Source organism: Cricetulus griseus, chromosome 7 (assembly GCF_003668045.3).
Source record: "Cricetulus griseus strain 17A/GY chromosome 7, alternate assembly CriGri-PICRH-1.0, whole genome shotgun sequence".
Lineage (NCBI taxonomy): Eukaryota > Metazoa > Chordata > Mammalia > Rodentia > Cricetidae > Cricetulus > Cricetulus griseus.
Window position 1 is genome coordinate 111,451,252 of NC_048600.1, and position 280,840 is coordinate 111,732,091.

The 280,840-nt window shown below is 48.3% G+C and overlaps 11 protein-coding genes, 1 long non-coding RNA gene and 2 other non-coding genes across 28 annotated transcripts; 7 read left to right on the forward strand and 7 right to left on the reverse strand.

Moving 5' to 3' along the window:
* The first annotated feature begins 19,332 nt into the window (after positions 1-19,332).
* On the forward strand, positions 19,333-27,954 carry Ppp1r1b (protein phosphatase 1 regulatory inhibitor subunit 1B). The gene is made up of 7 exons (XM_027424155.2): positions 19,333-19,413; positions 20,746-20,806; positions 21,058-21,080; positions 21,407-21,482; positions 25,595-25,798; positions 27,703-27,825; positions 27,905-27,954. The coding sequence occupies exons 1-7, from the start codon at positions 19,333-19,335 to the stop codon at positions 27,952-27,954; spliced, it is 618 nt and encodes a 205-aa protein (XP_027279956.1).
* Positions 27,955-29,197: 1,243 nt separating this feature from the next.
* Stard3 (StAR related lipid transfer domain containing 3) lies at positions 29,198-53,658 on the forward strand. 4 transcript variants are annotated; one of them, XM_027424153.2, is made up of 16 exons: positions 29,225-29,335; positions 42,933-43,299; positions 44,215-44,475; positions 47,015-47,092; positions 47,444-47,521; positions 47,643-47,696; positions 48,826-48,943; positions 49,124-49,222; positions 49,457-49,512; positions 49,852-49,944; positions 50,587-50,649; positions 50,774-50,869; positions 51,173-51,252; positions 51,346-51,450; positions 52,484-52,577; positions 52,981-53,658. In XM_027424153.2, exons 3-16 carry the CDS (start codon positions 44,266-44,268, stop codon positions 53,083-53,085), a joined length of 1,329 nt encoding a protein of 442 aa, XP_027279954.1. In that variant the 5' UTR covers positions 29,225-29,335; positions 42,933-43,299; positions 44,215-44,265; the 3' UTR covers positions 53,086-53,658. The 4 variants fall into 4 exon arrangements, with proteins under 4 accessions (XP_027279952.1, XP_027279954.1, XP_027279953.1 ...); XM_027424151.2 differs by lacking the exon at positions 42,933-43,299 and having other exon boundaries at positions 29,198-29,335; XM_027424152.2 differs by lacking the exon at positions 42,933-43,299 and having other exon boundaries at positions 29,264-29,414.
* Positions 53,659-53,793: 135 nt separating this feature from the next.
* Positions 53,794-56,518, forward strand: Tcap (titin-cap). Its single transcript, XM_027424150.2, has 2 exons — positions 53,794-55,562; positions 55,740-56,518. Exons 1-2 carry the CDS (start codon positions 55,453-55,455, stop codon positions 56,131-56,133), a joined length of 504 nt encoding a protein of 167 aa, XP_027279951.1. The 5' UTR covers positions 53,794-55,452; the 3' UTR covers positions 56,134-56,518.
* A 1,719-nt stretch (positions 56,519-58,237) lies between these two features.
* On the forward strand, positions 58,238-59,781 carry Pnmt (phenylethanolamine N-methyltransferase). Its single transcript, XM_027424149.2, has 3 exons — positions 58,238-58,442; positions 59,032-59,239; positions 59,337-59,781. The coding sequence occupies exons 1-3, from the start codon at positions 58,238-58,240 to the stop codon at positions 59,779-59,781; spliced, it is 858 nt and encodes a 285-aa protein (XP_027279950.1).
* Positions 59,782-61,624: 1,843 nt separating this feature from the next.
* Pgap3 (post-GPI attachment to proteins phospholipase 3) lies at positions 61,625-72,147 on the reverse strand. Its single transcript, NM_001246713.1, is given in 8 exon segments — positions 61,625-61,900; positions 62,079-62,283; positions 62,434-62,570; positions 62,814-62,875; positions 63,379-63,441; positions 69,629-69,781; positions 70,617-70,714; positions 71,879-72,147. Coding segments are annotated over 8 exon segments (963 nt in total). The 5' UTR covers positions 72,060-72,147; the 3' UTR covers positions 61,625-61,836.
* A 13,648-nt stretch (positions 72,148-85,795) lies between these two features.
* Erbb2 (erb-b2 receptor tyrosine kinase 2) lies at positions 85,796-110,559 on the forward strand. 3 transcript variants are annotated; one of them, XM_027424145.2, is made up of 27 exons: positions 85,796-86,080; positions 92,444-92,595; positions 93,324-93,540; positions 94,521-94,655; positions 94,903-94,971; positions 95,142-95,257; positions 95,398-95,539; positions 97,353-97,472; positions 97,704-97,830; positions 99,355-99,428; positions 99,515-99,605; positions 99,759-99,958; positions 100,416-100,548; positions 100,635-100,725; positions 101,422-101,582; positions 104,937-104,984; positions 106,338-106,476; positions 106,560-106,682; positions 106,864-106,962; positions 107,188-107,373; positions 107,510-107,665; positions 107,785-107,860; positions 108,090-108,236; positions 108,620-108,717; positions 108,912-109,100; positions 109,330-109,582; positions 109,713-110,559. In XM_027424145.2, the coding sequence occupies exons 1-27, from the start codon at positions 86,008-86,010 to the stop codon at positions 110,066-110,068; spliced, it is 3,771 nt and encodes a 1,256-aa protein (XP_027279946.1). In that variant the 5' UTR covers positions 85,796-86,007; the 3' UTR covers positions 110,069-110,559. The 3 variants fall into 3 exon arrangements, with proteins under 3 accessions (XP_027279946.1, XP_027279947.1, XP_027279948.1); XM_027424146.2 differs by having other exon boundaries at positions 99,533-99,605; positions 109,713-110,068; XM_027424147.2 differs by lacking the exon at positions 92,444-92,595 and having other exon boundaries at positions 109,713-110,068.
* Positions 110,560-111,031: 472 nt separating this feature from the next.
* Positions 111,032-112,271, reverse strand: Mien1. The gene is made up of 4 exons (XR_003486885.2): positions 112,137-112,271; positions 111,928-112,025; positions 111,544-111,620; positions 111,032-111,457 (listed from the first exon to the last, which is right to left on the reverse strand). It is a non-coding gene; the product is annotated as a migration and invasion enhancer 1 (long non-coding RNA).
* A 3,991-nt stretch (positions 112,272-116,262) lies between these two features.
* On the reverse strand, positions 116,263-116,369 carry LOC113836576. Its single transcript, XR_003486921.1, has one exon. It is a non-coding gene; the product is annotated as a U6 spliceosomal RNA (small nuclear RNA).
* Positions 116,370-122,458: 6,089 nt separating this feature from the next.
* Grb7 (growth factor receptor bound protein 7) lies at positions 122,459-126,678 on the forward strand. Its single transcript, XM_035448076.1, has 14 exons — positions 122,459-122,610; positions 122,716-122,866; positions 123,025-123,181; positions 123,292-123,413; positions 123,536-123,613; positions 123,843-123,992; positions 124,670-124,780; positions 124,991-125,089; positions 125,317-125,397; positions 125,489-125,605; positions 125,736-125,796; positions 125,911-125,998; positions 126,101-126,194; positions 126,369-126,678. Exons 1-14 carry the CDS (start codon positions 122,459-122,461, stop codon positions 126,513-126,515), a joined length of 1,608 nt encoding a protein of 535 aa, XP_035303967.1. The 3' UTR covers positions 126,516-126,678.
* An 11,896-nt stretch (positions 126,679-138,574) lies between these two features.
* Positions 138,575-232,431, reverse strand: Ikzf3 (IKAROS family zinc finger 3). 3 transcript variants are annotated; one of them, XM_027424133.2, is made up of 9 exons: positions 230,560-232,431; positions 227,768-228,199; positions 198,456-198,509; positions 196,147-196,248; positions 166,636-166,893; positions 165,225-165,392; positions 161,872-161,988; positions 152,686-152,802; positions 138,575-141,365 (listed from the first exon to the last, which is right to left on the reverse strand). In XM_027424133.2, exons 2-9 carry the CDS (start codon positions 227,772-227,774, stop codon positions 140,662-140,664), a joined length of 1,527 nt encoding a protein of 508 aa, XP_027279934.1. In that variant the 5' UTR covers positions 227,775-228,199; positions 230,560-232,431; the 3' UTR covers positions 138,575-140,661. The 3 variants fall into 3 exon arrangements, with proteins under 3 accessions (XP_027279934.1, XP_027279933.1, XP_035303557.1); XM_027424132.2 differs by having other exon boundaries at positions 227,768-232,431; XM_035447666.1 differs by lacking the exons at positions 227,768-228,199; positions 230,560-232,431 and adding an exon at positions 216,199-216,778.
* On the reverse strand, positions 149,371-149,559 carry LOC113836574. Its single transcript, XR_003486919.1, has one exon. It is a non-coding gene; the product is annotated as a U2 spliceosomal RNA (small nuclear RNA).
* On the forward strand, positions 232,421-240,526 carry Zpbp2 (zona pellucida binding protein 2). Of its 7 annotated transcripts, none has more exons than XM_027424141.2 (8): positions 232,421-232,499; positions 232,794-232,859; positions 233,818-233,943; positions 235,279-235,440; positions 236,487-236,705; positions 237,223-237,305; positions 238,963-239,143; positions 240,075-240,526. In XM_027424141.2, the coding sequence occupies exons 3-8, from the start codon at positions 233,865-233,867 to the stop codon at positions 240,167-240,169; spliced, it is 819 nt and encodes a 272-aa protein (XP_027279942.1). In that variant the 5' UTR covers positions 232,421-232,499; positions 232,794-232,859; positions 233,818-233,864; the 3' UTR covers positions 240,170-240,526. The 7 variants fall into 7 exon arrangements, with proteins under 7 accessions (XP_027279942.1, XP_027279941.1, XP_027279939.1 ...); XM_027424140.2 differs by having other exon boundaries at positions 232,434-232,572; positions 240,075-240,522; XM_027424136.2 differs by having other exon boundaries at positions 232,466-232,663; positions 238,963-239,070; positions 240,075-240,522.
* A 12,359-nt stretch (positions 240,527-252,885) lies between these two features.
* Positions 252,886-263,539, reverse strand: LOC113832051 (gasdermin-B). The gene is made up of 9 exons (XM_035448151.1): positions 263,213-263,539; positions 259,336-259,622; positions 257,426-257,591; positions 256,668-256,749; positions 256,236-256,277; positions 254,275-254,438; positions 254,025-254,163; positions 253,594-253,664; positions 252,886-253,097 (listed from the first exon to the last, which is right to left on the reverse strand). Exons 1-9 carry the CDS (start codon positions 263,450-263,452, stop codon positions 252,945-252,947), a joined length of 1,344 nt encoding a protein of 447 aa, XP_035304042.1. The 5' UTR covers positions 263,453-263,539; the 3' UTR covers positions 252,886-252,944.
* Positions 263,540-266,674: 3,135 nt separating this feature from the next.
* Positions 266,675-272,531, reverse strand: Ormdl3 (ORMDL sphingolipid biosynthesis regulator 3). Of its 2 annotated transcripts, none has more exons than XM_027424129.2 (4): positions 272,276-272,531; positions 269,313-269,506; positions 268,527-268,678; positions 266,675-268,228 (listed from the first exon to the last, which is right to left on the reverse strand). In XM_027424129.2, exons 2-4 carry the CDS (start codon positions 269,484-269,486, stop codon positions 268,093-268,095), a joined length of 462 nt encoding a protein of 153 aa, XP_027279930.1. In that variant the 5' UTR covers positions 269,487-269,506; positions 272,276-272,531; the 3' UTR covers positions 266,675-268,092. The 2 variants fall into 2 exon arrangements, with proteins under 2 accessions (XP_027279930.1, XP_027279928.1); XM_027424127.2 differs by having other exon boundaries at positions 269,313-269,511; positions 272,276-272,530.
* Between the last annotated feature and the right edge of the window lie 8,309 nt (positions 272,532-280,840).

Here is a 280,840-nt window from a genome sequence, read left to right on the forward strand (position 1 = left end):
ACCCCCGCAGCCCCAATTCCAGACGCCCCGAGCACCGTCTCCTCTAGCTGCTACGTCCGGGTCTCCCAGAGCCGGCTCCGGGTGGCGAGGACTGAAGAAGCCGGGCATGGGGAGGAGACCCAGAAGTGAACCCAGTCCGTCTTCCCAGCGGTCAGGGACCCCCTTCCCCCCTTCAAACTGCCTCCCTCCCACACGTCTCTTCAGATCTCGTTGTATTTTGGGATCCATGGGGAAAAATCCAAATTTGTTTGTTTGCTTGTCTTTTTTTTGGTGGCGAAGAAAGGTCGCAGGTTCCTTCGGGACAGTCATGGGGGGCCCCCATCTTCACCCCTTCTCGCGCCTCATGACCCTGTCCCCCCAGCCCATCCTAGGCATAAGGTCTCCCTCCGCAGCCCCTTGAGCTGAGGCCCCAATGGGAGCGAGAACCCGGGGCGCCCCCATGTCCACCCAGTGAGGGGATAGAGTCCCAAGAATGGGGGTTCTGGGGGACTTTCATGTCCGAAGCAGCGCCCCCCCTCCCAATCGGCAGGTCAGATCTAGCTCCCTCTCGGACAACTTACCTCAGAGAGGAGTCAAGGGGAGAGGGGAGGGGAGGGGGAGGGGCAAGAGAGAGAGGGGGGGGAGAAGAGGAATCTTCTCGCTTATTTCATTGTTCCCCCATCTTCAGGGAGCGGGGGCAGCGGTTCCTCAAGGCGGCGGGCGCCGGCGTCTTCAGAGCGCCATGCGAGCCGCGGAGCGAGTGTGGCATCTCTACCAGGCGGGGTACCAGCCTCTATGCCAGGCCATATGGGCTTGGCACGTCACGGGCAGCAGCTATCACATGAGAGACGGTGATTGGCATGCGTCTGCATTGGGGGAGAGCCGGCTCCCCCGGGACCCGCCGCCATCTGTCACTCTCTACTCCAAAAAAAAAAAAAATTAAATAAATAAAGGAAATAAATAAATATCTCTGCCGCCCTCCCCTCCCCGCCCAACGCAGGGAAAGCAGGGATTGAGAGGGAGGTGGGAGGATTTGCCCCCCTCAAATATCGAGCCCCCCATATGGGAACAATGGGGTGGCAAGTCTGGGAATTGGAGGTTTGTGGTGGCGACCAATTCCAGACTCTCTCCAGGGTCTTGATCTGTCCATTTCCCTGTCTCCTGGTCCCTAAGGGGGGTCAGAACCAGACCCTGGGGTAGGGTGAAGGGAACTCAGTGCTTACTCCCACTCCCCAAGAGGGTCCCCTCCATCACAAAGGGACAGCTGAGGCCTCCTTCCAGGGTGGGTGTGGGGGGCATCCCTGACCCAAGCCCCATAGGTAGATGCTGGCATCATGCCATTCCTCATCCCTGTCTGCCCCTCCCCCACCCACCCTCATGCACACACAACATATGTGGCTGAACGAAATTCAAACCAAGGGAAAGACAGAGAAAGGGAAAGATTTGCCTGCCTGGGTGTCTGTGTCTCTGCATGGGTGTGTGTGTCTGTGGGGACACATGTGTCTATCTGTGGAGTCATCACACAGGAGATGTTTCCTTTCGTGTCAAGGGCATATATACCTTGGGGTCAGGGGGGGAGGAACTTGGAGATGAGCTATGTGTCCCATCTGGGGTTAGCGTGGGCACAGATCTGGATTCCTAACCCGCAAACCTTCCTCTTCCTCTTCTTCTTGTCCTTACAGTCCCTAATCCTTGCCAGGTGGTGGCTTTCTCTTGGCCTTCTGATTTGGTTAGTTGAAGAGAGGATACGGCTGGTTGGGGACAGTCTAGAGATCTTAGATGGGACCCAAACATTCTCCCCCTGCAGAAAATACAAAAACAGAGGCTAACCCAAGCAGTCCCAGGAGAGGACATGGGTGAGCCAGGCAGGTGTCTTGCTAATGCAGATAGGAAATGGGTGCTTTATTTTACTTTACAGTTACCTCTCATCATGTCAGACACAGATGTTAGTGGTGCAGGTTGAAGGTAGGGACTTTGGACACACGTACCCATCCCTGCTCTTCACTCTGTGGTACAGAAAATGGAAACACCCCTATTCAGAGAGACAACCCACCCTTGCTCACTGTAGATTCAAGCAGGTGCTGCTTTCCGGCCCAAATTCCCTGCCTGTCCCATGGTCTGCTTGTGCACACCCAACTTTGGCTCCACTTCCTGGCATACAATGAATGGCACACAGCAAAGAGAGAGGAAGACTCCCCCTCCAAACCCTCCATCCAGGGGGATGACCTCTGGTCTCCTCCAGATTAGCTTTCTCAGGGGGACCTTGGGCTGGTAAGACATGGATCTGATTGAGAAAGGGGATATGATGCTGCCCAGGGTGTTTGGAGACCAGGAACTGAAAGGTCGGAGGCAATGTGCTTGCTCTTCCTTCCACAGAGGCCTGATCGGGGTGGGGAGTGGGGGGTGTATGTAGCTAGGAACACAACAGGAAGAGCAAACTGAGTCTAGAACCCAGGGCTCCTCCACCAAACCCACAATTGACTGGGTGAACTCCAAGGACAAGAAGCTATGCAATTAGGAAGTTGAAACTCACTTAAGTCAGACAGCCTGGCAAAGTGGGATTGTGGCAGAAGTGAAATGGGTCATCCCAGAGGCTTGGCAAAGGACCTCTCCAGTTTGGGGTTACATTCACGATGGGAGCTTCTGATTTTTGGTCAAATCTGCTCATCAACTTTTCATTTTGTTTTGTCTGGAGATGGGGTCTCACTATGTACTCTTGGCTATCCTGGAATTCGCTATGTAGACCAAGCTGGTCCTGAACTCACCTCCACCTCCAGAGTGTTGGGATTAAAGACATGTACCACCACTTTGTAAAAGAAAATGCTGAATTCTAGACTGGGGATTTAGCTCTAGGGTAGAGCACTTGCCTGGAGAACCCAAGGCCCTGGGTTTGAATCCCAGAACAACCAAACTCTTTTCAGATGTCCTTCTCAGTCTTGATTTCCCTATCTATGAAATGGAGGTTGTCATTCTGCCACCTCTGTAGGGCTGTTGCTAACACTAAGTAGGTGATAGGTTAATGAGCCAACATAGGGCCAGTAATAAAACAATCTTCCAATAAATGCCAGCCTTTTTTATTAAGACACTTTGCAAACTATAAATTGCTTTACAATATTAATTTCTTACATATAACCCATCCCCAATTAGAATGCTTTGTCTACAAAGAGTCCCAAGTTTTGTTAAATTAATGGGAGAATGTATGGATGAATGCTTCCTTGGCAGAGAAGCACCAAGAACTGGGTTAGGCCCACTGGGGTCTGATAGGGCCCTCGAGGTGAGGGGCAGACCTTGTTCAAGATAGGGGATACTCTGTAGGTCAGCCTGTCCCTCTCTCCCTCCATCCTCCACCTCTGTTTCCTAGATCTGAAAGGACTCCTCAAGGGGCTCCTAGAGGGAATGGCCTGGGGTAGGGGGTGAGGTGGTCAGGCCTGGGGTACAGAAAACCTCACCCCTCTGGGCCTGTCTCCTGACCCCTCTTTCCTTCTTCAGAAAAAAAAAAAATGGAACAAGTTTTTCTCACTCGACACATTTCAACTTTAGTTTTTTTAGAAGATGCAATAAAAACCAGGGGAAACTGGAACAGAGGGAGGTGTAGGATGGGCCTGCCTCAGACATGAGCTCCAAAGAGGTACAACACGTGTGTCCACATACACACAAGCAGGCATTAACACGCTGGGACATGCACGCTCCTCTCTGTACTCAGAGATGCAGTGAGGGAAAGACAGAAAGAGCCAGAAATGGAAGGAAGGAGACGAAAGGAGAAGGACACCCAGAGATGCCATCTGTTCCTCCCCGTGGCATTGGGGGAAGGGAGTTGGTGAGGGGCCTGGTCCCCTCCAGGTCTCTGAGAGGAAAAGGAGAATGGCGGGCGCTTCAGCCAGGCCTGGAAGACTTCCATTTCTGCTACCCACACCTCAGGGTGGGAGCAGGGAGCTGGGGGGCCTGAGGTTCCCATGGAGACATCGCCCCATCCCAGGGGAGTCCACAGCCTGGGCACCTAAAATGGCTGCCTCAGAGGGGCAGCGGCCATTTTGTTCTGGCTGGGGCCTGAGGGGCAGGGGGTGAGGGTGCTGAGGTAAGCACGGAGGAGGAGAGAGGGCAGAGGGCGGCAGGGAGGAGACAGGTCATTCCTGAGCAGACTAGGGGAATCCTGCTCAGGGGGCAGGAAGAATCTACTAGAAAACTGCTCTTCCCTACACCCCTTGCTGTCCCCAGATAAATCATTCATAGTGAATCTGGAAATGTCCCCCTCTGTTCTGACCCTCCGAAGGAAGGACAGCTGGCCAGCCGCCCCGCGCCCCCAGTAAGACTGGTAGGTAGGTGGCCCGTGTGAGGAAGGCTTGCTGTGCCACCATGGCGGGCCTAGGGAGCAGGTGGGTCAGGCCCACAGGCCCAGAAGTCCACGCCCCGGCTGCAGCCAGACGTGGGTCTCCCGGGGCCTCCCTGGCCGGGTGGACAGGTGAGGAGAGGCTGGTCTCCGGAGGTGTGGGAGGGTGTGGGGGGCAGAGCGGAGACCCTGCGAGTCCTGAGCTCCTGGCAGGCGCTGTGCTGGGGGAGGAGGCAGGAGGCACTGCCCAGGGGCCGCCTACTCCAGCAGTTGGGATGCTCGCACGCTCGCACGCTCGAGCTCCACCCCGAGCCCGAGAGCACCTGCTACCCCCCTTTCCCCAGCCCCTGCCCCACCTCAAGCGCAAAGGACGCTGGGGGAGGGGGACCTGCCGCTTCCTCCTGGCTCCAGGGTGGGCACCTGCCCCGCTGCCCCCTCCCCCGCCCGCCGCAGTGTGCCGGGGAGCGACGGGCACGCCAGATGGCGTGGCTGAGAATGCGGCGACGTTGCCGGGAGGTGAGGGCTGGCACGGGTGATATGCGGCTGCGTGCCTCGTGGTGCCACTGGGGAGGGGGAGGGGAGGCTGGTGAGGTGCAGCCCCCTCCGCCGGTGGACCTCCTGTCCTGACCCCGGCTCGGCTCACCACCGGGCTTCTCCTGCACTTCCCAGGCCGCGCCCGACGCTGGGCCTCAGTCCCACCCAGAACCGGGAGGGCCTCGCAGGAGCTCAGAGTTCTCCGACCACTGCCGCCATCCCCTCCTCACGACCCCAGACAAATGACAGGTGGTGGAAGAGGGGCTAAGCCTTCCAGCCCAGCCAGTCGCCTCAGGCTGTACCCTTGCTCCAAAAGTGTGGTGGCCTTTGCCCCTATGACCTTTGACCTCTGTGCCCAGGTGTAGTGAGAAGAGCTCTTTCCCACTATGAAAATTCATCTTCCTCACCAAGAAGTTTCCCAGGCACCTCCTGGGAGCCCTCCCTGGCCCCCCTCAGGGCTGCACCCCTGTTGGAAGGTTCCCCTCTCCCAGCGGTCTCCTGTTTTGTCTCAGCAGCTACTTGTGACGTTTTTTTTAGTCTAGGGTTCTCATGTCACCCCTACTGCTTGACAGTAGAGAGACGGGGTGGGGGTGGGGCACCATGGGTCTCAGACGTGCCCAGCGGTCTCCTTGCACCCAGGAGGTGTAGCTTGTCAAGTTCGTAGGTCTGCTCCGCAGCACGAATATATGGGGTGGGGCATTCCTGGGATCCCAGCATCCTGCAGGTGGAAGATCAGAAGTTCAAGGTCACTCTCCGCTAAATAGAGCTGCCGGCCCTGAGAATCCGTCTTCAAAACAAAGCAAAATAAGAAACCCCACACACAGCACAGGTCGTCCTGGTAGAAAGGCTTGGAGGAGGGGGCGTGGCCCTCTGCTTGGTGCCCTTGGATGTTCTGTGACTGCTGTTTTACTGTCTCCCCGTGGTACACGGTCTCTCAAGAATGGTTCCTGTCCCTGTTTGGTCTCCAAGTCTTTTAGTTCAGTAGCTCCCCTGCCCCGGGCTCCCACCCCCCGCCTGGATGTATGAATGTCACCTTCTATCTTACAGGGCCTGGACCCCTCTCCTTTGTCTGCCTCCCTTGAAGGGCCCAGGCTGCCCACACTGCTCATCTTGCCTGAAACTGCCCGAAATGCAAAGCTGGTTGTGGTATTCACCCACTCCACCAGCGTGAGTGTCTCTACCTCCACCCCACAGCAGGTCTGTCCAACTGCCTCTTCATTGCCTTGTTCTCAGCCCCAGAACTTAGGAGCACACCTCTACTCCTTTCTGCCTAAAAGTCACCACCACCAGAAAGTCCACCCAGGAGGCTGGGTAATGGGCAGGAATACAGAATAGCCTCACAGTGCAGGTGGGGTACCAAAGAACTGTTCCCCTACTGTTGGAGGAGGAGCAGCCAGAGCAAGACACCTACCTACCCAACCACAGACCCACCTCTGTATACATCTTTCTCTTTGCCCTGCCTTGCACTAAGCCCAGTGTGGCCTATCTTCAGCCTTCCCCTCTGTAAAATGGGCGTGATGATTACTGAGGCCTGCCTTTGGAGGCAGCAGTGAGCCGTATCTGAGGTAACAGGTGTGAGTGCTTCCAGCCATCCCTGATGTGGCCGATTTTGCCTCCAGCCCTGGATCAGCTTTAGTGTTCAAACGTTTTTGTTCGGGGCTCTCTTCACCATCAGGATTTGTTGTGCTTCACTGTCAGGTTTCTGTATAGGTGGTTGGTGGTCTTGTCCCTGGTCCTCTCCCAACCCCCACCCTCACAGGAAGGCCAGATTGAGAAGGGCACAATGTGGCTGCAGACCCTTGGCCTTGGTGTCATCTTCACCTCGGTCAAATCATAGGACCTTCTTTTTCCTTGGCTGTAAAATGGGAGTAGTGCCACCTGCCCACGGGACTTCAGAGCTGTCAGGGTGACCAGGAGGACAGTAGGACAGTGGGGTACAGAGTGCACGCTGAGGAGGCCTGAGCCTGGTGGGTGGGGCATGGCCCAGGCTGGGGCATGACAATAGGGGCTCTGCCTTCAAAGAAATCAGGGCCCTAAGTCTGGCTTGGGGAATTCTGGGACTGACACTACTCTAGCTGGCATGTCCCTTGAGTCTGGCACCAGTCCTGGGGACACTGGAGGCTGACAGCAAACAGAACCAGTGCTGGTTCTTATAGGGACAGTTTCAAAGGTGGGAAGCCATCCTTTTTTTGTTTTTGTTTTCAAGAAAGAGTTTCTCTGTGTAACCCTGGCTGTTCTGGAACTCACTCTGTAGACCAGGCTGGCCTTAAATTTATAGAGATCCACCTGCCTCTGCTTCCTAAGGGCTGGGATTAAAGACCTGCCCCACCTGGTGGGAAGCCATCCTTTAACCAGAGACATCTTGACTCAGCCTAGGGACACTGGTGCTCCAGCAGCCAGCCAGTAGGTGACAGACTCAGCCATTGCTACTTCTGAGAGGCAGGATAGGGCAGGGAAGGACGGCCTGATCTCAAAGGCAGAGATAGATTTGGCTTCCCTTCCCTGCCTTCTTCATCCCCTCCTTCTCTCCCCATCCTCTCATTCCATCTTCCTCCTCCTGCACTCCTTCCAGAGTCTCCTCCTTCCGACTCTGATGCTGAAGATGGAATCCAGGACCTCTCCTAAGCCAGGCAAGTGTTCCACCATTGAGCTGCACTTCCCAGCCCTGCAAGCCTCCTCACCGTGTTCCACTGGGAAGAAGGAACCACAGCACAGGTGGGGTACAGCTTGTCTGATGTCCCATTATAAGTGAGTGGCAGAGCTGGAACTAGATACCAGGGACCTACCTGAATGTGCTAACACACACCCTGTATTCCCAGTCTTTGGTAGACTAAGGCAGGAGATCACCAGTTGAAAGCCAGCTTGGACTATGGAGTGATACTCCAGAACACTTGGGGGTGCCCCTGTCCTGAAACATCAAAGCATTCAATAGCAATTTAACAACAGAGGGCATTTTTAGTGTAAGTGTGTGTGTGTGTGTGTGTGTGTGTGTGTAGCACAGGCCATAGCACACCTGTGGAAGAAGTCAGAACACAGCTTGGGGGAGTCAGTTCTCTTCCTCTATCATGTGGGTTTTGGGTATCAAACTCAGATCTTCAGGCTTGGCAGTAAGCACCTTTACCAGCTGAGCCATCTCTCTGGCCCGCCCGGCGGGCACAGAGCCTGCATTTGAATCGAGTTGTGTGAGGTGCAGTCTTGCGCTTATTCAAATACAATTATAAACTGTCTCTCTCTGAAGTCTGGGTGTTCGCGCTGTTAGGGACAGGGGGCCTTGACATGAAGAAAAGGAGCCCTTGGTTGGCAAAGTCTGTACCCAGGGTTGGCCCTCAGTCCTGACCCAGATCACAGTGAGTGGTTCCAACTTCCAGGTCCTAAGAAGGTCTCCTCATAGCCAGGTGGGCTTCCTCTTTGTATAGAGAGAGGCAGTCTCCTTAGACCTCATCTCTGAGAGGGCGGCCTGCTTGCACCTGAAGGCCAAGGGCGGAGCTTCCTCCGCCAGGAAGCCCTCCTTTACTCCCAAGGAAACATTGCTTCTTCTAGCCCTACTTTGCCCCATCTTTCCTTCTTGTTCCACTGTAAACCAGGAGAGAGGAGCCAGGCCTCGCAGAATCCTCCAAGGAAGTCCTTGGCACCTAGCAGGCCCCCTGTCACTCGCTGCTTCTTTCTCCTCCTCGTCCTTCGTCTGCCTAGCTCCGGGTTCTCGCCTCACCACCCCCGTCCGCGCCTGGCACTGCGCCCGGTGCGCCCCAGCCGCCGGATCGCGCTCGCAGTCCTGACTTCGTGCCTGCCGGGCTCCGTGGCACGTGCCCCACGCGCCCCTGCCCCGTGCCGCACCCCTCCGGGCGGCCTCCGCGCCCGCCCTGACCTCCGGAGGTCGCCTGGGGACGTCGGTGGTCCGGGCTCTGAGGTGGGGGCTGCGGCGGCGGCAAGGAGAGGACGCGGCGCCTTTAAGGTGCCACCGCCGCGTGGCAGGGAGACAGCTTGTGCCAGCCCCATTCCGCCCGGCTCCGCTCGCGACGAGAAACACAATGCATAACAATCAGGCGCGCGCTTGGAGCTGTGCCACGCGGCGGGCGGGCGGGGCGGGCGCGTCCGGGCGGGCGGGGTGCCGGGGTCGCGACCCGCCCCGAGTCGGAGGCCGCGGGGGCCCCGCGCTCCCCACGCCCGAGCTCCGCACCCCGCAGCCCGCGCAGCGCCCCGCCCCGGCCGCGCTCCCGCCCCGCGCTCCCTGCAAAGTTCATTCCCACTAACTCTTTTCCAGGCCACTTCCCCCTCACATCTGACAATCCGGGGCCCTCATTCTCCCAGTAATCACTCCACTGCACTAATTGCACATGCAAATATGCAAATGCGTATTAATTAATTACTATACTAATTAGTTCTGTGGTATTTGCGAGTAATAAATCATTGGATGGGAGCGAGGAAGCTGGAGACCTGGCCCATTTTCATTCTGCATAAAATTTTAATGGTCTCTCTGGCTGATCCGGGACGGCAGCGCGCGGAGAGGCTCTTAAAGGGCCAGAGGAGGCGGGAAGGGGCAGGGGCGGGGAGCTCCGGGTCATCCCTGCGGGGACTGGCACCCAGGGCAGGCTTAAGAAACATCCCCATTCCCTGCGGGGGCTGTCTTGAGCTTTCTGCTACCAGTCTCCACCCCGGCCATGGGTCCCCAGGGTAGCATCTAAGGAGAAAAATCTGGGCGGGTTGCTGAGCCTCGTTTCTTTAAGAAAGGAAAGAGGGCACGGAGCTGTGAGAGGCCAATGCCAGGCTTCTGGAGCCCCAGAGAAGAGACTCCGTTCTTGGATGGCTGGGTAAACTGAGGCACAGGACAAAGCAGTTTTTAAATCTCACCTCCTGTTCCTAGAAGATGTCCTCGGTACCACCCCCCCCAATCTTTTCTTGTGCCTATCAAGGTTAGGGGTACTTGCAGCTTTCCCTTTCCACACGATCAGACCTCAGCCCCGCCCCCATGGGCACCAGCTGGCACCCTGGCAGAGCAGTCTTCGGCTTGAGTGGGCCCCAGGGACCCTGCTTTATTTCCAGGACATAGTCTGGACCCCAGGCACAGGGAGGGGGGTGGCTGCTTCATTGACTAGGGGAAGCTAGAAGATCAGAGTGGTCCGAAGCCAAGGTCTAGGGGGATGTCAAAGGTGAGCAAAACAGGCAGGAGGGGACCAGGTTCTTGTCCTGAGCCACAACCCGCCTCTACCGTGCCAGGGCCTCCTGTCCACTTGTAATCACTCTCTAAGTTCCTGCCTCCGTATGCCCCACAGTTGTATGGGAGCAACGTCTCGTGGGGCCACTGGTTACACCTCAGTAAACATTCGTGCAGTTGGGGAACTGTCCCAAGAGCCCTAGATGCCTCTGTTACCTTCCCCATTTTATGGATGGAGAATAAGGGCATAGGAAGGTTAAGTGGCTGGCCCAAGGTGGCCCACCTGAAATTAGTACCATGGGGTTTTGGCATCTGTATTCCTTCCACCACCCATGCTCTGCCCTTTCTTCCACTACACCCACAGCTCCTGCTCCGGGTCCTGTGGAGGGCTTCATGGGTAGCATCCCATTCTATCAGCATCACCCAGCTGATAGGTCTTGGGAACACCCCAGTTTAGGCATGTGGAACCCAAAGGTCAAGGCAGATGACTATGCTGCTCTAAAGCACACAGCAAGTCCAAGCTCCCACAAAGTCTTCTGGGGAAAGGGACAGAACGGGGCAGGCCATACCAACCCCTGATTATCAGAGAGCAGAAGAGAAAACGGAAAGGCTTTAGGCTAGACTGTGGGGGGAACTTTCTTGCTAAACAGAGCTCTCACCCAGAGGGGCCTTTTTAATCCCTTTTCTAACTGCGGGCTGGGAAGCGACCCTGGCTGCTGGAGGAGGGGGCTGGGAAGAACCAAAGACCAGAAGGAGAAAGCTCATGGAAGACACTATAGCCCAGGGCCCTGCCTGGGTCCATACCCCCACCCCAATTTGTTGGGAGCATTTCCACATGATCTTCATTTTCACCACAAGTCTAGGAACTTTTTGGGTTGGTATTTGTTTGTTTTGTTTGAGACAGGGTTTCTCTGTGTAGCCCTGGTTGTCCTGGAACTCACTCAGTAGATCAGGTAGGTTGGCCTTGAACTCAGAGATCCGCCTACCTCTGAGTCCAGAGTGCTGGGATTAAAGACAAAGTTTGCTACCACCACTGGGCTGTATTTTTTTTTTTTTTTGAGACAAAGTTTTACTCTGTAGCCCTGGCTGGCCTCAAATTCTCATACTTGCTTGCCTCTACCTCCTAGGTGCTGGAATTAAAGTGTGGTTCAGTGCACCTGACCATACCCTAGGAACTTTCACACTCAAGGATTGATTGCTACTTAGGGGGCCACAGGTGCCCCAAGCTGTGTGTGCAGCGCGCTGGGGGGGGGGGTGCTTCCAAATCCCTAATAAACCACATATATCTGTTTCTTTACTTTTCACAACAATATTATTTTCCCCATTTTTATAAATGGAGGCAGAGAGGAAAGAAAGAGGTGTGGGGTTGCCTTAGTTCACAGCTAGTAAGTGGTAGAGCAGGATTTGAATTCTTGGCTGATGTGCTTTGCCTTAGGCTCCATGTTACAAGGTTTGTGATATGGCCAGATTGCTACTGTCCCTGTCTTGGATCCCAGCAACAGCAACCTTCCACCCTGGGAGCCTAGGGACTTAGAGACACAAGGAGAAAGACCCTGTCTCTTCCATGCTCCTCCTCTGTAGAGGATGCTGGCTACTTTCTCCACTCGAGAAAAGGCTGGGCAGAGAGCCTTTCTGGAGACCCAGGTCTTACCCCTGCTCCTGAGAAGGGGTGTCTTTCTGGAGGGGTGCTATCCCAGCACCCCTTGCTTCTTCTCAGCCCATCCTTGAAAGAGAAATTTCAGTTAGCATCTGTCAGGGGACCACCCTGGCAGGGAAACTGAGATTCCAGCACTCTCAAGCATGAGCCCTGGGCCAGACCAGGGTCCCCTGGCCTCCCAGTGGCCCAAGGGGACATCAGCAGGGAAGCTATGCATCTTCCTTCCCCAGAGCCAGGGAAACCTGACTGCCACCTCCTGGGCCTGGGAGCTTAGGGTGGGGTGTTGGGAGGAAAGAAAACCCATTCTCATTTTAGCCCTCTGCTCAAGACCAGGGAAGCTAGGCTCACCCGGATTTCCCCCTTTTTTTTTTGGGGGGGGGTCTGAGGGCTAGCTGGGAACTGGTGGGCAAAGGAGGCAAGAGAGGTAGGCTGGCAGCCCTGAGCTTCTCCATGCAGCCCCCGGGGCCGGGTGCCTGGGCAGGAGGAGGGGGCAGAGCAGCTGCTGGCGATTTATTAAGCAGTCACGGAAAAATTGGTTTATAAATTAACAGCTGTTTTAACTTTAGGGCCTCTTCTTCAGGGAATGGAAGCAGCCGACTGGACCGGGATTGGAGTGTGTGTGAAGCTGGTGGAGGGTGTGGGAGGCGGCGAGCTCCGGCAGCTGGCATTCTTCGGGGGCAGCCTCAGCTGGCACCTCGGGGGGCACCAGGCAGTGGCCAGAGCAGGGGGTCTCCAGGTGCCGGCGGCTGAGGCTGCCCCCCTATCTCCCCCCCCCTGCAGCTTGCTTTCTTTTCGCCGACATCTCTGCTTCCACTTGGCGGCGCCAGAGGGCAAGATACTACTTACTTGTTTCTGCCACCAGAGGGCAGCCTCGGCACACCGATTTCTGCTTCTCCAGCGAAGACACCGAGCTGGGCAGAAAAGGAACCAAGTCCAAAAGGGAACTAGAAGGAAGTCCTCTCCAGTGAGTGCATGCTGGATATCTTCCACTCGTTGAGTCTGAACGTGTTAAGGACAGAGGCAAAACCGGACACCTTTAATCTCAACACCGTGAGTTCGAAGTCAGCCTGGTCTACACAGGGCATATTATGAAACCCTCTGCCCAAAAGAAAAATGAGGACTCCAGAGCTGGGGATTTAGGTCAGTGCTGATCTATCACGGATAAGGCCCTGGATCGAGCTCTCTAACACCTCACCCATGGCAAAAGCAGGGGCTCTGGAAGTCAAGGCTGTCTGTGGGTGGTTTTGTTTGTTTGTTTGTTTAAAACCCAGGTTTGTCTGCAACTTGTAATCTTCCTGATTCAACCTCCTGAATGCTGAGATTTCAAGTAAGAATCATCTTGATGGCTAAGACCATCTATTTGACCATCAATTTAAACTTTTATTGAACTCTAGGCAAAAACTGTTGAAACCCTCTCAGCCTCAGTTGTCCCGTCAATAAAATGGGACTATCCCAGAGGATTAAATGAGATATACAGGGCCTAGCTCAGTGTCCAGGACAGTAAAAACTCCAAGTAGGAGCAAAACACACAAGCACATACAAAAACACAAAAAATCTTGTTAGTGTCTACAATTCATGTTTTATTCATTTATTCCTCAATCTGTCTTCCCTATGCTACCTTAGAGTCCAGTGTAAAGATACATGGTGGAGAGGACACATCTTAAAATCGTGTGCTAGAACATGGGCTCAGGGATTAAGAGCACTGGCTGCTCCTTCAACGGACCAAGGTTCAATTCCCAGCACCCACCCACATGGTGGCTCAAACTGTGTTACTAGGTTCCAGGGGATTCATCGCCCTCTTCTGGCCTCTGCTGGTACTGCATGCACATGATGCGTGGACATACACAGTTAAACACCTGCTATTGCAAAGGACCACAGGGTTTGCTTCCCATATTTCAGCTAACAACTGTCTGTAGCTCTGAGCATTCTGTTGCCCTCTTCTGGGACTGCACAGGTAGTGTAGAAGCAGGCGAAACACCCACACATATAAAATAAAAGTAAAAAAAGAGGGGCTGGAGAGGTGGCTCCACAGTTAAGAGCACTGGCTGCTCTTCCAGAGGACCCAGGTTCAATTCCCAGCAACCACATGACAGCTCACTACTGTCTGTAACTCCAGTGCCAGGGGACCTGACACCCTCACATGAGACATACATGCAGGCAAATCACTAATGCACAGCCAGGAGGTGGACACCATTAATCCCAGCACTTGGGAGGCAGAGGCAGGAGGATCTCTGGGAGTTTGAGGCCAGCCTGGTCTCTAGAGCTAATTGGGCTACACAGAGAAATCCTGTCTCAGAAAACCAAAGAGCAAGCAAGCAAACAAAAAATCCCACCAATGCATATAAAAATAAAATTATATATATAAATATAGTTTTGATTCGATTCACACAGAACCATTTCATGAGGCAATTGAGCCAGGCAGGGCAAGAGAACTTTTTTTTTGGGGGGGTGGAATGTATATTTGTGTTATGATGATAGTCACATGCAATATAGAATTTTCAGCTGGCCTTGGTGGCTCTTGACAAAACCCAGAACTCTGGAGGCAGAGGGCAAGAGTATCTCCGTGAGTTCAAGGCTAGCCTGGTCTACATAATAAATTCTAGGCCAACCAGGGTTATACAGTGAGACCTTGTCTCAAAATAATAATAAGAGCAAAGAGATGGCTCAGAAGTAAAAAAACAATACAACAACAACAACAAAAAAAAAACTGTTGCAGTTCATGGGCCAGACATGGTGGTTCACACCTTTAATCCCAGCACTCCAGAGGGCAAAGGCAGGTGGAGCCAACCTGGCCTACAGAGTGAGTTCCAGGACATCCAAGGCTACACAGAGAAATCCTGTCTTGAAAAAACAAACAAAACAACAACAAAAACCCACTTGCTGTTCTTGCAGAGGACCAGGGTTTGGTTCCCAGCACTCTGATGCAGGCTTACAACTGTAACTCCAGGGGTCCAGTCTCCCTCTGTGACTTTGCACTTAGAAGGTGAACAAACAACGAAAACAATCACACACATAAATAAAAACAATCTTTAAATATAATTCAAAACTCCATTGAAATGAAGGCCCACAACTGTTATATCTGTTGTTTGTAAAGTTTTTTAGTTTTGCTTTGTGTAGCTTTTTTGTTCGGTTTTTTAATTTATTTTTATTTTATGCACATTGGTGTTTTGCCATGGATGTCTGATCTCCTGGAACTGGAATTATAAATACTTGTGAGCTGCCATGTGGGTGCTGGGGATTGAACCCGGGTACGTCTAGAAGAGAAGTCAGTACTCTTAACCACTGAGCCATCTCTCCAGGCCTGTTTGTTGGGATTTTTTTTTTTTTTTTGAGATGGGTTTTCCACTGTGTAGCCCTGGCTGTCCTGGAACTCAATCACAGAGATCCACCTGCTTTTGCCTTCCAAGTGCTGGAATTAAAGGTGTGCAACGCCACCCCAGCTTTGTGTGTTTTTTTGAGAAAGGGTTTCTCTGTGTAACAGTCCTTGCTATCCTGGAAGTCACTCTGTAGAGCGGGCTGGCCTCAAACTCACAGAGATCCGCCTGCCTCTGCCTCGCAAGTGAGTGGGTGCTGAAATTAAAGGCCTGTGCCACCACTGCCGGGCCTGTAAAGTTTGTTGTCGTTTTTGTTTTAAACACACAGCACAGACAGGAATATACTGAACGGTGAAAAGATAGATGCTGGATAAATGGTGAGTGAAGGTGTAGTTAGACGTCTCAGGTGACTGTCCTCCACCAGCCTGGCTAAGAATACCCTTGTCCTCCTTTTGGCTCTGAACTGTTCTCTCACTTCCCCAATCTGCAGGGAAAGATGGCCTTGTGCACGCAGCTAGCCTTCCCCAGCTCCTCTAAAGCTGCTTCCCAGGACTTCCTGGGGCCTAGTCTTTTTCAGCTGCCACATGCCACTCTTTCCAGTTCCAGCTCTGCACAGTGGTGCCAAGGTCACCTGTGCAATGCTCAACTACAAACCCACATTGCCAGTGGTGCAGCAGCCCGAACCCTGGCCGATCCCGCCACCTGCTGGCCATGGACAGAACTTCCTCTTTTTTTTTGTTTTTTCGAGACAGGGTTTCTCTGTGTAGCTTTGGAGCCTATCCTGGCACTTGCTCTGAACACCAGGCTGGCCTCGAACTCACAGAGATCCGCCTGCCTCTGCCTCCCGAGTGCTGGGATTAAAGGCGTGCACCACCAACGCCCAGCAAATAGTGGGGAAGACCAAACCATGGAAGACGGCGCTGGGGCTTAAATTTTTATCCTTTTGAATCATCACAGCCACTGTGCGAGGTGGGCTTTGAAACTTCCAAAAGCGAGGAGACGCAAAGAAACTTGTTGTTCATACAATAAACTTCCGACCTGAGATTCCTATTCAGGGCTGGTTCCTGCCGCCGCCCCCCCAACATGTGAATTTATGTGCTTGTGATTGGGTAAGGGAAAAGGGGGAGGGGGTGATTGTCCTTTTTCACCCCCTGGAAGGAGGGCAAAGGCCTCACAGCACCTTCCCAAAGTCGTCTTTTAGAGAAGGAGGGTGTGATGGCCCTTGCAAGGCAGGGACTGGTCAAGAACAGAAAGTAAATATCAGAAAGAACATTGCCTCCAAACAGTGTGCTCAGACCAGAGAAGGGGTAACAGACACAACACTAAACAACCTTGTCAGTCCAAGCGGGCAGGAATTAAGTCAAATGAGGACTTGAAATTGTTCTTTGGACCTAACCGCCTGTGCTTCCAACTCAAGAATAATAACCCAGGAGTGACATATTATTTTTACATCTCATTTGCATATGATTAATTCCAAGCCGGAGTGAAGGGAAGTCACGCTGGCTTCTCATCCCTCCTACCTGTTTGTCCAGTCCCCCCTCCTCTAATTCTTGCTGGGCTCTGCCACCCCCACCATCCTTTTACCACTCCTTGCCCTGTGCCTCCCTCCCCCGCTCACTGTTCCCTTCCTCTCTGTCACCCACGCAGCAGCCTCCGCAGCCTCCGCCACCTGGCCGCCCACCGGAAAAACTTTTCCCCAAGTTCCTGAGAAGCCGCGTAGGATCCAGGAGAGAAAAATCAAAGTAATAAAACCTCATTTAATTCCTAACGGAGGGCAGAGCTGTGAGCTGCAATTATCTTAATGCGGAGCTATTTTTACTCTCTCTCCATCTCTGTCTCCTGCCTTTCTGTCGTGAGGCTTTCTCCTCTCCACTTCCCTTTGTCTCTTCATCTCTCACATGGGTCCCCTCTTCTTTTCACTCTCTCCACGGACCCCGGCAGCCTCCTAGCTATGTGTTCCTCCCCTGTACATATATCTCCCTACGATTTCATGGCTCCAGGGTTGAGGTGCCAGAGGCATCACACCCAGACAAAGCTGGACAAAGGGGTGAAGACCACCCTCTGTCCCCAAGGGGACATCTTCTGGGATTAAATTGTGCTCTTGTCTCCCTACCTAGGCACCATGGCAGCAGTGGGGTGGGAATCCTTCATAACTGTTTAGGTCAAACCAGTGTTTCCAGAAATTTCCAACGGGCACTGAGGTATACTGTGTGTGTGGGTGGGGCACAACCTCATCCCTGCCTTTGGTCCCCTTTATCCACCATATACCCTTCCTCAAATACCCAGCTGGGTACACTCCAACTTTGGAGCCTAAGGGCTGCTCAGGTTGCTGCTGCCTGGCCATGTACCCCTTTATCCTCCCAAAACACCGACAACTGGCTTTGTCATTCCCTACCACGTCCCATCTGGAAGAGGGGTCCTGGGCCAAGCTAGGGACTGGAAGAGATGGCCATGTCCCTGGCCAGCAACCTAACATGGGCTGTTTCCCAGAAAATATATGTCAACAAGCTGTAGCCAGGCTTGGGCTAAAGGATGTGGGGCCTGGCCACCAGGACATCCTATTCCCAAGAGCAGAGTTTGGCCCCTGGCACCCTCTCTCTTTCTCATCCCCCAGAGGGCACTGAGTCTGGGGCAGACAGCATGCCCCTGACCTCATTTCCCCAAGACTCCACTGGCCTCTCATTCCACCTGGAGCCACAGTGCTGGGGCTGGGAGTGGAAAAGTTGCTGGTGGAGTTAGGGGTGTGGTGAGGAGGGCCCCTGCTGTTCCTGGCCTGAGAGTGACCAGGAGAGAGGACAGCCAACACAAACAGAACCCCAGGAGGGCACACACAGGCACAGGTCCACACACGCCCCTTCTGGGCGCTACAGAGAGGCATTCAGTCCTTCTTGCCAGTCCCGCAGAGGGTAGTGCCAGCTCCTGCAGAGACTCAAGGGCTTGGGCAGATAAACAAGGGCACTTAACCCACAAAGCCGCCCCTCTCCTCCAACACACACACACACACACACACACACACACACACACACACACCTGTAGAAAAGGCTGACACCTCAGGATGATCACACACACACCTCTCTCCCCCAGCTCTGTTCCCCAACGCACCAAGCCCACACACTTGATGGCACGTGTACTGCTAAGGCAGCCCCCCAACCCTGCCCCCTGGTTGGTTCTGTCCCCTCCCCCAGAAGATGGAGAGAAAAGGCAGGAGACACGTGAATGCTGGGTAAGTTGCGGCAGGGACGCATCCCCCTCTCCCCTGGGGAATTAGCTCTCACACTCTCAGCCTCAAGGCCCTCTCCTGCACAGGCCCCCCACAAGCTGGCACCCGCCTGCCCATCACCTTGACAGCCTCTGACATCCTCCTCCACACCCACACCCTCCCCCGTACGCACGCAGTCCTCCCACACGCTGCCACTCACACCCGCATCTTTGACACTCTGACACACTTACATAGACTCACACACTCACACCACACCGACCCCCACCCTCCCCAGCTATAGCACTCCAGGCCGCTGGCGCTCACTTGCACATACTCCCTACCACGATGACTGACAGGTGTCCTCCCCCGCACACCTCTCTCACACTCGCTTTCTAGGACACCCCCATTCACAGCGTGACATGCTGGCACTCTCTTCTCGACCTCACAGGCCTCCCTTGAAACTCCACGTCCCGGGCCCCCCTCCCCCGCCCCCGAAGTGGTTAAGGCCAGAGTCACGGCTCCAGCTGCTCCTGCCCCTCCCCTTAGCCTCGCGACTGGACTCCATCAATAATGCAACGCCGAGTTCTGGGGAGACGGCAGGGGGGCCCCAGGCCGCTCCCCGGCCCTGGCTCGCACTCCGCACCCTCCTCCCATCCCCGGGAGAACACGCTTCTCGATGCTCATTGGCCGCGTTCCCCTAAGCCCTCCCTCCTAGCGCCTGGGCGCCAGTCCCTGGCGGAGGGGACGGGCTGGGACCCCAGGGTTGGGACCTGTAGGGTGCAGCCAGCAGAGGCGGAGGCGCGGAAAGGAAGAGAGGCAGAGGAAGGGTAGACAGAAGCTGGTGGAGCGAGGCCGAGGGCAGCCCACCGAGACCCGCAGAGAGCGCAGGCCGGGAACCGGAGCCCCGCGCCCCAGCCAGGTAGCGCGCAGCCGAGGCGAGGGGACCGCGAGCCCGGGGCAGGGGACGTCGAGCCGGGCGCTTCAGGCGAGCCCCGCGGTGCAGCCCTCCCGGCCCTAGAGCACTCCCCTCGCGGGTCGCGGGATTTTCCTAGGTGCGGGGACAGCGCTCCTCCTCCTCCTCCTCCTCCTCCTCCGCGCAGCACGCGCCACCCATAGCTCCGGACAGCGGAGCAGATATCAGCCCAACACCCCAGGCGCGCGCACCCCGCCATGGACCCCAAGGACCGCAAGAAGATCCAATTCTCTGTGCCCGCGCCCCCCAGTCAGCTCGACCCCCGCCAGGTGGAGATGGTAAGGGGGCTGCGCCCCGTCCGCGTAGCGCCCTCAGCACGCTTCTCTCCGCTCCCCGCCCCCCGCGCAGCCCAGCTGTTCTGCTGGACCCTGCCTGGGTTGCAGTCGGGCGCCCCGCAGGGCGGGAAGTTCGCAGGCGACTCCTAGCAACTTTTCCCCCCTGACCGCTGAGCCGATCTTGGGAGGGAGAATTCCGGCAGTGGGCGTCCGGAGACAGTGCGCTCTTGGGACTGCCCTTTTGGCCCTTACATAGCCCCTCTAGGCTAGTCTTTTTTTTTTTCCCACGAGGACAAAGTCACTGTGGTAGCACCCCAGGGCTGCACACAGCTCAGGCGTCTGAGGCTGTCATTTCAACTTCATGGTCTAGATGACCACAGTTTCACCCTATAGGCCTGGTCTGGGATCCCCAGAACCTTGTTCTGATTACTTTCTGCTATCAGGATCTATAGCCACAACCCCAGGGATTTGAACGATCATGGCTTCCTTGGAGGTTGGGAGCCCTACAAAGACTCCAGGGGGAGGTGGTGGAGACAGAGGTCTATACTCCATGACCTAGCAAGGACACTTGTTGCTGAGATGCCACTGGCTCTGAAGATAGCACTGAGAACTAGGCAAAACCCTTCTTGGGGTATTTGGTCGGGGTGGGCTGAAGCCTGGGCCTGAGTAGCTTTTGGCAGCAAAAACTGCTTCAACTTCAATTACCTAGTCCTCTCTACATGTCCCTGGAGCTCAAAGGGGACCTAATTAACTGACAGTTGGTCTGATTGCCAAGCTAGGGTGGGCAAGGAGAACAATTTTACATTTTTTTTTTTCATGAGAACTGGGTGAAGAATCCCACAGCTTGAGAAAGACTTGTGCCAGGGGCCCAGACTCCAACCTCTAGAGACCCCAGCAGACCACTGGGTGTCTGGGGCTCGGGTAAGGATGGAGGCGCCTGCACTACTGGGCTCAAACTCCTACAGCTGCTTTGGAGCCCTTAAACTGACCTTTGGTGGGTAAAGCCATAGGTACCTCCTTTAGGGTGTTCAAGGTGGAGTCTTCTAGAGAAGGTTCTGTGGTGGCTGTGCTGTGGGACTATCTGGACTTGGAGTCAGTGGATGATTTTTCCAGTCCCCAGCGTGCTGTGTGACCTTGAACAAGCTGCTAAACCTCTCCATGCCTGGTAGTTTTCATCCCTGTAAAATACAGGGATTGTGTGAGTTGAGTGGGCTCTAGCTACCTTTGATTCACAGGCTCCCCGAGGACTCCAAAGCCTTGCTTCCAGCTGGCTCAGGGTGATGGTAAGGGGCCCTCTACAGTGTTTCTCCTGCCCCCCTCCCTCCATCTCCCTAGATCCGGCGCCGGAGACCAACCCCTGCCATGCTGTTCCGGCTCTCAGAGCATTCTTCTCCAGGTAGGGCCCATTCCCTGCTCTCTACCTCAAGTCTGGTGCCTTTCTGGGGGCCCCCATGAGAGGGGGACAGGCTGGAGACTAGAGATCTGGAAGGCTAACTCTGCTGGGTTGGTTGGTTTACTGGCACCTGTTGGCACCAGGAGGGAAGGGCACACTTCTGCTGTCCCAAAGACTGAGGCTTTGGGGAAAGTAACCTGATTCTTTTTCTCTTCCTCTGTCGTGTTTGGTGTATGCCTGGTGACCTCTCTCAGAGGAGGAGGCCTCCCCGCACCAGGTGAGTTTTCTGAGGCAGGTGGAAGGGCACTTAGCTGGGCCCTCTGGGGTAGGGTGAAGTCTGCAGAGTCAACCCAACACCCGGGCCACCACAGGACACGTTAGCATATCAATGGCATTTCCCTGGGAAGATTCTGTTCTGAGTGTCACCCTTTCTCTGAGTGGCGCTGGGTGGGGTGTCCATGACAGAGGGGTCCCTCTGCTAATGGGGACAGGACTTGGCCTAGGTGTCCCATGCTCAGTCAGCTGTCAGAGTTGTGCCACTGGAGGGAGGCGAAAGGGAAGGGGATCTCTGGAGAACCTATTTCAGCTGCCTCTTCCCTGTAGAGAACCTCTGGAGAGGGGCACCACCCGAAGTCGAAGAGACCCAACCCCTGTGCCTACACTCCCCCATCACTGAAAGGTACTAACCCCACCCCTCCATCTGTCTTGTGGTCTCCTGGAGCCCTGCAGCTGAGCTGATGTAGGGGAGGAAGAGGAAATGTAAGCTGGTGTCACTGTCACTGTCACTGGCAAGGACTGCCACCAAATCACTGCCTGACCTGGGAGACTGGTTTTTTCTTAGGCTCCCAGAGGCAGGGAAAGGGCAGCATTTGTCTTAACAGTAGGTTGAGGGGGGCAAAGGGGAGAGCTGGCTAGCCCCACAGGATGACAAGCATTGGAGTGAAAGATTCTGGAGGTGTATCTACTGGGCCATGCTCACCTCTTGCTCTCCCCTCCAGACCCACTCCTATGTGCAGGTCTGTCTGCATCCTCAGTTAAAGGGTATCACCCCTGTCAGGTATGCCAGGTCTCATTGGTGGGTACTGGGAAAAATAAGATGAGGAAGATTTGGAGGCCCACGGTATAGCTCAGTGGTACAGCACTTAATTGACATGCATAGGGCCCTGGGTAACAGCCCTAATACTGATTTAAAAACCAAAAAATGACAGTATGGTGCCACAGAGGTCTGTAACCTTAGCATTTTTGAGACAGAGAGACAGGCAGATTTCTGTGAGTTCAAGACAAACCTGGTTTATATAGACAGTCCCAGGCCAGCTAGAGTGGCACAGTAAGACTCTGTCTCAGAAAATTAAAATAACTGGCGTGGTGGCACATACCTTTAATCCCAGCACTTGGGAGGCAGATGCAGGAGGATCTCTGTGAGTTCAAGGCCAGCCTGGTCTGCGGAGTGAGTTCTACAACAGCCAAGGATACACAGAGAAACCTTGTCTGGAAAAACCAAAAATTAAAAAAAGCACTCAAACACACACACACACACACACACACACACACACACACACACACACACCATGCTTGGTTGCTCATACCTGTCATCCTTGCACTTAGGAGGCAGAGGCAGGAAAATTGCTATAGACATGAGGTCACCCTGGGCCATACAGTGAATGCCAGGCCAGCTAGGACAACACAGCAAGACCGTGTCTCATAAAGAAATGAAAAATGAGCCATCTGTTCCCTGGCCCCTAGACCCTTGCCTCTAAGGAAGGGCCAGGGAGAGTTTGCTAAAGGGACAAGGCTAAGGCTCATGGGATCAACAGACCAGAAAAGACAGGCAAAGGAAGGAGGTGTGAATCGGGATTTTTGGGACAGTTGGAGACTTGGTTTCTGGCCAGGGAACTGTGGGAGACTCACCTGAAGGAGGAGCAGGTACCCAATGGCCATGCCAAGGGTCTCTTCCTAACTAGGTGCCAGTTGCCTATCACCCCCCCCCCCCACACAGGAAGCTTTCCTGCCTGGTCTGTCCCTTCTCTCTCCTCTGAGGCAGTAGATGAGTTTATTATGGTTTCCCAGACCCAGCCAAGGTCAACAGGTGCATCTGGCAGCCCCACCTGCTGACTGGGGACAGAGTAGCAAAGCTGGGAGGTCAGGCATGTTGCTTCTCCTGGAACAGGAAAGTGGAGGGAGGAAGCTGCAGCCAGTGGCAGTATGAACAGACTTCCTGTAGGGACTTGTAGAAGGACTTAAAGCAGGCGTGGAGACAAGTGGCACATTTCCAAGACAGAGTACAAGAACTTGGCCTCGAGACTGGGGAGGAGAGAGCTTGGGCAGCACAACCAAAGCCCTGGGTTCCATCACCAACTTACACACCTGTAAGCCTGATACTCAGGAGGTAGAGGTTCGAGGATCACAGGTTCAAGACCATACTCAGTGAGTTTGAGACTAACTAGGGATATATCAACAAACTCTGTCTCCACTCTAGGCTGGGCGGATGTGAGGGGGGAGCAGTCCCCGCCCCTGTGGCTTTTGGGGAGGTGCTGGGGTTGGAAGCCAGGGTCTTACACACTAAACACACAGTGTAATGCTGAGCTCCAGCCCCCAGTTCAGTCCTCCCTGGCTTTAGTTACGTACTTTGGGAGTGTGCTGAGGTAAGAGTTTAGGAGCCATGAAATTTCTTTCTTTTTCTCTTTTTCTCTTTGGTTTTTCAAGACAGTATTTCTTTGTGTAACAGCCCTGGCTGTCCTGGAACTCACTTTGTAGACCAGGCTGGCCTTGAACTCACAGAGATCCACCTGCCTTTACCTCCTGAGTGCTGGAATTAAAGGTGTGCCCCATCACTGACCAGTGGCCAGGAAATTTCTTGCGTACCAAAAGATGACCTAAGACTTACCTGCCCCTGCTTCTGGGGACTAAGTCTGGGTAGAGAGAGACAGGGTTGTATAGAGGAATCAGGAGAGGGCTGTACTGGGATTCTTCAGTCTTGCAAAGGAAGACCTGGGTTGGCATGGGGTTAGGCTTCCAGACATGGAGAGGTAAGAGGAGAGGGTGTGGTAAGGAAAGCATAGATTCAAGAAGGCCCAGCGAGGCATGAGAGACTGAGTAAGGCAAACGGGAGCTCATGGGGCACCTGCACGGGTGGGCGCTGCACACACCTATCATCACAGCTTCGGATGGATCACGAACCAGAACCAGCTCTCCTCCCCCGACTGCCTGCCTGCCACCTCCTCTCCCCCAGCCCAGAGGCACCAAGATGATTCTGTTTGGCAAGCTTAGCCCTTTCTGGGCAAGGGCAAGTGTCTGGCAGGGTTTGGGTTTTGTAGGACAGGACTCAAGAGTCCTCCATGAAGGGTGAACAGCACTAAGCCTCGGGGGAGCAGGGGGTGGGGGTTTAAAGGGTGCTCCTAGGTCAGGGCTCTCTCAGTTGGATCAAGGTGAAACTTTGCCGGTTTCCCAAGGCCAGGCAGGGCAATTTATTGCGATTTTATTGCCTGAGTAGCTTGCCCACAGCCAGCGGGAAGAGGTAGATTTGGAGCTGGGGGCAGGGCGGGGCATTGGACACACACAATGAGCCCTCTGTGCCTGTCCCTGAGTTGGCAGGAGTTCTGGGCCCTGCTCCTGCACCGGAGGTTTCCAGCCTACCCCCTGGGCTGCTAAGGGGAGGGGCCACTGTTGGATTAAGAAGCCAAGGAGCACTGACCACTCCAAAGAGTCTAAGCAGGGGCCTGTGAACTTAGTGTCCCAACTACTCTAAAACCTTGAATGCCCCTGGTCCCTTGCTGACCCTACTCTAGTCTTTTGTTTTGTTTGAGGGGGGGGTGTTTATGTAGCTCAGGCTAGATTAGACCTCACTATGTAGCTGAGGATACATTTGAACTCCTGATCCTCCTGCCTCTACCTTATGGATGCTGGGATTACAGGCCTCTGCTAGGGACTCTGTATGCCAGGCAATCAGTCTACCAACTGAGCTACACCCCCAGTCCCTTCATCCCGGTCTTAACCCAACAATGTTCCTTCAAACCTTGCCATTCCCCAGAACCCCCAGCCCATCCCTTTCTCCCCCCCACCCCGCCCTGTTTCCATCTTTGGGAAGCCGCCCACACTGTTCCTTTCCTAGGTTGCATCTGAGCAGGTCTTCGTGGTGGTGGTGGTGGGGTGTTGCTGCTTTCTGGGTCACCGCAGAGGGAGCCGGGAGATTTAGGGATATGGGTCAAGATGGTGAGGGCTGAATGGTCCATTTGCCCAGCAAGGACTTCACTGGCTGCAGAGTGCTGTGACCTCAGGCTTGGGTTTGTTCGTGCTTTGGGAGCCTGGGAGAGAGGTGCAGTTTGGTATCTAACTCTGGGCAGCAAAGCACAGCAAAATGTATCTTCCAGTGTCAGGAAAAAATGGCTCTGGCCCATAGGCCTTCCACCTTCTGCCTGGGGTTAGCACTGGTAGATTCTCCAGTCCTGGCCACCTGGCTGTATAAGCTCCTTGGCCAGAGAATGTTAAGCTGTCACTGTGCCGGCCTGGTCTTGCCCAGCCAGGTGCCCCGTGGTGCAGGGGAATTTTCTGGTGCCAATTTCTGGGGGTGGGGTGAGGAGCAGCATCTTGGAACAGCTTAAGAGCCAATAAGATCACATGTACCCCCTGGTGCTCCCACCTTGTTTGGACAACCTTCCCCCTCCCCAGTGGAGTGAACTGGGGCCCTTTACCCTTAACCGGGGGCCCCTTGGAGCATCGCCTCTAGCTCAGCTGTGTGCACAGGCTGCTTCCGCAGCTTGGCTGACCCTGGCCTCCCTGTGTCCTCTCTGCCAGCTGTGCAACGCATTGCGGAGTCACACCTGCAGACCATCAGCAACCTGGGCGAGAACCAGGCCTCGGAGGAGGAGGATGAGTTAGGGGAGCTTCGGGAGCTGGGGTACCCAAGAGAGGATGATGAAGAAGAGGAGGATGAGGATGAAGAGGAGGATGAAGAGGAAGACAGCCAGGCAGAAGTCCTGAAAGGCAGCAGGGGAACTGGTAAGCTGAAGGGGCTGCCGTCGGTCTGTGGTTTCTGTTACTGTGGGTCAGGCATGGCTCGTCCAGAAGTATCCAGTGATGTCCTTCTAAGGCCACCTTTGGAGACCTGGCATCACCTAGCCTTGGTTAATCCTTCACCTGATTAGGTTTTCCCCACTGTTCATCTCTTTCTAAAAATTAAGCCTAGGTATAGGACATTTGAAGCGAGACCCCAAAAAAGAACTTCCTATCCATGGAAGCGAATTGTAAGAAGGTTCAGGGATAAAGAGAGCCCAGCATTCCCTTTTCTGCACTTCTGAATCCCATGTTGTGTTTCGGAGGCTAGCTGATTTGCCCCCTCCAGGACCCTGGAGACTGTCTTTTTCCTTCCTAGGATGGGGTGGGAGAGTGCCCTCTAGTGTCCAGATGTTGAATCAAGTATTTAAGAACCAATCTGGTCCATACCCTACTCTAACTTAGAGATAAGGCCCCTAATCCCTACAAAGAAGGCCTCAGAACCAGAAAACCCACAGACACGCAGATAAATTGGGCAGAACCTCATCCCCTCCTATGGTTGTAGCTTCCACGCCTGGCCACAGAGGCTATGCTCATCTAACCTGGTGCAAACATTAAACTTTTAGACTCCTCCCTTTTATGTTTGTTTATTTATTTATTTATTTATGTTCTATGTGCATTGGTGTTTTGTCATGGGTGTTGGGTCCCCTGAACTGAAATTACAGACAGTTATGACCTGCCATGTGGGTGCTGGGAATTGAACCAGGGTCCTTTGGAAGAACCGTCAGTGCTCTTAACCATTTCTCCAGCCTGTTTTTTTTTTTATTTTTTTTAAGATTTATTTATTTATTATGTATATAGTGTTCTGCCTGCATGTCAGAAGAGGGCACCGAATCTCATTATAGATGGTTGTGAGCCACCATGTGCCATGTGGTTGCTGGGAATTGAACTCAGAACCTCTGGAAGATCAGTCAGTGCTCTTAACCTCTGAGCCATGTCTCCAGCTCTCCCCTCCCCCTTTTTCCTGTTTTTTTCCAGAGAGGGTTTCTCTGTGTAGCTCTGACTGTCCTAGAACTCATTCTAAAGACCAAGCTGGCCTCGAACTCACAGAGATCCGTCTGCCTTTGCCTCCCAAGTGCTGGGATTAAAGGGGTGCACCACTGCCGCCACCTGACTTGGACCCATTTTTTTTTTTTTTATGGGAATGACAAGCAGTCTCCCACTTAAAGTGTTCAGCCTTTGGGCCCAGACAGGATGACTTGAGTCTCCTCTCTGCATCTCTGGCTGTGAGGGTGTGAATGGGCTGCAAGGGCTGAGTGAGCCTCCCTATGAGCATCCCCTCCCAGAACAGGAGGAAAATGGATAAGAGATGCTCCCTCAGGAAGGGGAAGAAGTCCCTGAGTCACATGACTGGATCACCAAGTAGCAACATTAACTCCCACAACTCCTGAGTGACTCCAGGGTACCAGATCTGGTTGCTTTTTCTGGTTTGTTTGTTTTGATTTGGTTTGTTTGTTTTGATTTGGTTTGTTTGTTTTAGGTAGGGTTTCACTCTGAAATCCAGGTTGGCCTGAATCTTACTTATGTATCTCAGCCTGATCTTGAACTCAACGTAATCCTCCTGCCTCAGCCTCCTGATTTGGGTCATTACTGGCATAAGCCTCCACACCCAGCTTCCCAGTAGGTATAATCTTATCTAAGGTTATACCTATCTTTTTACATAATATTTCCTTCAGAAAAGTGCCCATGAGCTAAGTCATGTGGCCAGTCATAGGGAGAGTTGTCCAGTCCAGTGTTCCACCCATTGTGTGATGATGCTTTGGAAGCTTGGCCTCAAGCCACCAAACATCACTCATGCTGCAGGGCACCAGATGGACACTCAGGCTGTGTTTGTATGCCCTCTTTTCCAGTGGGGCAGAAGCTAACTTATGGCCAGGGTCTGGAGGGGCCCTGGGAGCGCCCGCCTCCTCTGGATGAGCCCCAGAGAGATGGAAACTCTGAGGACCAAGTGGAAGACAGAGCAGTGCTAAGTGGTGAGCTTTGCAGAGTGGGGTGGGGAGGTGGACCTCGTTGACTAAGCCAAGCCTTGAGCCTTCTCTACTTGTCTTTCAGAGCCCGGGGAGGAGCCTCAGCGCCCTACCCCTCCTGAGCCTGGCACATAAGCTCAGAGTCCTGCATCTCCAGGAGGAAGTGCTCCCCAGAAACCCACTCTGTCCCCACCCTACTTTGTACCCTTTCTTTCACCTGCTAGGGCTGTGGCTTCTGACTTCTTGAAGACTAAGGCTGATCTATGTTTGCTTTGGCTGAAGCCCAGAGTCCTGATGCCTCTCCCTGCCAGTCATTCTACTATTTACCCGGTGGGAGGGGGGAGGTGAGTGGGAACCCACACTGGAAAACTCAGAAGGCCAGAGACAAATATTCACGATTCACAATTCTCCTCTCCAGATTCACTCCCCTGGGAGCAGGAGACCCATGGGGCAGGACCCTAAGATTTGGAGAAAGGAGGTACTGAAAACCTGCAAGTGCCCTGAAATCTCCTCCATCCCTTCTTCCCACCCCTCTCAGACTTCTACAGGGTCCAGGTCTCAAGCATTCTTTTCCACAGCGTCAACATTTTGGATGTCGCCCCCTATTGTCCTATTTCTGCTGGGTGCCTGCAAGTCGGACTGGCACATGCTGCTTGTTGCGTTCATTTATGCTTTGGTCCCAGGAATGCCACTTAGTATATGTCCTTAGAGGTGCCATACAGTGGGGGGAGCTTGGTTCTTCTTGTCTTCCAGCTGCTTGCCTCTTTTCCTTTTTCCCTGACTCCAGGCCTGAACTCCTCCTGTGCTGTAATAAATCTTTGTAAATAATTGTCCTGAGACTCCTCTTTCAGGGGAGGGAGGAGAGACCGGAAAGTAATGACATGTCCTGACAGGGAAAATGGTGGTTATCCAAGGGTCAGGATGTTGACCCTGGTGTCCAGTCCTCCCCAGGAGCTTTTCCTGCGTATAACAGGCATTAAGCATGAGAGACATACTAGCTCCTGAGGGAGATGGCTAAAAGAGGAAGAACAAAAGTCCTTTAAAAGTGTGTGATGGATGAGGGATTACAGGTGCACGTCTGTAATCCCAGCACTTGGAAGGTTGAGAGAAACAGGATTCTGAGTTCGAGGCCAACCTGAGACTCTGTCTCAAAACCAAAAAATGTTTTTCACCAAGGGATCTGTACCTACAGATCGCCCCTCCTGCCGTTCCTTTTTACTCCAGGCCTGTGGTCCAAAAACGATGACACCCTGGAGTTCTTTGGCGTTCCTGAATGCTCTTTCAGCCAAACTGGCACCCGACTTCCGCCTCTTGTCTCCGAGGCTCTGGGTAGAGAGGGGCGGGACTGGGGCGGAGCTGCAGGTGCACACCATTCCCGGGTTGCTTTTGGGGGGCGGGCTCAGCGGCGGAAGTTGCGCCGCTGGGAGGTCTCCTTCCGCTCTGAGGAGTTGCCTGGGCCGTGGAGCGGGACTGCAGCTGAGGCAGGAAGAGTGGGGGCCGTGGTGACATGAAGCAGGTGGGTCCTGCAGCGGTCGCCGGGGCCGGGTGATGGAATGAGAGCTGTCTCAAGCCAACGGAACTCACTTCCCTGCCAGGTGTCCGTCTTTGGTTCGGTCCGACCCTTCCCACACCCCTCGCGCTCCGGGTTCCGCCCCCTTCCTCTCTGCGGGCTGCTGCTGCGCGCGCGGGGTTGGGGAGGGGGTGTTTCGTCCTTACCCACCCTCGGGGGCCAGGGAGGCATCCGTGGTCGCTTTCCTAAGCATTCCTCTTTATAGCGAGGGGAGAGGCGAGGGGCTGGTATCTGAGTCTTATGGGGCAACGGTTGGGTGTTGGAAGAGGTCAGAATCAGAAGGAGAAAAACACTTCACGACAGTCTCTGCCACCCGCTGTTTTCTCCAACTTCAGTTGGACACATCCACGAATAACTTCCTAGAGATATCAGAAAGGTCCTTTAAACTTTTCTTGATTCCTCATAAGTGCCTATTACCGTTGGCTCTGGTTCCTGATATGCTCCCACTCTTTGACTCCCCTGTATTTCCTGATTTTTTTTTTTTTTTCTTCCTACCTCTCTGGTAAGAGATCAGAAGTGCCGCTTTACATTCTCTCTGGCCCAACCCTTCCTCTGCACTGATTTTGGATGCCCTCATCCACTGTAGTAGCTTCAGGTCCTTGTTCACTGATTATCCAGATTGACAAGGCCAGCACAGCCCTTTCCAGGGTCTCCAATTGTCTGTCTGTCCAGCTGCCTGTGGATGGAGCTTGCGTCTTTTAAACCTGAGTGATTTTTACTCTGTAAATTCATTCTTCTACTATTGTCTTATCCCAAAGAAAAACTCCAGAATTGCCTTACATCCTTTACCCTCAGTTTGCCCAGAGTTGTCAGTACAGCTGACTTCCTGAGCCTTCTCTGTTACCACTGTTGTTGACAATTTCTCACCAGTCCCAGAAACTTATGGTCCTAACTGCTTGCAGCCTAGTCTCCAAACTCTAGCTCTTGCAAATTTTAAATCACAAGTCTGATTGTGTCATTTCCTTCCTTATGACCTCTTGCTTGCTTCCCATTGCCTGTGGGGAAAGGCTGAACCCCTAAAATGATTTAGGGGAGCACTCTGACCATGTTATTCACTGTAAATCTCAACAGTATGGTTCTGTAGGATGTGCCTGGTGCACAGACGGTTCTTGTCTCCATGCCTCTGTACACATTGGTACCTCTTTCCTCTCTGATCGCTGGGCTTCCTGCTCAGACAGCACCATCTCCACCCCAAAGGTTGGAGGACCCTCTTGTGTTTTCTGAACACCCTTAGCATCGTGGCTGAGGATATAGACCCCTGTACCAGACTACTTGGGTTCTGATATTGTTTTGAGGCCTTGATGAAGTCAGAACCTCACTTTTGGAAAAATGGAGAGAGTAATGTGTCTACCTTGTAGAATTGTGAGGATAAATGAAATAGTGTTAATGCATAAAACATTAACTGCCAGGCCTATGAGTGCCCAGTAAGCACACATTAATTAACATGACTTATATAGGAACACTCTAGTTCACTGGTTATGACTTTTAATTTCATAAGCTGCTTGAGAATGACTGATGGGGCTAACTTCTCATTCTGTTCCTGTGTCCTAAATGAAGTCTTGGACTGGAAAGTTCTGGGAACAGAGTCTGGATTTACTGAGTAAAGGTTTAGGGGTGAAAAGGACCCAGGCTTCTTTGATTTCCAGCACTGCAAAAAAACAAAAACCAATAAAATTTATAAAAGTTGGTGGGAGTGGTGAGTTTGGGGGGTCAGAGTTAGCTGGAGATGTGGTTCAGTAGAAGAACATTTGCCCAGTGTTCATGAGACCCTGGGCTGCAGTTCTAGCACTGAAGAAAGCAAAGCCCCAGAGCAGATGTGATTCAGTCTGCTCAGGAAAAGAGAGGATACATACTACATGACAAGCTCTCATTCTGTCCAGAGGACTATACAGAGAGCTCACATACTGCATGGTAAGCACTCATTCTGTCCAGAGGGCTATACAGAGAGCTCTGAAAGCCTGAGGGCGAGAAAGGCCAGGTGCTGCTTTTCAAATGTGATGACGAAATGAGAGGCCGAAAAGCAGAGGGTGAATTTAGTAGCATGCAGAGACCATAGGGGACTCAGAGGAGTGGTGTAGAGACCAAGTGGACTCCCAGAGAAAGGAGAGCTGGTCCTCTGGAGTGATTCCTCTCCATGACGGGCTATGAGGAAATGTCCCCTTGACTTAGGAGTGGGAAAGGATGATACCATGGGGATGTCTAAAATGTTGGTGTTTTAGGTCATTTTGAATGCATTTGGGCCAAGTCCTGCATTTGACCAATGTCTGGGCCCGTGTTGCTGTACTTTTTAAAGAATTTTTTTGGTTTGGTTTGGTTTGGTTTTTTGAAACAGGTTTCTCTGTATAGCTCTGGCTGTCCCGTGACTAGCTCTGCAGACCAGGCTGGCCTTGAATCTAGAGATCCGCCTGCCTCTGCCTTTGAAGTGCTGGGATTAAAGGGTGTGCAACCACGCCCAGCTTTTGTTTTCTTTCTTTTTTTTTAATTTTTAAAATTTTATTTTATGTGTGTGAGTGTTTTGTATGCATGTTTGTCTGTATACCGTGTGCATCACAGGCCCATGAAGGTCAGAAAGAGGGTGTTGGGTTACCTGGCAGTGGAGTTAAGGACAGTTGTGGGTGCTAAGAATCAAACCTGGGTCCCCTGCAAGAACAAGTGCTCTTGACAAGTGAACACCCCTCCACCCTCTGTTGCTCCTTTGCCCATTCTCCTTTCCCCCTCCTGAGGCGGATTCTCCTAGGTCTCAGGTAGTCCCTCTTCCCTGTGGCTTCCCTGACCTCTTACTGCAGCCCCAGGCAGATGCTTCCTTCTCTGGGAGACATGGGCCCTTGTTCATTCATTTCTGAAAATGCTCCTCACATCAGGCCAGTCTTTCTCATGATACCTGGTGACCATGATAGACTGAGCCAGTGTCTGCTGCACTGCGGCTCTCCTGTGTCTTGCCATTAACTGAGCTCTCACAGCTGGGCCCACTGGAGGATTGCTGTGTGGCTTGACGGCTCACACTATCCTACTGAATGCAGAGTGCTCGCTGCCTCCATTCTACAGATGAAGAAGCTGAGCCTTTGGGGGAGGTTGGTTCAAGGTCACTCGGTAGAGATTTAAAGACTTTTACCTTCATTTCAATGCATAGCTATGCACCAGCATCCCAGAGAGCAGCTGGCACGTCAGTGGGGCAGAGGACAATGGAGAGCCATTTTGTGAGTTCTGTGTCCCTCTCAAAGTTTTCTGGCTAGAGTGAGGCAAATGTAGGCCTTTGTCTGGGAGGAGCCTGCGCAATCAGGCCTGTTTTTGAGAGAGCTGACAGCTCTATGACAGACACTGGCCCTTTCCAGACTGACTTTGGGAACTTGACTTCTTCAGCCTCAGTTTTTACCCAGTATCACTAAAAAACGGAGTGTGACTCACCAGCCCAGGAGGGCCAGAGGTCACAGAGTCACTGAGCTAGGGGCATTCTGGCAGGGCAGGATTGGGGGAGGGGGCGGTGAGCAAACCTGACATGTGGTTGAGCTTTCCAGTTACTGTACTTCGTGGTCAGAAACCGCGTCTAGAAAGGAGTGGCTATTCCTGTGCTAGCCTGCGGCTTCTTCCTACTTACCCCAAAGGAAAGGGGAAACAAACGGAATCCTCTTTGGCTTTGCAGTCGTGTATCTCACTGCTGCTATATGCCCTGTTCCCTTAAACTTCCACTTCCCCAGGGCCAGGGAACCTCCCCAGCCCTCTGTAGGTGTGTGGTTATGGAGCAATAAGTCACTTGTTCCTAGACTGAGGGCAGGAGTCACCGAACTGGAGCACCATCCCTGCTAAGCTTCCTAAGGCAGAGTCCTCCTGTCCAGTAGCCAGGTGGACCTTTAATTTGGTCACAGTGTCCTGCTGCATATGTCTGGCCCAGGGCCTTGCATTGTGTGGTAGCAAATGGTAGGGGGAGCTGTCATTTATTTATTTATTTATTTATTTATTTATTTATTTATTTATTTATTTATTTTTAAGACAGGCTGCTCTGTGAAACAGCTCTGGCTGTCCTGGTACTCTCTTTGTAGATTAGGCTGGCTTCAAACCCACAGAGATCCGCCTGCTTCTGCCTCTGGAGTGCTGGGATTAAAGGCGTGTCCCGCCACCACCCAGCCTTGCGGGGCTGTCATTAATTGAGCACAGGCACCATGCAGGTGGAATTTCTCATTCCTTTAAGCCCTGTTAAATATATACTCTCTGAGCAGAGCAATAGTGGCACACATCTTTAGTCCCAGCAGTCAGGAGGCAGAGACAGGCAGAACTCTGTGAGTTAGAGGCCAGCCTGGTCTACAGAGAGAGTTCCATTTTACAGAGAAAGAAACAGGATGAGACTCAGTGCCTTGGTCAATGACACACAGCCTAAAGGAGTAACCTTGGGCTTTTGATTTCAGGTCCAATGCTGACCCCAGACTTGGTCCCTCTGCAGTGTCAGGCAGACCTCACACATCCATAGAGCAGCTTACTTAATAGATAGTCTGTGGCTTGCCACTGTGAGCTGGGCAGCCAAAGCTTGGGTCTGCTACAAGATACGGGTAGTGCTGACCTGGAGTCCTGAGGTCAGAGGAGCCTAGATGGAGATCTTTGCCTAGGAGGTAACATTTGAACTTGTCTCTGAAGGGGAGGAGCTCTCTGCCAGGCAGTGGAGGAGGCTGTTCTGGAACGAGGAAGTAGGAGTCTGCTGTGCTGTGTTTGGGAGCAGCCCACAGTCATGTGGGGTCAGTTATTAAGCCCCATGTCTAGAGAAAACTGTGAGGGTCTTTCCTCCCTCTTAATATTCCTTATCCAAGGGATTTAACTCACCCAGGGCCTTTTCCTTCCATTGTCATAGGGCATGGCTGGGAAATGAGTTCCCTTGTTAGTTGTGGAGGAGTTGCCTGGGCTCTGAGCAGGGCAGAATGCCAGATGGCAAGATCCAGTTTCAGGAAGGTTGCTTTGAGGGCTGGGCATGCACAGTGATCTGTGCATCCCCACACGTGTTGGGGAAGGAACCCACACATTTCCTGGTGTGCTTCTCTGGGCATGCAGCAGTGGGCAAAGCGAGGGACTCCCCAGTGTTCTCATGGAAAAGATGGCAGGAAACAGAAAACAACCTTTAGGGCAACAAGTGCTGTGGCCAAGAAGAAAGAAAAGGAAAGAGGATGGAACTTAAATAGGGGCTTAAGAAAGGTCTCTCTCCAGGCATGTTTCCATAGAAACCAGAATGGAGTAGGGGACAGCTGTGCAAGAGTCGTGGAGTTGGAGCCGGGTGGTGGTGGTGCATGCCTTTAGTCCCAGCACTCAGGAGGTAGAGGCAGGCGGATCTCTGTGAGTTTGAGACCAGCCTGGTCTACAGGAGCGAGTTCCAGGACAGCCTCCAAAGCTACACAGAGAAACCCTGCCTCACCCCCCCCCCCAAAAAAAAAAAAGGAGTAAAGAGTCCTGGAGTTAGAACAAGGTTGTTGTGTTCGGGGACAGCGGGGGACCAATATGGCTGATGTGGAGAGTTCAGAGGGGAAGAGACAAAGGGTGTGTGTGCTATGAGCCATAGTGGGGACTTTGTTCTGCTTGAGCTGGAAGCCACCAAGGAGTGGGCACTTGGGAAATGTTGTCTGGCCTAATAGGGTTCCCGAGGTTGCTGGGTTAACGGTAGGCTTTGGTCAAGTACAAGGAGGAAGGATGGTGATAGATTTTCGAGAGATGCCTCAGGCAGGGTGACATGGAAGTACCCGAAAAGACTGGAGAGACTAGCTGGATTATATTGGGTGTGGTGAGAAGGTACAGGCTCCCCAGGTGAAGGCTGAATGACTGCTGAGCTTGCTGGGGGCTAGCAAAGCCTCCCATGTGGTAGGTCTCAGCTCAGTGGAAAGACCCCTGGTGTGGGTCAGCTGTGCTCTTCTCTAAGGGAACAGTGTGCAGGTTTGGGATCTCAGGGGGTTGTCCTTTCCTTTCCTGGTAGGGTGTGTGATGAATGAAGGAGGCAGTATCTACAGGGTGGCAACAAGGGCCACTACCAGCTGGGTTTGCTAACTTACGTGCTTGCAGTAGGGCATGGGCCAGGACTGCCCTCCTTCATACCCAAAGCCTGGCTCCAGCCCAGCCGCTTACTCGCTTGTAATGTGGGCATCCTGTGGCTACCTCACGTAGACACCCAGTCCTGACCCAAAGATTCATGGATGCTTTCCCTGCAGAAGAAAGAGGCAGACACTTCAGGAATGTTTTGAGCCATCAGAGCAAATGGGTTCCTCCCTCTGTGAGCCAACTCTGCAGTGCCGTGAGGTACTGATGTTTGACCTATTCTGCAGTGCCGGGAGGTACTGATGTTTGACCTATTCTACAGGAGAGGGAGAGAAGTGTTGAGGAAGGTGAGACGTCTGTGCTCGCTGCTTCTCCCAGCTTGGAGCCTCTTTCTCGCCTGAGTCCCCCATATCAAGCCACAGGCTTGCATTTCTTTGGGAACATGGAGCTTCCTGGGGTGGTCTCCCTGCCTGTCCTCAGGAAGTATTTGGAATTCTTGCAGAATCCACTGTTCCAGGCACTTCTGTCTCCTTGTACGGCCAGATAGCCAAGGCCAAGATTGTATCCACAGTCTGCAGGTACAGCAGGTACAGTAGCCAAGGCTTTAGCCAATAAGTCACAGGAGTCATGGCACACACTTGCCTTGGGCAGGAAGTACCCACTGGGAGCAGTCCACAGGATAAGGAGCTGCAGGCAGGTGGCTGGGCCCTCTGGCCAGCCTGGGGAAGAGAGCTCTAAGAACCTTCTCTGTGCCCCTACCACCTAGAGTTTTGACAGTTGGGGTCTTCCTATCTGCTTCTCCATCTGCATGGAAGGGTGAAAGGAAGGGCCAGTGCTAAAGAGTCATCCTGGTACACTCCTTGAGGTTCTCTACAGGGAGCCAGGACAGACCTCAGCTTTTGCCCCTACTCTAGCCTGGGAATCTACCTTTGCCAGGAGTTGGAGTAACTTGACCTTCTGTACGACCAGGGAACCAGAATGAGGAGCTGGGGAGCTTGCTGGTACCGCCCAGCAGGTCGATTGTCGAGTATAACTTTGAACCCAGGCCTTTCGGGGTGGCTCTTGCTATCTGTCCCTGTAGCGTAGTCTCCACACACCACGACAAAGCTCTGTCTCCCTTTTACTGGCTACACATGCACCTCTCAGCCACTGACCAAGCCTGTCTGTCCTCCCTCCTTCCCTCCCTCCCTCCCTGTGATACTTACATAAATAGCATCCCTGTGAGGTAAGAATTTTAGTGCCTCCAGTGTTTGTAGAAGCTAGGCTGTAAAACTTGGGGGTGGGTATGGGGAGGAGCCAGTATGTGTGATAAAATATGTAACAAAGTTTGCCAGTTTAACACTTTCAAGTGTGTAGTCCAGGTGTGCTAAGTGTATTGTTGCTTTAAATATATGTGTAATTATAGCTTGTGGTCTGGAGAGAAATGGCTCAGCGGTTAAGAACACTTGCTGCTCTTTCAGAGTTCATTCAGTTCCCAGGATTAATATGCTCAAAACTGCCTGTAACTTCAGCTCTGAGGACCCAACAAAGGTACCTAATGTGAGTGTATCCATCCACAAAGACATACACATAAGTAAATAATAAAATAAATACTTTTTTAAAGACATTATTTATTTTTTACGTTCCAATCCCAGTTCCCCCTCCTGCTCCCTCCCCCTTCCCTCCCACCTCCCATCTGTTCCTCAGAGAGGGTGAGGCCTCCCCTAGAAAGTCTACTGAGTCTGTCCCATCATCTCATTGAGGCAGGGCCAAAGCACCTCTCCACCCCCCACACCCCTGTGTCTAGGCTGGGCAAGGTATCTCTCCATACAGAACTCATAGTGGGCTCCACTAAGTCAGTTTGTGCATTAGTGTTAGGTCTTGGACCCACTGCCAGTGGCCTCATATACTGCCCCAGCTGCACCATTGTCACCTATATTAGGGGAGTCTAGTTTGCTCTTATACAGGTTCCCCATTTATCAGAACAGAGTCAGTGATCTCTCACTAGCTCGGGTCAGCTGATTCTGTGGGTTTCCCCATCATGGTCTTGACTCCTTTGTTCATATTTTTGCTCCTCCCTCACTTCAATTGTACTCCAGGAGCCTGGCCCATTGGTTAATTGTGGGTTTCTGCATCTGCTTCCATCTGTTTCTGGAAGAGTATTCTAGCTTCTGTGGGGTTGTGGATTGTAGGCTGAGTATCTTCTGCTTTTATGTCTGGTATCCACTTATGAGTGAGTACATACTATATTTGTCTTTCTGGTTCTGGGTTACCTCACTTAGGATGTTTTTTTTCTAGTTCTGCCCATTTGCCTGCAAAAAAATAAATACTTAAAAAAAAATAAAACTCAGGAGGGACAAGAGAGAGTGATTAAGAGCATGGATTGTTCTTCCAGAGGTCCTGAGTTCAAGTCCCAGCTCCTGCATGGAGGATTACACCCATCTGTAACTCCAGTTCCAGAGGATCCAACATCCTCTGAGAGCACCATACACACAGTGCACAGGCACACATGCAGACAAAACACCCATACACGTAAATTAAAGGAAAAAGGATAGCTTAGGGCTCGGGATCCAGCCAGCTCAGCTGTAGTGTGTTCGCACTGCCTTCAGTCCCCAGCGCTACAGAAGCAGGGCTGTCATCCCAGCACTGGGATCAGAAGTTCATTGTCATTCTTGTCTGCACACTAACTTTGAGTCTGTGTCTGAGAAAAGAAAACAAACATGCAGCTCAGAGGCTGTAGATGTAGTTCCTCGGGGCAGCCCTTGCTCAAGATGTACGACTCCCGGTTCTGTCTCCTGTTCTGAGAAAAATGAAATTGGTGACGCCAAGGGGACTAAGTCTCAGAAAGGATCTGCTTTGCCCCATCGGTTGGTGGGGGGTGGGGGTGGGGCAAGCCAGGCTTTGAACACTATCCTCTGGCACATTCCATTCTACTTGTTAATTTTGGTTACTGGTGCTTCGTTTTTCTTTTTTTTTTGGGGGGGGGGTTCGAGACAGGGTTTCTCTGTGTAGCTTTGGAGCCTATCCTGGCACTCTCTCTGGAGACCAGGCTGGCCTCGAACTCACAGAGATCCGCCTGCCTCTGCCTCCCGAGTGCTGGGATTAAAGGCGTGGGCCACCAACTCCCGGCCTGGTGCTCGGTTTTCAGCCCAGGGTCTGTATGTACTGGGTGGTTGTGCTTTGCCCCAGGCTGCATCCTGCATCCATTGCTTGTATTTACCACCTCCAGAGTGTTGCCCAACTCAACATCCCATTCCCCATTGGCCTTCTGCCAACCCATTCCCAGTGTGTCCTGGGAGCCAGTGAGAGAAGGCATGGGCAGCAGGTGAGGTTGCAGTAACCCCCTGCCTCCTTGCCTCAGAAGCCAAAGAGCTTGATCTGCCCGGACCATACCCCACTCCCTCCTCTTCCCACCTGGGGTGGGTGGCAGAACTTCCCGGCCCCTCCCACCCTGCTCTCCGCTTCCTTTCCACTCTCCCAAGCCTTCACGGCTCAGCTCCCACAAGCACACAGCCGTCCCAGGCTGACTGCTGCTTCATGCCACATGGGCTGCTGCTCCCTTCCTGACACCTCTGAAGGTGCTTGGGAGGGGCCAGTGACAGCAGGCTGGGCTTGGGGGTGGGGTGCTGCTCTCAGGGGCTCATTTCTGTCTCCAACAGGCTGTTTGTTGTTCTGGTGGCTGCCAGCCTCTGTCCTCTGGCTAAACACGTGCTTAGGGGACTCCTAGGGGCAGGTCCAGGTCAAGGTGGCTTTTACCGTGAGCCAGCAGGTGTTCTGGCTACTGAAGGCCCTTTGAAGTCGCCTGGGTGAACTGAGCTGCATGCTGTGTTCTGGGAGGTCTCCAGGGTGATGCTGGCACTGGAGGAAAGCTCATGTGTGGGTCTCACAGCTGCTACCCACAGCAGACTGGATTTTGGTTTTGGTAGGTTGAGGATAGGATCTCATTATGCTAAGTAAGCCCCCCTCGACTGAGCTACACCTGGGTACCATAAATCTCATTTTTATCTTTTGTATATATTAAGGATTCAGATAAAGTTTAATTCATTTATTTCTTTTTTTAAGTTTCTCTTGCTTAGAACCAGAAGTTTGTGAATAGGCCTTGCCACAGTGGCTCAGAGTCAGCTGTGGTCTCCTCTGGGGACTTGGAGCTGCTTTTGTGAGGAGGGTGACTCTTGGCCAGCCTATCCTCAGCCATCCTGTGAGTGCCCATGCATGGCGCCCCCAGGCCCCTAGCATCTCTGCTCTCGGCTCTGTCTGAGTCTCTCGCCTCCACAAAGATGTCTGGGTATGAGTTTCAGGGCGGTTGCTGCTCCAAGCATGTCTCACACCCAAGCTGCTGCCACCCAAGTCCTGTGCCCAGGGAGGGCCAGGAAAGCCAGGGGAAAGACAGGAGGACCGAAAGTGGGAAAGCCACAGCACTCAGAAGTGCGATAGGCAAAAAGGGGGGGTGGAGAAATAAAAGATGGGAGAGACACAGAGATTATTGGGGGTGCAGAGAGAGGCTCCTGGATGGGAGGGGAATGGAGATGAAGGCCCAGACAGACATGGGTGACAGTATTTCCTGTGGGTTGTGGGCAAACAGGCATTCTCATACATTACGCTAGGAATGCCAACTGCCAAGGGAATTTGGCAGTGCCTAACAAAACCACACATTCAGGATGACCCAGCAATACTGCTTCTAGGGAATCTTATATGGAACAACATGAAAATGTACACATACCACCTAACTCAGTGGAACGTTTCTGCTAATTACAAATGTCAAGTGTTTGTTCCTAGGACACGGATTCAGTGAGATGCATTTCATCTGTCAACCGCAGTTACTAGGGCTGCGAATATAACTCAGCATCCCAGCGCTTGCCAGGCACGTGCACGGCCTCGCCTTGTGTTGGATCCCCAGTACAGAGTGGGAAAAGGGTATATAAATAGAGTACTAAGGCTCAAGTGGTGACTTGGCTGTTAATCTGCTGCTCTCAGAAGGCAGGAATGGATTTTGAGTTTGATGTCAGCTTGGCCTAGGTAGAGAGAGACTTAGTCTTAAAAAACAAAACAAAACAAAAAGTCTTATAAGAAAATGAAGTCTTTTATAAAACTGATATAATGGGCTGTAGCTCAACTGCTGGAGTGTCGCCTAGCCTGCATTCAGCCCCCATCACCACGTACAAGGTATGGTGGTGCACACCACTAATCTTGCAGGTGAAGGCAAGAGCATCAGAAGTTCAAAGGCCTCGCTAACTACAAACAGAGTTCAAGGCAAATGTTGGGTGCATGAACCCCATCCCAAAACAACAAAACAGGGTCCGTGAGGTGACTCGGTTGTTAAGGGGGCTTGTTGCCAAGCCTGATGATCTGAGTTCAATTCCTGGGGCCCCCATTTGGTAGAAGGAGAGAACCGACTCCTACTAGTTACCCTCTGACCTCTGCAAGCATGCTGTGACATATGTGTCCCCATCCCCATGCGAGCATGAGCATCCAGGAGCAATAACAGGGCTGGAGAGATGTGGCTCAGTCAGTGGCTAACCTGGCTTCATGCTGGGCATAATGGCACACGCCTTTAATCCTAGAACTTGAGGCAGATGCAGCAGGGTCTCTGTGAGTTCAAGGCCAGCTAGGTGTACATAGTGAATTCCAGGACAGCCAGAGCTACACAGTGAGACACTATCTCAAATAAATAAATAAATAAATAAATAAATAAATAAATAAATAAAATGAAAATAAAAAAAAGTTCCGGGGTTTGATTCCCAGAACCCATGTGGCAGCTCACAACCTCAGTGCCAGGGGCTCTCTCATCCTCTTCTGGCCTCCATGGTCACCAGACACGCATGCGATACACAGACCTACATGCAGGCAAAATACCCAAACACATTGGGTTAAAAATTTTAAAATTAGGGTACAGTTATAGATTGTGTTGTGTCCCTGAAAAGGGATGAGTTGAAGTCCTGAAGCCCCTGTACTTCATGGTGTGACCTTATCTGGAGATGGGGCCATCACAGATGAGATGTCACCCAGGAGCAAATGGGCCCATAATCCAGTATGTGGTTCTGTGTGACTGGTGTCCTTATGAATGCGACATGGGGAGAGTGCTGTGAGAGTGTGGAGCAGAGTGTGGCGTTGGAGGAGAGCTCACGCCAAGGAAGGCCAGATTGCCAGGCACCACCAGAAGCCGGGGAACTCTGCTGGCAGCTGGATTTTAGACTTTTGTACTCCGGAAGCTGGGGAGGGCGTGATATTTCTATGTTTTAAAATTTTTGTTGTTTTCTTTTTCTTTCCTTCTTCATTATGCTGGGGTTGAACTCTGGGCTTCTTGCACATGCTAGTCAGGGGTCCTATTTCTGGGCTATGTCCCCACCTCAAATTTCTATGGAGAGCTTGTTTTGGGTTTGGGTTTTTGTGCAGCAGGTGAAGGGGAGTTTGAATATTACTGTGTATCCCAGGCTGGCCTTGAATTTGTCTCTTTGTTGTTGTTGTTGTTGTTGTTGGTTTATGGCATGCATCACTTTACACGGCTCAAATTTTTCCCTTATATAGGCTGGCCTGAGGGTGCAGCTCAGCTGGCAGGTGTCTGTGCCCATCATGCACTAAGCCCTGGGTTCAGTCCCCAGCATAAGCCAGCACTCAGGAGGTGGCAGCAGGAGGTTCCGAAGCTCAAGGCTGTCCTTGGCTCGGTAGGCCTGGGCTGCATGAGATCCTGTCCTTCAAACAAACATCTGGGAGAGAGAACAAAGAGCTGGGCAGTGGTGGCGCACACCTTTAATTCCAGCACTCGGGAGGCTGAGACAGGCAGATGTCTGAGTCGTGGCCAGCCTGGTGTACAGGGCAAGTTCCAAGACAGCCAGAGCTACACAGAGAAACCCTGCCTCGAAAAATTGAAAAAGAAAAAGGAAGAAAAAACAGAGTGGATTCTGAGCCGTTCTGGACGGCAGAGTGCTCTGTCACTACAGCAGACTCACAGGTAGAAAGTTATTTTGTGAAAGAGACAGGAGGAGATGCAGCCAGAGAGGAAGGCAGACAGTCGGGGAGGACACAAGGAAATGTCACCAGCCTTGGAGCTGGGGCACATACGTCACAGTGAAGGATGTGCTGGGTCTGCAGTCTGGCATCAGGCCCATGATGGATGCTGGGGAGTCAGTCCCATTGCCCCTGGCCTGTCATATCCTCTCCACTGATGGCTTTCTTCTGGAGCTGAGCCCAGCTCCCCTCAGCACTCTCTAGGTGATCACATACAGGGGTGTCCTTGGGTCCTTCAGTGTCTTTGGGATCTCTACTGAGAACAGTCCGCCCCTGTTGGTGGGGTTTGTTCCCAGGCAGAGGGATGGATCTTTTGCTGGCCACAAACTGGGTCCCCTTTTAATTCTTGGTAGGTTCAGGTAGGAAGGTGGTAGAGAGAAAAGAGGTTTAAACGAGACAGCACCTACAGATCAGAAAAGAGGGCGCTCCATCCCACCTTTGTGAATGGGAACAAATACCCAGGACTCTCCCTCCATTAGCCTCCGGAGCTGCTGCTTTGCTTCATGTTGGAGATAGCTGCTCTGCCTCTCAACAAGCCTTCCTTTTTCTCACGCAGGTACAGGGCCTCTTGTAGCTCAGCAGATCCGTGTAGCAGGGACCCTTGGCATGGGGCCTCCATGGCACCAAAGGACTCAGACAAGTCCACTTGCCCCAGAGCCTTGACTATCTTACCCATACAGAGATCCGTCCTGTCCTGCTTGGGCACAAACGCGGCCGTGTGAACTCGGGGCCCCGTTTCCCTTTGCTGGGCATCATGGGTCTGAGGGCCAGGAGGTCTTCTGGAGTGTTCATTTATCCAGCAGTCAGTTATGAAGCACCTGCTGTCTGCCACACATAGTGTCCGGCTCATGGGAGAGAGCAGTGACCAAGTCAGCCAGAGCCCTGTGCCTGTGCTTGGACGTCACAGTCCAGCGGGAGAAAGGGTAATGCGGGAGATTTCAGGTAGCCATCAGCTCACTGAAAAAAGGAAAATGGTGGGAGGTGCCTACTGTCAGTGGGGGCTGGGAAGGGCCACTGTGGGCAGAGCATTGGGGCTGGGAACGAACATAACAAACAGGAAGGCCAGGTCCAGGGGCCAGAGATGGACGGGGCTACCACATCCGGAGGGACCGGACCGAAGGCCCAAGTGGCAGTGATAAGTCCGCGTCAGGGTGCTGCCTGGTTAGAAGAGCTGGGCACAGTGCCCCACCCTACCTCACCCTTAGTTGCGAGAGTGGTAGGTGGGGGAATGGCAGCTTTCTGCTTTGAGCACTCCCCCAGCTGCCTTGTGAAGACGAACATGGGTTGTTGAGGGTGAAGAGTTGACAGTAGTTGGGGCTGGCATGGGTGTTAGAGCTACAGAGAAGATACCAAGATGTCTGCTGTCCAGACCACTGAGATACTGCTCCAGAGTCCCTCCCAGTTGCCATGGATTAGGGGTGACGGGGCAGCCGGCTGCTGGGAGGGAATGTGGCTTTGTCCTGTGAAAACAAAGAACAGAGCCTGGGGCCCTCTGCTCCTGGGGGTGGGGGCGGGGGCAGGCCAAAGGCTGTTGACAGGACCTGAGGTTGAGAGCTCCAGTCTGTGCAGGAACAGGCTATATCCCCAAGATTCAGAGGCCAGTAAGTGCCCCCGCTGGGGGATCCCAGAACCTGTAGGCTGAGCAGGAGGAATGCACACATCTTGCCACCTTGTGGATCCTGGCTCATGGGGGGATTTGAGCAGAGCTATGGGCCTTGGTGTAGAACAGGGGAGCCCAGATATTTTGTAAAATAGAAAGGGCACCTGGGGATGGCATAGAAAGGGGTGGTATTCCTGAGACCACCAGGACCCTGACAGCCACTTATCTCTTCCTCCAGCCCTGCCGCTGAGACCCCATTGTCCCCACTTCAACGTGGGGACCCACCAGGATGAGCAAGCTGCCTAGTGAGCTGGCCTGTGACTTAGAGCGCAGTCTGCCGGCCCTGGCCTCCCTGGGCACCTCGCTGTCCCACAGCCAGAGCTTCATCCCTCCACCTCTGGAGAAACGCAGGGCCATCTCTGACGTCCGCCGTACCTTCTGTCTCTTTGTCACCTTCGACCTGCTCTTCATCTCCCTCCTCTGGATCATCGAGCTAAATGTGAGTGGGGACCATGTTGTGGGGGAGGTAGTTCCCTGGTTCCTAGTTCACCCACTTGCACCATGGGAGGGTAGCCTCATGCATGGAGGTGATTATCTGAGTTAAGTGGAGAATGGGAAATAAGAATAGCTGTAGTTATCTTCTACATAAAGAGAGAGAACAGGACAATAGGACTGGGCAGGCTGGGGTGGGGGACAAGTGGGGTTCTCGTTTGTCCTAGGCTCCCCAAGCAAGAAGGGGAACAGATCTCTAGCTCCAGAGCCATGCACTTAGCCTCTGTACCACACTGCCCCCTAGTGGGGACTCTGCAAATAGGAGAAGCATCTCTAGCAAGCTGAGGACATTTTTGCCTTCTTTCTGCCTTATTTGGATCTCTCAATCATGTTCATCCATTTATTCATCTGACATGCTTGGAGGCCCTTTGGTGTCCCAGGTGCTATGCTAAAAGCAGAGAAACAGTGGGGTGAAAACTCCCAGTTCCTGGTTAGTGGCCCTGTTTTGGGGGATGCTGCCTGGTGGCCCGGAGATGGAACTGTCTCAGAGTGCAGTGTCCACACCCCTATAATGCTTGTTCCCACCCTTGGGCCTGATCTGACTGAACCTCAGTATGCACGAAGTCAGGAACCCTGGAGCCGGGTGTCCCAGGGCCTTGTGTTAGGGTGGGCTTTCTGTCAGAGTTACAGTTGGCAAGCATCCTTTTTCCAGTCTCAAGCTCACCTTTCTTGATATAAGTGGGAAAGGGGTCATTAGTTAGCAGCAAGATGGCCAAGAAGTACTTAGCTTCTTCTGGTCATGTTGAGCTGAAGGGATAAGGCAGGGCTCTGAGGGTGGGTGACTGCCTTGTGTATCCGAGATGAACTGGTACCCTTGGGGTGATGCAAGTCTTACTGACAAAGGACTGAATTTCTGAGATCCTAGGCACCTTGAAGGTCCCAGCTGCCATCTAAGCAGCCCGACAGCTCACCCACCCCTAATTCAATACACATTTTATAACCAGAGAAGAGCTGGGAGAATGCTGATAATTTTGCTTTTGAAATTCTTCTGCTGACAGCTGTGATTGCTCAGCAGTCATGCATCCTTGAGAATTCCTGCGAAGTAGTAGCATCTAACCCACAAACTGCTTTCAGCTGTAATGAAAAGTTTCAGAATACTGGGTTTAACTCTTAATAGAGTCATTGTGACATTTCACTTGGCAGACATAGGGAGAAAAAAGTGTGTATATTTTTGAGACAGGATACGTGCATAGCCCAGGCTGGCTTTGAACTCAGAGATTCACTTGCCTCAGCCTCTTGAGCACTGATATTACAGGCGTGTGCCACTATGCCTGGCTGAAAATGTTACTGATTTCAAGTTTGTTTGTTTTTTTTTCCTTATTTTGAAGGTGGGAGGAGTAAGTTGGGGAGCACATGGCTTGTGGGGTCAGTTTTCTTCTCCCATCTTCATGTGCTTTGGGAGGGGGGGCTCAAACCTAGATAGTCAGGTCTGCATCATCAGGCAGCAAGCACCTTCGCTAACTGATCTATCTTGCTGGCCTTACTTGGGGGGATTTCTAAAGGGTTCCTAATGTTGGCTCAACCCAAGATCCAGACTCAGTGGCCTGAGCTTTTAACAAGTGCCCCCAGACTGGGCGTGACACACACCTGTAATCCTAGCATTGTCATCCTTATCTGGATATAGTATAGTGAGCTGGAAGCCAGCCTGGACCAAACTGTACCCTGTATCAAACAGACATCAACAGGAAGTCACTCCAAAGTGTAGATGACCTGCCAGGGTAGGAAGCCTCCAGTCTAGCTGACACTAAAAGTCTTTTTGGGCTCCATTACCAAAATCCTCCCTTCTCCCCGGGGGCTGGCATCTCCATCCCCTCTGAGGAGTCTGGCCCTTGGAATCTATCCAGATTTCGTCATCTCCCAGATCCCCGGACATTGGTGTCTGAGCCAAGGTGTTAAGGGTCTTGGTGAAAATCCATGGTGGGCTGGGCAGGGACGGGAGCAAGTACTGGTGCGCTGACTTTCCATGCCGGCTTCTCAAGGAGCAGCAGCAGCAGCATTGTGATGGATCTCACCCATTAAGCACAAACCTAATTGATTGATTTGCCACCTGGGGCTCTGTCTGACACCACTACCCACCCCAGCCCCCCTCATCCCACATGGATGGTGGCTGGGAAGATGGAGAACCAGAGTGCTGGGAAGGAAATGAAATTATAGAAGAGGCAGTCTCCGGGACCCAGCTACTAGCTTTTCATGGGGCTACCAGCTCCCCTGCTCTCCACAGGCCTCCAGGCCTGGACCTTCTTGGGCAGTGTACTTGAACTCGGTTGGCCTGTGTGGGCTGCCTGTGTCCTTGAGAGACCAAACTGGTGCCAGGGGTCTTGGGCTGCTGGCTCGGCTCTCTTGTTGCTTCAGGGGCCTTCTTGGGTCGTGGCTTGTCACTTCCAGCTCTCCTCAGATCCCCTTGGCTTGGGCTCCTCACCATTCTTTGAGGAGGGGCAGTCTTCCGCTCCCTTCTGCCCTCAGAGCCCTTCTCTCTTCCTCTCTAGACCAACACCGGCATCCGGAGAAACCTGGAGCAGGAGATCATCCACTACAGCTTTCAGAACTCATTCTTTGACATCTTTGTGAGTGACCTTGGGCTCCAAGACAGTGCAGTTCGGCTGGGCTCTCCTTCTACATGCCACAGCCAGCCCGGTGCGGGAGGGTCAGCTCCATCCTCTGGCAGCCCTCAGTCTTCACAAAGCTTCTAAGTGGGGCCACCTTCAGAGAGCCCAAGGTAGGGGCAGGGAGACCAGGCTTCTGAGTAGGGTGTTTACATGCAGTTTATGCCAAGGAAACACTGAGCCACTGTTCTCACTGGAGGTGAGGATGACCATGTGGGGGTCTGGAGGAGCAGGGATAGAAGGGTACCCCGCAGCAGAGCTGTGGAAGCCAGCCAGCGTCTGATGTTACGATGCCTCCCCTCTCCACACCAGATTCTGGCATTCTTTCGCTTCTCTGGGCTGCTCCTGGGCTATGCTGTGCTACGGCTCCGCCACTGGTGGGTGATTGCGGTAAGATGCCCCCTGTGGCAACTCTGAGGCCTTCCTTGGTCGGGGCTGGCATGAGGGCTGCATGGAGAGGGCTCACTCCCCAGCCTCCGCCTTCCCTCTTGCCCCACTTTTTGCCCAGCAGGTCACCACACTGGTGTCCAGTGCATTCCTCATCGTCAAGGTCATCCTCTCTGAGGTTAGTGGCTCAGGCTCTAGTGGATCTGATAGGCATCTAGCCTGAGGGTGGGCTTCTCTCCTGGATGGTTGGGATATCTGCTTCTGCTGTGTTGGAGAGAAGGGAATCTTCTTCCTCATTATTTGCAAGGAGTCATCCTTACTGGGTTCCCTAACTTATACTCCTGCCACCCACCCCAAAGCTCAATAATTCTCTCAATCTCTCTCTCTCTCTATGTATGTATGTATGTATGTATGTATGTATGTATGTATGTATGTATGTATACACACACACACACACACACACACACACACACACACACACACCTTGTTTGTTTGTTTGTTTGGTTTTTGGTTTTGGTTTTTTGGGACAGGGTTTCTCTGTATCTATAATCTATAGAGTCTGTCCTGGAATTCAATCTGTAGACCAGGCTGGCCTCGAACTCACAGAGGTCCACCTGCCTCTGCCTCCCAAGTGCTGGGATTAAAGTAGTGTGCCACCACCACCCATCTTGTTTTTGTTTTTTTGTTTTGTTTTGTTTTTTGACACCGGGACTCATTATGTATGTAGCCCTTGGCTGGCCGAGAACTCACTGTGTAGACCAGTCTGGCCACCAATTCATAGAACTCTTCCTGCCACTGCCTCCCCAATGCACCGCTACACACAGCTCTCTTTTTCATTAAAATAGGACTTCACTTTAGTTGGGGGAGTGGTGGGGAGGACGGGAGGGAGAAGGGAACTGGGATTGTCATGTAAAACAATCTTGTTTCTAATTCAAATAAAAAAAATCTGGAAAAAAAATAGGACTTCACATGGTGATAGCCATGAGCTTATCATCCTCCTGTCTTTACTGCCCCAATCAGGGATTACAAGCATGTACCACCCCGCTGATTTCTCAAGAGCTAGGGATGGAGCCCAAAGCTCTGTCCACCACCTGAGACACACACACCTTCTATCCAGAATCAGTTTTTCCTGCCACACATATAATTCATCTTAGAGACATGTGCCATAACCGGTCGGTCCCTAAATAGCTGGTACCAGACATAGGGCATATACTGGCCTGGCTAGCCCGAGCTGGTGGCCTCAGGAGGGGGCTGTAGGTTTGGGGTAACCTCCTGCCATGGAATTTAGTGTTCTATTCCTATCTCAGCTGCTCAGCAAAGGGGCATTCGGCTACCTACTTCCCATTGTCTCTTTTGTCCTGGCCTGGCTAGAGACCTGGTTCCTTGATTTCAAAGTCCTGCCCCAGGAAGCTGAAGAGGAGAGATGTGAGTGCTGGGGTTAGGGCCAGGCTGGGCTGGGTTCTGAGAAAGTCCTCTCAGCCCCGAGGGAGGGGTTGCATGCCTTAGTCATTCTGAGCCATTTGCCACTTTAGCAGCCTCTCTGAGCAAAGTTGGGGACACTTGGTCTGCATAACCGCTGCCTTCTGCTGGTGTTTCCTTCTGCAGGGTATCTTGCTGCTCAGGCTGCTGTTGCCCGGGGACCTCTGCTGTTCTCCAGTGCTTTGTCTGAGGGCCAGTTCTACTCTCCCCCAGAATCCTTTGCAGGTGAGAGCTGCTGGGTGGGGAGCTGCCTGGGGGGGTGCGGGGGGGCTGCGTGGGGAGCCAGGTAGGCTGGGTCTGTTCTTTCTGTTCCTTCTCTCAGGCTCCCTGGGGAAAGCCAGCAACCCTTTCCCACACACTTGCAGCCCCCACATCCTTGCACTCATCTCTGAACCCCACCACCTCCTACTCTCGCTCCCCCCCCTCCCCGCCATTGTCATCTGCTCTTGTTTCCCACAGGGTCTGACAATGAATCAGATGAGGAAGTCCCTGGGAAGAAAAGTTTCTCTGCCCAGGTATTTCACTGCCCACCTTCACCCCACCCTCGAAATGGGTCGGTGCTGTGCCCTGCCAGGCTGGACAGATCTCCCTGCAGAAGAAAAACCTTGGTCTAAGTGCCAGTTAGTGCCTGTCTGTTGGATTATCTGCCCCACCACTGGCTGGTCGGGCCCCTTGACCTGCCCCATGCCCTAGGACACAGGAACTCCAGCCAATCCTGCAAACCACACAAAGTGTGCAGGGTCGGGGACACCAGCCTGAACCCCACATCCCACGGGGCTGGTCTCTGGAAAGGTGTGGAGTGTGTGGAGAAAGAGGGCGTGGGCCCCTGGTGACGGTCTCTCTTCCCTGTTCAGGAGCGGGAGTACATCCGCCAGGGGAGGGAAGCCACTGCCGTGGTGGATCAGATCTTGGCCCAGGAGGAGAACTGGAAGTTCGAGAGGAGTAATGTAAGGAGCCCCTGGCCCACCCGCCCCACCCGCATGTGCTAGGAGTCTTCACCCCTTTTTCTGACCCCTTTTTCTGAGAAGTGAACCTGAGGGCTGCCCCAGGGAGGCAGTGGGACAGGGTTGGAGTTAGCCACAGCCTGAGGTCAGCCATTCAGTAGGAGGCCGAGCTGAACTGGACTCTGTCGCCGTCTTCCACAGCCCAGGCCTCATCTCCCTGATGTTTGGCTTCCTGGGATTCAGGTTTTGAGGTGAAGCCAACCTGTATCCCATGTGTGGTGTTTTGTTTCACGATCAAAAGAACATTATCTAAAAAGATTGCAGAGAGCTGGGGAAACAGGGAAAGGTGCCCCGAGTCCTAGCTGGCCAGCGCCTCTGGCAGCCCTTGGCAGCTGAGAGCTTGGAGTCCCAGCCGAGCTCCTGCCTTTCAACGTGAGCACAGAGCTGACCTCTGCACGTGGTCCTGCTCACCGGGTCTGCCACCGTGCTCTGAGGGCTGCCCAGATGTCCCCAGATTCCTGGGGCTTTCACCTTAGGCCAGGAAACCTACCTGGCCTGTCACCAGTTCCTGTGCCGCAAGTTCCCCCCCCTGTCCCCACCTGTGCCCTCCACTCTCCTCCCTGTCACTCTCTGTCCTTGCCACAGGAGTATGGGGACACTGTGTACACCATTGAGGTTCCTTTCCATGGCAAGACCTTCATCTTGAAGGTGAGTAGGGAAGGGGATCCCAGAGACACCTGCTCTGTCTGGGGTGCTGCTGCCAAATCTCCCGCTAGGGGGTCGCTTCTCTGGCACCACCCAGCCCTGACCCCCGGCCCCCCACCCCCCCCAGACCTTCCTGCCCTGTCCTGCTGAGCTGGTGTACCAGGAAGTGATCCTGCAGCCTGAGAGGATGGTGCTATGGAACAAGACAGTGACCGCCTGCCAGGTGAGCCACCCGGGCCCTGCTTGCCTCCTCTTATGACCTGGATCAGGGCACAGTCACACCTTCTTATAATCACTTTCCTCCCGGGGACCTAGCTTCTCATATAAGATGGATGCTGCTATGGTTCCTTTGGAGAAGGCCAAGAGGCAAGAAGGCTCAGTGTGCTTGCCTTATACCCAGCCCTGGGCCTGAGGTGGCTCTTAGGACTGTGTCCCTGGCAGGGAGGAGTCTGGTCTGGAGTTCCTGAGGTGCCAGGGCAATGTCCAGGCTTCCCCTGTACCTCAGCTCTCCCTGGTTGACCTTTAGATACTGCAGCGTGTAGAGGAGAGCACCCTTGTCTCCTATGATGTGTCATCAGGGGCTGCAGGTGGCGTTGTGTCCCCCAGGTGAGCACCCAGATCCTTTCCTCCTAGCCAAGCCCCCACACTTGGGACCTGTGTTCTAACCTGCCTCCACCCCCACCCCCACCCCCACCCCAGGGACTTTGTGAATGTCCGGCGCATTGAGCGGCGCAGAGACCGATACCTATCATCTGGCATTGCCACCACACACTGTGCCAAGCCCCCCACGCACAAATACGTCAGGTGAGTCTGGCCTCCCTCAAGCTGTGAACAACACAGGGTACAGTGTGTGCAGCTGGAACAACTCCCCTCTCACCCCCATGTCTGAGGCTGAAGCCTTATTCTGTTCCTTGCCTACCAGTCTTGGCCATCCCTAATCCTGCTAATCTTGCTGCCTGGAACCATGCCACCACCACCAAGGCTGGAAGGGGTGTATGTGTAGTGGGCTGGCTGAGATAGTCCCAGGAATGGGCCCAGGAGCAAGGAGCTGGGAGGTGGTGCTGGGTTTCAGCTTTCTGCCTTGGCTAAAGCCGTGCCCCCCTGCTTCCCGTCTCCTCTGTGTGGATGGAGAGGGAATGGAGTTTAGGCTTTTTTTATGCCAGAGGTGTGAGGGGTACCCTAGCATGCACGTGCGCGCACATGCGTGCACACACACATACACACTCACATACACACACACACACACACACACACACACACACACACACCATGGCTGATCCAAGAAGTGGCTCCAACAGAGCTCTCTGCTAGAACTTGAGGTTAGGATTCTGTCTCTGGACCTAGGAGCTTTACTAGGGGATGGGCAGGCTTGTGTCCTCTGTGTCACTTCTTTATCTGTGGCAGTAGCTTAAGTGTGCTCGGCAAAAAGGCCATGGGAGGTGACCAGCTGCCTCCAGCAAAGGCGCCCTCTTCTGGAGGCCATGCTACCCAGACATGGATGGGGGTGGTGAAAAGTGCCACCCCAGGCCACCATCCCACAGTTACCACGTACAGTCTGTACATAGTGGATAAGGACTGGGGAAGCGTGAGCTCCCTGTCACTGTGGGGTGAGAGAAAGCACCAGCAGGCAACGGTCAGCAGACTCGAGTGTCAGATGTGGGTGTGGGTAGAGGCCCCTGGCACCAGCTCCAAGCCATACTGAGGCAGGCAGATAGTTCCTAGATTGTCATCTGTGCCCCCTCTTCCACCACAGTTCAGCTAGGCCGAGAATAGGGTAGGGGTGGCTAGGGGACTGGCTTTGTTCAGCAGCCCTCCCCTGTGGTACTTCTTTCCTTAGGGGAGAGAATGGTCCTGGAGGCTTCATTGTACTCAAGTCAGCCAGCAACCCCCGAGTCTGCACCTTCATCTGGATTCTTAACACAGATCTCAAGGTGAGGTCATGGCAGGGAACAGCAAGGCAGGCCCTGTGGAATGGAGTCTTGGTTGCTGTGTGACCTTACTCCTCTCTGCCATACTCAGGGCCCCCCACTTTTAGTCTGCAAGGTCCAGATGGCCTTCTAGCCCTGAGTTGTGGGAGACCCGTGCCGCCCTTTCTTACTCCTGATTCCTAAGTACCCAGCAAGAATAGCTGGCTGCCAGCCCACCCCCACCTGGGTCTGTTTGTACTTAAGACCTGGCATGTTCCTCCCTCTGCTAGTAAGGGGGGGGGGGCAGGCAGATCCCAGAGCTACATTTGCCCTCTGGCCCAGGACACCCCTCCTAGTGCAGGCTGCTAATGGGGGACCCTGTTGAAGGCTAGCCGTGCGTGGTGTGACTTCTTCTTGCCTTGCCTAGGGTCGCCTGCCTCGGTACCTTATCCAACAGAGCCTCGCAGCCACCATGTTTGAATTTGCCTTTCATCTGCGGCAGCGAATTGGAGAGCTGGGGGCCCGAGCTTGAACATGCTCCCTCGCCACCCTGCTGGCCAGGGTTCTGTCTCCATAGCCTCCAGAGACTGAAAGAGGGACTATTTGGGCTGTTGATGAAGGATGATGCTGAGCAGCAGGTGGCACCTCATTCCCTGGCTGTCCCTTCCCACTGAGCCAGCCGTACTGCCGGGAACGTGACCCTGAGCAGTTGTGAGGTTGAGCACCTGGACTCTGGGGTGCCCCAGACTGGAAGAGCCAGGACTGTTCTTCCGATGTTGACACAAAGTCCCTGCCTTCTGGAAGAGGAGACCCCCCCATGCTTCCCTAGGGATCTCAGACTTGGTCACAGAGGACCTGGGCTTGCCCGTTACTGGCGTGAAGGCGAGGAAGCTCTCCACTCCAACTGCTAGGATGGTTTTGTACCCTTAGTGAAAGGGTCTGTGACCCTCTTCCATACACATTGCAGGATGTAAGAGCGGGTGGGGCAATAGGGGATGGCATTGCATTTCCGCCTCTCCATGTCCTCCCTCTCTCCCAAGGCCTCCTTGGGGACCTTTGTAATAATGTGAGCCAATTAAAACCATGAAATAAAAGATAAAAAATGCCGGTTGTGGTGGTTCATGCCTTTAATCTCAGCACCTGAGAGGCAAAGGCAGGTGGATCTATACTACACAGCAAATTCCAGGACAGCCAGGACTACATAGATAGACATTGATCCCACAAAGGTAAAGTAAATTTTAAGAAGCAAATAAACAAAAGCTTTGCCTGCTATGGGGCCTTGGCTTAAGTCTTACTGCAGAGCTGAGCCCAGAAGCTCTTGAGAGAAATACCACCCAGCCCCTCACCAGCACCAGGATGAACAGTTTCTAGGTTCCCCTTTCCTAAAAGGCTCCACTGAGCCAGTCAGGCCCAGTGCTGAAGGTTGGGGAGATGCTCACAGAGCCACAGCAGGCCTGGAGGTGGTGCCTGGCTTCAGGGTTACTGAGCTACCTGTAGCTCTATGCACCCCAGACATAGACCCTGGGTCTACAAGGCTCAGCTTGTCCCTGAGCAGGGGCAGATTGGAGCCTGGGTTCCATGCCCAGCCACTACCGTGCCCCAATGTGAGCCTCTAAAGAACTCTTAGCTTGGAGCCAAGTGGATTTTTCTTGGTCTTGGCTGGGTACAAGACCCTGGGCAAACCTTCCCTGAGCCTCCATTTCCTACTTTGTCAGACAGGAAGGACCAGGGTGCTGTAGATTTGTGAAATGACAGAGGTCTTGGCAGTCAGTAATGTGCTATTCTGCATCCATAGCACCTGGGTGCTCTCTGATGTCCCCAGGAGCCTTCAGCCTCCCTTGTTTCTTCTGGTGCCCTTTGCTCACTCCCTCAGTAATGTCCTCGTTCCTCTCCCCTGCCCCTCTTCCCTAGCCCACCTTGTTCACCAGCTTATACCATGAATTGCTCCCTGGGTGCTTGGGCGTTTTCATGACATCTGTTTACTTAGCTTCATGTGGAGAGCTAGTCCCCTTCCCGGATAAAACCAATGGAGCCGACAGGTCCCCGAGTTCTATGGCCATTCCACTGTGGCCCAAAAAACATGGAAAGTGAGACGTGCAAGGGGGCAGGGACTGTCCCCTGGTTACATAAAACAGCCAGCCTGAGGCTAGTTCTGAGTCTTCTGACTGCTCCTTAAGGGACCCCCCTGTTTCTAGCTCACCCCATTTCTCCCACGTAGCCACTGGGAATAAGTGCTGCCTCCTTCACCCTGACCCACAGCCCTTAGAAGACTGCTTCTCTAACCACGGGCCCTAGGGAGATTCGTACACAGGGGTCTCAGGTGTTGCAATAGTGTCCCCTCCTCTGGAGTGTTGCTGGTTAGGAACCAGGCTTTGTGTAGACACCTGATGACATGGTTACATGATCCTGCTGGTCAAGGGGCCTCACTAAGGTATGTGCCCTTGAACCCAGGAAAGGGAGACGGAAGCCATGGGGCAGAGTGAGGGGGGCATCAGTTCCTGTGTCTGTTCTGTTTACAGACAAGCTGCTGTCCTCCCTGGACAAGGGGGAGTAGGCAGGGCAGAGGACGGTGCCAAGGTGGCACGAGGCTGAGCATGTGCCTGGTCTGAGATGGCATTTGCAGAATGCCAGATAACTGGAGGTGCCACTCTGGGGACCCCAGGCCTCACCAGAACATTTTCCTTGCTTTAGAAGCTGACCTCTGACCTGGGCGCAGCCAGAAACTGGGTACCCCAGCCCCCGCGCTGGACTCAGAGCCCCACCACCACCAGTGAGTCTTGGCTCTGCTTATAGCATGTGACGCCAGAGGGGCTGAAAATAGTCCCTGGAGAAGGGGGAGAAGGGGCTATTTAAAGGGCTCCAAAGGAGCCAGGCATAGCAGAGGGAACAAGAAGGGATCATGGCTACTTCAGAGCTGAGCTGCCAAGTGTCTGAGGAGAACCAGGAACGCCGGGAAGCCTTCTGGGCAGAGTGGAAAGATCTGACTCTGTCCACCCGGCCAGAAGAGGGGTGAGTGTGACAGATCATCTGGGAGTCCTGCCTCTGCTTCCCCAGAGCACCCTCCCCACACCAGAGTGCAAACCCCTTAAGCTTCTGGAGGCCCTCCCCCGCCCCAGGGACCTGGCCATCCAGGGAGCCCCCACTTAGCAGCTCCCAGGAGTTCACCACCCTTCTCTCTACTTTCAGATGCTCCCTGCATGAGGAGGACACACAGAGACATGAGACCTACCACAGGCAGGGACAGTGCCAGGCAGTGGTGCAACGCTCACCCTGGCTGGTGATGCGCTTGGGTATCCTGGGCCGTGGGTTGCAGGAATACCAGCTGCCGTACCAGCGGGTGCTGCCGCTGCCCATCTTCACCCCCACCAAGGTGGGAGCTGCCAAGGAGGAGCGTGAGGAGACCCCCATCCAGCTGCGGGAGCTGCTGGCACTGGAGACAGCCCTGGGTGGCCAGTGCGTGGAGCGCCAGGACGTGGCTGAGATCACCAAGCAGCTTCCCCCCGTGGTGCCTGTCAGCAAACCCGGGACCCTGCGGCGTACCCTGTCCAGATCCATGTCTCAGGAAGCTCAGAGAGGCTGAGATGGACTGTGACTCAGGCTCCACTGTGTCTGCCTTGGGCTGGGCCCTTCCTGGCTAGGACCATGGAGGAGAGCTTCTGGCCATGGCTGCTTTGTAGTTTGCCCAGAGGTGGGGGCTATGGGAGGAGGGAGCCAGAGGCCAGGATGCCTAGGTGTCCTGAGTTCCCAAAGGGAGGGGAGCAAGGATGGTGGGCCCTAGAGGTGGAGGGCTGAACGCTCTCAGCCCCAGAAGAAGGGACAAGAGATACTGGTGAGGACAAGAACCCCGGGAAACAGTGACCTGTTCAGTTAGAGACGGAGTAGGACAAGGAAGGGATGTGGAATGCCCTGGGAAGGAAGCTTGAAGATTGCAGGGAGGGGAATGTGAAGAGGGCAGAAGCAGGGCAGGCCCCCAGCACCCTCTGTTAGCACTGCAATAAATGCTCAACCATGTTCCAGGCTTCTTTCTTTCTTTGTGGTTGGGATGAGCATTACTGTCTCCCATGCACTTCTGGGAGCAGCCATGCATTTGAGCTAAATATGGCACAGCCAGAGGGTATACTCCATGCTTAGGGGTGGGGAACGGGAAGAACTGTAAACAGGGTAACTGTCTGGTCCCCCTCCCTGTGTCACTGCCCAGTCCTGGCTTCTATGTCCAGTCCCTGGCACTAGAGAGTGCCTAGCAGGCCAGCTGGCTTCAGGGTTGTTTAAATGGTATCTGCAGAGGATATGGAATGGGCTGGCACAAGGGCTGTCCTTGGCTGTGCCTTGGGGTGTAGATGGGGTCAATGACCGAAGGCCTGTCACTTGTAGATCCAGACAGAATCAATCCTTGGCTGGCATCAGGTGCTCCACCCTGCCTGGCCTGGGTGGGAGGACAGGGTCAGGTTCCTGTCTGTGACCCCTGCAGCTGTTAGGATGATTCATGACCCAACCTGGGTGTCTGGCCTAACAAGGAGACTGTCCCCTTGGAATAAGGAAGGGGCACAAAGGAGGACTGAATCGAAAGAGGCCAGGACTATCTTAGCAGAAACCAGCATCCTGCTAATCCCAGAAGGGCACAGGGTTCATTCAGAGGGTTCTGCTTTAGGAAGACTAGAGATGCTGTTGGCAGGGTGGTTTGTCATTTCAAGCAGATGGGACCGAAGAGTAGACGCTGTGTGCCAGGTACCTGAAGCACCGAGCAAGACCTGCTGGCCCTGTAGGGGCAGGAGTGCTGACTGGGGGAGAAAAGTCAGGGCCCTGTACCCTCCGAATGCCAAAAGTGCACCATGTGCCCCTCCAGTGGCTGTGGCAGTACCCAGAATGAGCTCAGTACTCTTTGTCCTTCCCTGAGTCCACTGTCCCTGATGTGGTAGGAACATCCTGAACTGGCTGTGCTTGTTGGTCCCCAGATAAGCAACACACAGCCCCAGAGGCCACAGGGATGCCCGGATGTTCTGTTTGCTAAAAGCATTAGCTCTGCTCACCTCCCTTATCTCTGCTGCCATGGATGCTCAGGGCAGAGACCTGCTCATGGCCTCCCCGGGGCCACCAAGACAGAGGCCAGAACAGAGTGTCCCTTCTGGAGGAGGGAAGGGGCTTGGAGGATAAAGTTGGGATCCAGGCCTGGAGGAAGGGACGACATTATTAGGAAGGGGGGTGTTGTAAGGGGTGCCCCAAGAGAGGGAAGGAGGCCTGGGGGAAGGTGATGGGACTGCGAATATGGGCTGTGCAAACCTTGGGAAAGAAAGGGAATGGGACGCTGGGCAAAAGTGTCCGTGGGAGACTGGAGAGGAGCTGGGGCACCTGGCAGGGTCCCGGAACTGAGGTTGGGGGTGTAGGACCGCACGGGAAGGGGTGAGCAGGGGAAGGTATGGGTGGAGGGTGGAGGGTTGCTGAGCACAAATGCAGAGCAAGGGTGAAGCGGGAGCTATGTTCTAGAGGGTGCCCTCCACACCTCCCCAGCGAGCGTCTGTTTCTCCGGACACTAACAGAGATGGATGGGGTGACAGAGATGTAGTGGCCCCGGGCACCTCATCCCTCAGCCGCTGCCCCCGCAATGGAGGGGTCGGGGCGGGGCGGGGCAGTGGTAGATAAAGGGGTGGAGAGGCTAGTGGGGGATAGGAGGCCCCAACAGAAGAAGCATGAGCTGCGGCACTGACCCGAACCGCGCTGCAGGGATGGCCCCTGACTCGGACCCTGGCCGGGCAGCTGTCGCCTCCGCTTACCAGGGCTTCGAGCCTCGCGCCTACCTCCGCAACAACTATGCTCCTCCTCGTGGGGACCTGAGCAGCCCTGATGGCGTTGGGCCTTGGAAATTGCGCTGCATGGCACAGACCTTTGCCACAGGTGAGCACCGGAAACTGAGGCATGAGAGAACAGAAGGCGTGGGGATAAATGAAAGGGAGAGAGAAACAAGAAAGCACACTAGATGGGGACCAAGAAGCAGAACTGTAAGTGGCTAGCTTGTGTAATCAAGAGTGAGCAAGTTAGCCAGGCTCCGTGGTGGTGCGGGCCTATGGTCCCAGCTACTAGGAAAGCTTGAGCCCCTCCCTAACTTGGAGACCTGACTAGACAATTTAGATCCCTTTTCCTTTGAGGGGAGGGTATTTAGGATTGAGAGACAGGCGGGATGGGGTATAGGAAGAGACTGAAGGCTGAGGCCGAGGTTGGAGACTCCAGAGAGAAAGGGTAGGTGTCTCAGAATCTCCCCACTTGATAGTCACTAAAGCTAGTTTTTGAGTGGTGGAACCTGAGTTAGAGGAGCCCAGCTTCTCGCGAATGTAGGTAGCCCAGGATGGCCCCCAGTAGAACCTGATTTGTGTCGGTACTTGCTCCAGGCACTCACGCTACCCACGCTACCCGGAAGGGCTGGGAGAGCAAGGGAGGGCTGGCTGAGGCACGGACCACCTGGAACCCCCTTTCTCTGCTTCACCAGGTGAGGTGTCTGGACAGGTCCTCATTGACATTGGTTCAGGCCCCACCATATACCAGTTGCTCAGTGCCTGTGCCCACTTTGAGGACATCACCATGACAGATTTCTTGGAGGTCAACCGGCAGGAGCTGGGACTCTGGCTTCGAGAGGAACCAGGAGCCTTTGACTGGAGTGTGTATAGCCAGCAGGCATGCCTCATTGAGGGCAAGGGGTGAGCACAGCGTCCTGTGGAGTGGTGGGTGGTGGTGGAGGGTGGCAGAGGCCTGAGCCTGGGGTGATCCTGAGCCCTGCCTTGTGCCCCTGTACAGTGAGTCCTGGCAGGAGAAGGAACGCCAGCTACGAGCCAGGGTGAAGAGAGTCCTGCCCATAGATGTGCACCAGCCCCAGCCCCTGGGAACTTCCAGCCTGGCACCCCTGCCTGCTGATGCCTTGGTTTCTGCCTTCTGCCTGGAGGCTGTGAGCCCAGATCTCGCCAGCTTCCAGAGGGCTCTGCATCACATCACCACACTACTGAGGCCTGGGGGTCATCTCCTCCTCATCGGGGCCCTGGAGGAGTCGTGGTACCTTGCTGGGGAGGCCAGGCTGTCTGTGGTGCCAGTGTCAGAGGAGGAGGTGCGGGAGGCCCTGGTCCTTGGTGGTTATGAGGTACGAGACTTTCGTACCTATGTCATGCCTGCCCACCTCCGCACAGGTGTAGATGACGTCAAGAGCATCTTCTTTGCCTGGGCTCAGAAGATGGGGGTGCCGGTGTGAGGGCCCCATGCACCTGGTGTCCTGTACTTCCCAAGTTCCTTATTACCTGAAATGGCACCTAATAAAGAAACAGTCCCCTGCCATGTCAGTGCTGTTTGTGGTTCTCCTAGAAGTAGAGACTATGTAGAGGCCGCTGAGGTTTAGGAGGGGGCAACCATAGCTTTTCTTTTTTCCCTAGGAGCCTCCATGAAGGTTGCTTTCTGTACCACCCATTCTCCCCACCCCAGGAAGGCCAAGTTCAGGAGGGCACAAGCAGCAGCTGCTGCCTGCCGGGCACTTGTGTGGTTCTAGTGGCCAGTCATGATGCCTCAGCTCAGTAGCAGGTCCTGCCAGTTTGTCTCCAGGTGAAGTTCAGGGAGCCTGAGTAAGAAAAGTCAAAGCTGGAGAGCCAGGAGACTGAAGTGGATAGCAGGGAGGTGTTGAGGTCCAGACACAAATACAGGTTGGGAAACAAGAGCTGGTGCTAGCTCCCCACAACATCACACACACACACACACACACACACACACACACACACACACACACGGAGCTCTGCCCGTGTCCATGTCCCCCTTACTCCCATGTATCCAAGTAGAGATCTGCCACTGGCTAGCAACATCTCCTCCCCTCCAGCCTGTTTCATACGCAGAGAAGCAGAACCAGAGCGAGCGAGGTCAGGAATTGGTTTATTAAACACATCCTTTACTGTCCCCAGCCTTAAAATTATTCTTAGTATCAAAAAACAAAAATCCTAATAGGCTGCCAAAGTACCTGAGCTGGAGCCCTGGCATAGCTACCTCCCCACAAAGAGAGGACAGGGGTAGTGGCAGGGTCCAGCTGCAGACTGCCTTCCTGATGGACTGATTCAGGATTCAGGGGAGAGCAGGCTCCTCTATGGAGGGCAGTGACCACACTCAGACACAAGCTCCACACTCTCTTTCCCCTTTGCCTGACACCCCCGAAGTCCAGGCTGTGAGGAGGGGCTACAGCAGGGAACTGGAGTGGGAGGCACACCATGCCAAGGTAGAGAGGAGGCGGGAGGGGCACCTTTCCCCTTCCTCTCTCTGCCCTTCAGGGGCTAGTTCTGCAGGATGCTCTCAAGACATTCGGGGGTGGGGTGGGGGGACTGTGATTTGGAATGGAGCGCAAAAGGGCACAGGGCAGGCCTCCACATTCTCAGCACCTATCGGGTCAAATGCACATGCTGGCAGCTGGTTGGACTTGGGGTCTTAGGCAGACTTGTAGCTCAAATGACTGCTGGTGATGACTTGGTTCCCCCATTTCACCCCAGCCTCCTACCAGTGTAGCCCATGCATGCTCATCTCAGACACCCCCACTCACCTGCCTTCTGAACACACCATCTACTCTCTACACTATAAGTGAAGGCCCACAATGCCCCAGTCCTGCCAAACATAGCCCATTGGCTATCTGGTCATGTCAGCTCTTGGCTTGGTCCCTAACCCTCTATGTGTCAATGTGTCCATCCCCAACCAGAACAGCAGCCAGGGTTCTAACCCTGAGCCCCCTGGGGTCCTGGCCCTGAAGGCAAGAATGGCGGGTGCAGGAGGCAGTGTGGAAAGCCCTCCTTGGTACCAGCCCAGCAGCTCAGAGCTCAGTTCCTCAGACCACGGAGAAACTTGGGCAGCTGAAGAGCAGGCCTCCAGTGCCACCTAGTGGCTCCCTGACAAAAAGAGACCCCAAAGGGCCGTAGGTGTGGCATTTAGGGGTGAGCGGAGGTACTGGAGGTACTTGGGGTGGTACTATGGGGTGAGTGATGTGGGAAGAGGAGTAGCTGAGCAGACAGGAGCAGCACTTTTCTCCGTAGACCCCATAACCTGCTCCCAGTTCAGCCCCAGGCACAGGAGGGCTGCCTACTCACTATCCAGATGTGAGGAGGCCACCCCCAAGACAGGGGGTCTTGCCCTGTGAGAGCCAGCAAGGGGTGGGTGGCTATATGATTCCAAGCCCAAACCCGATATGTTCAAGTTCAAGAAGCTAAAAGGAAAAAGCGATCATCTCAAGGGGGAGAAAGGAGAAGCAGCAGGAACCAGGCAGAGCTACACCCTCCCAGGGTCTTTAGTCCAGCTTGAACTTGGCTTCAGACTCCTTCAGTAGGTACAGGCTGTCATCTTCCAGAAATCTGTGGGTGTAGAGATGACCCCATTGAGGCAGTCACCCAGTCCTCAGAACCTCCCAAGACAGTGGGGTGACAGCAGGCAAGCGGGAAGGCCAAGCGGGCACAGGGAGCCCCAGTCTGCTCTAGGAGCGGGTAAGGAAGGGTGCAGGAAGGAAATCCCGGGGTTGGGGGTGGCACTAACCTGAAAAAGAGGACATGGACTGGAATGGTGCTGATGTGCCAGATGGCATGGGCGTCCAGGACCCAGAAGAGGGGTGGGAAGTCGAGCAGCTCCAGCAGGGACAGCCCCTGCAGCAGCAGCACCACGGCCACACACTTGCGCGTGTGAGGCAGGCGCCGGTGGTTCCGTAGGCACCAGGCCAGCCACCAGGCCAGGTTCACCAGGCCTAGGGGCCAGAGACGGGGAGAGGGTCACTCACTGGACGTCCTCCTTGAGTCCAGCTCCCTCGTCCCAACCCCACCCACCCCAGCCTCCCGTCCCAGAATCCACCTCACGCCCACCACCCACCCGCAGCTCCGCAGCGCTGCGGCCTCACCTATAGCCACATTGGCCATCATGTTGTAGCTGTAGTCGAAGCGGACGAGGCTCAGGTAAGAGGTGTGTAGCAGCAGCATCAGCAGCAGTGTGGCTCCGAAGGCCCTGGCCACTGACGGGTGCTGCAGTCCCACGGTCCTGTCCAGCACCCACAGCAACTCCTCAGAGCTGTGGTCCTCCAACCATCTCCTCACCCAGGGGGCTGAGGGCTTGCTGAAGCCACTGTCCTCTCCCTGTCCCACCAAACCAACTGCTTCCCAGAAACCAAGGGCCACAACTCCTGGAGAAGCCCCGTCCCTCTATCCCTGGCATCCCCATGCAAGGCAGCCCTGCAGAAAGGCCTCGGCAGTCCCCGCTCGACCCACAGTCCCAAGGGCTCACCTGACACAGCACAGGTAAATAGAATGCAGGATGACAGCAGAGGCGCAGAAGTAGTCCATCTTCTGAGGGCAGGGAGAGCCCAAGAGGGCCGGGTGAGGGGAGCAGAGCATGGCACGGGTCGGGGCCCACAGAGGAGCCACAGGGATGAGGCAGGGAGGGGACAGAGTCTGGGTTTTCAGTCTGCAGGAGCCCCATCTTGCATTCCCTCTGCCTAAGGCTGTTTCCCTGCGTCCACATTATAAAATGTTTTAGAACGGCAGTGAGAAGGGCCAACCAAGGAATTCAAAATGTCATTTGGAGTGTGATAGACATGGATCACACTAGCTTGGGTGACCCCAGGAAAATGACTTCATCCTCTCCCAAGCTCAATGGCCTTATAGATCAGGAAACCAATGACAAAACTCTCCTGGCAAGACCCAGGTAAGGCTCCCTGGGCTGCCAGATTTGGGATGCCAGAAAGGGATGCAGGCTCTGCAAATGGCACTGCCTTCACTCGTGGAGCCTGCTCTGTCCTCTCCTGGGCTCCTCTGGGCCTGTCTCATGCAGGGGGCTGGGAGGCGCTCACCTCTGTGAGGTCAGTGTCCCTGGTATGGAAGACTGTGGACCAGAACCAAGCATTGAGGGACACCTGAGGAAGGAGACGTCAGTTAGCATGCAGCTCAAGGTGGAGGGGACCTGCAGGGCTCTGCTGGGGGAAAGAAAGTGTGCATCCTGTGCCCCAAGAACCGTCTGAACAAAGCCAGGCCTCACTCCTACCCAGTCAATCCCCACAGGAGGGTTTCCCACCACTCTACACTGCTACCCAAATCTCCCAGGCCGAAGAGCTGCAGCTTCCACAGGTTCTGGCCTGGCCAGGGAACCAGTCCTGGCAGAGCCAAGTTCCCAAATTACCTAATCTCTAAGACAACAGCCCCCAGGGCCCTGCCTCCTCCCCCACACTGCCAGGTGATGACAACCCCACCCCAGCCCAAGGGAGCCTGTGACCTCAGCTTCTGGGGGCGGGAATGAGGTGAGTGGGTGGGTGGGGGCTTGAGCTAGCTTGGGGTGTGTCCGGAGGATCCAGGGAGGGAGGTGAGGCAGATCCCACTGGAACCTAGCCTCTAAGGAAGACTGGCCAACTGAGCCCAGCTTCTTCCTGGCTGGACCAGCCTAACCCGCTGGGCCAGTAGCTGCTCTGGAGTCTTGGGAGGAGTAGGGACAGGGCTGAAGAAGCCCAGGGGAATGCTAGGGGCCCTCTTCCTGGAACAGCAGAGCCTGAGACTTGCAAATACACTGTCTTGTGGGAATCGGTGTTGGCATTTTCTTCAAGGCCTGTGTCCACAGCACAGGCCCAAGTTACTGAGAAAAGGGCTGGCTACTGTGGAGACAGGAACCAGAGGCTGAGAAGTCAGTCACAAAAGGTAGAGCAGTCCCTGGTCTGTGGTACTCAGAAGGTGGACAGAGATGTTTGCAGAACAGGCCTGTAGGAGCTGCTCGCTTAGGTATCACAACAAATGGCCAGGCAGGGGACACAGGTCAGGAAGTCAGTCTGTAGGGTCTCACAGCAGGAGGGCCAGACATGGCTGAGTTCCCACACATGCTAGGAGCAGAGGGTAACAGAGAGGGCAGGATGGAGGCAAGGCAGGGCTTGGAGCCAGGCAGGTTACTCTTGATGCTGGGCTGTCAGGCTGAGCCTCACTTTCTCTGCCAGACAGTCCCATACAAAGCCTTCTACTTATAGAGGGCTAACTGAAGAATGGCCTCTGCAGCCTTGACCAGGCTCTGAGGTGTGTCTCATGGTAGGTAGGCCACCTCTTCTAGCCCTTTCCTCAGAAGACTTGGGAGGCAGCTTTACTGTGGGTACCTGGCTGTGCCTCAGCCTGCTATGGAACCTGAGGAGGAGTCATAGTCTGTGTCCCAAGCCAGGTTTGGTCACTCATCCTCACCAAGCTGACTTCCCCGTGTGGCCACACTGAATAGATCACCTTTTTCTTCTTTCCACTATTCATGTGGCTTTTTTTTTTTTTTCCTGGTTTTTCAAGACAGGGTTTCTCTGTGGCTTTGGAGGCTGTCCTGGAACTAGCTCTTGTAGACCAGGCTGGTCTCGAACTCGCAGAGATCTGCCTGCCTCTGCCTCCCGAGTGCTGCGGTTAAAGGCATGTGCCACCAGTGCCCGGCCTCACGTGGCTTTTGGGATTGGCTTATTGAGGGTGAGTGGCCAAGCCTGCCTTGGGACACAGGCTGTGACCCCTAAGTTCAGAACACATTGGGCTGGAGAGAGGGCTCAGCAGTTAAGAGCACTGCCTGTTCTTCCAGAGGTCCTAAGTTCAATTCCCAGCAACCACATGGTGGCTCACAACCGCCTTGAATGAGATCTGGTGCCCTCTGCCTGCATGCAGGCAGAAGACCATATACATAATAAATAAATAAAATCTTTTTTTAAAAAAAGTTCAGAACACACCTAAGGCCTCCTCCTGAAATGGGACAGGCCTGAGTGGCCTTCATCTCCTCCCTCACAAGGCCTATGGTGAGCTGGGTCAGTGTGGGGGAGAGGGGTGACCCCGGGCTGGAGACAGGACCCAAGCAATCACAAGGACCAGGCAGGCCAGGTGCAGGGACATCTTAGGGAGGACAGTGGCCCTGGAACCAGTGTGGGAGGGAGGAGGGGAAGGCAGCAGGCACTGGCAGCCAGCCAGGCCTCCTTGTCACCCACAGCAGGAAGGGGGAGGTGACAAGAGGGTTGATCTAAGTGGCAGTTGGAACACTGGGAGCAGAGAGTGGAGGTGCACTGGGCCAGGCTGTACCCTACACACAGGTGTGGGCTGCTGCTTTTTTATTTTTTATCCGTTGCCTCCAAGGAGCCATGTACTTACTGAGTCCTGTCTGAAGCCTGGACTCTGAACCCCTGGGATGTCCCTCTCTTAAGGAGTGTCCCATGACTCAAAAAGGCACTGTCACTAAGAATGCAGGCCATGGAGCCAAACCTAGGGGCTTTAAGCTCTAGCCTTAGGCTAGAGCTGTGTGTCCTCAGGTAAGTTATTTACGCTCTGTCTCGGTTTCCAGCACTGCACATGCTTTTTACAGCTGCTGCCTGGTACACAGGTGTCCCTGGTACACAGGTGTCCCACGACCCTTGGCTTCCTTCATCACGTCCCCCAGGCTGACTCTCCACTTCCCTTCATCTGACCTCCAACTTCTCCTTCCTCAAGGTCAAACCACGGGGCTCCAGGGGCACCGGCTCCAGGGTGCAGACAGTTCAGCTATGGGAAAAGTCCCTCTTCACGCTCCCAAGCCACTGTCCCATGAGTACGGTCCACTGTCTCATCAGCATAGTCCTGCCATCCTTATGGTCCCAGCCAGTGCTGTTTCTCTTTAAGACCTTGTAGTCAGACACAAGCAGAGGACAGATGGGGGGCGGGGCGGGGGGGGGATGCACAACTGTTCCGCACTCCTTGTTTGCACTCAGTGTGGTGGGAGGGACCAGCAGGGTAGGTGAGAATTTTGTGTAAACACTTGAGAATGGGGAACTCAGGGCCAGGGTCGCAGTCCTGGCAGGGATGAAGAGACAGCAATGGAGGGAGGCAGGAGGCTGTTTCAAGTTTGCTGGCAGATACAAAAACAGACAAAAATATCAGCCATGAAACTGGTTGGATGCCAAGAGAGCCAGATCTGTCAGGAATTTGACCCCGGTGTTAAGCCCCAGTGCTCGGGGCTGTCATTGACACCATCATGGTGGGGACAAGTGGGTCTTTAAATAGCTTGGTGTCTCAGCAGTGGGGGAGGCAGAATGTTAAATATGATGTCTGCTGCCATCCTGCCCCCTCTCTGGGGCCATAGTCCAGCAGGGCAAGACTACTTCGGGTTCACTCTGAGGGGAGGCGGGGCTTCTTCCACCGCCAAAGAAGGATTCCTGAGCTGGTGAGATGGTTTGGATGAAGGCACCTGTGTAAAGCCCGATGACCAGAGTTCAAATCCCAGGACCTACACAGTAAGGGTGTATCAATTCTTCTGAGTTGCTGTATGACTCCCAGATCGAGCCACAGCATGTGCCCAGGCATACAAGTAAATAAATAAATGTTTTTAAAAGTTTTTTTTCATTTCTTATCACTGTCTGATTCACTGGCTTTTGACTGACAGTGGGGAAGTCCTTCCTGAACTCTAGCCATCACTCTGCTACAGTTTCAGCCTATCTCTTCTCTTGCCATTTCCTTTGACATCATTGGAAATGATGTTCCAATCGGTCCCTGCCATTTCATCTACACCCGAGAGTCTTCCCCTGCTAGATAAAGGTGGGGAATTGGTTTGGCCTCCTAGCTTTGGCAGAGGGTCAGGCTCCCTACTTCATGAAGTCAAAGGGCTACAGTATACAGGACTCTGGCAGGCTCCCCAGCCCTTCCTGGTACCTCCCCAGGGTCTAAATAGCAAGGCAGGGGCAGCCTTCTTGTGCTGAAGTTTCACAGGCTCCACTGAGGGACAGAGGTATCAGAGAAAAGACACCCCTGACCCTCCCATCCACACCCCAGCACAAATGAGGGCCACACTTGTTCCAGAAGACCCGGCCCAGGACAAAGTCCGCCGCCACACCCTCCAGGTAGAAACACAAGGCTCAATAGCAAGTATGAAATCCAAACTAGAAAAGTGTGCTGGTGCCTGCCTACCACAGCAACGTCAGCCATTCGAGGCAGGAAGAGTGAACACTGAAGGCCAACCTGGGCTATACAGTGAGACCCTGAGTCAGCGAAGCAAAACCTAAATTATCCAACCAGAGTGGCCCCTGTGTTCCTGGAAGACCTCATAAAGGCATAAAGGGGCCCCAAGGGCCTTGGCATCTGTTCCCTACCAGAGTACCTGTGCCCTGCTTCCAGATCTTAGGTCCCGCTGACCTTTCCCACATGCATCCAATCCTGGTTTCCAGGCTGAATGGGCTAGACACAGGCTTTGCTCTGTGGTTCTGGGCTACACAAATGCAAAACCTGGTTCTTGCTCAGCCAGTGTTTATTCCAGCAACCACTCAGACCCTGGAGCCCAGTGATGCAGTGCCAGAGGCTAGCCCTGGAGCCCAGTGGTGCAGTGCCAGAGGCTAGCCTGGTCTTCTCTACTTGCTGACTTGTTAGCTGTTAGCTGAGGCCAAAGTCCTGTGTGCCCAAGTCTTACTCAAAAAACATAGTACATGATGAGGATCCCACGAGGAAATGTTGTTGAATGCTGAGGGTAAGCCTAGTAGCACATGCAAATGGTCTCCTTCATAGCGTTTGCTGTTCTAGAGCTTACTATGTAGTTAAGGATCACCTTGGACTCATGTTGCATCCAGATATAACTACTGTTTTCAAATTTTAAAAGAAACTGCTTTGTTTTGTTTTTGTTTGAGACAGGGAGTCTCTGTGTAGCCCTGGCTGTCCTGGAACTCACTCTGTAGACCAGGCTGGCCTCAAATTCAGATCTGCCTGCCTCTGCCTCCTGAATGCTAGGACTAAAGGCCACCATGTCCTGCAAAAAAATTAATATAGGGTCTCAAATATATAGCCTATGGTGACATCAAACTTAAAGTCCTGCTTCAGCCTCCTAAGTACTAGAATTACAAGCATGGCCACTCTGCCCAACTGTCTGTCCCAAACACACAGCCTCTCTCTCTCTCTCTCTCTCTCTCTCTCTCTCTCTCTCTCTCTCTCTCTCTCTCTCTCTCTCTCTCTCCTTCCTTCCTTCCTTTCTTTTTGCAGTCATTGCTACCATTGAAGAGAGCACATACCAGGTCTACCTCCTCCTTCCATGTCCATCTCCCTCCCACAGCAGGCTCTTCCTGTACATCTCAGCACACCTGTGCTATCAGCTATGGTCAGAGTCCTCCAGCCACTAGATCCAGGAGCCACTTCTGTCTCTGTGGCAATTGGCTTTTCTGGCCTACAGATGCCCCTTACTCTTTGCCGTCTTTACACTTTCTGTTTTCTGTCTAGGAGATTGCCCTGCTCTCTTCATGCTTACTAGGCATTTCCAATCCTCATGGCTGTCTCATATCCCAGGAAGCCTTCCCTTGTTGCCCACCCTGTAGGGCCCCGCCCATCACATGCCCCACAGCTCCTCCCCTCTTCTGTGTTTCTTCGAGGCTGTACTTTGACATCCAATTGTGTGACTGTGAGACTTGTATGAGAGGGCAAAGACCTGTGTGTTTTTACGTTTGGGGGCCTCCAGCATCCAGTAAAGTGCTTGGTGTGCAGCAGGTGGCCAATGCACACAGATGGAGGTTCTTATGACAGGAAGGAGTGATGGGGATTTCCTCCTTAAGGCCTGTCAGAGAAGTCCCACCCCCAGACATCCCCCCTCACTGTCACAGTGTCCTCTCCACATTTCTCCAATGACCCCAGGTCTGGATTCTAGTTCCTCAGACCCATCAGACCGGTGAGGCTGAGATCCTTTTCCTGCTCATGTGGACTCACCTGAGTTCTCCAGGGATAGACCTGCACTAGGCTAAGCTCTAATAGGACCTCTGGGTCAGAACAAAAGACACGTCAATCCTCCAGGGAGGTCTTGAAGAGACCAGCGGTTCCAGCATGGTCCCTACAGCCCACTTCCCGTCCACGTTAGCAACCTGCCCGTTGAGTTTCTTCACTTAGTTTCGTGTCCTCACTTAGGACAAGAATGTGTATCCACCCTCCTTCCCAAGAAGACTGTCCCGGTCAGAAGGAAGGGAGGTCCAGCTCCTTCCATTTCCACTGGGCCTGACTACCATATATATTAGCCCTGGAAAAGAGAGAAGCTGGTTCCTAGAAGCCCATCACTGGGGATGGAAGAGCTCCTCTGTGCAGAGCAGGGTGCGTAGAGCATCCTGCTAGGCTACCTACCCAAGCGAAGGCCATGCAGGTATGGTACATGGGGGAGGAGGCTGGCACAGAGGCACGGTAGCGGCAGAGCATCACCAGGCTGGCCAGGCCATTGAGGAGGGAGGCCACGGCAGAAGCTGGCTCTTGGATGAACAGGAACCGGGAGAAGGGCCACTGGAAAAGGAGCACAGGGAGGAGGCCTGAGGGGAGGCAGCCCCTAACTGGCTTGGTCAACCTTTCCTTGGCCGCTGCATCAACAGGTCTCCAGGAAAGCCTTATATTCTCTCAAGTCAATGAGAGTCTCTCCGGAAGTGCCTGGCTAAGATTAGAGTCTTTCCCTGGTAGGCAGGCACTGCAATGGAAGCCTGACTCTGGGGACAGCAGACAGGCCAGGTGAAACCATACAGACCTGCCATCCAGATCCAGGTCCCATCCCTCCTCAACTACATCCCATAGTCCTCTGAGTGCCTGATTACTTTGTGCTAACAGGTCAAAATGAGATAATGTTGGGCCAAAAGGCACAAAGAAGAGGGTCAATGTGAGGGGTATTTCTGATGATCTGGACTCCCATTGGAGAAGCTACGGGAAAAACACCTTAGTAGGGGCCAGTGGATATCTCAGTCAACCCTGAGAAGCTCAGAACTACTGGGAGGGAACACAAACCTTTTTGTTTGTGTGGTTTTTTTTTCTTTTTTTTTTTTTTTGGAAAGAGGGTCTCACTTGGCTACATAGACCAGGTGGGCCTCAAATTCAAGAAATCCACCTGCCTCTGCCTCCCAAGTGCTGGTATTAAAGGTGTGAACATCACACTTGGCTTGAGATACAGGCATTATTATTCCAAATCCAGAAGCAGGGCACCCTGGCACCATTGGAAAAGCAAGAGATTCTGAGACAAGCACCTGTCCCATTATTCCCTCCCTGTGACTCCCTACCACAGGCTGCTGGACAGCATGGGCCAACTGGGGGCTGAAGGCCACCACCACATACCTTTCCTGACTTTCCAACTCACCTTGCCATGGAACTGAGGCACTCTATGACCCTCCTGAAGGTAGAGGCCCACAGTGATCCACATGCACTCATACTTGCAGTCATCCCGACAAGTCCAGCCTGAAACAGACAGACAGGACTACAGATGTCTTAGCTTAGGGAGGCATACGCAGCCTGATGAAGCCCAGGCATGAATGGAGAGAACCAGAGGCGATCCCAAAATCTGGAGAGAACCAGAGATCTCAAAATCTTACACACACACACACACACACACACACACACACACACACACACACACACACACGGGGTGGGGGGGGCAGATTTTTTAGCAGTGAGAGCAAAGTGAATAGTTTCTTCTCCCTTTACCCAAGATGGAGCTCCTGGCATCTGACAGGCCCGTCTATGGGGACCTGGGTTTATATACCTCCATTCTGAATCCAGGGTGGAGTCCTTGGCGTCTCCCAACCTCCTATGAAAATAAAGCTCAGCCCCTTCACCCCGGATCCTCAGATTCCAAGCTGCCTTTACTACCTTATTGCCACTACTTATGTTCCCTGCTCTCTGGGTAAACCAAGCTGCTACGTGTACCCAAATCCTCCCAGGGCCTCCAAGCTCTGTTCCCTCTTTCTGGAACGGAAAGGGTAGTAATGAGGATGAGCTGCGGTCAAACAGGTCAGAACTGGAAATTCTGCTCTACCACTTTTTAGACTGTGTAACCTTGGGCAAGGTACTCAATCTCTCTGAGTGTTCCCATCTGTAAAATGGATTAGGGACACTATCCCAATGGGTGGTGGTGAAAGTCAATTGAGCTGTGGTGATGCCTGTCAAGTGTGGGTCTCAGTATGTTGGTTCGCATCCATTCCCTCTTCATGGTGATCCCTGCCTCCACCCCTTGAAGCGGACTCCTTTCCTTCCTGTTCCAAATGCATGAAGTGCTTACTGTATGGGTCTGTTAGGGCTCCAACCATTCTGTCTTTGTGAAGGCTAATATTCATTCACCGGCTTGGGCACTATAAACCCAAAAGGGCTCGCTCCTGGTCGGCCTCCTGTTATTTCAGGTCTTGTACGCCGTGTTCAACAAGTAGAGGTCTGAATAAATACGATCAAGCCTCTGGAAAGCTAGGACGGGCTGTTGAGACCCCACACATACTCAAGAGGTTCCATACATTAACACTGATGAGCGAACCCATGGGGAAACTGAGGTTCCGCGACTGCAGAACAGCAGGGACAGTGGGCGGGGCTAAACCCGATGGGCGGTGCTTATCCCTGGAGGGTGGGGCTTACCAGCTAGGCTCATGTAGATTGGCTGGAGGGAGCGGAAGTGCTTCAGTGCGTCCCCCGAACAGTTCCGTTCTTCGCACCGGAGCACGCAGTCGCGGTACACTGGCTCGCGGTCGCCCTGGGAGCCCCACGCGAGCCCCACTGTCACGGTTAGCAGCAGCAGCCGCGCCGTCCGCTCGGCCATCCTGTCACTCTGTCTGGCCGCCGAGGGAGGAGCGCGAAGTCTCACTTCCGTAACAACCGGAAGTATCTGTGTTCATGTTGCACTCTCCGCTGACGCCCGCCCACTTTAAATAAAAGTTCCCGGATTTTAGTGGGCGGGGATCCCCGCCTCTAATCCGCTACACACACCTACTCTAAAACAGCATTCCATGGGTGGTGTGTATTCGGGAGCAAGTTAGTGTATTTTCTTCCTTCTGTCTCCACGGTCTCTGTTCCAAGCGGGCCCCTCATGTCATCAGCCCTCTTAGATTCCAATTCCAAATGTTCTGGGCTCTCCATTTCTATTTTTTGTGCCATCACCTTGATTAAAGACGTTGCCGTTAAGGTAGCGCAGAACTTATTAACAGGTGTCCTTGTCCCTACTTTGGTCCCCTCCAGTAGGCATTTCTGTCCTAGTTAACTTTATGACTGTGATAAAGACCAAGACAAAAAGCAACTTGGGAAGGAAAGCGTTTATTTGTTACGAAGGAGTACTGCTTTCTGGCTGCTTAGTCTCTTACAGCACCCAGTAGCACTTGCCCAGGCTTGGCACCGCCCACCGTGCCATATCAATTCTTAATCAAGCGAGTGTCCCCCACAGGCTTGTCTACAGGCCAGTCTGATGGAGGCATTTATTTTCTCAACTGAGATTCCCTTTTCCCAGATGACCCTAACTTGTGTCAAGCTGACAAAGCAAACAAAAAAAAACCTCAAAAACAAACTAATCACAACTCCATTTTCTAAAATTCCAGTTTGACCCATCACTTTCTTTCTTGTGTGACTGGGCCTGCTGGTCTCCACTGCGTGCATCACTCCAGGTCCACTCCAAAGGTCCATGTCTCTGGAGCCTCTTGCCCTTGTCTGGTTTATATCATATCATTGGTCCTTTTGCTTTTGCTTGTTTATCCGTTATCAATTAAAGGCCACCTGTTTCGGGTGATTGTTAACATGGGTAGGATAATATACAGTGGCATGTTTTTCCTTTGAGGCATGGAGACCTTACCTGTCGTATTCACCTTTGGCACTGAAGTAGAAGTTGGGCTTCATGAGAGAGCCTTTTCCCTTTTTTTAAGTGAATGTACAACATAAAACTGTTTGGATGAGCCAGCCAAGTGCCCGGCTCAGTGAGTGAAGGTATTTGATTGACAATCTTGGTAACCTGGGTTGAATCCTCAGCACTCACATAAAGGTGGGAGTTGAGAACCAACTCCATAAAGTTGTCCTCTTGACTTCCATGTGTGTGCTGTAGCACACACGCACGCGCATGTGCGCACAGACACACACACACACACACACACACACACACACACACACACACGCATGCACAACAACAATAATAAATAATTTCTCAGGGGCTGGAGGGATGGCCCAAAAGTTAAGCATGAGTACTGCTCTTGCAGAGGACAGGAGCTCAGTTCCCAGCATCCACATGTGGCAGCTCACACCACTTGCAACTCTAGCTTCAGGGAATCTGACAACCTTTTCTGGCCTCTGTAGGCACTGCGCTTACATGCACATACCCTGATACAGATACTTGGGAATTGGATGCTTGCTTTAGTGATCCCCATAACTCTGCCCCACCAACAGTGCCCAAATCTCACTGTAGTTTTGAAGTCATGTAACTAAATACTGCCCTCCATCCTTCTTTTCATTCATGGTCTTTCTTCCTTTATAGGCTGAAAAGGGAACTGGGGTTGGAGGGTAGGATTTAAAGGTGATGAAGGGGAGGTGTGGAATTCGCAAGAGGTATCATGGGGTTACCTTCATTCACCCAGCAAACTGCTCAGGGGTGCATCATTCACCCTGCATTTTCTGTGAGTGGCACTTCTTCCATTTAAGATAACATAAATAGTGTCCTTGAAGTTGACCAACCAGTTGATAGGGATGAAGAAATTATTACTTTTTGTGGAGATAACGTTTCAATGTATAGCCCAGGTGGCCTCCAAATTGGGATCTTCCTGCCTCTGACTCCTAAATGCTGGGAGCATTGGCATGTGCCTCCTCAGTTCACTCAGGCCAGGTGTGGTCACACACACCTAAGTCCCAGCACTCAAAGGGCAGAGGCAAGTGGATCGCTTTCAGTCCTAGGCCAGCCAGGGTTACTTGGGGAGACCTTTTCTCAAAACAAACAAAAACATAAAGACAAACACACACACACACACACACACACACACACACACACACACACACACACCCTCCAAAACGAACAAGAATAAACAATGACAAAGCAAGCTTTGTGATCCCTAGTAGCTGATGGAGAACACAGTCAAATCCTAATATTACTTTGGGTCTGATATCCAGACCTTTAACAATACACTTATTATTATTATTATTATTATTATTATTATTATTATTAATTATTAGTATTCTGAGGGTGTATCTTTTACAACAATCCCGATGTGAAGATGGGGCATTAGGAAGAGAGAGGATGAAATCCTGACAAGGAAAGAGAAAAGTTTCTCCAGTTGAGTAAACTAGGTGGAGACAGGACTCCTTTAAAACTTTTGGTTTCTGTCCACAGTGGTGGTGAAAGCCTGAGTTCCATGACAGCTAGGGCTACAAAGAGAAATTTTCTCTCAAAAACCAAACCAAACCTTTAGTTTCCTTTTTTTTTTTCCTTCTCTGGGGTTAGAATCTAGAGCTTGCAGCTAGGTGTGGTAGCACACACCTACAATTCCAGCACCAGGGAATGGGAAGGGGCTAGGAGGGTTAGGAGTTGGAAGCCTGCCTCAATTAATAGAGAGGTCAGGGATAGCCTGGGCTAAATGACATTTTGTAAAATAATTTTTATTTAACTTTACTTTATGTGCATTGATGTAAAGGTGTCAGATCCCCTGGAACTGGAGTTACAGACAGTTGTGAGCTGTCATGTGGGTGCTGGGAATCGAACCCCGGGTCCATCTGGAAGAGCAGTCAGTGTTCTTAACTGCTGAGCCATCTCTCCAGCCCAACCAACCTGTTTTTCTTTTATTTTTTAAATGAATTTAAAGTCTTCTAGGGCCCGGCGTTGATGGTGCACGCCTTTAATCCCAGCACTCGGGAGGCAGAGGCAGGAGGATCTCTGTGAGTTCGAGGCCAGCCTGGTTTACAGAGTGAGTGCCAGGATAGGCTCCAAAGCTACACAGAGAAACCCTGCCTCGAAAAACCAAAAAACCAAAAACCAAAAACCAAAACAAAACAAAACAAAGGCTGCTAGGCAGTCACTCTAGTACTGAACTACATTTCTTGCCTCCTCGGTTGCTATTCTGTACAAGACTTTAAAATGTGGTAAATTCCACATTAAATATAATTCATAAATAACACAGTTGAATTGCTCTTAATAATTGAAATATTGTAATATTTATATACATTCAATAAAATATTATTGCTTAGTCCATGCAATGGCACATGCCTATAATCCTAGCACTTGGGAGGTGGAGGCAGGAGGATCATGGGCTACACAAGATCCTGTCTCAAAAAACAAAGACGGAGCTGGAGAGATAGTTCAGAGGTTACAAGGACTGGCTGCTCTTCCAGAGGACACATGGTTGATTCCCAGCACCCAAAGGGAAAGTTAGAAGTGGAGATGTAAAAAGCAAAGACAGGCCGGGTGATGGTGGTGCAAGCCTTTAACCCCAGCACTTGGGAGCCAGAGGCAGGTGGAACTCTGTGAGTTTGAGGCCAGCCTGGTCTACAGAGTGAGTTCCAGGACAGGCTCCAAAGCTACACAGGGAAATCCTGCCTTGAAAGACCAAAAAATAAATAAATAAGTAAGTAAGTAAGTAAATAATAAAAACAAAGACAGGGCCAGCAAGACGGTTCAGTGGGAGGGTTCTTCCACCAAGCCTGCTGGCTTGAGTTTCATCTCTTGACTTGGTAGAAGGAAAGAATCAACTCCCACAAGTTGTCCTCTGACCTTCATATACATGCTGTGGTGTTCTGGCTCACCACACACATAATGTTGTGGAATATTAGTTTAAGATGTATTACATTTGTTTATGTTATGGAATATTTGTTTAATGATGCAAAGATGTTTTGCTTTCTTTTATGTTGCATTTGTTTAACTCTGTAAAGCTGTATTACTTTGCCTGCATAAAATACCTGATTGGTCTACTAAAGAGCTGAATGGGTCAGGCATTGGTGGCTCACACCTTTAATCCCAGTCGGATCTCTGTGAGTTTGAGACTACCTGGTCTACACAATGAGTTCCAGGACAGGCTCCAAAGCCACAGAGAAACCCTGTCTTGAAAAACAAACAAAAAAAGCAAACAAACAAAAAAGAGCTGAATGGTCAATAGCTAAGCAGGAGAAAGGATAGGCAGGACTGGCAGGCAGAAAGAATAAATAGGAGGAGAAATGCAGAGAAGAGAGGGAGGAGTGAGAAAAGGAGGAGAAGAGGACTCCAGGGGCCAGCCACACAGCCAGACACAGAGTAAGAAGGTAAAAGAAAGACATACAAAATAAAGAAAGGTAAAAAGCCCAGAGGCAAAACGTAGTTAAAGAGAAATGGGATAATTTAAGAAAAGCTGGCAAAAAAGAAAGACAGAAAGAAAGAAAGAAAAAGAAAGAAAGAAAGGAAGGAAGGAAGGAAGGAAGGAAGGAAGAAAGAAAGAAAAGGTGGCTAGAAACAAGCCAAGCCAATGCTAGGCATTCATAAGTAAGAATAAGTCTCGGTGTATTAATTTGGGAGCTGGGTGGAGGGGCCCCAAAGAGTTAAAAAAAAAACTGTAACAGAATAAATAAAGAGATGTAAAAAAATTTAAAGAGAGGAAAAAATAAAATAAATACAATTCATGTTCATATTTTGGAGCTCAGTGAACATTTGTTCAGTCCCAGCATTTTGTAGGACCCTAAACACCTATGCCTATCTGTCTGGTGGAAAAAAATAATCCCAGTGGAGACTTCTGGTCTTTATCCAGATGGAAGGCCATTGTTGGGACTGCACACCTACATGAGGCCCCGAGAAGCCAGAGCGAGGCAATGTGGAGTCAGTCACTCGTGCTAATTCTGCATAACGTCAAACTGAGTGTTTAGAGAAGCAGATAGACCCCAAAGTCAAATAGGTGCTACGAAAACAGAGGGTCCTGGTCTATTGGAGTCATCGCAGTCAAGAATTCTGTCTGCTTTGATCCTTACAAAAAAGAAGCCGAAGTGGTTGGGAGTCACAGCGGGCTTGCTTAGTGTAAAGGCCCTGGCTTCAACCCGAGGACTAGAACTAAGGAAAGTGGCTGGATGCTTGTTTTCTCCTGTTCCGTTTCCTGATGCCCACTTTACAGTCAGTGTTTTTCCTTTTGTTCTGTTTGTCTGTTTTCACTTTACAAGACCCATTGTGCTGCTACCACGAGTGGGAGTCTGTACTCTTTATGGAATGGGGCAGTCTACCTGTAAATCGTGAAGAAAAGCAAGTTAGATCTACAAGTGACTTTGTTGTTACTTTGTCTTTAATTTTTTAATATTCTTTTTATTTATGTGTGTGTGTGGGAGTGTACATGCCATGGTATGTTGAGGTCAGAGGACAGTGTGTGGGACTTCCCTCCTTCAACCACGTGGGTCCCAGGGATCAAACTTAGCTGGTCATTCTTGGCGACAGGTCCCTTTACCCACTGATCCATCTCTCTCTGGGAATTTTTGTCTGGCAGCAGGATGTTGTCCCCTGGGACATTTTCCCTGGCAACACTTACCTGGTGTCCCCTTTCTCCGGTTTCCAGCCTACAGCCCCTTTTCATATCACCTCCTATTATTCTAACTTGCTTTCAAACTCATATTTGGTTTTCTGTGTGAGCCACAGGCTGAAAATTCATGGACTCACTCTTTCTGTTCAGGCTTATTGAGTCCTACTGTGTGGCAGCCATTGCACCAGCCAGTGAAGGGAGAAAAAGATGAAGTGGTTTCTTGTGGGCATAGAGTAAGCCCCGAGTGAATGTAAGGAGCACACAACGGAGTCTGAGGGAATCTGTAGCATTGACATGGCACAACAGTGCCTCAGACCCAAGGAAACAGGCAAAGCCTTCCTCCCCACAAGGCTTGAAGAAAGGCCAAGCTTTTCTCCAATGGAAATAACTAGTGCTTGATGTGAGCAGTGCAGCATCCCTCCTAGAGATGCCTGCAACCCGAGACTACTCCCTACCGAGGCCTTCTAGTGAGACTAAATCTTCCCTCTTGTGCCTTGGGTAACAGACACACAGAGCTTCCTGTAGTTGTGTAGTTCATGCCCACCACCAAAGCAAGCACAGCCCCACCCGAGTAAGCATGTCTGAGTCTCTGTCCTTTCTTCATCCCCTCATTACCCCAGTCAGGTTTCCAGGACCAAGACACAGCCATGTAGGACACAGTGGTTCCCAGCACTCATGCAAGGTCATATGTTCAATCCCCAGCACTTCCCTTTGTCCTCAAAAAGAACTGTTCTGACTCCTGGGAGGAGGAAGACAGGCAAACTGTACAGTGTGACGAGGGCTCAAGGAAAGCTGGCTGCACGCTTACAGCAAACCTTACTGGGAAACAGTTCACAGTAAGGGTGTCTTATTTATGGTGTACAAAGCTGTGGAAACAGAATGTTGAGCAAGGCAGTCTGTTGGTGGTCAGATGAGGGAGACAAGTGAACGAGTGTCAAACAAAACCCTGAGGTAACCTGGTTGCTGCTAGGCTGATAGCATGCTATGCAACTGCTCTGTAGAATAAGTTGACTGGAATGCACACACACCATCTAACCAAGCATTTCCACTCCTACGTAACATGGAAGAAGGCTAGGCGTGGTGGCGCACACCTTTGATTCCAAGGTCTCTGGAGGGAAGCAGAGGCAGGCAGATCTCTGTAAATTCAAGACCAGCTTAGTCTATAGAGCAGGTTCCAGACCACATAGTAAGATCCTGTCTCAAAAAGGAAAAAAAAAAGGTGTGGGGGGGGGCTGAATACCTGTCAATAGAAAATTATTTTTGTCAATTTGAATGATCTTTAAAATAGAATGTGAACTAGAAATTCATAGCAATGGGCTATAGATGTTATGTACTGATATGCAAAAAAATCTATTTTCACAATGGTTTCATTAAATAAAAAATACACGCACCTATCTGTATACATTGCTCAAGTTGAAGACAAAGAAGAGTACCTATTATGTTTGTTATTTTAACAAGTGTATTTGGCCAGATGTGGGGGTTCAAGGAGGAGGGTAGAAGTATGTTCAAAGTAAACCTGGTTTACATAATGAATTCTAGGCCTACCAAAGCTACACAGTGAAACAATCTCAAAAAAACTAAATTAATTGAGCTGGGTGGTGGCACACACGTTTAATCCCAGCACTTGGGAGGCAGGGGCAGACTGATCTCTGTGAGTGCAGGGCCAGCCTGGTCTACAGAGCAAGTTCTAGGGCAGCCAGGGCTACTACACAGAGAAACCCTGTCACAAAAAACAAAAACCAAACACTTTTTAATTCCTCTCTACCCTGGCACCTTTTCTACTTCTATCATGAGCTGCTCTAAGCCCTGGTCTTTGCACCTCTGGGCCACATTGCCAGTCTCCTGCAATCCTTTTTCTTTCACACCAAAGTCAAATACTTGTCCTTAAGCAGAAATCCAATCGTGGATTTCCTCCAGGGCTCTGTGGCTTCCTATTGCCTCTGGTTGTCATTGCCTCAGTCACACTACATTTCTGTCTCCTAGGCAGCCTCATTGCTTTTCTGAGATACTAAACTTGTTCTGGCCTCGGGGCCTTTGCACTCAACCATTTCTCAGTCTAGAACCATCTGCCCCCTAGGAGTGTGCAGGGTTGCTTCTTTGTGGTCAGACAGGTTTTTACCCCACTCCCTCAAAGGTGTTCTCTACCCCATCCCAAAGTCGGCATCTCCCCCTGCCCACCTCTACCCTCCCAGCTAGATCACTGTTACATTCTCTCATTCCCAGCATTCACCCATACAGGAAATTGTGCCTTTGCATTTTTTTTTTCTCGGTTTTAACTTAAGATAGATCTTAGCTACTCTGGAACCTGTGGCAGGGGGATCACATACACAAAGCCTGCCTGGACTACAGAATGAGTTCAAGGCTATCCTAGGTAATTTTGTGAGATTCTTTCTCAAAACAAAAATAGAAAGAGAGTGGGGTTACAGCTCAATGGTAAAGCGTTTGACTACCTGTGTGAGGCCCTGGGTTGGAGAATGAATCGATGAAAAGGGCAAAGAAAGAGAAGACACAACCAGGTCAGTTCAGACAGCCATCTGTCACTAGAACACCAAAGCAGGACATCTTAGTAGTCATATGCTCTGCAAACTTCCCAGCCTTCTCTTTCCAAAGCCAGGGGCATAGTTCTCATTCACACCCCAGTGTTCTGTACTCTAGTGGCTGGGGGTGGGGGTGGGGGTGAATTTAGGACCTCAAAGGACTAAGTGGCACGGTGGAGTAGGGGACACCTGCCCCCAGCTCATGAAAAAAGGAATCCTGAGCTGAGAGAGGAATGCATAGGGCTCTCCGGAGACAAGCATGGGAGTTTAAGGGGTCACCATCTCCATGCTGCATCCTAAAATACTGACGAGAAGCCAGGCACGGCTGCAGTTGCCAACTACCTGGAGATGGCAACATGTCTTGAGTCAAGAGTTCAAGGAGTTCAAGACCAGATTGGATGACATATCAAAATCCTATCTCCACAAAGAAACAGAGAAAGATTCTGGAAGATTCTGTGCAAGTCCCTCATACTTCAGATATGAAGTAAAGCCTCATTCAAGATCACAAGCTAAATGGCGGAGGAAGGACTTTAGATGGGCTAAGGACACATGTAAAATAGCACAAGCAGCGCCCCCCACAGGTGAGACCAGTACTCACACAGCCTTGCATATGTGAGTCAGGATGACTGCTATATGTTGACCAACCTGGCTTTGAACTCAGAAACATCTCTCTGCCTCTGCCTCTGCCTCCTGAGTGCTGGGATTAAAGGTGTACACCATCATCTCCCAGCTGAAAAAGGACATCTTTAGGAAGAAATATTTGTCCTATCAGAAGCGTCTGAATTATTCTCCTGTGGACTAGGGAGGCCTTGTGCCTACCTGAAGGACTCCTTCCAAGTAACTAATCCATACCGACATTCCCTTGAAAGCTGCACCCCAGTCTCAAGGCTCCACAGTAGGGTCTAGATTGTGGCATGGACCTCGGACTGTGGACCAGACTGTCTCCTCCCTTTTTCTGTTTGTTTTCAAGGCTCTGACCTGAGGGCTGGCTGGTGAGGTAGACAGAAGGGAGGAGCATGCGCGCGCTCGCACCCCCCCCCCACACACACCACACACACTCACACACACACCACACACACACACCCCCACACACACACACCACACCCCCCCCACACACACCCACACCCCACCCACACACACACACACCCACACCCACACACACACGCACGCACACACACACAACACACAACACACGCACGCACGCGCACACACACACACACACATACACACGCACACACACACACGCACACACACGCGCACACACACAACACACACAACACACCCCACACACACACCCCCCACACGCACACACACATACACACACACACATACACACGCACACACACACACACGCACACACACGCGCACACACACACACATACACACACCCCCACACACACCCCCCCACACACACACACATACACACACACACATACACACGCGCACACACACGCACACACACACACACATACACACACACACACACACACACACCCACCACACACACACACACCACACACACACACACACACACACACACCACACACACACACACACCCACACACACACCACACACACACACACCACACACACCACACACACACACACACACACACCCACACACACACCCCCCACACACACACCCCACACACACTTTTTGTGCCCCCCAGGCTAGTCAATGATTGACTGGCACTTCACAGGCCACTGGTTTGAGACCTTGGCTTGGTGACCCTTAGAGGTCACCTCCAGCATCCAGAGTCCCTCTGTGCCCCTTCCATGTTGGTGATCCACCCACAGCCTCTTTCCTCTGCCCAGGATTTTCTCAGGTGACTCTCAGGCACCTTGCTTTTGGGTGGAAGTCCAGTCCAGGGCCCTCCGTCCTAGGGCAGTCTTTCTTCCCTGTCTCTCTTCCAAGTTCCCTTGTCTCACAAACTCTCAGCCTCCAATGCCCACCCCTTCTCCCCAGCCTCCCCCTTCAGTCTTTGTCCCCAGACATCCTCTTTCCTTGGCTTCCCTGCCAGGCCTTGCTAAATCGACAGTTGAGCAGAGAATCGAATCGGCATCGCCCACCCTGCCCCCCTTCCTCTCCACTTGTCAAACACCCAGAAGGTTTTTCCTTCCCTTCCAGGCTTTCAATGCACTCTTTCTCTTGGGGAGGCTCAGCCCTCTGGAGCCTCCTCCCCAGGGCGTGAGTTCTGACCCCAGCTCCTCCTCCTCCCTTTTCCCCCCTCCCCTTGCCTGCTAAGCACCCAGGCCCCGCCCTCCCTGCAGCCCACTAGGGCTGAGCATTGTCTACAGTGCTGGGGTCTGGGATGCCCAGAACATGGTCTTGTTTGCAGGAAGCAGGGAGAGGGGAGGAGGTATTCTTGCAGATGGAGGGACCCTGGTGGCAGATGGAGGAGCCACTTTTGCTCCCCACAGCAGTCTAGGGAGAGGGGTAGCTCATGGGCCCCTTGCTTGAAGATAATGTTGATGCCACTGCTTCTGTGGCTCAGCTCCCAGCTCAGCTGTGTGACCTTGGAAAGTTGCTTTTACCTCTTAGAATCTCAGGGTGACTCATCTGCAAAATGAAGAATAATGATACAATACCTGGGACCTCAGGGACTCCTGAGAGGAGGAATATGGCTGCAGAGTGATTCAGAGTTGTGGTCCAACAACCGAGGCAGCTCTCAACTGCACTAATCTGAGAGTCCGGGAGGGGCAGGGCTGGGGCAGAAGAGACATCTTTAGTCTGACCTTAATGGTCTTAGCATGCCAGTGTACAGTCTCCAATGACTCCCAGGTCAGTATATCATCTCCCAGAATAGGCGAGGGACACATAGATTAGGTCCTGGCTGGAGGATGGGGCCAGGGTAAGGACTTGGTTTGGCTGTGGTTCAACTATCCCTGTTGCCCTAAAATGTCCTGGACAAATTTTTTAATCTTTTTTGACCCTTGATTTTCATAATCCTCAAATACGGAAGTGTGTCTGTGTATTTCATTTTGTTATTAAATATTTTGGGCCTCAACCCCCGCGCCCCCAAACCTCCTGCCTCAGCTTCCCAAGTGTTGGGATTATAAGGATGAGTCACCCACCATGCCTTGTTGAATACGGGGATGGCTACTCTAGGGGCTGCCATGTCACAATGCATGGCAGTGTTTCTTGAACATTCCTGATGGTGATCCAGGGAGTAAATCATTTGACATCATCACCTCATTTACATAGATAAAAACTACAAGTGATGGCCACGCCTCTTTTCTCTACTCAATTCCCTTCCTCCACCATCCAGCCATGTACATCACCAGGCCACAGGTTCAGCCCTCTTGTTCTCCTCCTTTCTTTGTTCTGTTTTTGGGTTTTCTTTTCTTTTTTTTTAAGATTTCATTTATTTATTATGTATACAGCATTCTGCTTCCATGTATCCCTGCACACCAGAAGAGGGCACCAGGTCTCATAACGGATGGTTGTGAGCCACCATGTGGTTACTGGGAATTGAACTCAGGACCCTTGGAAAAGCAGTCAGTGCTCTTAACCTCTGAGCCATCTCTCCAGCCCCCTGTTTTTGGGTTTTCGAGACAGGGTTTCTCTGTGAAACTGTCCTGGAACTCTCTCTGTAGAACAGGCTGTCCTTGAACTCAAAGAGATCCACCTGCCTCTGCCTCCCAAGTGCTGGGATTAAAGGCATGTGCCACCAACGCCTGGCTTGGCTTGTTCTATTTTTTTTAAAGATTTTATTTATTTATTATGTATACAACATTCTGCTTCCATGTATATCTGCACACCAGAAGAGGGCACCAGATCTCATTACAGATGGTTGTGAGCCACCATGTGGTTGCTGGGAATTGAACTCAGGACCTCAGGAAGAGCAGTCCGTGCTCTTAACCTCTCCAGCCCCGGCTTGTTCTACTTCTTAAAGAAACAAAAAACAGTCTGGTGGTGTGTGCCTGTCATCCCAACACTCACACAGGCATGGAGTCACTCGCTTCAGGTTTGAGGCCAGCCTCCTCTATATATTGAATTTCATGCTAGTCTACAGAATGAGATCTTTCTCAGGCAAAACCAAGCCAAACCAAATCTTTGTCTCTGGCATGCTGGTCTATTTCGGTAAGGTGAATAAGTTTCAGGCTGTTTGTTTTCGTACACATGGTTTGTTTTGATCTAATAACTTTGTACTTCAAATTGATCCCCACAAACATCGCATCTGCTCCAGAATTGCTAAATCTGAGACTGTGTAGTGAGCAATTATTATGCTGAGTACTTCTATAATGTTTTCTCCTTTAGCCCTCAGCTCAGTATGCTAGATCTTACAGATTTGTAAACCAAGACACAGAGATGGTTAGTCACTAGCCCAAGGTCACACAGCCAGTATGTGACAGATTAAAGATCTGCACTCATTTCAATCTGAGAGTCCTTGTTCCCTGGTTCCTAGTGTGAGAACCAGAGGCCACTGTCTTTCATTTCTCACTTCTGGCTGATGCCTCCATTTGCCTGATTGCCTCTTGACCAGCACAGGTGTGTTCTTGACTGGACCATTCCAACTAACATCATTAGATGTTAGCAAATAAAAAGTAACTATTCGAGTTCACTTTGAATTTCAGACAAACAACGGGTAATTTGTTAGTGTAAACATGTCTCCTGCACAGTGTTCTTGGAATTTCCAACAAAAAACACGCCTTTCTTTCCCCTTCCCAACTGTCACCAGGCCTCAGAGGCGGAGTCTAGGTACTTCAGGGGTAAACTGGCTAGAGAAAAGGACAGGGACAGAGGAGACACTGAACGAACTATGTACTGGGTGAACTTACAAAGAAACGGGGATGGGGCTTGAGAGGTGGCTAGGCGGTTAAGAACTTGTGTTGCTCTCAGCAGAGGACTGGAGTTCAGTTCCCAGCACCAACGTGGGCTGCACACAACTGCCTGCAATTCCAGCTTCAGAGGATTCCCACGCCTCTTCTGACCTCTGTTGACAACTGCACTTATATGACCCCTCCCCACCCACCACCCCAAAGCGCGAACACGCATAATTTGAAATAAAAATAAGTCTTAGAAAAAAATTAAAAAGGAAACAAGGATAGCTGTTCTTCCAAGGATGAACAGAGGTCCCCCGATATGACTTGTCTCCTTCTAGTTCTGTGGGTCCCTGTAAGATCTGGCTGGAGATACCCAAAAGGATGAAACTGACATTCCAGAGCGTCCTGGAAGTCACCAATTAGACATAGCACACCCTCTTCCCAGACTGTGGATTCTACCTGAAGGATGTAGGGGTAGACCCATTTATTTGACATTAAGGGTGTGATGGAGTTAGATGCAAAGGTCCCAGGAAAGTTCAAGATAAAACCCGAGACTGCAAAGAGGGGTAAAAGGATGCTCTGCTTTTAGTAAATGGGTGAGAACTGCAGCAAGTTAGCCAAGCGTCGGGGCACAGGGCGCGACGCACCCAGGCCTGCGCCGGGAGGGAGAAAGTGAAGCTGAGAGCAGCCACTCCCAGCCTTGCTGGAATGCAGTTGGAGAGGTGGGGGGGGCGAGCCGGGAGCGCCCGGCTCCCAATCACGGGCGGCGGAGGAGGTGGAGGAGGAGGAGGGCTGCTCGAGGAAGTGCGGCGTGAAGTTGTGGAGCTGAGATTGCCCGCCGCTGGGGACCCAGAGACCAGGAGCGCCCCTTCCCCGGCGGCCCCTTCCGGCGCCGCGCCTGTGCCTGCCCTCGCCGCGCCCCGTGCTCGCAGCCTGGTCCAGCCTGAGCCATGGGGCTGGAGCCGCAGTGAACACCATGGAGCTGGCGGCCTGGTGTGGCTGGGGGCTCCTCCTCGCCCTCCTGTCCCCCGGAGCCTCGGGCACCCAAGGTGGGTCTGGCATGGGGAGGACGCGGGCCGCTGCGGCTGCGCCCACGGGCGGCCGGGACCCCGGGGCCCCGGGAGCTCTACAACCGGGCGGTCCGGGACGATGGGGGATCTCGGCTGCGGGCGCCGCGGCCCGGAGGGGATCGGAGCAGCTGGGGATGGGGCAGTCACTGGGAGGACCACACTGGAGGTCGGGACCGGCCTCCGCCGGCCACAGCGGCGCTTCCCGGGCAGAGAGGCTCCGGGAACTCCTCGGGGAAAGTTCTCTGAAAGTTTTCCTCCCGAGGGTGTGCGGAGCGCTGTGCGTGCGTGCGCGTGTTTCCCCCCCTTCCGAGCCCCCTCACGCTTTCTCAAAGCTCTTCCAGTTGGCAGCCTCCGCCTCCGGACTGGACTGGGCAGGATGCCTTCGGGGTCCCCTCTGCCCTGCCCCTCCCCCTCCCCACCCCCCTCCGGCCCTTTGGGTTTAGTAAGTTACTCCAGCTTCCTGCGGGGTCGCGGAGGAGGGGGCGGTGGGGAAAGTAACCGGTCCTGTTGAGCAGGGAGGACCGAGTGGCGGGTCCGCAGTTGAGTTGCTGCTCCACGGTGTCTGGGGTGTGGAGGGGACGGAGCGGGGTAATTATTTGTTTTGCACAAGTTTTTTTTTTTTTTTCTTTTCTTTTTCTGTGCTGGAACACCCTCTACTGCACCCCCACACCCCAGTTGGGGGCGTGCTAGGCAAGATCTCTACTACCACTTGGGCTGCTCTCTCCACAGTTCTGTTTTGAACAAATTTCTTTAGAGCCAGCCTAAGTACTGTGTGCTTTGGGACTCTGGGAAAGCTGGATCTTGAAGGGTGGTCGTGTGTTTCCCGGCTTTCATTTGGTAAAGTGGGAAGGGTTCCTGGGCATTTTAAGGGGAAGGCATGGAAAAGAAGGCCAGCTACGGGTAGACAGAGAACTGGCTTGTTCGCTTGCCTCTGTCTTCGTGTTGGGGGCTGGGAGGGTGACCCGCCCCCAGTGTGTACTAACCCATATGTCCATTTCTACCCTAAGAGTAAAAGCTGATACACACTCGGTGTGGGTCTGCTCTGCCAGGCTCCGTGGGTGGCGGTTTGCATGCATTCCTTCTTCAGTCCTGAGAACAACTCCACAGTAGAAATACTAGTTAGCCTTCTCATTGTCCCAGGGTGAAAACATGGGCTGGAGAAATGAAGTGTCATCCAAGAAGTGGTGGAGCCCAGGCAGTGTGACTCCCAGTCACATATTTGAAATCATAATACGAATCTACCTGGAACAATGGGGCACTGCTTCCTGAATCAGGGAAGACATAGAAAGCAGGTTCTTGGGAGCCATGGATGCTCTCCAGCGGCCAGGGAGCCTAGAGACTGGTGGGGTATCATCATCTGTGTGTACTCCCAGAGCCCCCCAGAGTCAGTACACTGCTGTGCTTCGGGGGGGGTACCCCTGTGTGTCTGAGGTGTTTATGATGGTTGTATGTTTATGCTGCCAAACAGCAATCTCTCTGCTGACTTGGGGACACGAGATGAACTCTGCCCTCTCCAGGAACTCCCTCAAGGTACTAGGCTATATCTGCTGTAAACAGTGGGAGATGCCCCTTGCCTGGCTGAGGATGAGGGCTCTTTTCAGTTTCTCAGGAGGGCATCGTTCACCTGAGCCTGGGAGTGGAGTTGGCCAGGAGTGGCCTTGCGCTGTGGAGCGGGAGCCTGAGGGGTCAGTTCTCCAGATGGGGTGGGGGTGGGGCTGAGTCTCATTCCTCCAGGTGCACTGCTGGGTGCAGAGGACAAGACACTGACTTGCCAGGAATGGTTTAAAAGGCAGAGCACCATCCAGCTGCCTCTAGCTCCAGATTATACCCCAGAACTGATGATGTAGGGCAGGTGTGTAGGGGAAAGGAGATCTGGGGAAGGCCCAGAGGGGCAAGATGTTACTGGGATCCTCAGGGCTCTAGGTTTTGAGAAGTGCAGGGGACCTTGCAGGGTTTGTTCCTGTTGGTTCTCTCCAAACCCTTCCCCCTTTTTGCTATAGGGGGACTCAATAGATCCCTCTTGCAGAGGACATGGGCTCCATTCCCAGCACCCACTTGGTGGCTCACAGCCTTATAGCTCCAGTTTTAGGAGATCTGATGCTTAATTTTAACCTCCATAAGTACCGGGCATGTGTATAGTGTATATACAAGGACAGGCAAAATGCTCATACACATCAAATAAAATAAACCTTAACAAGAAAAAGAAAAAAAATGCATTTCAAAGTCAAATGAAAAGGCTTTCTCCTTTTTCCTGAGCTGTAATTACTCAGAACCTGCTATATGCTTCTCTCTCACCTTCTAAAAACTTCTGTGTGCTTCCTGTATGGCAGATCCCTTTCCATAGACGGCTCTGTTCCCTCTCTGTCCTGTCCTGTAAAGTGGGTGGGCATATGGGGAAAATGAACCTCAGAGACACGAAGAGACTTATCAGGGGCATTAAGAGGTGGTCAGAGTTCTAGGCATCAACCAGGGATGAGTAAGAAGAGCCTTGGGGCAGCCAGGCAGCCAGCCACACAGGGAAGAAGTGCTAGTCTGTTACTCAGTACGGCCTTTCCAGCCCCTAACCCAGGCTGGAGAAGGTGCCCTGAGCTGGGGGCCCAAGAATCCTTCCTGGCTGCAGAGTTAGCTCCTTTCCAGCCCATGCTAGCTTTTCTCTTGGGTCCTCAGCAGTGCCAGGGATAGAGGGCAGGAAGGTGCTGAGACCACCAGGACACACGGCCATGGGAATGTAGGTAGAGTAAGTGGAAACCTGAGGAGCTAGTGGAGGCTGAGCTGGAAGGCAGAGGAGGGCCCAGGGAAGTGTGCTTGCACTTGGGTGAATGAATGGTCAGGAAGGAGAACCCCTTTCCTGTCCCCAACCGGTGGAGAGCTCTCCTGGTCTCCTGGAGTGACAGTTCTGTTATTTGCTAGGCCACTGATCACAGAAGATATGCAGGGGGACCTACATTGTCAGCAGTGGTAGTGGGTGAATCGTTAAAATCCTATGTTTGGGTTGCTGCGGATCTGTTTACAAAGCTTGCTTGTGTTTACAGACTGCTTCTCTCTTCCTCCTCGCCTTTAACTCTCAGGGCCCTCTGAAGGGAGTAAGAGTTGACCACTTGTTGAGGTCAGTAAATATTCACTGAGGGGCCAACTAAGTTCCAGTCACTATTGGCCTCAGAGATCTGAGTGCTGCTTTCCTCTGTGCTGGAGGGCTGAGCATAGTCTCCCTCCCTGTGGCCCAAGGGTAGCTGAGCTAGGGCTCTGGACAAAAGAACCTGAGCCCAGGCTCTGCTCTGACACCAGCGTCATAGAGCAGCTGTGTGTGGCAAGGGAGTCCTGGTTTCACTTGAGTGAACGCTGGCCTCTGGCCTGGTTGGGGAGCTTTGGGGATGTAGGTAGTTTCCTGGCAGTGTTTATGAAGACCGAAGGAAGTGTTGGCTTTCATGCTGTGAGCAAGATAGCAGCTGGGGGCCCAGCATGCGGGAGGTGCTGGGTTCTGTCCTCCACTCTGCACATGAAGAAAGAAGAAGGAACACAGCTGGGCTGAAGACCAGTTGGGAGTCAGGAACCCATTTGGGAAGCCCTAAGCTGGGGCTAAACCTGATTACTAGTGTTCAGCAGGAGGGACCTGAAGAACTGTGACCAGCTCTGAGCAGAGGGAGGGATACTTGTCCTGTTCAGTTTGGAGGCTCTTGACTAGATGTCATTCACACTCATTCATTCATTCATTCATTCATTCACTTGTCCCACACTCCCAGTGACCCCTGACCTTGCTCTGGGATGGTTTTGCTTCATATTGCTTTTGTCTCCAAGAGTTGGGAGCTGGGACTTCTGAAGGGCACCTGTCTTGAGGCAGAGAATATCCCTGTGTAGAATTAGAGCCCTTTGCCCCACCCTGAAATTCATAGGACAGGATGGTTATGGGGACCATGGTCAGAGCTGGTGGGGTGAGCCTGGTAAAGAGTGGGGAGTGGAAGGGGGGCAGAGACTCAGAAAGGGTCCAGATGCTTCCCTGGTGAGATGTCAGGGCAGTGTGTGTGTTTGGGGGAGGTCAGTTGGCAGCTCCCTGCTCCACCAGAGGAGGTCTCAGGGTACCAATTTTCCCACCTGTCTGCAAACACTCTAAGACTCTTACTCAAACCAACCACAAATCAGATAAACAAACTGGCTAGTGGGGTGTGGCTGCCACTCTTTCTGACCTTCTGCCCGGCCCAGCCACCCTGCCCTGCCTGAGCCTGTGTGTTTATTGGCCGCACTGGAGAATTAGTGTGTTTTTATGCTTGTAGGGGGTGTGGCATAGTTATTTGTGTGTGCACTGAGGTTTAGTGTAGGGAATGGGATCTGAGGTGGACACGGATTCAAATTCCACCTCTCTGGCTCTATTGCTGCTTGTGCTGTTGTTTTGGTTTGGTTGTTTTTCTGGTGTTGAGGTGCTGGTTTTGGGGCTCAGGGCCTTGTGCAAACTGTGCAAGTGATTTACCGCTGAACCTGTTTTATGATCTTGGATGGATCACTTTCCTTCTTTGTAAAATAGAGGCAGGAATCTCAGCCCCTGATGTATACAGCAGGTACTCAGCTCGGTTACCATGGCGAGTGCTGTTGTTGTTTTTCTTTTGCTTGCCTGCCACAGCTGGTGTCCCTTCCCCTTGGAGATGAGGCAGCCGAGGGCTGCAGGGGGTAAACTGCCACAGGGTGTGGGCCCCTACTCCAACTCTGCCATTCCGTCCTCAGCTAGGCTGGCCCTGGGATCTGGGCCTAGAGACAGCTGTGCATATTAGCAGCTGAAGCTGTGATGCTGGGGGGAGGTCCTGGCAGCAGGGCGTTATTTTGGGCCTGGCTGCCACCCCTTGCTACTGTTTCTTTTGGGAGATTTGGGGGGTGGGTGTGAGCAAGAAGAGGGAGGGTAGGCTGCAAGTGGGTGTGGTGTGGCCTGGTTGTCTCCCCTCCATTCAGGAGATGAGTTCTATTTCTGTTCTTTACCTTCCTCCCTCCTTGCTTCCTTCCCTGTCTGCCTAGAGGGGTGAGAAGAGACTTCTGTCAGTGTTACTAGAAGGCCATCAGCTTGAGGCCATTGAAGGCAGCCTGGGAGCCCAGGAACTTTCCCCCAAGCCCTCCCCGGATCCGGAGGTGGGAAGATAACTAAGATTTGGCTTTAGGCTCCATGTTGCTGGTACAGCAGGGCTCCTGAAGTCTGATCCCAAAGCTGGTCATTGTACTGTCTCTTGAATATGCATACAGTCACTGGAAGGTGGAGCGTTAACCAATAGGAATTCTCAGCAGCTCAGGTACCCGTGGGCCTGTGTATGCCAGGGTAACATCTCCACCTGCCTTCCCCCCAGCCTCCTGGGCAAGATGCGCCAGGTGATTCATCTTCTCACCCGAGCAGAAAAACAAGTTCAACTGGGCACTTTAATCTCTTTCCTGCTGGTAGGCTTGGTGCCAGTTGCTACCTGGAGCCCCCTAACTGGGGGCAGCTTCTCCTATTGGAGACTTAGTGGGAATATCTGGTCTCTAGAAAAGCAGCCTGAGGGTTAGGTAGGCAGGGGGATGGCAGTGCGTCTTGGGACCCCTTCCGCTGATAGTTGGCACTGGGCAGGTACACAGAGGTGACGTAGTGCCCTTGTGGCAGAAGTTTCGTGGCATAGCTTCTGTCGGCTGCTTCTGGAGTCTTGCCCCAGGAGGTGGTGGGGGTGAGAGAGCCAATGGAGGAACCTGCAGAGTGTGCCTCGCCCTGGCCAGGATCTGCAGCCAAGTCCCCTAGCTGGTGTTCTAGGCTTTTCTTCTCCATGTGGATGTGTTCCAGGGGGTTTTACAGTGATGACTAGCCTCTAACTCCCCTTACGTCCCAGCAAGGACACCAGTCAACCCCCCTTGCCCATGTTTTGGGTAGTGCTGTGGGGGCAGTTGATCTGAGCAGGGAAGTTGACATGTGGGTGTTGTTGGGATGGCAGGAGGAGGGTGCCCTGGGTTTGTTTGCCTGGGAGACAGATGGGGGTATCCAGAGGGGTTTGATTCATCATCGCCTCTCTTCTTCGGGGATTTTTCACCCTCAGTTCTGGGACAAAGGGAGGCTTTCTTTGCCTGCTCAAACCCTGTATGGGTGGTAAGCCCTAAAGGGCCGACACACTGGAAGCCCTCTGGATGCTCAAGGTGGCCCAGCTAGAAGGGGGCCTTTCCCCAGCTTGCTGACTTCTTCTTCTGCTCTCCACCCTGTGGATGCAGAAGCGGGGGAGGAAAGGCTGTCAGCCGTGCTTTCTCCCTGTCTGAGATGACATGACTCCACAGAGTGAGTGTGGAGGAGGTGACTAGTTTGGAGAAGGTCACGAGCCGTGTCCTGACCCACGTCCTCCCTCCCACCAGTGTGCACCGGCACAGACATGAAGTTGCGGCCCCCTGCCAGTCCTGAGACCCACCTGGACATGCTCCGCTACCTCTACCAGGGCTGCCAGGTGGTTCAGGGTAACCTGGAACTTACTTACCTGCCTGCCAATGCCAGCCTCTCATTCCTGCAGGTGAGACCTGGTCCTGCTGAGCCCCCTGATTTGAGGTGTGTGAGGAAGGGGTACCTCTGCCCTCTGTCTCCTGTCCTGTGGTCCCCCAAACAGGAATGCTTTTGATGCCTGTGTAAAACCCTGTTGACTCCCTCTGCAGCAACTGGTCCCACTGTCCCCATCATTATTCCTTTAGGTGTGTAAGTTCCAGGTCCAGCCTGTGAATGTGGTCTAGGCCTTTAACTTCTCCAGGCCCCGTTTCTCTATCTATATGTCAGACTAGCAGACATTGTGTCCACCATTGTGAAGAATGCCAGAGAAAATGTCTGAGGGAAAGTTACACATAGGAGGGAGAGGAGTCTAGCCTACTGGATTGTATCCACAAGCCCTGGAGCAGGCTGCCAGGGACAAACATGGTCTGTTGAATCACTGACGCCATCTTATACAGGCCCTACCTTTCAAAGATGAAACTGGAGATGTGCAGGGGGCGGGGCACCGGCTTGCAATGGCCTAAATGCTCCTATGCTCTTATCAGTGCTGATCAACCAGACCAGAATCTGGAGAGGCCAGGTGGGGAGTAGCCTAGGGCTCCATCATCCTAGGGCTTGAGGAGGCAAGACTACTCAGTGGCCAGGGGGTCTTGCAGGATATAGCTCCAACCCTGGATTACCCTCAGGCCTTGTGAGGTGCAGGTGCTTCTCAAGCCCAGACACGCTGCTTCTCTCTCCATCCCTTGCCCTTCCCTCCAGGATATCCAGGAAGTTCAGGGATACATGCTCATCGCTCATAACCACGTGAGGCACGTCCCACTGCAGAGGCTGCGCATTGTGAGAGGGACCCAGCTCTTTGAGGACAAGTATGCTCTGGCTGTGCTAGACAACCGAGACCCCTTGGACGATGACACCACCACCACCACAGGCAGAACCCCAGAAGGGCTGCAGGAGCTGCGGCTTCGAAGTCTCACAGGTGCCTTTGCCACCGTCAGAAGCCTCTCCTGGGTCTTGGCTGCTGACTAGAGCCATTCTGGCTGTGGAGGAGGGACTCAGTGAGGGTTATATGTGGTCCTTCAGCCGTGCCTCCCTCTCTTTGCACCCCTATGAAGACCAGAAAAAGAAGGCCGTGGGGTGGCTCAGTGGCAGAGTTGCTTGGTTAGCATGTGCAAGGCCCTAGGTTTGATCCCCTCCTCTTAAGGAAGTTGCAGCTTCCTTCAGATCCATGATTTAATTATTTGAGATCGGGCTGTTTTTTCCCCCTCCATCTTGGCCATATCAGAGTACGCAGTGAGCAACCCTTGGAACTGCATGTGGCAGCCCCTACCTGGCAGTGTCCCAATTAGGGTACCAGGTGCTTTGCATGCTGGATCCCATTTCAGTCATACGACAGTCCTGTAAGTCCTGCTGCTAATCTGTCAAGTATTTTTGGTTTTGTTGTGTTTATTTTGTTTTTCTGGTCTTGCTGTTCCGAGACATGATCTCACTACATAACCCAGGCTGACCTTGATCCTGAAGCAGTCCTCCTGCCTCAGCTCCCTAGTGCTGGGATCACAGGCATGCCACCACCAGCCTTCTTCAGTGTTATTCCCACTCTGCAGATGAGAATCCGGGGCATGCAGAGGATCAGTGACTTGTTCAAGGTTACCCAGCCAGTCGGTGGTAAAGTGGGGTTTCAGACTTTAGGGACCTTTTTTTGTTCTAGTGCATGCTGAGTGCTTGCTCTGCCACTGAGCTATACCCCTGCCTCAGAATCTCTCTGTTTACCCACACACAGTGTGCACAGGGTGAGGCAAAAGGCAATTGGGGAACTCCCATCCACTTGAACATTCCCACTCTGCCGACCCGATCCCCTCTTCCTAGTCCTGGGTTATTCCTGTGTGTGACTGCTCACTGGGGAAGGTAGGAGGCCACAGGGAGGTCTGGAGGGAACTGACTGTTTTGCCTTCCCCACAGAGATCCTGAAAGGAGGAGTTTTGATCCGAGGGAACCCTCAGCTCTGCTACCAGGACACAGTGTTGTGGAAGGATGTCTTCCGAAAGAATAACCAGCTGGCTCCTGTAGATATAGACACCAATCGCTCCCGGGCCTGTAAGCCATGCTGGTGTGACAACCACCCTGCCCAGTCCCCTTTCCTGTCCTTGTGCTATGTCTGCCTTAGGCTGGCCCTCCACCTGTTGAGGCCTCTTTCTCTGTTGGATCCCTCCCCTTACTATGCATCTGCAGTTGGGCTCTGCTGACATGGTCCTCCACCAATTTGCCTCTCACTGCCTCCTCCTCTCAGGACCTTCTCTCACTGCCTCCCCCCCTTACTATCTCCTTTTGCTTCCTTCCTTAGGCCCACCCTGTGCCCCAGCCTGTAAAGACAATCACTGCTGGGGTGAGAGCCCGGAGGACTGTCAAACCTGTGAGTCTGAGGAGACCTGGGGTCTGGAGATGGGGCTGGGGCAGGTGGATTCCTGGGAGTGGTGGGGTGACTTATTTGGGATAAGATGTCTCCCAGAGGGTAATGCTATGCTGCTGAGGGTCTGGTGTCCAGGCCCCACCCACCCACTCATCCTGCCCTCTCATCAACAGTGACGGGCACCATCTGTACCAGTGGCTGTGCCCGATGCAAGGGCCCGCTGTCCACTGACTGCTGCCACGAGCAGTGTGCTGCAGGCTGCACAGGCCCCAAGCATTCTGACTGCCTGGTATGTGCCTCTCGCTCCTGTGCCCCTTGGGCCAACCCTCCAGGATGCTAGGGGTGGGCATCTTTCCTGGCACTGCCCTGCTGCCGTTGGAACACCAGGTCACAGCATCCCAGTGACCACCCGCGGCCTATCTCTACCAGGCCTGCCTCCACTTCAACCATAGTGGCATCTGTGAGCTGCACTGCCCAGCCCTCGTCACCTACAACACAGACACCTTCGAGTCCATGCCCAACCCTGAGGGTCGTTACACCTTCGGTGCCAGCTGTGTGACCACCTGCCCCTGTGAGTACTGGGTAGAAGATGTCATTTTAATGCCTTGGCTAGGGACGGTGGTTTGTATAAATGGGAGCATGTTGTAAGTGTCGTGCGCCTGTTGGAGGACTGGTCCTGACTCTCAAGTCCAGCCACCTCATTGTTTTTCTTTAAAAAATATTTTATTTATTTTTGTTTTATGTGTGTGAGTGCTCTGCCAGCATGGGTGCCTATGCACCATATGTGTGCAGCACCCATGGAGGCCAGAAGAGGGTGTCTGATCCCCTGGACCTGGTGGTTGTCAGCCACCATGTGGGGGCTAAGAACTGAACCTGGGTTCTCTGCAGGAGCACCCAGTGCTCTTAACTGCTGAGCCATCTCTCCAGCCCTTGATTTTTCTTTTTTTGTTTTGTTCTAGACAGGGTCTATCTATGTAGTCCTGGCTATCCTGGAACTTGCCGTGTAGACCAGGCTGGCCTCAAACTCATAGGGAGCCTACTGTCTCTGCCTCCCAAGTGCTGGGTTCACAGGTGTTCGCCACCACACCTGGCCCCTACCCTTTACCCCTTTTAAAATCAGGAGTTCACATAGCTCAGGCTTGAGTTCACCATGTAGCCAAGAATGACACTGAACTTCTGATCCTCTTGCCTTGCCCCTGCCAAGTGCTGGAATTACAAGTGTGTGCCACCACTCCTGGGTTTTTGCCTCTTTCTGTTTAACAGCTACGTAGCAGTGGCAGCCAAAGAGCCCAGTCTTGGGAGTTATCCTGCAGGATTTGAAACCTGTCACCTACCATTTAATAGTCTTAATTGCTTTCCCATTGCTTCCCCTCAGTTTCCTCACCTGTATAATGGGGGCAGTAATAGTCCCATCTTAATAATGTGTAATGTCTGAATGAGTTAATATTTGTGACTCTTTTGTTTTGTTTATCAAGACAGGGTTTCTCTGTGTAGCTTTGGAGCTTGTCCTGGCACTTGCTCTATAGACCAGACTGGCTTCGAACTCACAGAGTTCCACCTGCCTCTTATTTGTGACTCTTTTAGAACAATACCCAGTCTGTACTAAATACTCTTTTTTTGGGGGGGGTTTCGAGACAGGGTTTCTCTGTGTAGTTTTGGAACCTATCCTGTCACTCGCTGTGGAGACCAGGCTGGCCTCGAACTCTCAGAGATCCTCCTGCCTCTGCCTCCCAAGTGCTGGGATTAAAGGCATGTGCCACCAATGCCCGGCCTAAATACTCTTTTAAATGTTTGTCTTGTTCTACAGTCTGCATAGAGTAGGGCTTTGTGTGACAGTAACCCTAAGCACTGATGGATTCTGGGACTGGGCTTGGGCCTGGGGGCCCCCTTTCCTTCCTCTAATGGGAGGTGGAGTGGGCTGCACTTCCCTGTGGTCAGGGTGAGAGGACAAGTTGGAGAGTCAGATTGTTGGGTTCAAGTCCTGGTTCCTAGGCAGATATGGTGACACACACCTGTCACCCTAACAGGTAGGGGTGGCAGGATCAGGAGTCCAGGTCATCCTCAGCCACATAGCGAGTTTGAGGCCAGTTTGGGCTACATGCGACCACACCTTTAAAAAAATAAAATATTCCTGGCTGTGTAACATAGTAGCAGAGTGATGGGGGTGATTTGCATAACTCCGTGCTTTGATTTTCCTTTTTGCAAAATGCGAATGACAGTGCTGTTCGAATAGGAGTGTTGCAAGGAGTGTCCTGAGTCAGACGACCCATGGAGCCCACCTTCAGGGCTTGGTTGGTAGTATTCCTCTTAGACCTGGGCACGGTGGCCTTGCTCATGGTGGGCTGGGAGGCTAGGGGACATGGATTTGCGTTCCCAATCTGCAGACAACTACCTTTCTACGGAAGTGGGATCCTGCACTCTGGTCTGTCCCCTGAATAACCAAGAGGTGACGGCTGAGGATGGAACACAACGGTGCGAGAAATGCAGCAAGTCCTGTGCCCGAGGTACCCACCCCACCCTGACTGCCATCCCAGCCTGGCCCACCCCGCTATTGCTTAACCCCCACCCCGGCTCGGGGGAGGTCCAGTTCTCCTACTGTTTCTGCCTACTCTGCCCCTCTACAAATCAGTCTCCTGAGTGTCTGCCAGCATAGGGAAGAAACATTTCAGGAGGGCATAGGTCTCTGGTATACCGTGTGGTGCTGAGATGTCCCCTTTCATCACCCTTTTCTTCAGTGTGCTATGGTCTTGGCATGGAGCACCTGCGAGGGGCAAGGGCCATCACCAGTGCCAACATCCAGGAGTTTGCTGGCTGCAAGAAGATCTTTGGGAGCCTGGCATTTTTGCCAGAGAGCTTTGATGGGTGAGGATACACAGTGGCCTGACGCAGTGTCAGGGAAGACGCAGGGTCCTGGAAACCCAGGTGTAGCATCAGCATCTCTGAGGAATCCCCAGGTGGGGGACCAGAGGAAGCTGGGGACATGGAGTGGAAGGTTACTTTTATAAATAGCTTGTTATCCATAGACATAGACATATGTGGTCATCAAACCATTCCAGATGAAGTCCAATGCTCCCATCCCAGTGGGGACATTGTTAAAGTTCTGTGTTCTGTGTGTTGATGGACACAGAGAGACAGTGTCAGCTGGGGAGGCTGGTTTATTGCCACGTACCCTTGCTTTGGGGAGTTGCTCATGACAGTTTTTGTTGAGCTGCCTCTTTTTTTTTTTTTTTTTTTTTTTTTAATTGGTGTTTTGGCTGCATGTGTGTCTGTGTGAGGATGTTAGAGCCCTGCAAATGGAGTAACAGACAGTGTGAGCTGCCATGTGGGTGCTGGGAATTGAACCTGGGTCCTCTGGAAGAGCAGTCCATGCTCTTAACCACTGAGCCATTTCCTCAGCACCCAGGCTGTCTCATTCTTATAATAGTTATAGATCAGGAGGCAGCAAAGACAAGCAACAAATATGGACTTGGGTTTGAAACCTACTTTCCACCCCCATGTGTCTATGTCTGTCTATCTGTGTGTGTCTGTATGTGTCTCTGTGTGTGTCCCTGTATGTTTGTGTCTGTGTGTGTCTGTATGTGTGTGTCTGTGGGTGTCTGTATGTGTCTGTGTGTATGTGTCTCTGTGTCTGTATATGTCTCTCTGTGTGTGTGAAGGGCAGCCTCAGGTGTGGCTCTTTAGGAACCATCTACCTTATTTTTCAAAATAGGGCCCCTCACTGACCTGGAGTTCACCAGAACAGGCTAGGTCAACTGGCCAGGGCACCCCAGGAATTGTCTTTAACTCCTCAGTGTTGGGGTTGCAGACTCACATGGGCTTTTTTATGTGAGTTTTGGGAATTGAACTCACAGATGTATGGCAGAATCTCACTGACCAGTTTCATTGCCTTCTCCTGGTTATGCCTCAGTGCCCTCATGTAAAATGCAGACCAGTAGCTCTACCCTCAAGGTGGTGCTAAAGTCTGAAAGAGTTAATATTTGGGACACTCTTAGAACAGGGCTTGACAGATACTGAGCACTCTCGGTGTTTGTATTTCAGAGCCTGCAGAGAGCAGGGTTTTACGTAGCAGCAATCTTATTCACTAATGACTACCTGGGTAATTTTCAAATTTCTCTCATACAAACAGTTCAGCTTGTTTATGCCTCTGGCAGCTGAAGCCAGTGTCTCTGCCGGCCAGACTTCTGCAAATGAGACTTCTAGATCAAAGGACACAAATGTTGCTCTGCTGGACTTGGACCCTAGGCTTTGACTCTTGGGATGGGAGCAGCCAGGCTTGATTGGGCTTTAAGTAAAGGACTTGGTGTGGATGGAGAGTGGTGTGTCAAGGCCTTCTGGGCCTCCTGCTCTCCATCTTCCTGCCCTACTCATTCCTCCTGATCCTTCTAGGAACCCTGCCTCCGGCGTTGCTCCCCTGAAGCCTGAGCAGCTCCAAGTGTTTGAAACCCTGGAGGAGATCACAGGTGGGCCCTGTCTTTCTGTGTCCTGCTCCATGGGGGCCAGGAGTTCTGGACCTTTCTGCATACCCGGCCCCCTCCTCTGCCCGCAGGTTATCTATACATTTCAGCATGGCCAGACAGCCTCCATGACCTTAGCGTCTTCCAGAACCTTCGAGTCATTCGGGGACGAATTCTCCATGAGTAAGTGTGTGGAGAGGGAGCCTAGGAGGCATGACACCACAGTAGCTTTTAACATGAGTTGACAGAGTGTTTTGAGGCAGGGGGAGGTACCTGTTGGCTGGAAATGGACCTAGAGTAGGTACCTCCTTGCAACTGGAAACTTTATTTCCATAGTGGCGCCTACTCATTGACGCTGCAAGGCCTGGGAATCCACTGGTTGGGGCTGCGTTCACTGCGGGAGCTGGGCAGCGGACTGGTACTCATTCACCGCAACACCCGTCTCTGCTTTGTACATACTGTACCTTGGGACCAGCTCTTCCGGAACCCGCACCAGGCTTTGCTCCACAGTGGGAACCAGCCAGAGGAGGAATGTGGTAAGACAGGAAGGCCAGCCCTGTGGGCCAGTACACAGAAGTGTCAATAGCCTCTGGCCTGTGCAAACCTTTTTAGCCCTGCTTTGTTGTTGTTTTGCGATAGGATCTCACTATGCAGCCCTGGCTGTCCTGGAGCTCACTCTGGATACCAGGCTGGCCTCAAACTCACAGGGCTCTGCCTGCTTCTGCCTCCCGAGTGCTGGGATTAAAGGCATGCCCACTGGAGCCATTCTTCACTTCCCAGTGATGGTTTGGCATTGTGACATGGCTTCCAGCTGTGTCCTTCCATGCTGCCCAAACATCCATCCCTTCCTTGTTGTTGAACCACAGAATTCTTCCTCACCCTGAATGTCCTGGCATCAACCCCTTTAGCCAGAGCCATGCTCATTCACAGCCTTTTTGCTTAGACCTGAGTGAGCCTCTCCTAATACCTCTCCTGCTTTTCTCCTCATTGCAGATCGCAAGGACTTGGCCTGCTACCCATTGTGTGCCCATGGGCACTGCTGGGGGCCAGGACCCACCCAGTGTGTCAACTGCAGTCACTTCCTTCGGGGCCAGGAGTGTGTGAAGGAGTGCCGAGTATCGAAGGGGTATGAGTAGCAGAGGAGTGGGGTGGCTTGAGGGGTACACACATGGGGACCTCCCAGACCCCTTACTATACCTGCCTCTCTTACAGGCTCCCTAGGGAGTATGTGGATGGCAAGCATTGTCTGCCATGCCACCCCGAGTGTCAGCCTCAAAACAACACAGAGACCTGCATTGGATCGGTGAGGTGCTGGTGGCCTCGAGGGGGGGGGAGATGGGACACGGACAGACAGACAGACAGACAGACAGACAGACACACACACACACACACACACACACACACACACACACGGGGACAGGACGACACCGGCAAGCAAAAGGGTACCGGGGGTCTGTTAAGTTGCTGCAGGGTAAAATGTTCCTAGAGAAGGCTCAGCTCAGACCTGGACAGCAGGAGGGGAGAAGGTCAGGAAGGCTGGAATGGGGGCACTGCTCTGCCCTCATTGTACTGTGGACCATGGGCTCTCCCTTCACGCTGGTGACACTGGAGCCCTTCAGACAGTCCCAAGAAGGCCTGTGTCCTTGGTTCTAGCTGTGCTAGGGACCACATCCAGGCCCTGTTTCCACCCTCAGTTTTCACTTCTATAAGGAGAATGTTGTAATAGTTCCTACCTGGTTGGGGTGTGGTGAGAATGAAATTAAATAGGATTTGGCACGGTGCCCAAGCACGGAAAAAACTTTGTACATAATAGTTGTCACTTGTCACACCTTAGAGAACGCACGTCCCTCTCTGGGTGCCTCCATTTCCTTGTAAAGAGCAGGGATGTTTACCCCAGTGACAGGGAGGCAGTGTTGCTGCAAGGTCAGGGACACAGGGCCTGGTCCTTCTGCTGTAGGGATGGTGATCCCAACCCCACAAACCCTTCCTCTCTATCCAGGAGGCTGACCAGTGTACCGCTTGCGCCCACTACAAGGACTCCTCCTCCTGTGTGGCTCGCTGCCCCAGTGGTGTGAAGCCAGACCTCTCCTACATGCCCATCTGGAAGTACCCGGATGCGGAGGGCATATGCCAGCCGTGTCCCATCAACTGCACCCACTCGTGAGTGGAAGGGTTTTTTTCTGTAGAAAGGAAGGCTTTCATGATAGTAGCCTCCCTGGAGCTCTTACTGTGAAAGGGGGATAAATCCACCTTCATTCATATTGAGATATAATTTTTTGTTTGTTTTTTTGTTTTGTTTTTCCAAGACTGGGTTTCTTTGTGTTAACAGTTCTCGCTGTCCTGGAACTTGCTTTGTAGGCCAGGCTGGCCTTGAACTCACAGAGATCTACCTGCCTCTGCCTCCTGAGTGCTGGGATTAAAGATGCATCACCACTGCTGGGCTGAGTGGTAATTTTTATATTTCTTTTCTAATTATAAAAATAACACAGGCGCTAGAGAGGTGGTTCAGTGGTTTAGAGAACTTGCTGTGCTTCCAGAGGGTTGGAACTTGGTTCCTAGCACACATATCAGGAGACTCAGGTTGCCTGTTAACTAGCGTCAGGAGATCTGGTCCTATTTTCCAGTCTCCGAGGGTACCCATTGCCCCTCTCCACCATACACACACTTCCCCACACACAAACCCACACACACACACATACCATACACACCACACAGGCTCATACATGTAAATAAAATTAAAAAATAACACATTGGGCTGGAGAGAGGCTCAATGGTTAAGAGCACTGGCTGCTCTTCCAGAGGTCCTGAGTTCAATTCCCAGCAACCACATGGTGGCTCACAACCATCCGTTATGAGATTTGGTGCCCTCTTCTGGAATATACATGGAAGCAGAATGTTGTATACGTAATAAATAAATAAATAAATAAATAAATAAATAAATAAAATCTTTTAAAAAAACACATTAGGGGCTGGAGAGGTGGTTCAGGGGTTAAGAGTGCTTGCTGCTTTTTCAGAGGACTGGAATTTGGTCCATCAGGAGACTCATGCTTTCTGTGAACTCTAGCCTCAGGAGCTCTAAGGCTTTTTTTCTGGCCTCTGCAGGTACACACATATACTCAGACACATACAGACATAAAAAATGAAAAACAACACATTAGAGGATGGCTCAGTGGGCAGAGAGGCACTTGCTCAAAAATCTGATGGTTTCAGTTAAATCACCAGGGAAAACAGTTCAAATTATCCACAGTAGAATTTCCAGCAGCGCCGGGCATTGGTGGCGCACACTTAATCCCAGCACTCAGGAGGCAGAGGCAGGAGGATCTCTGTGAGTTCGAGGCTGGCCTGGTCTACAGAGCGAGTGCCAGGATAGGCTCCAAACAATACAGAGAACCCTGTATCAAAAAAACCAAAAAAAAAAAAAAAAAAAAAAAAAAAAAAGAAAGAAAAAGAAAAAAAAAGAAAAAGAAAAGAATTGCTAGCAGCATTCTTTTATACCTCACATGGCAATTTAACATTTTAATGTGTTATTATAAAAATTATTCTAATTACATTTATTTGTGTATGTGTGTGCATGCTGAGCAGGCATGTGTGTGCATGACAGGTATTTGGAGGTCAGAGGACAACCTCCCGGAGTTGGTTCTCTCCTTTTACCATGTGGGTCCCAGGGATTGAACACAATCATCAGGGTTGATTGCAAATGCCCTTACCTGCTGAGCCATCTTGCCAAACAACATGTGAACCACCCTTCCTTCCTTCCTTCCTTCCTTCCTTCCTTCCTTCCTTCCTTCCTTCCTTCCCTCCCTCCTTCCTTCCCTCCCTCCTTCCTCCCTTCCTCCCTTCCCTCCTTCCTTCCTTCCTTCTTCTTTAAGACTTTGTTATTTTATGTGTATGGGGTATGTTTTAGTTAGGGTTTCTATTGCTGTGATAAACCCCATGATCTAAAGTAACTTAGGCAGAAAAAGGTTTATTTAACTCCCACTTCCACATCACAGTCCATCAGCCATGGAAGTCAGGGCAGGAACTCCAGACAGAAATCTGGAGGCAGGAATTGACAGAGGACATGGAGGCTTGCTCAGCCTGTCTGAACCACCAGCCCAGGAGTGGCACTGCCCACAGTGAGCTGTGCCTACCCAGATCCATCACCAGTCAAGAAAATGCACTAGGCTTGCACGTAGGCCAGTCTGGTGGCAGCATTTTCTCAGTTGAGGTTCACCTCTTCCCAAGTGACTATAGCTTATGTCAAGTTGACATAAAAGTGGCCAGTGCAGACTATGTGCACCATGTGTGTGCTGTGGACACCAGAAAAGGCAGTCAGATCCCTTGGAACTGGAGTTAACAGACTGTGAGCCATCATCTAGCTGTGAGTCAAGCCCAGGTCCTCTAGAAGAGCAGTCAGTGCTCGTAACTCCTATGGGCTCTCCTGCCCTCGTTTTTATTTGTTTGTTTACTTGTTTATTTTTGAGGTTTTGTTGTTTGTTTATTTGCTTTTTCTTGAGACTGGGTTTCTTTGTATAGCCCTGGCTATCCTGGATCTCTGTAGACCAGGCTGGCCTCAAACTCAGGGATCTGCCTGCCTCTGTCTCTCAAATGCTTTGATTAACGGTGTACGCATCACTGCCTGGCCTGCCCTCATTTTTTTTAAACTATTTTTTTGGCCATTTATTTATTTTTATTTTATATGCATTGGTTTGTGTGAGGGCATCAGATCCCCTGGAACTGGAGTTAGACAGTTGTGTTCTGCTATGTGGGTGCTGGGAATTGAACTCAGGACTTCTGGTAGAGCAGCCAGTGCTCTTGACTGCTGAGCCATCTCTCAACCCCCTACCCTCATTTCTTAATGTAATACAACTCTTCTCTACATATTTTGTGCTTTGCCTTTCACCCGGTTTCTGCATCTTTTTTTTTTTTTTTTTTTTTTTTGTAAGCACATCTTGGTCTATCCCTCTGCAGATTTCTCAATTCATGGCATGTCATTCAGCTCCAGCCCTATTTGAGGATATTGCTCTTGCTTGCCTTTTTTTTTTTTTTTCTTAATAGTTTATTGCCATTCAGTTCCACATACAAAGGAGCATCTGTGTGCATGCCTTCTTGTGACCTGGTGTTGGCATGGTAGTGCCAACTGCTGAGGCAGAACTGTTGGTATTTTATTGCTTGGTCTGTGGAGATAGATGCCAGGGCCCTGTAGACCCTCTCCCACTTAGCTGCCACCCAGTCCCATGGTGTTTAATAGGTCTTGCCAAACTCTCCTCTCGTGTGCCGTATACCCTGGGCCTCTTTCATGGAGGGAGTAGCTGATCTGCCAGCCTTCATATGCCCTCCTTCCTGCCCAGCACAGGAAGTTCCAGGAATGCAGGGAGTTAGGCTCCCAGACTAAAGAGGGAATCTTCTTGTGGGCTAGCACAGAGCAAATTGGTGACCTGGAGGCCATTGTGCTTGTCACAATGGGGATAATCCTGGCATACCTGCCCCAGGAGGCTGTTCCCAGGGTCGATGATGGCACTCTCTCTTCTACAGCTGTGTGGACCTGGATGAACGAGGCTGCCCAGCGGAGCAGAGAGCCAGGTGGGCCTGAGCCCCAGAGGTACCCCATTGCCCCTGCCTGACTCCTTCATTGGCCCCGGGTGGTCGGTGAAACAGAGAGAAATTTCCCAGCATGCCACACGTGCGTCCCTCCTTAGCCCGTTCTTCCTCTGTTGACTTGTGTTTCAACAAGTGGATGAGGACCTGCGCAGGATGCCATGGGGTAAGGGACGCTGGGAATGTGTTCCGTGTACCAAGGCCTCTAGTGATGTTTCTCTAGGGACACAGGCCAGGATCAAGTTCCCAGAACTGGAGATGAACTAAGTAAGCGGGGAGTACTGTGGCAGCATGCAGAACCTCCGAGTGTTTGAGTTTGGCAGCTGGAGGCTTCCAGAAGGGGGCGCTGTGTTTCCTTTGTACTTAGGTGGAAGATCTGGCAAGTCTAGAGTAGCTAAGAGATCTTTAGTGTGTGTGCTATGAACCATAGAGTGCAGAGGAGTGAGTGCTGAGGCAGTGAGGGCCAGATTTGAACACTGAGGCCGTAAGGGACAGATCTGAAGAGGAGAGTTCTTGACCACTGGGCCATAGATTTCCAGAAGGGAGCTTTGGAAAGGAGAAAAGCAAGCTGGGATATGCTCTAAAGAGCTGCTATTTGTCCATGAAGCAAACATTTAATTTAATATATGTCAGGCCTTGTGCAGAGCAAGGTGAGGTATAAGGAGCAAGGATGACAGTGCTGTCTGGCTGGTCCTGGTGGCACATACCTATAAGCCCAGCACTTGAAAGGTTGAGGTACATGCATGTAAGTGCAAAGCCAGCCTGGGCTATATAGTCATAGAAATAAGTAAATCAACCAGTAAATGGTATGATGAATATGAAGGGGTCCTGGGTGCCCCAAGATGACCTGAGTCATAAATAGCATGGAGAACGGGGGTGGGGGTGGGGCTCTGGTAATGGGTACCCTAGGTACAACAGCTGCAAGGCACGGGAAACCATGGCTCCTTGGAGAAAGCTCTGACTAGTACCTGAGAGTCTTGGGGTGCACATTCCTGGACCCCATTTCAAGTGTGGCAGAATCCCTGGGGTGGGCACAGTACAGATTAACGAAGTCTCTGTTGAATTTTCTCCCATGAAATTTTTTGTTTTGTTTTTCGAGATAAGGTTTCTCTGTGTAGTCTTGGCTGTCCTGGAACTCACTCTGTAGACCAGGCTGGCCTTGAACTCACAGAGATCTGCCTGCCTCTGCGTCCCAGTGCTGGGATAAAAGGCATGTGCCACCTTGCCCGACTTCCCATGATATTTTTGAGCCAAGGCACATTCCTGTCCCTTCATGGGGTCTCTTCAAATTTCCTCCCGAGACTAGTCCTAATCTCTGATTCTGGGCTCTGCTTTCAGCCCAGCGACGTCCATCATCGCAACCGTGGTGGGTATCCTGTTGTTCCTGGTCATAGGGGTGGTTGTTGGAATCCTAATCAAGAGAAGACGGCAGAAGATCCGAAAGTATACAATGCGTAGGCTGCTGCAGGAAACTGAGGTGAGGTGCCGTGAGGGCCTCCTAGCGCCGCACCCCCCATCTGTAGCTTGCTTGGCACTCACCACGCCACCCTCTCACTCCAGCTAGTGGAGCCGCTGACGCCCAGCGGAGCCATGCCCAACCAGGCTCAGATGCGGATCCTAAAAGAGACTGAGCTAAGGAAGGTGAAGGTGCTTGGGTCCGGAGCTTTCGGCACTGTCTACAAGGTCAGGAGGGACCAGGCTCTGGCATGAGTGGATCTGGAGGAGGGGCTGTGCCTGAGGAGCATGGTCAAGACAGAGGACTGGACCAGGCTGGAGGGTGGGGAAGGCTGCTCATCAGTGACTTCTTGGGGACCAGCAGGATCTGGACCACAGGCCTGATTCAAGCCCATTTCTTTCTGCTCAGGGCATCTGGATCCCAGATGGGGAGAATGTGAAAATCCCCGTGGCCATCAAGGTGTTGAGGGAAAACACATCCCCTAAAGCTAACAAAGAAATCCTAGATGTAAGCCGGTCACCTTCTCCACTGGGACTTGTGAGACGCCCCCTAGCTGTAGACCTGGGCTGCCTTCTCTTGATGAGGGTTTGGGATGGAGGTCCTAAACCTTGATTCTTACTCTTCCTGGTCTGCAGGCCCTGCAGGGATGGGGGCGGGTCTCCAGGAGGGGAGTATGGTGGGTGGGAGGGAGTAGGTGGTTTCCTGTATCCCTCAGTGTATGCTTGCCTGCAGGAAGCATATGTGATGGCTGGTGTGGGTTCTCCGTATGTGTCCCGCCTCCTGGGCATCTGCCTGACATCCACAGTGCAGCTGGTAACACAGCTCATGCCCTATGGCTGCCTTCTGGACCATGTCCGAGAACATCGAGGTCGCCTGGGCTCCCAGGACCTGCTCAACTGGTGTGTTCAGATTGCCAAGGTATGTGCTTGGGGGCTTCTGACTCTGCAGGTCCTTTGGGTGCAAGTCCCTACCCTCATTTGGGGCCAGAAAAGGATGGGGAATGCCGATAAGGTGAGATACAGACTCAGGTTCCACACTGATGCCCATTTTTCAGGGGATGAGCTACCTGGAGGATGTACGGCTCGTGCACAGGGACCTGGCTGCCCGGAATGTGCTGGTCAAGAGTCCCAACCACGTCAAGATTACAGACTTCGGGCTGGCACGGCTGCTGGACATTGATGAGACAGAGTACCATGCAGATGGGGGCAAGGTTGGAGGAGGGCGGGGTTGGGGTGAGGTGGGTGGGGTGGTATCCGCCCATTGGGAGAGCTTTGAGAAGGGTCACCTCCCTACCACACCCATTCAGGATTTTTTGCTCTGCGTTCCCAGGTGCCCATCAAATGGATGGCATTGGAATCCATTCTTCGACGGCGGTTCACCCATCAGAGTGACGTGTGGAGCTATGGTGTGTGGAGATGGTGATGGGGAGGGCTGGATAGAAGCCATGGCAGGGTGGGATATGGGTACAGAAATGAGGGTGGAGATGGGGGGTGGCTGATGTCCAGCCTGTGGGGGTCTGTGCCCACCTGGAGTATGAAGCGACCAGGCCGATGCTACCTTTTGGCACAGCCTCTCCCCTTGTATGCGCATCTAAGGATCCTGTTCCCCCAACTCCTGATGCCTGTCTGTCTTAGGTGTGACTGTGTGGGAGCTGATGACTTTTGGGGCCAAACCTTATGATGGGATCCCAGCCCGGGAGATACCTGACTTGCTGGAGAAGGGAGAACGCTTGCCTCAGCCTCCAATCTGCACTATCGATGTCTACATGATTATGGTCAAATGTGCGTGGTGGGAGGGGCCGAACCTCAGGTGTAGCGGAAGGGTGGTCTGACCTGTGTGTGGGGGGGGCGGGAGTGAGATGTGAATGGCCTCGGGTGTCCTTGAAGGAACCTCGAAAGGTGCTTCATCCCATTCACAGTAGATGTCCTAGCTGCTCGGGACAACGGCTGTCTAGAGGAGAGAGGCCAGCTTAAAGGGGAAACTAGGAAAAATGCTCCAGGGCTCTGGCTCAGGATCCAGGGTCCACTTGTGCTCCTCTGCTATGTGAGGACTTTGGGCTCAGCCAGGGTTGTCTAGGCCAGACTGAAGAGGAGCAGGAAGGGGCTGCACAGCTGGTCCTGAGCCTGGTCCTGGGACAAGGATGCTGAGCTCTCTCTCACCGTAGGTTGGATGATAGATTCTGAATGTCGCCCGAGATTCCGGGAGTTGGTGTCAGAATTCTCCCGCATGGCGAGGGACCCCCAGCGCTTTGTGGTCATCCAGGTACTGGGCCTTCTGACCTCATCCCTACCCTAACAGTGTCCTCCCTCCTGCAGACAGGAGAGGGAGGGCACACCTGGATGCCAAGTCCCCCAGCCCAGCCAGCCCCCACCTTTAGTCTAAGCTTGGTGAACCTTTCTTGGGAACTAACGCTAGGCTGGGGAAGGGCTGTCACTTTGTGTCTCCTTCCTCCCTAGAATGAGGACTTGGGCCCGTCCAGCCCCTTGGACAGTACCTTTTACCGTTCACTGCTGGAGGATGAGGACATGGGGGACCTGGTGGATGCGGAAGAGTATCTGGTCCCCCAGCAGGGGTTCTTCTGCCCAGACCCTGCCCCAGGCACCGGGAGCACAGCCCACCGGAGGCACCGCAGCTCATCCACCAGGGTCAGTGCCCATCTTAGAACACCAGGGTCCCTTCCCTTGACTGCTCCCCCACATTCACACTTCCTTAAGATCCCATTACCATTACTGCCTTCCAACCCTTGGGACTCCATTGCCTCCATAATGATTCCAAGGTGACCTGTGTTTTTCCTCCTGGGACCCTGTCATTTCCCCCCCAAGGTCCCCTCCCAGATCTTTGAGTAACTTCCATCATGACCCTCTCTTACTCCAGAGTGGAGGAGGCGAGCTGACACTGGGCCTGGAGCCCTCAGAAGAAGAGCCCCCCAGGTCTCCACTGGCTCCCTCGGAAGGGGCTGGCTCCGATGTGTTTGATGGTGAACTGGGAATGGGGGTTAGCAAAGGGCCGCAGAGCATCTCTCCACATGACCTCAGCCCTCTACAGCGGTACAGCGAGGATCCCACGTTACCCCCGCCCACCGAGACTGACGGCTACGTTGCTCCCCTGGCCTGCAGCCCCCAGCCCGGTATGGAATCCAGGCCTGAGAGACTGGGAGGAGGGGAGTTGAGACCCCTCAGGCTACACCCACTGAGAGGTAATGGTGGGGCAGGGAAATCCCGTTTCCTTTCCCTAACAGTTCTTCTTCTCTCCTGCAGAATATGTGAACCAGCCAGAGGTGCGGCCTCAGCCTCCCTTGGCCCCCGAGGGCCCTCTGCCTCCTGTGCGGCCTTCTGGTGCTACTCTAGAAAGACCCAAGACTCTCTCTCCTGGGAAGAATGGGGTTGTCAAAGACGCTTTTGCCTTTGGGGGTGCTGTGGAAAACCCCGAGTACTTAGCACCCAGAGGAGGCACTGCCTCTCAGCCCCACCCTTCTCCCGCCTTCTGCCCAGCCTTTGACAACCTCTATTACTGGGACCAGGACCCATCGGAGCGGGGGTCTCCACCAAGTACCTTTGAAGGGACCCCTACGGCAGAGAACCCTGAGTACTTGGGCTTGGATGTACCCGTGTGAGGCCACATTTGCAGAGACCCTGTTCTGCCTTCAGAGTGAGAGAGGCCTGGTCTCCACCATTGCAAAGGAGAGGTCCTCTGGCCACATTACTTCCGGGACAGCCTGCTGTGCCAGGAGCTCACCCTACGGAACCTTCCTTGCTGCTTGAATCCTGAGTGGTTGAGGGGGGCCACCTGGTTGGAAGAGGTGGCACACTGGACAGCCTCAGCGGATCACAGACCCTGCCCTGACAGGGTCCAGGGGTATCACAGTCATGGTGGCTCCTCTTCTGGCCTGGCTCTCTTGGTTCTGAGGACTGAGGGAAACAGCCTAGAAGGGAAGAGGCCCCGAGGGAATAACCCTGGTAACAGGACAAACCCACTAGGACTGAGACATGTGCCTCCCAAGAGGAAAGGGACACTGCACTAGCACCCAGACCAATCCTTGTACAGAGTGTATTTTGTTCTGTTTTTACTTTTGTTTTTTAAAAGATGAAATAAGGACACAGTGGAGAGCGGCTGTTATATGGAAGTTAGGGAGTGGTGTCCCTCTTTTCTCCATTTGCAATGAGATCTGTAGAATAGTTAGGCCCCAACCTATGTCTGGGAGAGGTTTTGGATTAGGCTTTCCTGCTTACCTGACATACAGCTCGCCCTGGAGTGAGTGGGTAAAGAGCTTCCAAAAATTTGAGGTGGTTTGCTTTTGGGTTGGGAGATTGGGGAGTTAGGATTCCTTTCTCAGGACTCTTTGGCAACGAGCTCATTCTCCATTGGACACACTCTTTCCAAGGCCACCCCCAGAATGAGGTCCTTTCCTCCTGTGGGAAAGTGGAGTGGGGGGAAGGGGCTGTCTGTGTGACTCATTTTCCTTGCCTTAGAGAGATGCATCTGTCCAGAAAAGGCCAACCCAGTAGGTGTTGACAGGGCCAGACTGTCCTCCGTGCTCCCCAAAGGCTGGACATAAACACACACCAGTTGGCACAAATATTTGTGGCGCCGATAGCTCTTTATTGCCAGTAGCTGACATTGCCCAGGAGTTGGGGAAAATAAGTTATGGCACCTGTGGCATCTGACAGGAATTGCCAAGTTGGGGAGAGGACGGAGCTGCAGAGGGAAAGGTGTGTGAGGTGGCAGTGGAAATATCCACAGAGAACGTCTTTTCTCACTCCAAGTCAAGTCCTCCTTGTGCCCAAAGGGGCAAAGTAGAGGTCAGGGTATTAGCTACATGGAGCTAAATAAGGGGCAAAAGGCAGAGGGGGTTCCTAGAGGAACCACAAGGAAACAAAGGTTTGACCCCCAGAACCAAGCTTCCAAGAACCGTGTGTTATCACAGGATGACACAGGGAGGACGGCTATTGGTGATTTTCTCTAAAGGTTCTCCATTGCTGGCTCTTCGGATGGCCTCGATGAGCTGGGGGGGTGGGGTGAGGGGGAGCAGTGTTAGGCATAGAGAGGAGGGTGTGTCTCCGCCATCCTCCCAATGCTACAAATACTCACATCTTTCTCGTAAGGAAAACCTCCATTCTCCAGCTTGGAGAACACCAGCTGTCCATTGATCTCAATCTCAAAGGCCCCTGGTATGAAATAAACGCAAGAATGAGCCAAGAACAGGCAGAAGTCCAGGGAGGTCCTTGGCACTCCAGAGACTGCAGGCAAGACCGTCCGCGGTCTCCCGGTTTTTACAACCTTAGGCCGTGCAGCCCAAGAACCTAGGGAGGACTCACCTGCGTGTCCCTCCATCACTCCAAACCCACACCAGGCATTTTCACTGTGTGCCAGACACTGCTAGGGGTTTATATTCAGCAGTCAATGTCCGCTCTAGAAGGTAGGAGAGCTGGGGCTTATGACAGACTGACTCAGCAGGTGCTCCGCGGACCTCACCTGTCCCCCCGTGTCGCGACTCAATCTCGATGCCGGGATACTCCTCCTTCACGGCGCTCGCCAGCTCCAGGTAGGTCGCCTCGAAACCACAGGGTTCACTGGGGAGAAGAGACGTGGGGTGAGCTGGGGTTCCGGGGGTGGGGCCTCCCGTGGACCCACCCCCATCTTGCCGGAGAACACAGGGCTCCTCTCCAGCCCCAGCGGCTCACCAGTACTCCACCACGATGTGAACTCCACTGCCTGCTTCCACCTCCCCGGGAGGGGGCACTACGGACACCTGTCCCGGCTCCCCACTCATTGCTGCCCGCTCCGCTGCAGGGCTGCTTCCGGGTGTGACGCCAGGCCAAGGTCACGTGAGGGGCGTGGCCACGGGCGTGGTGGACCTCTCCTTGCGTCTGGGCGCCCCCTGCAGTCACCAGCTACTGCTGCATTTGATCCTGCACTGCGGCTGCAAAGCGAGCATCCTGAACTCAGCCAGGGGAACCTACCCAAACCCTCCCTGATCTGGGTTTTGAGAGCACTACATTTTTTTTTCGGCATCCGTTACTTACTGGACGTCATGGATTTACTTAAATAAAGGGCTGCAAAGCTCTTTCCCATTTACAAAAGACGGAGAAAATGGGACAAGTAGCTGATAGTTTGTCAGTGTTGGTTTTTTCGCGCTAGCATGACGGTGACTTTTTTTTTAAGATTTTATTTATTTATTATGTATACAACATTCTGCTTCCATGTATATCTGCACACCAGATCTCATAATGGATGGTTGTGAGCCACCATGTGGTTGCTGGGAATTGAACTCAGGACCTCTGGAAGAGCAGTCAGTGCTCTTAACCTCTGAGCCATCTCTCACTTTTGAAAACACCCCCATAGTTACATGCTCAAGTTTTTTTTTTTAATCTTTTAATTCTATTTTAATTATGTGTTTGTGTGAGTCTGAATTTGTGCATGTGAGGGCATCTTTTAAAACTTTTATTACATTTATTTATTTATTTATTTATTTATTTATTTATTCGTGTATGAGTGTGTGTTGGAGGTGCGGGCTGTGCCACACAGCATACTTGTGAAGGTCAGAGCATGGCTTTCAGGAGTCAGTCTCCTTCCATCCCGTGGGTCCCAGGGATTGTCAGGCTCTGCCGAAAAACGTCTTTACAGGTTAAGGCACATATCAGTCCAACACTATCTAGTTCTTTTGACTCTAATGTGCCAATGTTTCCTAACCTTTGTGACTCTTTCCTGCACTATAGGAGAGGAAGTCCCTGTGTCCTCAGGCTATGCTTCCTCATGGGCACCCACTTTTTGCACACCTATCTCATCCTAGCCTCTTGCTAGAGGGCTAGTATCATGGTTCCCAGTTTGTAATTCTGGAAGTGGAGGCAGCCAGTCTTCCTTTCCCCTTCCTTCCCTGAAGCACCACTTCATTAACGTTAAACATTAAAGTAACATTATAAAGTCTCCCATTCTGGAGTCTCTTTAAACTGTTTATTGTTTGCTCAGCTTTTGTTTGTTGGGTTCTGTCGTCATCCCATCCAGTTACAGAACGTTTCCATTAATCTAATACGGTCCTTCCTTTTTGCTTGATGTCCATCCAGCTTCCAGCTCCAGTCCTAAGCAATCCCTGATTCGCTCTTTATCATCTTTTCTGGATATTTCACATAAATGGAATCATACAGCATGTGACTTTTGCCCTAGTTCTCTCATACTGTACCTGGAGTGTACCAGAAGTTCCTTTTTATTGGTGATTTCATTCAATTGTGTAGATAGAGCACAGTTACTATTGCTATTAATTTGGGTTTCTTTGGTTTTTGTCTGTTTTGAATAATGCTGCTATAAATGTAGATGTCATTTTGTGAATGTGTGTCACAATTGCTCTTTGGTAGATTCCTATGAGAAGAAATTATTGGGCTGCTGGGCGTTGGTGGCGCACACCTTTAATCTCAGCACTCAGGAGGCAGAGGCAGGCAGATCTCTGTGAGTTTGAGGCCAGCTTTATCTACAACATAAGTTCGTGGACATCCAGGGCTACACAGAGAAACCCTGTCTTGAAAAACAAATAAAAAATTATTGGGTTGCCTGGGAAATTTATATTTAACTCTTTATGGAGTTGTCTACCTGTTTTTGTTTTTTCCAAGCGGCTGTATCATTTTACACTACCAATAGCAATGCAGTACAGAGGTACTCTGGTTTCTTCAGAGCTGTCACACATAGTGGTTTCCCATCTATTTGATGACACCTATTCTATTGCTCTTTTTTTTTGTTTTGTTTTGTTTTGAAACAGGGTTTCCCTGTGACTTTGGAGGCTGTCCTGAAACTAGCTCTTGTAGACCTGTCTGGTCTCGAACTCAAAGAGATCTGCCTGCCTCTGCCTCCCAAGTGCTGGGATTAAAGGCGTGAGCCACCAATACCCAGCAACACCTATTCTATTGTTCTATTGCCCATCTTTTCAAGTAGTCATTAGCCATTCATACATATTACTTAAACAGAAATATCCATTCAGTTTCATTCAGTTTTCTTTTTGGTTTTTCTTTGTTCCTTCTTCTTCTTCTTCTTCTTCTTCTTCTTCTTCTTCTTCTTCTTTTTTTTTTTTTTGAGACAGGGTTTCTCTGTAGCTTTTGGATCCTATCCTGGAACTTGCTCTATAAAGCAGGCTGGCCTCGAACTCACAGAGATCTATCTGCCTCTGCCTCCTCCTGAGTGCTGGGATTAAAGGCCTGTGCCACCACTCTGGTCAGTTTTATTTTGTTTTTTGAGACAGGTCTCACTGTGTAGCTCTGACTGCCCTGGAACACACTATGTAGACCAGATTGGCCAAAAACACAAAGAGATCCGCCTGCCTCTGCCTTCTGAGCACTAGGATTAAAGGCATGAACCACCATGTTCAGCTTACAGCCCAGTTTTTTTTTGTTTTTTTTTTCTTAATTTTAATTTTATTAAATTGTTAATATTTTCACATATACTTTCCCTCTCCCTCTCCCTCCCCCCACCCCCATTCCTTCTCCCCCACCTCCAACCTACCCCCCACCCCATCCACCCGCCACTCCCCAGGCAGGGTAGGGCCCCCAACCAGGGTTCCACCAAGTCCACCAAATCTTCCTACAGCCCAGTTTTAATTGGACTACTTATTCTGTATTATTGGTACTTTATAGCTGGGGGATGTGACACAGGCCTTTATTTTCAGTACTTGAGTGGCAGAGGCAGGTAGGTCTCTTTGAGTTTGAGGCAAGCCTGGTTTACAAAATGAGTTCCAGGACAGCCAGCTCTGTTACATAGAAAAACCCTGTCTTTTTTTTTTTTTTTTTTTTTTTTTTTTTTTTGGTTTTTCAAGACAGGGTTTCTCTGTAGCTTTGGAGCTCTGTAGACCAGGATGGCTTCGAACTCACAGAGATCCACTTGCTTCTGCATCCTGAGTGCTGGAATTAAAGGCATATGCCATCATGGCTGGCTATGATTTTTTAAAAAGATTTATTTATTTATTTATTTTGTATACAGTGTTCTGCCTCGGGAGTGCTGGGATTAAAGGCATGCGCCACTAAAGCCCGGCTCTCAAGGTATTTTTTTAATTACAAAAGTATTCATTATGAGTGTGTATGTCTGTATGGGTGTGGACATACCAATACCACAGTGCCCATGTGGAGGTCAGAGGGCAACTTGTGGGATCCCTCTCCTCACCATGTGGCTCTTGAGAATTGAACTCAGGTCATCAGGCTTGCAACAAGCATCGTTACCTGCTGAGCCGTCTACCAGGCTTCTTCAAATCAAGGTATTTATGATGGAATAGGTCTAGAACCCCAACAGAGGCAGGAGGGTAGCCACAAGTTCAATGGTAACTTCAGCTAAATAGGGAGTTTGGGGCTAGCCGAGGTTACATATCTTGACGTTTCTGAAAACTGAAAATGGGCTGGAGAAATGGAGAGCACTGGCTGCTCTGGCAGAGGACCAGGGTTCAGTTCCCAGCACCCACATATGAATGCTTCACAACCATCTCTAACTCCAGTCCCAAGGGCTCTGAGGCCCTCCTGTGGCCTCCTTGGGCACCAGTCAACAATGTGGTACACTTAAAGACAAACAGACAAACACATACACACAAATAAAAAAATCTTTAAAAAACTCCAAAGCAATGCAACAACAAAAACTAGGTTTTGTCCAGAAGCAAAAGCATCATAAGCCAAGGAACAGCAGGAAATCAGTTCCTTCTTGTGTGTCTTTTTTTTTTTTTTTTTTTGGTTTCTTTCGAGACAGGGTTTCTCTGTGGCTTTGGAGGCTGTCCTGGAACTAGCCCTTGTAGACCAGGCTAGTCTCGAACTCACAGAGATCCGCCTGCCTCTGCCTCCCGAGTGCAAAAATATGGAACGCTTCACGAATTTGCGTGTCATCCTTGCGCAGGGGCCATGCTAATCTTCTCTGTATCGTTCCAATTTTAGTATATGTGCTGCCGAAGCAAGCACTCTTGTGTGTCTTTTATTTCAGTTTTGTTTAGTTGCAAATACTCAGGTTGGCTTTGAACTCTTAATCCTCCTGAGTAATGGGATTACACATTCAGTTTGTAGTGACTTTATCCTAAATGCAAATTAACATTCTGCTTCCATGTATATCTGCACACCAGAAGAGGGCACCAGATCTCATTACAGATGGTTGTGAGCCACCATGTGGTTGCTGGGAATTGAACTCAGGACCTCTGGAAGAGCAGTCAGTGCTCTTAACCTTTGAGCCATCTCTCCAGCCCAACTTATACATATTTAAAGTTCATCTTCTATGAGCAAGATGGCTCAGCAGTTCAAGGCACTTGATGACCTAAGTTTTGATCCCTGGAATCCACTTGCTGGAAGGAGAACCAATTCCTATTGACGTCTACACACACACACACACACACACACACACACACACGCACACACACACGCATGTACACATAAATAAAAACAAGTCTTTATTAAAGAAAGAAATGGAATTCTATGTCACACAGCCCTCCAAGTCTGGCTTCCCTCCAGCCCAGCCCTCAACATCTACAATGATCTTTCAAAGCACAGCCCTGCCCCACTGCTGTATGTCTCCTTGGGCCCAGATACAACCTGTAGGGTCTGGCTTCTGCCCACCACTCCTGCCAGTCTGGACAAACAGGATGGATGGCTCTCAAACCTGGTTTGCAAAACAGCCACCGGAGGGCTGGTCAATGCCACACATTCCTGGGACTCTGTCTCAGAGACGCAGACTCCAGACTCCGTGGCTGAGGAGGGGCCCAAGGACCTGTTTTCCATAGCAGCTAAGAGACTTGGAGGCTGTGTTCCCGCCTTTTAAGAACTGCGAGGCTTTTCTCCACCCCTCCCAACTTGCACAACCTGCCCAGGCTCACCTGCACGGCCGCTTTTCCTGTCCACCCCCACTCCCTTAGCTCGGCATTCTGTGCTCCCGCCTAGCAGCTCTTCCGTGTTTGTGCCTCCACCATGGATGGTTAACCCCTCTGGTTCCCATTCACCGGCGGCAGCTCCTCCTCTGCCTCCTTTTCACTTCCACAGAAAGGCCTTCCCTGCCTCCTGTGAGTCACTCACCTGGCATACTTGTCACTTCGTATTTGTGTGACTCTTAAAGGTCAGTCTCCCTGACTGAGTTGCAGCAGGCTAAGGGCGGGTCTGTTTTTGTTGCTTTGCTGTTTCCCCAAACCCGGATCTGCTAGGTGCTTCCACTGTTGGATATGAGTAAATTGTCTTTTGTGCTTTTTTTTTTTTTTTTTTTTTCAAACAGCTTCCTGGGCCAAGTCTTGCCCACCTCTTTGCTTTGTCCTTTGCTTTGTCCCATTTATACTAGTCTTTCTTTTTTCTTGTCTTTTCTTGCTTGTTATTTTTGGTTTTTGTTTGTTGTTTTTTGAGACAATGTTTCTCAGTATCGTCTTCCCTGACCTGAAACTTGCAATGTAGGGCAGGTTGGCATAGAACTCACAGTAATCCACCTGTCTCTGCCTCTGGAGTTCTGGGATTAAAGGCACCTCCACAGCAGGCTTTTCACACTAGCTCTTCAAGTGAAAAGTTGAGACCCCTTATCAACCCGTGGCTTGTTTGTTTTTAACTGTGGGCCATAGGAAGCTGGGAGGTGGCCTGTTGCTGCCTTTGATCCGGGTCTCTGAGCCCCTCTTCCAGATCCCCCATGTTTGCTGAGGGCTGAACCAGAAAGTTGAAGTTACAGCTGTAACAGGGCCAAAACGGTCGCCAGATCACCGTGGCCCCTCCCACTAGGCCACCTTGCCACTCTTAGATTTAAAACAGGGAAGGTGAGACCCTGAACTTGGCTCGGAAGGGTACCTTGGGTATCTCAGAGGGGCCAGGGCACTGGGTGGCTAGACTGTGGCTGGAGGTCAAAGGGCAGAGCATCTCTTCAGGATCCCTCTTAAGCAGAGTGCCCTTTGTCCTGGCCATGGGTGGGGGATGGGGGGTTAGCTGAAGACCGCCCCTTAGCTTGACCAATGAACTGACCACCATTGGGCAGGGACAAGTAGGAGTGGGCGGGACCATTTCTTATCTAACAAACAGCCTCCAGACTAGAGTTCTCTCTTTCCAGCGTGTTCTTTTTGACTCTTCCCTGCCTCTCCCCAGGCACCTGCTCTCTCCCTGGCACCTGCTGCCCGGTAGGAAGGGCAAGAGCAATCCCAGGCGGTGCATTGTGAGGAGTCTCCACCCCTCCTCCAGCGCTTCCTTCTCCAGGGCGCCTCTCAGGCCCCGCCCTCACCTGCCCAAGATAATTTTAGTTTCTCTCAGCCTGGACTCTGGATACACAGGGCTCTCTCCACATTCTCCCGCCTCAACATCCAAAGGCGTGATACCCTCCTACCCCCTGTAGAGCATAGAGAGTGGGCTTGAAATCAAATCCAAGTGCTTGGGATCCCTAGATAGAACCTGACTTTGGGCCCGGTGTCCCGCTCCTTCTGCTGGAGTTCCTCCAGGTAAGGCGACCGACATCTGTCTCAAGACAATCTGCTTCTCCCCCCTCCCCCCAGCTTCACCAGGGCTTCAGGTTGTGCCTGCCTCGGGCGGATGTGGCCCTCTGCCCAGGTAGATGGCCTGGAGGCTGCCAGCCTTCGCCGCCCCCCCCCCCGTACGTCCTCGCTCGCTGAGGTCAGGCCACAGGCGGCGTGGGGGGTGGGGGGGGGGGGGTGGTAGTTAAGGCCTGGAGTCTTTCTCCGTAAACCGGTGGCCTCGGGCAGCTGTGCCGTCCAAGGTCTGGGTAAGGAACGAAGCGGGAACTTCATCTTGGGGATGAGATGGATGCCTAAGGAAAGATTCATCCTCCCGATGCTCTCTGGCGTCTTCATTGCATTGTTTTGTTTGTTTGTTGCTCGGCATCTCGAATCCTTCCCCTTGCTCACCTTGCTCCCCCAGACCTCCCGTGTTTTTCATTTTGTGCCCCTCACACTCCCCCCTTCTCTCCCAGTGAATTCGTGAATGGGAGGTAGGGTCTCTCAGTCACCTCCGGAAACCTGGACTTTCCAGCTAAAATAGTTCTTTCTACTCAAGACCAGCTAGTTAGGGTGGCGGGGGTCCCGAGGTGGCTCTTCACTGCCTTGCTGAGCTCAGTTTACTACAATCCCATTGGAGGGGAGTAAAGTTCCCATCTGGAGGGGAGTAAAGTTCCACCATGGCTGGGACTCCGTATCTCCACGTCGTTCGTTGTCCCCCTCGGATGTGGAAGCCCGGCCTCCTGGATGCACCAGCAAATGGACAAAGAAAACCGGAGGTGCGGGCGCTGAGAGAAGGGTCTGCTGTGCAGGGGCAGGAAGAGAGTGCGTGGCGGCTCATGTAAGCCTGTCTTGAGGCTGAAGCTGGGGAAAGACCTAGGTCCGGGTCTGGGTCTTCATGGCAGGATGGGACAGTGTGCACCTGAGGGCCAGATGGTGATCTTTTCAGCCTTTTTTGCCCTTGCCCCCCAGGAATGCGATGCCTTCTGGGTTGTGAGTCTGTGCTAGCTTGGACTCTGCTCTCCCTCGTGTGTGTGTGTGTGTGTGTGTGTGTTGTACACCTCCCCAAAAGTAAAATAATGATTAACTCTGCAGGGAACTCTACTGGAAATTCTAGCATTCTTCCCAAATTAAACATTACAAGAATTGTCCCGCCCCCTCTATTCCATTGGGTGTTTTTTTCCTGAGCGGAGTGGGCGGAGCATCAACTTCGGGTCAACTAAGGGTTTCCTGCCTCCTCATCTGGTCCAGGCACCCCTAAAGGTTAAGCCCCCCACTTTCCTCCCCAAGTCGTGATGGGGGTTGGATTGGTGTACTAGATCAGAAGCGGACTGCCCGGGCCACTGGCTCCCCAACCCTTCCCCCTAAACCTGAGAAGAGTGGATGGTGGCCCTGTTTGCTGTTGGCCCCAAACATTTAGGCCTTGCTACTCGCCTTGGGGTTTGCTAGGTGGGGCAAGATTCAGGAAGTAAACAAGGCGGCTGGAAGGGTAGGAGAGAGGGTGGGGCGGGAGCTGCTGGGGCTGGATAGCCAGAGTTGGAGTGGCCTGGCTGAGAGGACTAGTTGGTTGGGGGCCCAGTTTCTACACGGGAAGATTTGCTTAGGCCTAGTTTGACTGTTTCAGCTCTCTTGGGCAGGGGCTGCGGGGCCCAGAGCAGGCTCCTATGCCCCACCTTATCTTTTAGGTACCGACAGCTGCTAGTCTTCTCCAGATGAAGGGTGGGGTGGAGGGCTCTGGAAGCTAACCCTAGTGCAGCCGGCACCTGGGCCTCTGACATCAGACTGTAATCTGACTTGAATCCACACCCCCCCCCATTTCAAACACCTGTCCAGCCGGGTGTTGTTTTCTCACTTTGAGGGAGGGGCACCCCGGCAGAGGAGGACCCCCATTCCTGAAATGAAAGATCAGGTGTGTGGGAGTGGGTGCCAGGTGTTGATGCCCCTTGCTTGGTGACTTGGGCATGCTAAGTGTCACGAGTGTCTTGCTTGCTCTGCTTGGCTCTCCTGGAGTTATGTTGTCAGTCTGTTTGCCTGTCCTCTTGGGTGTTTTGACTCCACTCCTGCCTGATGGTACCTCTCAGGTCAGGACATCCCAGAGTGTGTTCAGAGACCCTCTTCCACGGAGCAATACACAGGAGTCCCCAAGGCCAGATGCATCAGCATACATCCTAGGATAATTAACAGCGAAGAGAGTTGCAGGTTCCAGACCTAGGCTAGGCAGGACTGGATGCTGCCTGCACATCACCAGGAGGTCGGCTCCAATCCTGATAGGCTCCTGGATCCAGGCCGGGCATTTCCTCCTACCTCCCTGGGTTATAGGCAGGGTGATGGTTTGGGACTAAGGTGGGCAGATGATTAGTCCCACCTGGGCTGGACACTGGCCAAGGGTGGGGAGGATGATGTCAGAGGAGCCTCGGGCTGCTCCTCCCATTTTCATCTTTCCCCAGCCTGCACCCCTTGCTCCCAGGCTACCTGTAGGTTGGGGAGTCAGGGACTGAGGGCAGAGGCAGGTTGTTTGTGTTCCTCCTCAGCCAGGAAGTCCTATAGATGAGTCAAAGTTGAATGGGGAGCCTGGGGCATAGCTGTCCCGCCCCGCCCTGACTCACCTGTCCCCCAGATCCCTTCATGCCCTCACAGAAGGGTCAAGAGTTTGTCCTATCCTGGTGCCAGGAACCTTCCCAGGTGTCCTGGGCAGCCTCACAGTCCTGATGCAGGGTCTGGAGAACAGGCAGGATACTGGGATTGGCATTTTGTCTGGGTTCTGCCAGGTTCAGCACCATGGGGTCTGCTGGTTCCTGCAGAGAAAGGCTGGAACCTGCCCCACCCCCAACCCCTTGCCTGGTCTCGTCTGTCCTTACTTGTCCTAACTTCTCTGCACCCGTGGGTGCTAAGGCATAGGTGAGACTCTAATGTGTGCCAGGTGCTTTCAGACCAGAGATGGGTTAAGACAGGTGCACAGTAGTGGGGGTAGAGTTCCCAGCACCAGGCTGAGTGTGACAAGTCCAAGAGAACTTCTCATCCATAGGAGGTGGCTTTATCATTGTGGCTTTGGGTAAAAATTGGGTGGGATGAGGAGTCTGGGAAGGCCCACCGAGTTTGTGGGTGCTGGGGTAAGAGCCCCCCAGGCCTCCTGTTTCCACCACAACCTGAGCACATGGTCCTGCCCTCCTGATCCTGTCCTTCCTAATCGCCTCTCTCTATCACTCATCTCTCTGCCAGGTGTTACCACAACAGGCCTGGCAAACTGCATCTGGCAACAGGTGCTAGAACAATAAAGTGCTGGAAAAATCTGGGGCAGAGCCCAGTGGCATGAACAGCCTTTGCCCTGACCCTGTGGCTCCAGCTAGGGACATGTGGCATGGAGCCTACCTCTTCTTTCCCCTGAGCTGGTGTTGCTGCAGGGAGAGCACTGGCATTGGAGTCCCAAGCACCAGACTGAATGCCACTGGGCACATGCGTACTTCCTTCTCAGGACCCCAGTGTTCCTTTCTATGAAGTGGGCGTGCCCTGTATCCCCTCTGAGGGCTCCGAGGAAACTGCAGTTTGAAGGGATCAGCGATAGCACATGGCATCAACATTGTCTTCACAGGTACCATGGAACTGGATCTGAGCCCACCTCATCTCAGCAGCTCCCCAGAAGATGCGTGCCCAGCTCCTGGGACCCCTCCTGAGACTCCTCCACCCCCTGATAACCCTCCAGCTGGGGATGTGAAGCGGTCACAGCCTCTGCCCATTCCAAGCAGCAGGTAGGATCGGACAGTGGGGCTGCATGGGTAGGGAGGTCTGGGGACAGGGAGGCGAGCCAGCACTGACTAACACATAGTGGCTTCCATCCCTCAACTCTGACATAGGAAACTTCGAGAAGAGGAGCTTCAGGTGACCTCGCTACCCTCCATCCCCAACCCGTTCCCTGAGCTCTGCAGCCCGCCTTCACAGAAACCCATTCTTGGAGGTTCCTCCAGTGCAAGGGGGTTGCTTTCTCGAGATTCCAGTCGCCTCCATGTGAGTTGTTTTGGGAAAGGGAACAGTGGGGACAGTGCTGCCCCAGCCCCGGGCAGATGTGGTGTCGCCTCTTTGGTGCAGGTCCCTGAACATAAGTCAGAGAGTAGAGTCCCCCGCCCCTGCCTTGCCCCAAGTAACCTGCAGTTCCTGGGGTACAGGTGGTGAAGGTGTACAGTGAGGATGGGACCTGCCGGTCTGTGGAGGTGGCAGCGGGTGCCACAGCTCGACATGTGTGTGAAATGCTGGTACAGCGAGCCCATGCCCTGGGTGATGAGAGCTGGGGCCTGGTGGAATGCCATCCCTATTTAGCACTGGGTGAGTCGGGGTACAAGGAGCTGTGGGGCGATGTCTTGGGCAAGATAGGTGGCTCATCTGTGAGGCTTGGTTAATTTCTACCAACCCCTGCTTTTCACCCTTGATCTCAGAGCGGGGTGTGGAGGACCATGAGTTTGTGGTGGAAGTGCAGGAGGCCTGGCCTGTTGGTGGAGATAGTCGCTTTGTCTTCCGCAAAAACTTTGCCAAGTATGAACTGTTCAAGAGCCCCCCGGTGAGTGGGAACTGGGTGTACACACACACACACACACACACACACACACACACACACACACACTCTAGATCCCTAGCCTGGATTCTTGAGCGTTGATTCCTAACTATTTCTTTCTTCCCTAGCATACACTGTTCCCAGAAAAGATGGTCTCCAGCTGTCTGGATGCACAAACAGGCACATCTCATGAAGACCTCATCCAGGTGAGGTCTGCCTCACCATAGATCCACAATTCTCCCTACCCCCTTACCCCAAGTCATCCAGTGTTTCTACCCTCTGCTGCCATGTGTGATCTGATCTGTGTTTGTTGGTGTCTGCCGCCACCATGGTGACCTTTGCTGGTGAAATGGTGGCAGTCAGTGCTGGTGCAGCACCTCCTGCGGAGGTTTGAGAGGAGGCAAGCCCTTCACCCCTGTTCACATCTGTCCCCAGAACTTCCTGAATGCCGGCAGCTTCCCCGAGATCCAGGGCTTTCTGCAGCTTCGGGGCTCTGGCCGGGGCTCAGGCCGAAAGCTTTGGAAACGGTTCTTCTGCTTTCTGCGCCGGTCCGGCCTCTACTACTCCACCAAGGGCACGTCCAAGGTGAGGTCTTGAGGTCAGCTCTCGCCTGTCATGTACTTCTTCCTCACTAGTGCTTCTTGACCCTTCCATCTTGGGCCCGGGGATCCTCAGCTGCTCTTCCTTCCCCTTGGGCTGGCTGTCTTCAGGCCATGCCAGAATCTATCCATCCCAACCCCTGTTTGGCTCACCTACCCTAGGAATGGCAGTAGAAAACATAGGCGCCTGTGTGTGTGTGTGTGTGTGTGTGTGTGTGTGTGTGTGTGTGAGAGAGAGAGAGAGAGAGAGAGGGAGAGGGAGAGGGAGAGGGAGAGGGAGGAAGGGAGGGAGGGAGGGAGAGAGAGACATTGTTAGCCATCACCATTGGTCTCAGGTCTTCAGGACCTTGTTTTTGAAGACAGGGTCCCTACTAGGACCTAGGACTTGCAGATTAGGTCAGGCTGAGTGGCAACCCCACACGGGGATTAGAAGTGTATAGCATTACATCCAGCTCTTTAAGTGGGTGCTGGGGATTAAACTTGGGTCCTCCTGCTTGCACAGCAAGCCTTTTACCAACTGAGCCCTCTCCTCAGCCTCTATCTGCTGTGTGAACATGGGTATTTCCCTGCCTCTCCCTGGTCCTAAACTCTCTTTACCTGGTGGGGCACTAATGTGGAGATAGGACCTACCTGTACCAAGCCCTACTTTCTCACCATGCCCAGGACCCGAGGCACCTACAGTATGTGGCAGATGTGAATGAGTCTAATGCCTATGTGGTGACCCAGGGCCGCAAGCTCTATGGGGTGCCCACGGACTTCGGCTTCTGTGTCAAGGTGAGGACTCAAGCAAGGCCTGGTGTGTGTGGGGGGGCGGTGAGAGCTGTCCAAATTCTAGTGTCCTGCCTATGGCTTGTGAACCCCGTCTTGAGAAACCCAGCCAATTACCGCTATACCTGCACATCTGGGTAGTCCTTGGGCCCTTCTTTGCCCCGTGGCAACTGGGCACAGAATCAGACAGGGGACAGACCACTTCCTCTCTCCCAGCCCAACAAGCTTCGAAATGGCCACAAGGGCCTCCACATCTTCTGCAGTGAGGATGAGCAGAGCCGGACCTGCTGGCTCACTGCTTTCCGTCTCTTCAAGGTAAGACCCCTGGAACAGCAGGGGGGCTGGCCTTGCCTGAGGGAGGTGACATGGCTCTGCCTTCAGGAAGTCTTCCCAGTAAGAGGTCACCATAGCCGGGCTTCTGAGAATACCAGTCAGGAAGGGCAGGGTCAGCCCTACTCTGGAGAAGTCCTGGCCTGAGGGGTGTCACAGCCCATCTCCTAGGCTCTCTTGACCTCAAACCTCTTTTCTTCCCCTGCCTCAAGTATGGGATGCAGTTATATAAGAACTATCAGCAGACTCAGTCTCGTCACCTGCGCCTGTCCTATTTGGGGTCTTCGCCCTTGGTGAGTATACTCAGGGGTATTAGGAGAGGTGAGGATACAGGCTCAGGGCAGCTATTCTGACCCCTCCCTCCTCCTTCTGTCCTTTTTGCAGAGGAGTGTTTCAGATAATACCCTAGTGGCCATGGACTTCTCTGGCCATGCTGGGCGTGTCATAGAGAACCCCCGGGAAGCTCTGAGTGCCGCCATGGAGGAGGCCCAGGCCTGGAGGGTAAGCCCTGCGTGCATCCGTGTTTGCTGCACTGGCTCCCAGTGGGCTTTCATGGAGTGGGAGGGAGGAAGAGGGGTTGGGGAGAGGGTGAGTGCCAGTGGCACTCTGACTCCCATGCCCCCCACTGCAGAAGAAGACAAACCACCGTCTCAGCCTGCCCACCCCATGCTCCGGCTCGAGTCTCAGCGCAGGTAGGTGACAGTCTAGAGTTCTTAGGGTGGACGATGGTGCTACTCTGAGCCTTCTTGGCTTGGGTCAGGCATGTTTTCCCTGAATGACCAGCATCACTTTTCTCCTGACCCCAGCCATCCACCGCACCCAACCCTGGTTCCACGGACGCATTTCCCGGGAGGAGAGCCAGCGGCTAATTGGACAACAGGGTCTGGTGGATGGGTAAGAGGCTGGGCTGGGTGGGGTAACTGACCTGGGGACCAGCAAGACCCTAGGGCAGGTGCAACCAGGAATCCCTGGTAACGTGGTTTTGTCTCCTCAAAGTGTGTTCCTGGTCCGGGAGAGTCAGCGCAACCCACAGGGCTTTGTTCTGTCCTTGTGTCACCTGCAGAAAGTCAAGCATTACCTCATCCTACCAGTGAGTAACTCCCCTATTTATAACTTGGGTTCTCGTAGCCCGGGGAAACACGACTTGAAGTCCTACTATGCGCCTCCTTTTTCCCTGTACAAGAAACGGGGGTCAATTGCTGGTCCCAAGGGCTGCTCCTCCGCTCGGGACGGCTCCCTGACCTGCCCTCTGGCCACACCACAGAGCGAAGATGAGGGTTGTCTCTACTTCAGCATGGACGACGGCCAGACCCGTTTCACAGACCTGCTGCAGCTGGTGGAATTCCACCAGCTGAACCGAGGCATCCTGCCCTGTGTGCTGCGCCATTGCTGTGCCCGTGTGGCCCTCTGAGGCCACTGGAGCCGTTACAGCCCATGGGGCTGCCCACCACCCTTCTGTTCAGTGAACTTGGTGCAGGTGGATGGCATGATGAACTACTGGAGCTCCCCCCATACTCCATTCCACTTTTCTCCTGTGTCTTTACCTCCCTCAGGCAACAAAACATCCCCCGACCCTGTTCATCCCTGAGTCCTGTCCCCAAGGGAGGCATTTGTGGTCCTCTCCTCAGGAGCTCCTGAGGCACTGTTCCAGCTCGGGGCATTATGCAAGAAGAAAGCGCAGCCCCGGTGGTCTAGTGCCCCACACCCTGTACAGACAAAGAGGCCAGTTGATCTGCTCTGTTTTATACTAGTGACAATAAAGATTATTTTTTGATACACCCATGAGTTCTGTCTGGCAAGAAGAGACAACAAGAGGACCCTCAGAGGTGAAGGTGTTGGTCAACCAGAATATGCCCTGAGCACAAAATTGGTGTTAGTGGCCTGGGAGCTTTCATATCCTAGCAAGGACTCTGGCACAGTCAGTGAGTGCTAGTTAAATGGATGAGTGGACAATGGGTAACAAGGGACTGTGCTTTTTTTTTTCATTCTTTTTTATTTTTATTTTTGTTTTTCAAGACAGGGTTTCTCTGTGTAGCTTTGGAGCCTATTCTGGCACTTGCTCTGTAGACCAGACTGGCCTCAAACTCACAGAGATCCATCTGTCTCTGCCTCCAGGGTGCTAGGATTAAAGGTGTGTGCCACCACCGCCCGGCCTCATTCTCTTTTAAAAAGGACTTTTTAAAAAGTATGTATTAGATCTATGTGAGGAGTTGAGTATGTGTACATGTGAGTGCAATTGCTCAAGGAAGCCAGAAGGGGGAGTTGGATCCCTTGGAGCTGTAGCTACAGGCAGCCAGGAGCTGTCTGCTGTGGATTCTGGGAACCAGACTCAGGTCTTCCGCAAGAGCATTACCTGCCTTTAATGAATGAGCCATCTCTTCAGCCCCAAGGGAGTGGGCTTTTCTGACAGCACTTAGATGTAACAGAGTCTGGGAATCAGAGATGAGCCAGATACGGTAGTATGTGCCTGGAATCTCAGCACTTAGGTAGTAGAGGTAGGAAGAACATTTCTGGGCCAGCCTGGGCTATGTGATACCCCATTTGCCCACTTCCCTTCTCCCCACAAACAAAAACAAGATGAGTCAACAAGAAGTCTTGGACTAGTTGGTGGACAGTGAGCCCTGACAAACAAACACCACAGCGGAGAGAATGGTCTCACTTCCCACAAGCCCCTGTGTCTTCCACCAGCTCTTTCCCCCACATGCCCCTATGTCTTCCACCAGCTCTTTCCCCCACAAGCCCCTGTGTCTTCCACCAGCTCTTTCCCCCCACAAGCCCCTGTGTCTTCCACCAACCCCTCTCTCTTTCCAGGTCCAGGTTTGCTTTCTGTCCTTATCCCTCACCCAGAAAGGGGATAAATCCGCAGCCCCACGCCCATCACCCTCTCAGCCTTCGCTTCCAGAATGAGCTTTTGCAAAGTGCAAACTTGTCCTCTGCTCAGCCAGGCTACATTTTCCCCAAGAGTTTCACGCCATCTAACCCGATAGAAGCTTTATAATAAGTGCATCCACCGACACACTCAGTATATACTAAGTGAGTCCAATGGCAACACCTGCACCTCCTGCTTGAGTTGCTCAGAGACGTCTCCTAAATTGTGAATCCCAAGCAGACATTATTTTGCCAGAAGAAGTCAAACTTGACTCTGGTTCTGTGGACTTAATAACTAGTTTACCAGAAATATGAGGGCCAGAGGAACACATGAATTGACACATGGGGACAGTTAGCAAAACCTGGACTTGGAAACTACAGAAGGGGTGGCTCAGTTTCTACTTCAACAATAACAACAGAAATGACAAGAAAAGCAAAGACGGGGAATGTCTACATTCTAAGAAATTCAGATGTGACAACCAAATGATTCAGATCCAAACTCACTGTAAAAATACGTTCATGAGCAATTGGGGGATGTTTTAACTTTTGTGATATTAGGGAATATGGTTAAGTTTTAGAAAAAATGTAAGGTACGAAAATGGCATGGTAGCTACCTCCCCCCACCCCCTGCCCCCACCTCTCGAAAAGACATGTTCTAGCTGCATGGGATTGTGAAGTGTAATCCCAGCACTGTTCTGGCAAGCTCCTGGCAAACCTAGGCTACATGGTGAGACTATCTCAACAAATACCAACAACCCAGAAGGGCGTTGGGGGACAAAAGGGAGGGAGACTCATTTGAAGTATTTCAGGTGAGACATGTCTCGGTTTTCCTGAGACAGGGTCTCACTCTGTGTTTCTGGTTAGGCTGAAATTTGCTAGGTAGACCAGGCTGGCTAGCTTGGAACTCACAGAGATCTACCTGCCCCTGGTAGACCTCTGTCCCCCATCCTTGTCTTAGTTAGGGTTTCTATTGCTGTGAAGAGACACCATGACCACATCAGCTCTTATAAAGGAAAACATTTAATTGAGATGGCAGCTTACAGTTTCAGAGGCTCAGTTCATTATCATCATGGCGGGGAGCAGGGCGGCGTGCACACAGACATGGTGCTGGAGGAGGAGCTGAGAGTCCTACACCTTGCCGGCAACAGGAAGCCAACTGAGACACTGGGTGGTACCCTGAGCATAGGAAACCTCAAAGCCCACCCCACAGTGACACATTTCCCACCCCACAGTGACACATTTCCCCCAACAAGGCTATACCCATGCCAACAAAGCCACACCTCCTAATAGTATCATTCCCTGTGAGATTATGAGGGCTGAATTACATTCAAACTGCCACAGTCCCCAAACTCCAGTGTAGAGATTAGAAGCATGTGTCACCATGTCCAGCTTGGCTTCATTTTTCAAAAGACCCATATTTGTTGATGCCCTCACTACTTTTCATATGTTTGAAAAAGATCTCACAACTTTTTAAAAACCTTTCTAACCCTCTGAGACAGACTAAGCACTAGGTAAAGGAATAGTTACTCTGCCAGCTACATCACTGTCCTTGTTCAAATGCCAGCTCTCCTATGAACTGGCGGGGCGGGGGGAAGGGGGCAGACTGCAGGACAGTCATGATGTCTCACTGGCTCTGGGTGCCAGGTCTGGGCACATTCTGCTTCCCTTTAGTTGGCTTTCAGGTGGAAATCCTCAACTTCAGGGTAGACCTTTCTAAAGGGACTCTTCAGGTTCTATCTCTACAGTCAGCTTGGCCTGAGGTGACCTCAAAGGTCCAGCCATTTCAAGGAGCACTTGGGCTAAGTTCAGCAGTATTGCTGGCCAACTGGGACAAAGACAACCCACGCTTGCCTGATGCCAGGCTAGGGAGCTTGGAACCAGGCCTGACAGAGAGAGACAAAGAGACCCCTTCCACACTGCAGCCTGTTGCCTGCTCGGACCTCCCCCGCAGAGCTCACTGTGGCCCAGATCTTACTGCTGTTCTGAAGGACTTGGAGCAAGGATCAGTGCCTTCCACAGCTGGACACCTGCCATGGCCCCCAGAACTAGCCCTTCTATTGGCTGTTCCCCAAGCTTGGAACTAGGAGTGTACTGTCCATGAATGCCCAGTGTCACTCCTGAGGTATTCCTGCCAAGGTCCCAGGAGAGGGGACAAGATGAGTCATCTTTTAAGCATGTCTGAGGAGTCAGGCTGCCCCCAAAGGAACCCAGTGTCTCCTTAGCACCTGAGGTACTGGGCAGGGGATTATGCCCCTTCTATGTCAACCAGCCAATCAGAATCTCTGAGACTGGTATACCTTCCATTTTACACATAGGAAACTGAGTCTCAGAGTGCATGACCCACCTGGGGTCACTGGGAAAGTTAGAAACAACCAGCCCAGGCTGCAGGTGGTGGATGCCATCCTTTTCAGCCCAGGAGGAGGAATCGAAGGGCCAACAGCTGGGAAGGATGATGTCTGCCACCTGGTGGGAGGAGAGAGCCCACTCCTGAATGTTGTCCTGTGACTTCCATTGCTACACAATCACCATGGCACTCTAAATAAATAAATAAATGTAAAAAAAATTGTTTTGGGCCTGGAGAGATGGCTCAGAGGTTAAGAGCACTGACTGCTCTTCTAGAGGCCCTGAGTTCAATTCCCAGCAACCACATGGTGGCTCACAACCATCCGTTATGAGATCTGGTGCCCTCTTCTGGTGTGCAGATATACATGGAAGCAGAATGTTGTATACATAATAAATAAATAAAATCTTTAAAAAAAATTGTCTTGAGGTCTTTCAAAGAGGCCCAGTGGGTAAAGGCACTTGTTGCCAAGCCTGACATCCCAACCAATCACCAGGACCCAACTGCGGCAAATTGTCCTCTGGCCACACACACACACACACACACACACACACACCATGGCATGAGTGCAAAGCTCACACACATGCACACTAAAAAACAGATAAACTTACAATAAATTATAATAAAATTATAACAAACAAATATAATTAAACCAACCTCTCATATATTGGCATTTATGAAAGAGCTGGATTATGAAAGAGATGGCAGGAGGGAGAATATCAATCTTACTAGTCCAGACTGGCCTCTAAACTCGCAGTCTTCTTGCTTCCGTCTTTAGTCTCCTTTAGGGTCACCGTACGTATATCCCATTAGGGTATCAGTGGTGGAAACGGGCCTTGTGATTGGAGCTGAGGGAAAGCTGTGTGGGAGTGGCATGTGTTGCTTGCACACCACTCACATGTGATAACGGAAGGCTTATACATGCTTTAACCTGCCAGTTTCTAAGGCCCGAGCCACGTCCTCCAGCACACAATAGAACTTGCCCCCTCCCACCATTCTGTCTGGGTACCTGCCCATCTTTTCCAAAGGATCCCAGCAAATTCAGCTTTCGCCAACTCTGGCCTACCTGGCTCTCTTACTGTCATTAGACCGTATACAGATAGGGTCCACAGTTTTGGCTTCCCTCCTCCCAAGCTGTGGAGCCACCGAAGCCCACACATCTAAGGGATGAACTCGGTGGGGGTTTTTCTGGGGCGAGGGGAGGCGAAGGGACCTGGAGTGAGTTTAGTAAGAAGAGGCCCCAGACTTGTGGGGCCAGGTTGGGGTTGGAGAGCGCATGCACGCAGGGTGCCACCCACACTGGTGTGTGCAAGTTGATCCGGTGCCCACAGCTACATCTGTCGCCAACTCAGCCTGCACGACGACAATAATGCCGACGGCCTGACGCTCTTTGGACGTTGCAGGGCGAAGATCCAAATACACCCCGTCGGTCCTGGGGCTCTCCTTAGGGTCTGTCGTGACGTCCAGTCTCGAATCCGTCCCGGTGCAGCTCCATGCCAGCTGGTGCGGGCAGCGACCTGGTGCTGAGGCTCTGCGGGTCCCTGCGAGGTCCCGAGCGGGTCCAGCCGCGCTGCTGCAGTGCCACCCAGCGGCCATTCCGGGAACTGTGACCGACGCCTCCGGAGGTTCCCCGGTTGGCTCGCTTGCACTTCCCCTGCCCCTCCCCCGTTTCCTAGCTGCGCTCGGGGGCGCGGGGTGCTCCAACCTCGCGGCAGAGCCCGGAAGGGCGGGGCGCGGCGCGGCGCTGGGCTGTGACCCCCGTGGTTTCACTTCTGGATCCCGCTCCGCTGGGGCTGGGAGAGGAGGACCTGGGTGGGGGCGGCAAGGGCGGTAGCTGCGGGCTAGCGGGGTCTAGCGCTTGGGACCCCTGGGGTGTCACGCAACCCACGCCTTCCTGCGCTCCCCACCGCCCCTGGGCTCCACTCCGCTGTCCCCAGATCTGTTGCATGTCCGCAGCGGCCGCCGCCCCGTCGGGGATGCGAGACCCCCGAGAGGCTCAGGGCGGCGTGGGCGGCCGGAGGGGGAGTTGTGAAGCCGCAGGCCCTGGGTTAAGCTGCTGGCTGCTGGGACGCCGGGTTGTTTCTCAGAAATGTAGCTGGCCCTTGCCTCACCCCCTCGGCTGGTTCTCCCCCACCCCCCCCGCCCCCGGTCACTGCGTTGTCTCTCGCAGGTTCCCTGACTCGGGAATCTCTGTCCACCATGAGAAAGGGTATAGAGCATTCCAGCACCCACAAGCAGAGCCTCCCACGGTTGTACAGGTGAAGAGGCAGGAGCCTGGCACCTCTCTGTCCCTAACCTCTTTGGCCCAGAATCTCACAGTTGAGAACGTGACCACTTGGGAGAATCCCAGGCCACACCCCTTACCTCCTGCGCCCACCCCCTAGGAGCCCTAAGGTGAGAGAAGGGACTGGGAACAGGACTCCTATCCCTGGGTTCGCTTTTGTTGTTAGAGGATAGGCCTGGTGTCTACTGGTGCAATGGGGCTGAAGTCGAGCTTAGAGTCCCAACCCACAGAAATCTGAAAGATTCATGACTCCAGGGAAAATTAAGGTCCAGAAAGGGAAGCCCTGGAGGTCACCCAGGTCACCAGTCGTGAGGCTGTGACTTGAGACCAGAATATGAGTATTGGCACCAAGTTGCTCAGCTTTCCCCCAACACACACAAGAGGAGCTCTGCAAGAAAGACTGAGAATGTAATTCCAGTGGGGGTGGGGTGGGGCTTGAGTTGGTGGTGGGACAAACTTGGGGGGTAGCACCTGCCGCCCCCCACCCGTTCCCATCCATCTGCCTCCCCCAGGGCTGTGGTTTATTTGACTAGGCTGCTCTTTTGGGCCAGGGGGCAGAGGGGAGGGGGAGTTGATGGGAAAAAAAGACTCTGGGGCTTCCTGCCCCCTCACTCCTGGGTAGAGGGTGGTGGCGGCGGCAGGTTACATCACTCACAAGCTCTCCAACCTCCATTCTTTCCACTGCAGATCTTTTTCCTTGTGTATGTGCTTATTGTACATATGGGGGGGCGCTCTGTTATTTGGGGGCCAGGGAGGCAGCTGCATACTTCACAGGTCAAGACAGAGTTAAAAACAAAACCGCAGCAAACTCGACACCCGTGTCCTTCAGGGACTTTCCATGACACCTTCCTTCCTCCTTCCCCCAAGCCAAGGAGTACCTCCCTAGAGGGCCTCCCCAGCCCAGGTGCAGTGGCTTTTGGCTTTTATGCAAACAACCGTCTGCCTGGGAATGCTCCAGGGCCAGAATTTATGGCCTGGGTGGGACATCCCACTTCACTATCCCCCTCAAGCCATTCCTGGTAGTCTGGAGCTCTGGTGTCTAATGCCCCCAGGGGTTTTTGAGGATGGGGTCCCAAGGAAGGGAACTTGGTCCTTTGCCTCTCTACCCTCAGGAGGCAGTTGCCTGCAGGTGGAGGTTTGCATCCTCCAGCCTTGCAGGTGGCCTGGGGTGTGGAGTGATGGGGTGGGGGAGGCTGCAGGTGCGAGGTGGCCTCTCTTACTGAGCCACCACGCCTCTAGAGCTACACTGGTCACTAGAGCTAGGGATGTAAAGTGTCCTTAGGCTGGAGGGAAATGCACCCCCCCAAAAATAAGTATTCAAGGCCTCCCTGTCTCTCCCCGCCCCCAGCTCCTTTTCCTTGGGAGGGAGTGGGCTTGGGAAAGCCAAGGGAAGGCTGCTTTAGAGTGATTTATGCTAAAATACAAGGGCAGGCTGGCCTACCATTCCCATCTCCTGCCCTGGGAGGATTTGCTGGAAGTCCTCAAAGCAAAAGATGCAGCTGCAATGGAGTTGTTGGGGGAGGGGGGCCACCCCACCACCAGCCCACTCAAGGACTGAGCTTGTTAAATCCAAAACTGCAGAAGCCTCAAGGCAGGGCAAGGGAGACATGTGTATCCAACCTTTTGACATTGTGACATGATGTTATCATCTACAAAGTTCACATTTAAGAGCTGCACAAGCGAGTTAAACAGAATCTCAATGTTTACGTTTATGACTTATGTGTTGGGCGGCATTCATGGTTATCCCTGGCCATACACGATCCATATGTGATCCATGCCTTTGAGTGAGTTTACATGAAGCTGGCAGAAGGCCAGACTTCTCATATTCTTCATTGTCTTGACATAAATACCAGGTAAACAAGACAAGGCTGTGTCACCCCACGTCACCTTAGGTTTGAGTCCCCACGTATCCAAAGACTGTATGTAACTTGTCTGAGTTTCATAAACTGCTTTTCATGCTTCAGAGATCCATAGCTGAAAACAGCCAAGGCTCACTTACCTGCCTGTCTCCTGACCCTCCCTCTGCTGGAGGGGAGGATGGTGAAGTGGTATGGAGTAAGGGGACTCTTCTGAGGTCACTGCTCCTGCTGTGTCCAGATCCCTGTCTTCTGGAATCCCTAGTGAGCTTTGGGAGGAGTGCATCCAGAGCTCTACTATGTCCTCAGGGGCCATAGGTGTAGTAGGCAGGCTCGGCAATGTGTCTGGGGAGAAAATTTACTGACTCCCGGGGACACCGGTGGTAATTCCACTGATTTTGATACTTTGGCTTTAAAGAAAAAAAAAAAAAAAACCAAGACAAAATTATGGAAATGTTCCCCAAGGCAGAATGAAATCTCTCCGTTTTCTGACAGCAACCATGACAAATGATAAGCATGCAATGGGACTAATTTTAAACACACCAGGATTTTATTTATTTATTTTTTTTATCAGTGTAAAAATCAAACACAGTAAAGAAAATTTGACAATATCAGCAAGCTGTTTCATACAGGAGATGCATCCCTCATGTTTTGGCAAGGTTAGCACGGCTTCACTTCAAAGTGAACTTTGGACAAACTTGGGGTGGGGAGTTATGTACAGAGCTCCCAATGGTGGGATTCAGCTAAAACTCCAGAGGAGGGAAGACAAACGCCTCTGGCAGGGCATGTTTCTGAGAAACACAGGCAGAGGGGAAAGGCCAATAGCATAGGCCTTGTGGTAACTTGTAGGTGAGGGTTCCCTGAGCCCCAAACCACCTTTTGTTCCTCCCTCATCACTCTGCAGACAAAGGGTCATCCACAGACCACACGTGTGGTGGCTTTGACAACCAGAAATTAAAAATAAGCTATGGTTTTTTCCAGTAGCCAAAACGATCCTTCCCCAGTGCTCACAGACTGAGAACCTGAGCATACAAAACCACAGTCTGGGTGAAGGCATGTCTGCTTCTAAAATGACCTGCTAATTCTTTGCAACCCACAGTAATTTGGTTTCCGTGAATCCACAGAGGCAGGCCCACCAGGAAGAGCCTTGCCTGCTAGCCTGGAAAAGTCCTCATATCGATGAGTCATCGGTAGCCACATCAGTCATTTTTAAAGGCTGCTCCATTTCCCTAACAGGTTAAAATGTATGTCTTTTGGGGGAAGCAGAGAAACAAAGCTGTGTTTGAGACAAGGTGGTGAGTCCAGTAGGGCTACTCTCTGGGCTTTCAGGAATGGCTCACTGGGGTGATGGAGGATAAGAACCCTATGGGAAAACTCTAAGACTAGGAAGGCTAATGGCTGTGGTCTCACAGACAGGGAGGGAGCAAAGCTATGCTACTGTCCTGGTGAAAGACCATGAAGTGTTCTATGTGGCTCACTCACATGGGCTCCAAGTCCAGCATATTCACTAGCCTTGTGCAACACAATGATAAACAGTTAGACATCAGTAGCCTCCTTCCACAGTGGCACTGGCTCTAGTGTGATCTTGGACTTTTTTTTTTTATGTCCTTCTAACCAGACACAGGATTTACAGCAGAAAATTTATAACTAGATGGTATAACACTCCTCCCCCAAAGCAACTTTACTTTATAGACAATATTACAGCAAACCTCACAACACTCTGGAAGGTAGATATCATTATGACTTTACATTTTTAATCGAAACATTAATGTTCCAATTTCAGATAACAGTTCACATGATATCAATGGGTAAGACAGTTCACAGTTGGAATGTTTAGAGGGAACAGCACATCCAACTTCTCCAAAAAGTGCAAAAACCTGTTTAGCGTATTGATGGCTTGGGTTATGGAGGTTACAGCTTGGGTAAGACAGATGCAGTCTTATGTTCTGAGCTCACCCAAGGCCAAAGCCCACACTCATATTCTAGGCACTTCCAAGTCCATTATCCTTAGAGCCAGTGGTCTCCATCCCCGCACTCACTGATCATTCCCATGGCCAGTCAGTCCTGCCTTCTTAGGCAACAGTCCTAGGGCTGCCTGGGTTAAGCCTTTGGTTTCAGATAAAGAATGTAGATTCCCCAGTCATGTTGCCCAGAACACTGTCTGTTGAGGTTTCTTGGACAGCCCTCTGTATAAAATAGCATCTTTATCCTTTGAGACATGACAGTATATATTTGTTCATCTTCTGCTGAGGCTCTTGATGCTGATTTTTAGGTTAAAAAAAACAAACCCACAACTCACCACTCTTTTTTTTTTTTTCCTTCTTGAGTGCAGAAGTCTTAATTCAAGGCTCCTGCATCCTTGAAGATGCCAAGCTCTTTTACAAGTTGGAACTGTCACAGTTTCCCAAGCCTTACCGGAGACCAGCATATCTTTCAGTGGGGTGGGGTGTACCTTACAGTGAAGACCATGGACCAACTTTATGGTCTTCCTGACTGCCCTGGGATATGTTTCAAAAGTATGATTTCTTTGTATCTATTTCTTTCTTTCTTTCTTTCTTTCTTTCTTTCTTTCTTTCTTTCTTTCTTTCTTTCTCTTCCAGCTGGCTTGGACACTGGGGCCTCTCTCATGCTAGTGCTAGGCATGAAGCATTCTTGCACTGAGCTATACCCTAGCCTAGGAGTAAGGTTTGTCCCTTCACAGCACACTGACCTTCCCATTTAGTAAGGGTGACAAAGAAGCCATGGAGAATAGTGATGCAGATCAACTTGGAAAACTTCTATGCCAATGTGACATTTGTTAGTTATAAAATATTACAATTAAGTAAGATTTTGTGTTTTAAAATATTCCTCTTTGCAAAAGAGACTTGGGACCATTTTCTTCAGGTGTGGGGGTGACAACTAAAGTGGTAAGCACATAAAAGGGGAGAAATTTTGTTGTGGATGAACCCAGAAGCAAAGTCAGGAAGGGCTGAGAACGAGCACAGAGACAAGGCTAGCAGGTTTGTCAGGGCCCGGGCACTGGTTCTTTGGGAGAATGATTTAAGGCATATGAACATCGGTGGATTTTTCCCTCTTGTGGTGGTCATGCTGAGAGGTGGTGGGACGGATACTTATATTGAGCTCTGTGCAGCACGTCACATCATGGCGAGGAGCATTTGGAGAGCCATTTCTACTCTTCTTTCCACCCTCACCCCAACTCTGTCACCTTGGCTGCAATGGAACTTCTTGTGGGTTTGGTTGGTCCCCAGTTTTCAGCCCCCTTGGGTGTGTGGTTGGAGCCTGCTTCTAAGAGGGCTGGTGGGAAAGGAGGGAAAGACCCACAGGGCTCATGGCAGAGGGGAGGCTGTGTGAGAGAGCTGAAGCTGCCCCAGGACTTCACAGCCCCAGGGAGGATGCAAATCCCTACCCCTCTCACTTCAGCCCCACCTCCATCAAGAGGGGCCCTTAGCTAGCAGAAGGAACACATGCACTGGTGGTGCTAACCACTGTGCTAACCACAGCGCCCCACCAGGCTCAACAGTCTGCACTCAAGGTCTTTGAGCTCTAGTAGGGCCTTGGAGTCGAGGACCCCTGCTGAGGCTCTGCCTGACTCTGTGAAGTGTGAAAGTCACTCAGAAAGTAGCCTCAGGAGATGGAAGTCATCCAGCAAGTCCATGCCCACAGGACAGGGTCTAATCTGTGGAGGTTTCTGGGCTGGTAGAATGGTAGGTAGCTGACCATCTTGAGATGACAAAGTGTGTGTGTGTGTGTGTGTGTGTGTGTGTGTGTGTGTGTGTGTGTGTAGCAGACTTCAACGGCACTCTGGTGAAAATGCCCATCTCTACATCTTCCCCTTCTAGTCCCTGCTTTCCAACTCCCTCCCTCCCTCCCGTTGTACCCCCCACCCCCACCAAGTCAACAGGATGTGAACGATCTCAAGCGTAGAATAGGCTGGTCCTCTTTTACAATGGGCACAAACAATGTGGCACAGCTCAGATCCAACTCTGCTGAGATACAGTGGTGTACTGAAGATGCCTAGACACCCAGCCCTTTAGCTGAAGCCTCAGGCACACAGAACTGTTGCCATGGAATTTCATGCCCCCACCTCCCCCCTCCCCCCCCACACCCCGCTTTCCCTGAGACAGACACCATGCTACAAAGCAGGCTAAGCCATTCTGTGTCTGAGGTGAAACGTTTTAATTACTGGCATGTAATTAAATGAGTTGAGTGAGAGCCGGATCCATAAGCCCTTTAGAAGGAAAATGTGAATCTACCAGGAACTCAGGATTCTTGGCTGTGGCAGAGATGTTCATAAAGCTAGCTCTTAATTTGTAAATAGGCTCCATGGAGCTGTCCCTGTAAGCAGAACTTACTTTCCCTAACACAAGTTCTTAAAAAGGAAAGAAAGAAAAGGTCCCTGGTCGCTGCAGATGACAATTTGTGTGCACGCTTTGGCAAGACCAAACCACCTTCCTGTTCTTTGTTCCTCCACAGGGTCTCCTCACGTTCATGACTCAGTGGCTGAAGGAAAAACTTAACGCACTTACATTTTCACGCCAAAGAGATATGAAACACATTTTCACGTGTGGTCCCTTCTGCCTGATGCCCACACGTCAGGAGGTTTAAAAATAACCTGTGGTTACTGAATAATCGTGTATCAAAACCGGGAGGGACCATCAAGAAGGTCTAAATCCAACTCTTATTTTATGGTTGAGGAAAGTTAGCTTTTAGAGTTAAATGATTTGTACAAAAGCACACCACACACTAATTAGTAGCAGATATAAGCTTGGCACACTCATTTGGTGACCTCTATTCCAGATCTTCTTGATGTCTTGGTGTCTGGCCTGTAGTGACAAAGCTGGCTGGTCCATCTACAGAACAAGACAGACTTCCAAGACTCTCAGTGGGATGTGGCAGTTCCAATTTAAGGTAGCAAAATCCCCAAACCCTGATGGTGATCATGTCTAACCCCAGTACTCAATAGGCCGAGGCAGGAGGATCAGAGTTCTGGCCACCCTCAGCTAGTAGTGAGCTTGAGGCCCATCTAGGCAGCGGGAGACCCTGTTTTAAAAATAAAATAAAAGCCACACAAGTCTAAGCTGACCTCGCAGCCCCTGATCAGAACATCTCTGGTTCCCATCCTTGATCTCACTCCTGTGGGTTGAGGGATGCTAAGCGGTGCATTCTGGGTCCTCTGTGTATGTGCACATGTAAAATCACTTTCAAATGTTCTTTGGGTTTTTCAACCAGTACTCTATGAAGGTGACAAGAACTGCCAACCCATGTGTCCCAACACACACTGCTCTGCCAATCTTTCTCCCCCCTCTTTTCTCTTTCCTTTCTTTCTTTCTTTCTTTCTTTCTTTCTTTCTTTCTTTCTTTCTTCCTTTCTCATTTGTCCCCCGGTGCTTTGAGGGTTAAAGTTGGCAAACACTGTACCACTAAGCTATGTCCCCAGCTTTCTCTGCCAATCTCAATCAGAGGAAATAAATACCACAGCCCCTCAGTGGATGACTCTTGGGTGTCAGTGACACTCGGTATTTAAAAGCACCCGTTCCTCTGGTGTAGCATTTTCTTGCAGACAGCTGGCCGAGGCCAGATCACCTCAGATTTTCCCTGGTGATGGGCAGGTGAAGCAGAAGGGTCCTCAGATGGCTTCTGTTTTGTTTTGCTTGTGTGATAGGATGTGAACTGAAGCTCTGATAATAGGCTCTTCCATTACTGGCAGCAGGTACTTACTCTATGGCTGTGTCTTCCTTACTGTTATGGTAGACTGGGATGGGAGGGAGGAGATTAGGTCCTAACCCTTCTGCCTTGTGCTAGTGCCCAAGGGCAAGGGCAGCTGGTCAGCTCTTCCACCATGTGGATCTGGGCATAGGATCAAAAGACTTTTCCACATATGGCTGCTATGTCCCAGTGAATGTCTCCTGCAGCCCATCGAGGACTGTTCCAGTTGGCAACAAGCTCTGCCGGATGGCTGTCTATTGCTACAAAAGATAATGAACCAGATACTTCTTTGGCTTTTAAATCCCATCAAATCCAACTGTTGGGAAAGGAAGGTTTCACAAAGTAATATGATGGCTGTGCAAACAGTCTCCGGTCGAAGACAGTGTTTCCCTGACCTCTTGTGTGACTATGACTGAGTGCTAACATAACTGGGAAGGACTGTGGGTTTGAGTTCAGTCTACTGGGTAAGGCTATCATCAGATGGTGAGCTCGGAGACTGATGCTCACTTCAACATGGCTCTGTGCTCTCCTCTGGCTATGTGAGAGGAGAACTCGTAGCGATCGTGGCTTCGATATCCACACATGTTACACTGGAAAGGATCACGGAAGCCGTGGCACCCCATGTGGATGGTGAACATCACATAATCTAGGAAGAGGACATGGCAGTGGTCACACTGAAACACGTCCATCACCTCCCCTTCTTTGTTGATCACTTTGATGGAGTCTCTCAGACAGATGGGAGGGGGCTTCAGGAGTTCGAAGGAGCGAGGGACCTCCTTCAGGAGTGGCATCCCATTGCGGGCCTGGGGAAGGACCATGTGGCTTTGCTGGTAGACATGATTCTGGCGATCCTCGTGGTTGCTGTCAGTGTCTGTAGAGTCGTGGGCACTATTATTGGGGGACAGACCTCGTTCAGAAGGCAAGGTCTTCTCTGGCAAGAGGATTCTTTTCTTCTCCAGTTCCTGCGGGGCCCCATTGGGCATATCAGCCCGGGTGAGGGCTATAGGGTACATGCTGCTGATGACTGGGACCATCTCAGAGGTGGGAGCAGGTGGAGTCTGGACTAAGGGGCGAAGGGCTTCAGCCCCAAGATAGCTGATGGCATTATTGATGGCTTGGTCCATCATTCGGGTCTGCATTATCTCACTCTCCTTCTCGTACATGTAGCTGGGATTGTAGTTGACATCAAAGCAGTGACGCTTCTCACCTGGAAAGAGTGAGAGGCAAGGTTACCGAAGAAATAGCGGGGAGCAGAGAGGCGGCACAGTTACTTTCCGGAGTCCTCCAGAAGTGAGGGAGGGTAAGCTGTGGTTGCTGCTCACTGGCATACAGCCATGGGGCAGGGAGGGAGAGGGGGGCTCCATTCCACAGGCAGACAGTCTCAGGAGGTGCTATCCACCAGCCACATATGTGAATTGTCTAAATTAAGCCAGTGGATAAAAGAGAGGGGCAAGGAGGTGTCATTAGGAGAAGCTGTGTTGGGAGGTGTGTCTGCTGGAGAAGGGGGGAGGGGCACAGAAAGCACAGACATCAGTACAAGCTGGGATAGGTGGGCTGCACTGAGCAGGGACCTGGGGCTGCCACACTTTCACAATGTGCACTTTAAAGTGTTGCCACTTTCCAAACTGCTATTCGTGGTGGTGCACACCTAAAGTCCCAGCATTTGGGAGGCAGAGGCAGGTGGATCTCTGTGAGTTCAAGGCCAGCCTGGTCTACAGAGTTCCAGGACAGCCAGGGCTGTTACACAGAGAAACCCTGTCTCAAAAAACCAAATTTATTCAGCCTGTAATATTAGGTACTGCAAATAGTAGGGGTCTCAGTGATTAGCCATAGCAGCTTGCGGCTTGGCTCTCTTCTAATTTATTTCCCTTAAGGAAAAAAAAAAAGATAGACAGGGTTTCCTGTGTCCCAGGCTAGCCTTGAACTCAATATATAGCTGAAGATGACCTTTAACCCTCTTGATGCCTCCACTTCTTAAATGCTGAGAGCACAGTCATGCACCACCAGGCCTGGTCCTGAGGATGGACCCCTGGGTTTTGTACATTCTAGGCACACACTCTACCAATTGATTGACATCCCAGTGCTAGGAAAGCCTTTTTAACAACTTCTACCCATTTCTTAAAGTGTGTTGCTTTTGGGAGGGGGAGGGAGGCTTGTTTGTAATTGTTTTAAGACGGGGTTTGCTCTATATAGCCCAGTCTGCCCTTTAAATCATTGTCCCCCGCACCGGCCTCCTGAGTGAGAAGACGCAGGCTAAACCATCATGCCTGCCACCTGGTACTGATCTTTGATTGGCAGATGCATCCTTGTTACACCTGGATCCTTAGCACCCATTGCACACCTAACTGAAGAGATTTTCTTGTGGTTGCCCACTCTCATGTCAAACTGCCAAGAAACTCTGAAAACAGCAGCAGCACACACCGAGGGCAGTGTGTTAGGAAAGAGAAGGAGGCTCTCTGGCCCTGGAGCAGGCAGGGAGCGATGGGCACCATGGCTAGGGGACAGAGGAGAGAGTGTGGGAGATGGGACAGTGCTTGATGTGGCTCCTGAGTCACTGTGTTGACTTTGGATCCTGGAGAGGTTTGTCGTCCATGTCCTTCTCTTTTGGATCATTCCCTAGGCATTCCAGGGTTCCAAGTTTGTCAGTGCCTCAAGAGAAGGGTCCAGAAAGGAAAGAAAGCAAACAGCACCCTAAGAAAACACAGGGGTCAGGGGTCAGAGGTCAGGGGACTCAGTGTCTGTTCTTGATCAGTCTCCACTCTAGCAGGACAGAAACAAGATGTTTAGGAAAAACAAAAACAAAAACAAAACAAACCAAAAAAACAACCCAAAATTGGAGCTAAACTATGGTGTGGGTTTTCTGGAAGGACTGTTCATCTACGGAGGCTTGTGATTTTATTCTAAATGCCCCATTTGAGTTTGAATCAGGGGAAGACCTCATATTCTGTTTTTAAAAAATGGTGGTCAGGGAGGCACTGTTGCCGGCTTTTGGGACCCTTTACTTCTACCTCATCCAGCTTCAATAAGAGAAGGAGCTGCCTAGTCTCACTGCAATTTGATATGCAGTGTCTGGGTGATATCCATGGGAGGCCTGCCCTTTTTCTGAAGAGAGGATGAGTAGGTGAGGGTGGGGAGAGGTGGTGGAAGAGATGGACTGGGAGGCGGGGAAGGAGGGAAAACTGCTGTTGGAATGTAAAAACAAAATTTAAAAGGGGGGTACTGTAAGATCTCATGTAGGCAAAATGAGGCCTTTTGGTATCAACTGTATAGTTCAACATTAAGGGGACACAAAACTTTCAGAAGTACTCTGGGGAAGAAATGAATTCTTAGAAAAAATCTAAGTCTTGAGGAGGGTCTTGGTGAACTGGCAGGATCTGGATTGTTCTGTCTGAGGGAGAAGAGAAGATAAAGGCTGAAAGGACATGGGCAGGGAGACAGAGCTGTATAGAGGGTTTCTCAAACGTCACACTGCCTCACACTGTAATGTCCACACACTGGGGTAGCTTCGGTGGTGAGACATGCTTTAGTCACAGGCACTAGTTTGGACTGGTTTCATTCTGGTTCCATCGTCTACTAGTAGTGTGCACTTGTGTGAAATGATCAGTCACTCCTCACAGGGCCACTGGAAAGAACTGAGAACAGCGCCAGCACACACACAGCACCTGGCACATGCCAGCATCTCCTCCCTTCCACCCTTCCATCCATCCTTCCTCCTTCCTCGTTCCTAACATTATTTATTTGTTTTGTGTATAAGGGGGTACACATGTGCGCCACAGCATGCTCGCTGAGGTCAAAGGACAACTTGTGTCAGTTCTCTCAGTCCAGCACATGGGACCTCAGTTTAGAACTCGGGTCGCCAGCTTGACACCAAGTACCCTCATCTGCTGAGCCATCTTACTGACCCTGGTATTCTTTTCTCAGGGATCAAAGTCTATAAATGTCCTGTGTGCTTCTAGGCAGGTTGTATCCCGTATTGTGGGAAAGAAAGATCTGGGGGGGGGCAAAAAGAAAGAGCTAGGCCTATGATCCCAGCTATTCCTGAAGCTGAGGGGAGAGGATCAGGTTGAAGAGCTGTTTTGGCTACAGAGGGAGTTCAAGATCAGCCTGGGTGACTTGTGAATGTTTTGTCGAAACCGGTCTGGATATAGCTCAATGCAAGTGCGCTTGTCTAGCATGTGTGAGGCCCCAGGTCCAATCTGAGTATCATGATCAAAAGACAACCCTTGAAAACATACAGCAGGGCCAAATGGCAGACACTTTGAATACCGCACAGCTAGTGCCAAATGCCTTTAAGGAAACGAGGCTGTGGTGAATGTAACAGCAATGTGCCAGAACGAGCCTGGAGGCAGAGAGGCCAGCGAGGAGATCCAGTCCATCAGATGCATTTACCTTGTTTCCCCATTATCTCCGGGACATGTTTACTTTCTAAGCTATATCTGAGAGAAAAGAGAAACCAAGGAGAAGAAAAATGCCCTAACATGGCAGCTCACTAGGAAGCGACAGAAATGGATGTTGCCAAAGTAACCATTTCCAGGTCCCTTGATGATGATTGACGGCAGCAATGACACAAAGAACAGACAATCCTGTGTTCACACACGCGCATTCCCCTGGGATGGTGCAGGATTGGTGAAATCCGGTTTCTCGGTGTGGCTGGCCCTGCCAGACTTCCTAAATACCGGGAGATGTCCAATGTCTTTTCATACGACAGGAGAGGCTCTAGGAAGTTTCCAGGGCTGGGTAGGCACATCGCTGCCTCCTTTTGTATCATCCTTTCTCCCAGGAGTGTGCTTTGGGATCTCCTTACCCAAGCTTGTGAATTCACAGCCCATGCCACCCACAGCATCTCTCCCCAAACAGCTGGGATGCCACAAGTGGAAAGAGGCAAGGCAGGAGGGGAAAGCAAGTCCCTGGAAGCATGGAAACAGGTGCCTGAGTTGTGTGGTTAGCGCAGGCCATTGTTCAAGGTGGACAGCAGAGCGCCTCAGATCTTCAGGCACACAGGCTCACCCCATCAGATCCCCTCATCTCCCAGTTACCGTAACCTGATCGCTGCAGATGGCTATCAGTCACCTGCAGATCCGATGACTCAATGAGTATGAAACTCCGAAGGGCTAGGCTACGGTAATTTGAAAAGCCAATAGCTCACGTTTCTTTAGTAACACACTCATAAAAAAGGTTAGTCAAACCACAAGAGTATAACTGCTTCCAAGGCGGCTCAGAGCCTCGAGTCCAGATCTAGTCAACTCGAACCACACCTTTGAATGATTCATGATACCAGATTCAGGCGGAACAGAGGTTTTCTTCTGATGAAAACACAAATGGCAACAATGAGTCCTAAATACAGTAGCCCAGCCTGCCTGGTTGGGCCCCTCCTTCCTTAGGAACCTTCTTAAAGATGTTCAACCTACATGTCAGTGATTCTCAGTGAACTCCTGACCACCTGAATTGATGCAATGGTGGCGGGGAGGGGACAGGGTTGTTGGCTTTGACTGTCAACTTGGAAGCCTAGACTTATAGGTTGGGCATGCGGACTTAGAACTGTCCTCAGGGTCTAGGGTCAAGACCCCCTGTAGAATGCGTTCACTGTGGTCCTTACATTTCACACAGCGCCTTATATATAAGATGCTAATGATAAAACTACTTTTATTGAGGCCCCGCGGTACTGGGTGTTGTGTTAGAGACTTAGCTCACTGACCCACTTCATCAGTCCTTTGGGGTTGATAGCTTTTAAGGTTGGCTGTCATCTCTGGCAGGTGAGGAACTGAGAGTTCCAACAGGGGCTTCCCTTTTCCAAGGTTGTCCATGGTGAATGGAGAACCAGGGCACAATCCAAGAGTCACGTCTCAATACATGCTAGAGGCTTCCTTGCCCATAGTGGCTCAGTCCTCCACAGACAGTGAAATACTCTGCTAGGACAGTTCCCACAGCCACGGCACAGGGCGTTTCGTGGCAACCACTGTGTCACTTTAATCTTTCTTCTCACCACCATCAACATACTAGTAACACTAGGAAATGCTAGTAATTCCAGCTTTCCTCAGGTTGAGATCAGAATCCGCACAAATGCTGGGCCTTGCTTATCTGCCTGCCTTTCCCTCCCTCCCTCCCTCCCTTCCTTCCTTCCTTCCATCCAGGATGTGGGGAGCATCCACGATGCAGAGTGGTGGTGTCCGCACAGTGCTTCACCGAGCGCCTGGCACACACGGCACTCGCAAAGCGAGAGCCTTTTGTTGTTCCTTAAGCTCTGGGAAACACGCACATCACTGCAACCCTACAGACAAGATGCCACGTTTACACCACTTCTCTACAAGGCAGCATCCTCCACACTGGCTTCACGGAGGAATCAAGTATACTGTGGAAAAGAGAGTGGGGAGAGAAAACTGTGGGACGCTTGGAAGGTGTGCAACAGATAGCATGGGCACATAGACACGCACCCATTATTCAGGTGTCCTTGGAACCAGAGGTGGTGGTGGAGGCAGTCACAGCTACAGCAAGAGGTGGGGATGGGCACAGGGAACCAGGGGCAGGGACACCCGGAAAGGGGAGGAGAACCCGGAAAGGGCCGTGCAGAAGTGGGAAAGGGTCCAGAGGAGTGTGAAGAACTGAAGATGGCGCGGCTCGTGGAGGCAAGTCCCTCAGATTTCACTCTACTGGGAGCAACTTAAAGGGGTTTTAGCGTCTGAAGAGGACGGCCAAAAAAAAAAAAAAAAATGATTTGAGCTCCAGAAAAACAGTGCAAACCCAACACTACAGTCAATGGTGGGTGATGGAAATACACGGGTTTCACGTGAAGTCTCTCAGGTCACTTCGGTGTGTTTCTTGCTGCCTCCTATTGTATCTCACAAGTGTTCTCACTCTACTGCAAGCACAGAAGGAAGGAAGGAAGGAAGGAAGGAAGGAAGGAAGGAAGGGAGGGAGGGAGGGAGGGAGAAGGGAGGGAGGGAGGGAGGGAGGGAGGAAGGGAGGGAGGGAGGGAGAGAGGGAGGGAGGAAGGGAGGGAGGAAGGGAGGGAGGGAAAGGCAGGCAGATAAGCAAGGCCCAGCATTTGTGTGGATTCTGATCTCAACCTGAGGGAGCTGGAATTACTAGCATTTCCTAGTGTTCCCTTCAGGAGACAGAGACAGGCAGCATCAGGAGTGGGGGCAGAGAGTAAACACTCTGGGGGTGACAGGGAGGAGGCCCGACCTGGAGACTATACTGTGTGCTACAGAGTTCTCTGTCATCTGTGACATTCTGATATGTGATAATGCTGCTTGGGTGTCATCTGTCCTTAAGGAACTGTAGGCCAAGACATCTCTTTTCTCAAGGAGACATATTCTGCACCTAGAACAACTGCCTTCGGGACTTCCCTGCCACCAGCTCTCGGGGACCAGACTCTGGCTGCCCGAAGCTCCCACAGAACAGGTGCATGAGCTGCTCTAGTGACTTCCTGGGGAAGGAGGGCCACCCCGGACTGTGGCAGCACCTCAGACCTGGGTCTGGCCCTGCTCTATCTAGCTGTGTTTCTCCTCCGCCCTCCCCCAGTGCTTTGGTGTTCTTTCCTTCCTGAGTCAAAGGGCTTCGCTGGATGTCCCCACATCCTTAAAATGTGTTGACATCATAATGCATGCAGAACCAGGGACACCAAGACTTTGGGAAGGGCTGGGAGAAAAGATGCTTGCTACTCTTTAACAGGTGTTAAAACTGCTTCCTGCTGCTCTGTTAACCAAAGTAGGTGACTTTTCATTCTGTCGCTTCACAGAGAAAGCTGATGGTGCCTGCAGAAGTGTCAAAACCTCACTCACATGTTTACCACCAGTGACAAAAATCTTTTTTTTCATGTTCTTTTTAACACGGGAACTTTCGATAATAAAGTAACACATATTTTATTTTTTTCAAAATGAGATGTGGTGAGTCCCACTCCCAAGGGGAAAAAAAATGAAAACCAGGAAAAAGGAAAGCTCAGAAACAAGTTATGTTTTTCTTCCTTGTGGGAGAGAAATCTGCCCTCTATTTTGGGCCAACTATTTGAGGCTAGCCTGACCCAAAGTATGGCCAAACATTATTTGTAACAGGACAAGACTCAGGTTAGGATGCTAGAAGCAAGTCTGTCTTGTCGTTTGGAAAGAAACCATCTTGATGTAGATAAGAGACACACTGCCCCTGCCAGAGAAGGGGTCAGCTAACCTGAGGGTTCTATTTGACCTTTGCCCTTATGGTTCAAGAGGCCAGGGCAGCCAGGGCTAGTGTGAGAGCTGTGTGTTCACTCTTAGCAAGGATTAAAGGGAGTGACTCATTCTTTACAGCCCACACAGTGCCATTTCCCTGGCGGCAGGAGCCTTTCAGAAAATGGTGTCTTGGAGAGTAAAGGGAGGGGAGAGAAAAAGAGAGGGAGGGGACACCAGTCTGGGCCCCCGATGCTGCGTCCCATATGATGCCATGCCACAGGGGATGTTCTGTTTTCCTTCTGGTGACTCCAGAGCTTTCCAGCACAACGGTTGGCTCAGGTAATTGATCCAAGGAGTCCCCCCCCCTTTTTTGGGGTTTTCGAGACAGGGTTTCTCTGTGGCCTTGGAGGCTGTCCTGGAACTAGCTCTTGTAGACCAGGTTGGTCTGGAACTCACAGAGATCCTCTGCCTCTGCCTCCTGAGTGCTGGGATTAAAGGCGTGCGCCACCAACGCCAGGCTAGGAGTTTCCCTTTTAAATGATTTTTCTTTCTTTCTCTTTTTGGTGTGTGTATGTGCATATCCTGGTGTGTGTGTGTGTGTGTGTGTGTGTGTGTGTGTGTGCCTATGTGCAAGTGGAGGTCAGAGGCCCTCCTTGGGTGTCTTCCTTAATCATTTTTCCTCTTATTTTTTGAGACAGTCTTTCACTGAACCTAGAGCTTCCAGTTTGGCTAGAGAGGACGGCCAACTAGATCTGTCTGTCTGCTGATGGTATTACAAAAACTTTTATGTGGGTTCCGAGGGGAGGCGGGGTGAACTATGAATGGATCCTCATGCTTGTGTAGCCCCAACTCCCCCTCTGAGACAGGGTCCCACTATCTGACTCTATCAGGCCCAGAACTCTTTGTGCAGAACAAGAGTTGGTCTGGAACTCACAGAGATCTGTCTGACTCCAGAGAGTCCTAAAAAGAAGAATCTCCTAAGCAAAGGCTTAGAATACGAGTTAATGCTAGATTAGGAGCGTGCCCCAGAACAAGAGTTCCACATGTCTGACAAGAAAACTCTATTTTCTTTCCTGCACCATTGCTGGAGGTTCTGCAGTACGAGGGCAATGGGTGGGAGTGAGTGGACCAAGCTCCCATCCCAATTCCTAGCTCCAAAAATCCATTTAATATATTGTCCTTGGATAGAGGGCATATCAGATGTTAAACTGATAACAGATATTACCCTTGATCTTAGCCAAAAGGCAGAGAAACATCGTTTCTTTGCTTCCTGAGGCAGGCTCTCATGTAGGCTACCCTTGGCGTTGGGAGGATGACCTTGACTTCCAAATCCTTTTCCCTCCACCTCTCAAGGGCTGGAGTTACAGACATAAGTGATACCCTACTCCCACCCCACCCCCAGTTTCTATTTGTATGGTAAATAAATAGACACAAGAACAATGAGCAGGCTGAACGGCACTGCCCTGAGTAAATACATGGATCTGAGGAAATGTAATTAGTTTATTTACAAACTGAGCTCTAATAAATTTTTCCTCAAGGAGGAAGAAAAACCAATTCAACCAACACAAACCTTTAAGGACTGGGAATGCCACCCACTACTAGGGCTTTTACCTTACGTTGTTGAGGGCCCCGGGAGCCGGGAGCCATCCTCAAAAAAAAAAAAACCAAAAACAACAACAACAACAACAACAATAACAAAAAACCCCTCAAAACTGGGCACTGGTGTATGGTACAAATGCTCTATCTTCAGAGTCTTGAGAAGAAGCTGTCAGAATTCCACAGTCAGGTTGTTTTAAACACAAGCTGGTTCTGCCTGACCTTTCTTTCTTTCTTTCTTTCTTTCTTTCTTTCTTTCTTTCTTTCTTTCTTTTTTGTTTTTTTGTTTTTTTGAGACAGGGTTTCTCTGTGTGGCTTTGGAGCCTATCCTGGCACTTGATCTAGAGATCAGGCTGGCCTCAAACTCACCGAGATCTGCCTGCCTTTGCCTCCCGAGTTCTGGGATTAAAGGCGTGCGCCTTCTTAATTGTGCTATATTATCACATACAAAAAAATAAAAATAAAAAATGGGAAAAAAGAAGCCCTAATTTTTCTGGTCCTGAAGCTGCAACTTCAGCTAAAACCAAGACCAAGAGGCAGCTGATACAACCTGTGAGCCCACTGGGCTCTACAGTTAGTTCCAAGTTTAGGATCACAAGACAGCCCTAGATTAACTCCTTGGGACACTAAATGAAACCAAACTGTTGAATATGGGAAAGAAGTCTGTAAGAGGTGGGCAACTGTCAGGGATGAGGGTGGGGATAAGAGAGAGCAGAAAGGAGAGTAACCAGGCACAATCACGAATACGAATTTGTCAAAGAACAGGCTTTACTAATAAACAGAGAGCTAATTCTGCAAAGTTCCCCATCCTGGAGCCCAGAAGATGCAATGGTTCAGAAAAGAGAGAAACTAGACCTTCCAAAGTCCACGTCTGTAGAGCATCCAAAGATGGTCTGAAATCCTACAGTCAGAAACCACTGGACGGCTCTCTGAGGTAACAGCAGAGCCAAGTGGATGTGGACATAGGAAAACATGAAAACAAACAAAACCTACCACAGTAAGTAGGGCTTTGCCTCAGTCATTGGCTTAATCCAATGGGGATAAGGTACCCTCTCTCTTCAGTCTAAGAGCACTGACTAAAACTGGACTGAAACTAAGACTCATGACTTGGATTTCCTCACCCCTCTCTTCCCATGCTCCTCCCACATCAGCTTCAGCCATTTCTAGAGGCAAAACAGTCCTCCCGTTAAGATACGCTTATAGAGACAATGACCCAGGCTTTCTTTCGCATTTACCAGTGTCTATCCACACAAGTAAGGTCCAAAGGTACATAGGTAATGCTCCAGTGTCCTGACTGATCTGCGGTGTTTAGTCTTTCTGTGGAAGTCACCACATGCCTCCTTGACATGACTCCACAAGGGGAGGTAAAATGATTAGGAGAGGGCAAGCTCCCTAAACTGAAACACATCAGCTTCAGTCTGACATGATTTATTGGTGGGTTCACTGACTGACCGACAGATCTGTTTTTAAAGATAGGGTCTCTCATATAGCCCAGGCTGACACCAAACTCACTATGTGGTGAGGATAGCCTTAAACTCCTGATTCTCTGGCCTCTCCCTCCCAAGTGCTGGGGATGTAGGAAAAATCCACCATACCTTTGGATCACAACTCATTCATCTATCACCACACCCTTTTCTCGTGCAGCCCCAGCTGGTCTGGAACTCACTATGTAGACCAGGGTGGTCTCAAACACATCTACCTGTCTCTGCCTTGTGAGTGCTGAGATTAAAGACATGTGCTACATTTTATTCTTTAAGTGACTAAAAGGACACAAAAGATGTCCAGCTAAATAATTAAATAAGCAGAAATACCAACTTCAGTAATTTTGAAATCTATGGGTTTTTTCAATATATAATTCAAATGAACGTCTACTTATAAATTGTTACCTATACCAGAGTAATCTTAGAGTTAAAAGTAGACAGGCACTTGGTAAGTCAGAACTCAGAAGCAGCAAGCAGCTTTACAAAAAGATATTGACAAATTTGAAAATATTATTGGTGCTGAGGAAGGCTTTCGCTCACGTGATTGCTATTTTTGTTCAATACCACCAACTTTCAATTTACAATAAAACTGACACATTCAGCTAAGCTGCTTACAACTACAAATCTATTTCAGATACCATGGTCACAAGTGTGTAAACATCTGGGCGAGTAACGAAATAGCCCCACCATTTGTAAGTCCCCAACACTTTAATGGACATAATTGTCTCTTAGTCATCTCGTTCTGCAGTGGCTTTTGACAATGTGAAAACCAACGACATAAAAACTAACTTCAGCAAGACAAGTGATCAAGTCAAATTGAGTTATTTAAATCCATGTTTTTCTCCAACCACTTTCTGTTAAAGTGAGCTCTCAATCAAATTCAAGAAAATGTGGCAATATGTTAGAACATTAAAAAAAAAAAGTTAGAGCATGCTAACAGAACCAACTTGTAACATATCATTGCAAAATTTTACCAAGATGCTATCTTGAACATTTTACTGGTGTAAGTTGCATAAATCTATGCAACAGATGCTGTTCAGAGCGAAGAGGAAGGAACAGCATCTTTAACACCAGCTCCATCTAAGAAACAGTACCAAATGCTCCCCTGTTTTGTAGCTAAGGCTCCTCAGTTAATATTTTTAATTCTATATACTAGAGCCATCACGATCACCAACCACAAAGAATAAGAACACAATGGAAACCTTGTTTTAACACACTGCACGAGGAAAGGCATTTCAATAAACAGCTACGTTATCTCAGTCAAGTTATCTGCTAGCAGCAGCAAGAAAGGGCCGTGCATCCTTACCAATGAACTTCTGAGGCATTGAACTCTTTCGTTTTGCCACATTGCTTGCTAATCTGTCCAGAACGAGCGCTCTTTCACTTCCCATCTCCGCTTTGATGTGTCTTGCCTCCACACTTGCTAGTTTGGAAGAGAGGGAGAAGAACACATTGGTAAATGGGAGGATGGGAAAGGGAACTCAGCTGGAGAAGCATCCAGGGGTGGAGGCACAGGGTTGTCATTACCTGTTGTTCCCGCTCGGTTTCCTGCCCTGGGTACCTGCTGTGGTCAGTGAGACCGACTCTGGGGCACAGTCAAACCTTGCAGTCTTATGCTGAGATGGGAAAGCCCTACCCATCCCCAGCCAGTATCTTCATTAGCAAGAGGAAGTGTTGAAGAAACAGCTTGGACGTGGTTGGTTGCAAAAAGATAGATAGATGGAGGCCTTTAACCTCAGCAGCCTTCGTTCTGATTCTGAGTAACTTCATGTGACACCTGCATACTGATATAATTCTTCTTAACAACTTTGAAAAAAAAAAAAAGAGGCACGGTGCCCCAGATTTGCGGCTCTGTTTATGTTAATAGCGCTTTTGAAAATAGATACATTCACCCAGATAGCAAGAAATCTACTCAGTGATTTGGGTATTGAAATACTGAGTCATTTTTTTCTTCACTACGTTTCTCTCGGTTCTTATCTTTCAAATTCCGTTTCTCTGGGTGCTGTGTGTTGCCTCATATGTTCTCCACATCTCCGAGTTGTTTCCTTCAAAGTGTCCCTGAGCCACCGTGTTCTCTTAAGATTAAAGAGCGACTTGTTCATTGCATTTTTATTATATTTCTAATGAAAAGTGAGAATGGGAACTTCGTGAGAATGTGGATTGGTTATCAACCCACAGATAGACATGGGCTGGAGTTCTCAGACCTGGCTGCAAATTAGTATAATCTATTTGCCTGGTGTGCACATAAGAAACACCTATAGGTAGGTTCCCTTTCACTCTGCAGAGGGGCCGGGACAACAGTGCTTCCAAAGCTCCCCAGATGACTTTAAAAGGCAGCTACAACAGGACAAGGTGGCTCACGCCTGTTATCTCAATACTTGGAAGACTGAGGCAAGAGGATTGCCGTGAGTTTGAGACCAGCCTGGGCTACACAGTGAGTTTCAGGCCCTCCTAGGCTACCATGTGAAACTGGGGAAGAGGAGCAGCCAGAATTTCAGCGCACTAGATGAATATAAAAATAGTGCCGATGCACTGAAATAGTAAAGTGGAACAGATATAATTTACTTTGGTACAGCTGCCATAAATATAAGGCCTAGAACTTCAATACTGGAGTCAAGTAAATAATTTTGGTAAAAGACCAAAGAGTAAATACTGTGTATGATCATTTGTAACCATTGTTATTTTTGACACAGAGTCTTTCTGTTACATAGCTCCAAGGCTGGTTTCAAATGCATGATTTTCTTGCTTCAACCTCTCAAGTACTGGGATTACACATTCGAGCTACTGTACTCATGTTGGTGGTAACTATTTTTAAATCTGTGGGACACACAGTCCCTCTCTATATTAGTGCTTTCTGCTCTAACATCTCTTTTAAAATGGAAAAAGTGGACCAGAGCGATATCTCGGCCAGTGACATGCTTGCTATATAAAGGCATGAGTACCTAAATTTGGATCCCCAGGACCCACCTAAAGAGCTCAAGCCTGTAATCCCAGCACTGGGGAAACAGGGACAGTGACATCCTAGAGGCTCGATGGCCAGGCAATCTAGCTGAATCAGCAAGCCCCAGGTTCAATGAGAGATTCTGTTTCAAGAAATAAGGTGGACAGTGATTGAAGGAGACGTTTCAAAGTCAATTTCTGGCCTTCAGGCACCCATACACACACAAACGTGGACTCATTCATGTACCACACATATACATATACAAAATAAATAAATAAATAAATAAATAAATAAATAAATAGTAAAAGCCCTGTATACAAACAGATTAGCGGGGCGTTGGTGTCATACACCCTTAATCCCAGCACTCGAAAGGCAGAGGCAGGTGAATCTCTGTGAGTTCTAGGCCAGCCTGGTCTACATGCTCCAAAGCTACACAGAGAAACCCTGTCTTGGAAAACATGTCTCTGTTCTGTCTGAGAACTTCAGAAAGTCTAAACTAAAAATCCATACATTTCTAATGTGTCTAAGGAAGAAGAAAATATAATTAGTTTAAGAGACTAGAGTTAAAAAGTAAATGATAGCTACAGAATGAGGTATTCCCCAGCCTGTGCATACACAGGTTTGGGAACTGTCTGCACCTGTCCTGTAGTTGAAGAGTTTGAGGTATTTGCCATGTGAAAAGATTTAAATATACAGAATTGTCACATTCCATGATCTGTCAGACACATGTCCAGAAAAAAGGACACTGGCTACCTTTGCAGGAGAGGAATGGCCCAGAAAGATCTTCAGGGTAAGAGAGTCAGGCTGGGCCAGAAAGAGTCAATGCCAGATTAGAAAATGGTCATTCCAAGTATTAATTGTTTTCCACTTTATTACCATCACCAAAAGAACTCTATCTCAGGTGCTACACAATGCAAAGATTTGTGTGGTTTTTTAAAACAGTCATAAAGGAAATCTGTCTCCCAAAGTGAAAACAAATAAGTATTGTGACAATGCCAACATTTCTTGACTTTGGCTTTTGCCAAAAGTAATTCTTGAAGCTGGGTGGTGGTGGCGCATGCCTTTAAACCCAGCACTCGGGAGGTAGAGGCAGGCAGATTTCTGTGAGTTCGAGGCCAGCCTGGTCTACATAGTGAGTTCCAGGACAGCCAAGGCTGCATAGAGAAACCCTGTCTCTAAAAAAGGCAAAAAAAAAAAAAAAAAAATCTTGACTCTAAAGTAATGCATCCTTACTTCTGGTCTAGCTGTCAACAACAATTTATGTAAATGAAAATACTATGTTCAGGACCAGGGGCCTAGGCAGCTTCCAGACTCAGTAGAAGTTCTTGGACTTTGGCACTTTATTACAGGACACTGCCACTGAGCAAAGTGGGTCAAATTCTGTTCAGTCCAGAGACAGAGACAGGTTACAATGACCAAGCAGGAAATGATCACACCTTATTATTTCCTTGCACACAAACCACCACCAGATGTGGCACTACCCCAAAGCCCCTTGAGCAGAGATGAAAGACAGCCTGGGATTTGAAGTCAGTTTCTAATACAAGGGATTGCTGGGGTTTTTGTTCTTCCGTTTTCTTAGAAGTAGGGTAAAGGTAGCCATATGTGTACTCTAGGAGTGTCTGAGAGGATTAGAGCCACCACCCCTGTATCTGTTACTGAAATGATTTAGGTTGAAATGAAGATAAAATCACTTGAGAAATTTTTACTTTTGAGCCCACTTTACTACTGTGTTTGTCCATTTTAGTCCCTCCCCTCATGGTCAATTAGTGACCTAGGACCTGCCCTAAGCATGACGCCTCGGTTTTCCACTTATCTCTTAGGACTCAGTGCTTATGTTTTACCAAAGTCACCATCAGCAGCAAGAGTTTTGTGGGCTCACGCAATCAACACCCTCTATGTTTGGGAGGATGCTGATGCATGGACACATTGACCTAAATAACTGTAATTAGGGCATGTCACCTAAATGGCAACCTTTTGAGATAACATCACCTTTTTCATTCCTGGTTACCCACCAAGCTGGTCTTGACAGTCATTTCCAGATAACTCTCACCATGTCAATCAGTGACCAAATGGCTGACATTTAAGAAAGTAACATCAGAGGCACAAGTGAAGGCTTTCCCACTTCCACAGCTCTGCTTAGGGGGAAATGTCTCCTTCAAGAAATCAAGTGGCCCCTCGTTCACTGCACCCTTCCCAGGTCTGTCATTCAGAATGTTGATGCTCAGATCCAGACTCTCCCAACCATGGGAACACACCCCAGGGACTGACTTTACCTTCATAGACTTAACTGCTTTCCAACTGCCAAGTCTAATTTGCAAAAAAATAGGGAACACTTTTATTTTCTTTCCTAGACTTTGTGTCTTTTTTAGCTCTGAACTGTCAGACAGCTGATGAACAAAACCACTGACTGGGCACCTTTTAAACACCAAGTCAGTTGTCAGTTAGCCAAGCTCGGGCCTTGTCTTGAGAGAATACTGAAAAGACAAAAGAGGAGGGAGGCCTTCTGATTTTTGGTCTTCCCTCCACCTTTAGGACTCCACTGTCTCTTCACTTAGTCTAGACTTATTATCTTGATATATGGAGTCTCAGAAATGTAAGTGAAGGAAAACCAGTTTGGCAAGATGGCAAAGGAAGAAGATAATGAGAAATGATGCAATAGGAAACCCATCCGTTCCTAGGTGGTGTTTGGCAGTTTGATGTTGCCAGGGCAGGGGGTGGGGATCTGGGATGCTGGACATTGGCACATTTGATGCCTGAGTGGGCACAGGGGCAGGACTGCAGCTCTGGATCCATTTCCCTTTACGATGTTTGTCTACTATGTAGTAGGTTGTAAGTGTCAATTTTCATTAGCAACAGATTTTAGAGACATTGAAAAAATAATAAAATGTCATTGAAAACCACAATATGAAAAATAATCTATTGCCTTTAATCCCTGCACAATTCTTAACTGTTAACTGCTTCCATGATGCATTTTTTTTAAAATCTCAAAGTAATTGTAGCTTTGACTATATGATTGTGTTTTGCTTTTGTTTTTGCAAAATCCTTCATTAGGGCTTGAAGTGTTAAATGGAGCTTAAAGCAGCCATTGCATCCGGTCTCTTCTATGGTGTGGTCAGCAGCTAATGGAGACAGGAACAAAGTGCAGTCATTGTGCAACAAGATTGTCTAACAACAGATTGCTATCAAAGACAAGGCAGGTTCAAACAAAAAAGTTACATGAAACTGTTGCCCTGTGGAGCAAGTCAAATGAAGACTGTTAGGAATACATACTTGGTTTTTTTTTTTTTTAAACTTTCAGAAGAAAAAGTGTGCTGCATGGGTAAAAATCGAATTTTCTCCTGAAACCCTTGTGCTTTCATAGCACAACTGAAGCAATGAGAAAGAATAAGAAAAAAATAACTCCTAGACTCACAAATAAACATAAGCAATTATTCACTTAGGGCTTTTTATTTTTGACAGGGTCTCTCTATGTAGCTCTGGGGCTGTCTATGTAGAAGCTACATTGTAGACCAAGTTAGCTTTGAACTCACAGAGATCCTCCTGTTTCTGCTTTTCAAGCGATGGGTTTCAAGGTGTGTGCCATCACATTCTGTCTTAGTCACTTATTTTATAAATGTTATTATCAGCAGTAGCATGCTTGTCTAGAATGGTCAAGGCCCTGGGTTTGAGCTTCAGCAATGCAAACAAAAAGTCTTATTATTTCTAGAACTCATGATTACTCACAAAAAGTTTGGCTACAAGTATAATTGGTGGGGATTGTGGCCTCATGAACATTATAAAGATCAAGCAGATAGAGTCTATGGTCATCTGTTGTTTCTTGCGGCCATCTGTACTTCACTAGGCAGCAGGAATACTGTGTCTATGTCACTCATGGCATCTGCTGGGGAGACTGCTGAACGTGAAATGACTCATGTGTCTCCATTGAACACTGTGTTCTTCAGGGGCAGGGGCTTAGCTTTCCCTTGTCTCCTCATATAGGTCACGGCACAAACAGAATTGAACCAGCAATGTCTGAATAAAAGAAAGGACCAGCAAGACAGAAGCCTGTCACTTTGCAGTGGCGCTCGCTGGGAGGCTGGTCTTTACTCCAAGCCCTTTTCATCAGTCCCCTTCCAGGGAGGCCTGCTTTCCAGGACAGACAGCTCTGTCCCTGGCTTGGCTCTCATATCACACTGCAACTTAACTCACTTTTCTTATTTTTGGGACAGGGTCATGCTCTCCTGCCTTCCAACTCAGAATCCTCCTGCCTCATCCTCTTGTTGCCACACTCAGCTGCACTTTGACTTACACATGTGCCTGCTGTATGAGTGTGCCATGCACAGGAACCCTGAAATAGCATTTTAGAAGTGACACGAGGAGTAAATATTCAGAACGTACCACCCTGGGGCTGGGGATACGTATAGCTGCCTGTTTGCCTCATCTGCACAAAGCCCTGGGTTCTCTTCCCAGTATCACATCAAACTGGGCATGGTGGCACATTCTTATAATCCCGGGACAGAGAGAGGTGGAGGCAGAGATCAGAAGTACAAGTTGGTGGGGGAGGGAGATGACTGCACTGGTCAGGCTTGGAAGAGAACACGGTGTCCATACCGGACTCCTAGTCACAGGAAGGAAATAGAAACGAAAACTATAGGAGGAATGGTGTCAGTGATGGATGGGCTTGTGTTAGATCAAAAAGTCTTTATACTTGATTAAGCTGTGACTTTACCCATTTTGTAACCTAAACCCACCATGGCATACTTGTTTTAAAAAAGTCAAAGCCAGGCATGGTGATGCATATGGCAGAGGCAGGTGGATCTCTGAAAGCTTAGGCCAGCCAGAGTTACATAGAGAGGCCCTGTCTCAAAAAAAAAAAAAAAAAAAAAAAAAAAAAAAAAAAAAAAAAAAAAAAAGGAAGAGAAGAAAAGACAAAACACTCAATTAGAACTTGCTGACTTGGTTAACCCTTGACTTTTTGCTGAGACTTAAAATATGTTGCACGCATCCATCAAACAGCCCTATGGATGCAAATTAGCTTAGCTGGCAGCTCACCGCCTCCTGCCCCATCACTCTGAACAGCCTAAATACTTTGGTAACTTTTTACATTAAATTCCCAAAATGGCACGGGATGTGAAGTAAAAGTTACTTCAAAAATAACCATTTCAACATTGTATATGGGATAGAACTTGCTGATTCCCTCTTCCATTTCCAGGAGAATCAACACACACACACACACACACACACACACACACACACACACACACACACACACGTATTGTCCATTCAGTATATGTTGCCATATTTCTTTTGCTGTCCAGATAATATATGATCACTAAAAATATAGCTTATTATTTTCCAAAGGGAAAATAAATCCCCTAACTATTAACTGATAACCAGAAAAGCACAATGTGGTGAATCCATACAATGGACTATTATCCAGCTACAAAAAAGAATTAAGCAATAATACATGTTTCAGCATAGGTGAAACCAAAATCATTATGTCTATTAGAAGAAGTAAGACTTAAAAGTTTCCCGTAATGTGATTATGTGATTGCACTTATGTGAAATATCTGATAGGGAAATCGATAAAGACCAAAAGTAGGTGAGTTGTTGCCAGTCCTGGGAGGAAGGAACCGACTGTTGGTAGGTAGGAGGTCTCTCTTGGGAGTGGTGAAATGTCCCGGAATTAGACAATGAAGATGGTTGTACAGTTTTATTTATTTATTAATTTATTCTTTGTTGTTGTTTTGTTTTTTTGAGAAAGAATCTCTCTACATAGTTTTGGCTATCCTGGAGTTCTCTCTAGACCAGGCTGGCCTCAGACTGAGCGATCCACCTGCCTCTACCTCCCAATGCTGAGATTGAAGTATGTGCCATTATGCTCGGCTGCTATAGATTATGAATTGATCTTAACTTGTACTTAAAAAAAAAAAAACACTTCCAGACATAAGCATGTGTGAACATGTGCACTCGTATGCCTCCATGCACACACAAACCAAACCAAACCAAACCAAACAAGCATACTAAAGCTCTAGAGATTTTTAAGTTAGCCATTGGATTTTTTTGATGATCTAGTCATTTTTTATTTTTAAAATGATAAAAATGCAGCCAGAACAGTTCCTCTGACATACACAGGCTCACTCCTAGCCTCTGGATTTTGACAAGTCTTGTTTTCCCACCTCTAAAGCAAGAAAGTAGGACTAGCTGTTTCTTTTATGGGCAAACACTAACTAACTTAAGTGAGCATGCCACTTGAGATGGCAAACAACAAGCTTTTGTTGTTTTTCTTAAAGTAACAAGCAGCACTCTTTAGAAACAAGGAGGAACGAGAGTCCTTGATAAAACTCAAGATGCCATCGAGAAGAAAGGCAGAAGCAAGCAAAGACCCAGAGGCTTCAGTTGGCCAGCCCCTAAACCAACCAGGAAACAGGCTTAATCCAAAACCCAAGCTTCTTTCCACTCCACAGGGATTTCCACTCTGCTTTTCGTGACACTCACATTGCTCTGTCACGCTTCTGTAATTAGCAGTTACTGCTGTCAACCATCAATGCGCACAAGGACTGCTTCCCATTCTAAATAAGCCCTTGGCTCTCATAACCAATAACCAGCTGAAGAACCAGGTTGAGGGTCAAATGGTTAGGATGAAGAATGACCACCAATCATCATACAAGAAAAGCTTTAGGCTGATTCAACTATAGGATGAGAATAAATAAAACTACACCGGTCATGGAGGAGGACACACGTCGTGTTTCAATCTGTGGCCAGGAGGTATACAATTCAAATCCCTGGGGAAAATAGGAAACCTCTCACAACCAAATACAAACATCACAGTAAGTCACGTGTGTGGACAAGGACATCACCACTGGGCCCTGTGCAAATCCTTCCATGTTTTAACTGATTCTTCCTAACCACTTCCCAGGCTGCACACCCCTCTGCTATTGCCATTGCGTCACTGTTAGGAAACCCCGTTGGCTCTCCCTTTGAAAAGAATTCACAGAACCACAACACTGTAACTCCCATCACTGCCAAGACACATTTTCCTTTGGCTTGAATTCTTGCCACAGATTGCTAACTGTATCCCCAAGACCTATCTGGCCTTGTCCTCAGCACAGTCTACTCTCAGGAACGTGATGACTTTCAAATGAGAAGTCCGATGATGTCATCTGTCTGTGCTCAAAGATTTTCAGTTTCACTCAAAGGTCTTTACAATGGCCTGCAAGGCCTGATAAGATCTGGTGTCCCCTTTCTCCTCTGGCTTCATGTCCCATTGCTCATTCTGTTCCAGGCACTCAGGGCTATATTTACATTTCTTTAAGTTGGAGCGGCAGGACCTTTGCACATATGGATCCCCAGTGATCTGTGGGGCTGGCTGCCTTGCCTTCAAGTCCATCAGGACATTACCTGGTTGATGCCTTCCCTGGCTCACCCTTAGCCTACACTTCCTGCTCTATTTTTCTCCATAACACTCACTATCTCTCCTTGCTTATTTGTCCTGTCTATAACCTGCCTCCACTACCTAGGAGGGCAAACGTTCATTAACAAGTGGGGGCAAATGAGCCCTGTGGAACTTACTGGCATCCCCCAGGTCAGAATTCTGAAGAAACGTGCGGCATCGCTCCTTGTGCTCCTCCAGGGAACTTCTCTGCTTGTAGCTCCTTCCACAGAATTCACACTTGTAGGGCTTCTCCACTAGAAGGAAAACACAGAGCACTCTCAGGGACCCCACTCACCGAGACTCCGGCTCTGAGGAGACTGGTCTCTAGGAATGAGGCTGCTGCTAGACCCACGCCTCCAAGTCTCTGTCAATGTCAGATCTGTTAAGCTGAAACAGAGCTACAGTCTAGGAGGGGACCAGAGTATTGAAAAGGATGTCCTCCTAGCACAGATAGAAGGATCTGCAGCGTGTGACTGCTGTTTGACTTAGTGTTTGGCTCCCGGTTAAATCTGGTGTCTTTTCGATTAACAAAGGCAGGTCCCAGGGCTGGAGAGATGGCTCAGCAGTTAAGAGCACTGGCTGCTCTTCCTGAGGACTGAGCTTTGGTTCGCAGCACCCAAATGGGGTGGCTCACACTGGCTCTAACTCCAGTCCCAGGGGATCTAGAGTTTAAAAAAAAAAGGGGGGGGGAGAGAGAGGCAGATACAGAGGGAGACAGAGAGAGATATCAGGGTAGTGTGATGTCAGAGTGAACTGGGGCCAGGTGTGGTGGCCTAGACCTTTAACCCAGCATAGACAGGAGGCCCTTTGTGAGTTTGAAGCCAGCCTGCTGTACATAGAGAGACCGTATCTCAAAACCAAAAACAAAGCAAATTATTTGGGACCTTGGCTTAGATCACTCTTTGGTCTTGCAGAGGATCTAGGTTTGGTTCCCAGCACCCATGCGGCAGCTCACCACTATCTATACTAACTCTAGTTCCAGGGGATCTGATGCCCTCCTCTGACCTCCTTAGGTACACATACTCAGGGAAAACACTCATTCACATAAAATTAATCGAAGGGGAAGGCATCCTTCCTATTTTGTGGTATCCATCTAACTGCAAATAAGAAATAAGGTAGTCTGTGGGCATTAGAATTGGGCTAGACATGTTTGGAATGTGTGGGCCATTCCTGTCAAGTGGCTTTTAACAAGTATAGGCAAAGACAGGGCTGATTAACAAAGAACATTTTTAAAAATTTATTTAACTTTATTTTACGTGTATTTCTGTAAAGGTGTCACATCCTCTGGAACTGGAGTTACAGACAGTTGTGAACTGCCATGTGGGCATTGGGAACCAAACCCAGGTCCTCTGGAAAAGCAGCCCGTGCTCTTAACTGCTGAGTCATTTCTCCAATCCCAATAAAGAACATTTTAAATAATAGAATTAAGAATAAATTGCAGGAGCTAGGCATAGTTGCACATGCATTTATTAACAGCACCCTGGAGGCAGAGGCAGGTGAATTTTTGTGAGTTTGAGGCCAGCCTGGTCTACATAGTTAGTTCCAGGACATCTAGGGCTATATAATGAGGCTCTATCTGGAAAAACAAGCAAGCAAGCAAGCAAACAAACAAAAGGAATGAATTGCAAAAAATGACTTCAACTAATTTTCTAAAACAAATCAAAAGTTTCCTCATAAGCTGGCCCATATCCATTGATAAAACTCAACCTAAAGAGTTGTCAACGTTTTAGAGACTGAAATGTGTTTTTCTCCTTTTTTTCTTATTATGCTAGGGATTAAACCCGGAGCCTTGTGTCAGTCATCTGGCTCCACCATGAAATGTTTTATCTTCCAATTCCTCTTGCTTTTCAAGTAAAAACATCCTCAAGAGATCCTTATGAAATCCCAAACCAAAATAAAGCACAGGCTTGCAATGGCTAAGAATTTTATATTTCCATATAATTTGGGTACTCTGGAATATGTCTGAAGAGACTTATCGCTACTAAGCTTGAAAAAGGGCAACAGGAAAGAAATAATCTTTTTTTTCTTTCCATCAATCCCATCCCTAATTTGTTACATTGACAAATCAGCTAAAAAGAAAGAAAAGAAAGAAAAACCTTCTCTGCCACATGTGATCTGTCGTGGGTTTTGCTGAGGTCGGCTTGTTTAATCTTACTCTGAACTGTGAGCAGTTTTGAGATTGGGGTTTAGTCAAAGCAGTAATGTGGATTGACACAAAAACAAACCTCTCTCTCTCTTTTTAAATTAAAAAAAATTGCCAGATAACATCAAGAACACAAGGTCCCAATTTTGAAAATAAGACTTGCCTTATTTTTCTAAGAGGGAAATTCTAAATGTTAAAAAAGTGTCACCTTGCTTGTTTAAAATAAGGATTGAAAAGTTGGAGGCAGCATGTGGCTTTTTAAGAATTCTTGTTGTTGCTTTTAGAGCTTTAAAAAAAATGGGGTGAGGAAGGGGAAAGTTGGGGTTAGGAAATTTAGCCAGAAGCTGGGTAAGGTGGTGCACGCCTACAAATATAGTACACAGAAGATAAAGGCAGGAAGACGGCTACAACTTTGAGGCTAGCCTGGTATATATAGTGAATTCCAGTTTAACCAGGACTAAAAAGAAGGGCCCCTGTCTCAAAAAATAAAACAACAAGAAAACCAAGCAAACAAACAAAAAGAATAGGAAGTTTATCCCAGGTCATCCAAAAGGAACCTGAAATAGTAATTTATGCCTGATTTATATTTTCATTATTATTTTTTGTTTTGTTTTGGTTTTTCGAGACAGGGTTTCTCTGTGGCTTTGTAGGCTGTCCTGGAACTAGCTCTTGTAGACCAGGCTGGTCTCAAACTCACAGGGATCCGCCTGCCTCTGCCTCCCGAGTGCTGGGGTTAAAGGCGTGCGCCGCCACCACCAGGCTCTACATTTTTATTATTATTTTAAATTACATGATATCTGTTGTGTTGAGTACAAGAGCTTGAGGTGACTAGAGGCATGGGATCTCCTGGAGCTGGAGTTGAAGTTGGCTATGAGACAACAGATTCTGTGGGTGCCAAGAGTGAAACCCTGATACCATGGAAGAACAATCCGGACTCTCAACCATTGAGCCAACTCTTCAGACCCCTGCTTTACACTTTTTAGTTATTTACAAACTGTACATAGTTTGCTTGTGTAGTTTTTCTGAATGGAAGACTGAAAAAACGGGTGTGTGCTTATTAAGGAAATAGTCCTTTTATAAGATTTACCATAAAAATACTGATGGCCACAATTTTTCTCACAAAAACTACAAAGGCGTTGTAATTTGTCTGCTGTTCTCCAGACACAAGGCTGCTGGAGAGAGTTTCCACTGAGGCAGACGGAGAGCAATTAATGTCTTAATGGAAGTGCAGTTGCCCTAGAGGTCTCTGTTGATGAAAACCTTCAGAGGGCGCTTGACAGATTGGAGCCGTCATACTTGACTGTTTTCACAGCCACTAGATGTGCAATGCTTGTGTCCCTCACTTACCAGAGTGCGTCCTCAGGTGTCCCGTGAGCGCATCTCTCCTTTGGCATGCGTAGTTGCAGAGGTGGCACTTGAAAGGTTTTTCCCCTGTGTGCAGCTTAATGTGGCGGAGGAGGTTACCTTTCTGAGTAAAAGATGCCCCGCACTGATTACACTGGAACGGGCGTTCACCTTCAGAGAGGACGAGAGAGGAGAGCTCTGATCACAAAGAGAGTGGGAAAGCAAGGGCGAGATGCCCACCTCCTGGGCAGTTCCGCCCTCAGTGAGAGATCACTTGGGAGCTACATTTTGAGGTGAACCGACTTATAGGATCTTCTTCCCTGAAGAATGAACACTCCCACTCAATATAGCTGTTCTAGTTATCTTGCTCTGAGTCACTGCCAAGGGCCACGAGCAGCCTCAGGAGCTGTCTAGAGGTTTTTCTCTCTCTTGGCATCTGAACGAAGTCGCCTTTGAGGAAGGACTCAGAGATTCAAGCCTTCTTGTACTACTGAGACAGGGCCTCACTATAGCCCTGGCCTGGAACTCATGTGTAGACCAGGTTGGCCCCAGACTCACAGAGATCTTCCTGCCTCTGCCTCCTGAGTGTTGGTGCTGGGTTTTGCTTGGTGGTTTTACCCTTTTTTCTTTTTGACAGGACTTTTCCTCTGTAGCCAAGGATGGCCTGGAACTCACAATGGTCGTCCTGCTTCAGTCTCCTGAGTGACAGAACTGAGCCATTGAGGCACACTTAGATGCAAGATGTAAGGTGTCAAGGCGCCAATTTTTAGAGTCCCTGCATCAGATGAAGTCTACGGACTCAGTGTGGCCTGGTCATAGGCCTTTCTATGGACTCTTTGTTTACCGTATGAAGCTGTATTTAAAACCAACAATAAAACCCATATCCTTTTATCTACCAAATCTGAACCCAACATAGTTAGGGGACCCGCTTTCATGAAAGTGCCATGTAAAAACACTTAGAAGACTTCTCCAACTCCTGCTTACTACCTGAAGAAAAACTATTTGGCTAATCTTGATGGCTGTTTTCACAGGTCAGTCTTCCCTCTCACCCAAGTTCTCACTATACAGCCCTCGCTGTCCTGGAACTTATATGTAGACGAGGCTGGCCTTGAACTCACAGAGATCCACCTGCCTCTGCCTCCCAACTGCTGGGATTCAAGGTGTGCACCACAACACTGGGCCTTTGTTAGTCTCTTTTTATTCGTAGTGTTTGCAATGTGCTTGTCAAATGCATAGTGAGACAGAAACAAGAGTCATGGGGTAAGATGACAATGCAAAGAGGGAGAGAGAGACATCAAAATCACAGAAGAAAGCAATGGAGGGATCCAAAAGAAGACCCAAATCCCGCTGCTTCGTCCCTCACAAGGCTGCACATGGACAGTATTGAGAACCGAGAGGGGAGATTATTATTTACCAGTGTGGCTTCGCTTATGAACCATCAAGACATTGAAGCTAATGCAGGATAACCCACACACATCACAGTTCATCTTCCCACTGGTCGGTCTGCTGCTGTCGTATGGAACATGTCTCTCCAGCTTAATGTTTTCATATTCATTATATTCTCTTGCATAGCTGTAAGGAATTTCGCTCTCGTCTGCATTTCCTATGGGCTCCGGCTTCAGAATGCTCTCATCTCTTTCGCTGTATTCATCTTTCACTTTCATCGAGTCTTCTGCAGGGGACATAAATGCGAGAGATGAACAATGACTGTATTTGAAGCCGTGAAGCAGCTCAGAAAAGAGGCCCACAACTGACGATTGAATACAGAGGAAGCTCATGGAACATTGTATACATACAAAGCAAGAGAGTGCCAGGAGGGTGATCACTCATTATTTGAATTCTGAACCAGTTACACACACACACACACACACACACACACACACACACACACACAGAGAGAGAGAGAGAGAGAGAGAGAGAGAGAGAGAGAGATGGCAGTGACCTAGGTCATCTAGAGACCAGGAAACAAACATTTTGAACAACTAGTCTCTGATCCTTGGAGAGAAGGAATCTTTTTTGGTGGCTGCAGCTAAAGAGGCAATGGGATATGCTCTTTGGCTTCAAGACAAAAATACCATTTTGTTGCTACAGGCTTCTATGCAGACCACTAAGATTGAGAGCTGAATAGTGAAACTGTTCTTCTGAGTTGAAGCCATGCTTTTGTCTTTCCTTCCTTGTGAACCGTGGGGAAAACTCTTATCTCTCTCTCTTGGAAGCAGAGGAAGTGCTGGTGTTAGTGAGCAGTGTTGAAAAAGACAGAAGGAGAAGTGAGGCTTTAAATTCAACCTGAGGAGCCACGTCTATGGCTCTGGGTGAGCTGGGTTCAACCCAGTTAGGGGAAGAGATAGCTAGACCTAATCTAAGTAGGACTAAACTCAAGACCCTAGATCAATTAATTACAGTACTGGACTTGAAAGGATGGACTGGCCCAAGTTAGGTGACTAAATGTTGTTCTCTAAAGGGCTGTTGCACTGTTGGGCATTCTTTTTGCAGGTGGATACAGTCAGAGGGATGGAACTCAGAATCTAGGGCAAAATTCCTTCCCAGACACCTCTCCAGTCATGCTATAGTGTGTGTGTGTGTGTGTGTGTGTGTGTGTGTGTGTGTGTGTGTGTGTGTGTATGCCAAAGTCAACTCAGATGTCACTTCTCAAGAACTGCTCACCTTGTTTTTTGAGACAATCTCTCTCCTTCTCTCCCTCCCTCTCTCTCTCTCCTTCTTTTCCTCTCTCCTTCTCCCCCCTTCTCTCTGGGGCCTGAGATTCAGTGATCAGACTAGGCTGGCTAGCCAGCTAGTGAGCACCAGGGATCTTTTTGTCTCCACTTCCTCAGTGCCAGGATTGCAAGTGCCTGCCATCATGCCTGTCATCTCATTTGGGTGTTGGGGATGAAACACACACTGAGTCACTGCCCAAGCCCTCTACAGCTCTTTTAAGAAGAATCACATAAGACTGGTGGAAGGCACGCTGGACGTGGTGGCACACGCCCTCACTGCCAGCACTTGGGATGCTGAGGCAGGAGATCTCTGTGAGTCTGAGGCTAGTTTAGTTCACACAGTCTAGCCAGCCTGACCCCCAACCCAAGAAAAAAAAGCCCTAAACACATTTGCCTCATGAGACCAGCAATTGCAAGAGATGTCCATGTATAAAGCAAGCGGTATAAGTGCTCATCTCACTCTTTCAGACTTTGGTGAAAGTCTCCACGAAGAAACACATCAGTGGGATTTAGAGCAAAAGAGAATTTAGACGTCAGCCACTCCAAACTCCTTTTTTCTCAGACAGGAAATGTGGAAGCAGCTACATGTAAAAATTTCCCAATTTTACACAGTCAGTTCCTGGCTCAGGTGTAGTGACGCTACAATAGTGCTGGAGAGATGGCTCACAGCTAAGAGCACTGGCAACTCTTGCACAGGCCCAGGGTTTGGTCCCCAGCAGCTACATGGTGGCTCACAACTACCTGTAACGCAGTTCCAGAGGTTCTGATGCCCTCTTTTAACTTCCACAGGAACACAGGTGTCACAAACACACCTTCAGTCCAAACATTCATACGCATAAAATAAAAATCTAAACAAACAAACAAAAAAAGCTAAATTTAAACCACCAGTTAGTTGGATTTGACTCCATACACTCATATAAAAAAAGTCTAGGCGTCTGTTTAACAACTCTATTCCACAGCCTTCCTTCACTGGGGTGGATGTAAAAACCCAAAACACTCTGAAAAAAAAATGATATTTTTAAAAGCTACATCCCTTCCAGAACACATCAGAAGTGTTGATCCCACTGCACAGGAGGAAGTGCAAAGCAGCTGCGGGCTCCCTTCCACCCCGGTTTCAATTTTCACTTCTATCAAGGTTACCTTTCATCTATATTAACTGTGTTTGCTTAATAGAGCAAGACAAAGCCTAACCACCACTGGCAGGGCCACGGCTGCCACTGCTCCACTGCTCACCGCAGGCCATGGTTCACAACCTCCTGACTGCAGCAATGCACGGCTGCCGAATAAGCCCCAACACAGGCCATGTTTGCCACACAACGCATCACATCGTGGTTAGCTAGGAATTGATTTCTGTGTCCTATAGGGGAAGGGGGGAATTCGCTCGCTCCCTCCCTCCCTCCCTCCCTCCTCCTCCCTCCTCCCTCCCTCCCTCCTCTCTCCCTCCCTCCCCCCCCCTCTGTCTGTCTCTGGATGGATATTTCCTGTTTTCATATGGAATCTGTTTCCTTGAATGTTGCTTTTGGTTTTGTTGTTCATCATTTTTTAAGAGAAGAGTGACCTGGAGCTGGTGCTCTCCTCTCTGCCTCTGTTGTCCCAGCTGTGGGTGACATCCCACCAAAGCTTGAGTGCACTTTAGTTTGCATGTAGGCGTTTAAAAGAACCTCAACGGAAAACTTCTTCTACTGAGAACCAAACCCAGCAGATTGAAAGGGCCAGCTGAAAAGAATCCGTTTCATTAGGTTTAGAAAACGTGAACGGGCCGGGCAGTGGTGGCACACGCCTTTAGTCCCAGCATTCGGGCAGATGGATCTCTGAGTTTGAGGCCAGCCTGGTCTACACAGTGAGTTCCAAGAGGGCTAAGGCTACACAGAAAAACCCTGCCTTGAAATAATAAACAAAAAAGAGAAAGAGAGAGAGAGAGAGAGAGAGAGAGAGAGAGAGAGAGAGGAAGGAAGGAAGGAAGGAAGGAAGGAAGGAAGGAAGGAAGGAAGGAAGGGAAGGGAAGGAAGGGGAAGAAAGAAAATATGAACTTGACTACACCCAGGCCACTACACACTCAGTGACATTAGAAAGTAGTGGGGCCCAAGTGTGGGGTCTTTCTGCAAACAGGGGACCAAGGACAGCTGCTTCTTTCATCCCAATTTTGGCTGTGGAGGCCTGACCTGGAGCTCAGTACCACCCCAGCCTAGCTCACTATCAGAGCTTGGCATTTGAGTCCTCAGCTGTAGAGCAAGGAAGGCAGAATTGAAGATGGGGAAGGTAAAGAAAGCTGAAGACTCACGTGGGGCATTGGAGAAGTGTATTTGACTGGGGCATTGGCGAAGTGTACTTGATTTCTAAACCAAAAAAGCTCCTGGTATGGTTATCTATTCACCAGTTCTAGATAAACGACCTGGGTAACCTTTCCACATGGTTACTGTGGTTCAGCAACCTTATGGTTTGTCGTGGACAGGCAATCAGAGGTGCAAACTCAAATAAAGGGCAAAGGCACAAATAGGATTCCCAGAGACTACTAGGCTCAGCCCCAGCCTCCAAACATGGGGCGCTGAACCCAAAGCCGGAAAGTCACGGGACTCTGCTAATGAAGAGATTCATTCCATCCTTTGGGAGCAAGATTTGTTGGAGCCAAAGAAAGGGAAGGACTTATACTAACAGCCCTAGGAAATAGTATCAGGCATGCTGCTATCAAACCCATAATCTTAACTGATTCATTCCTAAGAGGTGTGCTCTCTTCCTCAGGTCTTCAACTCTGGACACTGGCATGGAAACTCCCCAGAGGCAGTTCTCCAGACTTCAATTTCTCTAGGGCAAGCTCCTTTTCCCGTGTTCTTTGTGGTCTACTTGGGCCCGGCATCACAGAGAACCTCAGCGCATTCTCTCCCTAATGGCTTTCTAGTCAGAGTAACTCTTACTGCTTCTAGAGCCTCCAAAATTCCTTCTAATCTGGCTCCTGCCTCCATACCTCATTGACTCTGTCCCCTGCCGTTTATCAATACACTGTGTTCCTGTCGCTCTCCAGAACTCCTGGACACCGTTCCTCATCCTTCTGTGCTCCTAATTCTTGTTTTTTTTTTTTTTTAGATTTTGTTTATTTATTATGTATACAACATTCTGCTTCCATGCACACCAGAAGAGGGCACCAGGGATGGTTGTGAGCCACCATGTGGGTGCTGGGAATTGAACTCAGGACCCTTGGAAGAGCAGTCCAATGAAACTTCAATGAAACTGTCTCTTTTCTGATTGTTCCTTTCCCCACATTTACCTTTTAATTGCTGTTGCTTACCCTCTGTTTTCTTCCCCCCTGAATACTTCTCTATGGCAGTTTCATCCATTCATAAAGGCTCCAACCAAGGCCTTCTGTGATGAGTCCTCAGATGACTACAGCTCCACACATACCTTCTCTTCAATCCTCTTTCCAAATCTTCTAAAGTCAAAGTATTTCTTCCCAGTTACTCAAGCTACAAGTCTCACAATCATCTTTTCTTTTCCTTATTTGGGCCCCACATTCAAGGACTCATCAGTTGAGTCCTTTCCTGACCTCCACTCACCGTTTCCCATTCCCGTTACCCAAGGCTCCATCTCCTCTCCTGTGATCTGTAGGCTCCATACTGTTCACCTTTCCAGCTCATCTTGTGTATTATTGGTTGTCCTTAGACTATAGCTCTGGTCATGTCATGGCCCTACCAAAACCCTTGAATATGCTCCATTGACAACAAAATAAAGTCCAAGTGCAGGGACAACCCTAAAAGGGCCTTCTGTGTTTGGGTCAAGCTTATCCTTAGGATGTCGGCTTTTACTATGCAGACATCTTCATCCAACTGAACATCTAAGAGTCCTTGCTGTGTTCATATTTCCATTGACTACATGATCTTTCCCCACCTTTGCCACAAACCCAAATCCTACACATCTTCTAAAGCCAAACTAATATGTCGTTTCCCTCACTCTGTCTTCCCCAGTTCCCTCAGCTGGAAAATAGCCCATTCTTTCTTCCTCTAGGCTGTTTATAAATTCTTTCTTATTCCCTACAGCCACTAAGCTAGCTGAGGACAGAAGCCACACAGACATTCTCTCTCTCTCTCTCTCCCCTCTTCCTCTTTCCCCCCTCTCTGTGTGTGTCTCTCTCCCTCTGTGAATACATGTCTCTCTCTCTCCCCATCTCTCTCTGTGTGTCTCTCTCCTTTTCTCTCTCTCTGTGTCTCCCCCCCCACACACCTTTCTCTGTGTAATTCAGTCCTTTCTATGACATCACTTAGCCAGTGTCTACTAAGAGCAGTTGTAGGCTAAACCAGAGAAAGGTGGATCAAAGCACATATTGCTCTTGCTGAAGACCTCAGTTCCGTTTCCAGCACCCACACTGGGCAACTCACAACCACCTGTAACTAAAACCACAGGGCATCTGATGCTCCCTCTGGCTTCTGTGGGCACCAGGACTCCCATGAACATCTCTGCACACACACACACACACACACACACACACACACACACACAAGAGTTGAAGTGCTGGGCTCTGTGGTACATGCCTGTTGTCCCAGCTTTTCAGGAGGCTGAGGTGGAATGACCACGAGAGCTCGTGGGCCTGAGAATACTGTGGGCAATATGAGACCTTATATCAAAAACAGCAGCAGCAACAACAACAACAACAAAAAAAAAACAAATAGAAAAAACGAATTCCCTTCTATTAATTATTAATTTATTTATTGGTTTTTCAAGACATTTAACATCTCTGGCTTTCCTGGAACTTGCTTTGTAGACCAGACTGACCTCAAACTTAGAGATCCACCTGCCTCTACCTCCAGAAAGCTGAGATTAGAGTCGTGTGCCACCACTTCTCGGCTCCTTTTAAATATGATTTTATTTTGTAACTGGGTGTCATGGGCACATGCCTATAATCCCAGTACTCAGGAGGCAGAGGCAGGAAGATCTCTGTGAATTTGAGGCCGGCTTGGTCTACAGAGTGAATTCTAGGACAAACAGGACTATAGAGAGACTCTGTCTCAAAAACAAGAACAACAAAATAAAAGACAAATTACTTTACCTCATGTATATGGGTGTTTTGTCTACATGTGTGTCTGTGCATTACTTGTGTGCCTGGTGCCTGTAGAGGCCAGGAGAGGGTATCAGATCTCCTGGAACTGGAGCTACAAGCAGTTAGTTGTGAGCTGTCATGTGGGTGCTAGAAATAAAACCTAGGTCCTCTGAAAGAGCAGCCCATTCTCCTAACTACTGAACCATCTCTCCAGTTCCCAAATTCCCCTTAAAAGAACACCCAAAACCAAATAACAACAACCAAACTAGGCAGGCATGGTGCTATAGGTCAGTAATGCCTGTGTTTTAAAGGTGGAGGCAGGAGCATGGTAAGATCCGGGCCAACTGGGATTACATAGTGACACCCTAAATCATAACAAAACAAACACGGGAAAAACAATGACAAAACGAAGAGCCCAGCCGGGCGTTGGTGGCGCATGCCTTTAATCCCAGTACTCAGGAGGCAGAGGCAGGTGGATCTCTGTGAGTTCAGCACCAGAGCGAGTGCCAGGATAGGCTCCAAAGCTACACAGAGAAACCCTGTCTCGAAAAACCAAAACAAAAAACAAAAAACAAAAAACAAAGAGCCCCCCCCCCACAAAGACCAGGGATTGCATCGTTTTAAATCAGAAACTGTGGAGCCAATGAGATGGCTCAGTGGGTAAAGGCATGTGTATGCAAGCTTCATGACCTGCTTTGATTCCTGGAACCCTCAGTGGAGGGAGAGAACTGACTCCTGAAAGTTGTCCCCTGACCGCCAGCACTGTCGCATATGTCACCTCCTATTTCCCACTAAGAATAAAATAAAACCTAGATATTCTGGAAGTATCACCTTGACCTACTAATTTGGGAGAAGGGCCTCCATCATCTGGGCTAGGTTTAAAGACATGCTCTACTACATCTGGCGTGCACGTGGGCTCTGGAGAGCCAACCCTGGGGGTGCTGGGGATTGAACCCAGGGCTTGGTACAAGCTAGGCAGGAAACACTTTACCCACTGAGTTACATTTCCAGCCCAAGTCTTAAGTCTTTTGTAAAGCGAACGAACTGTTTGTAATGTGAACGATCTCCCACTTGGTTTTGTAAATTCTAACCTTATTATAATTAGATCAGGCTTCTTAGACACACAATTTGAACTGACTGTTCAAACAGCACCCAGAAGCTCCTTAGGCACCAGCAAGATTTTATTTCTTAAGTCAGGAGGTGGGTCTCTAGATGCTCATTTGATTATTACTCTTTAAACTGTAAATTTAATTATAATCTGCCTTTTTGTATGTATGATCTATTCCATAATAAAAAAAATATTAAAGGCTTCCTAAGTAAATTTTGTATAATTGAACTTGTGGAGAACAGAACACAGCAAACCACAAATTGCTGATAAAAGTAATTGCTAAACATTCCCAGAGGGAGGGAAAGATGTCTAAATTGAATCGAACCCATAGGAAATTAGATTAAACTAAACTTTCTGAAGGAGCTGCTCTGGGGGACCATTGTTCCCATCTCTGTCTGTGTTCTGGAGGCAGCTGAGGAAGATGGCACACACTAATGCATACACCCCCTGGAGAGAATTTTGTAGGCTGAAAAGAACAAAGGTTTGGCTCTCTGGGGCTGATGCCCATGACCTCACTTCCTGGGGTGATGGTTATCACACGAAAAGCTTGTAGTCCAGAGTAGACAGTTTTTGGTTTCACCTGAGACACTGCAAAAACAATGGGTCCTGGAAAGGATCCAGCATTGAAATCCTTCAGGGGCAATAGCAGTCTCAGCCAACTGTGCCTCCGTTTGTTTTTACAGGCACATAAAATGCTCGGCTGGAGAGCAGACCCTATCAAAGACACACAGAACAGGCAACTTGGGCTCCTTGAGTGGTGTGCTGCTAGAAGGAACATTCAAGTGTTGAAAGGCAGTGCTGAATTTCCACGCTGGACCATGAGATCTCAGAATCCAACTCCATTTAGAAGGACAGGGGTGAAATGATTAGCCTCAAGTTTGCCAGGGATGTACCCAGAAGGACAAAACAACACAGAGGCTGCTGGAAGGGGAAGACAGAAAAGGGTTATGTTGTTGAAGTGTTTTACAAGGATAGAGGGTCATAATCATGAAATCCTCCACACACGCAGGAGTCAACTGGATAACAAAGACACTTAGTCATCTTAATGTGGCGTTTTAATGATGCCGCTGATTTGCTATGCCAATTCAGAGATAATGAGGCCCTAATGCTACAGATGTTCAGCCAGGCTAGAAGAAAGGGGGGGTGGGATTTGCTAGCATGCCATTTTCTAACTATCCAATTAAACAAATTGTGAAAGCACCTAAATAGTTTACCAGGTTTTGACAGCTGTTAATAGGATTTAGAAGCTTGACGTAGGAGAGAGCAAAATGGGAGATGCAGGTTCTGTAGGTGTCTCGTCTACAGTCTGATGCTCCAGCTCAGCCCCACACACCGGCAGCTAGAACACATCCCTTATAAAGTTAATGTCTGCACATCTTCCCTGCAACGGCCTCTTTGTATCGGAAATGAAAACACTGAAATGATGGGTCATTTCCATTTTCCAGTTCACAATTTTATGCATAAAGGAATTTGAGAGAGAAAAAACCTCTGATATTTTGAGAACTAAAGAACAAAGAGGAGTTTGGGTATTTCACTACTGAAACTGTAAAATCTCAATGCAAATGAAACCTCTGGTCAGTGATTGGCAGGATCTGTTATGATTTCTCTTTTCCTGTCTTTAAAGACAGAATGATGATGGACAGTTATTAATTTTTAGAGTGGCCATCTTAAGATCAAGAAAACTGGAAAAAGTGAATCAATCTACAAAGAGATAAGATTCCACTATCTCAGTAGCTTGGAAATAAGAGTGAGCAGGTTTGGGTGGTATTTGATTGGTTTAGGTTCTCATTAAAACATGCTCTCATTGACCTTTTAAATTTCTCTGTAAAGTCTACATGTGTAAGGGTAAATCACATCACTTCAAATGCAAGAGTTTAGCCATTACAGAAGACCCCCCCCTTCAGTTTTACCAGTGACATCAATCTTTGCCTTGTTAACTGACATGGTTCATTCACGTAATATTCGCATAATATTAACAGTGATTTTGTTCAGTGGCTTCAGTACATTTCCTGGCTTCCCTGTTAAAAGAGAGGAGATTGGCTACTTCCAGCATCAGGAATACACTGCGCCCAGCAGGAGGTGAAGTTTCAGTGACCTGGCTCAGCTTAGCTCTTTAAATGCCTTGGCACAAGGTGCAATTCTTCATTGAAATAACATAAACACTGAAGAGCACAGTTCATGAAGATTCCCTCTGAACCACAAAGCCTTGTAAGTCTAAGGCATCCCTTTATTTCTGCTCAGCATGAAGATCATCTTCGTCTGGCTCAGCAGTTAAGAGCACTTGTTGCTTCAGAGGACCTGGGTTCCATTCCCAGCACCCACATGGTGGCTCACAACCTTCTGCAACTCCAGTTCCAGGGAATCCGACACCTTCTTATGACCTCTGAGGGCACCAGACACTAATGTGGTGCAGGCAAAACACTCATACAAATAAAATAATAAAATCAATAAATCTAGAAAGATTACTTCTACCTTTTTTTTTTTTTTTTTTTTTTTGGTTTTTTGAGACAGGGTTTCTCTGTGTAGCTTTGGAGCCTATCCTAGCACTCGCTCTGGAGACCAGGCTGGTCTCGAACTCACAGAGATCCACCTGCCTCTGCCTCCCGAGTGCTGGGACTAAGGGTGTGTGCCACCAACGCCCGGCTACTTTCACCTATTGTTATTAATATTATTTGGCATTTGTAATTCAGAGCAGTCACTGCTATGCATAAAAATGAATGAAAATACACGCTGGAAAGATGGTTCAGTGGTTTAGAGCACTTGCTGCTCTTGTAGAGGACCCAGGTTCAATCCCTAGCACCCACGTGGTGGCTTTCAACCATCCATAACTCCAGTTCCATGGAATGCTCCCCAACCCTTCTTTTAGACAGAATCTCACTCTGTAGCTTTGGATGTCCTGAAACTCACTATGTAGATCAGGTTAGCCTCAAACTCACAGAGATCCACCTGCCTCTGCCTCCTGGATTGAAGAAAGGTTTAAATTGTGTGCTATCATGCCTGGTTTTATTTTGTTTTTGACAGGGTATCATATAGCTCAGACTAACTTTGAACTCCTGGTCCTCCTGCATCCATCTTCCTAGTGCCAGAATTACAGGAGTGCACTGCCATGCTTGGCTTCCATCTTTTTGCTATCATCATCATCATCATCATCATCATCATCATTTTTAAAACATTCACTTAGAGGCTATGGAGAGGGCTCTGTTGGAAAAGTGCACAGGCCAGAGGGCTAAGTTGGGGGTCTCTGGCATCCATGTAAAAAGTCACATGCGGTGGCAGCACCTATGGTCCTAATACCAGGGCAGCAGAGGAAGGGGGTCCCTGGAGCTCACAGGCCAGTGCTGAATTAGTTTGCATCAGGTTCCAGTGAGTGACCCTATCTCAATAAATAAGGTAGAGTGCAATAGAGGAAGACATCTGACTAGACACATATATGTCGAACACTCACACAAACATACAGACATACAAGAACATCTATACAGAGAGAGAGAGAGAGAGAGAGAGCATTTTCAAAAGTTTAAAGCATGTTAAAATATAATTCTTAGAAAAATGCAAAAGTTGTTATGCAAATGTAATTAAATTGGCTAAAAACCTTCTGGTTATCACAATATCAAACCAGGGTCACAGGCAGACCAATATGTCTTCCATGGCCACAACACATATAGTTCCTGGTTTATGTAGTGTGTGGTGGGACAGATACACATTTATTCCTTTACAGACTAGGAATAGTTTCAAGGCTGTCCCATAACCTTCCTAGTTATTCTAGGAAGTGATAAATTAATTCCTCAGGTAGCCTGAACCAATTCACTGATAACAGCAAGGCCAAGGAGGGAAGAGATCTGTTTTTCAAACTCTTTCCTTTTTTATTTTATATTCTCTTCTGACTCCACTTGTTACTGCTGCAGAGTGCCAAACCTGCTGCTAGCATTTCCCCGCTGAGCCTAGAGACATGGTTAATCACTTCCTGGTTCCCATACTTGATTGACACTCAACAGACTAGAGGATTAGCTTCCCCTTCTTCCAAGCCCACCCATCCTGAAATCTTCCTTTCCCCTCTACACAGTATTGCTTGATGTCTGTACACATATTTTTCTTCCCTGTCCTCCTCCCCACCCCTTTTTCTGAAAAGGTTTTATCCAGACCAGCTTTGGACCTTCTATGTAGCCAGGGTAACCTTGAACTTCAAATCCTCTTGCTTCCACTTCTTCAGTGCTGGGATTAAAGGGGAATGACACTACGTCCAGTCAGAGCAGTGCTGGGGAACCAAACCTAGAGTTTTGGCACTCGGGCAAACATCCTACCCATTGAACTGCCCTCCACCCCCAGCCCTTGACAGGGTTTAGCCTCCTAACTCAGGCTGTCCTGGAACTCTCAGCCTCCTGAGCACTGGGCTTACAGGTGTGACCTCCATACTCAGCTTCCAGTAGCTGCAACATTGCTCTCCTTCAGCACTGGGTACCGGCGTGTGCTGGGGATCTGTGACTGCTTACCAAGCAACGGAAAGAAGCAAAGGAGGTGAGGAGGGAAGAAGGATGAACGATCGTTCTGTTCTTTGCCTGAAGTACAAAATTAGGGTTGATGGAGTTTTTAAAAATTGAACAGATTGTAGTTTTGCCTAAAGCTAGCACATTAGCAGAGTGGAAACAAAAAATTGTTTCTAAGTAAAGGTACAGCGATCAGATCCAAAGCATATGAAGAACTCTCAGAATGGGGTGGGGCGGGGAACAAAGATGAAAATTTCAGAGCTGTCTTTTCTTTTTAACATTAAATTAACTAAAATAAAATATGTAAAAATAATATAAAGCTGACCATCTGTGACATATTATTTGAACTTTCAGGCCTGGCTTCTGTTCCTCCTTCCCTTTCTGACATTCAAATAATGAGATGAGAGCATAAGTAACCGGGAGGGACTGCCGGCTTCTAGGTGAATGTGCATCGTTAACACACACCAGGGAATAAGCTGTCTTCTCAATGGAACATGCTCATCCCTAGAGGAGGAAGCGCCACTGCCTAACAGCTGTCCAGTCACACACTGGAAGGCTGCAAGCAAAGCTACATCCCAGCTCAACCAGAAACTGTGGCGGGAATACTGTCTGACAGAACGGAGCCAGAGTGGAATGTGGCCAACAACCCGAGTCCATGTCTCTTCCGTTTCACTTGGAAATCCCTAATGATCATGGACAGAGATGGTGTTGACCAGTCATATTTGAAGACTAGAATAGGCACTGACAGCTACAGGAAACGCATAATACGGAATCTAACTCTCTTTTTCCAACTGAAAATACGATCGAATGCCTTGAATTAACCAGCTCATGACTTTAGTGAGAATTTGACTTCTATGAATTTTCTCATTTGGGCAAAGATAGTATCTACGTCTCACAGGGTTTTTACAGTCATGAAATTAATCAAGATATTGCACAGTCCAAGCGTAATTGTTAACTTGTGGTATATTCATGACCTTGATTTAGGCAAAGATTTCTTAGATATGATATACTAAAATCCTGATTCATCAACAGAAGTATCTCATAATTTAGAAATAAGACAAATGGCCCAGTTGAATGTAGACAAATGGATAGGAATACAGCTAAAGTGGTACAGTACTGGCCTATTGTACACAAGACCCTAGATTCAGTTCTTAGCATTGACAAGATAGATTTTTAAAAAGCACATGGGATATTTGCATTGACGTTTCACTAAAGAGGTTGTACAAATGGACAATGGGCCAAAAATGACAGTCATCACCAGTCATTAGAGAAATGCAGATTAAAATGACACCTGGTGTAAAGATTAAGTGAAAAGACACACAAAGACACCCAGAAAACAAAATGTATGGATGGGGGGATATAAAATGGTGTCCCTATTTGGAAAACCATTTGGCATTGTGGCAGTCTCCCCAATGGCTCCCAGGGGTATCTCCTTCTTAGTCTATACTCTCCTTGTAGTCTATACTCCCCTTAAATGTGGGCCGGATCTGGATGGTTTGTTTCCAACGAGCGAAGCTGGCAAAAGTGGTTGGAGGTGTCACTTCTGTGATTAGGTTAAAGATAGTGGCTAGGATCTTGCCCACTGTTTCCTCTGATACGTAAGCTGTAGGATAGTTCAAACGGCAAGGAATTGGAGCCAGTGCCTGGCCAACCTCCAGAATAAACATGAGGGCTTTGGTCTAACAAGTGTTAAGATTGACTCCTGACCACTGCCACTAGTGAGTTTTGGTTGTCTCTTCCTTTGCCAAGTCTTCAGAGGAGATGACAGTCCAGGTCATTGTCTCCATTGGAATCTTGGGAGAAACTATGAGGTAAAGGATCTAGAGATGCTACGTCTATATTTCTGAGGCAACCATTTGCATTGTCTTCAAATTGCCCGGGTTTGTAGTAATTTCTTACACATCAATTGGTAACCAATCTAGGAAACTCCTTATAAAATGAAATATAGACATACCAAACAACCCTGGAATTTCACTCCTAAATATGTACTTGAAATGAAAACATATGTTCACATAAGACTTATATTAAAATGTTCACAACAATATTATGTTCATCAATTTGTGAACTGAACAAAAATGTTTTCTATTAACAATGGAATCCTACTCAGATATAAAAAGAAGCAAGTCAAAAAAAAAAAAAAGTTGGGCGTTGGTGGTGCACGCCTTTAGTCTCGGCACTGGGGAGGCAGAGGCAGGTGGATCTCAGTGAGTTCAAGGCCAACCTGATCTACAAACTGATCTACAAAGAGCCAAGACTGTTATACAGAGAAACCCTGTCTTAAAAAACAAAACAAAACAAAACAAAAAAAAGAAGCAAACCAGTGATACAGAGAACACAGATGAACTTCCAAAACATTATTTTAAGAAGAAGAAGAAGACAGAAGTGAAAGACTATACTTGTATTGTATTACTATTATTCCATTTGTAAGAAAGGTCTGGAGATGGAGATGCCATAGAGATGAAGTTCAGATTAGTGACCTCTGGGGGCTGCAGGTGAGGACCACAGCCGACTGCAAACAGGTAAAGGAAGACTTGGAGGGTGATAGAGGTGGCCTAAAACCCTGTGCTGCTTATCTAACCTTAGGTTCACCACTGAACACTCAAAGGAAGAGAAATCATAACTAAACTAAGACTGCTTAAAAATAAAAAAAGGAAAATAATCTTGGGCCAATAAGACAGCTCCTCCAGTAAAGGTGTTTGTGACACACACCAGTGACCTGAATTCCATCCCCAGAGCCTAGGTAAAGGTGGAAGTAGGGAACTGACTCCATAAAGTTGTCCTCTGATCTCCATGGGATGTGGCATGCACCCAATAATAAATAAATAATAGCAACAATAAATAAGTATTAAAATAAAGAAATCTAAAGATGGATGGATAAATATAACTAATAGACAAAGAAAACTAAAATGGTAGCCTGCTGCCTTGGTAACGACTGTTTCAAAGTCGAGAGTTTGGCTTCTCATTCCCTATGAGAAGCTCATGACAAGAGCTTTTTGTTTTGTTTTGTTCTGAGCTATGATCAGACCCATATGACAAATCCTTACAACACTACCCTTAACTCTTTTTGTTTCTCTATAACTTATTTCCAGTCCTTTTCAATGAAATGTATACCTGGATAAAAACCACAACACAAACTCCTTCCTTGGCAATGAGAAAATAGACTAACACAATCTGAGAGTTTACAGGACACCTCTCTGCTTAGTTATATTGTTATCAATTCTAGACAGGTGCCTAACCTCTTTCTAAATCATGCCACAGTCCACAGACACAGCTTCTCGGACTTGCTTGCTCTCTGCTTTGGTAATAATTTAGTGTGCTTTGCTAGACTATGGTTGTTAACTAATGGGTACAGCCCTGGCTCCAGAGGCAGCAGAAGGATAAATACACGTGAGCAAGTCTTCACACGATCATCCAGGGATGTGGGCTTAGTGTTCTCAGAAGACAAAAAAAAGGAGAGAGAAAGAGGGCTGGTGCAGCCTGGAGGACCTGAAGAGCAAGCTGGCCAGCTAAGAAACAGGTCAGTCACATAAGAATGCCAGAGGTGCCAGGCATTGATGGCACACGCCTTTAATCCCAGCACTCAGGAGGCAGAGGCAGGTGGATCTCTGTGAGTTTGAGGCCAGCATGGTCTCCAGAGCGAGTGCCAGGATAGGCTCCAAAGCTACACAAAGAAACCCTGTCTCAAAAAAGAAAAAAAAAAAAAACAACAACAAAAAAAAAAAATAAAAGAAAACTGAATGCCAGAGATGGTTCTGAGATTCAGTCAACAAAGAGTAAAAAGGACCACACAGTCATCTCTGCAGCTTGGTGGGTAGGAAGTATGGCCACGGGCCTATACTGACTTAGGAGAAGCTAATGAAAGCCTTTTCTATTTTTCTCCAGGGCTGTTCTGCACTTCCTCGAGGAATACCAAAGGGTAACAAAGGCTTGGCTGGGATTTCTGCTTCTGCAGGCGCAGGTGCGGAAGGGCTGGCTCTAACAAATCTTGTCACTGTCTTTAATGCCACCAGACCGACGAAAATAGCGAAATATCTATCATGATCCCGTTTTTACTTCTTTGGTTGACATAATTAACAAATTTATTATGGGTAAGGTCACACATTATTTTTAATTATTAAACCGTGGGTCTCCATATGTTACTGTTTAGACAGCATCAATCGCTGAAGTGTATAGTTTTGAAGACTGGCATCCCTGCAACCTCAAATCTAGCTCCAACTTCAGTCAGTGAGGGCAGCTTCCAACCAGGCAGCTAAATGAGAAAACATCTGTGCTTACCAGTCAAAACGAGAAAGGTCACATGTTAAACCCAGTTAATCTTGTTTATTGGTGTTTGAAGGTTATACACCAAGGGCTGGATTACCAGGGTCCTCCTTCAGGCCTGCCTCTGACATCTTTATTCATTCTGCTGTATGTGAGACAATTGAAAACCCAAAGCCCTGGAAGTTAGTCAATCACTTTTAAATGTAGTTTTGCCAACTCTGAGCTGGAGTGCTCTGTCAGCCTATTGTCAGGCCTCTGGTTAGATGCTGGAAAAGATCACATACCAGTCAGGGGAACATGACTATGTTTTTAAATATTGTTTTCCAAATTTCTACCCATCGTTTTCATATGGCTAAGGCACCCAAAACATTCTTCCACCAAAATCAAGAAAAACGAGCAGTCTTGATCAGTAAGAGGTAAAATTAAGATTGTCCTGGCATAGTTTTGAGGACTGTAGAAGAGAAAGGGTCAGGCTGGGGAAGTCACTCAGGGGTAGAATGCTTGTCAGACCTGAGCAAGGGCCTCGGTTCAAGGCCAAGCACTGAGGGGAGAAAAGGAGAGAGGGGCAGGTCCATCTGTTATTCTCTATCTAAGTGGAAAACAAGATTTTATGTTGGAACTACAACATGAAAATATCATTAAAACAAACAAACAAACAAACAAACAAACAAAAAACACTGAAGTCAAGAGCTCTGGAGAGATGGCTCAGTAATTAAGGACACTGGTTTCTCTTTCAGAGGACCAGGCTTCAATTCAGCACCCACATCAGGGGTCCACAATTGCCTGTAGTCCTAGTTCCGGGGGATCTGACATCCCCTTCTGACATCCATGGGCATCTGCACATACACACACTTAGACATACACATACACATAAAATAAATAATACTTCAAAAAATGAGCCTTACGATTTTACATACTTTGGTTAGATCTTGTTTATCTTTTCTGAGCTGTGGACCTCTTAAAATGTATGCATGTCTATGAACATGAAACATAACAAGCTACCAAGAGATTTTTCTCAAATCCTGAGACATAAGGCTGTGAATTTCTGCACTAGACCTTTAAATCGGCTCAGGCTCAAGTGAAAGCTGCCTCTATGCTATGCTTTGTACAAACAATGACTTGGCATCCAAACCTTTTCACAAGTGTCCTTACAGGAAATTGGAAATATTATGCTTGTCTCTTATACATTGAGACATTAAGAGGGTACCAATTGATATTGATGATTTTTCATCATAGTTTACTTTTTTCAAGACAGGGTTTCTCTGTGTAACAGTCCTGGCTGTCCTGGAACTCACTTTGTAGACCAGGCTGGCCTTGAACTCAGAGATCTGCCTGCCTCTGCCTCCCTAGTGCTGGGATCAAAGTTGTGTGCCACCACTACCTGGCATAGTTTACTCTTAAACAAAACCACAAATATTTCATTGTGATAAATACTGATGGTTCTGAGTATGTCTAATTTTTTAATATTGTGATACAATTTCATCACCTACAAAGTTCAAAGTTCACATTTGGGACTCACACAATTGAGTTACAAAATAATTACAAAAAGCCTCAGTATTTTAAGTAAATTTAGGATTCCATATTGGGCCACATCATAGCTATCCTGGGGTGTATGTGACCCATCAGCCCTAGACGGTATACACCTGGAACTGTCACTACATCTTTTTAAAAGTATTCAGGCCGAGATGACCCAGTGGGTAAAGGTGTTTGCCACCAAGGCTGATGACCAGAGTTCAGTCTGTGGAACCCACATGGTAGAAAGAGAATCAGCTTCAGCAAGTTACATTCTGACCACACACAGTAAATGAATTAATATATGTAAAAAGTATCAAATGGACACCAGTATTAGTTATGTGATTTATCCTGCCATAAATTAACAAGCATTTAAATAAGCTTTTTAAAAAATTATAGGATTTCCCCATGAACTTTTATTTCTAGTTTGCTTCCCCATAAAACCTTATCCTAGGGCTAGAGAGATGGCTCAATGGTTAAGAGCACTGACTGCTCTTCCAGAGGTCCTGAGTTCAATTCCCAGCAACCATGGTGGCTCACAACCATCCCTTATGAGATCTGGTGCCCTCTTCTGGTGTGCAGATAGACATGGAAGCAGAATGTTGTATACATAATAAATAAATAAGATCTTAAAAAAAAAAAAAAAACCTTGTCGGGCGTTGGTGGCACACACCTTTAATCTCAGCACTTAGTTCGAGGCCAGCCTGGTCTCCAGAGTGAGTGCTAGGATAGGCTCCAAAGCTACACAGAGAAATCCTGTCTTGAAAAAACAGAAAAAAAAAAAAAACCCACCTTATCCTAATGATCCGCTCTTAACACACTGTAATCCTCTATTACACACTATAAGCATCTTGCTGTATGTTTCCTCATTAAACTTACACAAGAAAATAATTTTTCATTTTTTGCTGCACCCCTAGCCCCCCCCCAAATCACATGGCCAAGATGTCCTTACATGTTCTTCACTTAATCAAACAACAAATGTTTACTGAGCACTAGTGGACAATGCAGGGGGAATGAACAGATGGATGGATGGATGGATGGATGGATGGCAGAAACAAAAGTAACAAACATGGACATTTACTACCTGTCCAGAACTCTGGTAATAAAGAATACAAATAGGTTTGTGGCATGTGCCTATAATCCTAGCACTTGGGAGGCTGAGGCAGGAGGATCACTGTGTGAGGCCAGCACGAATAACAAAATGAGTTATAGGCCAGCCTGGAACCCTGCTTTAAAAGAAGAGAGGAGGAGGAGGAGGAGGAGGAGGAGGAGGAGGAGGAGGAGGAGGAGGAGGAGGAGGACAATGGCTCTTTAGGGTATGATAAACTGTAGCAGGCCCTTGCCATAACACTCTAATCAAAATGGAGGTATAACATGGTGGTCATTGGCTCTTATCCCATGGGAGTGGGTAGGGAGCATTTGCTGTGGGAGTCTTTAAAGATTTTTAAGTTTAATGTCATGGCCACTGTGTTCAAGCTGAACGTCTCTGCTCTTGCTTTGTGCCTTTTGTGACAGTATATGCCCACACCATGTATATTCACTAACTTCACAATAAATTTGAAGTTGTTTCGTAAGTTCTCTATGTTTTATAAGTTCTGCATTCTACTTCCTATATATATAGAGATTTTGTCTCACACAAATGTCTTTGTGCACCAGGCAGGAGTCATTCAATCCCTAGCAGTAAGCTGGTAAATACTTAATAGTTAACAACAGGGTGGGGAAAATCTTGTACATTTCAGCTCTATCAATACTCCACCACAGCTACCAAATGAAGCCTGCCAGCTCACAAAATTCCTGAAAATTTCACAAGTGACTTACATGCTGGCTCTGGCAGACCACTGGGATTCCCTCTGGCCCTGAGTAGGGTACCTTCATGTGGTATCCAACTGCACCAGGAGCCATCATGCCCCATTGCCCTAGCTAATGCCAAACTTCATCTGAGCCCAGAATTCACTTGGCAGGAGCAGCTTGTGGGTGTTTCATGTGCCCATTAGCCCGACCAGGGAGAGACGCCAGCACTACCATACCTCAGAGACCACTGTGAAAAGAGGCAGCAATCTCCAGTGAGCCCCTAGGAACAGAGGGCTGATTTCTATTTTAACCATTTCAACCGTCTATTCTCTTGCAGTCACTAAATGCATACCTACACATTCCTTTAACCTCACCATGTTTCGTGGGTGGGTTGCCTAAAAAAAGAAAGACAACCCAGCTATGCTTTTTTTTTTTTTTTTTCTGTCAAGAAGACGCAAGGAAAGACATCTTGGTCTCACCACTGACACAGCCACAAGTTGACAGTGGGAGCTGTGACTCTCGGCCCATCACAACACATTCAGAAAGAGAACCTCTGTGATGGCGCATTGCTGATGTTGTGAGATAGCTCCTGCATCCCATAAGCGGTGAGCCTTGCTCTGGGCGCAAGAGATGTAATATATTGATAAAATGTGGCATTTCCTTTCGAGGCAGGCATTTGCGTGCACTGAGCACTGACTCGGTCTCTCCAGCTGCTCCAGCCGCCCCTCCCACACATGTACACTCAGCATAATTAGCATCCATGAACTGCAAAGGTGACTTGTTTTTTCTCACTTTGGCAGCATCAAAGTCACTTGTGTTAGTGTTTGTTATGACCACCAGATGATTGTAGGCGTCACAAAGGATCAGGACTATGGCATGGATACCAGATGTGTATGCCATAGGCCTGTTATCTCAGCACTCAGGAGCCTGAGACAGGAGGATTGCCACAAGGACAAGGCTAACTTGTTACATTGTAAGTTACAGGCTGGCCTGAACTACAATGGGATTCCTTTTCCAGTATCCCCCACTCCCACCCCCTCCGCCAAACAAGAAATTATGCAATGGAAAGCTACAGAGGCTTGGAGCTGTTTTCTAAGGAAGAAAAGATTGATTTGTTTTGTTTTGTTTTATTTTCTAACAAACTTTCTATGCTCCCATCTTTATTTTAAACTAGTCTGCTCAAGGTGTCACCATAGAGACCATTTAAGGCCTGCCAACCAAGTATTGAATGCAAATTTTCTCTTGGAACCAGGCAAGACCTAAATAAATACTTTGAGGGACAGAAAGATGGCTCAGCAGGCCAGGAAGCTTGCTGCCAAGCCTGACCACCTGAGTTCAATCCCCGGGATCCAAGCAATGAAAGGAAAGAACTGACTCCCAAACAAAAGTCACTGGAAACTGGGATTAGAACGGGATCACTTTTGACATCATCATGCCCAGGGGTGGTGGGGGGAGGGAGGGGTAGAGATGAGACCTTGAGGGGACAGGGACTCTGTGGGAAGAATTTGGAAAAGCCAAGACAGAGCCCCCAGTTCTTCCTCATCTGAAACTGGATTCTTGCCTCTGCCACTTCCCACTTAGGAACGGAAGGCATCTGCCATGACAGTGCATGTTGGGAGGCTGTGATTCTAGGTGCATTGAGCAATAGAATTATTCTCCGTCTTTGGAAATTCAGGGAGACTGAGTTAGGCCACCAACATCCTGCATTTTTTGTCTTACTGGCCCCCTCGTTTTTTACAGTCCCTATCAGCCATTGCTATGACTAGGAACCACAATGTTGCCCAAAGGCCTGGTGCTAAAGCTCAGTTGCTAACCTGTCAGCATTACTGGCCTAGGTGGAGGAAGTAGGTCACTGGGGAGTCCTTGAAGGGGTTACTGGGGTCTCCTCTTTCTTTTTGCTTCTTGACTACCATGAAATGAACAGCTTCGTTCTACTGCAGGCTCCACTATGATTATTTTGCCATGGGCTCAAAGTGATGGGGGAAAGCAGCCGGGGCTGAGACTGCAGAACTTGCAAGCCCAAACTGACCTTTCCACTTATTGCTCTCTTTTGATTTTTAGAGACAGGGTCTTCAAACTTGTTGTCAGCACTGGCCTTGGCCTCTTGATTCTCCTACTTATGCCTCCTAAGTAGCAGGATTACAGGCTTGTGCTATCTTTCCTCGCTTTATCTTTAGTTTTCTTTCCCTTAATTTTCTCTTGCTTCTCTTTTATTGAACATAGACTTTTTAAGATCACACATAACATGTCCTGAAAAGTCTCTCCTCCCTCTATTCTTCCCAGTTCCTCCCTATTTTCTCTTCTCATTCAGATCCACCCCCTCTCTCTCATTAGGACACAAACGGGCTCTCAAGGGGTAGTAATATAATCTAATAAGAGAAAACAGAAAGTGACATTGGAATAGGACAAAGCAAACAGAAGGAAAAGAGCCCGAGAGAAGGGACAAGAAATGGAGACCAATTAATTTGCACATCCAGGAATCCCGTAAAACAGTCAACTGGGAGGCATAACCCATACACAAAGTGTTGTCTGTCCTGGAGCTTGCTCTGGAGACCAGGCTGGCCTCAGACTCATAGAGATCCCCCTGCCTCTGCCTCTCGAGTACTGGGATTAAAGGCGTGTGCCGCCACTACCCAGCTAATTTTGTTTTTCTCAGGTATTTTTGTTATAGCAATGGAAACTGACTAACGCAGTTCTTTGTATGTTCAGTAGTCATTAGTTCTGGAGCAGCTGCCTATGCAAACTGTAAAGGTGGTGTCAGCACCTGTCACATTGGCATTCACCCTGCTGCACTTGCACACTTGTGTTTCTGAGTCCTCCTCCCAGGGCTTTCATTCCATATTACAGCAGAAATCTACTCCTCCACAGATCTGAAGGTGTTGGAAGGAGCATGGTCCCTCCAAAGGCTCCGGCAATCCTTGGCATGCCTTGCTTGTAGCAACACAACTCCAATCTCTACTTACCGTCACAGGACTTTCTTCTCTATGTGACTTCCTCTCCTCTTACAAAGACTCCAGCTATTGGAGTTAGGGCCACACTAACCCACTGTGACCTTGCCAGCCACTGGAATTAGGGTTACATTAACCTACTTATTGGAGGGTCACACTAACACACCGAGACCTCAACAGCCATTGGTGTTAGGGCCACACTTACCCAGTGTGACCTCACCTTAACTAAGAAATCCACCATGACCCTGTCTCATCACCAAATCTCACTGGCATTTCTGATCCAAAAGGAGGATCCCAATGTTTTTTGTGTTGGGAGAGCTGGCTAAGATACATTCACAGGATGCTGGACAGGGCTGTTTCTACTGCTCAAGATTAGTCTGATGACAGTTGCAACCAAATATCAAGAAAAGATAAGTAACAACTATACTTATATACCAATGACTGCACTGCAAAAATAAGTCTGAACCTTCTTATTCTTTGTGCTGTTGTTCACTCCAGTTGGATTAACACCATTTCATAGGGATGTGAATTTCTGCATGTGGTGGCACACACACCTTTCATTCCAACACTCAGGAGGCAGAGATGGGTGGATCTTTGTGAGTTAAAGGCCAGTCTTGTCCACACAGTGAATTTTAGGCCAGCCAGGGGTACACAGTGAGACATTATCTCAAAAAAAAAATGTAAGTTTGGCAACTAGGCTTCTTTAAAAAAAATATGTCTGTGTGTGAGTGTTTTGCCTAAGTGTACATCTGTGCATCGCCTGCATGCCTGGTGCCCTTGGAGGCCAAAGGTGGGCATGGATCTCTGGAATAAGAGTTACAGACAATTGTGAGTCACCATGTGGGAGCTGGAAATGGAACCTTGGTCCTCTGGAAGAGCAGCTAGTTCTCTTAACCACTGAGTCATTTCTCCAGCACATAGGCCTTTTTTTTAATTTTAAGTTTACGATGCAATGGGTTAAACTTCATCATATATGCAAAGTAGTTCCAAGTAAAATAAAATTAGGCATGTAAACAATTATAACTAAACATACTACAAAAAACTCAGTTTTAAGATTGCTCTGTGGGAGAGCTGGGCAGTCTAAGAAGGCTCACAGGAGAAGAAACTTGAGTTGGTGTAAACTGTACTAGTATATTAGCTGATAGACTTTTGTCTTCAGAAATAAAGGAGGAAGCAACTAAATGTTAACATAACATTTAATGTACATGAGATCTTATTTCTGTTTAAGTATGTAAATTACAATGGTATGAGCTATAATTATTAGGGACATATTTTCTAACTTTAGGAATGGTAACAGTTATAACCCTTACTGATGTCTCTTTAAAATGTCTACACAAACAGTTTCTTACCCACAATCTGTCTTTATGAAGAAGGTTTTATTGGTTGCACACCCATGCCTAGTCCTTTGCATATTTCCTCTGATTTACACTGTATCAGCAAAGTTGAGAAGTCTATAGCAGAGGTTATATGTCTCACAAAGCCTAAGATATTTCTTATCTGTCCCTTTACAGATAAAAGCTTAGCCAACCTCTGCATTGGGTTCCCGAGAATGAATATATATATAATGACTGGGCATTGGTGGCGCACGTCTTTAATCCGAGCACTCGGGAGGCAGAGGCAGGTGGATCTCTGTGAGTTTGAGGCCAGTCTGGTCTCCAGAGCGAGTGCCAGGATAGGCTCCCTGTCTCAAAAACAAAACAAAACAAAACAAAACAAAACAAAACAAAACAAAAAGGCCTATAATCCCAGCACTTGGAGGCAGAAGCAGGTGGATCTCTCTTTGTGAATTTGAGGCCAGTCTGATCTACAGAGTTCCAGGACAGCCAGAGGTACACAATGAAACTCTGTCTGAAAAAGCAAAAACAAACAAACAAAAGTATATTGTTTGTTAAGTGAGAAACAAGTGTGTGAGATTGTACACTAATATCTGAAAACTTAAAAGATGGACATTTCTTTTCATTTTTAAGTTCTCAATTAAACACATTCATAATTAGTCTGAATTTAACACACTCCAGATAGGTCCTAGCTTCTACAAACTTTCAAAGAACATTAAAAAGAATGTCCCCATGCTGGGCGGTGATGGTGCACACTTTTAATCCCATCATTCAGGAGACAGAGGCAGGTGGATCTCTGTGAGTTTGAAGCCATCTTGGTCTACAAAGTAAGTTCCAGGACAGCTATAGCTGTTACACAGAGAAACACTGCCTAGAAAAACAAAACAAAACAAAGAATATTCCCATTAAATTTGAATATACAGAGTTCTCTAAAGTTTGTTTTCTATAATTGTTGTGGCATTATTGCTACATCTCCCTAATCATGATTTATAAATATAATCCTAACTCTACCTTCGACACTGGCCTGTCAATGTTTGTTGTTGTTGCCGCTGACACTGCTGACGAAGACAATGAATTTGAGGAAAATATCATTCAGCCTAGGCCTCCTGCCTGTGCCTCCTCAATTATGGAGCTGCAGGCCCGTGCCATTTCCCAGGTAATGTTCCCTTTCAATTTTATAAATTTGGCACATATAATTTGAACGTACCGATTATCTTCTTTTTTAAAGCAGTGTGCCCTGGTAACCGCCTTTTTTCAAAGGCAAATTACTAACAGTATTGACATTAATCTTCTGTTAGTCACTTTGAAAGTTAATCATGAACAAATGGAATAATCTTTCAACACTGATACTATCCTACTAACTTTTTTCTTTCTTTTTTTTTTCCTTTTTGGTATTTTGAGACAGAGTTTCTCTGTGTAACAGTCTTGGCTGTCCTGGAACTCATTCTTTAGACCAGGCTGCCCTTGAACTCACTGAGATCTGCCTGCCTCTGCCTCCCAAGTGTTGGGACTAAAAGTGTGAGCCACCACTACCTGGTTCTATTAAGTTTTTTCGAAGAAAACTTTACAACATTTGGGTGGGTTATTTTGTTTTTTATGCTTGAGACAAAGTCTCTCTATTATCCCAAGCTGGCCTGGAACTCTCTGTTATCTCAGGCTGGCCTAGAACTCTTTGTGTAGTCCAGGCTGACCTGGAACTCTCTGTTATCCTGGCTAACTTCAAAGTCACAAAGATCCTCCTGCCTCTGCCTTATGAGTACTGGGATTACAGGCGTGTGTTCTCATGCTTTAAATTCTTACTGTTGTGTGGATATTATCTGTTTTCATGCTTATGTTGGAGTACTAACTCAGAGCTTTTTCTGAACTCAGAGGAAATTCTAACATGACTATCAATTCCCAGGCTAGTTGCTGTATAGAGAGAGGTTACTGTTACCCCAAACACAAACTTGATGTGTTGACTACCAGAGCTCAGGAGCCCTAACCTAGAAATGCGGGCACAGCTGCCACTGCTCTATCTCCTCCTGAACGTGACTCGATGGATGTCACCGTAGAGAAGCTGCCGAATCAGAAACACCGTGTGCCTTCCCTCAGCACTTATGACCACATCCTGCACAGCAGTGTTTTCTGACTCTGTGGTTAAAAACTGGCACAAATTAATGTACAGCTCGGCAGATCAGGAATATGAGCTAAGGCTGTGATTTGAATCTCAGAATTATTAGACGAGGAACTCAAGATCTGTTCTTGAACAATCAGGCAACAGAAAAAGGGCCTGAGAAGAAAATACTTTACCCGGGACTTGCATTTAGTCAGACAACAAACGTTTATTGCACATCTGCTATGGGTGAGGTACCTAGTAGTGAAAAAGAAGTCCTAAGTGCCCGTCAATAAAAAGTGGAAGGGGAAAAACAATTAACAAATAAAAGTCAGAGTTATCTGTGATGGGTGTCATCACAGAATAAAATGCAACATTGTGTTAAAATGTTATTGGGAGGGGGGTGGCACACACCTTTGATCCCAGCACTTGGGAGGCAGAGGCAGGTGTATCTCTGTGAGTTCCAAACTAACCTGGTCTACAAGAGCTAGTTCCAGGACAGCCTCCAAAGTCTCAACCCCCCCCAAAAAAAATGTTATTAGGAAAACCTCTAAAGAGAAGATATTTTAGATGAGATCTGAGTGACATTTATAAAGCAAGTGGATGAGATTTGTCATCACAGTTATAACATCTGAGATTTTAAACCAGCGTTTTGTGCTGAGATTCAATGCACACACACAAAGCCTAAAAGTGCTTTTTTGTCTTTGAAATTTTTCTTCTGACTTTCTACTTCCAACAACCTTACAGACTGCAGTATAGTGCAAAGCTGCATTTGGACTTTGGTTCCTGTTCTGTCTTCCAGGCACTCAATTCCTGAAAGCCCTGTGTTATTTTAGTGATAACTTACGTTGTGGTTCATAACAAATCCTTCCAATATTCATGAATTTATGCTAATGAGGTTACTTAGGTTGAACCTGAGATACCTCAGACTACAGAGAAACCAATGAGAACTATTGATCACTGGGAAAGTCCATGAAGAGCTGCAGATCCAAATAAAATCTTAGACAGTGAGCTTGAGAACTTCCGGGCTGGGGATGAGAGCTTCCCGGCTGGGCATACATGAAGGCCCTGGTCAGGAGGCATGCCTGGAGAGAGCTTCCTCCTATGCTTTGTCCTGTGCTCTCTTCCATTTGACTACTTCTGAGTCAAGTAATTTATAATAAACCATTAACAGTAAGTAAGGTGATGTCTGTGCGTCTGTCCAGGCTATACATGTCTCTGTATTTGGCTGAGACTGAAGTAGGGGTAGCCTTACAAGATAGAAGCCTTAACCCATGGTGTCTGTCAGAACTCTGGGAATTAACACCAGAGCTGAATAGACATCCAACTGTCTTTGGTTGTCAGTTTGTCTGTCTGACACCTCATAAGCTCTTAGAAGCATGTGGCTTGGAAAGAGAAAAAAAATGAAAGGGAAGCAGCGAGTATGGGAACTTTGGCTCCTAAATGGCCCTGTTGTTATTGTGGTAGGGATCCACAGCAGTGGTGTCCTGATGAACTTGTAAAGGAAATTTGCCAATGGGCCCAACTCCCAAGGGGCCGATTCACAGGATGCCCAAGAAATGCAAACTAGGAAGACAAGGAGTATGACCTATAACCCTTTGGCTGCTACTGCAGTGGTTAGATTGTAGGCAGAAGAATGTACTGGGCCAGGCCTTGAAGCCAGACCAAGCTCAGATTGCATTTGGCCTGAGCTTTGGATATTAGATTCCAAGCTGTCCTTAAAGGGAAAAAATCACACTGGAACAAAATACCACCTCGGATATATCTGGACATGGGCTGGAGACACGAAGCAGTGGCCAAAGCATAGGACCCCAAGTTCAACCCCCCGACACTCATGTAAATGGCAGGCAGAAGTGGGAGCCCAGCTGTAATTCCCATGTCAGGAAGCAGAGATGGGGATTTCTCCAGAAAACTGACAAGCCAGACTAGCAAATTTGCAGGCTCTGACTTCAGCGGGAGAATCTGCCTCAACATACAGTGGAGCGAACAATAACAATACTCAATATTCACCTTGGCCTCCATTCATGTTCTGCACACACAGCCTGCCCACACAAATGCAAACATGCACGCACACTTGGAATGTCAAGAAAGCGGTCCAGGTATGGGAGGACAAGACCAAGAAATGAAACCAGGGGCAGAGTGTGGACCCAGTGGCCTTGTTTCGTAAGTCAGTGCCATCAGCTTGCTGATGAACCCTTAGTAGGGTAGATTATGGGCTTATTTAGGGGAAGTATTTTGACTCTTTTTTTCTTTCTAGGACTGGGGATTGAACCCAGGACCTTGCATGTGGTAAGTGCACACACTCTACCCTGAGCAAAACCCTCTAGCACTTTACTTTCCAGATGTTGCACAGTGGTCAGACAGGTGTGGGCTGATACAGGACCCACAGCTCACTATGGAACAATCACTGACTATTCTTGAGGGAACTACCAGCTTGGAGCATTGGATAGGAGCCTGTTTAACCTGAAGCAGTCCATGTAACTCACCTTACAACTGCCAAGGGGAACATTCTAGATAAAACAGTTGATATACCTCCCAGTCAAGACCATCATACTCTCTCAGAATAGTCTCACCCTGAGACGGGCAGTCTTCCCCTGGATCTGTAGGACCCCTAATGCCAGGCCATCAAGAATGCAGGAAATAGGCAGTGGTGGTGCATGCCTTTAATCTCAGTACTCAGAGGCAGAGGTGGGTGGATCCCTGAGTTGGAGGCCAGCTTGGTCTACAAAGAGAGTTCTAGGACATTCAGGGACACTCAAAGAAAAAAAATAAGGAAAAAGAAATAGGGGCCAGCAAGCTGGCTCAAAAGATAAAGGTGGCTGAGACTAAGCCTGGTACCCTGAGTTTGATGGTGGAAAAAGGACTCCTACAGGCAGTTCTTCTGAACTTTACATACACCTCTGTCAATAATAATAATAATAATAATAATAATAATAATAATAAGTAAAATGTTTAAAAAGAATTGAATTGTTAGCTACCTAGTTATTTTTTAGCGAACTGGCTGTTGGAAAGTGCTCCAAACTCTGAAAGTGTGCTATTTTTAAATGGAAAATGGTAAAACAAACATCTTTCGTTTTCTGTTGTTTGAGGCAGGGTATGAATATTTTGCTTTGGCTATGTAGCTCAGAATGTTCCTAAATTCATGATCCTCCTGACTCAGCTACACAAGAGCTACAATCATAGACATGTTCCCCCCAAACCTGGCAAATAACTAGTCTTAAAGTTAACATAGTGTGAACAATGAATGCGTATCTTAAAATTTCAACATATTGGTGTAATACACGTGTGTGTGTGTGTGTGTGTGTGTGTGTGTGTGTGTGTGTGTGTGTGTGTGTACTTGCCACATCTGTGCAAGTGCCCATGGACCAGAAGGTCACCTGGAGCTACTGGTGACAGAGCCACCGGCATGAGTTTCGGGAAGCCAACCTAGAACCCTCTGGAACAGCAGCAGGGCTACTTAGCTGCTGAGTCATCTCCCCCACACCAATATTAGTTTCATCTTGCAACAAACTATTAAACGCAAATATATATCAAGTGAAGGAATCTGAGTTGATTTTCACTAAACCCACAGATACAGATTTCTGCTGGCAAGGTCTTCTTCACGTTCAACCTTAACTACATCTGTAACCATGAAGCTTTCACTGCCTGGCATGGTTTACCTCCTGCATCTTCATCTTCATTGGTTGGGGCTTCTGTACTGTCCACATTTTCTGCTTCATGAGGTTTGCTTAAACTGTAGTCACTCAAGGCTTCTGGGCTTTCTAAAAGACAAAGGGAGTTTTGAGGAAGAAGTCCACTTGAAGGGATTTGTGTAACTAGGCATTGAATTCCACATCACGGTCACCGGCCACGATCACCAGTTTCCCCACTAAAGCTCAGGCTCAGCCTCCAGTACTGATAAACAGTGCCCACTTTCCTCATCCCCAGGAAGTAGACGTGGAAACTCTCAAAGTCTAGAACTGTGGATGATACTCATGTACAACCCTTGTGAATATTGCTTTCACCTGCGCTATAACAAGCTCATGATCCATCTATTCTTTGTTCTTTCTTCATTGTTTGTTTTAGGGTTTTTTTGTTTTTTATCTTTAATTACTACTCATATTTACATATCCACCCCCCCAATTCCCTTGCCCTTCCATCCTCCCATGTTCCCTACCAACGCCCCCAACCCACCCCCAACTCCTCCCCAGGGATAGTGAGGCTCTCCAGCAGGGACCTTCAAAGTCTGTCATATCATTTGGGGGAGGGCCTAGGCCCTTCTTGCTGTATCTGGGTTTTTTTTTTTTTTTTTTCAAGACAGGATTTCTCTGTATTGTTTTGGAGCCTGTCCTGGCACTCACTCTGCAGACCAGGCTGGCCTCGAACTCACAGAGATCCACCTGCCTCTGCTTCCCGAGCTATTTTGATGTATCTCACAACATTCAGTAGGACGCTATTGCTTTTCATGCCCAACAAGTATTAATGTGTTCAGCCTGACCACGTTGATATAACCCACTATGAGAAATGCTTTCCTAAAAGGAAACCTAGAAACTTCTGCATACCAAACCTATTTTCTCTTCCTGTTTATATCACAAGTGTGATTCTATGCAAAACATAATGGAACCCAGTTCCTTCCTTCCTTCATTTCATTTCTTGGTGCTTTAAGAACGGGGATCTCAGCCAGGCAGTGGTGGTGCACACCTTTACTCCCAGCACTCAGGAGGCAGAGGCAGGTGGATCTCTGTGAGTTCAAGGCCATCCTAGTCTACAGAGTGAGTTCCAGGACAGGCTCCAAAGCTACAAAGAAATCCTGTCTCGAAAACAAAACAAAACAAAACTCGGGATCTCTCTCTGTAGCCTAGGCTAGCTTCATACTCACTCTATGGTCTATGCTGGCCTGAATTAAATGAAGCTCCCCCTGACTAAGCTAGAGCAGGGGTCAGCAAACTTTGGCCTGATCATACCTGCTCTGTACAGGTCTAGGAATAAGGATGGTTTCAACATTCTCAAGGATTATTAAAAACAACAATAAAGGATCTGGGGAAGAGTTTATATGATGAATTTCTGGCCATTTTCCAGAAATGGTTGCTGACCACTGATCTAAAGTGAAGCTTAAACCATGCAAATTTAAGCTATTATCTTTACCAAAATCACTTAGTTAAAAAAACAACAATCAAGTGAACAAAAATCCAATGATCAACATTAGTTGGAATGTAATTTGACTCTAGTGCTAAAGAAAGCGCAAGCGCACGTGTGTGTTTGTGTGTGTGTGTGTGTGTGTGTATGTTTGTGTATGTGTGTGTGTATGTTTGTGTGTGTGTGTGTATGTTTATGTATGTGTGTGTGTTTGTGTGTATGTTTGTGTGTGTGTGTGTTTGTGTGTGTGTGTGTGTTTGTGTGTGTGTGTTTGTGTGTGTGTGTGTATGTTTATGTATGTGTGTGTTTGTGTGCGTGTGTATGTTTGTGTGTGTGTGTGTTTGTGTGTATGTTTGTGTGTGTGTGTGTGTTTGTGTGTGTGTGTGTTTGTATGTGTGTGTGTTTGTGTGTGTGTGCATGTTTGTGTGTCTGTGTGTGTGTGTGTGTGTGTGTGTGTGTGTGTGTGTGTGTGTGCAAGCCTGTGTGTATGGAGGCCAGAGATCATTTCAGGATCCTTCCTTTATTGTCTCCACTTTACTTTTTGAGACAGGGTCTCTCATTGAGCCTGGAGCTCACTGGGATCCAACTGTCTCTGTCCATCAGTGCTGGAGTTACAGGTACTTGCTGCTGCACCTAGTGTTGGGGGTTCAAATTCAGGTCCTCATTTGCTATGTCACCAAGCAGTCCCCACCCCCATCATACTTTTATGATGTTAGTGGAAGAGGTATTTTATCAGCAAAATGAACTGTATTGATTTCCCATTGCATTTCTACTGTAACCAGAATAAAAGCACCCCTCTTTCTTTGGTGCTTTTGATTAAAAGTGTGCTTCTATGTCAAAACCCTGGCATTACCTGTAGGCAGAGGCTGCTCCTCGGTGCCTTTCAGCTCCGAATTTGGTTGTGTATCTAAAAAGAAAGGGAATAGACATTACTACCCAGGACACATTTCGATAGGATCTGAGTGTTCTGAGTTGAATGGGGACTTGGCTCTGTAAAACCTAGCAGCAGAATTCCTCTTTCTGGGCAGTTACGTTTCCTCCATGCTCCCCCTAATGGTGCTAGAAGGGGAATGGAAAGAATTATCCAGGCAGCATCGCCACTCTGAAACCATTCATTCTTTAGAGACCATAGAAAAAGCGGGTCACTTGGGGGCACGATGGCACACACGTTTAATCTGTTCCTATATCTGATGCTGTGAGTGGGAGCCCAGTATGGCCTACATAACGAGATCTAACCTGGAAAGGGCCACAGAACTAACAATGGGACTAGAGAAATGGCTCGGCGATTAAGGGCACACACTGTTCTTGTAGAGGACCTGAGTTCAGTTCCCAGCACCCACATAGGTGGCTCACAGCCACCTGTAACTCCAGCTCTGGGGAATTCAACATCCTCTTCTGCCTCTGAGGGCATCAGAACTCACACGTATATACCCACACATAGACCTGATTAAAAATAAAAGGTTTATAAAAGAAAAGTGGGGGAATAGGGAGGGGAGAAGGAAGGGAGAGAACAGAGACGCACATACAATGAGCACCCATTACTCGCCAACTGGATTCTACAATTTTGTGACACTAGATGTTGTGGGATAATCTTTTTGTACACTGTGAAGATGTGTCTTCGTCAAGGCGCCTTCTGATTGCTTTAATAAAGAGCTGAAGGGCCAATAGCTAGGCAGGAAGAGGTTAGGTTGGACTTCTGGGCAGAGAGAGGAGACGAGGGATGAAGCTAGGTGTGGGGAGAGATGCCAGTGGAGACGGAGAGGAAGCAGGACAAGCGGGAGGAGAAGTAAAAGCCCAAGCCATGTGACACGTCAGAGCACATCGATTAATAGAAGTGGGTTAGTTTAAGTTACAAGACGTAGTTAGAAACAAGCCTAAGCTAAGGCAGAGTTTTCATAATGAGTAAGTCTCCATGTCATTATTTAGGAGTTGGCGGGACAGAGAAAGACGTGTTACAACTAGAAACTAGTTTTATTCCATCACATACCACTCCCCCCATTAGTTGCTCTATTCATTCATCAATTCAGATAAAATTCCAAAAGTTAGAGATATCAGTATATTCTACCCCTTTGACATCATAAGCAATATTAAAATTCTATATTTATAAGATTTTAAGGTAAAATTTATATGCAGGGAATTGCTTTTATTTTAACTGTGTCTTTTAATGATTTTCAAAAGTGTATATGCGTATGTAATGCAAATTCCTATCAATATCCAGATGGAGGTGTTCGTGTCCGTAAATCCTATGACTCGGGCGTCTGAGGTCTGTGGGTTTGAGGCCAGCCTGAGACTCCGTGGGGAAGGGATGGGAAGGAAGACGGGAACAAGGGAGAAGAGGAGAGGGGAGGGGAGGAGAGGGAGAAGAGGGATAAAAGATAGTGTTTCCACCGTCCCAGAAGGGTTTCCTCTTCCTAGGCAGTCCTCACTCACACTCCAGACACTGTTTTCATTGTAGCCACTTTAGCTATTCTACAACTTTGTAAAGATGAAATCTTACAATCTTATGGTGCAGATTCTTTTTTTTTTGTCTTCTATTTCTTTCTTTTTTTATTTAGAGAATACTTTATCAGTTTTTGTAATCAAACCCACGTAGATAAGACCTTACATATTTAATACACTGTGTTACCCCTATACAGATAGAAAAAAATTAAGTTCAACATTTCTAGACCAATATGGCTGTTAATGTACAATGCCAACTCAACACGGTAAACTGGGATACTTTTTTCCAAAGTTGACAGCACAGCTAAAGTTTCCAAAAATTCAAATTATATATAACTCAAGAGAGTTATCTGCTTCTGCCTCCTGGGACTAAAAGTGTGTACCTTAAACAAAACTATTATGCTACTTTCTGTAAAGAGTAGACTTGAGGCTGGAGAGGTCTCTCAGCAGTTAAGAGCACTGTTCTTGCAGAGGATGTGGGTTCAAACTCCAGCACCCACATGGCAGCTCACCAGAGCCTGTAACTCCAATCCCAGGGAATATGATGCCCTCTTCTGAACTCTGAAGGCAACAGGCACGTGCGTGGTGTAAACACACAAATACAGATAAAACACTCATACACATAAGATAATATAACATAGACCTTTAAAGATTTTAAATCATAAACTTAAATTGTAAGGTAGTTTTAAATTTATAGGAAAATTATGAAGGTGAGCACAGAGGGCTCCCACACGTTACATGTTGAGTCTCTTCTGTTAACACCTTATTGTTAGTGTGGGACGTGTATTATAACTCAGATATCTATTCATTATATTGAGTCTTCAGATTTCTTTCGTTTCCATCCAATGCTTGCATTAGTTTAGCCACATGTCCCCTTAGGCTCTTCTTGGTATGTTAGTGTCTCAGACTTTCCTTGTTTGGGTGACCTTCATGGTTTCGTGAGACAGGCAGGTTTTGAGAGACTATCCCTCAGCTGCGGTGTGTTTGTTTTTCTCATGAGTAGACTGAGGTATGATGATCCTTGTAAAAAGCCTCTCTGTGGCCATGTGAGTTCATATCTCTTGAGTAAATATCCAGGTGTTGAATTACCAGGTCACGGAGTAGGTATATGTTTAGTTTTACAGAAAACTGCCAGAACTTGTTCAAAAGCGGTTGTGCCATCAGCAAAATATGCATTGTCGCCCTGCATCCTCACCCATATTTAATATTGTTGGACTTTTGGTTGGTTTTGTTTTTTGAGACAGAGTCTCACCATGTAGTCCAAGCTGGTTTCAGACTCGAGTCTCCTGCCTCAGTTTCTCCAGTGTTGGATACATGCTTGCAGCACCATTGAGCCTATCATCGTGATTTTTTTTTTTTAAATTGAGACAACCCACAGGTTTCCATTTCAAATTTGTTGTCAGGTTTACTCATTTTGTGTGTCTTTCCTGCATGTGCAGATGTGACCATGAGCATGCCTGGTGCCAGCACTGAGCAGAAGAGGGCATCAGCTCCCCTGGAACAGAAGTGAGTACTGACAATTGACACTGGGTTCTTCCTCCACAAGAGCAACAAGTGCTCTAACTGCTGAGCCATTTCTCCAGCCCCGTCATCAGGATTTTAAATGAGAGCTATTTTGATAGATGTATATTAGAACTTCATTCTGGTTTGAATTTGTATTTCCCTGAAAAGCTGATGATAGTATCTCTTTCCATGTATTTATCTACACATTTTTTTTCTGTGTGAAGTATCTTGTTAAGTCATTCATACTCTTTCTGTATTTACTTACATATTTATTTTTAGTGATATAACTAGGGATTGGCAAGGTGGCTCAGTAGGTATGCTGTCAGTCCTGGGGTTGAAACCTGGAGTCCACATGGTGGAAGGAGAGATTATTCTTTTGAAATATTTCTTCTGATTTTCACATATAGGCTGTGACCACACACACACACACACACACACACACACACACGTGCATGCCCGCACTACACACAAACTGTACAATATAAAAGAATCTTAAAAGATGTATCCAGTTTTTGTGATGACCTTGTTTACTGAGATGTTACTTAGCTTTAGTGTTTAAACATTTTCCTTAGGATTTTCGACATAACTAATCACCATTGGCAAACTGAAAGCATTTTTCATCTTCCTTTCCAATTTTTTATTTACTTTTTAAAAATTATTATATTTATTTTTATTTTATGTGCATTGGTGTCTCATCTGGATGTATGTCTGTGATGAGGGTGCCCCTGGAACTAGAGTTACAGACAGTTGTGAGTTGTCATGTGGGTGCTGGGAATTGAACCTGGGTCCTCTGGAAGAGCAGCCAGTGTTCCTAACCACTGAGCCATTTCTCCAGCCTCCTTTATAACCTTTATGTCTTCAGTTTCTTCTCTGCTGCATTGCATGGGCTGGAATTGCCAGAATGATTGAACAGAAGTGATAACAAAGGGTGTCTATGTCCTGTTCCTGTATTTGATGGGGTGAGGGATTCAGATTTCACCATAAATTATTTTAACGATTCGTTTTCCAGTGAGCCCAAGAAGCTCCCTTCTCTTCCTGATTTCTTTTCTTTTCTTCCTCCCTTCCTTTCTTCCTTTCCTTCTTTCTTTCTTTCTTTCTTCTTTTTTATTTGTTTTGAGATTGGGTCTCACTCTGGGGCCAAAGCTGGCCTGGCATTCACTATCTAGCCCAGGCTAGCCTTGAACTTGTGATTCTCCTGTGTCTAGCTCTCTCCAAAGTGCTGGGATTGCAGGTAGATATTTGTCACATTTTTAAGGCACCTGTTGAAATTTTATGGTTTTCCTGTATCTGTCCAGCAATTTGGATGAATAAAATCAATTTCACAGTAAGATCAATGCCTGAGATTACATTCCTTGCACTCCTGGGACAAACCCTGCCTGGTTATGACATAACTGCTGTGGTGTGGCTGGAGGACCCAACCACTGAACAGTTAATTAAGGATTTGTGAGTTTATGTTTGTGGATGGTTTAGGCCTATAGCTTTTTCTTTAATTTCTTCATTAGGTTTTGTTGTCATTTTTGTAGCATCCCCTCTTATTTTTAAAGAGTCATGTGACTCTGTATTTCCTCTTTAGTGTTTATAGTAGCATCTAAAGTAGCACTGTACATCTGAACTTTAAACACCAGCTTCATCTTCTAAACAGAAATGGGCCAATTCAGTTTTTTTTCCCTTTTGTTTTGTCGAGTTTTACTTTTCAAAGATTTTGCCTAAATTTTCTAATTGTCAAACCTATTGGGATAAGATCCCTGCAGTCTCCCCTTGCCATCTCTTTCTTTTCTCCCTTTCCATTAGGGAGACTAACCTCCAATAGCCAACTTTGGACTTGGTTAATTTTCTCTGCCAGTTTCCCCCTCTGAACTCTTCTGGGCTCTTCCTTCTCCTGCCTTCTTCTTACTCTGGCTTTAGTTTCTTCCCTTTTTTAACCTGTTAAGGTGAAACTGTAGTAAATTGTTTTAATGCCCACTTGCTAGTTGTGAACACTATACATCTCCCCTGAGGACTACACTATGAATTTGAGGTTTTATTCTCACTGTAGTTTAGTTATAATCTTATTGGGACTTCTTCAGTCCACTGGTTATTTTGTTTATACTCATTTAATTTATAGATATTTCACAGAATTAGTGAGTTCTCTGTTCCTTCTCTGTTACTGACTTCTGGGCAAGAGAGGTATGTCAGCGGTAGGCCAGCATGTACATGGTCCAGGGTTCAATTCCTTCTTTGCAAAACGGTGAAATGCGAAACATTTCAAGGATTTCTACTGAGTTTTAATTCTACTCCACTATAGTTTTTTTTTAAGTCTATGATGTCAGTTTTATTTATTTCAAGATGGGTTTTGGTTCTGAGACAGGGCTTCACTATATAACATTGTCTGACTTGGAGCTTGCCATGTAGACCAGGCTGGCTCTGAACTCACACAAATCTGCCTTCCTCTGCCTCCCAGGTGCTGGGATTAACCACCTCCAATTTCAGTGCTGTTGAAGTCATTAAGATGTGTTTGCTATCTGGGGGCAAATATGCCATAGGTAGTTGGGAAACACCGTCATGCAGTGGCTGGGGTACTGTATGATGAATGTCAGTGAGATCAAGGTAACTGATGTCATCTGCATCTTCCATGGATTTACTTCTACCTGGTTGGCTGTCCAGGTGCCGAAAGAAGACTCTTAAGTTCTTCAAGTACTGTTATTCATCTGTCTGTTTCTGCCTGTCTTTGAGGCCACACTACACGCCGTCAGTTTTCCACAGTCTGCTCCATTACGATTACACCAGCTCACAGTGGCTTGCAGCCATTTAAACCCTTTTTTCCACTCTGCAACCTTTACACTCTAGTGGTCACATGTCACATCTAAATAGATCACAAAGTTCAGGGGACAGCATTATTAATTTTTACTGTGGATAGCCACATTTTGTTTGACAGAAGTTAAGAGGGAATTTTACGTTGGCTTTAGCCAGATAGTTAGCATTTCTGGTGCTTTTCCTTTTCCTTTGTTTCATGAATGTCTGGTTCTTGTCTAATGTCAATTACCTACAGCCTAAAGAACTTCAGCTATAACTTAAGTAACTATATGAGGACAATTTCTCTTTCATTTATTTTGGTAAGTCTTTACTTTTCTTTCAAGCTTATAAGATATTTTATTAGGAGGTTGTCGAAATGGCTCAGCAGTTAAGAGCACTGGTTGCTCTTCCAGAGGACCTGGATTCAATTCCCAGCTCCCACCTGGCAGCTCACAACCATCTGTAACTCCAGTTCTAGGACATTGAACAACCTCTCCTGGCCTCCCTAGGTCCCAGGCATACAAGTGGCACAGGGACATACATGTAGGCAAAACATGCAAACACATAAAATAAAAAAGCAATTAAAACATTTTTAAAAGAAATCTTATTAGGCACAGAATTCTGATTCTGGGGATGTTGCCATTAATCCCAGTACTTGGGAGACAGCAATATGAAAATCCCTGAATTTAAGGCCTATATAATGAGCTCCCAGGCCAGTCAACCCAACATAGTGAGACCCCCATCTCAAATATAATTCTGGATTGAGCCCGGCACAGTGGCTCACACCGTTACCCCAGGGCTTTGGAGGACAAAGCAAGAAGATTGCCATGAGTTTGAATCTTGGGCTACGTAGTGAGTTCCAGACAAGCCTAGACCTAAAACAAAAACAAAAGAATCTTAGGTTGACAGTGTTGTTTTCTTCTGTCCCCTTAAGTATTGCACTGAATTCTGGATCTTAGTTTCTGATGAGAAATCAGAGGTGTATTCTTGCTCTGTTTATCGTGTGTTCCTTTTTCAGAGTTTTCGTGAATGTTTCCTCTTTGCCTTGGCTTGCAGAGGTTGATCATGGCAGGACTAGGTGTGATTTTATTTGCATTTTCCTACATGAACTCCTCTACAAAGCGAGGGCTTGTAAGAAACTTGAAACATTCCCAGATGGTAGCTCTCCATATACCTTTTCTGCTTGTTCTGTTTTTCTTCTATGACCAGTTACACGAGTGTTAGACATTTTCCTAGTTCTCATACCTCCCCAGAGACAGGTCTTTCTCATCCTAGTGTCTTTACCCTAACATTCACTGTGTGTGTGTGTGTGTGTGTGTGTGTGTGTGTGTGTGTGTGTGTGTGTGTGTGTGTGTGTCTGTGACTCTGTAGCCCAGGTTGGCCTGAAACTTGTTATGTAATTTAGGCCAGCCTTGAACTCGCCACCCTCCCGCCTCCACCTTCCTAGTGCTGGGATTTCCGACATGCCACCACTTCATTCCATTTACTAACTCTTCCATCATCTTAATTTGCTGTCAAACCCATCCAAAGAGTTCCTTGAGTTTTAGATATTGAAACCTTTTAATTCTAGAATTTTCATTTTTGTTATAGCTTCTTTGTTAACATTTCCCACTTGTTAATTCACTGTGTGTGAATTTTCTTTTATACTTTTGAGCATATTTACAGCTGTACTAGATTCTTGCTCTAGTTCCAGTATCACCTGCACACTGAAGATTCTCAACGAGGGGCAGGGCACAGAGCTAGTTCAAAGGCTTCATGAGCAACTGTCATATAGAATGAACATCTTTTAGTTAAATACAGCAAGAGAGCCTTTGTTTTGGTGACCAAAACGCAAACAAACAAACAAAAACCTGTTTCCCTTGAATCTTTAAAACCCTTTAAATAGGTCTCAATAATATTTAACAGAAATAATCCATGACTGGGATAAACTCAGTTCGTAAAGGGCTTGCCTCACATATGCAAGGAGCTGGAGTCTATCCTCAAAAGGAATGCATTGGTACGGAATATGTAGACCAGTTGTGTTGGAACTGAAAGCATAGGCATGAACCCTTGGCTCCTGGGGTCTCTAAAGAGATACAGAACACACATATAACTGTATGCACATAAATAAGTATGGACCCCTTGGCCTATATCATCTGGGAACTTAAGCACAAACTGCTCCCAGCCTCCATATAGAAACTTGCAAATATCATTGTCCTTTTGAAGGAACCCAGCTGCTCAGAGAAATGGCTGATGCCGAGCAAGTTGGCCAGGAACATTTTTTGGTGCCCAAAGGCAAGGAAGAGAATATTTCAGACACAGGAGTCATCATTAAAGAGTTTCCACTTGTTAAATAGGCATGAGTAAGCATATACATGAACAGTATTGAATTATAACCTGCTGAAAATCTGACGAAGGGGCTGGAGAGATGGTTTTGTGTCTGAGAGCACTTGTTTTTGTAGACAGCCCAGCTTCAGTTCCAAGCACCCACATCGTGGCTCACAACCATCTGTAACTCTAGTTCAGTTAAGTCCAATGCCTTCTTCTAACCTCTTGAGGACCAGGCTTGCAGGTTGGACACATATTTATGCAGGCAAAACACACAGACAAGGTAAAATAACATGGACACATCTTTTTTTAAAAAAAAAAATAAGTTAATCTGATGGTAAATGGACTACTTGTATAGTTTTGAAGAACTTATGACTTAGTTTTATTCATGCATTTATGTCTGTGTTAGTGGATTCCCTGTGTGTGGGGAGGCCAAAGGGGGCCAGAAGAGAGTGTGTGTAATCCCTCGGAGCTGGAGTTATAGGTGGTTAGAAGCCACCTGAAGTGTTCTGGGAAATAATTCAGGTCCTCTGGAAGAGCAGCAGGTGCTCTGTAAGCTGAGTTATCTCTCCAAGCCCCCCAGGTTGTTCTTTTGAGTACTCATGAATTAGAAAGGTGAGAGGCCAGATACACAGTGCTTCAAAGCCTGGTCGACAGGAGTTTAGATGAAGTCACATTGGATCAGCATCTATGTGTGCACCCCAATAATGCCCCTGTGGTATCCCTGTCAAACTACAGAACACGAATCACGCCAGAAGGGGGTCAACCTAATGCGAGGGAGGATTCACAAAGGACCTGGCTCGTGCTCCTCAGAGCGTCAAAGTCTTGACAGCTTGAGGAACTGTTCTGGAGTGCAAATGAAGAGATATGGCAAGGAGCACCGTGTGCTCTGGAAAGAGTGTTACAGACACAATCAGAACACTGATTGGGCAGAGGATAAATTGGTACTAATTTATCAATGTTCACGTTTCCTGGTTTCGAGGGCTTTATTGTGGTTATGCCGGAGATAGGGCATAAACTTTAAAATGTTCAAAGTGATAGGGTGATAGGGATCAAGTCAGCAACTTACGCTCAAATTTTCCAGAAAAAAAAGTGGTTTTTTTTTTTTTGCACTATACTGCAATTTTTCTGTGAGTTTGATGTTGTTTTTTTTCTTTAATTAAAAAAAAAAAGCTAGCTGTGAAACTTTCAACTGCACACTGGGAGGATTCTTAAAGGAAACAAAGAAGGAAAAGCCAGTTCAAAGCTCAGCGAGCAACCGTCTTGTGGCAACATCTTTTAGTTACATACAACAAAGTGGTTTTGGGTTTGGTGGTCTAAAGGCAGAGTCCTGGTCCCAGAGCCTTTTAAGCTCTCTGACAATGACATTTAAATTGGTTTTAACGCTTTTTCAGATGCAGTGTGCTTTTTCAGATGCAGTGTGCGCACTATAAACAGCACCAGAGGCAGCTGAGTGCCACGCCAAAGAGAAAGGGGAGAACTTCAACTCCGTTAGCATTGGGAACTTCAAAGGGACACCGAACAGCCTAAACCAGGCCACAGAGATGTTTTTCCCACATATTGAGGTGATGCAAAAGGTGAAGGACTTGTTACCAAGCCTCACAACTTACGTTAGATCCCTGGAACACATATAGTAGGAGTGAACGCTAAACCCTGCAAGTTGTCTTCAGACTTAGGCGCGTGTGCGGACGCAAAGTAAATAAGCAAATAAGTACAGAGACAATAAAACACAATACACTGATGTACATTCCCTCCATAAATTTAAAGGTTCCAAAAGATTGCACAGGACATTAAAATACAGTAGGTGACAAAGGGATTCTCAACTGAAGGCCAGAAACTTTTTAGGTATTTCAAAATTCAGCAAAAACTTTATGGTTTTTAATAATCATTTTGCAATTTCTCTGCATTTTACTGAAAATAACGCCCCATGAAAAGTTTCCAATTGATGGGACCTCCTGTGGTGTTTTAAATGTGTAGGCAGCCAATACTGCTTTAAAATGTTTGGACGGAAAGCTAACCAGAAAGGGTCTCTATATTCAGAAAGTAGATTGTGTTGTGGAGAGACAGAAAGTAGGGTGTGTGTGTGTGTGTGTGTGTGTGTGTGTGTGTGTGTGTGTGTAAGCAGGCGTGCAATCAAGAGCACACGCACAGAGGTTAAGCAAGCATAGGTGGTCAAGGAGTTGAGAATAGAACGCTGGATTCCCTGGAGCTGGAGTCATGGAGGCTGTGAGCCATTCTATGTGGGCTGCAGTCATAGGAGGTTGTGAGTCATTCTATGTGGGTGCTGGGAACCAAACTCTGGCCCTCTGGCAGAGCCTTATGAACTCAGCCACTGAGCCATCTCTCCAGTCCCGATCGGTATTTTCTCTTAACATTTTGCCTCTTAAGTAGCAAATCTTACAAAGGTCAGTACTAGTCTATTGCTGAGGAGTTGGTGAATACACCAGGGAGCAGCATTGAAGTGTTTCTTCTGTTGCTTTCCACTAGCCATTTACTCTTGTTAGTGATTCATGGCTACATTAGCAATTTCAAGGTTTCCTTCTGAGTACTGAAGACAGGCCATCATCACATTTTGAGACATAATTTCATAACATTTTTCCCATTTTATTTCAGTTTTGCAATTCTGGGGATTTTACCTAATGTCTCACACATACTAGCAAATACTCACTGCTAAGCTATATGTCCAGTCCAAAAGATGACAATTTCAACTTTTTCATCCCTTTTGATTACCTTTTCACTGCCAAAGATGCCACACAAAATTTTTCATGTTTGAAAAAAAATTTTTTTTCAAGACAGGGTTTCTCTGTGTTGCTTTGGAGGCTGTCCTGGAACTAGCCTTTATAGACCAGGCTGATCTTGAACTCACAGAGATCCATCTGCCTCTGACTCCCGAGTGCTGGGATTAAAGGCATGCACCACCATCGCTCAGTTTGAAGAATTTTTAAGATACCATAGTTTCTGTATTTTATGAGCTACAAAATGAAGGTGACAGATTACAAATAAAATTTAAACCTAGAAATGACAGGAGTCTGGCTGAGGATATCAAAACTTACATCTGAGCATTCAACTCTTTACCCAAGTTACTATAACTAAAACCAAAAACCCACAATTGCAACAAAATTTGTGAGCATAGTTTACTCAGACGGTTAAAACTCACCTTTATTTCTGATAGTATTCAATAATTATCACTCAACTAGGAACACTTTCAGGGACTGGAGAGATGGCTCAATGGTAAAGAGCACTGACTACTCTTCCAGAGGACCTGGGTTTAATTCCCAGCAACCACATGGCAGCTCACAACTGTCTAGAACTCCAGTTCCAGATGATCTGGACATTATCACACAGACATACCCGCAGGCAAAACATGGGTGCAGCCACCAGCTGTGCTCAACCCCAAAGGTCCCAGAAGGCCATCTCGATGCGGGGCGGTTTCTTTTATCCTGGTAACCATAAACCGATACTCTTTATCTCAGAGCCTCTTTTCAAAATACTTTCTCTCATTTAAAATGTCCACTTTGGCTTTTTAAACAAGTCTTTGGAATTAAGTTAGTCTTAGGACTGTAATTGTGGCAGAGGCATGGCAGCTATGGTTCTGTATGGCCCTCTGCCAGCTCCTTATCGCCACTGGCATTCCTGGAATGTCACGTTAAGATGAGAAGTGACCCCCAGAGCCAAAAACATAAGGAGTTCAGAACAGGATGTCTGTCTTTAGTAGCTCATCCGTCCCAGTCCCCATGCCCCCTCGTCCCCACTCCCCCCCCACACACACACACAATCACCTGACGCTTGTATATCCTTGAGCATTCTCTAACAGTACAGTCTCTGCTTAGACCTTTCTAACAATACTGAGGTTTTCATAGTTGTTTATTTTTTTAGTGTCCTTCCTTAAAAACATCTAGACAGATTTCCTGAAATGCCCACTTCAGGTCCTGGTTCAGTTTTGGGGATATGCAGGATAAGTTGTTACTCAGATGCTACTCCTCAGTTCCCTGGCCACAGTGAGTACTTTCTTATGAAACCTTTTTTGTTTGTTTGTTTTTCAAGACACAATTTCCCTGTGAAACTCTGGCTGTTTGGGAACTCACTTTGTAGACCAGGCTGGCTTTGAACTCCGAGATTTGCCTGTCTCTGCCTCCAAAGCACTGGAATCAAAGGCATGTGCCACTACCCGGCAATATGAAACTATTTTTGTTGGCACCTGATCCTACAAGAAAGGTGGCATCCAACACTGAGCCCAGTCGCGCAGTGAGGTTTCTTTTGATTGTATAGCACGCTGAGCCATGGGTGCAATGGTATTTACAACTGTCCCCATTTTACAGACAGGGTTCAGACATGAGGGAGCTCATCTCTAATCCCTGCCTCTGGAGGGCATGTGGGTCTCTGAGTTCGAGGCCATCCTAGTCCATACAGTGAGTGCCGCTGTTGTTTTGGGGACCTTAATCCATGCCTTTAAAGGCTCTCCCTGTAGGTTACAATCTTCGAAGCCAAGCTGAGCAGAGATTTCCAGGTCCTGTTAATCTGCAAACACCTCAGTTGACTAGCTGTGCATAACTGCAGACTGCGACAGACAGGGAAGGAAGAGGGGATGCCTTCAAGCTGGAGTAATCCTTCCCACCATGAAATTCTTCTCTCCTGATTCCCGGGACTAAGGAAAAAGGATAAGAAATATCCAGTCTTCATGTTTAAGAAAAGCAGATAAAATACAGCCAGTGTAGCTGTTCTTCCTCCCCTGCCCTTTTATATAAAGTATTCAATTTTCCCCTAGATTAAGTGTCTAATGAGGGAACTATACACTATGGGCCATAGAATTGCTGACAATTACCACTAAGACAACAAACCTAATGTCTAGTCTAGCTTTCCTTGTGAAGTTAGTCACCCTAAAGTTGTAATCCATAGCATGTATGTATTTCTATTTCACTATAGCTCTTACTAATTTCCCTGGGTGTCACATGCCACCAACGAGTGTATATGAAAAATAGAAGAACGGGCATTTCATGTCAATGCCACTTAAAGAAAAATGTTCATGCTTAAATGAACATTGTATTCAAACTGAGAATTCTGTTTTATAACTGTAAAATGCCTGGTATCGTTGTAACAGCATACTTTAAAGTGTACTAGCTGGGCTCAACAGCACATGCCTGTAATCCTAGCTTTTGGGAGGTAGAGTCAGAAGAACTACATTGCCAGTTCAAGGCCAGCCTGGAAGATATAGTAGGATCTAGTCTCAAAAAAAACTTAACAAAAAGCTACCCTATTTTTAAGACAATACTCCATTTCACACTACTACTTTACATTAAATATTTGTATGGGAAATGATGAATATATCTTTAGCTTATTGCACTCCACCAGAACTCTTTCTAAGGTTCTTGCAGGCTCCAACTTTTCCTGAAGGCTGGATATGGTGGTGGATGCCTGTGAACCCAGCGCTTGGAAGCAAAGACAGATGGATCTCTGTAAGTTTGATAACAGCCTAGCCTACATGGAGAGTTCCAGGCCATCCAGGGCTACATAGTAAGACTCTAGCTAATAAAAAAGGAGTTGTGTGATTCAAATTATGTTGCAAGTTATGATATAAAAATTGTGGCTTTCTAAACACCTTAATTTTGTTTTGTTATATATTGTCATTAAACAAATAACTATAAAAACTAAATGAAATAGGAATTCTACTCAGCAGGTAAGTGACTAAGTTAGTTACAGAAGAGAATATTTGCTATCTACCTCTAACAAATTACACATTTCCAAATATTAAAATATGCTTACAGACAAGGGCTAGAGATATAGGTCACTTAGAGGAGTGCTTGCCTAGCCCTCTCAAGGCCGTGGGTTCTGTCTCCAACAACCCATAAATTGGCTGTAGTGGCACAGGCCTGTAAGTCAAGCATTTAGAAGTGGAGGAAGAAGGATCAAATGTACAAGGCTGTCCTCACCTACACAAGCAACTTGAAGTCAGTCTAAGGTATGTAAGACCTTATCTTAAAAAGAAAAAAAGAAAGCTCACAATCTCATTGAATTACAGATCCAGGGCCAGTGAGAGGGCTCAGTGGGTAAAGGTACTTGCCACCAAGTTTAAGGACCAGAGTGGGATCCCTGGGACCCACACAGTGGAAGGAGAGACACACACAACTGACTCCTGAAAGTTGTCCTCTGACCTCCACACAAATGCTGTGGCATGCATCCCCTCTCCCCATACATAATAAATAAACAAACAATAAACAAATAAATGTAATTTAACATAGATTAAAAGCCAAGCCGGGAGTTGGTGGCGCGCATATCTTTAATCCCAGCACTCGGGAGGCAGAGGCAGGTGGATCTCTGTGAGTTCGAGACCAGCCTGGTCTACAAGAGCTAGTTCCAGGGCAGCCTCCAAGGCCATAGAGAAACCCTGTCTCAAAAAACCAAAAAAAAAAAAAAAAAGCCAGAAACAAATCCATTTCAGGAAAGAAGATTATGGGAGTGACCAATAAACAGAAAATACACAAAAGCCTAACTCATAGGGGGAATGCAAACGAAAGCCACAAGGAACTGCTAATACACACAACAGAATGTCTAGGAGTTTTAAAAGTTGACTATACCAAGTGTCAACAAGATAAGGAACATGTGGGACTCCGAGGCATTGGCAGTGTGAGGGTGAATTGTTCCAACATCTTTGGAAATATTTAGAGGCATATGTCAAAGCAAAACACCCACCTTATTACCCAGAAATGCTAGACATTTAAGAGGCATGAGTTTATATTTCTAAAAGAAATATAATATAATATAATATGAATAAATGAATGTCCATGATCAAACACTAGAAACAATCTAATATCTATCAACAGAAAATGAATTATAAATTGCTATCTGTGGTAGTTTGAATAAAAACGGCCCACATAGGCTCAAAGGGAGTGGAATTATTGGAGATGTGGTCTTAGAGTAAGTGTAGCCCTTTGAGTAGATCATGCCCTTGTTGGAGGAAGTGTGTCATGGGGGAAAGAAGAGGGGTTTGAGGTTTCAGATGCTCAAGCCAGGCCCAGTGTCACAAACGCTTCCTGGTGCCTGAGGATCCAGATGGGGAACACTCAGCTCCTCTCCAGCACCATGTTTGCCTGTGTGTTGCCGGGTTTCCCACCATGCTGGTAACAGACTAAATGTCTAGCTGTGAGCCAGCCCCTATTAAATGCTTTCCTTTATAAGAGTTGCCCTGGTCATGGTGCCTCTCAAAACCTTGACTAAGACATTGTGTGTTTTTATTTTGTATTATTCAATAGTAAAAGCTGTTGAAATACTATAAACATAACACATATGGATCTCAAAAATATATCAAGAAAAAGAAGCAAGGAACAAAGACCCCACGTCTGCACAAGTCCATTCAAACGGGATTCAAAAACTAACAACCCTAATTTATGTGACAGAGACCTGAATGATGTTTAACTGAGCTTAAAGGGAGAGACTGACTATAAGTGGACACAAGGAAACGCTTTGTGTGAGATAAATGGTCCATACTTTGACCTAAAAGTGTGTGTGTGTGTGTGTGTGTTATTGTATACACATTTTAAAAATTATTGAGGGGCTAGTAAGATGGCTGTTCGGGTAAAGGTGTCTTACTGCCAAGCTGATGACCTGAATTTGATCCCTGGAACCTGCTTGGTAGAAGGAGAGAACCAGCTCTGACAAGTCGTCCTCAGATCCCCACACTCATGCACACACACACATAAAATAAGTAAAATGTAAGTTTTTAAAGTTAAATTTATTGAACCCAAACAGCCACAAATCTCAAAGCTCAGGAAGGCAATTACAGGAAGAAGCTTCCCACTTTAAACAGAATGTAGAATTTCAGGGCTGGGGAGACGGCTCAGTGTTAAACGGTAGGTGATGCTCTTGCAAGGACCCAGATTCAGTTCCCAGCACCCAGGTGGCTGCTCACAATCACCCAAAACTCTAGTTTCCAGTGGGCCCAGCACCCTCTTCTGGCCTCTGTGGGCACCAGGCACACATTCAGTGTGATAATGTTCCAGTTGTAAAGACAGAATTCCTGTGAGGTTCCAGCCAGCCTTGCTCAACCATTATCTGTCAGCCACAAAGAGAAATGTTTGCTACGACAGCCTGTCTTCAGAGATAGCCTATGCTGCTTGAGCCAACAGTCCCAGAAAGGGGACACTACAGAGCCACAGGTAGCTGCCTACAGCTGCATCAGCTTCCTCATTCCCAAGCCCTCAGCTACCTCTAAGAAAGGTCTCAGGCAGCTCTCTCCCTTTGCAGACCCCTCCATTCCTGTGAGAGAGAGGCGGCCCCTTGCTGTGTGTGCCAATCTGTTGAGGTGGGATTCTGGTCTCTTCCCTGCCTTTTGTCTCTACTCCAGGCTCTGAAATCTAACACAGTGCACTTCCGTATGTGGGCAAAACACTTATATGTACACAAAATAAAAACAAATAATTTAACAAAATACAGAAGTTCCAGGACAGCCTAGGCTACATAGAAAAACTGTCTCGAAAAACAAAAAGTAAAACGAAACAAAAACACCCAGGTTCAAGGCTTCCTTAGGGTTCTATTATAGAATCTTTATAATATACATGCCAATTGTCTACCAAATGTTCTAAAGAGCTTTCAAATTCTCATAATGAGGAACTGGTTCACCTAATGTAACAGTACAGATAAAGCCTGAGAGTCTCCCAAGGGTCTCTGTGTAAAAGGCTGGTCCTCAGGATGGTGGTATTGGTGTTCAAAAGTTGCAATTTGGTGGAAGGTCCTTGGGTCACTGAAAGCACTGCCCCGAAAAGGGATGAAGGTAGCTCTTTTCTTTCCTTTGCTTTTCTTTTTTTAATAAGGTGTGTGGATGTTTGCCTGTGAGTGTATTTGTGCACCATGCATGTGCAGTGCCCTCAGAGGTCAGAAGAGGATGCTGGATCCTCTGGAACTAGAGTTACAGATGGTTGTTAGCTGTCATGCTGGGAATTGAACCTGGGTCTTCTGCAAGAGCAAGTGCTCTTAACTGCTGAGCAATCTCTAAAGCCACACCCCCTTAGCAGTTTTTTTGTTTGTTTGTCTTTTGTGTGTTTGTCTGGTTGGTTGGTTGGTTGGTTGGTTGGTTGGTTGGTTGGTTTTTCGAGAGAGAGTTTCTCTGTGTAACAGCCCTGGCTGTCCTGAAATCCACTCTGTAGACCTGGCTGGCCTTCAGCTCACACAGATACACCTGCCTCTGCCTCCTGAGTGCTGCCACCACCACCACCCAGCTCCCTTGGCAGTTCTTAAGAGTGTTTTGTTTTCCTCCACCACATTGTCTACAATGAATTAAGAGAGGGCCATAAGAGGAGCAAGACTTTTCCCTCTTCCATTTCTGCTTCCTGGATTTGAGATATGCCCTCCTCTTCCTACACACAGCCCGTTACAATGTAATACCATTCACTTCCTTCAACCGTGGCTAAGTCAATGGTGCTGCCTAATCTTGAACTTCAAACACAGAAAACTATGAGTTAAATAAGCCCCCTTTGCATAGTACCCTGCTTCACGTATTCATTATAGCAGTTAGTCGTCGCATTTCCAACCAGCAAGCCCCTCTGGTTTCCTTTCTTCACTCTGCTTTCTCTTTACCGATTTACCTCCACTACTGACCGCATGAGCTCTTTCTTGGGGCTTTGTCTTGAGCCCCACTCTCTCAGAACGCCTTTTTCATGTGATCCTGTTCATTCTGCCGGCTACTGATGTGCTGAAGATAACCAAAGTCCTAGCTTAGCCAGGCGGCTTCCTGCCCTCTGCCACTGTTTTCCATATGACTCATTCATTTTACTTCCTACATAGCCCTTAGCATAATTCTAATTTATTCCATTATTACTCCCTATTTTTTGTTTGTTTGTTTGTTTTTTGAGACAGATTTCACTGTATAGCTCTAGTTGCCCTGGAACTCACTCCATAGACCAGGCTGGCCCCAAACTCACAGATATCCTCCTGCCTCTGCCTCCTGAGTGCTGGGATTAAAGGTGTGCACCACCTCCACTGTCCAGCTGTTAGTCCCTCTTCTTAAAACCTCTTTTCCTTGCCTGAATAGAACCAAAGTCCTGTCTTCCCTCTTCAGTATAACCAGTGCTTTGCATATATGACAGGTGAGAGGCATTCTATACAGAATTTTTAAAAATCTAGATGAACAGCCAGTGGTGGTGACTTATGCCTTTAATCCCAGCACACGGGAGGCAGAGGCAAGAGGATCTCTGTGAGTTCCAGGCCAGCCTGGTCTACAGAGCGAGTGCCAGGATAGGCTCCAAAGCTACACAGAGAAACCCTGTCTTGAAAAACCAAAAAAATAAAAAAATAAAAAAAAATAAAAAATAAACCCTCATTGCTGCAACACATGCTAGGGAAGTAGTGATAGGTTTTGCTGACACCAGTCCAGCCTAGAGCAATGCACACAAGGGTTTCCTGGGGATCTGGGTGAAGGTCCTGATTCAGTGTATCTATCCCAAGTTTCTGCTCCTGCAACAATTCCCAGTGATGCAATTCATGAGGATGCTCTTGGTCTATGTGCTGGTTTGAATGAGAGCAGCCTTCATAGGGTCACACATTTGAATACTTGGTCCCCAGTTGGTGGAATTGTTTGGGAAGGATCAGGAGGTGTGGCCTTATTGAAAAGGTGTGTCACTGGGTTGGGCTTTGAGATTTCAAAAGACTCCCACCACTGTCAGCACTCTTTCTTTCTGCCTTGTGGTTGTGGACCAAGATGTCACAGCTGTCTATTTGCTCAGCCACAATGGACTCTAACCCTTTGAAACTATAAAACAATTTCTTATATAAGTTGCCTTGGTCACAATAGAACAGTAACTAAAGGCAGCCTACAACCAAGATTATCAGCAATCCCTGAGATCCTTGTAAGGTATGTGTGAACTAACCCAAACTGCTCAGCTAGACTCTGAGTCAGTGTCTTTTTGGGTTTTTAGTTAGTTTGTTTGTTTGTCTTTTTGAGACAGGGTTTCTCTGTGTAGCCTTGGCTGACCTGGAACTCACTCTGTAGACCAGGCTGTCCTCGAACTCAGAGATCTGCCTGCCTCTGCCTCCTGAGTGCTAGGATTGAAGGTGTGTGCCACCACTGCCCTGCTTCTGAGTCTATTATTAAGCTGATTTCAAATATATTATCTTATTTACACTGTGACTGGTTGGTCTCTCATGATGTAATAAACTCCTATTTATCTGAAAGTTTTTTTGGGGGGGTCTATCCTTCAGATAGAAGTGCCCTCCTTCAGAAGAAATATTTTTAATCTCTTTTTTGATTGCTGTGGTTAAATATTGCCTTCTGGCAGATAAATTTTCTTTTTTTAAAAAAGCCCTAACTATAATGTAAAATAAATTAATAACAAAATACATAATCTGTATTTCAAAATGTAAATGCACTAACATTTATTCTAGAAATCAGTGTGGTAAGGCAACCGATGAATCTGTAAATTGCTTTGGAAAAAAGACCCTTCCATGCAGAAGGATACAGGTGCACTGACAATGACAAAGCACTTGTTGTGAGCTGAGCAAATAAAGCATCCTCTCCCAATGAACATGGTATTGTAGTTACAATCCTAGACAGACCAGAGTGTGCTCAAACTGTGCAAAAATACTTTATATTTAAACATAAAATGGAGTGAGAGTCTACAAGTAATTAGACTTTGAGCTAAGGAAGAGAATCCTGGAATAAGCAGCAGCTTCTTCACAGAGAGCATCTGGGAAGAACCATGGATGGACAGGGAACCCCACTGCATGGCTGGGGTGTTATTAACAGTGTTGGGAAGCCAGAGAAAGCTGATCTGGGTGTGAGAGTGTGTGTGTGGGGGGGGTGAGTTCAATTTTGGACTCACTGAGTTGGAAGACAAACATTAGAAAAATCAGCAGTTGGGAAAGAAAATGGGTATTCTGGGAACACTCTCAGTCCAGAATGGCAATATTAGAAGACAGAAAACATCACTGGAAAAACACACTGAAGCTATATTGTCACGTGTTTGTAGGAGATTAACTTTCTAATGTGGATAGGTCATTGTGGCAGCAATCTTCAAAATATATTAACAGTAGTAAGTCTAGATACAAGTGGGGACGGAGAGGTGGGGTACATGACATTCTGAATCAGTTCTTTTCAAAATGGGGCTCCAAGTTCTGGGGGCCAGGCACCACAGGTGTTGACCTTTGGCAGAAAGTAGGCCTAACTTTTTTCTTGCTCCCTCCCTTCGTTATCTGAACAACACACTCACATCTGGGCCTCATCACTTCTTTATTAAAAGGTGTTCCATTGTCAGGCAGTAGTGATGCACGCCTTTAATCCCAGCACTTGGGAGGCAGAGGCAGGCAGACCTCTGTGAGTTCAAGGCCAGCCTGGTCTACAGAGCAAGTTCCAGGACAGCCATGGATACACAGAGAAAACCCTGTCTTGAAAACCCAAAACAAACTAACAAACAAAATGCATTCCATTGCTAAATACAAGCTATGTCTCATTTTTGCAGCTAATGATAATTCTTGTTGAACTGTGGCACTGAGAGTGGTTACAATAGTGGTATACAGTCCATAGGTCCTCAAGTGCATGCCTGTAATCACAACACTTGGGATCTGGGGCAGAGAGATCAAATTCAAGCAAGCCTGGACTACAGAATGAGACTCTTGTCAAAAAATGAAATATACAGGCTGGAGAAATGGTTCACAATTAAGAGTCTTTGCTGCTACCCTTCCAGTGGACCTGACTTTGATACCCAACACCCACATCTGTAATTCCAGCCTCAGGGGATCTGAAACCTCTGTCTTCTGAGGGGGCCTGCATGAACATTATCACACACACACACACACACACACACACACACACACAAACACACACACACACAAACACACATACACACACACAAACACACACACACAAAAACACACACACAAAAACACACACACACAAACACACACACACAAACACACACACACAAACACACATACACACACACAAACACACACACACAAACACACAAACACACACACACAAACACACACACACACACACACACACACACAAACACACACACACACACACACACACACACACACACACACACACACACACACACACACACACACACACACACACACACACACACACACACACACACACACACACAAACACACACACACACAAACACACACACACACACACACACACACACACACAAAACACACACACACACAAACACACACACACAAACACACACACACACAAACACACACACACACAAAAACACACACACAAACACACATACACACACAAACACACACACAAAAACACACACACAAACACACACACACACGAACACAGGCACTTAAAAAATAATAAAAAGAAGTCTAAGAAGTAATAAAATCTAAGGCCATGTATGGCGGCACACCTGTAATCCCAAAGGTTTGGAAGCAGAAGTAGAGGATCGGGGGTTTAAGGCCAACCAGCCACATAGAAAGTTTGAAGCCAGCCTGAATGGGCAAAACAGCCACACACACATGGAGAGAGAGAGAGAAAGAGAGAGGGAGAGAGAGAGAGAGAGAGAGAGAGAGAGAGAGAGAGAGAGAGATCTATAAGAACTCTATCACCTTTATATCAGTTATTATTTGTCCTGTAATTGTCCTTACATGCCCACCCCATGTTAATTTTTTAGCAGTTCAATTTAGAGGCAACCAAGATCATATTAGGTCACTGATGTTTGCAACAGCTATTTGTGAAGTCCTTTGAGAAACACAAATTAGCCTTCAGAGAGCCGTGCATGCCATACTGTTGGCTTGGTGTGCTCAGAAGCTGTGTACTTGATTGTATATTCTGGTCACCTAGCCCCATGAATTGAAATTCTAGAAGATTTATTCCACTTAAATCTTCACATGTATAAATCATAACACATGCAAATTATCATGTCTTATGTTTTATATGTATTATAATTTACAGAGTCAAAGCAACTGGTTACATTTTTAAATGCAAGGGTTGATTTTTTTAAAAAAAGAAAGATTTATTTTCTTTTTATCTGTATGTCTGCACGTGCACTTGAGAGCACATACATGCAACAATGGAGTTCAAAAGTGGATGTTGGATCCCCTGGATCTGGGCTACAGGTGGTTGTGAGTCACCCAACCTGGGTGCTGGGAATCTAACTCTGGTCACCTCAAGAATGAAAAGCATTCTTAACTAATGAGCCATCTCTCCAGCCTCAAGGGTTGATTTTTATATTTCATTCTTGCTTATCAGCTTCCTAACTGCACTACTAGAATATGAAAATGTTAAAAGTGTTATCCTAATCCTCTCATCTTTTATTCAGAGAAATTTTATTTTAATAATAGCAAACCGTCTGCAGATGGAGCTAATTGGCAGAGTTGCCTGCCTAGTATGCATGAGGCTCTGGGTTCCATCCCAGAACCCAATGAACCTAGCACGGTGATGCATGCTTGTAACCCTGGGGAGGTGGAGGCAGTAGGATCAGATGTTGGAGGCCATCCTCAGACAGTCCATGAGATCCTATCTCAAAGAAAGGAACGAGCAGACAAGAAAAGAAGAGGGCCAGAGAGACGACTAAGAGGTCCAGAGCCCCCTGGCTGTTCCCCCAGAGCACCTGGGTTCAACTCCCATCACCAGCACGGTGGCTCATCCCCATCTATAACTTCAGTTCCAGGGCATCCATCCAATGCTCGCTTCTGGCCTCTTCAAGCACCAGTCACACACGTGGCGCAGATGTGCATGCAAGCAAAACACGCGCACACACATAAAATGAAATAAATAGTAGCATGCAGGTGTGTGTTTGTTAGGACAGCCCAAAACACCTCTGCCCTGAAGTGAAGATCCACAAAGCAACAGCCACTCCACGTGATGGCTTTTAAACTGTGGGTCACATAACTCAGTGTGGGGGTTCCTAGGACCTTGGCAGCAACAAAACAGTTTTGAATGTGTACTGACCACAAATTAGGTCAGTTTGGTTTGTTTGTTTGTTTTTGTTTTGAGACAGGGTTTCTTTATGTAACCCTGGCTGTCCTGGAACTCAATCTGTAGACCAGGCTGGCCTCAAACTCACAGAGATCCACCTGCCCTCAGGAGTGCTGGAATTAAGGGTGTATGCTACCACCACCCAGCTTTTTTTTTTTTTAAATATAGACAATTTTCTCCTTTTATGGGAATATAGTAGTTTAATTATGGAAAATAAGACTTTTAATATTTTCCTACCATCGTCCCTCAGCGTGTGATAAGTTGGTCTATCTCTGGACTGGATTAGATTAGAAGGTATATATATTTTTAATTGCTGTTTGAGGGTTGGGTGGCTCAGCAATTAAGAGCACTTGCTGCTCTTACAGAGAACACAGTTTATTGGTTCCCAGTGGCCCACATCAGGTAGCTCCAGCTCCCGTGGATCTCACGCCCTCTTCTGGCCCCCACATGCACTGCACTCACATATACATACACACACAACATAATGAAAAATAAAAATAATTTGGAAAATTGCTGTTTGAGTTGCTGAATTAAACCATTAAGTAAATTTTGACTTGGGATTAAACAATAAATTCTGAAATTGCCCTCAATACACATTGGCCATTTTGTTCTACATGTTTATATGAAATAGTGTTCTCAGTATTGATGACTCTAAAATAAAAATGTCAACCAATCAAGTCTGAAAAACATTGACAATAGTCTGTCCTGCCATATTAAATACTTGACCAAGTGTCCCGCGCGCTATATGTTCTCGCCGGCAAGAAATACACGCAGGACACTCGGATCCTTCTGCAGGAAAGCTTTAATGCATCTTGAGAGGGGAGAGCATAAGCTTACCAGAGCGGAGACCCTGAACCAAGAATCCCATCCCTTAATAAAGGCTGGCCGCGGCTGCCTGGGAATGGAATGGCTTCAGCTCCTCAGGCCAAATGAGCCACGGGATAGGCAGAGATCAAAGGAATGGAAATTACCCAGCGCCTGCGAAATAATTTACATTCGGTGTCTGCAGGCACCATCATTGTAATGGAGAATGCAGGAACGGCTCCTTACAACCAAGAGTTAATTCTTTTATAAAAATAAATAATCACAATTTCACTAATATGAAATTTTTAACATTGTCTTTTTTTTTTTTTTTTTTTTTTTTTTTTTTTAAGACAGGGTTTCCCTGTGGCTTTGGAGGCTGTCCTGGAACTAGCTCTTGTAGACCAGGCTAGTCTTGAACTCACAGTGATCCACCTGCCTCTGCCTCCCGAGTGCTGGGATTAAAGGCGTGCGCCACCACCGCCAGGCTAACATTGTCTTTTTTATTTTATTTTATTTTATTTTTTGGCTTTTCAAGACAGGGTTTCTCTGTATTGTTTTGGAGGCTGTCCTGGAACTTGCTCCATAGACCAGGCTGGTCTCAAACTCACAGAGATCTGCCTGCCTCTGCCTCCTGAGTGCTGGGGTTAAAGGCGTGCACCACCAACACCTGGCTTTAACATTGTCTTAATAAATTTATTAAATTTATTTCTGGTTTATGATCGTCCTGTGTCTGGTTTGTACACTTATTTTATAGAATTATCTATGCACACAGAAGTTTCTCAGGTGAAAGGGAGTTTTGAGTGAGGCAAGCTTGAGAAATGCTGCTCCTCTCTGGCTCTGAACAGTTTCTCTCTCCTGGCTTCCTTGCCTCAGCTGCACATAACTGATTTAGACAAATGATTCTTGCAAACCATTGGTCCATGTACTTCTCAAAGTCTAACTGCTAGAGCATAACACCACGGTACCAAGATGGAGTTAGGAAGTTGTGTGTAACAAAGGAAGTTATGTAGCTCTGGGGACCAGGGGCTCAATATCCAACAGCTATAATTGCCACAGAACTCACTGCCACGTAGTGGAAGGACAATACTGACTCCCACAAGTTGTCCTGTGACCTCCACTTGTGTGCTAGTCATGTGTGTTCTCCTTCCCCCAACACAAATAAATGTAATAAATACTTTAAATAAACATCATAAAAACTATTTTCAGTACTGTTTTCTTCATTGAATGCAAAAAATTCTGATAGCCTTCTACAAACCAGGCAACGGGCATACAAAAGTAAAACATAAAGGGATGGGAAGATGGCAAGAGGACCTGAGTTTGAAACCCCAACACCCACATAAAAAGCCAGATGGGGCAATGTGTGCTGGTAATCCCAGCAATGTGGAAGCAGAGACAAGAGGATCCCCAAGACTTTCCAGTCAGCCACTCCAGCTGAATTAGTGAGCTTCAGGCCCAGTGAGAGACCCTGTTTCAAAAATAAAATGGTGGCGCATGCCTTTAATCCCAGCACTTGGGAGGCAGAGGCAGGCGGATCTCTGTGAGTTCGAGGCCAGCCAGAGCTACACAGAGAAACCCTGTCTCGAAGGACATAAAATAATAATGATGATGATAATGATGATGTGGAGAGTCACAGAGGAAGACATTGGCCACCAGCCAACCTCTGGCCTCCACACACATGCACAAAAATAAACAACCAAGTAAAACTAGTCTCTCACTGAGTGTGGTAGCCACCCGAAATCCCAGAACTCAAGAGGCTGAAGCAGGGGGATCACGCATTTGAGGCTAGTTTATGTTACACAGTGAGACCCTCCTTCAACAACAAAAAGCCTTAAAGCCCACAGGAAGGATAAAGCAATCCATAATTTTCATGCACCACAGTAGAAGTATCTAGAGAAAGGAAAGGGCTTTGGCACAAGTGGAGGAGGGAAGCAAGGTACTGGTAAGGGGTGAGAGCCAGATGGCAGTAGGGAGAAGGTTATCAGTGGAGTTTTCATGGCAATGGTGCTTACACAGAGCACTGAGACCTGTTGGTGAGGGTGCGGGCGAGGTGTTAGGAAAGACATGGAAGTGTGAGATGCAGTGTTAGGTGCAAACAGAATTTTAAAAATTATTCTCTACCAGAAGCCCATGACATTTCCATGCCTGTGGTTTCTTAAAACTTTAATATTTTAACCTCTCTACACTCACAATACAGAGCAAGGAAACATCACCTAGAAGCTAAGTCTCTTTAACCTCTACCATCTGGAACATGGAAAAGGACCCAAAGAATGGCTATCACAAAATCCGTGCACTGAACTAAGTTACAGAAGCCAGCAGTAAGATTGCCTAATAGGGGTCCATTTGGTACAGGAGCATTCGGTTCTGTGCAGTTTAAAATCTCCCATAAGAGTGCAATGTGGTGGTCTATGGGATGCCCAGAGGCACTGTGATAGTTCTCTGTTGTGAACCATGTTTATAAAGTGGGAAACTGTATAAAGTACACATACACTTGGAAGTGGAGTTAAGAACACAAGCTGCTCTCTCAGAGGACCCTGTTTCAAGCACCCCTTTGTGGTACACACTCCAGTTCCGGAGCACCCTCTTCTGACCTCCATGGGCACCAGGCATGCATGTGGTACATGTACACACACACACACATAAATTAAAATAAACAAACCTAAAGAAAAAAAACGCACTTACAGAGATCTTTCCGTATGGCTAAAGTGAAGACTTTATATTAAGCTAGAAATCTGCCATTACTTCTGAAAGTCACCCCTGTGAATCACCTACTCTCTTAACCACTCCAGATGAAAGAGATGTTAATGCCGTATTAGTCACTAATAGACAGGTGACATTGGTGATACCTAACCTTGGCTGGGGAGGGGTGGGGGGGGGAATATCGAAGTCACTGACTGTGAGGAAATAAATGCTACAACTGTTGTTTGTTAGACTAACTCTTCATATTTACATGGCAAATTTCTTTTTATGAAAAGGTGATACAGCCCAAGATTTCTATTTCAAAGGCTTATTTCATCTGACATCTTCACACAGAGAACACTTCCCAAAAATATGCATTGATGAATGCAAAGATAAATGAATGAAAAATTACTTTATCTACTGAAGGAATGACAGTGTAGTCTTGCATTTCACAATAACTGTAATGTATTACTTTGACCACCAAATTAGGCAGAAACAAAGGTATTTCATAAGGCATTTTACTTCTTACATTAGTAAGAGAGGGCGATGCAGGACAAATCTCTGTAACACCAAATATCAAAATAGCACAAAGTTTTTCATTTTAAATCTCAAAGCCATGAGCCAATGTGATGCTGCATGTCCTGTATCAGTCTCATCACTCAGGAGACTAAAGCAGGAGGATTGTCATGAACTGGAGGCCAGCCTAGGCTGTCCAGTGAGTTCAAGGTTAACCCTACATTGTCTCAACAAACAATCAAAATTAGCCAGATTAGTCTAATTAGTAGAGTTTTTTTTTTTTTTAGCTATTTTACTACATCAACTATTCTATCCTCAAGGAGGTAAAGTTAAAATGGCCAAGCTCTGCTGGGCGGTGGTGCTGCACACCTTTAATCCCAGCACTAGGGAAGCAGAGGCAGGCAGATCTCCGTGAGTTCAGGGCCAGCCAGGTCTACAAAGCTACACAGAGAAACCCTATATTAAATATACTATATGACATCTATCTCAATTATTTATTAATTTTATTCTAGTCATCCAATCTTGTAACTTCTTTAAATCACTAACCTGTATTCTATGCATTCTTTTCCCACATATAGCTTACAAATGTTGAATTATACAAGTTTTCATTACTTTCTTCTTCAAGAAGTCTTCATTGGTCCTATTACAAAGTCTGGTAGGACACCCATGTCCTAAAATATATTACTTAGCTTAGTGTCTGTACTTCATCTTGAATAATTAATGAGAAAATAACATTTGCTCAGAAATACTCCCGTTGTGGGTTTACATTATTCCTAACAAATGACATGGTTAGGACTAGGAAAATAGTGTTGGAAAACTGACTAGTAACTTCAGGAAAAGAGATTATTTGTAATAGTTAAGGCATGAGAGCTTGTTTTAAAAATAAAATTTCCCATAGTATACACAATACCAAGTTTTTTCTCTGTTCTTGGATGAGAAAACTTTTACATGTAAAAAAGTTACACTTCAGAGATCGTTATTTAAACGTCAAAAAACTTTGAAGTTATTTTTTAAACCTTGACAATTAAAAACATTAGAAGCATATAGATTTTTTTCACAAGAGAAAATCTTTGAAGCATCATCCAACAGTGGAGATTTAGAACTGTCTATTGACTGCATTACCATTTGCCATCTTATTGAGAGAAAAAATATGTTTACATGAGTAGAAGCAAGAAGGAGGAGGAGGAGGAGAAGAAGATGAAGAAGAAGAAGAAGAAGGCATAGCCAGCGTACTCATGCACAAACTGAGAATTGAGGGTTGTGTCGCACTCTATCACATTGTGAAACAAAAACGTTTTACCATGTGTAACTGTGTCCCAAACTATTCAATTATATTTCATCGCTTCACATACCCTAGAACTAAATAAAGATGCCAAAGATCAAGGCTCCTATTTTAAAAGAGATTTTTCAACCATTATAAAGAAAATATTCACAATATTTATCAGATCAACATTTTAGTTAAGTGTCAGCATCTCTCTGTTTTTTGTTTTTTTTTTAATGAATGTGCTGCCCTACCTCTGATGGTCTAAACGCCGCCTCTCCCCCCCATCCCCCACCCCCGCCCCGAGGTTGAGCCACATCTTCCATCTTCAGAGTTTTAGAAACACTTGTTGAAAATGTGAAATTGCACTTATCTTAGGGAAGTTCGTACAGCGGGACTTCCGAGAAGCAAAGCTATGCTTCTGAAATTAATTCACATGAAATCCTTAACGTGAGTCTTATTTTTGTTTTTGCGCTTTTTAAAAAGTTCATTTAGAAGATTGAGTTCCAAGCTAACTAACTACAAGTGCCAGTCACTTAAAAATGAGCCCTTTGCCTCTAAGACAGAATTCACAGAAAAGCCCCATTGCAGATAAGTAGCCACAAGTAACGCACATGAACATAATTCCTATGGACACTGAGGCCGTGCACCCCCCCCCAATAAAAAGATTATTACATCTCAGGCTTGGTGCCAAATTCAGGGACGCCCCAAGAATGCTCTTCCTTTGAAGATTTCAGGCGACCCAGATACACCCAACGTCTCACAACCCCTACGAAATAAAACTGAAGAGAATTTAGCACTTTCCCAAGTTGGGGGAGGGGGTGTCTGAGAACCGACACGCATTTAAATTAACAAAAAGAAATAAATAGAAGCAAAACCGAGATTCAGAAGGAAGCGGTGCCGCTGCGCGCACCGCTCGGGTTACTCAAAGACCCCAGAGCAGCCGCGCGGAGCTCACCTTCCATGTCGCCGCGGGCCGCTCGGGCTACAGCTGTCGCTCAGGCTCCGCGGGCGCTCCACGTGCTCCTGCCGTGGGGACCCGCGCGGCTGGCGGGAGACTAGCGGCGCGGGGAGGCCCCGGGATCGCTCGGGCGCGTCGGCGCAGATGCAGTTCGGGAGCCGGCCGGCAGCCGGTGCGCGGGGTTACAGCGGCGCTGGCTGGCGGCCGCTTTAAAGCGCGCTCGGAACGCCGCGGGTTCCGCACCCTCAACCCACTTTTGAATGTCAAGCCTGAGGAACCCTGATCTCGTGGAAACAGTGCCTCAGTGACGGTCTCTGGACGTCTACTTCAGACACACCGGGGATGAGGGCGCTGTCGCAGGGAGAAGAAGGGTGTGCGCAAGCCCAACTTCCAGATTCGCCTGACGCGGACCGCTCTGGAACTTTTTATCTAGATTTGGGGATGAGAGTCATGAAAACTGTCAATGAGAATTCACTTCACTGAGTTATTTGTGGAAGTTTCCCCCACCCTTGGGTTTTTCATTCCAGTTGGAGTAGCTACCACTGTAATCCCAGCACTTGGGAGGCTGAGGCAGGAGGATTGCCACGAAGTCCAGGCCAGCCGGGGCTACAATATGAGCCATTTTCTCAGAAAACAAACCTTAAATGTCCTTGGCCCAGATTTATACATATAATTCAAAAGTACCTTGGCATTTACATCACTCCAACTTTTTAGCTTGAGGGAACAATTCTTTCATTTGGCTCTCCTTTCTGAGAACTGGTTGATTTACCATTGTTCAAAAAGATAACTCTACGTATGTGTGTTCATTTCCTACGAATCTTCTTTCTCCTAAAGAGTACACTTTACAAAAATACACATATGATGTGTCAGGAAAGTAAAGAGTAGAGCTATGTGGGGTAGATGAAGCAAATCAGGGGAAGGTGTTGTTTCACAGAGACATACCAATCAACAGCCTTTCCCATCATCTCACTTTATAGAGGAAAACACTTGACGGGGGGGGGGGGGGGGGGGGGGACAACAAAACTTTTTTTTCAAAGCAGAGTGTTTCATCACCATCACACTAAAATCTTAAAGAGACTTCTAAGGATGCCCAATGGTGTTGAAGGAATGATCCCACTTCCTACTGTCATTCTTGCTAGAAGATTATATTGTTAATTATACAAATATGTTTGAAGCACAGTGTGGTGGCAAACACCTTTAATCCCAGCACTCTGTGAGTTTGAGGCCAGCCTGGTCTACAGATTGAGTTCCAGGTCAGCCAGGACTTTGAAATACCCTGCCTGAAAAGACCAACACACACACATACACACACGATTTAAGGTTGAATACATGTACATCAATCTCCTATGTCTGAAAAAAATCATAATTATGAGTTAGGCAAGCACACTGTTTTTTAACCTAAGTCTATGTTAACTGGTATCTTGGTACAGGCAGTCCGTGTTATATGCATATATAACATATGAGTGACTCACACCAGCTTTATGATCACAGAGCCACAGCAGCATCTCCACAAACATGAGATAGAGTTCTGCAGCAAAATACGGAGTTCAGAGAAATACTCTAAACACTAATGTTTAATTTTAGTACTGAAAGGGGAAATTTGTTGTTTGTTAGTTTCTAAAAGCAAAAATAGCACATCAAAAGTAGCAGAAGAGGAACTGTAAACTTTCACAGGGATGATAAGGATGAATAACTAATTGGTTGTTTAAAAGTTAGAAATTTTGTGTTACATTGTTAACATTTTGTGTTACAATATTCTCTATATGTAACAGTAAATTGTTATCCGGCTGTACAGGCTTATTCTAGACTACAGATACTTAAAGGGATAAATAAAAAGCAGATTGTACAATCATTTATGTAACTACTCCACCCTCAAATAGGTGGAGCATGAAGTGTAGGGAACACACAGTGACACCCTTCTAAACAGTAAAGTATGAAGAGGGAGGGGTAACCTTATAATGGAGAAACCTGACAAACATTCCTTCAGCCAGTTGAACACATTTAACATCAAAAGTGGCAAAGCATGATAGTATGCACCACTGATATGGCATATTGTGAATGTCATTTTACAGCTGCTGTCCTCACAAAAATCCATAGTACTATAGAATAATGAGAAGAAACACCAAGCAAAGTCCAGTAGAGAGGCTTTCTACAAAATAGTTATCACTTAAGGTTAAGTCAGGATCATCAAAGCAGTTGTTAACTGCCAAAGTCAACAACAACGACGAAAAAAAGATAGATAGATAGAAAGAAAGAAAGGAGAAGAAAGAGAAGAAGGAAAACAAGAAACGCCTGAGAAACTGTCAAAAACCCAGAGGAACCCGAGGAGACAACAATTAAATGTAATACAGAAGCCTGAATGTGACTCTGGTCTAGATAAACTAAGGTGAAAACTAAGAAAATATGAATCAAGTGTGAACTTTAATTAATAACACTGTATCATGCCAGGCATAGAGACACACACCTTTAATCCCAGTACTTGAGAGGTAGAGGCAGGTGGATCTCTGTGAGTTCAAGGCCAGCCTAGTCTACAAAGCAAGTTTCTGGACAGCCAGGGTTGTTACACAGAGAAACCCTGTCTCAAAAAAAAATGAATTTCTCAAGTATGCATCATGCCAAGTATGAATATGTAATTTTTCATGTTAGAATAGTAACTTGGGATAGCAGCATTATTGATTTGTCCTGTATAAAAATGTGTCTCTTTCATTTCCCGAATTACTGACATAAATCCATCAAAACTAGATGTCAAGAATAAAGAAAATCAACATAGATTTCACAAGTATACCCACCTTATGTAGTTTTCCCACAGAGTAATATAACAATTAAGTTTTTTTGTAGCTCGCTGAGCATGCTACTACACACCTTTAATTCCAGCACTAAGAAGGCAGAGGCAGGCAGATCTCTGTGAGTTCAGCCAAGGATACACAGAAAGACCCTGTCTCAAAAATTAACAAACAAATAAATCTTATAAAGTACAAAGCTTACTTTAAAAGAGTACATGTACTTTCAATACTCTACTACTCTATTTTTAAAGGTTTTCTTTTTTACTGTGTTTATGTGGGAGGGATGGGGTGCTATGTTTAGGTGAATGCAAGTGTCCATGGAGTCCAGAAGAGATCGTTGGATCCCCTGGGGCTGGAGTTATAGGCTGTTGTAAGCTGCTCAACTGGGTACTGGAACTAGGGCCCTCTGGAAAAGCAGATAAACTCTTAACCACTGAGCTATCTCTCATGTCCCACTATTCTATTTTTAAGACTCTTCTCATAGGAATCGAAATTTAACACAAAGTTTATAAGAATCAGTTGCAATAAGTGGAAAGTTAACAACACATTGTACATTTGGACAATGCTTTGATTAAATCTTAAGTGAGAGGAGTCTCCGCAGTGAGGAGTGCTGTCTGCTCTTCTAGAGGACCCGCGCTTGATTCCCAGCATCCAAATGCTGGCTCACAGCCATCTCTAACTCCAGTCCCAGATCCAACATCCCCTTCCGGCCTCGGGGAGCGGTGTGTGCATGCCTGCAGTGCACAGCCAGCCAGCCATGCAAGCAAAACACCCATGCACAGTTTTAACAGTTGAAACTAAACCGTGAGTCTAGACATAGTAACTGACGATGGGTGGATCTGACTCATTGAATCACATTTTTCATGCGTGTGCTATAAAGATAAAATTAACAGTGACTAAAAATGAAATTCCTGACAAAGGTTGCTCCTGGACCATCTGAAACAGTCCAAATACTGACTCGGCTCAAAGGAAATAAAACTGAAAACCCTTGATCTCACCCCAAATAACCATTCTGCACCCTATCTGAACCTTGGGCTCTCTACCTACCAACCTACTCAAAACCACTACTGAGGATGGTGTCCTACTGCTAAGAAATAAACAGCACACGGGGTCTTTCAGGTCATCTAAATAGTAGTCAAGATGGGACCACGCACGACGTGGTTGACGACTCAGCTCGGTGAAGGTCCTGAGTTTGGTGCCAGCATGGGGTATGGGGAGAAGAACTTTGAAAGACTGTTTCGGACCTCCCTGGTATTGGCTTATCTCACATCAGCTGAGGAAAAGATCATACACTCTTGCCTTTCGATGGGGCCCATTTTCTAAAGCAATGTTACTTCCGAATAAATTTGCATAAGGGGGTGTCCCTCTACATCATCTCACACCCTAAGCTGAAAAATAAAGGTTCGACTTCCCTCCACGTGGGGAGATCGGGGGCACCCTTTTGGTGCCCTGAAGGCTCTTCGAGATCTTGGTTTTGAGTGCCAGAAGGCGATGTGTGACGCTCTGACAGATCCGGCAAGCTTGCTTTATGTCACCCTGGGGAGTTCCCGCGCGGGACCCTCGCTTTCAGGAAATTGTCACAAACGTCTCCCTTCCTCAGATCCCCAAACGAAGGCATCCTCGGGCAGCTCGGCGCCACCGTGGCCCTAGGGAACCCACTGTGTTCTCATGTCGGTTCCTTTAGCCCCTGGTTTGAGGCAGTCCCCGGAAGTTTTGAGCTCGTTTCCTTCACTCTCTCTTTACACCACCGGGCGGACCAGAGCTAAGGCGCGGGAACATGGCACCCCACGCGAGGTGCGAAAGGCTCGGCGGGAGCAGCGCTCCGCAAGTGCGCATGCGCCAGGAGGCGGGGCTCGCCTTCCGCGCACGCTCGCCCCGCCCCTCGTGCCAAGCCGGAACACGCAGGCGCTCTCGGGCGCAGCCGCCCCCGTGGTAGCCTCGGACCGGTAGGGGAAATGCCCTCGGCGGTTTGCTTCGCTCTGTAGAGGAGCGATGGGGAGGCGTTGGGCCTGGCCTGAGGTAGGAGGGAGCCCAGCTGTCGCTGCTTGTGCCTGAGCCGTGATGCTCGTGTGGGCCCTACTCTCCGCGGTGCTCTGGTCTGTCGCAAGAGGTGGGGCTTGGCCCGCAGGCTCCTCCCCTCTGCCCGAGGTTCCCTGTCCCACCTCTCCCGCGCCACCCCTCGCCCTGCTCCCTGCTGAACCCTAAACACTAATAAGTCAGAGGTTTTCTTCCTTCCGCAGTTGGAGCGCTACGTTCTTCTTTATTCAGCAAGAAAGGCTTTGTTTACGGCTCGATAGAAAACCCAGGTAATAAGTGCCTCTTCTTCCCACGCAGGGCCTGTCCCCAGAGCTGGGGGTGCCGCCCACCTGCTTAGGTTCTTCCCTGGAGGGGAGAGGGAGGAGCGAGCCGGTCTGCTCTGTGCTCTGCAGTTGGGGAAGTTTGCATCCTTTTGACCTCCCAGCAGCGCTAGTCTCGTGTCCCAGTATTCATCGCAGATCTAGTGCTCTCTTCCACATACTTCTGCTTTGTAATGAGTGAAGCCACGTATCGGGGTGGACGTCCCTCTGCAAGAGGCTTCTCTCCTTGTGTTAATCAGCCCTACTCATCCATCCAGCTCCAGTGTTGCTCTCTGTAGCTTAACTTTCCTAGTGGCACGACTATTTTGAGATAACGTTGAGCCACTTCACTGTATTGTTTTTAGAACATCTCCGCAGTTAAGGTCTTTCCCTTCCCAACGCCACAACTGCACCACCAAATTCTATAGATTCAGACCCCCCCCCCCCGCAATGACTGGGCCTTAAGATATCTTGTGAGATCACGTACTGTCACTGTCTACCAATTTTATCAGCATAGATCTCTACAGAACACCCTCGTAAGCTCCCCATGGGACAACAGGAAGTCTAGGTGACATACCAAGTTTTCAGTTTTGAAATAGTTTGTCAGTCAAGCTCACATCCTCTGAACATTAATCCCACGAGCCCTTCAGACAGTTATTGGAACTATTTATGAATGTGTACATAGTAAGGAACTTACATTTTAATGGACTGTCACATTAAATATAATGACTGACAAGGTGTAGTTTTAAAGGCTTACTATGAGAACCAAAATTGACTTCATTCTAAGTGACAACTAGCATCCAACATGTTACCACTACTTTTTATTCACTGAAATCCATAAAGAACTAATTGGTATCATTGGGACAAATCAATAGATTCTTTATTTTTTGGTATAATGTAAGTTACACCAAAATTTGTTTTATCACAGTGAAAATATATGTAAAGTTACATCAGGATTCCCCTATCCTTTTTTGTATGGATGTTAATCGTGCTAGTAAAGAAACAGTGGACCCCACCTACTTATGGATTGGGCCAAATGAAAATACATTAACAGGTAAATTATTTTAATATATTTTAATGATGTAAACATTGTTTTTTAAAGTGCTGTCATTGTTGAAAAGAACAAATTTAATTTGAAACATTTATGAAATTTATTTTATGTTTATATGTATTTTATTTTTTTGCCTTTGTGCATGCATGCCTGATGTCCTTGGAGAACAGAAGAGGGTATTGGATCCCATGGAACTAGAGTTACTAATGGTTGTGAGCCATCATTTGGGTGCTGGAAATAGAACCCAGGCCCTCTGCAAGCACAACAAGTACTCTTAAACACTAGGCAATCTCTCCATCCCCCCAAAGTGTAATTTTAACTGTAATTAAATTTGTTCAACTTTTTGACAAATTGTAATTTTTCTGGTCTCTATGACTTAAATTCTTCCTATGTAAAAGCAGATCTAAAGGATGGCACAGGCCTGTGAGTGAAACACTCAAGAGGTTGAGACAGGAGGATTACAAGTTTGAAGATAGCCTGAGCTAACCAAAGAGACAGTTCTTTGTTATTTTTTTTCCCAATGCTTAGAATTGAATCCAGAGTCTCCCTCTCTAGCTCCCTCCCACTGTGCTGTCCTACTATCTTCAGGCAGTTTTTTCTGTGCCCTACTTTCCAAAGCTATTAAAAATTTTCATAAATACTAAAGTATACCCATGAAACACCAGTAATATGAGATATTCATTGTGTAATTTTTCATGTTAGAAGAATACCTTGGGATATCAGCATTATTAATTTGTGTCTTATGTAAATGTATATGTACATATACATAAATATATATATAATTTATTGAATTGCTGACATAAATCACTAGAACCACAAAACAAATTAACATAGATTTCACAAGAATATCTGGCTTGGCTGGAGAGATGGCTCAGAGGTTAAGATCACTGGCTGCTGTTCAAGAGGTCCTGAATTCAATTCCCAGCAACCACATGGTGGCTCACAATCATCCATAATGCAATCTGATAGCCTCTTCTGGCCTGCAGCAGAACACTGTATACATAATAAATAAATGTTTAAAAGAAAAAAAAGAGTACTCTGCTCATGTAGCTTTTCCGTTGGGTAATATGACAATTAGGATTTTTTTCTGGGCACAGTGCTACACTCCTTTAATTCCAGCACTCAGAAGGCAGAGGGAGGCAGATCTCTGCCAGTTCCAGGACAGCCAGGGCTATGCCGTGAGACCCTGTCTTAAAAAAAAATTTTATTGGGTTCTTGAAGTTGAAATAGTCTATTAATTTTGATTTTCTTTTTGCATTTGTGTTTACAGCTCTGAGTTTACTGAGTAATGTTTAAGTTACCTGTTAAGTAACCAAGTAATTTCCTCTTTCTGATTAGAGAATGGCCAAATAAACTTAACAAAGGAAGGAGCACTGATAGTGAAAGATTTTATGGAATCATTATCTGGACTTTACACATGTACTCTTTCCTATAAGACCATCAAAGCAGAAACCCAAGAAGAAACAACAATAAAGAAGAGATATGACTTTTTGATCTTTGGTAACAGTATATTTATATATTGTTATATATTTATATATTATATTCTATAATATAATAATTATAGAAGCAAATGAGCCATCTCTCTAGTCTTCCCAAAACATTCTTACATTTTAAGATTTCGTATGTGGGTATGTGTACGTGTGTGGGTATGTGCATATGAGTGCAGGGACCAGCAGAGTCCAGAAAAGGGCATTTGGTGACCTCGAGATGGAATTATAGGCAGGTGTGAACCACCTGATGTGGGTGCTGGCCACCACAGCTCTTAACTGTTGAGCTATGTCTCCAGCTCCAATGTTTTCTTTTCTTTTCTTTTTCCTTACCTTTTTTTTTATTTTTGGCTTCTTTTTATTTTTTATTTGTTTTTTTATTTCTTTTTTTTCCCAAGACATTATTTTTTTATTAGTTGAAATTAGAAACAAGGCTGCTTCACATGTCAATCCCTTCTCCCTCTCCCTCCCCTTTCCCCAACCCCCACCAGACCCCCACCTCATCCCCCTTCTGCTCCCCAGGGAGGGTAAGGCCCTCCATGGGGTTCCCCAAAGTTGGTCATATCATCTTGGGTAGGGCCTAGGCCCTCCCCCATGTGTCCAGGCTGAGAAAGCATTCCTCCATGTGGGATGGGCCACCAAAGTCCCTTCTTATACCAGGGATAAATACTGATCCACTACCAGGGGATAAAGTGCCGGGGCCTCCTCATTGACATCCACGCTGAGGGGTCTGGACCAGTCCTGTGCTGGCCTCCCAGACATCAGTCTGGGGTCCATGGGCTCCCCAATGTTTTCTTGATACTATTAACTTAACCTGTGTTGTGATCCCACAGAAGCCGTTTCTCCTAAGTAGACAGACACCAAATGACAATGACTTTTTCCTTTAAAATTAGTTAAATGTATTTTGTAAACAGACTTATGAAGTGTTGTAGTAGACCAGTAAAATTTCTAAACTGATTTGCAAGATTAATGATATTTAACATTGCATGTTTTTTAACTTTTTGAATAGCAGAAATCAATGCAAGGCATGATTGTTTTTATTCTCACCTTTTCCCAAAGCCTATCGGGAACCTGATTATTCTTACCACATGGCTGTGCGCTTTACCACAAAGTCTTGTGTAGGAAGATATAATGACCTGCTCTTTAGAGTGCTGAAGAAAATCTTGGATAATTTAATCTCTGATTTGTTGTGCCATGTCATAGAACCATCATATAAGTGCCATTCTGTTAAAATTCCAGAGAGTGACTTCGTGAATGAGCTATTCATAGCCTTTCAAGGTGAAACAATTTTACAACATTAATTTTATGACTTTAGTAGAAAACCATGATAGATGATAAAATTAATTGCCATGTAAATATGAGAGGTCTCATAAATTACAGGTTTGAAGTGTTTGCTAAGCATTAATATATACTGTTGACTGGTTGTGGTTTAAATGTCAGCAGACTAGTTGTTTACCTTAAAATACTAAAATTTCTCATTTGAAGTCAATATCATTTTATTAGCATAACCTTTAACTATGCAGTTTTAGGAATTTATTTTTTATTTTTTATTTTTAAGGACTTAAGAGGGAGTAACCAAACCCAGCCTGTTTTCATTTTCAAGTCTTGTAGTTACTTCCATTAGCCCCCAGATGGAGTAAAGTCACAGTGCGTGGGTTATTCAAATGTATGCCTAACTTTACATAGCTGGGTTAAACATACATATGCCTGCCTACCAACCAAAGCATGTGGGGCTTTACTGAAGTGTTGACACTTTTTAGAAGCTGGTGTGTACCTGTCATGTTTTCCTCTCCAGTGAACCCTTTTGCACCAGGCTGGAAAAGTGTCTGCAATGACTCTATAGACTGTGAAGATGCCACTAACCGTAACATCCTCGAGGTGAGACCTCATCCTGAGGGAAAGTGCTTGAGTGACCTAGAAAGTTTTGGGTAAATAATTTGTCTTGTTAGCAGGCATTTAAGGTCAACTTCAGCTACACAGTGAGTTCAGTGCCAGCCAGGGCTACATGAAAACCTATCTCAAAAGAAAAACAATTCTTCAAGAATCCATCTCAGGTTGTCCTCTGACTTCCACATGCCATGGTATGCATGCACCCACATACGTATACCTACACAGGAGCACACTCACCCATGCACACACACACACAAACACATAAATATGTGTGAATATATGTATGATATATATATATATATACATATATGAAACACAACAATACTGCTCTAGTTTTTTAAAAGAATAAGTTTATTCCTTCTAAATTTTTAAAATTATGTTTGTGACCTGCCAGTGCTGGTGTACACTTTAATCCCAGCACTTGGGAAGCAGAGGCAGGCAGATCTCTGTGAGTTCAAGGCCAACCTTGTCTACAGAGCGAGTCCCAGGAAAGCTAGGGCTACACAAAAGAAACTCTGTCTCAAAAAAAAAAAATTATGTTTGTGTGTTACATACCTATAGCACATTTTCTGCCAGTTATCACTTTTCATCTACAGCCCTGTAAATGTTTTTATTAAGGAGAAAGCACTCAGGAGACAGAGATGGGTAGATCTCTGAGTTTGAGGCCAGCAGAGTTGAGTTCCAGGACACCAGGACAGCCAGGGCTACACAGAGCAACCTTGTCTTGGAAAGACAGCAGCAACAACAACAACAAAAAATAATGTTTCACTCTCCTGTCTTGTTCTGGAGTCCATGCCTGAAATGAAGTGTAATAAGTACTCATTTAGGCTCAGTTATTAATTATAGTTTGTCCCAAAGCCAGATTCATACAGTTAGTTTGTAACGCCGATTAAATCCTTGATTTCTATTTCACTTTGCTCTTTTTAAAATTTTATTTATGTGTTTAATGTATATTAGTTTTTGCCTACATCTATGTCTTGTGCCATATATGTACCTAGGACCTGAGGAGGCCAGAAAAGGGAACAGGATCATCTGGAACTGGAATTACAGGCAGTTGTGAGCTGGAATTTGGGTGCTGGGAATCGAATTTAGATCCTCTTGAAGACTGTGCTCTTAACTGCTGAGCCATCTCTCCAGCATTTTGGCTTTTTGTTTTTTGTATCTATGTGTGAAAAAAAGATGTTATAAACAAATCAAAGGATGTGTGTATGTGTGTGTGTGTGTGTGTGTGTGTGTGTGTGTGTGTGCACGCGCTACAGTACCACTTCAGATGTCAATCTCAGGAACATTATCTCCTCCTTTGAGATAGAATCTCTTCCTGATTAGGCCAGACTGTCTGGCCAGCATGCCCCAGAAATCTTCCTGTCTCTACCTCCCTAGCACTGGAGTTTAGGGAAGGAATGTGGTTGGCCAACTGAGCCATCACTAAAGCAAGTTTTTATACCTGTTTTCCATAACCACTTTGTGTATAAATTAACAATAATTAGTAAAGTAAAAGCTAGACTAATTTTAGGTTTTAACATAGATTTTTCAGGACTTCATCTAATTCATGAGCAAGAAATATTTCTGCTACATTTTATGCCCTGAGAAGGAGTTCGTTTTTTAAATTAATCATTGTAATTTTTCTGGTATTTCTAAATCTTAGGCAAGAGATCGGATAGAAGAATTTTTTCGGAGCCAAGCATACATTTTGTACCATCATTTTAATAAAACTATACCAGCTATGCATTTTGTCGACCACAGTTTTCAAGTAGTACGTATAGATAACTGTCGACCAGGCTTTGGGAAAAATGAAGGTCTACACAGCAATTGTGCTAGCTGTTGCGGTAATTATAAAATATAAGTACCTAAATGCCTGTATATGCCAGAGAAAAGATGAATAACTCACCTAGGATTCTTTTCATTGATTTTTTTCATAGAAAAGATAAGTCAAAAACTTGAAATCCCAAATTTTTAAATATAGTCATCCTAATGTATATTCTTTGTGCTGTTATCTCTTATATTACAAAGCATTTCCATAGTGTTCTGACATATAATACTGTTCTGTTGGTCCTGCCTGGAAAGCACAGAGCTAGGACAGGAGGTAAAAACAGCAGACAAGCACTTATAAATGAAGCACTGAGAAGTCTTCTGAATACTGATAGAAGGGAAAATACAGTATTCTAACACTCCCCTGTGCCAGGCTTTCTTGGACTGCCAGCCCCCAAATCATGACACGGATATTTATTATTAGTTATGAATGCTCAACCTTAGTTTAGGCTTGTCCCACTAGCTCTTATAACTTATTTTAACCTGTTTTCTCTTCATCTGTGTTTTGCTTCAGGACTTTTTACCTTTCTTTCTGGCTGGCCCTGGGGATCTCTCTCTAATAAGCCTAGGTTCCTCCTCCTACATATTCTCTTTGCCCGCCAGCCCTGCCTATCCCTCTACTGTTTACCTATTCTATTGGTCATTCACCTTTTTATCAGACCAGTCAGATGCCTTAGGCAGGCAAAGCAACACGTCTTTACACTGTTAAACAATTTCAGCATAAACAAATGTAACACGCCTTTCCATAGTTAAAGTAATATTCCACAACACTCTCCTGTTGTTAAGATTATCACATTACAAAGTTTGAGGTAATCTTCATGACTTCATTGGCTAAACAGGTGTGGGTATCCTCTGTATAGGGGTGTGGTGTTGAAGATGATTTTGTATTATTGATGAGGTATCTCTGAACTGTACTCACTGATGGACGGCCTGCATTTTCCCTTGCAGTGGTCTGCAGTCCTGGAACATTCAGTCCTGATGCTGATGTCACCTGTCAGATCTGTGTTTCTGTCCATACATACGGAGCTAAAGCTTGCCCATAAACTTCAAGACCAGAGATGAAAGCATGGTTACTTGCCCCTGAAGGTGGGGACAAAGATTTGTTCACATCTGAGCACATCATAGATGCCTCCAGAAAGTAAGAACAGTAAGAGCAAAACTCTGGGGATGTGCATTTTAGAAACAGCAACAGAAAAGAGTTGACATGGCTTTTCTAAGAAGGAATTTCCTTCAATACCTCCAGTGTATGAGGGGGGAAGTTAAGTGTTAGTGGATGATTTAAATGAAATATGTTCTATTATCTAGAAACTAAAACATGCTCTGTATCTGATACTATATTAAGATCAAAAAGAGTAGCAAAGTATAATATAATAAAAAAAATTCTATTTTCCATATATTAATTTGTTTGAAATGACTTTTATCAAGACATACATAATACACTTTTTAATTTTGTTTTCTAATGCCAAACAGTGGTGATGTGCATGCCTTTAATCCCAGCACTCAGGAGCCAGAGCCATCCTGGTCTATGGCTCCGGTTCCAGATGGCGAGGGCTACACAGAGAAACCCTGTTTTGAAAACAAAAGAAAATAGACTTATTTTATTTTATGTGTATAGTTGTTTTGGCAGTATGTTTATCCATGCATCACATACGTGCTTGGTACCTTCAGAGACAAAAACAAGGCATTAGATCCCCTGGAAATGGAGTACAGAAGGTTGTTAATCCTCAAGTGGGTGCTGGGAATCAAACCCAGGTGCTCTGGAAGGGCAGCCAGTGCTCTTAACCACTGAGCCATCTCTCCAGCACCCATAGGACTTCTGAAATTAGAACTAAACAAGTGACTCTAGTCCCTTTGGTTTTCTTTTTTTTAACAATTAATAGCATCATGTTTAGCATAGGCTTAGGTTTACAGAAAATGAGACAGTGATATACAGCTCCACTTGACTCCCCACGTATTCCCCTGTTAATTAATAGTCACTGTAATGCATGGTTCACATTGAGGTTTCATTCTTCATGTTATAGGTTTAGGCAAAGGCATAGTGATGTGTTTGCCATTTGGTTGAATATAAAATGATATCACCACACTAAAAACCCACCATGCTTCACTTCTCTGCTCCCTCCCTCCATTCTGAGCCCTTGGCAGCTCCTTGGCAGCAACATCTTTTTTTGTTTTTGGTTTGTTTTTGGTTTGGTCTGTTTTTGGGCACAGGGTTTCTCTATGTAGCTCTGGCTGTCCTGGAACTCACTCTGTAGACCAGGCTGGCCTTGAACTCACAGAGATCTGCCTGCCTTTGCCTCTGCCTCCTGAGTGCTGGGACTGAAGGCGTGTGCCACCACCACCCCGCCCATCTTATTGTCTTTATAGTTTTACCTTTTCCTAAATGTCATGCAGTTGGGATTATACAATGCATTGCCTCTTCAGATTGGCTTCTTTTCACTGGGTATCGTGTATTTTAGGTTTCTTTATGTCTTTTCATGGCCTGATAACTCATTTTTATTGCTGTGTAATTTCTTCCATAATATAAATACAGCTGCCATGAACATCTGTGTGTAAATTTTTGTGTGGACATAGTTTTCAGCTCAGTTGAATTAATACTTGGAAATGTGGTTGCTGGCTAAGATGGTATGGCATGTCTAATTTTGTAAGAGACAAGCATACTGCCAACCAAAGTTGTTTACCATTTCATGGTCTTGTTCCTTCTCCTCACCAACATTTGGTACTGTCAGTCTGGGGGTGGGGGGTGACTACTCTCACATGTAGAGGGTTTCCTTTTTGTTTTAGTTCCCAAATTCTTTCAAGCCTCCTGATACTGAGTGTCTTTTCCTGTGGTCACTTGCTATCTGTTTATAATTGTTGATCATTCTTTGTTGTCCGAATTTTTTGCCATTTTTTTAATTGGACTTTCTGTCTTCCTGTTGAGTTCTAGGATTTCTTTGTATATTCTGTGTACAGAGATTTAGATGCTCTTACAAAAACTTTTGCTCCTTCTGGAATCTGTTGTCTCATTCTTTCACACTTTGGCTCACAGAGCAGAATTTTTCATTTTAATAAATCTCTGCTTCACTGTCCACTTGTCTGTCCTTTAGTCAGTACTGTGCCATCTTGACTCATGGGTACCAGTCACAGTCTAATTGGAATAGTGTTCTTCCACTATTAGTAATTCTGCACTTATTAATATGGTCATATGATTTTCCTTTAGCCTGTTAATTTGATGAATTACATTAATTCAGAAAGATTATCATAGATTAAAGACCCCCCCAGGCTACACGTGCATTCCAGGGCTGCATACAGAGTGAGACTCCTGCCTAAAACTTCTCCCAACAGAATTTTCAAATGTTGGGGCAGATTTGTGTATTTGAATAAACCCTTCCTAGTTGTTATATATAATTTTTTCTCTGAACACTTTATCTTTCCCAAAACACACTAGCATTATGGGTTTTGGAAGAATTTGGACTTGTTTTGCCTCATTGTTGGTTGTTGTTTGTTTGGTCTGGTTTGGTTTGGGTTAGTGTGCAATTGTTTGGCAGTGCTAGGGATGGAATCCAAGGTCTCATATACACTAGCTGCAGTGGTTTGAAAGAAAATGGCCCCCAAAGAGAGTAGCATTATTAGGAGGTGTGGCCTTGTTGAAGTGTGTCACTGGGGAGGGGGGAGGCTTTGAGGTCTCCTATGCTCAAGCTATGCCCAGTGTCATAGTCTACTTCCTGTTGCCTACTTCCTGTTGCCTCCTCTAGCACCATGTCTGTCTGCATGCCTCCACGTCCAACCATGACAATAATGGACAAAGGCTGTGAAACTGTAAGCCACCCCAATTAAATGGGGAAGGGAGGGAAAGGGAAAGAACTCCTCTAAAAATCTAAAAATCTCAGTTTGAGCCCTTTCCTCTTAACAGATTCATTTTTGCTGCCTCCTCAACAAACTACATTCATTCCTCATGTGTAGAATCCCTCCCTTCCTCCCTCCATTTCTTCCTCCTTCTCTTTCTTTCCTTTCTTTCTTTCTTTCTTTCTTTCTTTCTTTCTTTCTTTCTTTCTTTCTTTCTTAGCCCAGACTGGCCTTGGACTCACTGCAGTCTTCCTGCCTCAACCTTCTGGTTGATGGGATTACAAAATTATAGCCACCACACCAGTTTCCCTTCTGCTCTTGCATTTACTTACTTAGAATAGTATTGCCCACCCATCACTTTCTTCCTTGTCCCCCTTCCATTGCTGATTTTATCAAATAGTCACACTCTTTTGTCATTTATATTTAAAAGCTTCATCATTGTAAAATGTATTGTAAAATGGTAGTTCACACCTGTCTGTTGCTGGTATTTCCTTGTCCTGCCAGGTGCCACCACCCTTCTCAGCCCCAAATAAACACACAGATGCTATATTCATTATAAAACTGTTGGCCAAGCCAGGTGGCGGTGGTGCACACCTTTAATCCCAGCACTCGGGAGGCAGAGGCAGAGGCAGGCAGATCTCTGTGAGTTCAAGACCAGCCTGGTCTACAAGAGCGAGTTCCAGGACAGCCTCCAAAGCCACAGAGAAACCCTGTCCCAGAAAAGCAAATAAATAAAACTATTGACCAGTGGCTAGGACTTCTTATTGGCTAGCCCTGTCTTAATTATTAACCCATTTCTATTTATCTAACTATTTCCACGTGGTCTTGGCTTACCAGAGAAGGGTCCAGACCTGTTACTCCTTTCTCTGCTACATGGCGTCTCTTTCTGGTGGGCTCCCTCTGCCTACCATTCCCAGAAATCTCCTCATCTCCTAGTCCTTCCTATCTTCCTGCCTCTATTGGCCAAACAGTGTTTTATTCATCAACCAATAAGAGAAACATGCATACAGAAGGGCAACCCCCCATCACCTGTCATCCCAGCACTTGAAAGGAACAGACAGGAAGATTGCAGTGAGGCTGAGGCAAACCTCGGCTACACAGTGAGTTGCAGGCCATCCTGTAATTCCTATTAAATAATAAAGTTATGAGCAGGAACACCCTCACGCTGCCTTACAATCTTCTTTGTTAAAGTTTGTGTGTGCATGTATGTGGGGAGAGAGCGGGGAGTGTTCATGTGCCTTCTGGTACATGTGTGTATGTATGCTTCAGATACCAGAAGTCAGCCTCACACACTGTTCTTTCTACTGCCTACCTTGGGTTCTTTTATTGCATTGTGTTGTGTATGAAACCACATCTCACTAGGACCTGGGGCTTGCCAATTCAACTAGACTGGCTGGCTGTGGAGACCCAGGGGATCCTGTCTCCATTTCTCTGGCACTGGGATTACAAGCACATGCCACCACACCCAGCTATACATTTATAGATGTTTGCTTACTTGGTTTTGTTTTTGTCTGTGTGTACATGCACATATCAGTATCGATGCTCCAGAAGCCATAAGAGGATACTCTTTGTCTCCTCTGGAAGTAATTTACAGGCAGTTGTGAGTCTGTCAGCATGGGTTCTAGGAACCAAACTGTAATCCTACAAGAGCAACAAATGGTCCTAACCACTAAGCCGTCTCCCCGCCTGTCATCACCCAGCTTTCTTACATGGGTTCTGGGTACCAGACTAGGATCCTCTTACGTGACTGGCGAACACTTTACCTACTCAGACATCTCCTTAGCAACCTCTTGTGGTGATACATTATTTGTGACTTAATAAAGATTGCCTGAAGTGTCAGAGAGCAAAGCCAGCCACACTAGTTAGCTATAGAAGCTAGGCAGTGGTGGCACACACCTTTAATCCTAGGACTTAGGAGACAGGCAGTTGTGTCTCTCTGAGTTCAAGGTCACCCTGACCTACACAAGAGTGAAGAGTAACAGAGTTCACACCTTTGATCCCACCACTAGGGAGATGGAGACAGGAGGACACGGCTGGGCAGAGAAAGGAATAATATATATGTATGTATGTATATATATATATATATATATATATATATATATATATATACACACACACACACACACACACACACACACACACACACATATATATATATGAATTCAGAGCTTTTGCCTCTGAGGATTTGTGGAGGCAGGGTCACCCCTTTGAGTCTGAGGTAGAGACAAGAGCTAGTGGCCATCTGCTTTGCTTCTCTGATCTTCAGCTTGAAGCTTGAACCCCAGTATCTGTCTCTGTGTCCTTCATTTTTCATGTTACAATCTTTGTTTTTTGTGATGGTGTTATTTGATCTTTTGAGACATGGTCTCATGTAGCACAAGCTAGTGTCCAACTTGTAACTAAGGATAGCTTTGATTCCCTAAGCCTCTTTCCTCTGTCTCCCAAGTGTGTGTGTCTCCATGCCAGACCTGAATCCCCCTGCTTTGAGAGTTGTAATGAATTAAATTAGCAACTGAGTCTGCATCCAAAAGCAAACTGCACATTGTTTATTTTGAACTTTGAAATTGTTTCCTAGTGGTTTACTGAGTCACATTCTCCCACCCACAACACCCTAATCCAAAATAACCCATTTAAATATAATACAGCAAAATATGAAGGGTATATTGCATAGTAAGTCAGTAATTAAGTTCAGTGACTGTCATCTTCTCTTTTCACTAGCATAAAAAGGTCCTGAAATGGCAACAAAGTTACATCTTCACATTATTCAATAAAAACAGATACCATAACATCATCCTCACAGTGTAGTGTTGGGAAAGTCCCAGCCCTCTTTCATCTTGAGTCTGTAAGTGTCCCTTTTAGGGCTTAGAAGTCAAATGTCACATAACTGTTATCTACCAAACATCACTGTTACATAATGTTTTGTTCTTTGTACTGCTACAAGGGTATTTTCCAACATTGGTAGATTATTAGTGATAGAGGAACATTGGGATCCAGTTTGTCTGCTCTAATACCCATCTGACTATGTGCAGTGTTAAAAGGCGTAAGCCTTCATTGTGAGAGTTTTGCCTTTCTGCCTTGTGGTTGCTGTTTCTTGAAACCACGAAAAACATTAGTGCATTTAACTAATTCAAATAATAGACTTTAGTAAAAATTTTCTGTCCATATGCAAAATACCATTGAAGTAAAAGAAAATTATTTATCATACAAACTTTGAAGAAAAGAAACCTGAAGAACATAATTTCAGGCTGGAGAGATGGCTCAGCTGCTCTTGCAAAGGACCCAGGTTCAATTCCCAGCACCCACATGGTAGCTCACAACCATCCATAACTCCAGTTCCAGGGCATTGCAGGTGACTAACAACCTGGCGGTCTGCATTATCTGTTGGGCCAGGGCCATATTAACTCCTATCAACCAGGACCGGAGGTGGCTAGTGATATAAATGACCCTTACAGCCAGGAGCTCTTTATGCCCCTACACCAGGGAAACCTAATAGTCTAAATGTACAGCCAGGGGCTCCTCCAGCTCCAACAACAGGACCAGAGATGGCTAACAGCCAGATGACCTCTACACTATCTGTGTGACCAAGACCAGGCCAGATACTTCCCTAGACCCTTAAACTAATACAGGTAGCCCATCTCCATCTTCTTAAAAGAAATGACATGTGCCCTGAGTTGAGTTTTGATGTAATTATGCTATCTTGTGCACTGGGGATTGTATTACACCAGGGAACTTTTTTTCAGTTATACTGTGTTTAAATATACTGGCAGTAAACTGCCTGGCATCAGACTCCCTGGAGTCTTTTATTTATTTATTTATTTATTTATTTATTTATTTATTTATATATATATTCATTCATTGCTTATATGTATGTGTGTGTGAGGGTGTTGGAACCCCTGGAACTGGAGTTATAGACAATTGTAAGCTGCCATTTGGGTGTTGAAAATTGAACCCAGGTTCTCTGGAAGAGCAGCCAGTGTTCTTAACCTCAGAGCCATCTTTCCAGCCCCCTCCTTGGAGTGTTAAACCAGGTTGACGAAGTCAATCTGAACGAAGTTTTCAATCTCACCTCTTCAGGACACCAGCAGAGACCCCTTCTCCCAGGTTTTTATTTCTGTGATGAATCACTGTGACCAAAAGCAACTCGGGAAGGAAATTTCACTCACAGTTTCATTTAAAAGTTCAACATCAAAAGCAGGGCAGGAACCTGGAGGCAGGAGCTGATGCAGAGGCCATGGGAGGAGTGCCGTCTACTGGCTTGCTCCCATGGCTTGCTCAGCCTGCTTTCTTGTAGAACCCAGAACCACCAGCTCAGGGGTGGCACCCGCAATGGGGTGGGCCCTTCCATATCAATAAGGAAATGCCCTACAGTGTTGCCTACAGCCTGATCTTATGGAGGCATTTTCTCAGTTGAGACTCCATCCTTTCTGATGACTCTAGCTTGTGTCAAGTTGTCATAAAACCAGCCAGCACACCCAGCAAACACCACGAACTACCTACCACCAAAGCAAAGACAACTCTCCCATGCATTATCCAAACTGTTATTGCAGTTGGCTGCACTAGCTTGTGTTGTATGGAAGTTCTTGTTGGCTCCTGGCTTAGATGTCAGCCCATCATGGTAGGAAAGGTGGAGCAGTTAGAGTAGCTGCAGCGCAGGGCAGCAGACGTTTGCTGAGTGGCTTGTGCACATTTTGTGGGATCAGGAAGCAGAGGCTGGAAGCAGAGCTAAGATATCACCCCATGTGGCCTTTATCAGGACCCAGGCCCTCCATCCCAGTACTTTTACAACCTCCAAATCAATGCTTCCAGCTGGAGATGAGTTTTCCAAACACATGGATATATGGGACACTTTCCGTATACACTATAAAAATAATGCTGTTGAAATCCCTCACATGTTTTCTAGTGGCTCCTTTGTTCCTGACCTGTACTGGCCTTCATGTCCTGGATGGCAGTCTCTGTAAGGGGCATTGTTTTAAGTAGTGTCTCTCATTCTGTGCTGCCTCTACCCCACTTGTGATATATTTTACTGAAACTGAAGTTTTGGTGTTACTATAGTTACAGTTTTGCCTTTCACAGGTTGATTCAAAGTGCTCAGGAGCTAGCACTGTGTGGAGGGATGGACTTTCAGTAATTACCTCTGTGGTTGACACATTGTCCTGGCCTTTCCCACTAATCTTCAGTCATTATTCCCTCACGTGTCAGAAGTCCTCTTACACATGGGATCCGTTTCTGAGGCATCTCATCTGTTTTTTTGTTTGTTTGTTTGTTTTTGTCTACAGCAGCTCCAACATCACACTAAAACATTGCAGGTTTTATAGTCAGTCTTAATCTAGGGGAACAAGTTTTCCAACCTTGTTCTTTTTGAAGGTATCATGGTTGGGGTTAGAGAGGTGACCCAGCTGTTAAGAGCACTTACTGCTCTTGCAGAAGACCTGGGTTCAGCTGGAAGAACCCATATCTGGCAGCCCACAACCTCCTGTAACACCAGTGCCAGGGAATGCAGCACCCTCTTCTGTCCTCCTTAGGGACTGCACTCACATGGTATGCCCAAGCTCATATAGGCATGCACACATACACAAAAATAAAAATAAGTAAATCAGTATTCTTTTTACCCATCATAGCTGGTTTTAATCCTTTGCATTTTCAAATCAGACAGACAACCATTGGGATTTTACTGATCTGTAAATTACTGTGAGAAAAATCAACATTCTTACAATATGTCTTTTAATTATTCATTATTTATCTTTCATTTAGTCTCTTCTAAAATCTGTCATATTAACAAGGGAGTGGAGCCCTTTTATGCCCACTGTTGATACTTTCTTAAGTATTTAATATTGTACAAATTTTATTTTGCATTTATTGGCTATCTGTCTAGTAAATATTGATTGTATCAAAATACTGTTATTTTATTTTCATAATGTTTCTGTAAATCTATAGTTTTGATGCATATATTTGATCATCTTGAAGCAATATGGTGTTCTTCTCCTCTGCCTCCTCCTTCCACAAGTCTTGCCCACTAGGCCTCTTTTTCTTGCCGTCCTGTTCTTGCTAGATCTGAAGAGTGTGGAGTGGAGATAGTGGGAGTAGACATGCCCATCTCTCTAGGCCCAGAGAGGACACATACAAACATTCCCTCTGCCATGCCTTTGCCTTATGTGTGTTTTCATGGACTCTGATCAGATTCAAGCAATTCCTGTGTGTGTGTGTGTGTGTGTGTGTGTGAGTGTGTGTGTGTGTGTGTGTGTGTGTGTGTGTGTGTGTGAGTGTGTGTGTGTGTGTGTGTGTGTGAGTGTGTGTGTGAGTGTGTGTGTGTGAGTGTGTGTGTGAGTGTGTGTGTGTGTGTGTGTGTGTGAGTGTGTGTGTGTGTGAGTGTGTGAGTGTGTGTGTGTGTGAGTGTGTGTGTGTGTGTGAGAGTGTGTGTGTGTGTGTGTGTGTGAGTGTGTGTGTGTGTGAGTGTGTGTGTGAGTGTGTGTGTGAGTGTGTGTGTGTGAGAGTGTGTGTGTGTGTGTGAGTGTGTGTGTGAGTGTGTGTGTGTGTGAGTGTGTGTGTGTGTGTGAGTGTGAGTGTGTGTGTGTGTGTGAGTGTGTGTGTGTGAGTGTGTGTGTGAGTGTGTGTGTGTGTGTGTGTGTGTGTGTGTGAGTGTGTGTGTGAGTGTGTGTGTGTGTGAGTGTGTGAGTGTGTGTGAGTGTGTGTGTGTGTGAGTGTGTGTGTGTGTGTGTGTGTGTGTGTGTGTGTGTGTGTATTCCTGGTTTTCTAGGAAATGAGTACATACTGAATCTTACAGAGTGCTTTTTCATTTCTATTAAAATGATCATATCATTTTCCTTCTTAAATTTCTTTCTTTAGTTTATTTTGTTTTGAGACAGAGTCTCTCTGTGTAGTCCCAGCTGGCCTGGTATTTGCTGAAATCCTCCAGCCCGCATCCTGACTCCTGGGATTACAGGAATGAGCCACCATGCCTACTTGAAGTTGGAATAGACTAAAATCTGCAATGTTAAACCAGGTTGAAACCCCAGATTAGTAAAGATAGATCCTTTTTATTGCTTGGTTTGTTTTTTTCTGCTTTTTCCTCTAAGTTAATGAAGGAACTTCTTTGACTACACTTGTTAGATTGTGCTATTACTCAGAATCTTTATTGTTCCATCACCTTTTTTGAGGCAGGATCTCTCAATCAAACCTAGAGCTAACAGATATGGCTGGTCTCGATAACCAGTTTTCTCCAGGTTCCCCTCCCAAGGCTGAATCCAGGTGGTCATCACACCTGAGATGGCTTTTGCTTGGCTTCTGGAATCTGGATTCCATTCCTGTTGCTTGCTTGTGTGGCAAGTGCTTTAATTACTGACCTGCCTCTCCAGGCTGTAGTCCTGTTTTGTTTTGTTTGTTTTATTCTAATATAGTTAGGGAAATTCATATTTTTCTGTTTTAAAAAATGGTCTTAGTCAGCTGGAAAGATGGCTCAGAGGTTAAGAGCACCGACTGCTCTTCCAGGGGTCCTGAGTTCAATTCCCAGCAACCACATAGTGGCTCACAACCATCCGTTATGAGATCTGGTGCCCTCTTCTGGTGTGCAGATATACATGGAAGCAGAATGTTGTATACATAATAAATAAATAAAATCTTAAAAAAAAATGGTGTTAGCTTTATATGTATATTTTAATACCATTAAGAAAAGAAAACTTGTACATACTGTATTGTGTACCATAATTGTGCATGACTTTATTTATGAGCTAAATAAATGAATGGAAAAAAAGAGAAAACTTCTAATTTATATTAGAATTTTCCCTTGGCTTGTGATTTTCTTAAAAGTATGTGCCCTCCCTGTTGGGGAGACTCCCCTAAACCAGGAACCCTAGGTTCACCCAAGGCAAAGTCTGAGTCCAATAGTCACCTTGAAGGGAAACAGAGCTGGTACTTCCTCCAGTGCCAGGTTCTGTGTGTCCATGGGAGTATGTGTGCATGTGTGAGTATGTATGTGTGAGAGTGTGCACACACGTGTATATGAGTGTGTGTTTGCATGGGTGAGAGTATGAGTGTGTATGCACACATGTGTGAGTGTGTGTGTGTGTGTTTAGCTTAATTTTTTAACAGAGTCTCTCTATGTAGTCCTGGCTATCCCGGAGCTTGCTCTGTAGACCAGGCTGGCCTTGAACTCAGAGATCCTTCTGCCTCTGTCTCCCTGCTGGAATTAAAGGTATGTACCTCTATGCCCAGCCTATTTTTTATTTCTATTTTTTGTATCTCATTTTCCTTTACAGCTGCACAAAACCCCCTAGTATGTATGCACCATGTTTTCTTTATCCATTCATATACTGATGGACATCTATGATAGGCTCATCCCATTTCTTAGGTACTATGAAGAGTGAAGCAATAAACACTGATATGCAAGTATCTCTGTAATGTGTTGACTTAGAATCCTTGAGGTTGATGTGGCTGGGTCATATGGTTCTGGAACATTTTAGTATTTTGACAAACCTCCATAGTGCCTTCCCCAGTGGCTATAAAATGTAGCTTTATTTTCTTCACACTGCCACCAGCATTTCTTGTCATTTGTTTTCTACCTGGGGCAAGAGGGGAGGATGAAGCAGTTTTAACCTGCATTCCCTGGTAGCTAAGGCTGTTGAACACTTGTCAAGCATTGTGCTTCTTCTTTTAAGAATTGCATTCATGGCCAGGCATTGGTGGTGCAGGCCTTTAATCTCAGCACTCAGGAGGCAGAGGCCAGAGGCAATCGGATCTCTGTGACTTCGAGGCCAGCCTGGTCTACAGAGTGAGTTCCAGGACAACCTCCAAAGCAATACAGAGAAACCCTGCCTCGAAAAACCACACACACACACACACACACACACCACACACCAAAAAAAAAAAAATGCACTCATGCCGGGCAGTGGTGGTGCAGGCCTTTAATCTCAGCACGTGGAGGTAGGGGCAGGGGGATCTATGTGAATTTGAGGGGGTGGGAGGAGGGGGGAAGAACTGTATTAATTTCATTAGCCTAACTGGTGAGCCTAGGTTTTTACTATTTAACTTGTGCAGTTCTATAATACTTGTGATGAAAACAACATTCCCTTGTCCACTCCTCTCCACCCTCTAGCTCACACAACCCAGTTTGCATGCTTTCTGGATTCCAAAAAAGTGTTAAAACCTCTCTACTGTTACTTCTTTCTTTTTTTCCTATTGCTTTGTGAGCTTGATTTGTTTTATTTTTGTTTGTTTTTGTCTTTTGAGATGTGGCCTCAGGTAGCCCAGGCTGGCCCCACACAATCTCAGAGTTGCAGACGACTGTGACAGCTGCTCTTGGTTGTCAGTTTAATTAATCTGGAATTAACCCAAATGGCGGGACATACCTGTGAGGGATTTCTTTTTCTTAAGTCATTTGAAGAGAGAAGACCCTTTTCTAATCCAGATCTTTTGAAGTGATAAAATCCACCCTTAATCTGGGCCACACCTTCTGCTGGCAGCCTATATATATAAAGGACGTGGTAGGAGGAAGCTTGCTCTTGCTGGCAAGTCCATCCCATCCCTTCACTGGCATGACAGCCTGCTTTGAGATTCCAGCATATACTGAAGACCATATGAGACATCCAGCCCCGAGAACTGAGTGACTACTGGATTCTTGGAGCGTCTGTTGATAGACAGCCATTGTTGGACTAGCTGGACCACAGCCTGTAAGCCATTCTATCCTCTAGAGTTCTGTTCCTCTAGAGAACCCTGATTTGTACAGTGAGTGATCTTGGACTCCTGATCCTCACCTCCAGCAGGAGTGCTGGGATTTCAGGCATATGCCACACTCCTAGCCTGTTTCTCTTTATGCCATCTGATGAGCTTTCTAGACAAAGAAGAGGACTGGGGTCCTCTACTTGTACTGGGGTCCCAGTACTTGTCTACTGGTAACGGAAGCCTTGTAAAAGGAAGAAAGGATAAAGTGAGAAGACATTACTATTCCCAATCTGCCACTTTTAATCAGAGACCATGCATAGAATCCAAGCCAACCTCGGGTTAGGAACAGACACAAGTGGACTTATTACTAGGAATCAGCTCCAGCAGGAGAGAGGAAGCAATATAGAGGGCACAGAAGATTCGAGCCTCCGGGTCATAGCTCACAGCCTGGCTAATCTGCTCGCCCCAGTTCTTCTGGAGGATTGACTCCACCTGAAAGGATACTCACCAGATTATAAACTAGAACACACACACACACACACACACACACACACACACACACACACAGTCTCAAAACAAAAAACAACCACAATGGCCAACAGTTGGCCACAGCGCTTCACTCTGAGCCTGTGACAAACACGGGGACCCATCAGGACATTCTTCCTGCAGAGTTGAGGAGCCTCACACCTTCTCCACATCGCAGCAGGCACTCAAGTGGTACCAGATGCCATCTTGGGACTAAACATTTTCTATCCCTCTTTTGCCCATAGGCAAGCAATAGAACATCTCAAATTGTCCTGGTAGCTAGCTATATGTGTGTCCAGAGAATTGTCACAACCCTGCTGCATAGACATGAGCAAGGCAGTAAGTACAGAGTAAAAAGGAGAACTGTACTGTGTGTGTGTGTGGGGGGGTCCTGACCCATTCAGAACACAGGCATTAGTTTCCACTATGATATCCTGAGCCCTCTCCATCCAGTGTGCCTCACCTTGTCCCTCAGCGAAGACAGAGTCCCATTCTTTATTGCTTCGGTCACATACTTGCCTTGTTCAGGCAGCTCTGGAAGCAGAAAAAAGGCTGTTAGTAGAAAAAGAGAAGACATGGTGACTTCAGTAGAGAGCCTTGGTGACTGATCATATGCGTCAGAGGGTTTAGAGAGCTCCCGGAATGCCAGGTGGGAACATCCTGAATGTTTCCTGCTCCCATCTGAGAATATAGCGCACCACAGACTATACCAGAGGGAATGGGGTGATTGCCCCTCAATACCTGGCCTGGGAAAGGCTGAAAGTCTCTGAAACGCCAAGAGCTGCCCCTCACAGAGTATAAATTTGGGCAATGCATGCTCCCTAAGACTTATTCCCCACTAACCTCCTGGCTCAGCATGTCCTCCATCCCAGCAGATAGCCAGACCCTCCTCACCTATCAAGGCATCCAAGAGTTCCAGAATGACTTCTGCACGTGCTTTTACTAAGCGGCCAGCCTTATCATGAAGGCTGCGTATGAGAGGACCTGCTGGACCCTCAGCCTGCGTTGCATCAGAGATCAAGACCTCATAAACCTAGGAGTGGAAGACGGGGAAACTAGACACGGTCCTCAGCAGTTGGTTCCCATCCTGCCATCTGCCCTCCACAGCCTTCTGTGTCCACCCCAGTTCTTTGTGATCACTTACTCTCTGCTCTAGATCCTCCAGCCCCCTTTCCTTGGTGGCACATGAAGTGATAGAATATAGCATATTCTTTCTCTCCTCCTCATTCAGTTCCTGGAGGCTTCTCACTGTGTCCTGTACCTGCTCCTGCAAACTTCCAATAGCTTGCAGTCTTCTTACAGTCATTCCTATAAAGGCAGAAATTACGAAGCTGACTCACTCTGCCCAACAAGCTTCATTTGTAAAGTCCACTATACCCCCACCTCCACCCCCCTCACCCACTGAGATAGTCTCAAGGAGCCCAGACTTGAACTCACTATGTAGCCAAGGATGGCCCTTCTTTCTGATCATCTTGCTTCAAGAACTGGGATCACAGTAGAGCGTGAGCATGCCTGGCTAGACCTTATTGTAATCTAGTTGTTGTTGCTATTGTCTTTACCTTGTCTCTGTGTTTTGCCTTCTTCTAAACTAATTTGTTCTGTTAAAATGAAGCTCCCTCTTCCCCACATACCTACTATCACCCATTTACTTGGCTTCCAGCCCCCTAGTTAGCCCCCATTCAGTCCCAGTTTGCCATATCCAGAAATAAGCTAGGTGGTTTAATTTTTACCATTCAAAAATGTAGTCCCCAAAACCAGGCAGAGTGGTGCACATCTGTAATCCCAGTACTAGGAGACAGGAGAATTAGGAGTTCAAAGCCAACTTCAGCTACATAGAAAGTCAAGGCCAGCCTGAGAGACTTGAAGCAAGAGGGGGTGGAGAGAAAGAAAGGAAATACAAGGTAAGGAGGAAGAAAAGAGAAAGCTATGCTTCCAGGTTCCTGCCCTGTTTGAGATCCTGTCCTGACTTCCTGTGACAGTGAACAAGGATATGGAAGTAAAAGCCAAATCATTTCCTCTCCAGGTTGCTTTGGTCATGGTGTTCTTATCCCAGCAATAGTGACCCTAACTAAGACACCATACTGTACCACTCTGCTGGTCCCACCGAGTGTTACATCATATGGACCTGACAATAGATGAATTCTGCCACATTAGTTTTTGGTTTTCTTTTTTGTAGACAGTTTCTCTGTGTAACTTTGCCTGGAACTCACTCTGTAGACCAGGCTGGCCTCGAACTCACAGAGATCTTCCTGCCTCTGCCTCCCAAGTGCTGGGATTAAAGGCGTGTGCCACCACCGCCAGGAATTCCACATTGTTTGTGGGCCTAGAGATAGTAAGTCCCCACACATAGCTAATAAGTTCTCTCTCTGCAGAGTCTCTAGAGTCTTCAGTTCATATCTAACCCCTGTAAGCATTTGTTTCCCATTGAAGGACATTTTTATTTCTGGACTCTGAGCTGTCATTGCCCTTTTCGGGGAACCCCAATGGGGGTACCCTTACTGTGTATAAATTATATTTGCAAGCTCCTTCCCACATCCCACAATGCTGTGCCTGGATAACTCAAGCAGCAGCCAACACCCAGAGAAGCTACAACATGCCCTCCATCCCTTCCCAAGACCTCTTTGGTGATAAAGACTGTCCTGCTTGGGATATGCTGAAAGCCCCAAATGTTCCAGAGGAAGCACATACAGAGCCGCAGACCTTCCAGCCTGGTCAGAAAAACCCTGACTTAGGAGGCTGTGAGCACTAGACTTGAGACTACTTCAGTGCAGTCCCCTCTTCCCAGCCCGCACTGACATGAGCAGGCTGGCCAGAGGCTCAGCTGTGCTCTGGGTCAGTCCCTCCATCACAGCCCATGGTGACATGACATGAGCTTGGCCAGAGGCCTTCAGTGAGGGTGCACAGCAAGTCAGTTGCCCAGGAAGGAGCCTGGGGGCTCTAGGCCAACAGTGCGTCCAGGCTGTTCCTCCACAAGCACGCGTCCTTCTGTGGCTTCCACGTCTGAATACACCCTACCTAAACCTACTCAGCCATGCATTGTCTTCTGACTGATAATGTCCTTGTATGTTCTGAAATGATGATTAGGTGCCCCAGGGGCTCACTCACCTCCTTGAAAAGACCTTTTTTCTTCAGTCCAGAAGGCAATAGCTAAACCAAGAGGGGAGATCGGGGAGAGGAGGGAGAAAGAAAGAATAAGAAAATAAGTAGTTTCTATACCCATATCCTCCTTCCATCCCTCCCAGTCCCCACACTCTGCTCCCAACCAAAGAAAGGAAAGAAAAAACATCGCTAATCAGTTAGGAAATTGAGATTGTAATTCTGTAGGGCAGACTGATGTCCTGGGTGAGTGCATGCTGGGTCGGTCTGGCCACAGCCCATATGGCCCCCAGGCCTTCTCAGGCCTCCAGCCTCCCTTCTTCCTCTCCCACTCTGGGCTCAACAGCCACCAACCCCAGGCTGATAGAGAGCTTGTCTCTATCCACATCCACCCACTCGTGTTCAGGGCCCCATTTCCTGTGCCCACAGCGTCTTGCTTACATATTGTATCATCTTTGAAGATGAGCTGCTTCTTTCGATAGGCCAGGATGATGTTGGCAGGGATGGTGATTTTGTTTTGGCTCTAGGGAGAAAGAGCTCGTGTTGATGAATATCACAGTGCTATCTTGTCTCATCTCCTAAACACTCCTATGAGGTGGACATTTTTATTCCCCATTTACAGATGGAAGGACCAAGACTCTAAGGCAAGTAGCAGAGCCATCCTACCAGCAGAGCTGAAATTCAAACCCATGTCTGACACCAAACCCATGCTCTTTCCACTGTTCATTTAACAAGTGTCTATTGAAGACATGCATTGTCTCTCCTGCCTACTAGCAAGGGAGACAGACAAGGAATAGGATACCCACGTAATTCAGATTGACAAGTGACTGAGTGTGCGGTGCACGCAGTCCTCGCTGAGGCAGGCAGATCTCTGTGAGTTTGAGGCCAGCTTGACCTACAGAGTGAGTGCCAGGACAGCCAGGGCTATGTGGAGAAACCTTATCCCAAAAGACCAACAATTAAAATTAAGAAAAGAAAGAAAGGAAAGGAAAAGAGGGCATCGTTAGCCACCCTGTGAAAGGACTCCTCCACAAGGCAACACTCTCTTCCTTGGACCGAAAGGTACAGAGGCCAGCCAGCACTGCTCCAAGAGGCCTGAGGGAGGAGCAAAGAAGGCTCAGTCTTGGCTGGCAACCTCTGGGCCTTCAGTGGATGGCACAAGACTGACTGGTCCACACCCCATCTCCCAGGATACTAACCTTGCTTTCACCGCTAATGCCCTTAAGTAACGAGCTCCAAAGTTTATATTGCACTTCTGTTTCTAGGGTTTCCTTCTGTTGCGTCTCCAGAGTTTCTGTCACCAGATACACATTTTCTTTTGAACTAATTGTTTTGAATGAGCTGGGTAGTTTCTGCTTCAGCCTCCTAGAGGGAGTGGAAGGGATCAGAGTTCAGGGCCTCCCAGTGACCTCTCCCTGTCCATCAACTACTTCCTTTTGAGAATAAGTACCTGTAAGGCTGCAAAACCAAGGAGCATCGCACATGGCACCTATTACAGTTCAGTCTACCCACTGTGAGGTGGGGGCAGGGTGCACAATGGGAAAAGAACTCACTAGCATTTACAGTGTGTTCCTGCCCATCACGGGAGCGTCTTACCCCAGCCCGGTGATATAGGTAGAATTGCATCTTTCTTTACTACTTCTGCTGGTTTGGGTGGGGGGTATGTGGGGGTTTGAATGAGATGCTACTCACAGTCTTGGTTCCCAGTTGGTGGTGCCGTTTGGGAAGGGTTGGGGGGCGGGGGCGGGGGGCGGGGCAGCCTTACTAGAAGTGCAGCACTTTGAGATTTCAAAGCCTCCTGCCACCACCAGGTCACTCTCTGCTTCAGCTCCTGCTCCCTGCCACCATGTCTGCTGCTTGCTACCAAATTTCTCCATTGTGATGGACTCTTAAGATGGATCATTATTAATGCCAGCCTGGTCTATAGAGCAAGTTCCAAGACAGCCAGAGCTACATAGAGAAGCTCTGTCTTGAAAAACTGAAAGAAAGGAGGAGATGAGAGGGGAGGGGAAGGGGAGGGGAGGGGAGGGGAAGGAGAAACTAGGCCTCAAAACCAGTGGGGTGCCTTCGCCTGTGTGCTGCATTTTCCAGCTTGTGCCTTACTTCAGACTACCTACTGTGTGTCAACAGAGAGGCCAGGACAGCCAGAAGTTGTCACAAGTTGCTCCTAACCCGGGAAGATGTTTACAAGGGTTTACAAGGCAGAGGAAAACAAGCACAAAATGCTGTGTTGAGCCATTCAGTGCAGGACACCAGCTGATATGTCCACACCACAGTGAATGAAACGAGGACATGACGGCTCCAAATCATGGTTGGAGGTTTTCATTGCGGAGCTGAGAGGGAGCACAGCCAGAGGAATCCAGAAGTGTCCAGAGCAGGGAGAGAAAATAGTAGACTAAACACAACCCATAGACTGAATCGGGCGATGAGATTGGGGGAGTTGGGGGAGAGAAGAAGGGAAGAGAGAGAGAAGAGAGAGAGCAAGCTGACCAAGAGAGCATGTGGTCAAAATGGCAGGGTTACATAGGAATGAAAAGCTGGGGGAAGAGAAACAAAGTCCAGGGACTGGAGAAGTTCAGGGTAGGGGGCGGGTGTGAAGATCTGAAAAGAGCCACCTGTACTCAGAGTGAGTGGAGACCAGCATCCGCTATGGTACGCTAATAGGTGCCACAGTTAGTCTTTTGTCCTGGGCTTCTTTAGGAGGTGACACACAACAATTGATCATCTAGAAGATGGCATCTGTGCGGGAGTTAGGAGACTGTTTGGACAGATAAGGAAGGTCAATGCAGGATGGGCCCGAGCATGAACTAGCCACGGTGCCCCTGAGATGCCTCCATGTCCACAGTGCTCCCCTTGTCCCTTCCCCCTACTGCCTGATTCCAGCTCCACCTTAAAAAAAAAAAAGTTATTTTATATGTAAGTGCCCGAGCGTGTGTATGTATACCACATATGTGCAAGAGACAGAAGTCAGAAGAGGGCGTCAGGTCCCCTGGAACTGGAGTTACAGATGGTTGTGAGCCACCTGTGGGTGCTGGGAACCAATACTAGGTCCTTTGCATGAGTAGCAAATGCTCTTAACCACTAAACCATCTCTTCAGCCCAGCCTCACTTGTTGACAAGGGAATCCAAATATTGTTGGCTTATCTTCCTATGTATTATGGTGGTTCCCCAAGTGCTGGACCATAGGGTGTGGAATCCAAGTACTTCTTCAGGGAGCTTTGCTGACAGCTGTGAATCATTTTTATTGTTGACTTGGAATTTAGCACTTTCACCTGGAAAGACAAGAATAAATATCACATTGATGCTAATCTGAAAGTCTCTTCTCCAGAAAGCTCTCTTCTCCAGAAAGCCCTTGCTGTCACTGTTCCTTCCTCTGTGAAGCCTGCCCATAAGACTCTCCAAGAGAAGCCCTTCCCCTAAAATGAGCTTGATGACTTCTCTTTATGCCATCCTAGAGCCCTCGTCCAGTGGCTGATAGAAGCAGAGACAGACATCCACAGATATACACTGAGCTGAAATCTGGAATTTAGTTGGAGAGAGGGAGGAATGAAGATCGAAGGGCTCTGTACCAGGTTGGAGAAACCCACAGAAACAGCTGGCCTGAACAAGGGAGAGCACATCGACCCCAGATGCTGTCTGGGAGGCCAGAACAAGACTTATCCAGACCCCTGAACATGGATGTCAATAAGGAGGCCTCTGCACTCTAGGAAGCCTCTGGTAGTGGATTAGTATTTTTCTTTTTTTTTAACTATTCTTTTTTTTTAAGATTTTATTTATTTATTATGTATACAACATTCTGCTTCCATGTATATCTGCGCACCAGAAGAGGGCACCAGATCTCATAATGGATGGTTGTGAGCCACCATGTGGTTGCTGGGAATTGAACTCAGGACCTCTGGAAGAGCAGTCAGCACTCTTAACCTCTGAGCCATCTCTCCAGCCCCATGGATTAGTATTTTTCCCTGGTGTAAGAAGGGACTTTGAGAGCCCATCCCACGTGAAGCCCATCCCACACTCTGGCCCTGGACACATGGGGAAGGGCCCAGGACCAGCACAGGAAGATTTGGTGGACTTTGCAGAGCCCCAGTTGAGGGCCCTACCCTGCCTGGGGAGTGGTGGGTGGATGGAGTGGGGGGGTAGGTTGGGGGTGGGGGAGGAGGGATGGGGTGAGGGGAGGGAGAGGAAGAAGGGACTTACATGTGAAAGAAGCTTGTTCCCTAACTTGAACTAAGAGAGAGAGAGAGAGAGAGAGAGAGAGAGAGAGAGAGAGAGAGAGAGAGAGAGAAGACTCTCCAAGAAAAGCTGTCATCCCCAACATCACAGGCCACCGTCTCTACTCTGCTGCCTTCTTACCAGGTAACTTGTTAAGTCATTTAGCCTCTCTCTAGAGAGAATATTAACAGCAAGCCCTTCCAATGCTTGGGGACACCAAGTAGTTCTGGCTAAGACTGCCTGGCTTCCTTGTCACAACTTTATAAAAAAGAAAAAAAAGAAAAAGAAAAAGACAATACCTGGCAAACATTACAGAAACCAATAGATGGAAACTAGTTACCCCTGTTCCTCTTCTTAGTCTCCCCATTCTGCCGGGCCTTATAATAAACTTATAGTCAATATGTCTGTCTCAGCATTTCTCTTTTCTTCTTTTTAAACAAAAGAATAACAGCAAGGAAAAAATAAATAGGAAACAAAAAGCAAGCAATTCAGTCCCTGGTGTCTGCATGACTGGTGCAGGGTAGAGTGAGGCAGCCATGAGAAGCTGCCCATCTGCATGCACTCCTGATATAGCATCCATCAGGGGCCCAGCGCTGGGTAAGCTGATTCTGCTGCTGCTCAAGGTCTGGGGAGGATGTAGGGGGAGGCAAGTACAGACCTGCAGAGGAAAGACAGCTACTGTTCCCCAGTGAGGGTCCCAGCTGGATTTCCAGAGGGAAATACATTTGAAATAGAAAATGATCAAACTAGAAACTGCTTTAAATCAACCCACGGGGCACTAATGTCTCAGGGCCTGTTCATCTCTCAGCAGTGTAAGTTTGATATGTACTTTGTTAGAAAAAAAAAAGAAAAGAAAAATGAGCCGGGTGGTGGTGTGCACGCTTTTAATCCCAGCACTTGGGAGGCAGAGGCCAGTGGATCTCTTTTGAGTTCAAGGCCAGCCTGGTCTTTAGAGTGAGTGCCAGGACAGGCTCCAAAGCTACACTGAAAAACCCTGTCTCTGGAAAAAAAAAAAAAAAGAAAAAAAAAAAGAATTCCACATTTGCCCTCTTTCCAAGCTGTCTTGACGGTGTATATAAAAGTCCTGGCTGATGCCCTCAATGGCACCAACAATACTGAAAAGAGGTCCTTATCAGGACCACTCCAAAGACGATGAAGCAGGGTGACACTGGTGAACTTGACTCTGGCCATCACTGAATCTCATGGGCAGGTGTGCGATCATGGGCCCAGACTTGATGTGCAGCTCAGAGACCTAGAAATGTCTTCCTTCCCATCCCATTGTCTCGTTGTACTGGCAACCTCAGCTGACATCGTGGACCAGAAAGGAGCAAACAGAGAAGGGAAAATCTTCCTGGGTATGTAAAATGTGCACACAAATAAAATACCTCGATAGACAGAAAAGAGAAAGATGAAAACGTTTGTACACAAGGAGGGCAGTGTGGGAAGGCAGCATGAAACTTCAGAGAGAAACTCAACAAAATTCCCTCTGTCAGGTGATCAACAGTGGCGTGGTGAGGCACACACCCCTGATAGGACACACATAGGGCTCCAAAACCCAAAACCCAAAACCCATAGCCACAGCTGAACCACGGAGAAAAACATGGAGAACAAACAAAAAACAGTAGCAGGCATCCTACAATAGAGAGGGCAGAGACACAACTCTCTGTATCAGAGAGGTCTGAGCCATACAACTTCATTTTCATATTAAAATATTTGTTCATGTGAAATATGGAAAATTTTCTGAATTCAGGGTTAGACACTAAAATGATTCCAGGGTTGGGGGAAACAAAAAACAAGAAACCCCCAAATCATCTGAGCTCTGAAGCAAGGGAACAGCCTTGTAAAGCCTTCCTATAGAAGTCCTTAGAGCAGTGGTCTCAACCTTCCTAAGGCGTCAAGCCTTTCATACAGTTCCTCATGTTGTGGTGACCCCCAACCACAAAATTATTTCCTTTGCTACTTCATAACTGCATTTTTAGTTACAAATCATAATATAAATTTCCGATATGCAGGATATCTGACATGCAGCCCCTGTGAAAGGACCGTTATAACCCACCAGGGAGTTGAGAACTGATGCCTTAGAAATTTCAGCTTCTCTTTCAACCTTTGCCCAGAGAAGCTCCATGTCCAGCAGCAGAGCTTCTGGAGGGAGGTCTGTGTGTACCTCCTGTGGCTGGCATTGCCATTTACTCTTAGTCGTCCAGAATTAACAGGTGAAGACACCAAAACTTACACAGATAAAAAGCAGCGTGTCCGGAGATGGCCCTGCTGGTCAGCAGCAGTGTGGGCTTCAAACGCGGGCAACCTTAGCTGTAAAGTCTGCATCCTTCCTTGGCAATCATACCATCTCCCTCATTTACCCATTAGCTTAATGATAAAAATAGAAACACACAGAGCTCCATAATTGGAATTGTAGAGAGAAGTAGGAAAGTTAGACTAAGTAGGAATGAATGACTTCCAACATAAAGAAATCTCACCAGGCGTTGGTGGCATACGCCTTTAATCCAGCACTCAGGAGGCAGAGGCAGGTGGATCTCTAAATTCAAGGCCAGCCTGGTCTACAGAATGAATTCCAGGACAGCCAGAGCTGCAGAGAAACCCTGTCTTGAAAAACAAAACAAAAATCTCTACTTTCCTCTTCTTGCTTATCAACCCTTCTGTGTGTTTCTTAATGGAGGTGTGCCAGCCAAATCAGCTAGCTGAGGGCAATGAGTTCCTGAACATGGGGCAGAAGGGAGGCAGACAAGGCCTCAGGCTGGACATTTCTTACCCACCACATACTGACCTATGTTCCTAAGCCAAGCAAACAGTCCTTTGTCTTGCTTTTTGTCCAGTATGTCCTCCAGGGTGAGGTCTGTCTTGTGGTAGCATGATCCCCAGAATCTCTTCTGTCTTCTTACCAAATAGCCGCATTTGAATGCACCAGCATCAACCATACTTTTGACAGGAATCATATCCCCTCCTGAATCCATCTCCTGGACCAGAGATCTCGTGACTCTTTCAAATACAGACATTGAGCCTAGAACAGCTGTGAGAGATATATTGGTTCAGAGAGGAGGTTTTGTTGTTTTGCTTTAAGACAGTTCTGTCTAGCTTAGGCTAACCTCAATCTGCTGTGTAGTGAAGGATGGCCTGGAACTTCCAATTTTCCTGCCTCTACCTCCCCAGTGCTGGGATTACAGGTGAGTCACCACACCTGGCTTTGACCTGTTTCTTTTTTAGATTTACTATTTGATGTGTGTGTGTGTGTTTTGCCTGCATGCACATGTGTGCACATGAATGTCTGGCATCCATGGAAGTCAGAAGTGTCTGATCTCCCGGAACTGGAGTTACAGATGGTTGTGAGACACCATGTGGTGTTGGTAACTGAACCCAGATCCTTTGGAAGGTAGTTGGTGAGCCATCTCTCCAGTCCCTGACTCACGATTTTTAATCTTCTGCCTTTGACAGCCTGGGGTCAAGCAAGAGCTCACAGTTCCAGGATTGCTGAGAACCAGAAGAGATAATCTTCCATGCTTATTGAAAGTGAGGCAATCGTGATACCATAGATTCCCAAATCTCCCTCTGCCCTTCATAGAACCTATTGAGGCAAATGGGGTGAGGGATTGCCCCACACAGGAAAAGTGAAACCCATGTTCTGCTTTTCTCAGAGCAAAGTTGCTGTCTATTCCCAAAGGCATGAGGGTTGAGAAAGCTAGACTCTCACCAATGGAACACCAGTCCTAACGGCTATTTCTTCCCTTGGCTCTGGCTGGAATCCCTAGGCCTCACTACCAACCCTTTCCCGATTTCAGGGTGCTAAATTAACCCCTGAAAGAAGCAAAAGCTTCCTGGGTTTCACCACCACCACCCACTGTATCCTACCTCTTGTGACCTCCTAAGTCCCTAATGCCTGGCCTGGGCACCTAACCCCCACTGCCCGTTTCTCTGTCCCCAGTCTTATCATAATAGTCTGCTCTCAGCTCTCTTCTGCTCTGGGGATTCTAGGTGTGTAGGTCATGCCCAAGACCACAGTCCATCTCAAATGCACCAACCCCAGCTTCTTACCTGAAACAGAGTCAGTATCCTGTCAGATCTATGCACAGCTCCTGGCTGGAGGCATGCTATGAGAGGCACCTGAAAACCCCAACAGGAAGGAGTACTTCCTGGAAAGCTGCCGAAGGCTAGTGACTCACCTCTCTGGTCGTTACATAAAGCAAATAATGACACATGTGGAATGGCAGAATCAGGAGAGATTGTGCCCTTTAGACTCAAGTGAGTGAGAAATTCTGATACATGAGCTAGGTGAGTTTGGGCCAGAGAAGGGTGCAATGGATTGCACAATCCAGTGAGCTGAATGGAATGAGTGGGTCCCAAGTGAGAGAGGTAATAGCCATGGCTGTACCCGGGATACAAAAATGAGCTCAGGGCCAGCTAGCAAATGCCATGGTATGGCAAGCAGCAAGACCCAAGAATAACTGCAGCAACAGCTACAGGAGTCAGGCTGGTCCGGTACATACTCAGCTGAATCGGGGTATGTACCGCTTCTGGCCATGTCCACACATGAAGCCACCCCCAAAAGGGTGTGGCCACTACACTCAGCCTCCCCCATTGTAAGGGGCCGTGGGCCCAAAACTATGCGGCTTAAAGCCCACCTTTGTAAGACTTTTAATGACCTTTTAAGTTTTCGGCTTAAAGCCAGCTCTGTGAGCCTCCTGTAACCTGTAATTAGATACGGTTTGGCCAAGCAGAACTGCTAACTGCTTCTGTTCCGAGAAAGGGTCTGGAGCTTTTCTGTTCGCTGTTCCAAGGAAGACCACTAGATGTTCCAGCTGACAAGAAGAATGTTCCAGTCCCAGCAAATACCTGATGTTCCTTCTATTATTCCCCCCAATTCTATTGTTGCAGGGCTATTTAAGCCCACTCTAAGCCCCAATAAATCGAGACCTTGACGCAACTCAGACCGACTTTGTCTTTCATTACGCGCTTGGTCTCCCTCCTCTCTCGCCCCCATTGACTTTTAGGTGATACCCCCTCGAGACCCACAAATAACCTGGCCTGCTGGACCTGTCACCCCATTATAACACATTTCCATGTGCCCACTCCTTAGACCATTATCTGGATGCCACCCATCTTCTTCATCCACCTTCTCCTCCCAGGAGCCTTCTGGCCTCACCACTATCCTCCCTCAGCGGTAACTGCTAGAGTGAGCCCAGCCTGTCTTCTGACCTCCCCATTCCCTCCCCAGAAGCACATTGAAGGAAGTGCAATGGTAATGATTGTAATACAGCTACTCAACTGCTGGCTATGCCGCAGGAAGCATGCCCATGCATAGCTACCACAGCCCAGAGAGGTGCTCACCTCATCAACAGAAGACTGAACTCAGAAGCAACTAGGTAAGAGCGCACAGCTCTAAGTAGCAGAGCCAGCATCTGAACAAAGATCATTGTCCAGGTTCCCGGCACATCCCCCTGACTGGCTTAAAAGCCAAGGAAGCTAGTGACTTGGACGCACTCCCAAGACTGGGCCCAGTGGCAGCACTTCTGCCATTATCGTAGTCCCTGTTTGAAGAGGGGACAGTACAGCTAGACAGTATAAAGATCACACTTCCCATCACTCCAAGAACACCATGACACTGGGCCAGGGTCACAGAGCCAGGCTGCTGGGAAGGGAGCTCCTTCCTCTGCCTGCCTGAACTTTGTACCTGGCCAGGGAGCAGCAGATAAGACTACACAGAACAATCTGAGAGGCCAGTGTCCTCGGGAGATAAGGGTTCCTCCCTCTCCCAGCTGAGCTAGCAAGAAGCCCTGAGGACCCCTCTTCCCTCCCTCTCATCACAGCAGTGAGAGGGGGAAAGGCAGCCTCCCTAACAGAAACCCACTGGGAATGGCTGAGGTGAGAAGCCAGAATGGGCCATGCCAGAGCACCAGTAGCAACCCCCACCCCACTCCATTTATAGGCCATGTCTGGACTGACCTTCCTGGCCACCAAACCCCACTCCCAATCCCCCCAGCCAGGCCTACGAAGTCAGAGGCTCAGACCCAATCAGAGGAAGAGCAGGTGAGGCACAGGCAGCGGGGATTATGGGGATTAGCTGCAACTCAGCAAGGCTCTCACCAGCTTCCCCACATCCACTTTGGCTTTTCCCCTGGGCCGCCCCAGAGTCCCCACACCACCACCCCTCCCTCCCCAGGCCAAAAGGGTGCAGACAGACACATGGTTAACAGAACATCAAAAGGATGCGGAGAGACACGTGGTTAACAGAACGTGTTGTACTTTATTTGCATTTTCCAGAATACTGTACAAAGGGAGTAAAAATCCTATTCACACTTTGCTTAGAAAGACCACAAGGTGAAAGTTCCCTATGATACATGGGGTTGAGAATGAGGGTCAGGGGAAGGAAACAGGGTGAGTGACTTCCCTCCATCCCCTGGAGAGCTCAGGCACCCACACCCTTCCAAAGGAACATGCCCCAGTCGAACCAAACCAGCGAGGGGAGAAGACAGCCCCTCTTCAGCTTAGTCAGACTCTGTGAGCCACCTCTCTTCGGGCTGAGGAGACAGTGCCTGCAGCTGTCCCTACTAGTGCCCTGTTTGGGCAGGGATCCTATAGCACTGTGGAGCCCACTGACCTCACATGGAGGGGGCCTCTTGGCCACACAAGAGGCACTGCCCGGGCACAATCTACATGAGAATACAGGTTGAAGGGTTGAGGAAGAGCTACCCAGGGAAGTTTCCCTCAGACACAGCTAAGGGAAGTGTCCGATTGGACCTGTGCTTCTGAGGACTCACAGGCCTATTTCAGCCTGTGCACGCCCTCACACCAAGCCAGGAGCTTCAAACTCCCTCCTTCCCCACCCTTCCCCACCATCATTCTGTGGGTAAATTAACCCTCCAAGCCAGCTCTCCTTCCAGCCCACATCCCAGAGGAGGCTGGATCTGGCTCCTCCCCAGATCCTCTTTTTCACACTGATTCACATCAGCTGCTGCTATCTTGACCATCCTAAGACCCCACCCTCCCCCTGCTCACAGCTCCCCTCTCCCCTGGACCAGGGCAGCAGCATCCTGGCCCCACCTCTACACCAGGTGTTCCCCAACCCCATCTTCCTTTCCCAATCTTCCTCCTACCCCATAGCTCACCCAGGGTGGGTTGCAAGGAAGTCAACGAGCCTGACTGCTCTACATAGAGGGGAGAGACAGCGCAGCACGTGTGTTTCCAATACATACAAAAGTGAGTCTCACCCCACACACTCAAAGACTGAGGGGGAGACGATGCAGAAGCCGTACCGTCCCTCTGCCCCTCTCAGGGGCTAAAGTGCTATGGCTGCCTGAGGGTAAACAAGCCAACAGGGGTTTTTCCTGGCTTCCTGTCCCAACTTCTGAGGTCCACAGTCAGCCGGAAAGCCCAGCCCCTTTCATGACCACCCCCACGGCATCTCTACTCAAAAGGCAAAAGGAAAAGATCAAAAACTTCAGAATGGGTTAGAGCCCAAGGGCCCCACCCTAACCCCACTACAAGCTACTCCAAGTCGGCTACTGGGGAAGCGAGGGGGAAGCCAGGCCCAGGGCACACCCCCATCTCTGGCAGTGAGTGTCCAGAGGCTCCTGTCTTCAGCATCACAGCAAAGGCCTTCTACCCTTCCCCTGCCAACCTGGCTGAGGAAGGGGCTACAACCTCAGTACTTATTGATTCCAAAAATCCGGACTCCATGGAGCTGGGGCAGCTTGGGGATGAGCACACTCATCAAGGACACAGTGTTGAGTATGAAATGGACTTGGTCATACTTGGTGTAGAAGCTGGTGAGGAAGTACCTGGGCCGGGGAAGGCAAGAAGATAGGAAAATAAGGGTCCCAACTAAGAAGTGGAGCGACAAGTCTCACTCCTTACCTACCCCCAGCTTACCCCAGGCCTATGGGCCTGTCTCCTGCACAGAGTTGGGGAAAGTCGGCCAGAAAGACCCAGGGGCCAGGGTGAGACCCAAGGTATGCCCCTTCCTTCCTTCCCTCTGCTCATCTCTAAACCAAGGGCCAAAGTTGGGGAGAGTTGGAGCCTAGCTGAGCCCCTGGCTTTACCACACCTGCTGGCGTCTCCCACAGCCAAAGCACTCACAGCACAATCGGGGTGATGGTCAAGAATTTCCTAGAGGCTGTGAACTGGACTCCATAGTCCATCTGCTCCCAGTGGGTCAGCAACCTGGCTTTGCCCTGGTCTGGAGTCTCGAAGGGTGTCCCTTTCACCGTGTGCAGGAAGATGTACATGCCCTGAAAGGAAAGACCTTCATCAGAAAATACAAAAGGCAAGTCGACTCCCAGCCTGGCTTCCCAACCTGTCACACACAGAAACAGCTCCAGGTGGACTGCCACCTTCCTCTGCTGCATTGGCGCAAGCAGGCAGTCTCAATATACAAAAGAGCGCCCAGGAGCCCACATGGTGGAAGGACATGGGGACCGCATAAGGGGAGGAGTTAGCTACACAATGGGCAAACATGGCTGCCCTCCAGCCCAACTAGGGTCTCTGCATGTCAGCTAAAAGGAGCAAGCCAAGGAAGGAGGACTACCCTGTCTGCTCAAAAGTGGGGTATAAGGAAGCAGGTTTTAGGGAGCACAGAGGTTCAGGAGAACCTCAGCAAGGCCTCAGCTCTCAGCTCTAAGCTCTCAGGTGGCGCAAATGTAACCAGCAGCAAGCCCATCCTGGAGACACAGGCAAGGTGCAGATTTGATTCTTGTAGGTACGCTACAGCCCACAAGGGGGAGCAAGGCCAAGATAAGAGCCCGGCCTTGGCTCAGGCGACATTGTCAGGACCTGCTGTCTGTCCCAGGTCAAGCTCCTCCTATCTCTCAGCTCTGGCACACAACAGCCCATATGGTCGGAGACTGGCAGTAAGCAGGCTCTTACCAAGTTGTGGATAAGGTTGGTGAGGGTCCAGACGACAGGGACGCTCACAAAGGGGATGCTGAGCAGCACGACATGCAGGAGTCCGATGGCCAGCACATACGAGAGCCAGATGCCGCGGCTGTTCATCACCCGTGTGTTGGGGTTCACCTCACTGTGTGCCGTGCCCACATTCATCCTGCCACCCCTCTTGACTGCTGCTCTGCAAACAAGCAACACAGGTGAGACAGGTCACACCACTTTCCCTGCCCCTCACACCCTGAGCCCCACAGAGGAGGCTTTTCCTTCCCTGAGAGCTCCACGCCACTATCCACTGTTTCATTCTCAAGCCCAGAAGCTGGAGAAAAATCCACATGAATGTAAGGTTAGTCGTTTCCTGTTGCTGGGCTGGGACTGACACCAGGCTGTCATACAAATATCATCCACTGGGACTACGTGCTGACAAAGTCTAGGAGGACAAGTCACCAAGAGGTGTCCAGTCCAGACGATAGCAATCAATGTCCAGTCCCCAATCTCACCCCCTATTGTACCCTGAGGCCCTCTTCCTCCTGGGGTGAGGAGAGAGGCCTGCTCTCTCAGAACTCTCACTCAGAATAACCTCTGCTGGCTCTCACTGGAGAGCTGATAGGAGACATCCCCTACTCTAAGCCGCTCCCAAAAGGAGCAAAAGCAGGGAGGACTGGGGACACAGGCAACAGTGGATGAAGTACTTTGGGGCTACTGTTCCCACCACCCCTATTTCTCTAATCCTGGATTTCCTCAAGCCCAGCCCCAGGAGAACTGACAGGGCAGGGAGAAGGGGGAAGAGAAAAAAGCAGGCCAGGGATGGCCTTTGCTCAGACCTACAAACATTTCGACACAAAATGACCCATCCATTGGGGAATTTTAGCCATTTGGCATCTGCTCAGGCTAAAACTCTTGGGGCATCACTATTAGGCCGCCAAACCAGCAGAGCCCTTTACCCCACCAGAGAGAGAAGAGAACAGATCAGAGCACACAGCCAATATCTATAGTTCCCACAGGTGGGATGTGGTACCCATATCAGCCTACTCCTCCCAAGGATACAAAACTACCTGTGGCCTCCCTCCTACCTCCTCCCTTCTTGGCTCCACCTGATCTCACCTCCCTTCCTAGCATGTTTGTGGGTGTGAATTAACAACAGCCTTTGCTTGTCTAGCTCCAGTGGTAGAAGCTCTACAGCATAAGGAACCAAAACGGCTGCCCTCGATGCCCAGAAAACAATGGTAGCAGTAGCCACAGGGGAGAAGAATGGTCTGTCCCTTTTCCCAGGAGCCTGGCTCTCTCCAGATTTCTGAGGGACCACTGACTAACCAGCAGGAGGTGGATACAGAAGGCATCGGTATGCTGGGTTTACCTACCTAGCTTAGGGTCCTGCCTGCTAAAGACCCCGAGGTCATTCCTGTGCTTAACAACTCCACTTTTTCAAGATGTACAGAAAGGAATGGCAGATATAGTCTGGAGGTGCCAGACCAGCTACCTCATCCCGCTACAACCACTTCTCCCCCAGACTCAGATGCTATCTCACCTAGCTAGGATTCCAGCCAAGTCTCCTCCACAGGAGCCAGAATTCCCTCAGATAAGTTCCTTACTTAAGTATAATGGAAGCAAGTTTCCTCTTCTCAGATACCTCGGGAAATAGAACCCACAGCAGTTGCCCAACAAACAGATCCATGAGTTGGCCTAGTGTGCATCCTGGTGGAGGGAGGTCACACTCCTGGGACCAAACCCCTGGCCCATTAAGATGGATAATTGGTCCCAACAGAAACCCAAGGAACTAGAAAACCAGTTGTTTACCTTCCCCCAACCTTAGGGCTCCAGTTACCCTAACACAGCCCCTGGGACAGCTGCTGTGCAACAGCGTCCACGTGACATGTGAAATCTCTGGAAGATGGTCAAGGGAGGAAAAAGAGCTGCTTTACCAGAAACTGCTGTCTCCTCCCCGAAGCCAGACAGAACCCCCTCACTCTCTGTTCAGGAGTGCCAACAGTCTGTCTGAATCCTAGGATTTCAAGACCCTTCACCCTTTTCTGGCTCAACAGGGCATTTCACAAAGCCTAGTGGACCCCGTGGGAATCGCCTTCCTGAAGCCTGAATGCCAGATGCCCTTGAAACCAGGAGACCCCTTGCAGCCTCTCCCACCACGCACTCCCAAAAAGACTGGGAGCCAGAAAGTACTTCTGAGACTTTCCTGTGGCTATGTGAACATGTCACTTCCATTAGTAAACAATTGACCTTTCTCCTATAAGTGAAGAAACACGAGACTGGCAGAAAGATCTGGTGCAGCCAGACTGAAAACTTCTGCAGCCACAGCTGGCAGGTGGCTGCCAGCACCAGATCCTGATGCTGTTTCATAACCTGCTTCAAATCAGAGCCCGAAGCAACTCTCTTCTGTGAACCACTTTTTTGCTATAGATCTTTTCCCTGTCCCGTCCAGGCCCAGCCAGGCTGTCAAACACTCTAGCCATCCGGTAAGCACTTTCCATTCCCTCCCCGGCTTAAGGCTGGCCCTTTACACAGCAAACTTGTTCCCAAGGGGTCCCAACAGAGAATTCATGCAGTACACACAACACGTCGGTCTCTTCACTCGGCCCACCCTCAACTGCAGGACCATGGTTGTGCTCGCTGGTCCAGACTCCAGGACTCAGTAGAGAGGAGGGGTGGAAAGAAAGCGAAGCCCCACTAATCAGGAGCGAGGAAACTCCTTCCATGGGGTCTCCCGCTCTGCTCCGCAGCCTGGTTGGTACCTCGCACTAGGAATCTGGCCGGGTTCGGGGCCCAACCCCCATCTCCAAGCATTCACTCAGCCCGGGAGGCAGCAAACCCTTTATCCCTCCAAGTCCAGCCGTTCCCTCCTCCCACCCCCAGCTGAAGCGCTCCTCCCGGACACCCCACCCCCGGCCTCCTGCTCCCACTTTCCTTGGCGCTCCTTCGCCTGATGCACTCACTCTCTCCACCCCCAGCCACTCAGCTCAGGTCTCCTCCTGCGCGGACGCCTCCTCAGCAGCAGCCTTCTCTCGCGCCTCTCCTACCCCTGGAGCCTTCGGGCTTCACCACTCCGAGGCCGACCGTAAGGACCCACCGCGCGGGGCCGGAGGTCGAGGGCCCGGGAGAGGAGCCCGAGAACCCGGGCCGCGGCCACTCCAGCAGCTGTAACAAACCAGCGGCGGTAGCCACCCCGCTGGCAGCTCTGGCCGAATCAGCTCCCTGAGCCGGGCCTCGTGACGTCACTGCCACGCGCCTAAACACGTTGTGCCTCTTGGGAAGTGTAGTTTCTACGCTGCCTCGTCACCCGCCCTCCCGGAGCCTCCTGGGAGTTGTAGGCTTTCCCCTGGGCTACCTCTCCCAGCTCGCTGCGAGCTTCTGAGCACGCACGGCAGAACGTCTCTCTCCCTGACGCAATAGTGAGATCAGGTGAAGTCTCTTTGGTGCGTAACAATCCCAGCTTTTGCATCTGCGCCCTTTAAGACATGCACAAGCGGTTTGCCCAAGCTCTCGTTTTTTTTAGACCAAGAGACTCAGAGTTTTAAGTAACTTGCAATAAGACCCTGCTGAGATAGTCTGACCACAAGTGCAGAGTTTTTTTTTCCACTAAACGTCGCAGACTCTAGAAGCCGAGAAGCACAGCCCTTTGTCCTGATGGAGCCCCTCCCACCTGTCTCCACTAGGGATCACATTTTCAGAACCTTGGTTGGGGTACTTGTCTGTAGAGACGGGAGGCTATGGGCATCATTGGTACACCTGGTCGCTACATTTAATCCTTGCTGGCGTGGGTCTGGCCGCATCCTGGATCTCCCCGCGTCGGGTTTCATCTGGGATGTGTGTCATAGGAAAAGTCCTTACGAACAGTAAGGAGCTTTGAGTCTGTGTCTCGGGTTAGCGTGTGTGGCTTTTGGTAATGTGCCTCTGGTATACAACTTTCATGTCTTGAAGCTCCAAAGAGAAGGGCACAGATTTTACTGCTAAGTACATATAGTGCAGGTATGCCTTTATTGGCAGTGTAATCCTGAGCAAATGACTCGTATTAATCTCAATTCCACAGCTGTGAAAACCTACCTCCAAGGGTGTTTTGATGTTTCAAAAGAATGTAATATAAAGCACCTATTACATTGTAGGAACTGAACTAAATAGGTCTTAAGCTCTTCTGGGCCACTCCCACTGTCCGTGTCAACAAGAAGGCCTCCTTTCGGTTGTTTCCACTTCCCCGCCCATCTTCTAAGTCCCGTGCCCTTAAGTCCTGGCACGGCTGGAATGACAGGATCCGATGTTAATAGATGTCAACCGGCAGGCTGTAAATGCACGATGAACCGAGCGTGCAGAGACAGGAAGGAGAAGGCCTGCCCAACTACCTGGAGAGCTTTTTCCTTAGACCCACCCATCCTCTGGGAGCTACCAGGAAATAGTTGTCTCAAGGCTGAAGTGGTAGCCCTGGGAGCAAGTTGTGAGTGTACATTTGACCTTCGCAAAGCAGAATTAGGCAGCTTCTCAAGTGTTCCCAGAGTCAGAGGCCCTTTAGATCCTGACATCTAAGAAATGATCCTAGCTGCTGAAAAAGCCTCACAGAGACCTGCTCAGCATTAGAGTCAAAACAATGGTTGATTTTTTTTCCCAAGTGAACCTTCCTGATTCCTCTCTGGGAGTCTTCTATTGTCCATCTAGTTGGTTGAGCTCTCTGGATCTTTGCCAGTTTTCTCTCATGTCTGTGAAGATCAGGGTCTACATCTCAACAAGGCACTCTGACTAATGTAGAGTCTATTGGCAAGGTCACAGGACATGTCATAGCCTATTAATAACTCCTGTTATCAAGTTGTTTTTCACAATGGGAATGGACAAAGTTCCAGCTCTTTCTGCCTTGTAAGTTGTGGATCACATTCCACTTGCGTTAGCTGGAGTCCCTGTCATCATCCCTAATTCTCTAGCCTCATAATTACCAAGTCTTACCATAATTACAGCAAGCACCCTTTAGCAGTGATGGCCTGAGCACTGTTCAGGCAGAGTGGCAGCACTCTCATATGGCACCAGGGAGCATGCAATCCCTTGGACAAAGAATTGGCACTGTGTGCCAAGGAAAGAAATAGTCCATGCCTCGAAGGCATGATTGTACTTTCCATACCACATTCTAAGAAAGTGAACCCATGTACCTGACAACGTCCAGCAATGTCTATAGTAGTAAAATCCTGAGAGCAACCTAAATGCCCAAGAAACGGGTGAACATTCTGTCCACACTGAATAGAAAAATGTGAAACCATTTATGGTTGTAGAAACGATGTGTCAGCATGCAAAACTGTTTCCAGGTTATATGAAAAGATAAGGATAGAGACTAAGCATTTCTCAGGTGTGTCGTCAGCAAAATCTAGATCAAGGGAAGCATGTGGACCTGGTAGTGAGTGCCAATCATCCCAGCAGTCTGGAAAGCAGGGGCAGGAAGCTCACAGATTAGAAGTCAGCCTGAGGAATACAATGAGTTCTAGCAGAGCCTAAGCTGCATAGCAAGGCTCTATTTGAAACAAAAGAGCTAGGCCAAAAAATATCTAGGGCTAACTCTGGGTAAAAGCCCCTGACACAAGCCTAGCCACCTGAGTTCAATCCCTGGAAACCATAGTAGAAGGGGAGAACCAGCTCCTCCAAGTTGTCCTCTGACCTCTGAGAGTACATTCACACATGCAAACATATATACACACAATAATAATATACATTTAAGACTTTACCTTATTATGCAGAGATATGTAATACATATACATTTATATGTGTATATGTATAATTTATATATTTGTATATCACACACACACACAAAGTGAGAGGGGAAAGCCAGGTGTGGTGGCACATTCCTTTAATCCCAGCAGTTGGGAGGCAGAGGCAAGCAGATCTCTGTGAGTTTGAAACCAGCCTGGTCTAAATAGTGAGTTCAAGGACAGCCAAGACTAAGTAGAGAGACTCTGTCTAGAGAGACCCTGTCTCAAAAAACAAAACAAAAAATTTTTAAAGAGATATATTCTAAACTTTTTGTGGATTGAATGACACAATACCTGGATTTACTAAAAAGTAATATGGATTGGAGACATTGGAAAATAAACAGCCAAAAGCTAATAATTATTAAAATTGACTACAGTGATAATTATTAAAACTGGGTGGCAGGGACATGAGGTTCCTCACATTATTTCCTCTATTTTGGTGCTTGAAATTGCCCATAATAAAAGGATTTTGTAAATCTGAATATGAATTTGTGAATATGCTAAGCAAAACTAGAGTGGTGATCTGGCGTCAGGTTCGGCTCTCTGCTCCTTTGTCTACCAGCTCTGTGACCTTAAGCAAGTCTCTGAACCTCTCTACTTCAGTTACCTCATCTCTAAACAGAGAAGGTAATGTTCATGACACCTCATTCATTGATCTTAGGATCAATAGGGTCTATAAATGTAGAGAGCTTGGGACCATCCCTGGTACATAGCTAAGTGCTCGGTACAGGTCTGCTGTTAGTCTTTTCCAGCTTGGAATGATGTTGAGACCTTTACTAGGCTATGGAACGTCAACAAGAGAGAAGAGACGTTATACTAGGGTGGACAGAATCAGGACTATCTTTTCATTCTCTACTTTCAACCTCTATGTAATGTGATACTACTTTTAAATATTTTATGAAATGTGTTTTTTAAATTTCACAAGCTCTCCCTTCCCTGTGCAGGCTGCTCAGTCAGCTGAGATGCTCACATTCCTCAGCCTTGGAGTGTGATTCCATCTAGGGCTGGAGAGGCCCTGCTTGTGACAGACACACATAGGTGACTAAGCTGGCCACCTACATGCAGACAGGAAAGAAAGCCACAGCGGATGCTGGAAAGAAGGCCATTGAGAAGAGGAGACCCCGATTCCCTGTCCCGCCAGCTGGGGCACTGGGCCACAAATGTCACCCCTTCCTCTGCCCCTCCCCACCTCACCCCTCTACTTCCTTCAGAAATGCAAGGAAGGAAAAAGCTATGTGCAGTTATGTTTGTGCTTTTGTTTGGGTGTAGGGCACCCCAGCACAGGGAAGAATGGAGCCTGGTAGGTTGGCTGTCATGGGCTGTGGAGGGCAAAGACTATCTGGCCAGTCCTCTGGGCCCCCAGGCATTGCCTGGGAACCAGAACCCCTCCCTCTGGGAACCAAGGGCAGAAAGTTACCTTCAGGAACGAAGGTATTCCTTGATATGACCCACGGACATTCTTTCTCAGAAATGAAAGCAGCTGAGAACACAGGATATCTTTCGGAACCAGAGGGCAAAGGATATAAAATCTTATAGCTTCGAGACTAGACCCTCCCAGCTGCCCTCCTAACTGAGTTCCTGCTCCTAGGAGGCCTCACCTAGCTAGAAATTCTAGGTGGCCTCCACTCCCAGACCACTCCTCCCCCTGCCAGAAGCCAGCCCCTCTTGTAGGAAAGATCTCAACAAATGTTGTTGGGTGCTCTCTATATTTCCAGGGCAAAGGGCTTTATGTGTGTGGACTTGCAGCTCGGCTTCCTGTCTTAGACTGCTTGCTCCAAGTTTTAACTCATGTGTTTACATTTCCTGCACAGAACAGAGCTGACAAATGAAGTATGTTCCTGCACACGAATCCCAGAACTCAGTTGCCCATAGGGCTGTCATTCCTAGAACACACCTGCACCGTCTTGATTTTGCCTCAGTCTCTAATCCCTCTCCATTGTCTTTTCCACCTTACAGATCTCTGATCATCCCTAAAGCCCTCACTCAGCTGTTACCATCACTGTGAGGCCTTTCCCTGTGCCCAGGTGATGCCCGCTGCTCCATCCTCTGGGTTCCTCAGAAGCCTCAGGACAGGAGAGTGCCTACCCCTAGGAGAATCACACTGAGACAAGATAGAAAGATGAGGAAAATTGCTGGGTGGTCTGACACACCTTTAATTCCAGTGCTCAGGAGGCAGAGGCAGGTGTATCTCTATGAGTTCAAGGATAACCTGGTCTATGGAGGGAGCTCCAGATCATCCAGGGCTACACAACACAATGAAACCCTGTCTTGAAGAAAAGAGAGAGAGAGAGAGAGAGAGAGAGAGAGAGAGATGAGAAAAATCTTAGGGACACAAAAAGTAAAAGGATCCCCTCAACCCAGATGTCTACACTTCTCACAGCCATGCAGCAGGAATCCCAGCACAGGTAACAAGCACTAAAGACCATTATTGCTTCCCAGTAAAACCCTGCAATTTCCCATGAATCGCACCTGAAACCCTATTTACAAGGCAAGGACAAGTGCCAGATCCTGGGCAGCCTAGTTGCTCCTTATCAGATTATAATTTCAGCTTAGTCACTCTGGAATCACTTTATTTATCTTATTCAGTGAGAGAGAGACAGACAGACAGAGAGAGAGAGAGAGAGAGAGAGAGAGAGAGAGGTTTTGTAGCAACCTTTTGAGATGTAGCTTGAGTGCTACCAAAGGGTTTGTGTGTGTGTGTGTGTGTATACAGATTTTACACATGAGAGAAAACATTTGATAATTACTTTTCTGAGTCTTACATGCTCAACATGAAGATCTGCAGTTACATCTATTTTCCTGAAAATGGCATAACTCTACTCTTCTTTATGGCAAAACCCCTCATATATATAATATATATATACATATTATATATATACATATATATGTATATTATCTTATATATTATATATTATCTTTAGACATAGAGCAAAGGATTACCAAGCTACAACCCACACCTCCAGAGAATCTAGGAAACAAGGAGAACCCTAAGAGAGTCATATATGGTCCCCAGGAGAAGGGGAAAGGAACAAGAATTGAGCAAATTGGGAGCATGGGGGGGGAGGGAGTTAGGAGAGAGAGAAGGGGAGAAGAGGAGGTGTGAGGAGGACATGAAGGAGCAGGAAGATTGAGTCCGCGGAGGAATAGAGGAGAGCAAGAAAAAAGATACCGTAATAGAGGGAGCCAGTATAGGTTTAAAGAGAAAACTGGCGCTAGGGAAATGTCCAGAGATCTACAAGGATGACCCCAATGAAGATTCTAAGCAATAGTGAAGAAGCTATCCTAAATACCCTTCCCCTATAATGAGATTGATGACTACCTTATATGCCTAGAGACTTCATCCAGCAGCTGATGGAAGCAGAAGCAGAGACCCACAGCTAAGTACTGAGCAGAATTCCTGGAATACAGTTGTAGAGAGAGAGGAGTGATGAGCAAAGGGGGTCAAGACCAGGCTGGTGAAACCCACAGAAATAGCCGACTTGAACAAGGGGGAGCTCATGGACCACAGACTGACAGCTCGGAAACCAGCATAGGACAGAACCAGGCCCCCTGAACCTGGTTATCAGTTAGGAGGCCTGGGCAGTCTATGGAGTCTCTGGTAGTGGAACAGTATTTATCTCTAGTGTAGAAATGGACATTGGGAGCCCATTCCCCATATAGGGATACTCTCTCAGCCTAGACACACGGGGGAGGGCCTTGGCCCTGACCCAAATAATGCACAGAATTTGATGAGCCCCCATGGAAGACCTCACCCTTTTTCTGGAGCAGAAGAGGGATGGGTTGGGGGTCCGTGGGAGGTATGGGAGGATGGGAGGGAGAGGGAACTGGGATTGATAAATAAAATAAGATTGTACCTAGTTAAGTTAAAAAGGTAAAAAAATTAAATAATAGTAATAATATGTCTTGCTGGGCATTGGTGGCTCACACCTTTAGTCCCAGCACTCATGAGGCAGAGGCAGGCAGATCTCTGTGAATTTGAGACCAGCCTGATCTACAAGAGCTAGTTCCAGGACAGGCTCCAAAGCCACAGAGAAACCCTGTCTCAAAAAACAATAATAATAATAATAATAATAATAATAATAATAATATAATAATAAAATATCTTATTACATTTTCTTTGTCCACACCAGTTGTTTTCAAGGCTACCAGTATCCTATTGTGTATCTAAATTAAAGGAGGGGCTTATCTTCCCACATAGTGAAAGGAGGTACAAGGGGAGGGAGATGTCTCTGACAGGCAACAGAGGAGGCAAAGAGGAAGTTCAGCTTAACACAACTCGGTAGCCAGTGTTGTTTCAAACTTTGGGTTTCTGACTCCAAATGGTTTATTTTAGGCATTTTCAAGCACCGCACGATTTTGTGGAAACTATTCTGGTCATAATTAACTCGATGCTGTATGCACAGCAAATCACACATAAATTATCTCCTTGAGAAACAAAGTAAGCTAAATTCAGATCAGACGTGTCTACATTGAAACTCTTTGTAAAGTCCATAAAGATGGGTTCTGTAGATTGACTGAGAAGAACAAATTTACGATAAGGCTCTAAGGGAGGATCCAGTACTGGAAAAGTGTCCAGTCACTAGGCTAGAAAGCATGTTCCCTATGGCCTTCTGGATGAAAAACAGGTTTTGCATCCCTTCCCTTGAAGGAACAACCCATTGTGATCAACATCTCAGGTTCCCTAGTGCTTGTCAGTGAGCACAAAGATCTCTGCACCCCCTACAAGGCTTCTGATGACTGAGTGACTCAGTGATGTCCAGGCCAACACCTCACTTGGAACTGTTCCTCTCTGCTGTATTGTCCCATGGTGACAAGATAGCTAGACTGCCCCTCCCTGTTCAAAGCACAGAGACAAGAAGGGCCTGGCCCCATACTCTCTTATAAACAAATCAAAGACTGTCCCAGAAAATACTTTAGTCAACCCCTGAGAAGTCACTGGCTGGAATCTGGACCAGCTGCCAAGGAGCTGGGAAAAATGAGCCCCATGATTGGGGGTATCTGAAGGACCAATCAGGCTCCATCAACAGAGACTGCAGATCTGGGTAGTCCCCCAAATCTGAGTGGCTGTCATAGAAGGGGGTAAGGGCTAGATGAAAGCCACCAAGTTCTACTACATATCCTATCTGTGTTTCAAGTTCCTTATACATGTCAATCGAGGCAGACATTAATGTATGGAGAAGATTTGTGTCAACATGTCTATGTTACATAGTCTCAACACAGGCTCACATTAGAAAATCCTAGGCAAAGTTGGAGACATACTAGTGCCTAGAGTCAATGCATGAAGATTTTAATGTACTTGCTCCAGATTAGCCTCTGGAATTAATTTTTTTTTGAGACAGAGTTTCACTGTATAACAACCTTGACTGTCCTAGAACTTGCTCTGTAGACCAGGCTGGCCTTGAACTCACAGAGATCCACCTGTTTCTACCTCCTGAGTGCTGGAATTAACTGCATGCACCACCACTGGGAGACTAACATGTAGACTGTTTTGAGAACCACTGCTATAGACACAGCGCCTTAGGAACAGGGTCTGTTCTGTACCCTCTCCGACCCACACATGAGCAGCAGGCTGACAAGAAGTCCTCACTACATGAGGGAACCAAAACTGGGGGAGGTTGCAGAGATGGCTCAGTGGTTAAGAGCACCTGTTGCTCTTAAAGAGATCCTGAATTCAGTTCCCAGCACCCATGTTCTCTTCTGGCCTCCTCCAGCACCTGCACTCATGTGCATATATTTCTCAACATACACACACACACACACACTTTGAAAAAAAAAACAACA

What these genes read in the sequence shown, in the direction of transcription:
- Ppp1r1b (XM_027424155.2), top strand. Translation starts at nt 19,333, where the DNA reads ATGGACCCCAAGGACCGCAAGAAGATCCAATTCTCTGTGCCCGCGCCC. An exon ending in CTCAGAGCATTCTTCTCCAG is followed by an intron (nt 20,807 to 21,057) that starts GTAGGGCCCATT and finishes GACCTCTCTCAG; the next exon opens with AGGAGGAGGCCTCCCCGCAC. An exon ending in AGGAGGCCTCCCCGCACCAG is followed by an intron (nt 21,081 to 21,406) that starts GTGAGTTTTCTG and finishes TCTTCCCTGTAG; the next exon opens with AGAACCTCTGGAGAGGGGCA.
- Stard3 (XM_027424151.2), top strand. Translation starts at nt 44,266, where the DNA reads ATGAGCAAGCTGCCTAGTGAGCTGGCCTGTGACTTAGAGCGCAGTCTG. An exon ending in ACTCATTCTTTGACATCTTT is followed by an intron (nt 47,093 to 47,443) that starts GTGAGTGACCTT and finishes TCTCCACACCAG; the next exon opens with ATTCTGGCATTCTTTCGCTT. An exon ending in GGAAGTTCGAGAGGAGTAAT is followed by an intron (nt 49,945 to 50,586) that starts GTAAGGAGCCCC and finishes TCCTTGCCACAG; the next exon opens with GAGTATGGGGACACTGTGTA.
- Tcap (XM_027424150.2), top strand. Translation starts at nt 55,453, where the DNA reads ATGGCTACTTCAGAGCTGAGCTGCCAAGTGTCTGAGGAGAACCAGGAA. An exon ending in TCCACCCGGCCAGAAGAGGG is followed by an intron (nt 55,563 to 55,739) that starts GTGAGTGTGACA and finishes CTCTACTTTCAG; the next exon opens with ATGCTCCCTGCATGAGGAGG.
- Pnmt (XM_027424149.2), top strand. Translation starts at nt 58,238, where the DNA reads ATGAGCTGCGGCACTGACCCGAACCGCGCTGCAGGGATGGCCCCTGAC. An exon ending in GGCACAGACCTTTGCCACAG is followed by an intron (nt 58,443 to 59,031) that starts GTGAGCACCGGA and finishes CTGCTTCACCAG; the next exon opens with GTGAGGTGTCTGGACAGGTC. An exon ending in TGCCTCATTGAGGGCAAGGG is followed by an intron (nt 59,240 to 59,336) that starts GTGAGCACAGCG and finishes GCCCCTGTACAG; the next exon opens with TGAGTCCTGGCAGGAGAAGG.
- Erbb2 (XM_027424145.2), top strand. Translation starts at nt 86,008, where the DNA reads ATGGAGCTGGCGGCCTGGTGTGGCTGGGGGCTCCTCCTCGCCCTCCTG. An exon ending in CCAGCCTCTCATTCCTGCAG is followed by an intron (nt 92,596 to 93,323) that starts GTGAGACCTGGT and finishes CCTTCCCTCCAG; the next exon opens with GATATCCAGGAAGTTCAGGG. An exon ending in CAGAGACCTGCATTGGATCG is followed by an intron (nt 100,726 to 101,421) that starts GTGAGGTGCTGG and finishes CTCTCTATCCAG; the next exon opens with GAGGCTGACCAGTGTACCGC.
- Grb7 (XM_035448076.1), top strand. Translation starts at nt 122,459, where the DNA reads ATGGAACTGGATCTGAGCCCACCTCATCTCAGCAGCTCCCCAGAAGAT. An exon ending in CCACCAAGGGCACGTCCAAG is followed by an intron (nt 123,993 to 124,669) that starts GTGAGGTCTTGA and finishes CACCATGCCCAG; the next exon opens with GACCCGAGGCACCTACAGTA. An exon ending in CTGCTTTCCGTCTCTTCAAG is followed by an intron (nt 125,090 to 125,316) that starts GTAAGACCCCTG and finishes CCCTGCCTCAAG; the next exon opens with TATGGGATGCAGTTATATAA.
- Ikzf3 (XM_027424133.2), bottom strand. An exon ending in GGAGCAGCCTCTGCCTACAG is followed by an intron (nt 196,249 to 198,455) that starts GTAATGCCAGGG and finishes TTTGTCTTTTAG; the next exon opens with AAAGCCCAGAAGCCTTGAGT. An exon ending in ACACCTGAGGACGCACTCTG is followed by an intron (nt 161,989 to 165,224) that starts GTAAGTGAGGGA and finishes TTTTCCTTCTAG; the next exon opens with TGGAGAAGCCCTACAAGTGT.
- Zpbp2 (XM_027424135.2), top strand. Translation starts at nt 232,615, where the DNA reads ATGCTCGTGTGGGCCCTACTCTCCGCGGTGCTCTGGTCTGTCGCAAGA. An exon ending in CGGCTCGATAGAAAACCCAG is followed by an intron (nt 232,860 to 233,817) that starts GTAATAAGTGCC and finishes GTTTTATCACAG; the next exon opens with TGAAAATATATGTAAAGTTA. An exon ending in CTAACCGTAACATCCTCGAG is followed by an intron (nt 237,306 to 238,962) that starts GTGAGACCTCAT and finishes TCTAAATCTTAG; the next exon opens with GCAAGAGATCGGATAGAAGA.
- LOC113832051 (XM_035448151.1), bottom strand. Translation starts at nt 263,452, where the DNA reads ATGTCTGTATTTGAAAGAGTCACGAGATCTCTGGTCCAGGAGATGGAT. An exon ending in GGAACATAGGTCAGTATGTG is followed by an intron (nt 259,623 to 263,212) that starts GTGGGTAAGAAA and finishes CTTCTCTTGGAG; the next exon opens with AGTCTTATGGGCAGGCTTCA. An exon ending in TTGGATTCCCTTGTCAACAA is followed by an intron (nt 257,592 to 259,335) that starts GTGAGGCTGGGC and finishes CACTCCCTCTAG; the next exon opens with GAGGCTGAAGCAGAAACTAC.
- Ormdl3 (XM_027424129.2), bottom strand. Translation starts at nt 269,486, where the DNA reads ATGAATGTGGGCACGGCACACAGTGAGGTGAACCCCAACACACGGGTG. An exon ending in CCAACCTTATCCACAACTTG is followed by an intron (nt 268,679 to 269,312) that starts GTAAGAGCCTGC and finishes CTTTCCTTTCAG; the next exon opens with GGCATGTACATCTTCCTGCA. An exon ending in ACCATCACCCCGATTGTGCT is followed by an intron (nt 268,229 to 268,526) that starts GTGAGTGCTTTG and finishes TCCCCGGCCCAG; the next exon opens with GTACTTCCTCACCAGCTTCT.